General features: G+C 39.4%; 4 protein-coding genes and 1 long non-coding RNA gene across 8 annotated transcripts; 2 read left to right on the top strand and 3 right to left on the bottom strand.

The window, feature by feature from the left end:
- Positions 1-11,726: 11,726 nt before the first annotated feature.
- LOC109032812 (zinc finger-containing ubiquitin peptidase 1) lies at positions 11,727-70,213 on the top strand. 2 transcript variants are annotated; one of them, XM_019045110.2, is made up of 9 exons: positions 11,729-12,029; positions 12,660-12,792; positions 15,180-15,295; positions 18,291-18,459; positions 22,007-22,130; positions 33,576-33,854; positions 48,874-49,001; positions 51,357-51,580; positions 66,843-70,213. In XM_019045110.2, exons 1-9 carry the CDS (start codon positions 11,907-11,909, stop codon positions 66,882-66,884), a joined length of 1,338 nt encoding a protein of 445 aa, XP_018900655.1. In that variant the 5' UTR covers positions 11,729-11,906; the 3' UTR covers positions 66,885-70,213. The 2 variants fall into 2 exon arrangements, with proteins under 2 accessions (XP_072153290.1, XP_018900655.1); XM_072297189.1 differs by lacking the exon at positions 33,576-33,854 and having other exon boundaries at positions 11,727-12,029.
- On the bottom strand, positions 33,861-41,945 carry LOC109032810 (tigger transposable element-derived protein 4). The gene is made up of 2 exons (XM_019045109.2): positions 38,707-41,945; positions 33,861-37,443 (listed from the first exon to the last, which is right to left on the bottom strand). The coding sequence occupies exons 1-2, from the start codon at positions 40,090-40,092 to the stop codon at positions 36,883-36,885; spliced, it is 1,947 nt and encodes a 648-aa protein (XP_018900654.2). The 5' UTR covers positions 40,093-41,945; the 3' UTR covers positions 33,861-36,882.
- Positions 70,214-71,485: 1,272 nt separating the features above from the next.
- Positions 71,486-78,032, bottom strand: LOC109032813 (uncharacterized). Its single transcript, XR_011899300.1, has 2 exons — positions 75,345-78,032; positions 71,486-71,588 (listed from the first exon to the last, which is right to left on the bottom strand). It is a non-coding gene; the product is annotated as an uncharacterized lncRNA (long non-coding RNA).
- Positions 78,033-82,759: 4,727 nt separating this feature from the next.
- On the bottom strand, positions 82,760-171,198 carry Hsc70-3 (heat shock protein 70 cognate 3). Of its 2 annotated transcripts, none has more exons than XM_019045108.2 (10): positions 170,914-171,198; positions 158,427-158,564; positions 144,330-144,561; positions 141,144-141,278; positions 136,119-136,355; positions 111,915-112,181; positions 99,152-99,547; positions 98,029-98,166; positions 89,629-89,853; positions 82,760-85,568 (listed from the first exon to the last, which is right to left on the bottom strand). In XM_019045108.2, the coding sequence occupies exons 2-10, from the start codon at positions 158,552-158,554 to the stop codon at positions 85,356-85,358; spliced, it is 1,971 nt and encodes a 656-aa protein (XP_018900653.1). In that variant the 5' UTR covers positions 158,555-158,564; positions 170,914-171,198; the 3' UTR covers positions 82,760-85,355. The 2 variants fall into 2 exon arrangements, with proteins under 2 accessions (XP_018900653.1, XP_072153276.1); XM_072297175.1 differs by having other exon boundaries at positions 82,760-85,592; positions 170,914-171,146.
- Positions 171,199-182,759: 11,561 nt separating this feature from the next.
- MED18 (mediator complex subunit 18) lies at positions 182,760-229,459 on the top strand. Of its 2 annotated transcripts, none has more exons than XM_072297192.1 (5): positions 182,760-182,849; positions 198,162-198,366; positions 209,475-209,573; positions 219,068-219,237; positions 226,631-229,459. In XM_072297192.1, exons 1-5 carry the CDS (start codon positions 182,775-182,777, stop codon positions 226,820-226,822), a joined length of 741 nt encoding a protein of 246 aa, XP_072153293.1. In that variant the 5' UTR covers positions 182,760-182,774; the 3' UTR covers positions 226,823-229,459. The 2 variants fall into 2 exon arrangements, with proteins under 2 accessions (XP_072153293.1, XP_018900705.1); XM_019045160.2 differs by lacking the exon at positions 182,760-182,849 and adding an exon at positions 182,868-183,081.
- Positions 229,460-252,992: the final 23,533 nt, after the last annotated feature.

Below are 252,992 nucleotides of genomic sequence, written 5' to 3'. Positions count from 1 at the left end.
TATCGATACTTAATCTGATTTGGCCATGAAGAGGGCCTCTTTTTCTTTTTTAAAAAATTCTCTCCCCGCTATTTCATCTTCATGATGCACTGTGACAAACGACGGAGTAATCAAGTTTCTCAAGATGATTGTACTTCAATAAAAATGGTAAAAGCTCAGTTCGATAACTGTAGTTAAGGGCTCAAAATAGTTGACTAAGGACGCGAACAGGGCTTTTTAGAGAGAGGCGTAAATCTGGCGGAATTTAACGGCCGACAGACAAATGCACACTCAGAAATCACGGCATAATTCAGAAATAGTATCGATGGTATCGATACCTCATAAGTACACACTCAGCGTCAGTGTCATACTTCAGCTCGATGATCGATACCGGTATCGATGCTTAGAGTCGATACCAGTATCGATACCGAGTATCGATACTTCCCTGAGTATCGACATCCCTACGGTGGGGTAGGGAGGCGGCGGACGATAGGATGGGTTAGAGTAGGTATTGGGAAGAGAGTACTCGAAGCTCGAACTGCCCTGAGTCATGGACCAAAGAGAAAATAAATTGGTCCATGCCTGAGTTCCCGTCGCGCGACGCAGCCATCTTGCCTGCACATCGTAGGGGGTCTTTGCCTGCAAAAAGTAAACATCGCACGCAGAGGATCGATAATGGAAATCGTTCAAAAGAGAGATAATATTCTCCGCGCGCAGAAAAATCGATATATCGAAAAAGTGGCGCGCGGAATTATTTTCTGGTGCAGCGCCGGAAAAACCAGTCGGCGAGCAGGAATCGATATATCGAAAATTCTGCGCGCGGAACAGATTTCGGAGCGCCGCGCCGGCGGCGAGCAGGAATCGATATATCGAAAATTCCGCGCGCGGAACAGATTTGGAGCGCCGCGCCGGAAAAAATAGTTTTGACACAAACGGCGCAAATATATCGAAAACCGGCGCGGAATCCGGAAATTCAGAGATTTTCATCGAAAACGGGTTTTTTCTTTCCGCGCGCCAGAAAAAATTCCGCGCGCGCAAGAAAAGGGTTTTGACACTAACGGCGTTCCATACTATTGGCTAGAGGATTGGCGGCGAAATCGGGACAAGTTTGAATTCAATAGAGTCCCTTTATACTGAGAGTCAAGACAATTCGGCTCATGGATGTCACAAACGGGAATAAAGATTACAGAAATTGAACGTTTTTCGTAGAGTCCCTTTATACCCAGAGTTAAGACAACTCGATTATCAGCTGACTGGCAGCCGGCCTTGGCTGGCCATGGAGGCCGAAACGAGTGCACCCAAACGAACGATATTGAGGGATAAGGCCGCTTTCACACTATTCGGTTTGTCGTCCGGCAGCCCGAATCGGTGAGCAGGTAGAAAATCGTGACCCGGGCCGCGGAGCATTGCGGCCAATGGAGCCTTTCACACTTTCCCGGTCCGGTTTTTCATACGCCGGCGTGCCGTGTGTCAGTGGCTCACTCCTTGACCCGAATCGGTTGCCTGATGGGTTGAAAGAGCATTGCGGCCAATGGAACCTTTCACACTCAACCCGGCGGCCCGTCCGGATTCCGCCGAAATTATCGAGCAATGCACACAGTCAATATCACGTCTGCAAGAGCCCAGAGGATGAGGCTTCAAGGAATGGGGCATTTTAATATTTTGGCGTGAGCTGCGGTTACACCATGCATCTATGCTAATTGAAGCTCCATTCCAAACTCATTCCAAGACATTCCAAATTCTGCAATTTCGCAAAGGCTTCTCGACTTCACCTGGTAGCCAGGTATTTTAGTTTGGCACTGACCTTTATTGCACGTGCAGCTGCAAATCTCTTCGCGGCTCTCATTCCAAGTAAAAAATAGAACCTTCAATTTTTATTTTCGGTGCTTAAAAAGTCTGGTGGCAATCGAAATAATAAATAAATAATAAAAAAAGCAAGAAATTAATAATTTCGAAAGATTAAACTAATCTAAAAAGAAAGAAATTAATAAATAATTAATAAAGAAAAAATAAGTAATTATCTAAACAACTTTTTTCCGTCCTTCTGGAGTTCGCGGTATAATGTGACAAAAGCACCATTAAATTCCTTTGAACATTTGGATCGCATTTAGCAAAAAGGAACCGCCTCGATTACAGTGTTTTCGAAACCGTAAAATTATTTTTTTCTTTTGAAAATAATGAATGTTTGTACGGTATTACAACTTACACAATTATTTCCCTTTGAAATTAACAATTATTTGGTGGGATGTAAAAACTACTTGCATTTTGGGAGCTTTTTTAGATAAGTATAAAGAAGCAACATTTTAACAACACTGTATTTGCGCTGGTTCCTTTTTGCTAAATGCGATTCATTTAAAATATGTATCCACACCTCATAAGGGCGACGTCTCTTCAATCTGCGGTACAAACACTATTTCGCGATAGCTGCAAGTGGACCCATGGCCAAAACGGCATGGACTGCATGCGGCGAAAATCATATTTTCCGTGGAATGTATGAAAATCGGTTAGCGCGCCGAATAAGTGTGAAAAGGTAGCTGGACATTCGGATCTCCTCCACCCGGTTTTCTACCTGCTCACCGATTCGGGCTGCCGGACGAAAAACCGCATAGTGTGAAACCGGCCTAAGGATCAGGAATCCTGCGATGTCTGTCACACAAAAACAACAACATCAACAAATTGATCAATTAAAAAGAAAATGAGATTGGTTTGTGAATAATTTCTTAATCTATTTTCATTTTGGACCGAAGGAAATAACAATTTACTCTTGATAAACCACAATTAGGTAATATTTTCCTAATATTTTCATTATTCTTGTTCACATTCGAGGTACCGCCATCTTGGTGCACTCGTTTCGGCCTCCATGAGCGAGAACCAATCAGAATTGGATTTTTTTTTAGGCCACTTTCAGCCGAGCCAAAAGTGAGTTGTCTTAACTCTGGGTATAAAGGGACTCTAGTTTTTCGTAATCTTTGATCGGCCCATTCTCGAATTCCTTTCTTCGTTCCTTCCCTCATTCCGTTTGTTCCTTGCCGAACCCGTAATTCCCCGGTCCATTCCAGATTATAATCTTTGCAATCGGTGAAACTGTAATCTTTATTCCCGTTTGTGACACTGTGAAGGCCTAAAATACGGGAACCAATCAGAAATGGATTCAAATTGTCTTGACTCTCAGTATAAAGGGACTCTAGAATTCAAATGTAGGGCGGGAACTAATAAATAAAATTGCGGAAACAAAGTATTTTAGGTTGATTTTTGCCCAAATTCAGGTACACACTTATATTTTTTTAACTTTAGGTTAGTTTCAGTCGGTCGTCGACCGATTAATTTCATTTGGGAGTAACGTTGATCTAGAACTGTAACGGCCTGTTTGAACCTGCAGAACCACCATGAGCAGAAGAAAAAGTAACTTTATCTGAGATTACTGCCTGTTACCGAGCAAAAGTAGGTGTATTATTTTAGGACGCAGACCGAACTTTCTTAGTATATTCGTTTTAGGAATTTAAAATACGTTTCAAAGAAGAAATGTGCAAAAATCAAGAGGACAAGTTCAAATCAAATTTCCGTTTGCCGCCATGGATTCCCGCGCTCATTTACACACTCACACAAGCGCGCAGCGCCGAACCTTATGGAATGATTTCCGTAACCCTTGCGCGGGGGAGCGCTGCAGTCGCGGGCGGGTGACTATGGAACGCCGTTAGTGTCAAAACCCTTTTCTTGCGCGCGCGGAATTTTTTCTGGCGCGCGGAAAGAAAAAACCCGTTTTCGATGAAAATCTCTGAATTTCCGGATTCCGCGCCGGTTTCCGATATATTTGCGCCGTTTGTGTCAAAACTATTTTTTTCCGGCGCGGCGCTCCAAATCTGTTCCGCGCGCGGAATTTTCGATGTATCGATTCTATGGAACGCCGTTAGTGTCAAAACCCTTTTCTTGCGCGCGCGGAATTTTTTCTGGCGCGCGGAATTTTTTTTCGGCGCGCGGAAAGAAAAAATCAGTTTTCGATGAAAATCTCTGAATTTCCGGATTCCGCGCCGGTTTTCGATATATTTGCGCCGTTTGTGTCAAAACTATTTTTTCCGGCGCGGCGCTCCAAATCTGTTCCGCGCGCGGAAGTTTCGATATATCGATTCCTGCTCGCCGTTTGTGTCAAAACTATTTTTTCCGGCGCGGCGCTCCAAATCTGTTCCGCGCGCAGAATTCTCGATATATCGATTCCTGCTCGCCGACTGTTTTTTCCGGCGCTGCACCAGAAAATAATTCCGCGCGCCACTTTTTCGATATATCGATTTTTCTGCGCGCGGAGAATATTATCTCTCTTTTGAACGATTTCCATTATCGATCCTCTGCGTGCCCCTGCCGTATGTGGGTCGCGGTCGTGTAAACAAACGCAGATTGATAACACAAATGATCCAAACAACTCGAAATCTCTTAATTTTAATTAATTTAAATCCATTTTCGACTTCAACCAAGCATTTGGCAATAATATTCATCGTATTTTACAACCTGGAGCCACGGCCTATCGGCTCATTTTAAGGTGCATTCTGAAAATCAGTTTTACAAGTCCAATGTCCAAACCCAGACTTTCTTCTTTTACTTTTTTTTAACCATTCTCTTTTCACTTTCGCCTCAAATCAAATGTTTTGCAGTTTTTTTATCTTAAGTAAGTGGTCCTGAATTCATTCAAGAGTTAGAAGTTCACGATTTATTTAGTATTATAGCCTTTTGACCTCTTAAGCTTTATCGATATGATCTCATGTAGTTCGAGGTTTCTTTGGCCCAAACCAAGTGATTACTTACACATCTGATGTGAGTCTTATGGCTCTTCAAATTCGCAGTGTAGAATTAAATCAGAGACTACAGTTACTTAATCCAGTTCTGCTCTCTTGTTCAATGTTTGTCATAAGTGTTTGTTCGTGTCTGTTCTTTATAAGTGACCACTGTAGTGCGTATACACAGTTATGCTATCGGTACAGGTATTATTTCTTGTTTTCTACAGTCAGGACTTTCTCTTAAGCGCAATAATTTACCAAAGAAATTCACCTAGTTGCGTAAATAATTTGGTGTATAGATATTCTGTTAATGTCTCCTTGCGGTGATGCAAAGTTTCTGAGATCTGTCATAAGTGGATTTTGCATTTAGACGGTCACTCTTGCCTGATAAAATTACTGCTCTAGCAGCTTCAAATTTATACTTTGATCTCTGATTCATCACTAAATGACACTCGTGCGGTGTCATTTATCTTTAATCAGTTCAAAGCTATTTCGACAATGAATCATCAAAGGTCCGATCGAAGAAGGAATTTTCTGGTGAGTGCTGCGGCTGAACCGACATCACAACTCTACTATCGAAAGCATCAACCAAGACATGATCATTCGTCTGGAAGTGGAAATATTTTGCAACTCATCAGCAGGCCGATTATTGAAGGCTTAGAGCAACCCGACAAGACAACAAATTCCGATATATTACATGGAGAAGATAGGGCTATGTCTTTTCATATCGGGCTGACATAGTTTCAATAATCAGGTAGCTGGTAGTTTAACAGGTAAGATTTGTAAAGTCACTTAGGTATCACAAGTTACATTCGTATCTCTTGTGGAACAGTGTTTGTAGGTATGCTTACCTTTGTGGAGATTAATTGATAACAAAACGAGCATATCGATGTCATAGCCTAACTAGAAAACCATGTACGTAGATTTACAAAGTTTCAGACTTTCTGTTTCTCTTCGATTATAAAATCATGCAACGAAATGTTAGAAATGTCATCCCCAGATAACCTTAACCATGTTCCTGACTTATTCTTATGGGAGGATGTAATTCTATGTCTTTTCAAAATCCTTCCATCCGTCTGTACCTGAGAAATTCAGTAAATCAGCCGACTTTCGGACTTTTAACCAGAATCGTCGGCATCTTTACAATTGAAATGATTCTTAGGTGTTTTTGAACAAAGGCATTTTATTAAAATTTTTGTTGGACAGGTTTGATTCACCCTGAATTCTTAAATAGAGAGAAAAAAAATATTTTCTTCACTCTAGAAAGACATGAAACTGACCAAGCTGTAGGTAAGTAAGCAGTTTTTGATTACTTCATTCCATGAAATGTGATGAGCCTTGTTGCTGCAGGAAACACAACATACTAGCAGGAATCCTCAAATAAATTTTCTATCTTGTACAATATCTGTTGATACTTAAGTATTTGATGATACCTACGCAGTACAAAATTTCTGAAAAGACACTGGGAATACCAGCAGAGTTATCTCAAAATTTTCTCTCAGGAACAAAACTAAAAATTGTGGAAGTTTCCTAAGAATGCTCTGAAGACAAATTTACGTATTATTAATAGATGAAGTGTAGCCTGCTACATATCATGTCGTATTCCTCTTCAAATATACATGCAGGTGAGTAGATTTTGAAATTTTGAGCGCACAATTTGCTTAAGAAAGAAGCGAGCACTACCATGATTTCCACTTACCATTACCACTTCCTCATAAATTTTTATAAGTTGATGCTTTTGAAAGTTGAGTTGTGATGTCGGTTCAGCCGCAGCACTCACCAGAAAATTCCTTCTTCGATCGGACCTTTGATGATTCATTGTCGAAATAGCTTTGAACTGATTAAAGATAAATGACACCGCACGAGTGTCATTTAGTGATGAATCAGAGATCAAAGTATAAATTTGAAGCTGCTAGAGCAGTAATTTTATCAGGCAAGAGTGACCGTCTAAATGCAAAATCCACTTATGACAGATCTCAGAAACTTTGCATCACCGCAAGGAGACATTAACAGAATATCTATACACCAAATTATTTACGCAACTAGGTGAATTTCTTTGGTAAATTATTGCGCTTAAGAGAAAGTCCTGACTGTAGAAAACAAGAAATAATACCTGTACCGATAGCATAACTGTGTATACGCACTACAGTGGTCACTTATAAAGAACAGACACGAACAAACACTTATGACAAACATTGAACAAGAGAGCAGAACTGGATTAAGTAACTGTAGTCTCTGATTTAATTCTACACTGCGAATTTGAAGAGCCATAAGACTCACATCAGATGTGTAAGTAATCACTTGGTTTGGGCCAAAGAAACCTCGAACTACATGAGATCATATCGATAAAGCTTAAGAGGTCAAAAGGCTATAATACTAAATAAATCGTGAACTTCTAACTCTTGAATGAATTCAGGACCACTTACTTAAGATAAAAAAACTGCAAAACATTTGATTTGAGGCGAAAGTGAAAAGAGAATGGTTAAAAAAAAGTAAAAGAAGAAAGTCTGGGTTTGGACATTGGACTTGTAAAACTGATTTTCAGAATGCACCTTAAAATGAGCCGATAGGCCGTGGCTCCAGGTTGTAAAATACGATGAATATTATTGCCAAATGCTTGGTTGAAGTCGAAAATGGATTTAAATTAATTAAAATTAAGAGATTTCGAGTTGTTTGGATCATTTGTGTTATCAATCTGCGTTTGTTTACACGACCGCGACCCACATACGGCAGGGGCACGCAGAGGATCGATAATGGAAATCGTTCAAAAGAGAGATAATATTCTCCGCGCGCAGAAAAATCGATATATCGAAAAAGTGGCGCGCGGAATTATTTTCTGGTGCAGCGCCGGAAAAAACAGTCGGCGAGCAGGAATCGATATATCGAGAATTCTGCGCGCGGAACAGATTTGGAGCGCCGCGCCGGAAAAAATAGTTTTGACACAAACGGCGAGCAGGAATCGATATATCGAAACTTCCGCGCGCGGAACAGATTTGGAGCGCCGCGCCGGAAAAAATAGTTTTGACACAAACGGCGCAAATATATCGAAAACCGGCGCGGAATCCGGAAATTCAGAGATTTTCATCGAAAACTGATTTTTTCTTTCCGCGCGCCGAAAAAAAATTCCGCGCGCCAGAAAAAATTCCGCGCGCGCAAGAAAAGGGTTTTGACACTAACGGCGTTCCATACGATTCCTGCTCGCCGCCGGCGCGGCGCTCCGAAATCTGTTCCGCGCGCAGAATTTTCGATATATCGATTCCTGCTCGCCGACTGTTTTTTCCGGCGCTGCACCAGAAAATAATTCCGCGCGCCACTTTTTCGATATATCGATTTTTCTGCGCGCGGAGAATATTATCTCTCTTTTGAACGATTTCCATTATCGATCCTCTGCGTGCCCCTGCCGTATGTGGGTCGTGTAAACAAACGCAGATTGATAACACAAATGATCCAAACAACTCGAAATCTCTTAATTTTAATTAATTTAAATCCATTTTCGACTTCAACCAAGCATTTGGCAATAATATTCATCGTATTTTACAACCTGGAGCCACGGCCTATCGGCTCATTTTAAGGTGCATTCTGAAAATCAGTTTTACAAGTCCAATGTCCAAACCCAGACTTTCTTCTTTCCCTTTTTTTTAACCATTCTCTTTTCACTTTCGCCTCAAATCAAATGTTTTGCAGTTTTTTTATCTTAAGTAAGTGGTCCTGAATTCATTCAAGAGTTAGAAGTTCACGATTTATTTAGTATTATAGCCTTTTGACCTCTTAAGCTTTATCGATATGATCTCATGTAGTTCGAGGTTTCTTTGGCCCAAACCAAGTGATTACTTACACATCTGATGTGAGTCTTATGGCTCTTCAAATTCGCAGTGTAGAATTAAATCAGAGACTACAGTTACTTAATCCAGTTCTGCTCTCTTGTTCAATGTTTGTCATAAGTGTTTGTTCGTGTCTGTTCTTTATAAGTGACCACTGTAGTGCATATACACAGTTATGCTATCGGTACAGGTATTATTTCTTGTTTTCTACAGTCAGGACTTTCTCTTAAGCGCAATAATTTACCAAAGAAATTCACCTAGTTGCGTAAATAATTTGGTGTATAGATATTCTGTTAATGTCTCCTTGCGGTGATGCAAAGTTTCTGAGATCTGTCATAAGTGGATTTTGCATTTAGACGGTCACTCTTGCCTGATAAAATTACTGCTCTAGCAGCTTCAAATTTATACTTTGATCTCTGATTCATCACTAAATGACACTCGTGCGGTGTCATTTATCTTTAATCAGTTCAAAGCTATTTCGACAATGAATCATCAAAGGTCCGATCGAAGAAGGAATTTTCTGGTGAGTGCTGCGGCTGAACCGACATCACAACTCTACTATCGAAAGCATCAACCAAGACATGATCATTCGTCTGGAAGTGGAAATATTTTGCAACTCATCAGCAGGCCGATTATTGAAGGCTTAGAGCAACCCGACAAGACAACAAATTCCGATATATTACATGGAGAAGATAGGGCTATGTCTTTTCATATCGGGCTGACATAGTTTCAATAATCAGGTAGATGGTAGTTTAACAGGTAAGATTTGTAAAGTCACTTAGGTATCACAAGTTACATTCGTATCTCTTGTGGAACAGTGTTTGTAGGTATGCTTACCTTTGTGGAGATTAATTGATAACAAAACGAGCATATCGATGTCATAGCCTAACTAGAAAACCATGTACGTAGATTTACAAAGTTTCAGACTTTCTGTTTCTCTTCGATTATAAAATCATGCAACGAAATGTTACAAATGTCATCCCCAGATAACCTTAACCATGTTCCTGACTTATTCTTATGGGAGGATGTAATTCTATGTCTTTTCAAAATCCTTCCATCCGTCTGTACCTGAGAAATTCAGTAAATCAGCCGACTTTCGGACTTTTAACCAGAATCGTCGGCATCTTTACAATTGAAATGATTCTTAGGTGTTTTTGAACAAAGGCATTTTATTAAAATTTTTGTTGGACAGGTTTGATTCACCCTGAATTCTTAAATAGAGAGAAAAAAAATATTTTCTTCACTCTAGAAAGACATGAAACTGACCAAGCTGTAGGTGAGTAAGTAGTTTTTGATTACTTCATTCCATGAAATGTGATGAGCCTTGTTGCTGCAGGAAACACAACATACTAGCAGGAATCCTCAAATAAATTTTCTATCTTGTACAATATCTGTTGATACTTAAGTATTTGATGATACCTACGAAGTACAAAATTTCTGAAAAGACACTGGGAATACCAGCAGAGTCATCTCAAAATTTTCTCTCAGGAACAAAACTAAAAATTGTGGAAGTTTCCTAAGAATGCTCTGAAGACAAATTTACGTATTATTAATAGATGAAGTGTAGCCTGCTACATATCATGTCGTATTCCTCTTCAAATATACATGCAGGTGAGTAGATTTTGAAATTTTGAGCGCACAATTTGCTTAAGAAAGAAGCGAGCACTACCATGATTTCCACTTACGATTACCACTTCCTCATAAATTTTTATAAGTTGATGCTTTTGAAAGTTGAGTTGTGATGTCGGTTCAGCCGCAGCACTCACCAGAAAATTCCTTCTTCGATCGGACCTTTGATGATTCATTGTCGAAATAGCTTTGAACTGATTAAAGATAAATGACACCGCACGAGTGTCATTTAGTGATGAATCAGAGATCAAAGTATAAATTTGAAGCTGCTAGAGCAGTAATTTTATCAGGCAAGAGTGACCGTCTAAATGCAAAATCCACTTATGACAGATCTCAGAAACTTTGCATCACCGCAAGGAGACATTAACAGAATATCTATACACCAAATTATTTACGCAACTAGGTGAATTTCTTTGGTAAATTATTGCGCTTAAGAGAAAGTCCTGACTGTAGAAAACAAGAAATAATACCTGTACCGATAGCATAACTGTGTATATGCACTACAGTGGTCACTTATAAAGAACAGACACGAACAAACACTTATGACAAACATTGAACAAGAGAGCAGAACTGGATTAAGTAACTGTAGTCTCTGATTTAATTCTACACTGCGAATTTGAAGAGCCATAAGACTCACATCAGATGTGTAAGTAATCACTTGGTTTGGGCCAAAGAAACCTCGAACTACATGAGATCATATCGATAAAGCTTAAGAGGTCAAAAGGCTATAATACTAAATAAATCGTGAACTTCTAACTCTTGAATGAATTCAGGACCACTTACTTAAGATAAAAAAACTGCAAAACATTTGATTTGAGGCGAAAGTGAAAAGAGAATGGTTAAAAAAAAGGGAAAGAAGAAAGTCTGGGTTTGGACATTGGACTTGTAAAACTGATTTTCAGAATGCACCTTAAAATGAGCCGATAGGCCGTGGCTCCAGGTTGTAAAATACGATGAATATTATTGCCAAATGCTTGGTTGAAGTCGAAAATGGATTTAAATTAATTAAAATTAAGAGATTTCGAGTTGTTTGGATCATTTGTGTTATCAATCTGCGTTTGTTTACACGACCCACATACGGCAGGGGCACGCAGAGGATCGATAATGGAAATCGTTCAAAAGAGAGATAATATTCTCCGCGCGCAGAAAAATCGATATATCGAAAAAGTGGCGCGCGGAATTATTTTCTGGTGCAGCGCCGGAAAAAACAGTCGGCGAGCAGGAATCGATATATCGAAAATTCTGCGCGCGGAACAGATTTCGGAGCGCCGCGCCGGCGGCGAGCAGGAATCGATACATCGAAAATTCCGCGCGCGGAACAGATTTGGAGCGCCGCGCCGGAAAAAATAGTTTTGACACAAACGGCGCAAATATATCGAAAACCGGCGCGGAATCCGGAAATTCAGAGATTTTCATCGAAAACGGGTTTTTTCTTTCCGCGCGCCAGAAAAAATTCCGCGCGCGCAAGAAAAGGGTTTTGACACTAACGGCGTTCCATAGGTAAAACCTGACGCGGACCCGCGGTAAAACCTAGGCACAACATGCCCCGCGGAGCCGCCTCTTGGTTAGCTCTTAATTTGAAGAGAAGTGTGTCCTTCTCCTCAGTCTCTCCTCTCCAATAAAGTGCCCACTTTGCAGATACTCAAATAACCACTCTAAGGAACTTGAAGGGCATGTCAACAGACAGCATTTTGATGTCACCAGCCTTGAAATGTCTATTGAAAGAGGATCAAGCGATTTTAACTGCCCACTATGCTCTCAAAGTTACTCTAGTGCCTCTGACCTAGAGCTCCATGTAAATGTTGAACATGAAGATATTCTTAGTCCTGCGAAGGTGAGTAATCACTCCACTTTCCTAATACTTATTAGCACAGTTACTTTGGTCACAGAATTGTGTTACGATGGTTGAAACTCACAGGTAGATTGGCGGAACCTAGATAGACCTCTCCAAATGCCAACTCTCTGCACTGTGGAATAACAGAGGCAGAACTGTTCACTGAGACGTTGGCGAACACGATGTGTCTCAGATTTGGATAAGCGAAGGATCAGTTCAGATTCCAACTTTCCGCATGGTGTGTCAGTGAGAGGGCATATGAGTATATCCTCCTCATTGGCGACACAAGTATCTAATTGAGAAGATACGAGAGAGTAATGCATCCTTTCGCTCGTGATACTTTACACGTTGAAGATGGATTCGACTTGGGAGAACCAAAGCTGGGATTTCTCTAGGTTGAAAGGAAGAAGCTACCCTCCCGTACACCGCATCACGCTGCCCACCGACCGCTCGCAGCGGCAGCCTCCCGCCCCGCCCTGCCATTCGCTGCGTCGCATAAGCATCAAGGGAATTTTTCGACTTGCGAATTTCTGGCCACGCAATAAGCTTTATCAGAGAAATAATTTGTCCTGTCTAAGTTTCAATCCATTGTTAATAGTGATTTTCTTTTCTTTAAAATTTTTTTTTCAGCCCAATCGAATCGATTTGTCAACTGGACCACGCTCAGAAAGGAACCTTCAATGCCCTGTCTGTCCTCAAGATGTGTCATTTAGTGATGCTGAAACATTGCAAATACACATTGATACACATTTTAGTAGCAAAGGTAATTGACTTTGTAGTTTTAGCTCCATGTCATCGTCAAATTTTTAAAGCTCTCCTGGAGCCCGATTGTTGAAATGTATTTCGGCACGACAAGAATCGAAAATCGATATATTACACGGCTCAGATAGGGCTATGTCTTGTCTTATCTTGCTGACATAGCCAGTTAAAGTTCCAACAATCAGGCTGCTGGAGTGTCAGGTTTCGCCCGTAGGAGACCAACGAATGTAAAGTAGGCAGAGACAACTTATTTTACAGACCGTGCACTAGTTATTTAAGCAATGCTATCAGGTGCGGCCAACGTTGATGTCAGGGTCCAGCTATTTGCTGCCCATAAATGATTCATGACGGAAGTATTTCGAGTGCGTAGGCAATGGCCAACTATCTTCAAATTTTATACAAATAGGGCAGGCCTTGACAAAAAGAAGATTGCAGACTTTTGGATGGAACGATTCAAGATGGCCTGAGCTAAAAAGTTGCCTTTCAGCATTAAATAATGCTCAATGTTCTCATAATTTCCTGCCATCTTTGTTGCCGATTTTTCAATATTTTTATTCAATATTATAGTTTTCTACGTTTCGGTTAAGGCCCATTAAATGCTTGCAAATATATCAACAGTGGAAATACAAGACCACGTATATCACTTGCAGCGCTTAAAAATCTTCTCCTTCATGTTATTTTTGTGAAGGAAAAGAAATGAATTTCATTCTTTGAAATTTTCACCGAGTTTTCTTCGCCTCAGAAAAAAAAATTCACGGAAGTTTTCAAGAAATGACGTTGGATGGTTTTCCGCTGAAAAAATCAAGTATGGCAAGAAGTCTATAACATCGGAAACCAAGATACGTGGTCGGGTAGTTTCACCGTCGACTTTCAAAATCACTTCAAAGAATACCTACAGGCCAGGATAAGAATCCCCCCCTTCCCATCTTGCAGGGGGATACTTGAGGGGCCATGGTCTTGGACCAGCAAAAGTCAATGCACCCTAATAATGGCAATTTTTTTTTTTTTTTTTGCTAATTCTTATCACTTTCATTTTGCGAGAAATTCTTGTTATTACCAAGAAGACCATCCTCACACTCTAATCCACTATTTCATGGCTTATGGCGCGGGGTGCTAGGGAGCATTACAGGGTTCCAGAATTCCTCCAAAACGTTTGAAGCGGTGCGCTAGGATTGCACAATTTCATAGAGAATTCGTCGGTCATCAGATAGAGGTCTAATGGGAAAGCGTGCATCCTAATCAAGAAGGTAAAGAAATCTGGAATTTCCTATGAACACTGTGAAACCATTCAATTCATTTAAATGACGCAACAACTCGTGCAGCAGCTGCTAGTGTTGCCCAGAACTGACCACCAGTACAAAACTTGTACTTCGAACTTGTGCTTTGTTGCCGTCTTGGATTAAAATTTTCAGTTGGGTTCACTGACGAGTGTGATCTACTGATGAGGTATAAATAGACACAAAATCATAGATCTCTTGACAGGACCTCAACTTAATATTCCAATGCAAACTGCCTGAGCTGAACACTCTCCCCCATCGGTTTTGTACTGATCCACATTAGAGCTCCAAATTTTTGATTCTGATTGAAAATTGTTGAACTTTTTGGCTTTGTCCCCCCCCCCTCCCCCAATTGTGTGGGTACTGCACTATTTTAACACCTTGGCACACAGTTTGGGCCACGTTTTTGGGTTTTTTTCTCCTTTTTTTATTGATTTTTAAAGGAGATGGTCGACAAAATCACAATTTAAGGGCACAGCTAATAAACTGCTGTTTCACAAGATTAAATCAAGTTTGGGAACTATTGACGTATCCTTACCAGAAGTAAATTTTACGCTCTTTTCCATAAGAGTTTTTTCCTCAGATAATCTTGGCTGGAGATATGAAGCAAAGTTTCTCCTAAAATCAGCAAAAATGCGCTTTTTTCTAATCGTGGGTTTTCTCAATTTGGAAAAATTCAAAATGGCGGCGTCCTGAGCACCAGACAATGTTTCTGAAGTTAATGTGGGCATTTTCGGACTACTTTAGCACCTAGGAATCGAAAAAAATTGGTTTGATTCGAAGGAGAGAACCTATGTTGAGCGGTGTTATCCGTCTAAAAGTGATTTATTAGGATTTTCAGCATTATGAATCAATAAGTGTAGGGTTAAAATAGCTAACAATTACCAGCCATAAAAAATTCATGGGCCGTGTGATATTGCAGAGAAAATCGAAAGTGCCATCTTACTAGATAGTAGTGCATGCTGGTAGCTTTTATCATGGCAATTTTTTTGACAGGGCCCTTTCACAATACGTTTGAAATGGCCATGTTTCATCAGGAGCTTCTTTCGGCTAACTTTCCCTCCCATGAAAAGCAATAACGTCTTTTTTTCTTCTTTTCTTCCCCTACTTCCAGATGTTTCTCCATGGTCACCTAACATCAACATGGATCGTTTACTAGCTCAAGAACTGGAGAAAGCAGATAAAGAAACACAACGGTTGCAGGAAGAGCAAGAGTTTGAGCTGTTAAAGGTATGATCTCAAATCCCTGCTTTGGAGCACTCTTGCGCTGTTCTCAGAAGCAGGGAAGGGAGCAATAGCATTAAATCAATCAAAATATAGATAGTCAACGAACGGTAATAGCTATTTGACTCCAATCAGGAAAGTATGGCTGATAATGGTCTTTTCAACAGTTACATTTTACAAGTGCTTACAACCAAGACCACAATTACGCATCATTCTGCCCGAAACTCATGGAGACGACGAACGAAAATCTCAAATTAGCATATTCAATCCATCCACATTCGTGGGTTCCACGAACACCAGTTCTTTGTGAATGATTGCATTAATTTGGCACTCCGCATAACTTTCTACTGTTTTAAAGTTTTAAAAGTTCAAGTTTGAAAGTACGAGGTCTGTTAGATTAGAAACCGGATTTTGGTCATAACTAGCCCACAATGCGTCCGAATTAGGTTTTTTTGAGCTTTTCTGATAGCTGGAAATATACTTAAGAACGCTACGTTCACAGATTTTGTTTATTTTGATCAGTGTTTATTCTGTGTCATCTTGAATACGAGTAAGTCAGGTGCGTTTTGCGATTTTCATCATGCGATCACTGATAGAACAAAGATTCAACATTAAATTTTGTTTTAAACTCGGTATACCTTGTACCAAAACTTTTGGTATACGCTAAGTAAAGTTTACCAAGATCATTGTATGGGGTGTTCCCACTGTTTTGAATGAGTTAAACGATTCAAAACTGGTCAGGAGTTTGTCAAAGATGAGGAGCATGGGAATCGACCCTCAACGGCAACTGACATTTGTCACGTGGAAGAAATGCGGGCAAAAGTGCTCGAAAACGGTCGTTTCGAGCTTGTTGAACAGAGTAATATTTCTGAAGGCTCTGTACATACAATTTTGATAGAATATGTAGACACGCATCGAGTTTCAGGTACACTTGCCCCTTGATTGTTGTCCGTTGAATGAAAATCCAACCAAATGTCAATTTCCCTTTAGCTGCTTGAACGTTCCTAACAGTGATCCTACATTTTTGGATAGGATAATTTTCGGTGACAATATTTTAGTGTACGGCTACGATATGGAGACAAAACTCCAATCGTCCTTGTGGGTTGAAAAATGTAGTGCAACACCGAAAAAAGAGAGACAAGTTCGGTGAAACATAAAAATCGCAAAACACCCTTGAGGTTGCCTTACTTCAAGCCGCATACCAACGAAGCTCATTAGGATTTTTCAAACTTATGAACGTAGCGTTCTTAAGTATATTTCCAGCTATCAGAAAAGCTCAAGAAAACGTAATTTGGACGCATTGTGGGCTAGTTATGACCAAAATCCGGTTTCTAATCTAACAGACCTCGTAAAAAGTCTCCCTGAAAAGTTGTAAGTCCTTATCAAAAGTCATATGCAAGCACAGCTTTATACCTATAATTTGAGAAAACTTGGTTCGTGGGTTCAACGAACACCTAATATTGATTTAAAGCGTTCGTGGATTCCATGAACACCTATTATTGATTGATGAACACCCAGCTCAAGAGTGTTTGTAGATTCCAGACAGACCCATTATGAATGCAGGGTAAAACAGGCTTTTGATCACTCAGTGAGCCTATTTTAGGTGAAGTTTTTCTCTATGCATCTTTTGGAAAAATGGACGGATGACGATCAGTTTTTCAATCCTTTTGTCAAATGCAAAACGATTCCACTCGTGGAAACCTGTAAAAGACGGGGTATATTCCACAGTAAATGAGAGCATTTGAAGGTCGCATTTTCTGCAAAGATTAAGTAGCAAGTATGTTATGCAGGCGGAAATTCATTATTTCTGTAGCTGAATCTTCATGATCTACACCATTCTTACTTGTCGGAAACTTGATTGTATGAATGAAAAGTAACTGATTTAAACTAACTAAATCTAACCCAACCAAAAACTTAGGGTAAGTGAATCCATCCAAAGCTAAACCTAACCTAAAGTTTATTTTTGGTCTACGGTCAGCTCTTGTAATTGATTTTGATGGGATCAGACGAATCAATTTCAAAATCTGATATCATGGGAAGGCGAAGGCTATCTGACGAAGGCGACGAATTATCATAAGATTGACGTATTGTAACTGCAGAGCTGAGTGACTTGTGCGAAAGTGTACATCCCTTTGGTAACTCGATCACAAAGAAATGTTAGATTTTTGACCAGATTTAGGACCGGAAATGAAGGATGGAAGTTGGAAATAAAAAGTCCATCAGCAATCAAAGTATAATGCTGAATTTCAGTTTTGACGTAATTGTAATTGAAGACACCGCACCAAGAACACCCTATAACTGGAAACCGCGTTTTGAGAAAAACGCATTTAAAGTTTTGTTTTTGATGTACTGCCCAGACTTTTCTATGCAGGTACCCTGTTTTGGTGTTTTTGGGTGACCTAACCCTTCTATTGAAGGATGCCGGGTAGATTTTGCGATACATTTTGGGTTTACACTCTAATATATTTAATTTAAAAAAGCGGTTTATAGGCCATTATTACGCCCAACAGTCATTTTGGTGGCAATATGAAGTATAAATCATTTTAATCACGCATGATTAACGCAAAATGAGAGAATATCGATAGTGAGTAAAGAAAGGGGTAACTAGCACCTTATACCTAGGCCTTTAAGTTTATAGGCCCGTTTATAGGTCGTTCTTGCACCCATCGATCCAGAGGCCTGACTTAACTCGGAAAAAAAGGTTTTTCGACCTCGAGCCGTTACCTATCTATATTCTATCGCTACCACAGCATAGTCTAGGGTACGTAGAATCCGAAAAGCAGATGGGTGTAATAACGACCTATATGCCTATAGGCTGTTCTTGGTGCAATGTCCTCAATTATAGAGCTCGGTACATTTATAGTAAGTAGCTCAAAATAGTAATAATCGGTTATTTGAAGTGAATACTTATCAGCAGTCTCATGTAACCCCAAAGCAATATGTTGGTGAAAAAATCAACCCTGTTGTAACTCTCATTTCAGGGATTGTGTTTGGTTTTAAGGTTCAATACGGGATGGATGATGAATGTAACTTCAAAGAGCAGTCGATTAAAAACATGAAGAAGGAAGTTGAAGCGGGAACACTGTCTTTGGCTGATTTTGCAAATCGTCAGCATGGACTGAGGCTTGCTGAGAGCAATGGACTTGACGATGGATCATCTTGCACACAAAGTGAGTACTGTGTCATTTCATTTTGCTATCTCTGTCGAAACACTGTTATGTGACCTTAGGGTGATTAAAAGTGAAGAGTTTGTCTCAGATTTTGGCTCCTAATAGAAATTCTGGAGCTGCATACTAATTAAATTATATGTATTAATAAAAGTTGTAAAAAAGGGCTAGTATTCTTCAGGGGATACAAGGTCAAAAAGTTCACTTTCTGTCAGTGTCCAAAGTTTTGAGCTCCATTGAGTGCCAGCTAGCAGTAGAAATCCGATGAATATCCTACCAATACCCTACGATTTCGATTATCCTCCGAATATCCTGGTTTTTTCAGATTATCCTCAGAATATCTTATGAATATCCGAAAAAACGGCATTTTAGATTATTCCCTGAATGATCATTGGACAATCTCCTCCCAAGTACAGAGAGGCTCTTTTAAAAATTTTGAAAATTGTTACATCGTTGTATGTATGTAATTCTAATTCTGATCCGACCCCGAGAACCTTTCTCTTTCTGTAGGGATCCCTGCCCCCCCCCCCCTCTTCAATATCAATCAAGCCCTCTTTGTTTACATTACTTTATCAGTTTATCACTTGGTCAGGTTGAGTCTGACCGGTTTGATGCTAGTGGCGATCATGCAAAAGTTCTGTGTATTGGATCGGTTTAATCGTGATAATTTGGCGAGTTTTGTGATTCTTATGTTAATCAAATCTAGTGTTAACGTCTGAGCAAAGGAGGGTACGTATTATGATGTGAAGTATGCGATTTTCGAATATTTGAAGTTAGCTTTGATTCGGCGTGAAGTATCATGGGTTTTCTAAGTCGTGAAATTTTTGAATGGAGCCACTTTTTGACATAGTTCGCTCACTCAGTTGTGAGGGAACTTTGTCTCTTACACCATTGCTCTTCAAATTGTTAGATTCTTGTGCAGTTTTCTGTTTGTGTGAATTAGCTGAGGTGTTAAGGTTAACTTCAAACTGATAGTGTGTCCACTTTGATTATGATCTTTAACATCCCACTATTTTGCCTAAGTAGTTTAGAAATTCTATCATTGTTTAAGTTTTTGACGGACAAAAGACAAACCTTCATCTTTAGAGCTTCCTGGTAAGGTATTGGTCATTATAGCGTAAGATGCTCCCTTCGTTTGCTGTATCACCATCTTGAATTTAAGTTAAACATACCTAATGCCCAGCGCTTAGCTGACACATGCTATTATTAAAGTATGCAGAATATCGATGGTTAAAGTGAAGACAATGTATCTCAATTTGCAAAATTAGACTTCCAGTCATACTTTATTTCTTCCTTGAAAAAGTAGACAACGTGGTTTCTCGAAACTTTTTTGATTTTTCTTCTCTGTCAGTAAATTATTTTATACAATTTCAAGCAATGAAGTTGACTCGTTCCTTTCTGAAAGATTTTCCAGGAGTAAAGATGTTGAAACACTGCAATGGAACACGTTGTGTTGCACTTTAGCCATCAATATTGATTAAAATGTGTAAATCGTACACATTCATGGGATTCATAAACGCTGAGTAACTTAAAATCAGCTCGCCAATGTTAATCGTTATCCTCAGTTGCGACACAGAGGGCACGAATCATCGAAAGACGATGAAACAGGTGTGACGACATGTTCATTTTCTGAAGTATAAGGGAAGAAAAGAACTGTGGGTCTGAGCAATTGGCAGACCTGACGATCATGTACCTTCTAAGCAAGCTGCTGTTTGCTTGCTGCATTTCCATGAACAAAATTTCATCCGAGTCTTATTCTAGAGGAAAAATCAGTCCGGCCAGCTAATGAATTACACTTTGGAGCAACTGGAGCCGGACTTGACATTTTTCCATCAGCCAGCCTACATGTCTTCAGCCCCGGCAGTAGCAAGGAATAATCCAATTTAAAAGCGTAAAATTGTCGAGAGAGAAGATGACAATGAAACTAGAGGCGACATTGTTATTGATCTGATAAATGCGTTGTATCTCATGCCAGTATTGATGTCATGCAGACTCTGGCATTATTGGTTTGCTCCCTTCATTTTTTCCTTCTGTACTGTTTGTCTTTTACACGTAGTTTTTTCATTAACTGAACTTAAACATCTCCATTTTCCACATCTAATCACATTTTAAGTTGTTATTAAGTGTTTTTTTCAACAAACTTGATGCATTTTTTCCTTCATTATGTTTTTTAAAACGGCGATTTGGACTGCGTTACACAGAAATGAACCAAGCCACATCAGCTATTGCCAAATTTAGCTGGGCAATTATTTTTATTTATGAAAATGGTTGTGTGGATTTTTGTGCAAATTTCAGTGAATATTCTTTGTAATACAAAGCAAATTTCTTAAAATTTTTAAAGGAATCTGCACAAACGTTCTCTCGTAAAAAATTAAATTGCCCAGTTAAATTTGGCAATAACTGATGTGGCTCGGTTCCTTTCTGTCAAATGCGGTCCATTTATCACTGATAAACAACTTTTACATGGAACTGTAGGTACGGTTTCTACAATTTGCTTGCTTAGAGCTGAGGTCCATAATTAAAAAGGTTAGTTGCGCTGGTTGCAGAATTGTGTTTTGATTTTTGATTCTTGAAGTTCAGCTGAAAAGAATATGATCCGGTATCGCGCTTTGAAAACTTTGGTTTGTGACATCATCCACCGCGGTAGTGACACCCATGGTTTGTTCCACCATGCTTTCATCCGAGTTTTGGATGGCGTCATGAACTGAATTTTTCAAAGTGAAATATCTTGGTAAATATTAAATGAAGAAAGTGTCTGTCTAGACAGATCTCATATAATTTGTAGCTGATCCACTAGAATCAAACATCAAAACACGATTTACGAAACCCATTAAAATGAATCACCAATAGGCCAATGTGCATAGAATCCTTCCCTGCAACCATTCTGAGAACTCAAAAAAGTTCACCGGAGGGGGGGGGGGCGACTCATCGGGGCTGATATAACGGTCGGATATGAAGAGTGTTCCGAAAATTGAAAGTTCTGAGGAACTTTAATACGTGAACTAAAGATCTAGATCTCTCGGCGTGACCTCAACTTAATTCCAATGCAAGCTGCCTGAGCTGAACACTCTCCCTCTCAGCCTTGTACTGATACTCATTAGAGTTCAAAATGTTTGGCTCTGACTGAAATTTTTAAACTTATTGGCCTTGTTTTCCCCGCAAAATACTGTTGACCCAGCACTATTTTACCACCTTGTTAAAATTGTTACATACCTACAGGTCGGGCCACGCTTCTTAGTGTTTTTTTTCTCGTCTAGCGTTAATGGACCGAGTTTATCAGAAAGGTATCAACCCACATTTTTGAAAATATGAGCCTTCTGCAGGAATATAACTTCAAACCTCTCTTTCTCAGTTTCTACTGAATGTGGGCTAGTTCCTTTGTGATGAACTAGGTCCAAAGATACGCCAGGTATGCAAAAAACAATAAACTCTGCTGTATTGAATCTGGTGCTTGTTGACTGAAAATACTTTTTTCGCCAGAGGCTAGTGCATTGCTACTTGTCTTTTGAGTTCATCTTTGGCCTTTAATGTTCGTATTATTAAATTACAGATCTAGCTCTTGTGGTTGCAGCTGCTAGCCGTAACTGTTCCAATGTTGCTGGTGCATTTATGTGTTCCTATGTTGATCATTATGCTTCGACCTACGGTGATAGGGGTTGGGGCTGCGGTTATCGGTGAGCATTTTCAGAGATTTTCTTTTTTGAACTGGTGTATTGATCCTATTTTGAAAGTTGCATCCTTTAAAGTGGTTGTGATCTGGCTGCTCTTACTGGGCCACCAGCGAAAAACTTGTGCTTGAAGTCATGGGTCCAGATGCTTCGCAATATATCGCTGACCAAAAAGACCAAGATGACCATGTATCTCCAAAATGCCTGATTTTCAGGAAAGTCTAAAAATCGTTTTCCCTTTCCATTTAAAGTAACCAGGGCCAAAAACCGGCGATGACATGCGTTTATAGTATTTGTGAAGAGAATAATATTCTCTTACATCTTTTTTCAACTTACTTTTAATTTTTTCTGCCTCTCTTCCCTTTCCTTCCTCTTTCTCTTCTCATTTTCTCCTTTTTTCTCGGTTTACATGGTAAAATGATATATAATATACAGGGTGATCCAAAAGTCCCCCCCCTTTTTAACTCTATACTTAATTGAGGTAAAGGTTAGAAACTCGGGGGACGTTCTGAAGTCACAGGGAGCTACTTCTGAGTCCCCTTAACATTTTCAGGGAGGTCTCGGGGGGGGGGGGGGGGAGGGGGGGTCCAGCGGATCCCAACTTTTTTTCTAAAGGGAAGACCCTCCTTGTGATATCTCGTCCAAAAGAATATACAAAAAGAAAACTTTTTGCCCAAACCCGAAGTTAATATCTCAATTTAATTCAAAGATTGTCAAAGTTTTTTGTACCCAAGGTTTTGCACTAGTTTTGTACCCAAATGTACTGCAAAGAAATAGTTTTGTACTCATCATGTAAAGTACATAAACTTAAAACGTAGGAGGAGGGGCTGGAGAAATTAAGCCCCCCCCCCCTCCCCCCACTTCTCAAATTCCACTGTTTCTTATCGACAAAGTTCTGTACTAGTTTTGTACCGAAATGTACCGTTTTAAAAAAAATTTGCACCCTCACGATAAGAGGGCTACTTTGGGGGGGGGGGGGGGGAATACTTTCAAAAAAACGGACCTAGGTACTCGAAAATCCTCAGAATGTATGGGTGGATTTCAGGTAATGGGAGAAAATGGTTCTGAAAAAAAAGTTGAAAATTGATTTGGCTATACCAAGCTAAAGACTACTTTTCTGTTATCTTAGAGCTCCATACTATAGCATTTAATTTGGTGCATCGCAATATCTTTACGATTATTTTTCTTGTCCAAGCCTGACATGTCAGTTTGGTTTGAACATGTCAGGTTTGGTGACATCATCAAACCTGAAATTTTGCTGCTATTAGTTTTTCCTGCCAATTTACAGCAACAAAATCAAACGAATCATTGAGGTTAGGTCGAGAGGCCACCTGTAGATATAAGAAAAAAATATTTATATAATATTTGCTAACATATTCCACCAAAAGTTTTGATGGTAAACAGCGTCACCAAACTGACATTGAATAAGTGAGACACTCCAAAAACCATGGAAAAAACTGAAATCATGCTGAAATTGGAAGAGATATGTGGACTTATCAAGTAAACGTCTGTTCGTTCTCCTTTTTTGCACTCAGTCATACCTTAATTCGCATACTAAGCGGTATCTCTTGAGTGGCCACAAACCAAAACGCATAGCGTCACCGAACTGACATAATATTGAGTTTTACGCTTCTAGTCTCAAATTAAATTGAATAATATAGTTTTCTGGTGTCTCAATGTATATTATATCAAACAATATACATTCAAGACTTTAAAAAAAATGTACAAAGGTGGCAAAAAGTCCTGGTTTATTTATATAACGATTTGATACATTGACTACCTCCGAGGCACACATCACCAAACTGACATTTTCACTGTTTAGCACGTTGAAAAAAAAGTTTAGAGTTTTTCAAATCTCCTGAGGAATTTTTGCGTGGTTGGTGTGACCTGCTTCTATGCAAAAAACTAAATATTGAGAGAAAATATTATAGTTGAAAGTTTTGAGCAACCAGTTACACGTCTTTTCCATATTTTGTCCCATTAGCTGAAATCCACCCGTATACTACGCGTTTGGTACCGAAATGTACCGTCGAAGAAACCGCACTTTTTTTACCCGAAGGCTCCCTGGAGGGGGGTCCCCCGCCCCGTGACAGTATTGATCACGCCGTTTCTGTGTCATGGGTGCTCAAATCAGACTGTTTCTTTACTTCTTTTACTAGTCCTAGGTTAGTACCGAAATGTACCGTTCACGAAAAGTTGTTTACCCTCATGATAAGGGGGCTACCAGGGGGGGGGGGGGTGTCAAAAGTTGGGGAAGGGCTGGAGAAACATTTTTGAAAAACGGATCTAGGTACTCGAAAACCCTCAGAATGTATACCAAGAGTTTTGTACCGAAATGTACCGTCGAAAAAAACCGCACTTTTTTTTATATTAATGTAATATGGAGAATGTAAAATCCGGGAATGGGGGAGGCAGGACAGAAGAGACCTTTCGTCGGGAATGTTTGGATAAGAATAAGTTATTTACCTGCATTGATCTGTTAACTTTACTAATGTTGATTTTTCTTTATTCCTTCCTTCAAATTGTTCGTCCTTTTCAAAGTCAATCAGTGTCAGCATGCTCTGTAAAATAGGAATCAAATGTTAGAATCGCTATTTGTGCTCACTGGGTCATCTGATCATAATGGCTAGCAGAAAGGACGGCGCTGTGATTCGAGGGGTAAAGGTAGCACACAATTGCGGCATTTAATTTAGTGCTGTCACAGGCAAAACAGCAGCTGGTCGCAACACTGAACGTGATGAATTATTATTCTTAGGAGTCCTGCAAATGTTCCTGTACAAAAAATACCTTGATAGATATTGGTAATACTAACTAAATCCCTACTTTATTTTTTATTTTTATCTTGGTATTTGTGAGATGAACGCCAATAAAACGCATTATGAAGGGGGGAGGGGGGTGTCTCAAAGACATGGAAAATATTCTCCAAGCTCCATAAAATAGCAATCACCCGTTGAAATTGCAGATAAGGCCGCCTGACCGTAAGCAGCGACGACGTATTCGTGAAGGAAGGGTAGTGCGCAACTGCGAAATTCAAGAGACAAAGTGTCGTCACAGTCACAGTGGCGCTTTTCGGCAGCTGATTTTTCCGGATTATCATTCCCAAGGGTCTTACGAATGTCCCCATACAACAGAAAGCTTGACACTAGTTGCACTTTTTTTTAAATTTTTACTTAAACTCTCTTTTTTAGTATCTTTGAGATAGGTGCCCTTGAACGGTCATTACGACTGTGAAAAATAATATAAAAAATACTTATATTAGTGAAAAATGTTCTTCAAACTCTGCAGATTAACAATCAATCGTTGATTTTTACATTCGTGGAAGTTGTGATGGACTAGATGAGGTAAAAAGAATTTTATGTAACTTGGTTGGCATTAGGAATTCGCGTAATACCCATGTTTGGGATGATGTGACGGGTAAATAGAAATGATTTGGCCCAAACTAGTGCCATATCCTTTAAATATAACCCTTAAAGATCTCTTTTCAGCCGCCAAACATGGGATTGGCCGAAATGGCCTATGTCCGACCTTTACCATTGACTCATTCCATAGTGCGCCGTAGGATGGTGTGCGGATCTCCCGGTGCTACCTGATTATTTTCGGTCTCGGTTTTTCTGAGGGAAACTCTAAAAAACTTTATTTTCTTTTTCTCTTCCTAAGAAGGGTATACGACTGTTACTTTTACTTTGCCCAGTTTTTTATCATGTATTTTCTAGAAGTCCTTTTCTTTGGTTTATTGTTCAGTCTAGCGTTCATTAAGCTAAACTAGCTCTTATTGGGTTCCCCTGTCCCCTCGCTATTTTCTCTCCACAGCCACTCCTACTGGTACCCAATAGTGTTTTAATTTTCTCCCTCTCTCTATCTCCTGCTGGTTCCCAGCAGCGTTTATTCGCTTTTTTCTCTTCGCCACTCCTACTGGTATCCAGTAGTGCTCTCACCTCTTTCCCTCTCGCCTTTCCTGCTAGTTCCCAGCAGCGTTTCTCTCTTTCTCTCCTATTGGTTTCGAGTAGCGTGTTTTGTCTCCCTCTCTCATACTGCCTTCCAGTAGCGCCCTGTCTCTCTCTCTCTCCTACTGGCTCCCAATAGTGTTCTGTCTCTATCTCTCCGACTGGTTCCCAGTAGCGATTTTTCCCACTGAATTCCAGTGGCGTAGTGTAGTAATCAGGGCATTAGTTTTTCTCGATTTCAATAGTCGCGCTCAGTTTTGTCGCTGGTTTTAAGGCTCTTCTAGCCATCAGTCCACGACGCATCTTGGCCCTCTGCCTCACCCGTAAAACTATTGTTCAAAAATTCAAATTGTTCTTTTCTATGAGTTTTTTTCTAGTCGTTTTCGCTTCAAAATTTAGGGAACCCAGATTCGCTCTGTAGCCGGCCCCGTGCAGCCTGGTAGTCTCACATTTACAACTCATACATTCCACTCTTTTAATTCTCTTAATAACTTTCTTATTTATTTTTTTTTTTATTAGAGTATCTTGTCCTGCCAGACAGCGAGAAAATTGGTATCTGGAAGTATTTTGACACGAAAAAAACGCATTTAATGTCAGATTTTTGAGAAACCTGAATTTTTCCTGACGGCGACCGATTGAAGTTCAGAATGGCCGAAAATTGTTTTTGTTTTTAAAAATATATCTTCAAAGTTAATGTCATGCTGAAAAACTCCTAGATTCCAAGTTTCAGACAAATCCATAATAGAAAACCGAGGTACCAATTTCGGCCGTTTTGAACTATAATCTTTTTCGAAAACTTCAGTTTTGACGCCATCTGACGCCAAATGGATTTTTTTCGTGTCAATATACGTCCATACACTGATTTCCTCGCAAATCCATCGACGAACAACCGGTTTCAAATTTCTGTTATCTTGAACTTTAACCAGTAGCTATTTTGAAACAGTTTGAGGTATTGACTTCGGGTTGGCGCGAAAAGTTTTCTCTCTTTATGCTCTCTCGAGCCACAAGCGGTTGCTGGCGGCAAGAAACTTACTGTTCTTTTTAACGGTTCATCGGAAAAACTTGAACTAGGTCTTGTTTTGAAGCCTAGAGGTTCTTCTGTTTTGAAAAAAAAAATTTGAAAATTTTTGGAAAATTTTGAATTTTCAAATTTGAATTTTTCCACAAGGGCATTTTTTAAAATTTTGATTTTCTTTGTAGGTGATCCTTACATAATCTGAAAGCATTTCCCAAAGTTTCATTGTGGGCCGCCAAGCGGCTCCTGAGTTATAGCAATAAACGTACCGTAATCCTACTTAAAATGCATATGATGATACTATGATGTATGTATTATGTATATATATATATATATATATATATATATATATATATATATATATATATATAATGCATAAGCCATGCATAGTAGGGACACATTCCCTTGACATGGCTGTTAATAGTGAATAGGCTCCAAATAGTGGGAATAGGATGTTGTCATGGATGCTCATTGTTTAGTATCACCTTTTGTAAAGTAGATATTTAAAACATCCGAGGGAGGGGGGGGGGGAGTGGGATGCCTGCTCGCTCTCCACATGGAACATTTTTTCCCTGCCTCAACAGCAAATTTTTGCAAGGTTTTTTTTGTTTCCTCTTCTTCTCTCTTTTTCCCTCAGTGAAATTCAGAAAAATGAAGGAAAAAGAAGAAATTATATCTAGCTATGAGTACTACTTAGAAGATTAGCAGAAGTAATATTACTAATGCTAATTTTGTCTTTATTATACATACTTCTTTTAATCTTGGTTGATCTAACTGCTTAATTCTTCTTTTTCCTTCATGTTTCTGAATTTCACTGGGGGAAAAGAGAGAAGAAGAGGAAACAAAAAAAACCTTGCAAAAATTTGCTGTTGAGGCAGGGCAAAAATGTTCCATGTGGAGAGCGAGCAGGCATCTCGCTCCCCCCCCCCCCCCCCCCCTGGATGTTAAATATCTATTTTACAAAAGGTGATACTAAACAATGAGCATCCATGAAAACATCCTATTCCCACTATTTAGAGCCCATTAACACTATCAACAGCCATGTCAAGGGAATCTGTCCCTACTATGCATGGCTTATGCATGGCTTATATACATATATATAGTAGGTGGTTGAATTCAAATAAGGGTCAAATTCCAGGTTCAATTTCCTCCCAAAATTATTTTTGTGAATTTTTGGGCAAACCAAACTTTATTTTGACTCTCATTAGGTGTAGACTTAGGAAATATAGCTCGTCAAGCTTAATAGTTATGCTTAAGCCCGAATTTTCACCATCACGTGTATCACTTCCCAAAATTTGCTCTAATTTTGCCTGATTTCCCAAATTTTCATCTCAGAGGTGACATATAATACTTTTAATTGAAAATTGAACGCAATTGTCATAAAAGCATCGTCGAGCACTAAATTAAAGCATAATTGAAAACATGTAACCCTTTCATATCTTACAGAACCAAAAAAATTCATCCGTCATGAAAGATATCTGGAGCTTATTCTGCTTATCTTTTAGACAGTTCTGTCTGTTTATCAAAATGCCTACTGTTTTCCTTTAACACGAGAAGAAGCTTTTATTTCTTGGAATATTGCAATACAAAATTGATCAAAAACATCGAATTTTAAAATTTCAAGTGGGCGTGTACCTGCTGAAGTGGAGGTAAAGCCAGGAAAAGTTTGAGGAATTGCATTAACATATCAATTACACCGGTCAACTTTTTTTTTCTTTTTTTTTTATTTTCCGAAGATTTGACAATGGTTTCGGAGTAGATTTTTGGCGATGATTCCAAAGATCACCTCCATTTACCTGTATCAGTGCGACTTATCCCGAGAAAGTTCGGAATTTTTCCGGAGAAATCGGAATTTCCCTTAAAAATCTAGCTTTTCCAGCAGAGTCTATCTTCCGGGAGAATCTGTGCACGATGGAAAAAACCTAGGAATTTTTCGATTTCGTAGCCTAAGATACATAAGAAACCATGTATTGCACCTCTAGTAAAATTTCCTTTCTTTTCCTGATGCCAAGGTTTTCCAGTCCAGTTTCATTAAAATCAATTAATTAGTTACTGAAATAGCATTTTAGGCAACGTCCGCCATCTTGGTTTTCGAATTCTGAAAATTCGACTGAAATTTCGAGTTTCCCATTCAAAATTACCCCCGGGTACCAAGTTTCGCGTAAATCGATTGATTGGACGCTGAGATAGCATTTTAGGCAACGTCCGCCATCTTGGATTTTCGAATTTTGAAAATTCGACTAAAAATTCGAGTTTCCCATTCAACAATACCTCCGGATACCAAGTTTCGCGTAAATCGATTGATTAGACGCTGAGATAGCATTTTAGGTCATGTCCGCCATCTTGGATTTTCGAATTTCGAAAATTCTACTAAAAATTCAAGTTTCCCATTGAAAAGTACCATCGTGTATCAAGGTTCACTTAAATCGGTCGAAAAGAGCGCCTACAAGGCCTAAACAAACAAGCCTCAATTGATTAGGCGCTGCGATAGCATTTTAGGCAATGTCCGCCATCTTGGATTTTCGAATTTTCAAAATTCGACTAAAAATTCGAGTTCCCCAATGAATAATACCCCTGGCCACTGAGTTTCACTTTAATCGGTAGGAAAGAGAGCCTACAGGGCTTAAATAAGCAAGTCTCAGTTGTATCAGTTTTCCACTCTGTCCCACTAAACTGGGAAATGGGACAGGATGGAAACATATGGGACAGGATGGAACGGGACAGGATGGAATAAGCAGTTTTTTAAGCTTATCTCTAACAGTAAAGACAATTTTGGTGTTTTTTTTACGGAATATTTAGTAGCACATCCTAGAGGATCGGAATAAGAGAAAATTTTCCCTAACACACACTTCAAAAGTATTTTACAAGCTGATATTAGTGTGTGTGTGTATGCTTGACGCCTTGTTAGTTATCATGTATAGCATTCTGTTTGGCATCATTAATGGCGTTAATCTTGCACAAAAATTTGCGAATTTCAGAATTTTTGCCATCTACGACGTGTGAACTAATCAATCAAAACAAAAAAAGTCGTTTTTGGATAAACCTCAATATTACGGCAATCATTTAGAGCTTATTACATCGTTGCCATGTCTCTCCTGACTGTTGCTGACTTTTGCTCGGGACAATGATTCTAGCTCGTGAAAAAGTTATTGATGGAGCAAAAAATAAAATGACATATTTTATTTCTCAAATTCAAAAGCATTACCTATTATCTCCGATGAAGTTCTTAAATAATCACTCTAGTTATGCTGCAACATCGATTTAAAGTCAAGAACCAGGCATGGAGGACACGCAAATTTGGGACAAATGTAGGCAATTTGCACGTTCAAAGTTCTCCTAAATTTTTATTTCAGCCCAAATAAAGTGGGAAATAGCATGTAATAGTCAACAATAGTGTGGAAAATGAGAAAAAAATTTTATCTGCCCATGTTTCTCAGATTATGACGATTAAAACAGCTGGGGACACCAGATTAGACGCTTATTTGAACTCACCCAGGTACATATGATGCATTTTAAGTAGGATTACGGTGCGTTTATTACTATTACTCCAAAACCGCTTGGCGGCCCACAATGAAACTTTGGGAAATGCTTGAAGATTATGTAAGGATCACCTACAAAGAAAATAAAATTTTTTAAAAATGCTCTTTTTGAAAAATTCAAATTTGAAAATTCAAAATTTTCCAAAAATTTTCAAATTTTTTTTCAATTTTCTTTTTTAAAAAAAGCAGAACCTCTAGGCTTCAAAACAAGACCTAGTTCAAGTTTTTCCGATGAACCGTTAAAAAGTAACAGCCATTCAAAGTTTTATCGTTCATAAAAAAAACTCAATTTTTTCCAAACTTTGAAATTCCGTATAAAATTAACGGAGCGACCAAATGACCTAAAATTTGGGGAATATTTCTGTTTCAATAGGAACTTGCAGTACACCAAGTTTGAACATGATCCGAGGGGTCAAGGTTCAAAATCTTGTTGAGTTGACATGGAATGACCCTGTTCTTAATTCTCTAAGCTTTTCAATCAGAATGCGATACAGATGTATGTAGGATATGAAACATCCACACAGAACTTACTTAACCTCAAACGAGAAATCGTGATGTCAACAACGGCGGCGTGGCGGTAGTTGTCTCTGGGCGGTAGTAAGCAGGTTTGCTTCGTCGCCGCTATCTTCCCGTTCTATGATGCGTAGATTAGAATATTCACGGCGGTCGGTTCAAACACGTTTTCAAGGACCCCTAAAAAGGAAGCGTTATATCTCCGCGGAGACAATTTTTCGTGAAATTTTAACGAGCGCATCGTTCTTCTCGTACCGAAAACTGTTAGATTCGACTATTTGTAGGCAAATCCCTCCCAAGCTTAACTGACTCATTGTGCTTGTGTGTGAGCTCTTCCTCTCTGTATTGAGACTTTCGGCTTTATGCTGATTTTTAACGCCTGTTGGCAAACAAATTTCAACAAAATATGAATGTTGTCTACTAGGGAGGTGATTCCAACATTTTTGACAGTTAGTAAGTCCAAGTCCGAGCGAAATTTGTCCCAGTTTATTAAATTAGAGCACATAGCTGGAGGGCTTTCTGCTAGAACTGTGTTGGTAAATGTGGACCTTAAAATTGTCGCATGTATACTTACTGATGGTGGCAAAATGCCATTTGAAGTTATATCCATGAGGTTTTAATTTTTAAAACCAAAAAAGTTAATGAGATCTGGCTGATGTTTTGGGTCATGAGGGATATTTCTCGGTTTACTGGGGGCGGCATAATTGCCACTCGCCAGATTAACTGCCTCAAAGAGAGATGCGCCTTTTGGATATGTGATGCTGGAGGCACATCAGGGATTTTTGGCTTTCCAATCACCTCTCACTAAATATGTGGGACCTGCTTCACCCAGAAAACTAGTATTATCTGTGGTAGAACGGATGTTGCTAGTGGCAGTATACAGAGAAGCTACATTAAAGTCGTCAATATCCGTGTGAAAATTGATAACGTCCTTTTGGAATGCCGGCGACTCAATTGAATAGTTTAATCAGGTTACGCTTAACGTTCACTTTAATTAGAAGAGAGGTCCCACCTTGGTGTTTGTTTACTGGGTGTAGTGTATTATACGTTCTGTACCCTACAAAATACCTTGTAAAATCGTTTCTGGTGAAGCAGGTTGCTGACAGGAGGGCTATATATCCAATTATCCACTTTGAAACCTCTTACAGGATTGCCAGCGACCGGGAAAACCGGGAAAAGTCAGGGGAAAAAAATCAACCGGGAAAAGTTAGGGAAAGTCAGAGAATTTTGGTGTTGGTCAGGGATTTTTCTGATTTTTCGTGGAATTAGGCGCGGGCGGTCTCGGGCTCGCGTTGCGGGATCAACTGACTACTGCGTTCGATTGCGGAGGATGGTGGCGCTCTCGCTCGGCTTCGCGAGGAACTACCGGCATTCCGACATTCCGACCATCGCGTCGCGTCGTACCTGCGCGCGCGTGTGAGGGTGTGTGTGTGCGCATGTGTTTACGTTTGTTCACATAACCTCTCCAATGCAGTTTTTCAGGATCTCTAATAACAATTTATTTTTTTGTAAGAAAGTCACTTAGTCATTTTACTTAAAATTTTTGTTAACAATATTATTAAATTATAAAGCACATTCAGTAAAATTGTCTTCATGCCACTAGCATTTCTTTGCCTTGAAAGGGATGGAATGCCAAAGGAAATTCTGAATCACTGATTCTGAAAAGTGTCCTTCCTGCACCTTAATCCTTCATTGCTGCTCGTGATAATTGGAAAACATCTCCTGAAACCTCAAGGTCCAATCTTAATCGCCAAAAATATTTTTTGAAATACACCCTAACCAAGCAGTTTTCTGTACCTAGCCCTTGCGTTGCAAATGTGCATGTTAACTAACTGCTAAAAATTTAAGTAGTCGAAAATAGCTCTCATTTCCACTTTAACAGACTGCGTCAGATCCATACTTAAAAGTCAGGGAAAAATATTGGAAAGTCAGGGAATGGTCAGGGAATGGAAAAAAATAATTTGGCTGGCAACCCTGCTCTTAGCATGACATTGAATTCCTCGGTCTTCACCCAAGTCAGGTCATGCTTCATGCTGGTGCTTGAAAATTCGTGCGATTTGCGTGAAAGAATTTCTGGGGTCTCTGCCAGGGTGTTCACGATTAAATGGACGACTTTACGTAACCCATTAGAGAGTATAATCTGGAAAATATCAGAAAAGCCGATGTTATCATGAAAATCGGTTATGGATCAGGAAATCATGAGTGCTTCAAGCATGTTTCAAACATTTGACTCATTTTGTTAAGTATGTTTACTTTTTAAATCAAACGAGTATAAATTTCTACGCGAGGAAAATCAGGAAATCTTGTCTGAATTATCAGAAAAATCCAAAATTAAATTTTAGTAGACACCGCTACTAGAATCAATAATGCATGACCAATATTAAAATTATAACTGCTTACCTACCCTTGACGAAAACCATTATTTGTTGATATGTTGCAGAAATACTCAAATGATTTTATCGTCTCTTCTTCAACACACTGGTTACAACGATAGAATCAATCAATTGTGGCATGTTGCCAGAAACCTTGCTTGTAAAGAGCATTCTGTACCGCGATCTGGAATGCCTTCCGTATCTCATTTGCAGAAACATGTAGAATGGGCTTGGAGAGAAGGTTTTGATTTGCAAGGTGCAGAACAATTAGGAGCCCGTGTATTCAACACACGGAAGTGGATTGGAGCCACTGAAGTCACTACCATTCTGTCATCGCTCAAAATAAGGTTGTAGACCTTTTTTCAGTACCAAAAATTTCAATTTTTTCTAGACATTCGAGTAGCTTGATACTGTGAGAATGTAAACATTGTTATTTCACATCACGCGTAGTATAAGTATATTTTTCAAATGAAACTACACAACTTTCTACTGCGGACTTAATCTCTTAATGATGTCAACGTAGTAGAGCTTAGGCAATACCTGAACATAGTTTTTTTTTTTTTTGGCATTTTTGAATTCTCGCTAGAGATTTTAGAAGTGAGAAAATAAGTGACGCGCTAACTTCTGTCAATAGCCCTGTGGGTGGGTTGTTCAGATTTTTTATTTTTCCACTAGGCAATACAAAACTACAGTAAAATTAAGGTATGCATTTAATCAGCTTTGTCAATTGTCTTCTTTATTGCACCCATGTCAGATCGAATCAACGATAAGATCGGAGCACCTCTGCTCATTGGTCCATAGGGCGGGTCGTAAAAAGGCTTTTTGTTTTGTTTTGACCGTAATAGCAAAAAATCTGTGTCAAACATGGTAAAACTCATATGTGGTAAGTTTCAGCCCTCTACGCCACCCCTAACATAAAGTCCCGGGCACTTAAAAGGATGAAACTCAAAATATACATTTTTTGTAAAATTTAAACTGCTATCCTGATGGAACTTAGCAAGTTAGGGCCCTTAGCCTTAGGGCGAAAATTTCAACCGTTTTGACGTGCAACGAAGGGAATAAGTTCAAAACGACGATTGTCGGCGCTTAAAACATCCCTTTTTGCTACCCCGTGGCGGAAATTTTGAATACGTACGAATTTCGAAAATTTGACACTCTAGCCTATGAGAAATCGACGAGTTGCGACCCTAAGGGCAATCATTTTGTCGGTTTTAACGTACCTTAAAGCTTTTTGCCTCCAATCACAAGTTGAAACCGCGCGAACGTCACACGCGTCGGAGCCCGCGTCGATGCTCCCGGCCGCGCAACCGCCGCGCTGTTGCCATCGTAGCTCTATTATTAGTACCGCGCCGCGCGCCGTCCGTGGCTCTATCTTACACACGTTCAACGCTCACTCGGGCCTGCGATCTTTCTCTTCTCCTATCACCCTCGAGCTCTTACAGTAATGTTAGTCTGTGTTTCATTATTCAATGAGTTTCCCTTCCCTTTTTCCATTTAAGATGAATTTTGCAACTTATGTTTAAAATGTGTAACATTCGAGCACCCTCTTCTTCAACGAATGTATTTTTCTTCTCGAAATAAACATTCATTGCAAAAAAATTTCTCGGACCAATTTTAGTGTATTCTCATAGGCTGAAAATATTGAGGGAAAAAGAGCGGGCACAAATGAAGGAAATATGGAAAACCCTTTTTGACGGTGAAAGAATGAACACCGCATGACGTCAAAACGTCAGGATTGTCCGTGACAAGCATGTACCTACGCGTACAACTCGGGTACATGTTGGCTATGGGCTGAACCCAGTTGTGTCAAATCACCATAAATCGCTTGTAAATAAGCCTCAAAATCAGCGTAAATTACATAATTGTGTCAGATTTCTTTGTTTTAATTCTCGAATCATAGATGTTTCTCGAACGAAAAAGAGCCTGAGATCGCCTCGTTGGCCGCCGCCAAGCTCTAGTATCCTGTGTTCGGTGAAATCCTCTGATGAATATTTATTTGTGAAGCACTTCTTGCTTATAAACACCTGACGTTTACATTTTTTCAATTGATTTCGGACCAGTTTCACAAAGTTACTAATCCAAGAATAATGGTAACTAAGAGGTGTTGGTGGGGAGAGATGGTGGTAAATCGGTGTCATCTGCCCTTTCCGGGTCTGCAACTTGAATGGAGTAAACTGTGTATTTTTCTTGTTGGTGACTGTTCTTTCACGGACCCCAAAAACTTAAACTTATACATTGTTTCTTGCGTCGAATTTGACATTGTCATCTGCGCTTGTGGGGTATGGCATGCCCAAGAAATCGTACTTATTTTCAAATTTGTGTATTTTGATGGGTGATGTTCATCCTCCGCAGCACCGCGCGGGAGGAATTCTCCAAAAACTGTATACAGGGAACAATCATTGTCCTAGCCAGTCTTGACATTCACAACTGTTGGTACGGAACAGTACCTTAACGTAAGTATTTCTGCTCTGCACAATGAACAATTTTGGTTTATTCTTAGCTCCATACCCTGCATCTTGTTCAATACCCAACCAGAGCTGTTCATTTGGAAATCGAAGAATTCTTTGTTCATCTTTTCTCTGAAAGTACAGTAAAAATTCTCAAGATTGAGTACACCGGTGTGTTTATAGTTATAAATTTCTTCAATTCCATTCCTTCATCTTTCGAATCCTCCGGTTTTTCATACAGTAAAACCTCGATTTATTGGATTTCACGGGACCGGAGACCAAATCCGTTAAATCGCGGAATCCGTTAATTCAAATTAGCGGATTTTGGCGAAAATCGACAAAAATCCGTAGAATCGAGTTTTTTCCGGAAAAATTCTAAAAATCTCTATTTTCCCTTTTGGAAGTTTTCCTTTGGAAAAAACGTGAATTGTTTCGGATTGTAACTGTAGTGGCGAGGGTGTTTAATTGTCTTACTTTTTGCCGTGTCTGACAAATCATTTGAATTCTCCGGTAAAAAAGGACCTCTACCGTTTTTTTTCTACCTGTACAAAAAAATGAGGCTCAGGTTGAAAGACGGAATAAATAGGTTTCACCGACAGAAGATGAACTAAGTCGAATTTTGGAAGAGAGCAAAGAAGCTGCCCAATTCTTACCCAATGTTTTTTACGCTGCTCCCTCCCTTACTTCTTCCCCGTACAAATGCAAGTTTCCTTTTTGATGGTGAAACCTATTTATTTTGTACTGCTACACTAGTGTATTTGACTATAGTCAGGAAAAACTTACGATTAGGGCACAGTTTTTGTTAAAAATGAAAATACTAGAATTTGGTCCAATTCTTTGGCTTTAATAGTAATAGGTACGTAAAAGCAAAACGAAACAAGAGAAAAATGCCGTGACACAGTGAAAAAGAATAAGAATGCATAGTAATTTATTTTAGAGCAAAGAATGAATCTATTGAAGATTGCTTCAAGGTACACTCCTCCACTTTGGCACGAATGCAGTGATTCTCAACCTGGAACAGACATCTCATTGTCTCATCACTCGCACCAGTTTGAGAGAGAAACGTCTTCATGGTCTCGACGGCGTTGAATACCTCCGATTTTCGGATGGGAGGAATGTCGACGTCCGCTCCATCTGCGGCACAATCGTCATCCACGCTACCATCTACGTCTTCTCGCGCTATATCGTCAAGATTTTGCAACCCCGTCAAGATGATTTCGTCATCGGCGGTGCAATAATCTTCGAAATCGCCCACTGATTCTCCAAGAAAGTCGCTAACTTTCTGCCACTCCTCTGGTTCATTACAAGTTTCCGTTTCATTAGCGGTTTCTTCCTCACAATCAGTTGTTTCCATAGCTTCATCATTGGTCTCATTTGATTCCGGGCTCTTCCTCTTGTTTTTCCTCTTGTCTTCTGGACACCCCTTTCCAATGCCAGCTTTTTTGAAGCAGTTCATAATGGTCCCTGTTGACACTTCCGACCAGCTTGCCTGTGAAAGAAAAGAAAAAGAAAAAAGTTGGAGGTTGTTGAGTAATGGGTATTAGAGCGAATGAAGTTAATGTTTTTCGTGGGGGAGGGGGTGGATACCCCTGGAATATTCAGCCCATAGTAAAATTTATTAGGTTTTCCGTAAAATGAAATTTAGCGCAAAAAAGGTTGGAAATTTACAAAACTGGGAACGCTAAGCTTTTTTCTTATAATATCCAAATGTAACGTAGGTTTAAAAATTATAATAATTCAAATTCTATTTTTTTCTCTTTTTTTAAAGAATATTATTTTGACGTCATTTTTCCCTTATAAATATCCTTAGAAAAATTATTAGGTGAACATTTCCCGTAAATTTTATAACCTTTTAATGATTATGTGATTAATTTGTTCCTGTTTTTTCAAAATAAAATTCCTATTAAGCCCCTTGCCATTGAAGGAGAGGAAAAAAAAGAGAAGAGAGGAGGTATCGGTTTATCTCCTATAAGTTACGTAGTTTTTTTACGTACATAAATACGCACAAGGGTCATTGACATGTATATGCCTCTATATTCGCGCGCGGCGGCACGGCATGAAAGGGAGAAGGACAAGCGGTTATCAAGAATACTCAATTCGGGTTCCACTGCTCACCCCTCCCCTCGAACCGCCCCGACGCGACGCGTGCCAGACTGAGGCCTTGGGGAGGGTCAGGTTTCCGAGAATCGGCGCAGCTCAGCAGTCCCGAGTTCAGTGCTCCCATCGCGAACAGTCGAAATAAACCCCCTTCCCCCGTTTTTCTCCCTCTGGTGCCGTGGCACTGTCGCTCTATTTTTCTATACTATTAGTTTCAATTTTAAAGGTGTAATTTATTTTGAAAATGTACTTAAAAGAAACTTTTTGCATACCTCATTTGCCTATTTTAAAAATTGTTTACCGTATTTACCCATGGATAATACACACCATAAGTTTGGGAAGGTCAAAAAAAGGGGGGGACCCATGAATAGTTAAATGCATTTTTTTTCTCCCTAGTAAGAAGTTGTCTCGTGTTTTATTTCCTTAAGTGTCAACATTTTTCTTAAGGTCAAGGTGTAAAAAAAAAAGAGAAAAACAAATTCGAAAATCTTTTTTTCGACCTACTTATCATTGGCCTCAGAATTTTGCACCCTTGATCATGGCAACCCGATTTTTCAATCGCGAATTTTTTGTTTCTGTCTCTTATCGATGGGTGAATACGGTAGTTAGCAGAAAAGAAAGAGAAAAAAATAGAATACAATGAAAGTTCACTCACCATTAAGAAATGAATCGCTTTGAGGAGGCTAATTTTCATAACTTCTTTTGTGACTTCCTGGTCAATAAGAAATGCCAAGTGCTGTATTAGACGTCTTCTGTAGTACGATTTGAGAACTTTGATGATGCCTTGATCTAACGGTTGAAGTATGGAGGTGGCGTTTGCTGGCAAAAAAACGAGTTCGATGTTCGACAGCGACACATCAGGTGGATGTGCAGGACAGTGGTCTATGAATAATACAATTTTCCGATTTTGAGCACCCATTGTGGCATCAAAAACCCTCAACCATCGAATGAATTCGTTTCCTGTCATCCAGGCTTTTGTCTGAGAGGTGTATTCTACAGGAAGAGTTTTAATATTTTTGAAGCACCGTGGCTTTTGCGATTTTCCGATGACCAGGGGCTTAAGTTTGTGGGAGCCATCTGAATTAAAACATAAAAGCACCGTAACACGTTGTTTGCTCAGTTTTCCTCCATGGCAATTATCTCCCTTCACCACCAAACTTTTATTGGGCAGAAGATTGTAAAACAAACCGAGTTCATCAGCGTTGTACGTATCTTTGGCTGTGTACCTCTGTAAGTGAGTAGGCAGAACCTCCGACTTCCATTTAGCTGCAACACCGCCGTCAACTGCTTCTCTTTCGCCGCAAATCTGTCCAAAGATAATGTTGTGCCGTTTCCGGAAATTAGCTAACCATCCGTTCGATGCCGTAAAATTTGCATATTCTGGCAACTCCGAAAGTCCTGGGATTTTGTCCCGTAACTGAAGTGCTATCAGTTGCAGAAGAGTACCATTCACTGGAATATTGGCCGATCTTTGCTGGTTAAACCATGTTAACAGTTTATCCTCCAGAGTTTGCAAAGGAGATGCTTTGATATGCTTCGTTTTGTTAAAGCCCAATGAAGCAGCGGCCTCGATGTCTTGCCGGTCCTTCAAAATAGTATTCAGTGATGTCGCCGACATCTTTAAGTCATCTTTTGCGATGTCCTTTTGCAGTTTTCTGGTCTTCGCTTTCATCTCATCATATTTATAAATGATCTCTAGCTTTTCCTCCACGCTGTAGGACCGCCGCGTTTTCCTATCACTCATTGTCACTCGACAATCCGATGTTTTTATCACCAACACTCTATAAAAAGCACCAAAACTTCCGATAACAACACGATAACGCACGGCGAGATAAGACAATGCAATCAATGCATCCGACTGTTGTTGTTGTTTGTGTTTTGTTTTGATTGGGATGAACAGGTGATTTATGCAAATCAGCTGTCTAATTAGTACAGTCATTGACCGTTGACCTTGAGTGGCACGCGCGCACGTGTCGCGAGGATGCGGGTGCGCGGAGGGTGCGCATCTTTTGAAAACGATACGCGAGCGAGGGCGAGACATGACGTGAGATCCTACGAATTGGCGGGGAGAAAAAAAAAAAGTGACCAAAAATTACGATCCGTTAAATCAAATCGGGTCGAAATCTCAATCCGTTAATCAGCAAACGTTTTAACATTGATCATATGGGTCCCTCTGAAGGGACCGGAGGATCGATCCGTTAAATCGCGATCCGATAAATCTAGGTCTTACTGTACTTAGCAAATACCATGTGTTAACTTTTAGTGATTCCTCAGCGAGTTCCTCTTTAATATTGTTGAGGACCAGATCTTTAGCAGTGCCCGAATACTCATCTATGTCGAGTATTTCTGGGTGAAGGTTGTTTATGAAATAAGTTTTTAATCTGCTTTGCACAGCAGTTTCGACTTGCACGATGGGAGTTCTCGTGTCAAGCAACTTTCTTATATGCTGTGCGGATTCATCATGCATCTTACCTTTAACATGCGAGGTTTCACAAGTGATACATTAAACTCGACTATCATTGAAGACGGTTGGAATGTTCGACATTATAAGCTCGAGGTTAATACTGTGTGCACGTTTAGAGAAACTCACCAGTAGCGATATACTGTGTATTATTTCCTCTTTTTTTTTTCTTTTTTTTTTTTTTTTTTTGGATGAGAGGAAAAATTCGCTACAGTGCCCCTCTCATGAGGGTCGCCGAAACGCCCCTCATGAAAGGGACCCACCGAATACCGAGACGGCAACGGCCGTCAGCTGGTGAAGAGCCGCCGAAGCGACCCTTAACCGACCCGACCGCTGTGAGATGGAAAAACCCGGTTATGTGGGGTTGGAGCATGCCGTCGTGTTCCGTACCCACTAAACGACCCCTCCAGGCCACACCCCGTGCAAGTGTGGCCCTTTGGGCGCTCTATCCTCCCGTCGGATGTCCCTAAGGCACTCTTCGAATGGCAGTCCCCGGCCGCGGTGAAGCCGGCGCCCCTCAGGCCCACCCTCTTGTGGGAGGGTCCCCCCATCCTCTGGGACCGATCTACCGAAGCCATCATTGAACACGGAGTCAAGGGCGTAGGAGGAGAGCCGAGGCACACCTTGCGGCAACCCCACGGCAGGGCTCTGGAGCCGAGGACTGGACGGCAGGGAGGGCAGACTAGCTACGTCTCGCTCAGCCCTCCAGGCACCCGATCTTATGCGGCCCCAGAAGGGGGCAGCCTACACATGACTCAGCGCGGGTGCGTCGAGCCCGATATCCTCAATTGGATAGCCTGCGGTAGTATTATTTATTCCGTTCAGATAAACTCTGGTCAATACCTACTATTTATAAGCAAGAGGTTTTCTAATTTCGTCAAAACTGAGACTAAAAATCTTTACGTTCGTCAGCGGTAGCAGAGAGAAACTTAAAGCGAATTCGAGTGGAGGCTGAGAGAGAACCGAATCTAGAATCCTTCGTTATTATGGTGTCAGCAGAATATTCAAAATCTTCAAAGAACCGCAGAGAGGGTCAGTTTTGGCGTTGTCGAAAGTATAAAAATTCTTAAGATATAACTAGCTGCTTCAGCTCACTACGCTCGCTTGCGCCGAGGGCTTCGCCCCCCGGACCCCTAGTCACTCGCTCCGAGATTGACTGTTGGCTCGCTGCGAGCCAAATTTTGCTACTACAAGTAATTCAAGGACTTCATCGAATACGATGTTTTTTGTACGCCAATTTCAACCTTTACTTTTTCATGAGACGTAGCCCTCGAGAGTGCAACGTAATAGTCCAGTCAAATTAGAAAAATTAGAGGAAAAAATTCCCGTACAAGCGATTTTTGGCTAAAGTTGCTTGTTAGGGTCTAGAGAGGCACAGGCTAAAAGTCCCCATCGATACCCCTTGTGCCTAGCCCCCCAGCTCCCCCAAAGCCCCCCAAAAAGGCTAAAAAATCGGTTTTTCGGCTATATCTCGAGGACGGTTGGAGATAGCGAGTTGCGTACCATTTGGAGAATGTTCCTCATCAAATTCTGCAAAAAAAAGTTTCTTAAGCTTTTTCTTCCCCAGGCACTCCTTGACCCTCAAAATGGCCGCCGCGTATGGGCGTCATAGCGCGCTTCCTCACTGTACGGTACACATAGGTACGCCTCTAGACCGCGCGGCCGCGCCGCCGAATGTCTCGACCTTCTCACCCCGTCACCCTCTATATATAGCTGAAATTTACATGATATGCAATTATTATGTACTCTTACCTTGTTTGCTATGCAAAATTCTGTTTTCAGTCAGTAAACTTTGATGCTTCAGCAATAGCCTGAGGGCTATTAACAGCCAGAAAGGAAGGACACGTATTTTGATGACACTGTGATCCTAATTATTGCCCGACATATTTGCGTGGTAATTTTTTTTTTTTAATCATTCGCTGGTCGATTCACGGTTTTTAAAAAGAACGTAAATCAAGGTCGTAGGAGGGGGGGGGGGAGAGGACAAAAAAAGGTAGGAAAGGGCGCGCGGTCTGTTAAGGAATGAAAGAACACTTTATTTATGAGTTACAATTTTAGTAGCGGTCAAATAATAAAATGAAGTAATAAATTTGAGTAAAAATTTGAGTGAATTTTTTTTCATTAAATAGAAACGAAGTTTGTCTAATGAATCATTTTGTTTCTTTGCACACATAGACTTAAGAGAATTTTGCTACCGGACTCAGACATGGAATTGAATGTTGAGCCTTTATCCTTAAATGACCCGCAAAATCTTGAATGTCTTCATTTTTTCCTTAAAGTACAGAGTGCCATCTTGCCCTTCCCAAAAATTGCCGAGTTAGTATCACACCCGGAAAATGCATGTAAAAATAGCATCTAATCTTTTAGTTTCGGACGGGCGTTTAGGCTTTTAAAAGAGTAAATTTTTGCTTCAAAGTTTTGTCAACCAGGTTTTAGAAAAAATATTTCCTTATTTTCTAGAGACAACGTACTTAAAATTATTAAAAAATCGACGTCTCCTCCAACAATCACACAATTTTTGGTTGACTCCAAAGATAAGATCAAGGCCGTTTAAACAATCAGTATGGGTGTGCATCTCCATCTGAAATTTCATTTTGAAGACCGATGTTCCTGAATTTTTTTTGTGGAATTTCTATCAGTCTTGTTTTGTTTTCGTCATTAGATGAAAACTTTTCCTGGATTAAAGTTACTTTTGTTTCTTCATTAAAAGCAATTTCCATGACCATTGATTTACCGTACCTTTAGGATCTCTCAGCATTTTTTGTTGACGGTGTGTCACTCGAATAACCGTCTAAAATAATGAGGCAATTTCTACCAAAATTCTGATGGACATCGGTTACGTAATTTTCTGTAATCTCCAAACTTTTCTGCTTCCTGGGGCCAGACTGCGCGGTGTAATAGAAATCTACCATCAAGGATATATTTGCTGTTACTTGGGGCCTTTTTTTCTAGTTTCGGCTCAAAAATGGCGCGTAAAGAGGCTTTTTTCGTTTTAATTGTTCTATTGGTATCAAACTAGGACTGAGCGTACGGAGATAATTCATACTTAGAACAATTCTCAAGGCCTTCTTGCAACGTCATAAAAATGGAGATGCGTTGAAATAATCGCAATGGATCACATGTAATGTCATTTTCGTGGAGTAAGTGTTACCTGTGTCTGTGTATGAATTCCGGACTATCATTTAAGGTGATAATTTGATTTCGCCAAATTTTCTCTAGAAATTGTTTCTAAGATTCTAAGTCCGGCAAGTTCTGAGGTAGATTTATTTTTTAAAATTCTTGATCTATTCGAAATCCGTGAATCGACCTCACACAAATACGTCGGGCAATAATTAGGATCACAGTGTCATCAAAATACGTGTCCTTCCTTTCTGGCTATTAATCGCCTTCAGGCTATTGCTGAAGCATCAAAGTTTACTGACTGAAAACAGAATTTTGCATAGCAAACAAGGTAAGAGTACATAATTATTGCATATCATGTAAATTTCAGCTATATATAGAGGGTGACGGGGTGAGAAGGTCGAGACACTCGGCGGCGCGGCCGCGCGGTCTAGAGGCGGACCTATGTTTACCGTACAGTGAGGAAGCGCGCTATGACGCCCATACGCGGCGGCCATTTTGAGGGTCAAGGAGTGCTTGGGGAAGAAAAAGCATAAGAAACTTTTTTTTGCAGAATTTGATGAGGAACATTCTCCAAATGATACGCAACTCGCTATCTCCAACCGTCCGCGAGATATAGCCGAAAAACCGATTTTTTAGCCTTTTTGGGGGGCTTTGGGGGGGCTGGGGGGCTAAGCACAAGGGGTATCGATGGGGACTTTTAGTCTGTGCCTCTCTAGACCCTAACAAGCAACTTTAGCCAAAAATCGTTTGTATGGGAATTTTTCCCGCTAATCCGAGATTTTTTATCTAATTTGACTGGACTATAAACTTGCCCATGAAAGAATGCAGGCTGTGGCAGGTAAATGCCAACACGATCTAATGTTTGACCCTGGGCTTTACTGATGGCATAAGGCTTTACTGGTGGAATAAGTTAAATTGAGTTGAGAGACATTTTGAAACGTCGGTCGTGCAAATCAAAAAACCAAGGGGTGCTGGCACATCTACGGCGTAAGAGCTTTCATTTAAAACAAATCCAAGGAAAATCGGTCCAGTAGTTTCCGAGATCGAATTAGCTCAAACTGTCGAAACTGAAGGAGAACAAAAAAAAGCTTTAGGATATCAAATATATATATTACTTTAACAAAGAAATCATCCGAGTTGTTGAAGTTGGAAAAACCTCTACCCTCTAATAATAATGACAATAGTTTATCTGAACGGAATAAATAGTTTGCAGTATATCCAAGCGTAAAGATATGATCACAGGAGACAAAATCATCAGCCAATTTTTAGAACTTTCGAAATGAGTAATGAGTATCATGTCTCAGACACACCTCTGTTCACCCATCTGGTCTTGTCGGAAGGGATTTATTGAGCTATTCTGAACAATGCTTTAATCATACAATGATTCAACTATTAAACATATAAAACTGAAATAACTTTATTGATAATTTTTCATGCCATTTTCGCTGCTCCTCAGTAAGTGTTAGCGTACAATAGCGTTTTTTTGTCCGAGGGAGTTGCATCCCACGCCAAAGCAAAATGACTGTAACCTGGGGGAAGTATTTACAGAATTTTCGTCATCAACATTTCCTCCGAAACTTTGCCCTTCATGGCATTCAACCTAGTATACAAATTTTCCAAGTGGCATATATCGGTCATTATGTCATTACCTTTTACAAATTTGTAATTAAAGACTACGTCATGCATATCAAGATCATTAGGTATCGTTATTTCGTTTTCGTTGTTGAACCAGCTCATTTTCGCACACTTTTCGATCGCAATTTCAGAACACGAATGTTTAAATTTTCGGCTGTCTGGGCTCCTATAACCTGTCGAGGTTGTTTAGTAAATACCGAGTGAAAAGTGGATCACGGATCAAGATTATGAAATTTATTGTTGAATTACATTCTGCTTATTGGAGACGGCTTGGCATGCTTTACTCGACTAACTAACTGCGCACTGCAAGTCCAACCGATGCGGTTCCAAAATGCTGTGCTTGCATTGCAGCACATTGTTGTGCGATTGGCGTGAATGAATTACATTATTAGTTCCGTCATAGATCAAAGTAAATATAGTTGTTGTAATAGTAGCAACTTGCGCTGACCTGTACATTACCTAAAATAAAATGTCTGCCCTCCATTGTCCGAATGTGCAATTAGGTTTTTGAGTTTTGAAGATTGTGTGTTCATGAGTTTGCATGAAGTACCATTTGAGATGGAAATAAGTCTCAACAAGCAACTTGTTGAGTCATTATATTTACGAGTGGACCCCATTCATCACAGCAGGCGCAGCCACGTGTGTGACTACGAGTGCAAGTGTACGTTAGAAGCTATTCTGAAAACTCTCAAATATGAATTGCGCGGTAAACCCGCGTTTTATCGGTGTTTTATGAGTGGTTTTTGTAAGTGGGCTCTAACACATTTGTGCACCAAAAATCTCATTTCGTTGTATATACAAACCGAATTGCTGCTACTCGTTTGATGAGTACCTTTCGTGGAAAGAATTAAAAAAATACTCATTTTCAACCCTTACCTACGTGAACTGTTGGGGACCTTAAACTCAGTCGCGGAGGTGCGCATGTGTTCAGGGCACTTTATGACTCTGTATTCACTTCATGAAGCTTCCAGATAACTTTCATATGAGAAACCAAGAAAAACCTGGCCTTTGTCAAATGGTTGGGTCTGGACGCGAGTCACAACAGTTGGATCGACAGTAAGGATTTCGTATAAATAATATGCATTCTCTTCTCAGTATAGCAAGGAAGAAATCATGATCGATAAAATAATTCTCATTACTTTCATCATCATCGTAACCGTCGTTGGAGTGAATTCCACAGTGGCGGTGGAAAACTCATCTGAAGCAAACATCACAATGTGCCTGGTCTATCCAGAAATCAAATGCGCAACCTCTACCTTGACGGACGTTCTTCTATTCATCTTGAGTTTACTGGCGCTCATTTGTTCCGCTCCGTACCTGTACTCCAAGTACCTATCATCCGACTGCAAGTTCCGTTTCACCAGGATGTCCCGTAAGAATAAAAATCGGAAAGTCGATGACATAAGTGTCGATTTAAAGTTCGGAGAAGGAGAAGGGATCGACGTTTGTGTTTGACAACCCTAACGTTTTTTAAACGCGTACGTTTCTTAAACGCGTACGTTTCGTAAACGCGTTCGTTTTCTGAACGCAGACGTTTTCTAAACGCGTAAGTTTCTCGAACGCGTGCGTTTTCTAAACGCGAACGTCTTTTAAACTGTAACAGTTTTCCACCAAAAAAAAAATTTTTTTTTTTGATTCATCAAACTGAACATTGCAATATCCAATCCCAGTTGCTCATCCGAAAACATAAGGTTCCGATCCTCATCTCCAAGCGCACACTACTAAAAATGGAAATTCCCGAATCAGACCCTACTCTCCAGTCTCCGATACCAGGCCCATACTGGAGGAGACGGTCTACCGATGCCGCCAAAATTTTACAAGTCGGAAATCTCGAAAACAAAAAGTCGTATCAAAATTCGGTCCGTACAGTTTTCCGATCTTCGATAGTGTAAAAGAATCGCATCGGTCCGGGGCGGATCGAAGGAGGGTAATTTTCCGAAAATGTTTTAATTTCCCGAATCAGACCCTACTCTCCAGTCTCCGATACCAGACCCATACTGGAGGAGACGGCCTTTCGAAGCCGAAATTCCTTACAAGTCCGAAAATCCGATTTTTTGCACAATCCAACAACATTGTATCGAAAAATTAACTTATTTCTTGCACCATCAGGCAACACTGTAAAATTTGATATCGCAACATTTCACCTGTATATATATCATTTATTTATGTGCACCGTCCGGCAATGATGTTGCATAACCGCCATCTTGAAAGGGCAACATACATCATTGCATAACCCGCAGATTGAAGGGGCAACATACAATACTTCTTTTTATAGCGTTGCTATATTAATCAATAATCACCATACAACACTGTAATTTAATTCGTATTTTTCTGCACAATTTGGCTAAAAACTTTTGCGCCCAAGTCGGCATTTTCACCCTACTTGCTTTCTAGAAGTAAATTTGATGCTCTTTTCATTGAGTTTAACAGTTTTTTTCTCAGATAATCGTGGCTGGAGATATGAACCAACGTTTCTACAAAAATCAGCAAAAATGCGCTTTTTTTAAGCTAATTTTTGACGAAAGCGTTAATTTACGCCCTGAGCACCAGCCAATTTTCCTGAAGTTATTATGGGCATCTTCGGACTTCTATATCTCATAGGAATCGAAGAAAATTGGTTTGGTGCAAAGGACAAACCATAACCCGAAATTTGTTGTGCGGTGTAATAAATAAAGCAAGGGACCAAGCACTGATCCTTGTGGTACTCCCGCAAGGGTGGGTTTCTCTTCTGACAGTGCTTCACCCAACTTCACTCGGGAAGTTCTGTCCGAAGGATATGAGCGTATTAATTTAACATGGCATGCACGGAGTATTTTGGATAGCCCTTTTTTTTATTAAAATTTTGTGAGAGACCTCATCAAATGCTTGTACAACATCCAGGCCACAATGCTGATACACAATATTCACCTTTTTCCAGTGCATTTTTAATAAATTTACTTACAATCTGTAATTGTTCAATGGTCGATTGTTTGGCTCTGAAGCCAAATTGAATGTTTCGTAATAATTTTTTGGCGTTTATGATTTTTGAGATACGATGAAGGTAAATTCTTTCCCACAGTTTAGCAATAGAGGATGATAAAGAGATGAGGCGATATGATGAGGGATTTTTTCTAGGTTTCCCATTTTTGTGGAAAACTATGAGTATAGCTTCCTTGAATTTACAGGAGACATATTAAATATTTATGATTGCATCAAAAATTTGTACTAATTTGTGTATAGCTTTATCAGGAAGTTTTTTAAGGATGAGACCAGTAAGTTGATCCTCTCCTGGTGCTTCTTTGGTCCTACATTTACTGATTAATTTGGTTACCTCTCCAAATGAGAATTGGAAGATTTCATGATCTAGTTCTATAAGATCGCTCTTTGCCAAGAACTGGAAAACGCTTCAGTACAATAGCCCTTTATTAAATGAGTTAAATTGAAGTTGCAAGAGATGCCCGATTACCTGCATGGCCAGACGATCGAATGCGATTTGCATCGATGATTGTCGCCTGAGACACCAATGTCTGACATTGATGCCAAATTCACTCATGCTACAGCAACAAGATTTTTTTCAAATTTGGGTCCCTTTTTTTAATATTTATTCACCCTGTTTTCGCACAGGTGCCAGTTGGTTGATTTTCATAGACCAACAAGTCCAAATGGGTGCCATCCGGAATTGTTTAATTGGGTTTTGCAATATTTCCAGTCCAAAGATGATTTTAAGCCTCCTCTGTATCTTCAGCACCAAGGTAAGGATGCAAATATTGTCGATTGTTGGGCATCATATTATGATGGAACATGATTTGGTTTATTAATTGCTCTCGAGGTCATTTTCATACCCAAGAGAAAATTTTTATCACTGCTCTTTCTATCCACATCCTTCTCTTGAGATGCATTATTTATCCTAACAATGCCCCTCACGGCAGGGATGCAGAAAATGCTCGATCACACGAGTGGGATCTTGCGTGGATACGTAGAAAGGCCCCGATATTTTGGAAAGGCGAAACAAATTTTAACAGTCAAAATGTTTTTCATACGAAATCGAGATCTGCGTAAGTATTTGTAACACTGGCGCGCCGCTTATGGTCCCATAGCCTGATTTAAGTGGCAATAAATCAAAAAAATAAAAAGAGGGAAAGTCCGATTAGAAGATGTAAATCGATAGTACATACTCCAGAGGAGACTCCTATGAAATATCACTTTGGTTGAAGCATTCACAAAAAGGTGACAAGCCTAAGAAGTGCGACGCACAGGGCACTTCCAAGTAAGATCTTAATTACTGAGCAACACTGTTATGTTAAGTAAGGGGTTTGTTTCTGTTGTTTCGTTTTACCTGCTGTACCTGAAAGTGTCTGAGCACTGATTTACAAAATGGAGGGTATGTTGAAAATGTTACTTGCTGAAACTATTCTTTTTCATTGTATCTTTTGCTGTAGACTAACCCTTCGACTTAATCAGTTTTTTAATAAAATCGTAGAAGTACGACCCAAAGAATATACTGATGATGACAAAGCCTGAGACTAAATCTCTCATATCTCCGCGTCCCGGTGGAGTTTTCACTCCAGGTCCTTTGCGCATGTCTTTGTACCTAACGGGCTATTGATTTCTGTCACTATCTCGACATCAATTTTGGGCTGGTCGCTATCCTCTCTTACAACTGGTTACGAATCCATTTCTGATTGGTTTCCGTATTTTAGGCCTCTGCAGTGTCACAAACGTAATAAAGATTACATTTTCACCAATTGCAAAGATTATAAACTGGAATGGACCAGGGAATGAGGGGCTCAGCAAGGAATAAATGTATTGAAAGAGGGGGCAGAGACAGGAATTCGAGAATGAGTTGATCCAAGATTACGAAAAACGTTCAGATTGTGTTATCTTAATTCCCGTTTGTGACATCCGAAAGCCCCGTTGTCTTAACGCGTTTTATGAGGGGACTCTAGTCATCAGAATTTTTTTCTTTTGTTTTGCCGTTAATTATACTTGACCGAGAGGTATAATTTCTGGAGCTCATTTCTGTTCTATCATAAGCAATGTCACAATGGGCCTGTTGCATAATTTGTTTTATTGCTTGAATCGAAAGAACTAAGGATCCTGATGTCACAGGAATTTTCCGGGAGTTTTTTGACCACCGGAAACCACCAAATAATCAACTTAATCACGCCCTAAAATTCGGATTTTCTATACGGTCACTTTTACGCGGTAACCAATCCGGTACGCTCGCTACGTCACAGTTCATAACACACCTGGTCTTTTCATCACTGACAATGTATTTCTCCATAAGGAATTGGTAGCTAGCCATAACTCTTTACAAATGCAAATATGATTGACGGATGATTTTTTGACCAAAATGAAATTGAGAAATGAAATTCTTGGACGTTTAAATGGTTAAAACCTTCATTAGATAAATAAGAACTGACAGGATTAACCCTATTTCTAAGGAAAACTGTAGTGAATGGGCGATTGTTCACATCTGTCAAAGTGATAACAGAAATTGAGGTTAGCTCAATATTCTATTCGCAATAGCCATTTTTATGAGTTTTTACTTTTTTGTCACTATTTTACGGTAAGTTATTTTTGTAGATCAATTTTTTAGTACCGTAGGATCATGTTAAAAGCCATACCTATGTACATAAGAACATATTAATTCAGAACACATTGTGGCAGTCTAACACTCAAACATGGATGTTCTCCCAACGCGTGTAAATCATTTTTAACTCTTCAAGAAACATCTTAAAATCATTCAGAACATTCCCACAGTATATACACTCATTGTTACTTCAAAATCCAGTATATTTGTATTATAACACTACGCAAAAAAACGTATTGATAAGTCTGGTAACCGAAGAAGGATCCTACGTCTACCTCCCTTGCCAGGAAAGTGACCGTTTTAAATGGGTGGGTTCCAAAAACAGCTATTTTTTTTTTTTTTTAGTTTGAGGGGTCATTTCAAGCTTTTTTAGTAGCGCCATCGTTCTTTTGGTGAAACTTGCCATTGGAATTAGTTATCAGTTCTCAAATCTCCGCACCTTGCAACAGGTCCATTTTTTGTAATGTGCCAGTTTCTTTTTGTGCAAGTAAAAGTTTTCCATGTTAATTTACAGGTCACAGTCGGACTATCATTGGAGTTGAACAACTGAAAGACGAATTTGTTAATTTGTTAGTCTTAGACCCCAGTCACCCAAAGTCGCAAATGGAAAAGCTAAAATCTACCAGTCCTGCGATTTCTTCCCTCAGACTACTAAGAAAAACTCTGTATGACATGAAAGCCAAGCAGTATCAAATAGTCGTTGTGTGCGGTTTGGTCAATAGTGAAGCAGAATATCAGGTATACCACTTTATTTCACCCATTAGGTATTAAAATTAATGGGCTGTAATTGAACAGGAACATTCCATGAATTTTTTGCAAACCAAAGCCAGAACAAAGTAATAGTTAATTAAGTAATATTAGTAGTTAGTTCCTTGAGAAATATGGCTCAATAATCTCCATGAGCACATTGGCAAAACCTGCAATGAGCTTGTTTAGTAATTTTTAATTAATGAATTTTTGAAAAGTAAACGGTGCACTTAGTTCCCAAGAATTCACTCGGATTTTTTCGAACAATAGTAAGGCACTAAAAACGAGTTGCAAATCTTGTGATTTGAACTTCTATTTAAACGCGCATCGCTGAGAAAAGGAAGAGACCCCGTAGAGATCGGTAAGGTCGCGGGTTCGCGCTCGATGACGTGATCCCTTTTACGCGACCGATGCTATGCATAGCCCGTATGAACACACGCTCGCACGGAGCATGGATCGCGAAAGTGTGATCTAGTCGTCGAGTGCAAACCACAACCAGACCAATCAATCTTCCCTTGAAAGGACTTGGGGATCGCAAAACAAGAAAACACTAGATAATAGAAAATTCCTTGCTGTACGGGCCTTGAAGGCCCTCCGGATCGAGCCTATGAGGCTAATATGGGAACAGGAACCAGAGAAGATGGAAGAAGCATAAACTTGCGGAAAAATTTTGTCCAGTAGCAACTCCGCAAACTCCAAGATGAAAAACTGCGAGGGTTGTTCAGAAAGTAAGACTCCCTATTTTATTTTTCAAGAACGAATAAAGCCACAAAAATTGCAATTGTATAGTCAGATAGCTGCTCAGATTTTAAATAGTGTATTGGTTTTTGATTTTGGTTAGTGCTCACTTTGAAATTTTATTTTCCCGCGGTCTCCTCGAAAAATTTTCCGCCACCCCTTGAACGTCTGAAAATGAGCTTGTTAACCTGTTTCTAATTCTTGCATTTTCAGAAACTACATTGTCTCCTGATCACGCAGTTATTTTTTCAGATTTTTCTGAGCCGTTTTCCCCTCCGAAAACGACTTTTGAAGTCCGATATTTTAAAATGCCGCGTTTGCCCGCGCTTTAGCGGCAATCCAATATGGCGCCGGAATTACCCCCTGGCTCCTTGCCACACATTCGACAGAACTAAGTTCATATGTATCCATACTTACGTTTGTACAATATAAAGGCTAGGGAAGAACGAAGTACTTTTCAGGAGCCGAAAGGTGGCTCTTCCGCTCGATTTTATCGCATTTTTGGGGCCTGGCGATCGGCCGCATGAACTCGAAATCGTCTGCCGGGCTATTACGAAGTTTATATGTACCCAAACTATACGTGCGTACAATATAAAGGTTAGGAAACAACGTCAAAGCACTTTTCAGGAGCCGAAAAGTGGCTCTTTCCGTTTTTCGGGGGACGCAGCGGCCAGACGCACCACTTTTGAGGTCTGATATTGCCCAATCCGTTACTAGGGAGGTCAGAACTACGTCTCTGCAAAGTTTTAAGTGTGTTGGAGTAGTCGCGCCCAAAATGCAGTTGGCTCTCAGACTATTAGCAAAAAATAACAATTTACACCTACGCAAAAAAAAAAAGCAGCAATGACGTGAAAGTAGTGTAGTACACATCCAACATTTCAGTTTTTCGGCACGCTTTTCCTAACATCTTCATGTTGGATTTATCATCTTGTTTTTCTTCATTTAAAAAAAAAAAAAAAAAAAAAAAAAATAAGTCACACTGTCATCAAGAGATTAATTAATAAAATAACACGTCGTAGTTATCTTTTGTAATTTTCCTCCCTTTGGTAATTTTGGCTTTTACTTTTTACAAGTTCAACTGTGATCAGCTTGTATTAAAGATCTAAGATGAAATTTGTTGGTTAGACTTTACACCACAACATAGACCCTTCAATTCTGCTGATACCACAAGGACATCCAACAAGCACGAATAGTTGTATGAATCCGGCGTTATGAAGAAGCGTTGTTTACCTACTTTAGATATAAAGTGACTAAAGTTTAGTAGCCACGTTTGGACAGTGGGTATGAATGAGAGATAAACAAGCAAAACCAAAGAATGAAAACAGCGCATTACTTTACATCCTTTGGCTCATAAAAGAGATAAAGAAGAAGAAGTTGGAAGTTGGCGCCCCTACTTTTTTATTTCAGAAATCAATTTTACGCAAAATAACAAGCCACCCTGTCCAAACCGAATGTAAATCGGACAATTTTTCAGTGATTGACAGAGTTTGAAACATTTTTTTCATGCTCTTTTCAAAAATTTCCCACGCCCAATAGAATTACTGTATCAAAGCAAACTCTCCGCCAAAAAAATTCTTAAACATTGCACTTTCAATAATAATAATAATAATAATAAAAAAAAAAAAAAAAAAAAAAAAAAAAAAAAAATCTGCTGCACTCGAAATCTGGGGCACGCGGAGCCCTTCTTTGCGACATAAAAATTCGTTATACCGAACGTTTCCGAGGGGCGCTCATCGGGAGGGAGTAGTAAGTTTTAGACAAGAATTATTAATCTTTTTTCTGAAGCATAAGAAACCGTGTCCATGAAGAAGCAGTTAAGTAGAAAAACAACGCACCGCGGAAAAATAGCGTCCTCAGAAGTATCAAGGTCCGGCTCAAGTCATTGACCACCCCCCCCCCCCCTCCAAAAAAAGCTAATCCATTTGTTTTTCTACTCAACTGCTTCTTCATGGACACGGTTTCTTATGCTTCAGAAAAAAGATTAATAATTCTTGTTTAAAACTTACTACTCCCTCCCGATGAGCGCCCCTCGGAAACGTTCGGTATAACGAATTTTTATGTCGCAAAGAAGGGCTCCGCGTGCCCCAGATTTCGAGTGCAGCAGATCTTTTTTTTTTTTTTTTTTTATTGAAAGTGCAATGTTTAAGAATTTTTTTGGCGGAGAGTTTGCTTTGATACAGCAATTCCATTGGGCGTGGGAAATTTTTGAAAAGAGCATGAAAAAAATGTTTCAAACTCTGTCAATCACTGAAAAATTGTCCGATTTACATTCGGTTTGGACAGGGTGGCTTGTTTTTTTTGCGTAGAATTGATTTCTGAAATAAAAAAGTAGGGGTGCCATTTGAAAATTTCGACTTACGGGTGGGGCACCCCCCGCCCCGCGCCCCTCCCGCGGTTTGGGAAAATGTCGAATACGCCAAAAGGTGTCCCCCTCGATATAAACGAACACGTCTTTTACCGTTTTTCGAAATTCCGACGCGTTCGGTAGATATTCAAGGTGGCTCGTTTTTCGTGAGACACCCTGTATAGACGCCTTGACAATCTCCACACGGTATCTCATACACCACTCCTGACAGCTTTTCAGTTGGGATTTTTGACTTCAAACAAGACTGGAAATTTTGTAAATTTGATTTATTAGAAGTGACTAAAGTGTAGCCATGCGGCTTTAACACGGATCTAATCTTTTCTGAGCAGGAGGAAACGTACGGACATACAACAAATTCGGTGTTTTCGAACAATTTTGTAGGGGGAAAGCCATTATAACAAAATTTCACTACATTCTCAAATATAGAGTTGACAAGGTGCTTGGGATAACAATTTTCAAGTAACAATTTTTTAGCTTCCCTTATTTTTTCCTTGCGGAGCATGGGATGAGTATGTAGGCATACGCGTCTTGCCAAATTCTGAATTACATTGATTTTTTGAGAGAGAGGTTGTGCAGACAAAAAATTCAGATATCTGCCCGAGAAAGTAGGTTTTATAAACCACGATATGTCGCACAGTGGGTCACGAACTGAAAGTTGGTGGACAAGACGGCAATGTTGTCGCACAGTGGGTCACGAACTGAAAATTGGTGGACAAGACGGCAATGTTGTCGCACAGTGGGTCACGAACTGAAAATTGGTGGATAAGACCGCAATGTTGTCGCACAATGGGTCACGAACTGATGAACTGATAATTGGTGGACACGATGGCTATACTGTCGCACAGTGGGTTGATAATTGGTGGACAAGACGGCAATGTTGTCCCACAGTGGGTTATGGAGATTCATCCATCGTCATTCGAGCTTGCCACAGCGTTTGTTGACATTTTTTCATATCAGACATTACATGTGGATTGTTTGTTGCAATCTGGCGACATGAAGTCCTTATTCGAATAATCAATGCCTCCAACAGTGTAAACGTAAATCCAACCTCCAAAGATTGATAACTCCCCGCCCCCGCCCCTCCGGAAAATACACTCTTCCCGCGGTGGACGCGCGGGTCACTTAAAAGACAGAACAACTGAGGCCGGACACTCAAACTAAAAAACGCGCGCGTCCTGGGAGGGCTTCGCCCCCACTACAACCGGCGCGGAGCGAAGCGGAGCGACGGTTTTATTTATATATATATATATATATATATATATATTCTAACGAAACATAAGGAAGTAAGCATACACATCGATACACGTGACCTTCTTATTAATTATAGGCTTTTTTGAAGTGGGATTAACTTGATAAACTTAAAAAAAATATCCTCCTTGCCCTTTCAAAAATGTCATGGGATACTGCGAAGCATCATAGTGCCTACGAGTTTCAGGCACTCGCTTAAGGGAGTTGTCTCTTGTGTGTAAAACTATATCTCTCATGTCAAACTTGTCTGAACGTATTAACCCTGCACTTTCGTTACCAACTGTGAGCATTATATTGCCGGGCATGCTTACTGACGGGTTTATGATCAGCACTGATAAAGATTTTGTAATTCTCATCCGGCAGTCTATCTAAGGCGGTTTTAAATGTTTGAATGAGATTATTGTATTTATGTAGTACTTGCTGCAACTGATTTTCAACGGCTCTGTCTAATCAAGCTCATTATTACCAATGAAGTATATTTGAAGAAAATTATGTATACTAGTGCCTGTTGGAAGAAGGGAGCTGTGGAGATGATAAATTTGCCCTTGAACAAGAAATGTTGGAGAAAAATTAAATGAACATATTTCACAATCAGAGCCAAAAGAGGTCATCTGAAAGCATCCATTATATGCTCTCAATTTTTTCCCCTAAAAATAAAGTTTTCAGTGGTTCAGGAGGCTCCTTTAAGGATGATAAATAAACTTTACCTTTTTTACAGCACAAACCGTCGCGCTCGTCCCGCCATTTAAATGCGTCACATGTTGTGCAAGGGTTGTCCATTCTTGCAAGAGAGAGTAACGGGCGAATGTTATACTTTTCTTCTGCATCGTACTCAAACGCCAATCCCGTAAAAAATCGCCAACTAAAACGAAAATTTAACTGTTTTATCACCAGACACATTTTGCTTGTAACATCTAATTTTCCTACTATTCAAAGTGTCACGACTCAAATTGGATTTTCTACGCTTGGGCATGTTAAGTTTTCTCAAAGCAACACAAAATAATTAACTCAACGTTTTAAAACAAATAAATAATCATCACCATTCACTCAACACGTTTTATAAAAAATAAAAAGCAGAAAGCACCATAGGTTAAACAATTCTATCAGAAAAAATAGCATGTATAAATCTAAGAGTAATTGCCAAGGAACAGCTGAAGTGAAAATAGGACAGGGCATCTCACCTGTTGCGTCCAGCATTCAAATCTCTGCCATGACGTTTTCTCATCCGTTGTTATTCAAATCTCCCGCCGTATCGATTGAAATACGCACCGGCGCAGGAGGCGAGAATGAACGGATGACGCGTCACCGTAGCAGCAAAATAGATCTAGGCAATGGAGAAACAGCATATACCTCGCGCTGCTCTTACGCCTTTCTGTTTTTTACCGCTCCACGGAAAACGGACTGCGAAGAGGAAAGCACTCCTAGCCGATGTCCTGACGACGCGAAAAAGGATCGCGGGGCAGAAAACCATCCAGCGGTTCGGGAACCTATTCGTTTCGGAAAAAAAGTTTCGGATTTATTTTATATCAGACTAGCGACCCTTACGTGCTTCGCACGTAGCAGTTTATGCAGACTGAATGACAGGAGAAAAAATACGGTGATTTTCGGATTTAGCTGCCAAAATTACACAATAGTCATTTATCGCATGCTCTTTCAAGTTTCCTCTCTGTTCCTAACATCAATATTTTATCGGACAAGTGCTCCTTTCCGCCTTTATAACGACATGTAAAACTCATCCGATTGTTATGCGTCGGAGAAGAGAGGAAAATTTTATTTCTCACTTAAAAAGTGGAGTTATTTCCACTCAATTCTTGACGCTGCAGCCTTAAATGGTACCTCTTAAATGGTAACAATATAAAAATTCTTATATGTTGATAAATTTCGCGACATTAAACTCCTTCTAATTGTTAATTAACCCTGATACAAAAGGTAAAAGATCGTCATCTTTACTTTTATTAAACTTATATAATTTTTCTAGTCTGTATTGATCATCGTTCTCTTCCAAAACCTTCGGAAAAATCAATATCCCTGAAAGAGGGGATTTTTTGAGCTGAAAAATCTATTTTTCAAAAATTTGGTAGATTTTAGATGAAAAATAAGATCATTTTCGGATTCAAAGGCAAAAATTGAATGAGTATCACCCACTAGTTACCTGAGAAAAATGTTTTCCTTATTTTCTTTCCGGCGCAAAACAATCGGATGAGTTATACATGGTGTTATATGGGCGAATAGGAGCACTGGTCTGGAAAAACCTCGATATTAGGATTAGAAAAGAAACTTTAATAGGCATGCAATAGTAAAGTCCCTATGAGATTTTGGCTGCTGAATCCGAACACGGATGTAGCTTTCTTCCATCATGCACAGATTTTCCGGAACACTGATACTTCTCTGGAAAAGCTAGATTTGTAGGGAAAATTCCTATTTTTGCGGGGAACATTGACCTAACACCTAACCCAAAAAAACGGACGTGATGTTCGATATTAGCGTTCATAAATCTATCCGAGGTGGGTTGAACAATTTCAGGCAAATGTAAAATAATTAAAAGTCGACCATTGTTCCCAGTAAGTAATTATCTCGTTAATAACTCGATCACTTGCGCTATTTTTGCGCTTAATTGAAGAATATTTGGAATGGATAAATTGTCATTCGCGAATTTTTCTTGTATGCTTCCCATTTTATCAATGATTGATGCTTTTGATCAGCATACTGAAAAGACAACATTGCAAAACAAAGATTTCTCGGATCAAGGAGTGGAATAGGATAGTGAAATATTTGCGATGGACCGTCAGATGGAGGTTTGAAACTAAAAATGTGTTACTGAGTCCAAGAGTGCAAAATTCTAGGACACGGTGTGCCTCGCGGTAGGCCCTACAACGACAAATTACAAATTCTCAACCTCAGCGCGCACCCTTGGTGAACGCGCAATACGTGAAATATTCCCTCTGTAATGTAGGCGCTATGCGTTTTACGGTATTTTAACTGTGTTTGCCTCGATTATTTAAACTCGCGGAATTAGCGTTTTTCAACTCATGATTTGATTTTTTTTTTTTTTTTATGATTTTGAAGTTCATGTTCACCCTGTATAGATAATTTTTCTTCAATATTAAAAAAAAATAAAACATGAAAATCAAATTATTTTTCTCTCTTAACGTCTTTTTATGGGCCGAAATAGAAGCATCGAAAATAAATAGTTTTTAAGAAATACTATAAGCACGCATACTTTTGGTGAATATTATTGCAATCGCGGTCAATTTTAGTGAACGTAGCTGGGAACATTTTAATTTATTTTGTGGAGTAATGGCAATCGCACATTGTAATAGCGACTGCTGAAACTTAAGATTGCAGGACTCAGGGTTTAATTTCAATTTTTTTTGGCAATGCGACGCTAGAACATACAAACGATGAAAAAACTTAAAATTTAAGAATATCGGCCGTGTTTCGCGATTGAGCAATACAAATCTTCCTCCTGTTCTCTTCTTATGAATGAAACTATTGAACTGCCGCAGCTACCCTCAAATCACTACGCTTCCCACACCAGAGTTTAAAGATGAAAAGTAAAAAAGAAAAACATGCGCGGCTGCCGAATTCAAGTTTCCCGACGGGCTGAGCTCAAAACAATCCCACCGGTGAGCGAGATCTTGCGACACCGCGCGCTCGAGCCGTGCGCAGTCATATGAGTAAAGCATAACCATGGCAACAGCGATCCGGCCTCCCGTCTCCAAAATCCGCGTGACCTAATGAGAAACTGGGTCGGCACCGATACCCTCGGGGAGCTCCCGCGGCTCCCCCGTTGCGGACCCCCGGGGGGCGTTTGCACCTCCCAACGCGGGACGAAGGGCAAAACCTCCGGTACAAACGCGGCTCCGATCGGCCCGGCAGGAAGGGAGCCAGGCCGATTTTTCCGAAAACCGTCGGAGGGCACCAGCGCGCCCCCGGATGGAGGGATCGCTAAATCCAACCTGACCGAACGTCGCTGACCCGCAGACGGAACCGGGAGCCCGGGGACGAACGGAAGGTAAAAAGTGGGGCACTCCGTGCGGGGGTCGTTAAAAACAGCCTTCGGGGCGCAGCGCCCCTCCGAGGAGGCCGGCTTCGGCGATTCTTTGGACTTAAGCTCCGGCCACCCGAGTGCACCCGCGTGCCGAATCTCGAGCCGGAAGGACAAACGTGGCGCGAGTGGTGGCGGTTTTCCCGAAAGAACTCTTAGGGGCTGTAGCAACCTCCCGGAGGGTCGGACCGGAAAACCCGGCGGGAGGACCGGAGACCCGGCCGCAGGGGTCCCGCCGATCGATCCTTAGGAGGGGTGTGGGACACAAGGAGGCCGCGGGACGGGGCCGAGAAGTTCAAGGTCACGGCGGACCGCGCATAATTCTATTTATTAGATTATGAAAAACTAGGGGGCCATGCCCCCTGACCGCTACGCGGCCCAACCCCCGGGAGGGCGCCTCGCGCCCTCAAGCCCGCTTCGCGGGCCCTATACGCATATGTGTAGGCAAAAATGTTCTTCCATTTTAATACACTATGTTGTTTGAGCTGCATCGATTTCAAAATTTTTGACGTAACACTCAGATTTGTAGATGATGAGGAATAGCTGGATGTACATAATTTCACAGTCCACTTACTGGGGAAATTTCCATTTATTATGTTATTTTTAAATACTTAATTTAAAAAAAAAAAAAATCGGATTTTGACCGTTAAAAGTTAATAATATTTGGTCCGTTCCGACGCGACGCAGCGCCTGCCTTCTCACTTTGTATCTGCTGTTTATCTACTGTAAATATTAATAGAAATTCAGCAATCAAGTAAATTGACCAATGCCACAAATCGAAGCTGGAAGAATGCAGGAAAAATTGAGTTAAACCTTATACCTTGGACCTTGAACCTTGAACCTTGAACCCTGAGCGAAGCACCGTTCCTCAACTCTTCGAATGAGGAGCCCTTCACGAGCTTTTCCATTGTTTTATTGTTTATTCGAGTCACTCAGGTAGAATCCCACACCTTGACGTTTCTAGCGGAAACGACATATCTCTCACGCTATTAACATTGAACTTAAGTGACGTGAGCTTTAAAAGCTCTACTACATTAAAAGTTAGGGGTTTCATAATTTTTTGCACATCTACATCTACTACAGATGACATACATGTAAAGATCATCCTTATCGGTCCGGCAGTTCGTCAGAAATAGTGCTTCTAAGATTTTGGTTGTAGCTGTATAATATAGAAGATACTTTGAAATAAACTCTTTAAGCATTTTCAGATGAAGCAATAAAAAATTTACATGCAAATTCTCCATTCCGTAAAGGGCATTAAAGTTGAGCTATAAAGTCGCGATTTGAACGAAAATTCTCCAAAAATTGCGCATTTTAAAGAAATGTCCATGTTTTTAAGGTCGTGTTAATTTGAACATGCATTGTTGCCAATTTCTCCATTTTTAAATCCATCAATTCTTACAGTTTTGTAGATATCTCAAAAGGACTCTATTTTGATCTGAATAAAAAGTTGATGGTTTGTTTGATTCTGCATCCATCGATATATTACACTTTGCATGGAGATTTTTTATTCGTGAGATATGGACTGAGTTAAGCAGAAAGGAACCAACCCACATTTTGGAAAAAATTGAGTTATGAGTAGTTTTAAACTCAACCACTCCTCTACTATCTATCGCCAAAAATTCAAAGTTTTTGCTGGAGCAAATTTTGCAGAAATTGAACTTGAAGTTTATCTTTTACATTGAGTCTTATGCAGGAGCCAAACTCTAAACCTCTTTTTCTCGGTTGGATCTCGATGTGGCTTGGTTCCTTTCTGTTTAACTCCGTCCATATGGTCATTTTTGTAACGGCTTTTTCGAGCGACGACGCTTGTTAAGTCCAGGCAGATATGAATTTCAGCCTTCAAAAACATCAGGTGGCATTACTTGTAAGGTGCCCTGTGTAATTTTTGACGCTGAATCCTAATTTCAACCATTTTTCACAAAATTTGTGCCAACAAGTTGCCAAATTTGGCAAATATTGCTTAAAATCGGCCTTTTTGCGGATTTTTGTCTGCAACTTGCCAAGGGTTGATGTGATGGCAAAATCGGTTTTTTCAAAGTTAAAGCTTGTCAAATTTTCCAAAAAATGCGTTCAATGCTTTTTGCTCATCGGGAAATTTAATGCCCTGACAAGCAGTAGACTGAAAGAAGCACCGAAATTGGCGCTTTTTGCGGTTTTTTGGCGAACACTTCCTATTCACCGACCGAATCATTTGGTGACAAATGTGGCGAAGTTGACCAAAACAATGATCCAAATGTACAAAATTGAGTAAAAATGAAACGAAACCAAACACATTCCAATGTTGCCAAGACTAAATATAATACTTGACTTTTTACGATTTTTTAGCGCAATTGCCCATTTCTTTGTTTCATTTTTATTTTTAATTTGTACAAATACACTCATTATGCAACAAAAAGGCAGTTTTAGAATAATTGTAATTTTCAATTTAGAGTTATTATACATTTAGTCTTCTCACATGTACAATAATCCAGTCCTGTTGTAGGATTGGACGTGTCAAAGAAAAATACCAAAAGAATGAGTGTAGCCAAAAAGTGATAACTTTCCGAGGGACCAAAAAATGTAGGATGACGGCTCAAAAATGGTTAAAAAACCTATGCTAGACCTAAATGTTGAAAGTGAATTGTACCGAGGGACCGATTGTAGAAATGATAGAAAAGAAAGAAAAGATGGAATAGGATCTGAGGTTTTCAAGTGAGAGACAAGTGAAGAGCTGTAGCGACCCCCCAATTTGCCTTGGCTCGGAAAATTAGACTGAGAAGGAAAAGATTGGAAGGGAGACTATTTTTTAGTGATCAGAAGGATCCTATCCTAGGTGATTTTTATTTTTACCTGACTCAGAGTGAGCCGGCTACTATCCTTGAATGGGAGACCTGAAGGGCCACCAGGCACGTAATGCGCCGGCTTCTGCTTTGCGCAGGAAAGTCAGAAGGACTGAAAATATTGAATACCACTCTGTGCTATTGCACTTATTTTTATTCCAGATTCATAAATGAATCGACTTCTCCGGCTCAAGGATTTTATACAAACGTGAATCTAGAGATGTCTTGAATTTTCCTGGATAATTTTGAGAAAATGCCAAAAGTAGATGATTTAGATTGATTCCGTGATGACCTCGAGAGATTTGCCGCTCCGATCGCTATAGGTGATTCAGCTTGCTCTCCAAATTGGCTCCTTGACCTTACTCGAGGAATTTGATTCTTGACTTGGGTTCGAGATTCCTTGTTAGCTGCTATATGAGCTTGGTTGAGTCTTCATTTCCTTGGTCTTGATTAACTTGCTTCGCTGCTTGCCTGGATCTGGGTACTGGGTGTTGATCAGACGGCGCATCACTTGGAAGTGAATTCATAGAGCGCAGCGTCCCAGTATTTATACCGGCCGCGTGAGAGAGTGTTGCCTCGAGCTTGGCTGTGATTGGTCAACGTGAGCGCTGTGCGAGATATTTGCGGGAGCACCGCTATGCGAGTATGAACTTGGCGGGCGCTGTGGAGACTAAGTTTTGAATTGCGCGGCTCGTGATTGGTGCGCTGCCCCGCGTTCATTCTGAGGCTGGGGCCAATGGAATTCAGCGGAGCTTATTGCTCCCGGGTTCATCACTGTGATTGGATGCCTAAAGATTATTATTTTGTAGGTGAAAACGAACACCTGTGTGCAACTTTCTGAGGAAAGTTGGTGAGTGGTATTAATCTCTTCGTCATGATATCTAAAATCAGAATTTGGATGGTGATAACCTTGAGAATCGTGCAGGAAGCGCCCAAAGCCCAAAAATAAAATGGCGGCCGGTCGGTGACCCTTATTTTTGAAAATTCCGTATTATGACACGTGAGGTATCGATTCCTATGTTCATTGGGTCGTAAAATCCGATTATTATGTTTAAAATAGCCTCCGGTCAAAAGAAATGTCGTAAATCCAACATGGCGGCTGAAAATACCCACCCGGCACGAAAATCGCTGAGTTCTCATTTGACCGTCTAGTGAGGCGGCCAGCGATTGTATTAAGTGGTCCCAGGTTTCAAAAACAGTTACAACTCACTGCACGGCCCATAAAAACCTCCCAAAATCCAAAATGGCCGCCGATCGAAACCTGTTTATTGTTATCGGCGTATTTCGTCGAGCGGGGTATCGTTTCTGATGTATTTTGGGTCGCACATTACAAATATGAAGTCAAAAATTACTCTTGATCAATATTGAAGCTCGTAAATTCAACATGGCGGCCAAAATGGCAGACATGGATAAAATAAAAGCAAGTACATACAGCAGTAGTCCTGATTTAATACATTTGCGGGGCCTCCTATACCAAATTTAAAGTTAAGATCCATCTGATAACATGTATACGCCTTTGCCATCCATTTTGACTCTATAAATGGCTGCTACAATAGCCGATCTTAAATGATAAAATAACTACGTAAAGTGTGGATGTCGAGATAAGTAGTCAAACAATACATCCTCGGTACGGTTATCAAATTTTAGGGTGTACTTACCTTTTGCGAAGTGTTTTATCCAAGTATCCAGGAGAGTTTGTCTTCAAAGTCGGGAAATCGGCCGCGAATAAAAATAAAAGTACAAGTAACTCGCATAAAGTCTTAGACTGGACCCGACAAGCGAGTAAGACTTAACACTGTCAGAAGATTTTATGTGTGTTTGGGCAAAGAAATAATACGCAAAATAAGTAGATGAATCATGTTTTTCAATGTATTTCCTTCAATGATTACAAAAATTTGTTTTCAATTTAAAAGTTGTGTTACATAGATTTTTCCTCAAATTACCTAAAATCATTAAATACCTTCACATCATACCATGCCGTACCATCTTACCTTACAATATTACCAGTTGTTCTGAAAACAGATTTTTCTGTATTATCAAGATTGTTAATTGCATCGATGCGTCGGCCTGACGTCGATGTGAAATTTAACATCAGCGAGGAGTTCACCGCTTTGCTGAAATCATTATTTGGTCTCGACAGCAGAATGCTTCACTGCGCAAATAAATCCGAATTCCTGTCAATTTTGGAATCTCTACCAGGAACTTCAATACGACAAGCAGATGGAGGAAAACTCATCAGTCACTAATGAATTGCTAGACTTAATTGGGAAAGAAGCATTCATAATAGACGGTACGGTTCTTTTACACTGCTGCTTCAAGCCAGCAGGGCTCAAGACTCAAGATCTCCCGAAGGATTTTTCTAATTGGTTGACACAAAAATTCAGTTTTTACGATGAAACTCATATTATTTTTGATACTTACCTAGCTAATTCTTTGAAAAATGACACAAGAGTACGCCGTCAACAAGGTAATGAACCAATTCAATACAAAATATCAGCAGACATAAAAATTGCATCAATTTCAATCCAGTAACTTCTGGCCCTTGAAAAAGCAAAGGGTGATTTGACCAACTTTCTTTCGATTCAAATTTTGAAGTCAGCAGAGAATAAGAGGTTGAAATCTATTGTAAGTTGGAGAAATAACGTGCAATTTTTGGATGGCACCGATGTGCAGTGCTATCAAACAAAGCAAGAAGAAGCTGACACAAAAATGATTCTTCACGGTGTTTTTTTCGCTACAAAAGGAGTAATTACCGCACATAAACATTCAGCTGATACAGATGTGGTAATTTTAACTTTGTGATGCATCCCCATGCTCACTGCTGAAATTGGAATGTTTGTAGGGAAGGGTATGAAGAAGTTCATTGACCTACTTCCAATTTACAACGCCCTTGGACCTCTTAAAGCATCTACTCTTCCAGGCTTGCATGCGCTGTCAGGCGCTGATATGACAAGATTCTTTGCAAAGAAGAGGTAACCAAATTGGTGGAAAACCTTTCAGTCCGCAGATAATGAATTATTGGAAGCATTAGTACAGCTAAGGAAAACATTGATCCTACCTGAAGACATTATAACACAGCTAGAGAAATGTGTGTGTCAGCTGTGCCTTCCAAAGAGCACATTAACAGATATAGGCGATGTAAGATGGTAGCTGTTCTCCAAGAAACAATGCCAAAATGAAAATCTGCCTCCCACAAAAGCAGCCTTAAATCCAGCTCTTCTGAGAGCACACATACAAGCTTTAGTTTGGAATCAGGATCTGGTTCAATTCGAAACCCCTGAAACCCCTTCTTCTATCAATTTTGGATGGCAAAAGGTTGGCAAAGGACAGGGCTGCCACTTTATTTGGGGACTCCAAAACTGAAAACATGGCAACCCTGCTAATGTATTTGCTCCCAATCTTTGCATGGAGAGTTTGTCTTGATGTAGAGGTGGACTCTTTGAGTAGGGTGGGATATCCCCTCCATTTTGGCCTCACTTTGAGAGCTTTTTTTGAGCTTGGGAGTTGATTTCAGAGAAAACCAGTGGCACCATCGTGTTTCTCGTGAACTTTTATATAAGAATCAACAGTCATCCAAATTCTGATATTAGATATCATGACGAAGAGATTGATACCACTCACCAACTTTTCTCAGAAAGTTGCCCACAGGACTGGATTTTTGTACATGTGAGATCAGACTACATGGAGTACATGTGAGAGAACATGAGAGTACATGTACTTTGTACGTGTGAGATCAGATACAATCATACTTAATCGAGGGAAGCAAAATATGTGATGTAGTGAATTTTGTGGAGTTGTGTCAAAAAATCTTTTTGGAGACTTCATTCAAGAACTATTCCATATGCTTGATGAATATGTAAATGAACTCAAGACAAAAAGCTTGATATCGAAGAATGTTTTTTAGTTCTTCAGTTTTTCTCTTCTACATTGGTTCAACACTGCCTCAAGCGATTGAGGTCTCTAGCCCTTTTACTGTTTTCCTTTACTTTTTTTATCTATTTAGTGACATTTTCTTTCCTTTTCATTTTTCAGAGAAGCAAGGTTCTTCGCTCAATTCAAGTTCCTCAAAAATGATAAGCTCTACATTGCTGTGAAACTTTCTATGCCTTCGCTAAAACATACATAGTTGTTAGAAATCTCAATTTTACTCCAGTTTTTATTACTGGGAACCACCTGTTATCCTATCACTAAATACCTTAAATATTTTCATTTACTCTTGTTTATCGAAGTAAGTAGCAGCTAATAATCAACACTATATTCCGTCAGTGCATCCACTCTTCTTGCTCATGTTGGTCGCTTTATTCGTGAAAAAATCTAGCATAATTGGACTAAAGATGATAAAATAAATGGAGTTAAATGTGATTTTGCTGTGAGGGGTATACCTGCGTCACTTTTTGCATTGAGTATTTAAGCATTAAAACAATTGAGATCTTCTCAAAGTGCAAGGAGATAATAGAAAAGCTGCAAAGAAGAAAAATTTCATTGTAAGTTCTGAAAAACTTTTACTCTGAAAAGCTTACTCCAGCATGCTTAATGTAACATTCATAATCGAACATTTTCAATGTGTATCCGGCCCCGCCTAGATTTTACTAAATGTATCATATTTTTAACCCTTAGATGACTGACCGTTTTTACCTACACGAAAGACCAACCCGGGCCTGCGAGGCCTGTATTGAGAATATATGGTAATTTGATGGCTACAATGCTTTTTTCTCTATTTTTGGATGAATTTTATGATTTTCATACTTTGACTTCTATAACCAAGGTCCCAAATTTTTTTTTTTTCACCCATTGGCTGCCCCCCAGCCCCCCTAAACATCCCTCTCCTCTCCCCAGTCCCTTCAGATCTAGGAGTCTTTCATTGTAAACACATTTTTATATCTTTTTTCAGGATTTGAGGTAGTTAAATTGAAGGAGCATTATTATCCCTATAAGTATACTTGAGGAGGGGGCAACCTTGCCCACCCTCCCCCCTCCCCCTCTTTCCGGTAGCCAAAAGAAGTAGTACTTTCCGATGTGTTTCTTTCAAAGTTTTGCACTTAGAAGGTTCATTTTTTCATTTCGTGAAAAGAAAAGAAAAGTCTAAAATGTATTATTGTACTATTACTACTAATAAGTCGCTCTCATGGCGCTTCTGTGCGCTCTGCGACACCCAACCGCCACTGACAGCGATCTTGCCAGAGCACCTCCGGCAGAGCGCATCTCCTCATTTCAAGCCTTATTCCCTCAATCCATGATTTGACAGGGCGTTCTCTACGTTGGCGTTCATAGGCGTTATGTATTGTTTTGTTATTTATGGAATACTTCTACATTATTTCAAACTTTTCGACAAGTGAGAGCAAATTTATTTACAGTGAATTAGGAGATAAACGCGGGACAAAATTTCTTGTGAAGTTTCTAATAGTTTTCCTAAGGTTTTGCTGTAATAGTTGTAGCTGAGAAGTCATCATGGAGGAAATATACTGCCTAAGAACTGTAAAAGCACCATGCGTTATTTTCTTACAACTAAAAGATAACGCCTTTACATATTCACCATACCACAAGAAACACCTAAATTTAACTCGTAAAAACTCTTAGATTGTTAAAAAGTAAAAGTAGATAATAATTAATGATTCCAGTAGTAAGACGACGGACAATATACATAAGAAGGAAAGGTTTTAGGAAACACAAAAAAAATTCTTGAAGGTCAAGAAAATCAGACTTATTATTTACTTATTATTATTTTAATTTTAGGTGATTCTTGTAATACGGTGAATATGTTAAGGCGTTCTTTTAGTCGTAAGAAAATAACGCATGGTTCTTTTACAGTTCTTAGACAGTATATTACCTCCATGACCACTCCTCAGCTACAACTATTACAGCAAAGGTGCTCTAGCACGATCACTGTCAGTGGCGGTTGGGTGTCGCAGAGCGCACAGAAGCGTCATGAGAGCGACTTCTTAGTAGTAATAGTACAATAATACATTTTAGACTTTTTTCTTCTTTTCACGAAATGAAAAAATAAACCTTTTAAGGGCAAAACTTTGAAAGAAACTCATTGGAAAGTACTACTTTTTTGGCTACCGGAAGGAGGGGAGGAGGGAGGGGTGGGCAAGGTTGCCCCCTCCCTCTCAAATTCAAGTACACTTATAGGGGTAATAATGTTTATTCAATGTAACTTCCTCAAAATCTCAAAAAATATATAAAAGTGTGTTTATAATGAGAGGCTCCTAGATCTGAGGGTACTGGGGAGAGAGGGGGGAGATCTAGAGGGGGACGGGGGGCAGTTTATGGGTGGAAGGACAATTTTGGGCCTTGGTAATAATAGTATAGACAAAGTATGAAAATCATAAAATTCTTCAAAAAACATAGAAAAAAGCATCTCAGCTATCAAATAATCATACATTCTTAGGGCTGGGCCTCGCAGGCCTGGGTTAGTCTTTCTAGGGGTAGACATGAAAAAAAAATTGCTATGCCTTAAAAAAAATTTTAATTTTTTTTTTTTTCAAGACTAATGTTTTTAAGGATATTTGTAGAGCTATTTGTGAAGGACAGACTCCCAGGTCAATTACAGCCACCGTGGCGCGAAAAATAAAAAGCCGCCGGGCCTGAGAGACCCGGTTAGTCATCTAAGGGTTAAAGTACTAGTCTTGGTTGATTTTTTACCGAATACAGGGTGTCCCAAAGTTAACATACTTAACTTTCAGGATCGATTTTCCGGTTCAAAATATGATCTTTTCCCCTTTACACATACGCCCATAAGTGAGCTATGCGCTTCCTTTGCAATCCCTAGTAGTATTTGCATGCATTTTCTTACAATTTTCTGGAAATTTTTTTGGAATTTAATTGCGATTTTATTGAGAGGAGATTTCGATTTCATTCCAATTGAATCTTCTGGAAATCACCTTTTGCTTTGAATTTAACATTGATTAAATACTTTTTAAATTTAAATTATATTGAGATTGTATCTGGATTTTATCAAAATTAAATAAAAATATTTTTGCTATTTAGTCCTCTCAAAGTAGGAGTTGAAGGAAAAACGTTCAAATTGCACAGAAGCAGCTTCAAAAAAGCATTGTTTCCCAATTGCCGCATAGCAAAATGAAATCCTCAGCTCATTTTTGTTTATTAACGATTTGCACTACTGGCATGAAGGTGCATTAACTGTGCAAGAGGCAGCAATCTTGGGTGTACAGGCTGCCAGAAAATCTCTGACAAACGATAGTAGTCACCGAAGGCTGTGCTCTTGATGTGCACAATGTAACTCAACAAATTTGCACACATGTATAGTTAAAGAACAGAGAGAGTGTGTGTGCTGATGTGCTGAGCATACTTATAATTCAACAAAAGAAAGTCTACAATTGAACAGTATGAACCGACTTTAATGGGAAGGAATCAATAAAGCACATATTGTTAAAACTGGAGACTAAGTTGTTCACATTTTTTTTTCTTCCATGACGCTGGCGAAATGTAAAAATTGAACATGAAATCCCTGTTTTTGTCAATTACTTAATCTTTTTTGTGCGGCTTACCAATTTCTGGCAGGCTATGAAGTCAAGTTATACCAAGAATAAGTTCAACAGCTCTCTTATAGACCTTATTTTTTTTTTTTTTTTTTTTTTTTTTTTTTTTTTTTTTTTTTTTTTTTTTTTTTTTTTTTTTTAAATTAGGTAGAATAAGAATAAGAAGAAAGTAAAAACATGATTTATTTAGATGCATCCTTTCCGCTAAACTTGGTCATATAATGGTATTTTTGGGTATGTTTCACATATGTAATGAATGTTTAAAGCATTTCAAAGATGAATTAATGATTCGTGTATTCTCTGAAAATATACATAAAAAATATAAATGTAAAATAAGGGAGTATAATGCATCAAAAATAAAAAGGCCAGGTGCAAATACAGCTAGCTGGAACAAAACTTACGAGAGTCGGCGTACAGCATCTCATTATTTGCCATCTGTTTGAGCAACCGTATCAAGCACTTCTACAACGATGCTGTTCACAGTCTGTCCAATATCTTCTGCCACATCCGCTTGCTTCTTTAGTGCCCTTGGACCTCTTTCTTTCCTGGGAGCAAAGATGTGAATAGGTCCAACCATAATATTTTTAAAATGAAAAAATGTTCTTGTGAAAAATTCAGAGATCCAAAATCCCAAAAATTTCAATTTATTTATCTACCAACTAAAAAAATAGGAATAATATTACGTTGATTTAAAATTTTAACGGACAAGATGGTTCAAAGTATGAATATTTGAGTGAATTCCATGTGAATGCAGAGCCTTAAGTATGACATACTGAATATTCCTTACATAATTTAATACATTCCGCAAAGTTACTAGTTGAGCTAAATAATTTCAACTCCATTTTTTTAAAATGTAACTTGGCTTCTTTTCGCTCATCACCATCCATACTTGACTGCTGCACACCGGCAAAATCATGTATGTGAATGAATCCTGTTTTGGCATACTTTAGTTGATTGACATTGAATGAAGCATTTTCCCTTTCTTCTAAAAAAGAAATAGTGAGAGGATACAAGATTATTCAAGTTAAGTAGAAGTCTGGGTAAGGACAGCATTTCTCTTAATTTATTTTTCCTTGATTTAACAAATACTCTCATAATACTCGAATAGCCATACAACCCATAAATGATCAAGACAAAATTGAATAAAAAAAATACATTTGCATAAAATACTGACCTTTTTTGAGTTCCCCATTCTGGAAAAGGAAGGGCCCCAAAGTATCTTTCAGGAGGCTTTTGTTAACTTGTTCCTTGCCTGGAAATGCTTTATTTACTATTCCTGCAACAGACGGATGAGAAAAAATGATGATGCCAGCATCCAATTATAAAATGGGGGTGGTTAAATATTTTCCATACGAAGGTTAGGTCTGAAACTATGTTATGATAATATGAAATGATGAAACTATGATTAAGCTCACATGCTGAAAATGAAAGTTAGCAAACCAAGAATTCTTTATCTATTTGTCTATTGTTAATTTCTGTTGGTGTGAGAGATTTTGATGCGTAGGAAACTGGTTTGCGAGTTTGTAATAATACGCTACCTATTCCTTTTTGGGTTCTGTCTGTGTGAATAACTATGTTTTTACTTGGATCAAAGGTTTCTAATACTGGGTTGTTAACTTAGTATTTGCCTTAACATGTTAATACAATCAGGCCTGCCACATCCCATCTCGGGGCTTGGTACCAGTTTTAAGGCCTGGGCCCCCAGCACAGAGGGGGTCCGAGGGGCCTCCCCGGGAAATTTTTGAAATTTAAAATCTATTTAGATGCATTTTGAAGCTCCCATGACGGAGATTTTCCATCAATTTCTGCAGAATGATTACACCTTTTTTTTTATTTTTAGCCCAAAATACCTTCAAATTGTTGCATTCAAAATATCTGGAATATTCTTGAAGGGGGCGGGGGTAGATGATACTATTTTCAATTCTAGGGGAGGGGGGGGCAAGGTCCCCCTGGACTCCCCTTTCGTACGTCTATAGCAAGGGAGTTGAGCCATTGATGTCTAGGGTGCCCAGCATCCGACAACGGTAGAAAATGAAATGAAGTTACTAAAAATGTCATCCTGTACTTAAAATCTTGAAAAGAGATAGAAATCTTTAAAGAAGTAAGAAGAATTCTAAAGTGGCCAAGCGTGTTTTTGAAAATGTATTCACCTTTTGAGAAATTTTTAGGTTCAATTTTTCACATTTCCTTACGAGGCAGGGTTTATATGTGAATTCTTAGCAGTTTATCACCAGCGGCATGGACCCCTCCAGGGCCCGGGCCGCGGTACCAGGGACTCAGTATCCCCCCTCCCCCTTGTGGCAGGCCTGAATACAATCCCCATGTACTTTTTCATTCTAATTAAATTGAAAAGTTGGCTACTGGCACGACCCTGAGATAAAAGTGCAATGGTCAGTTTGGATCGCACCTGGAAGACCTCGCCTGTAGAAAGCTCGGAAGAGTCGCAGCACTGTGAAGACAGTGTTGACTGTCTTCTTCGATCATGAAGGTGTCGTCCATCTTAAAAACGCTCTCCAATGCTCTACTATCAATGAAGAGAGCTACCGAGAAACTTTACGCAGCTTAAGGGGCCTTGGGGAGCGTATTCATGATGGACGACACCTTCATGATGGAAAAAGACAGTCAACATTGTCTTCACACTGCTGCGACTCATCCGAGCTCTCTACGGGCGAAGTCTCCCAGGCGCGATCCAAACTGACGATTGCACTTTTGCCGCAGGGTCGTGCCCGTAGACCCAAGGCGCGTCCCCTGTGATGATCTTCTTCACAAACTCTTCCCACCCCACTCTCCTTAACTTCCTCTTTTTTAGGAAAAACGAAATGTGACGAATACAGCAGAATAGCACGCACTAATCAGCAAATTACCAACGACTGGTTCAACATGTGATAATCTGGCTGTGCACCTACACTCAGGAGAGTTCCTGCAAAGATAATCCCAAGCCCCAACCTCTCATCAACCGTTGATGGTGAGATAATCAACAAGGTCGGATACTTTCCGGACAGACCTCATAATCAGACCAAATGCAATTGTGACCTGTAAACCTAAAATCGCTTGTAGTTGTCGTTGACAATTATAATTTTTTTTACTCTTGTTACATTATTTAATGACGTTGGCAGGTTTGCTGTGCCAGGGACCTTTACTTCTATATTGTTATGGGTGATTTCACGATAAGAGGAATAGTCGTGTCGCCGTGGGTTATGAACGACATAGGGCAAAATGATTGAAAACCAAATGAATGAATCAATAGGAATGATGTCCCTGAACCTATCCATGCTAAAAAATATGATAAATTATTATTATATTTAATAATATGAGACTTTAAAGGCCGAAAATGTCCGGTCGGTTACGCGTCGCCAACCCCGATTTTAAAGCAAAAGAGCAATTTGCGGTAACAAATCAGTACTGATCATGAACTCTTTGGCAATATTTGCTAAAAAGAGACTCTAATGTTCAAGAAAATTGCCAGTTTGAACTGAAATGTTTATTATTGAGCGAGAAAAGTCATTAGAAAGAGGTGTCGCCACATTTGGCGACTAATTTTTGCAGTTGTATTAAATGCAGTGTTTATCTCGCCAGATGGAGTCAGGAGTTTCAAAATTGCCATCAAATTGTTCGCTGAAGTCTTCCCGACAAAACCATTACTGATAAGTCAGTTTATTTTACAATGAAAACCTTAATTATTATGAAAACCAGTGATTTTTAGGTGTGTAGCACTAATTCCTCACTACGCAAAAACCTCAATTTAATATTATTAAACTAAAAGGAAGTCTCCAAAGTTTAGAAAACTTTTAAGGCAGCATTAATTCCACCTCATAACTCAAGAATTGCCAAGTTTCATCTTTTATATCATCTTTTATCTCACATTTTCAAGTGTCGGTTACGCTGTGTCTGTTACGTAACCGACACAATTTGGCAGGGCCGCCATGTTTGCGTGGACCTCCAGCAGTCCCGCGGGAAGCGCTGATACCTGATTCAATGGCTTGTTTATCAATCACTTTAACTTTGCACTGAATCAAAATAAAGCGTGCCAAAGCTGGAAAAAGGAAGTTTAATACCTTTAAAATGAGGTAATGAAATCCTGTTAAAATTGGTGCACTTTTATTTTTAATGTATTTCACATTTTAACTATTTCTGTTATCGTGAAATCACCCTTATACACCCTCAGTCTTACTTTACAAATTTTAAGTTTTATTTCAAACCGGTTATTTTCTCGGACCTGTAAGAATGATCAATCTTTACTCTCGAAATACGAGTTCAAAGTTCTGTATTTTGAGCTCCCATTTAAACGCGCGTCGCTCGAGTTATCCAAGATGGCGTCCATTCTATCCGTCCGGCGATGGCCATACTTTTGACCTCGCGAGGCTCGGCGGAGTATCTCTGCCGCGTGTGGTAGTCCAAGAAGTGAACAAACAAACACCAGGCTGAATGTATCCGACTCCTTCTTGAACCTCCACACGTGACAAAGGCACCTCGCCGGGCCGCGCAAGGTCGAAAGTGTGGCCATCGCTGGACGGATAGAATGGACGCCATCTTGGAACACCCGAGCGACACGCATTTAAATGGGAGCTCAAAATACCAAACTTTGAGCTCATATTTCGTGGGTTCAAATTACTCAAAATAATCGGGGAAATTTCCTTTGGACTATAAGCACTCTCCAGTTTTCAAAAATACAGGAATTACAAATAACCAAACAAGCTCATTACAATAAAAATCAAGATTCTTAAAATATACGTAAGTGATCCAACACACACAGTCTTCTGAATTTCAATAAGAGATCAAGAGTATTTTACTGGACTAACCCTTTGATGCGATCAGAATTCCTTACCTCCATCTCCCCCATTAGACTGACTATTGTAGAGGTAAATTAATAAAGCGCTTTTAGTTTAAATGTTACATTTTGTTGGTGCCTCAAAAAATGACCACAGAATTTTCTGCTGGTACATATCATGACTAGGTTCCTGGTATTTTGGTTCGATGCCAAAAAATGTTGTGTGAGGTGCATATAGTTTTAGGGAAAATATGAAGTTCTCACCAGCTCTTTAGATAATTTCTCGTTCTTCTTGAGAGAGGCATCAAATTCCATGAATTGATCTAAGTCTGTAAATGGAAAACACTGCAAAACATCATCATCATCAGAATCGTCATCATCACTTGATTCTGAATCTGGTATAGATGGCCTGGTCTTAAGTACGACTCGAAGTTTTAGACTTCTTGTGCTGAAATGTATGTCTTTTTTTTTCTTTAACTTTTTATCTGTGAGCAATTTAACCAGAATCAGCCCAACTGCCTTACATCTTGCCTAATTTGCTCTCATGTTTTATTTTCACCACAGAAAATTGGGAAACAAATTGCTTTAAAGCTTCCTGCAATAGACCACCAGACAATGTACGAATTTAAACATTCTGATACATTTTTCCAAACCAGAATTTCACGTAGAACACGTTTCTTGCATCAAAAATTATTAAGATTAACTCCTAATTCAGATATTAACGTTTTTATTTTACATTGGTTACGGGCAATTTGAATTGCCCCATCACACGAAACTTAATACTCTATGTGAGTCCAGTCGCGTACTACAACGATTTCGGCAGGCTTCCCAATCCAGCACTGTTTCACACCCTGTGTTGTTCAAATTATAAACAACTTGCTACAGCTGAGCCAAAGCGTCAAGATTGAGGTTGCTAGATTTTCATATCGCAGAGAGTGTCATGGTAATTTTTAGTGTGCGATTTGACTCACGTAGATCATTGGCTTTTCATGAGCAGGGAGTTTGAATTTATGCGTCAAGAAACATTAAATATATTGGTTAGTAGTTCTGTTCGGTAATTTTCGTTGCACAAATCGTGTTTTACGTAAGATTTTGGTTAAGAAACATGTATCATAATGCTTAAATTCGTACCCTGTCTAGTGGTCCATTGTCCACTGACCTATAAAGGTGATACTCACAAAACAAATCAGAATATTCCTCAGCTTTCTAATAGAAAGATAAAACACGAGAAGCCATCTGCGAAGTCTCATACGGTTACCCTGTTTCTATGCAAATCCCTCGATTTAATTGCACAATTTCAAGAAGAAAGATTTTAAGTGACTGTTTTGTTCTTTTCTCTCAGAGGAACATCAATAATTCTATCAATAATAGACCATTCTACTCATTAAGTACTGCTAATATAATATTCTGATGTTCCGAAGTGCAACCTGCTCTATCAAAGAATTTGAATTTTTCCAAATATTTAGATTTTTATTTTTTTTTTTATTTTGCATAGTTTGTTGATTTTCACAAAATGTAAAACATTTCATGGTTTATTTTTTTAAAAGACTGTTAGGTAGGTACCAAATGAGTTCCAAAATTTCTACGCTATGTGCTCCTTCTTCACTTTAACTTCAATTTTAAAAGGTGCTAAATTAGTGTTTTAAGAAACGTCAGAAAATATCCTGCAGCGCATTATAACTAACATAAAATAATTTTCGATCTCAGGAATTTCCTAGTTAAATCTTTTTTAAAGTCGAAAAATTACTCAAAATTTATTAGGGTTTTCTTTGACTTTTTGTAATGTTTACACCAATAGCATGTTTCATGTATACCGTAGTCTTGAACTTAAAAGCTGTTAATTTAGAAAACGTATATATTAAACCACCTTGCAAAACACACAATGTATAAACCTATCTCATCATTCAATATCAAGACTTCTCTACAGTGACTTGTTTAAAAAAATAATTAGGTGCGGTAAATGAATTGATGAAATTTTCTTATTTGTTCCAATGTTCTCTGAAATATAAATTCACCTGTCAATCCCCTAAACGCATGCCTTGATGTTCCTTATTGTCAATTATATTCAAGTGTATTCGTGGCAAATTTCATACATCTGGCTGCTACAGGGCAACAAAAGTCCGAGATACCTCGGAGAAACAGAGACTGTCTGCTCATTCTCAAGATGGCGGCCAATAACCGGGCTAAAGCTGATTGCATTTAACACCGCAATCACACGCTGAATGTGGAAGCTGAATGTGGCTTGAATGTGGAAGTCATCGGCCCGGTGCCTGAATTTTGCGCGTGAAGCGCAAAATTCAGCAACGATTCTCAGCAACCATCGGACCAATTTTGAATTTGTCTGAACTATTCGAGTAGATTTGATACACATCTGGATGAAAATAACTCAAATTTGCTAAATTTCAGCCGTTGGGCGATGACTGTTGACTTCCACATTCAGGTGCTAAATTCAGCGTCTGATTGCGGCATGAATCTTAGGATTTCTGGGTTCCTCACATATTTACAAGTGCTCATTCCAAGTTTCATGAATAAAGTCGCAAAACAGCAACGAAAATCCGACAAACCTCGGAGGAGCAGGGCAGATCGTTTTTTTCTCCAAAATGGCGGCCAATTTTGGCGGTAAAATGGCTGACCAAACTAGAGTCTTGATGAATTTCTATTTTCAACACACTTATGGATATTCCTATCTAAATTCACGCGTCTAGCTGCAAAACAGCCGCGCATATCTGAGAAACCGCGGAGAGGCAGGACTGGACTGTTAGTTTCCATAATGCCGGCCATTAGCCTGGGTAAAAATGGCCGGCTCAACTTGGGCCTCGATAGATTGATGTTCTCAACATATTTATGTATACTCATCAAAGACACTAGGAAAACTGTTCCGCTTTTTGATTGGTCAACGAGTTTTTAGGCTTCATGATGCTCTTAGGGCCGTAAATAAACAAACAAAATGGCGGCTCACCGTAACATCGATGAGAAGCTAAATTTGACAAAAATTTCAATTATGCGGCAGTAACAATTTAAACTAGCATATCTACGAATAACACACGAAAACATTGTTAAATCGCCTTTCACCTTTATCACAGGAGGATGTAAGATGTGCATAACCTCAATCTTGCTTGCTGATAACAGCCATCTTGTTTGTTTATTTCATAGAGTACATGCGAAAATCTGATATACCGCGGAGAAACGGCGCTAAACCTCTAATTTTGAAAGTGTCAATTTTTTCTCATTTTAGACACACTCAAGTATATTCCTGCCAAATTTCATGTTAATAGGTAGGTTAGAACGCCTGAAGAATGAGATTATAATGAAAATCAGCTTATGGCGGCCATCTTGGAAAATGGCGCCCAAAATACGCGGAAACATAGGCCTTGTCTCCACGAGATTTTTCACGGGATTTGTCCCTGGGAAAAATCCCATTCACGATGTTAGGAAAAATATTGAGTTTACTCAACATTTTTCCTAGTACCAAGTATGGTCCTTGTACCCCTAGGACCCACTGAGAGAGAGAGAAGAAGGGAAAACGAATTGTGCGATATTTTATTCATTACTTTATTGTTAATGTTGGTTTAGTTAAAATAATGTGTTTGATTGTCAATTGAGTGCAATTCGTATTTTAATCCCGGTTAAATACTCGACTTAACTAATTTATCTTCCCGCGCAAACTAGTCGCAGGACTGTATGAGCCCCGTCCCATGGAGACGGTAACTGGGAAAAATCCAAGAAGTTTCATTCCTGCGATTCGAACTTGGGACAAATCCCGTGGAGACAAAGCCATAGGAGATCCAGCGTGTGTCCCGATGGATTTTCGTTCCAAGTACCTTAAACCACACTTTCATCAAGTTTCATGCTGGTAGCCTAATTTGAACTAGTAGGGTGATTTTTGACCCTAAGCCACCCGCCACTATTGCCCAATATTATCGACCGAAAAAGTTATCGCAATTTTAAAATTCAGGAACGCTTGTAACGTCATTTTCCGAAGACGCACATCTTTGAAAACACGAAATGAAGAGGACGATAAAAAATACCCCTCTCCCTCAAATGTTTCAGCTACTTGCCACAAAATCACAAGGAGTTCCATCAATGTGCAAGAAAAAAAAATGGCATTTGGAAGCGCATAGCTCACTTATAAATCGTTTTTGGAAAGCACATGCTTTAGTAGCACATATGTGTATCGGGAAAAAAGTTATATTTTGAGCTGAAGAATTGATTCTGAAAGTTAAATATGTTAACTGTAACATACACCTTGTATTTTTTCGAACGGAGCTCATACAAGGACGCTGCAGCGCCTCAAACACATAATCCTGGAATTGAAAAATCATTGTTTTCGCTGGGTTTCTTGACTGTTGTCATTCCTCCAGGAGGTTGCTAGAATGCAGTATTTCGCTTAGCATTACTGGCCCTCAAAATCATAGAGAAAATACAGAAGGTGGTGGCAAGGCAGCCATCTTGAAGATTTGCTGTGATGTAGAAAAGAACATCGGGGACTGGCGCGCTGTTAAAAAAAAAGTACATTTCATGCTTTTAATGATGGAATCTGTTTCAAGGCCTGCATCACCACTCAAACTAACATTGAAAGTCCTATAATTGAACATTAGTTACCATAACTCTCCAATTTCTGCTTTTTTGACGCACAGAACGTAATTTAACATGCTTATATTTTCAAAACGGGACGAGTCGAGATAAAAGTTGTTATTATATGAAATATATATTTTTAACTTAAAATTTATTTTCAGTTACAGTCGAACATTGATAGAAAAATATATTGAAATATAATAAGTCATAGTTACAAGTTTTTAGAGCCAAATTAAAAGGGAACCTCACAACCTTTCCCGCTCCTTTTTAAATTTCAAAGAGGTCTCGGTTTTCCTGCTATCCTATTGACCAATCAGAAGGGCGGCTTCATTTTTAGCTGTGACGTAGAAAAGTACATTTCTCAGCTTGCCACCACCTTCTGTATTTTCTCTATGCTTAAAATGGCCTCCGATGAATTTTCAGGGGCCTTGATCCACTGTCGTCATTTTTCGACAATTTTTTTTTTCATTTAAAATGTAAAAAAAATGTAAAATGTAATTTCACCTACAAACCCCATAAACCATCTTTGTTTTGAAAATAGTGTAAAAAATGAAAAGAGTGTTTTGCATGAGACTTTTTCCTACAACGCCAAGTTATCGAGAAAAATCATCTTAAAGTACTAAAAAGGGTATAATTGGATTACTTGCCACGCTTAAGGTTCTCATCATATTGACGTATGTAGCGGCTCTTACACATCTGTACATACAACATATTAAAAAAAAGTTGATTTGTAGTACTTGGATTCGCTTGTTGTGAAAATTGATCGGGAAAGTCTCGTTCGGCGGCTGTTCCTTAATTTAAGGCATCTATGCGATTTGCATGTTTTTCGACCTTAGTCACCCTCCTTAATTTTCTTTTTGGTTTAACTCAATTTTTAAGCTAAAAAAAAAAAAAAAAAAAAAGTGTTCCTCCCTTGAGTATTGAACCCAAGATCTCATAAATATGGGTGAGATGCGGTGTCTACTACACCACCGCAAGTGCATATCATTACTGCCTCAATTTAAGGTTTGTCAACAAAGTTATAACGAACTATAAAAATGTTAAAAATTGATTTTTTTTATGAAGAATATTAGCATATTTACACTAGAGTCCCTTTATGCCCAGAGTTAAGACAACTCAATTATCAGCTGACTGGCAGCCGGCCTTGGCTGGCCATGGAGGCCGAAACGAGTGCACCCAAACGAACGATATTGAGGGTTAAGGATCAGGAATCCTGCGATATCTGTCACACAAAAACAACAACATCAACAAATTGATCAATTACAAAGAAAATGAGATTGGTTTGTGAATAATTTCTTAATCTATTTTCATTTTGGACCGATGGAAATAACAATTTACTCTTGATAAACCATAATTAGGTAATATTTTCATTATTCTTGTTCACATTCGAGGTACCGTCATCTTGGTGCACTCGTTTCGGCCTCCATGAGCGAGAACCAATCAGAATTGGATTTTTTTTTAGGCCACTTTCAGCCCAACCAAAAGTGAGTTGTCTTAACTCTGGGTATAAAGGGACTCTAATTTACACTCAGCGACCCAAGAACCCCTAAAAACTCATGTAGCTAGTTAGAAACATACATATCTGATTTAGTGCCACTTAAGTCGGGCTATGAGACCATAGTGCAGTGTCCCGCACCGATTGCCACGTCCAGTGTTAAGTTACAAGCGTCCAGCCCAGGCACAAACTAGGGGCTTCAAAGAGGCTCATCGATGGAACTGTTGACTGTTGCCTATCAACGATCTTCGAGTCCGATGTGTTCGAGACACATCATACGGGGTGTTCAGAAGTTAACATACTTAACTTTCAGGATCGATTTTTTGGCTCGAAATATGACTATTTTTTCCGATACACATATGCCAGAAAACGCTTCATAAAAGAGCTACGCGCTTCCAAAGTTGCCATTTTTATCTTTAAAATTGATGTAACTCCTCGTTATTTTGTCGTAAGTAGTTGAAACTTGGTGTAGGGGGGTATATTTTGACGCAACGTTCATTTTTCATGTTTTCAAGGACTTACCACGGTTCATTTTAAAAAAATTCAATTCTTTGGAAGACCATACGCGATTTTTTTTGGATAATAACGTCATAGTCAAGGCAATATGGAAGTTCTTGGAGAAACCCGGAAAACTGTTTGATGAGTGATTTTATGTATTTTTGGACGCTGAATCCGAATTTCGCATTTTACGTGGTGTAGTCCGTTTTTCCAAATATCATCTATCAAACAACTTATCGCAATTTTAAAATTAGGGAATGCTCGTTACGTCATTACTCAAAGACGTACGTCCTTGAAAACATGAAAAATGAACGTTGCGTTAAAAAATACCCCTCTACACCAAGTTTCAACTGCTTACGACAAAATAACGAGGAGTTACATGAATTTGAAAGATAAAAATGGCAACTTTGGAAGCGCGTAGCTCACTTATGAAGCGTTTTCTGGCATATGTGTATAGGAAAAAATAGTCATATTTTGAGCCGAAAAATCGATCCTGAAAGTTAAGTACGTTACCTTCCGGACACCCTATAGATCAGATCTTGAAATTTTCAAGGAATTTCGCCAGTTCACGTAGACTGCGCGTCCAGCTATGTTTTGTACAGGGTACTACAGGCAAAGCATGACAAGTTTCTCAAAACCTCAGGATGGGCTGGCGGTGAGGGGGAGAGAGCGTGTGTCCCAGACACTCGAACTACTCGAAGAGACTGCAGAGAGGCAATGGTGAATTCATTTGCACGCTCGGTTTTTCGCGAATAACATGTTAGAGTCTACTATCAGACACTAGTCCTAAGAGCAAAAGATGTAGGGCATGTGATTTTACAACGAATTGCAAAGTTTCACTATTGCAAACGAATAATCAACCCAAAAGAAATCCTAAAAATCCGACAAAAATTCACAGGAGCCACTATTGCGCATGCGCAGATGTGCGCAATTACACACGAACTCATCTATTCGAGGTCAGTGCTAACACTCTTCGGTGGGTGCTCCATGCAAATTTTTAAAAGTTGTCACACCTTCTGTAACACAGGATGCATGGTTTACGTCTTTAAGGTTAAAATTTATCAGAATTTGTTTGATAAGTGAGCATAGGTAAAGGATGGAAAAGAGAAAATTATAAATAATTTCGTATATTACACATAGAAAAACAAATTTGCTCGAAATTCATACAAAAACATTCATACACCTTCACACTCATTTACAAATATTTTACAAGTATTAGGGCTCTTTTCTACTACCAAGATGCGTGATTATTCAAGGGAACCTCACAAATGGAGAAGAGATCATTTGTTGTGACACATTGGCATTGACGGACTGCAAAACATTTCTCCTTATTAAATATGAACTATTCAAAAGTCAAGACATTTCATTTTTTCAGAATGCTCAAGTAAGAATACATCTTGAAGGTTGGCAAAAAAGATACTTGGGAGGCTAGGAGTATGTGTGGAATTGCATCATTAGTGAGTACATCTTACTAGATTCTGTACCCGCGATTTACTTTATTGCTTCATTTATAGGGCTTACTGCGAAGCAAATGGATGAGGTATACCAAACAAAAAGTTTGTTCAGTTACATACTTTATCACGTTTCATCACATTTTAGGACTTTATTTTTTAAAGCAATCTACATCATGCTCAAGGATCATAAAAAAATATTCCAAATGTGTAAGTGACAAGTGAAAAAAAAAAAATTGGGGAGCGAGAAAATGAAAAAAATTGTGGCGGATCCGACCAGATTACATTTAGCTATTCAGACCTATCTCCACTTAAGGTTCTATGATAATAGTCTGTGTGCTGTTTTCGTGTTCTGTTATGCTCAAAAGAACTGATGGCTTTACTTCAAATTATTTTCAATTAGTGAAAAAGTAGATAGGAGAAAATTTGAAAGATTATTATACAGCCTACTGTTTATATAAGGAGGCGTAAAAACCCTTTTGAAACCAAAAGATGGATAGGTCGGTTTGACTAGAAGTCATCCAGTTGTACAAATAGAATGTTTACACATCAGCCTTCAGACATAATCGATTCAAACTCATGGGATGAAATTCACTGGCGGATCTCACAAATGGACAACACTAGATTTTTCCCGTTAGATGTATTTGAAGTAATAAATATTCATGGCAGCAGACTACCTCTCTTGGAATCAATCTAATTTAAATATACTTTCGGGGAAAAGATGGTAGTATCAGCTTGAGAGAATTGCCCCTGATCAGACTGGACAGCTGAATTTGAGGCCTTCAGTTATGCACAAATTTAACCAATCTCAGACCAGCAACCCATCTATCTTATAGCTGAAGGATTGGTGTGTTGGTAAGATATAAGGTTAGGCAGGTTTGGACCAATACTAAAGAGAGAATATAGCAGAATCACGAGTTGGAAATGTCAACGCAGGGGAGTCTGTTTACATAGGATTTCCATCCTACCTTCCTAGGTAAAAGCGTCACTCCTCCATTCTATTCTTGTTTGGCCATTTCCTGACAAAATGCTACATTACAAAGGAAACAACTGATACTCATTCTTTAGTTTTTCAAAATGACTGACAGGGGGGACTCGAAATAAAAACCTTGAGCACAGTGGCAATCAGATTTTTTTATGATTGATCATTATGAGTCAAGGAGAAATGCAAAATTTGGAAATGGTATTGTGGTATTTGTGCTTTGGACGGCAGTATTGCAGATTAACTCCTTCCACATAAATGCATCCAATTCAATAGCAATTAAGGGTATGACTATGGAAGATTCATGTGCCCAAACTTTCCAGGGCTACACAGTGCACTTACGACGCAAAAACTAAAAAATAGAGAGAGGAAAGAGAGAACTTTTATCAATGAGCGTATGGTAAGTAATTACCTCGTACTTCAAATTTAAAGACTAGTTTGCAGTGAGGGACATGTAAGGGTTCTTAATGGTGCAATCAAGAATGATAATGACTGGACTACAGGAAAATAGATGGCCTTTTGTGACTTTACTCAAGTTCAAAAAAGCCGTGAGAGTGACTTCCAAGCATGATTGGGGAGGTGATGAGGCATTAGAGGGGAATACTTTAGTTAAAATGATTGCACTACACTTTTAGTGGTATAAAGTAGGTTTGATGCGTGAGGTCAGTTGCACCTATACAAATTTGCATTCTGATGATTGCATTTTAGACTATTGAATAGACTATGGATGATTGAATTTCTGATTTAGACTAGCAAATTTAGACTTAAAAAAACGATGACAGAAGACTAAATGTAAGTCTAGACTTCGGAAATATTGTCCCTAAAATAGCTAGAGGACAACCTCTGCGTTTATAAAAGAGCAATACTTCTATTAAACTAGGATGCAGACACTTGGCATAGTGACAAGTTGTTGAAACAAGATTCTGTGATTAACGCAATTGCCCTATTTGGCATGATTTTGACAATCGATAAAATCCCAATTATCATATAATAATTGTGTGGATTTGACTTTTAAGGCCAAGTTAGGAACCTGAATGTCAGGTCCCTTGAAAATTTTAACATTTTTTAAAAAATAAATTATCTCACATTCACAGCTCAGAATAACTCCTAGAAGCTGCAGAATAACCTCCTGCAAAAACGAAGAGTGGAGGTAAATTGGATGACCTGACGTTCTCTACTTGGCAGCCATAAGTAATGCGACGCTTGAGAGGAGAAAGTTCGGACAGAAGAGAAAAATTTTGGCTGAATTTGAATGCTGTGTGTGGTGAATTAGTCTACAATTCTTCTTTGAGATCATCAGAGTCACCACCAGCTGGTGGCGGTGGTCCTTGGCCGGCGTACAATTTGGCAATGATAGGCTGAACAATTTGCTCCAGGTCCTTTTTCTGTTTCTGGTATTCTGCTCCATCTGTATCTTGGTTTTCCTCCAACCATTTGATCTTCTCGTCGATTGCTTCTTCCATTTTTGTTTTTTCTTCATCGCTCAACTGAAACAAAATCATTCCATCAACCTGTGAGAAAACAATGCATGTTCAAAGTGATGAAAAACATTAGCCCTCTAACAAACCTAAAAGAAAAATATGATAAAGAAAGATAGCTTCATCCGTACTTTATTGGATAAAAAAGATGAATAAAGGAGCTCTTCACGAAGCAGAGTCTAAATAATTTTTTCTTGGGAATTGATCATTTTCAAACTGTAGTTACTTATTGCAATTTTTTGGCCAAAGGCGAAATTTGGTGATTTGCTCTCAAAACGTATGAGGATAAGATCAACTAAAAACAAAGATACAATAGCTTTATCTTTTCTAGATGCATTTGGTTTTGGGCATGGAAACAAAGAGGACCGGTTATAAAAACGAACTGTAAGTTACAACTTCTTAGGACGTTGAAAATGAAATAAACAAAGGTCTTCTAATAACTCACTTCATCTTCACTCTTTCTCATACAGGGTGTCCGAATAGTCCCTTCCCCCCATCTAACTTTTGACCTAATTAAGGTAGATTTGAAACTTGTAGGATGTTCCTTGATTTAAGGGAGCTGCTTTTTGACCCCTCTATTTTTTTGGTGGCCCCCTTAGGGGGGAGGGGGTAACGTACCCCAACTTTTTTTCAAATGCGAAGACTCCCTTTGTGGTATCTCGTTTGAAAGAACATTTAAAAAAAAGCAAAATTTTCGCGCAAACTTGAAGTCAATATCTCAAACCACTTCAAAATGGCGGCCAGTTAAAGTTGGCTGTATTACACACCATCTGCTCTGACAGATTCGCCAGTGCAATCAATTAAATTGAATTATTCCCTTTGCCTAGATTTGGGTACCACGACGAGATTTCTAGGGGTCCACTTAGAACAGCATCTCAATTGGAAAACCCACATTGATCATGCGATCAGTAAAATACAAAGTCATAAATGGGCCTTAAGGAATCTTGTCAAGATAACATCAAGAGAGGTGGCACTACTGCTTTATCATGGGCGTATCGTATCTCATCTGAGATATGGGATCATTCTCTGGAGCAGAAGCTCTCACTCAGAGAGTTTGTTTATCGAGCAAAAGAAAATACTCAGAATCTCGTTTAATGTCCCCTCCAACTACCCCTGTAAAGAAGTCTTCAAACAAAATAAACTATTTACATGAAACTTTAAAGTGAATCAGTAAATATGAAAAGGGCACATGTCCAGAAAACCAAATTGTTCAGGCCACACAAAAAACTGTTTATTTTGTGGTAGATATTTTTTGGAAAGTCGTTATGTTTAAAAAAACCGGCGCTTCGCTTCGCCCCGCGCCGGTATTTTTAAACACAACGACTTTCCAAAAAATATCTACCACAAAATAAACAGTTTTTTGTGTCTCCTGAACAATTTGGTTTTCTGGACATGTGCCCTTTTTGTATTTAGAGATTCAAGTATGCTATATTCAACAAAATAATTGATCTTAATGAGTTGTTCCCCTCACATAGCCACGACACCGGGCATAATTTCATAACTCCAGAAAAGTTCACCTACTCTATTTCAAAAACAAATATGAGACCAGCATCAATTCAAATACTTAATGCCCTTCCCTCTGAGATGAGAAAAACACTTAAGAGGGGTGAAATAAACGTCTTCTTTCTCAAACTTAGGGCTTTTGTCTTGGAGAATGCACTCTACTTTGTTGAAGACCTCTCAAATCTTTAGCCTTCATCCATCCCTTCTTAGTCATTTTCTTATTTTGCTCTTAGTCATTTTCTTATTTTGCTCTTAGTCATTTTCTTATTTTGTTCTTACATTGCATAATTTGAATCATTTATACGATCTGTATCTGATTCATTTGTACGACTTTTACAATCCCTTAAAGGGAGTTTATGTACCAACTTTAAAATAAATAAATAAATAAAAATGGCCAAAAATTGGCATCTCGGTTATTCGCCTTTGGATTTGCCTGCAACTTGAAACCTACGGGTATTTTGGCATGAAATTAACAAATGTGAAATTAGATTTCTAAAAAAAAAAAAAATGATTCGACCATTTTGATCTTCAATTGGCCGCCATTTTGACAATTTTAGTGTCTTTGAAAATCCAACTCCAAATTCGTTTTTCTTGTGTTGAATTATGTACCCCCACGTATCGAATTTCAGGCAAATCCACCGACAAAAAACCTAGGTGTCCATTTTCGGCCATCTCAAACCTTAACCGGTCGCCATATTGAAACAGTTTGAGATAATGACTTCAGGTTTACGCGAAAATTTTTCTTTTTTTATGCTCTTTTGAACGAGGTATCACAAAGGGGGTCTTCCCATTTGAAAAAAAAAGTGGGGTCCATTACCCACCCACCTCCAAGGAGGGCCCCCGAAAATTTTAGGGGGGTCAAAAAGCAGCTCCCTTCAACCTAGGAACATCCTCCAAGTTTCAAATCTCTACCTCAATTAGGTCAAAAGTTAGAGGGGGGGAGGGGACTTTTCGGACACCCTGAGGAAACCCTCTGACAAAAACGCTTGTAATGTTTTAAGAGGGTCCATTGCGCAGGTCACAGAATCGTGCTTTGATGCTTGATTCAGGTAGATTAGCTAAAAATAATATGATCTGTCTAAATAGCAACTTCCTACGTTTAATATTAACGGAGATATCGCGCTTAGAAAAGTTGGGTTCTTGACGTCATCCATCACTGTGGTGACACCCTTGGTTTCTTCCTTGTGTGTTCCATAAGTTATGCAGAGGGCGCGATGCAAAACTTCAACAGCATTAAACATACACAAACTGTGGCGAACTGACTAACAGCCTGACCCTTTGCATTGAGTGCGTTATCTCCTCATACAAAGGTACTTAAAAAGCGAATTCTTCTGTTTCTTGAGATTGTTTATGTTTATTATTGTTGAAGTTTTGCGAAGTTGCTGTTTGGATGGATCTTATTATTTTTACTTAATCTACAAGAATCAAGCGCACAATTCTGTGACCAGCGCAACTGACCCGATATTTAAGTTCCAGTGAAACTTCTAAAAATGGAATATTTTCATTATAAGGATACAGCTTTGATAGCAAATAAAATCTTACGTGAACAAACAATATCCTCCATTTAATTTTAAGGGCACAACTGTTACACTTACTGATCAGGCTTCAAAAGTCCAAGGATAAGGACAAGAGCATTTCAACATGAGCATAAAAGGCGAATAAGTGGCACATCTCATTCCTTAGTTAAGCGGAATAATCTCTCTACTTGCATGTTGCCCTACCCTATAGGTTTAAGGCACAAATTCTTTTAACTGCATACAGTAGACACCACTTATAATTGAACGCATTGGGATCGATCGAATGTTACATTATTAGCGGGTTCCTGGTTCAAGCTTTTTCCGCATAAAGATTGAAATCTAGGCAGCAACCGCACGGCTCACGCCTCTCCGTGATAATTGGGTCTGTTAGATGCTGCCTGATGCCACATGGTGACAACTAATACCTGATTTCTTGGGATTGGGAGCAGGAGAAATGAATACATTCTTACCGAATGCAAAACAGTAAAACTTATCCATGCAACAAGCTGTCATTTCTTAAAACTGACGTGAAATAATGTTTATCAATTTTGGGTGAAGCATGAATGATCAATTATCAATATTTCCCTATTTGAAGCTATAGTAAGAGATTGATTATTAAGGTGTTCGTAGTGAACACCCTATTTATCGATCCTTTCCCATAGGTTTAAGTGGCATATCGATCGATTTGTCGCAGAGCGCGCCACACCACTACCAATAACTGGATAATGATTCCAATATATCGAGTTTTTAGAATAACCATTTGACAATAGATTGCGTTGTTCCAAAACTCAGCACAGAAATTTTTGGGGACAACCTAGTTCATTTTGGATATTTTTCTATTGGGGAAGAAAAATTTTGGCTGTTGTAAGCGGCTATTAGCAGGAACTCTTTACATTGTTCTAATGGGCGAAACAACGAGGCCGCACGAAAATAACGATATAAGCGGTTTTCTGTCACAAACGTGTGTCGTTTTATCAAGCTTCTACTGTAAACGCTTTGAAGGATAGATAGAAAGTTATAAAAACTTGAAAAGAGAACAATTGACTTACTTTTGAGCCAAGTTTTTCTTTGTCTGCTAGTTGGTTCTTCAATGAGTAGGCGTACGATTCCAATTCATTCCGAGCTTCAACTCTTTCCTTCAGCTTCTTGTCATCATCAGCAAACTTCTCTGCCTCCTTGATCATTCGCTCAATATCATCAGGAGTAAGCCTATTTTGATCGTTGGTAATGACAATCTTCTCCCTGTTACCAGTTCCTTTGTCTTCAGCTGATACCTAAAAATAATGATAAGAGGTCATTGTAGACAGGGAACTCATTAAATAAACTTGGGAATGATTTTGATTTGATTTTCCACGCCTGCAATACCAAAACCCTTCATGAAGCGGCAGGGTTTTTTTGTAAGGTTGCCGGCAAGTAGGGGACAGTTCTTTTCGTAGTCCGCGCATTTACCGTGGCATGAGTGTATTTTCCGAAGGGTAGCGTCACATTGGGGAATGAAATCTTTTACCCTTCCCCTCTTGCCACAGAACAGAACAGAAAGAAACAGTGCCACAAGAAACAGTTACCCTTGGCAAACTTAACCCTGGATTCCAGTTATGATTTACAATAAATTCAGACCTATCCATTCCCTCATGTTTTTTATATTCTCACCTGAGCGTATTTGATATTAGGGAAAAATTAATTGGGCGTTGAGAAATGTTTTCACGCAAACCCACCCCCCCCCCCCCCTCCCGCCTGTAAAACATATGAATGATCGCTAATACAAAACGCAGGAGCCGATTTTCCTGAAATTCTATAGGAAACCAGACTAAGTAGGCCCCTAACTGCCATTTAAATTTTAGCTCAAAATATAATTTTCACTCGAGATTAAGCGCAACTCCTCCCCCCCCCCCACCTGTAAAAACGGTAAATAGCCACTATTATGGAACGCGTGGGCCGATTTCCCTGAAATTCAATAGAAAACCAGTTTTAGTAGATCTCTAACTACCATCAAAATTTCAGTATGCATTACATACTTACGTACGTACATACATACATACATACATACATACATACATACATACATACATACATACATACATACATACATACATACAAACATACAGTTAGTTAGTTATTATAATTTTAAGACATTCAGCGACTCAGGCTATTAACGTCTTTACAGATAATTTTGAAAATAGGAGTATAAAGGAAAATTTAGATTTTTAAATTAAGTGCATACATACATACACATACATACATATATATGTATATATATATACAGGGTGATCCAAAAGTCCCTTCCACCCCCTCTAACTTTTTACCTAATTGGGATAAAGATTTGAAACTTGGAGGATATTCCTAGGTCAAAGGGAGCTACTTTTTGGCCGCCCTAAAATTATCAGGGGGGCCCCCCTTGGGGGGGGGGGGGCACCGGCCCCTAACTTTTAATTTTCAAATGGGAAGACCCCCTTTGAGATACCTCGTTCGAAAGAGCATAAAAAAAGAAAACTTTTCGCGCAAACCCGAAGTTAATACCTCAAACCGTTTCAAAATGGCGGCCGGTTAAAGTTCAGAATGGCCGAAAATTCACATCGGTTATTTGTCGATGGATTTGCGCGAAAATCGGTATATGACGGTATTTTGACACGAGAAAAACGAATTTGACGTTAGATTTTCAAAAAAACCAAAATTTCCAAAATGGCCGCCGGTTAAAGTTTAAAATGGCCGAAAATTTTCACCTCGGTTTTTTCCTGATGGATTTGCCTAAAACTTGGAATTTGAGAGTATTTTGGCATAAGATAAACAAATTTGAACTTAGATTTAGAAAAAAATCAATTTTTGGTCATTTTGAACTTGATCCGGCGGCCATTTTGGAAATTTTGGTGTTTTTGAAAATCTAACGTCAAATTCGTTTTTCTCGTGTCAAAATACCCCTACATACCGATTTTTGCGCAATCCATCGACAAATAACCGATGTGAATTTTCGGCCATTTTGAACTTTAACCGGCCGCCATTTTGAAACGGTTTGAGATATTGACTTCGGGTTTGCGCGAAAAGTTTGCTTTTTTTATGCTCTTTCGAACGAGCTATCACAAAGGGGGTCTTCCCATTTGAAAATTAAAAGTTGGAGGCCGTTCCCCCCCCCCCCCCCAAGGGGGGCCCCCCCTGAAAATTTTAGGGGGGCCAAAAAGTAGCTCCCTTTGATCTCGGAATATCCTCCAAGTTTCAAATCTTTATCTCAATTAGGTAAAAAGTTAGAGGGGGTGGAAGGGACTTTTGGATCACCCTGTATGACAGAAAATAAATGACATATATGAGGACATAAATGTAACAATAGTGGTTGCTGACATCCGCCATTTATAGGGCAAAGGTTTTTTTTTAATTCTGGATAACCTCAAACCGTTTCAAAATGGCAGCCGGTTAAAGTTCAAAATGGCCGAAAATTCACATCGGTTATTTGTCGATGGATTTGCGCGAAAATCAAGAGTGGCGGTAGCCACCCCCGGTCGAGGAAAATGACGTCCTACTAAAGTCCCGATAACAAACGGGTGGCCGACACTCTTAGTCACAGGCAACTCCCTTAATCTGAAAATTGATTCGGTTGGAACTCGACTGCAGCCCAAACGACGGCACGGATTCCTATGATCTTGGTGTCTACGGATGCATCTCAATTAGGACTACAAAGTGGAAGAGTTTCATTAAGATCCATTGAGTTTTCAAAAAGTTATAAGCACTTGATGACCCAAAACAAGGAAAATTTTACTTTTTACTTTGCCGGGATTTGAATTTCAAGAATCCAGGGTCCTGAGAAAGTCACTCAAACTCCGCGATAACGGTACACCTTAGACCCATAAAAGTGGGTACCTAAAGAATCGTCATGTTACTGTGTCCATGGGTTTTTACAGTTTTGTAACATTCCTAGTGATCTTAAAGAGAAATTACGGAAAATACGACTAAACTGTCCGTCATGACCATCTTTAACAACAGATTTCTCGCTTACCCGGCCGCAGATTGAAATGGAGCCTATATAAAGGGCACTCCGTGAAGATGTGAGGATTTCATTTTGCCACATAAAAAAGCGCTTTATCTCACGGATAATCCAGCATCCGCTTACATCCTTCAAAATTTTAGCTATAATTTTTGAATTTAGAAAAAAACCAGTAATATAATGGTTCAACGCCATTGGTTCATTCTGTTCAGGTTCGTCCGAGTTTCGGGAACGAAATTCCTGTCGTCGTTATCAACCTCCATCTACTGTATTTATTTGTGAAAAATGAACAGATTTAATTTAAAAGTTCAATTCATTTTAGATCCTAACTAGTATTACACACTTATATTATTACGCCCACTTTTATCCCGATACACTACTTCATTGGTTTCTTAAAAATCTCAAGTGATTTCTGGTCGGTCGTTACCAACCTCTTTAACTAGTTGTGAATAGATTTACCTAATTTGGATAAGAGTTTAATTCTTTGTAGATGCTAACTACTATATGTACATACTCTTATTATTACGTCTCACGTGTTCTACTGGAGCCCGATATACCTTAATTTCTCTTAAAATGTTCAAGTGATATCTTTATTTTATTGAAAGATATGTGACAAAATTTTAAGTGAGGTTATGTCGTCATGTTTATGTCAGTACCTGACCGAAGCGATAGACGTAATTCCGGTAAATTACGTCAAAGAAATTACACCGAAATTGTGCCAAACTCTCCAAAGGAAGCAGCATTTACATCACAGAATGTATTCTCACTACTAAAGTCTAAAAATTACTGGAATATGAGCCTCGGTCTTCACATGCGACTGTCACTGAACTTCGACCAAAATTTATTCGCTCTATATCTTGCCATCAACCTATGTGCTCTGGAGTGATTATGCTTCTCTGAAGTGTATGTTATTTACATTAAGAACATGTTTCCTTCATGATTTATCTTGGAATCCTCCTATCTCTTCTACCGTTCTTGTTACGCCCGGCTTGCGTACCTGAGTATGTGAGGCACAATTCCATCCCTTTTTGGAACAGTTCAATCATAGGTCAACTTAATGTCACATAATCAAAGGTCTTTGACTGTGAGCATTTGCTCAAATTGGTTTCTTTTGAGTCTCTTTGATTTTGCGTCAGGAGTTGTTAGAAACTTCATTTTGCCCAACAATGTATAACAAGGTCTTTAATGAAAGGTATGTACCCGTTTTATTCTCATAATTTCATAAGTTGATGATAAAAATACAATGAAGGCTTCATTTTCTTGCATAAATTGCTGTGTGAAATGGGTGCGTCCATTCCTCCTCTATTTAAAAGAGTAACAGAATGTATTGCTCATCTGTTTAGAGGACTTCAGTATTAAGATACGTAGGTACGTGTTCCTGCCTAGTTCCTTTGGAATAAGTGTGATCGTGTTAATCATGGCTAAATACAATTAGACCCCATGGTATCAATGTAATCATAAATGCCTCTCCACTCATACCAACTAGGTGCGGCATATCCTCCGATCAAGAGATGGAGATTGCCATCTCAGTAGGTACGAGGGTGAGCCTACGAACCCAGGTATGGTGACCGTAAGTACCGCTTTGGCCTCTCACATTCAGATGAGCCTTTTTCTCTAATGAACTCATGCCAATACTTAGATCTCCAGACTTATTTACTGCATTCAGAACACATAAGATAATAAATCAAATAGGTCAAGTCAGTTGTCAATCTTTATACCAAGTGCAGGTACCAACATAATTTTTTGTTATTGGGTGGACAAAAGACACTAGCTGCAACGCAGCGATTCATAGATTTAATTGTTCCCAACCGATCCGTGATTTGGCGTCAATCCTTTGGATGAAAAGATCACGATAGTTCCATTATTATTAATTAAAAACATCATTTAATTTGACAACAGTTCTGTGTGCGTTTCCCACTGTCTGAAGTTCAGTAAAAATAAGGACTCAATTTTGTGGTGGCCACATTCTCTATGATGCAGTTACTTCTCAACCAATGAACACCAGATTCGTTTCATACTTAGAGTTTCGCGTTGTAGGATCAATTTTTGATTGGCTCTTGCATTTCGGTTAAGGCGAAAGACTGAGTATGAACCATGGAACGAAAGGTACAACAAGAAACAAACGGAATGAGAGAGGGAATGTAAGAAGGAAATGGTAGGAAAGCAACAAGAGCAAAATAAACAAAACCTCGAAAATAAGAAGGCAAATTTTTATCCAGACGAATTTCTACTTCAATCTTAAAATACATTCTCCTCAAAACCCTTGTTCTTTTAGTGCATTTTCATGTTATTCTTAGTGTGCCATCCTATAAAGCCCTATCTGAAAGTAAATAAATTCGCGGGCAATTTTTAAACTTTAATTTGCTGCAATTGGTCCGAGTTCTCAGGATCTGAGAAGTTGCAAGAATCAGAATCAGCATTAGTGCGCTCTCTCGCGGCTAACGCCGAAACCCTAGTTTTCACTTTCACTTTTCTTCACCAGTAGCGCTCTACTTTCGTTCCGAATGCTTCGGTTTTGCTAGCTCTTCGTATAGCCAGACCTTTAGGTACTTATTCACCCAAAAACGATCTGATATAAACTACAAAAACCCTCAAAAACATTTTTCAGGCAAAAAATCCGGTCGAGGAAATTGACGTGTCACTTCCTTTTAATCAAGTACAAGATAGGCAAAAACCTTTGATGAATTCCCAAGGTCCACTAAGACTAATAATCATCAAAAAGTTCCAAAAACTTACTCGAAAGGAAAAAAATAAAATAAAAAATAAATCCCTTGCCAAAAATAAATAAAAAACCGATTTTGAGATAAATCCCTCGAATGAACTTGAAATCACAAAATCGGTCGAGGATGTCAATTGAAACTTTCCTCCCTTCAACCATGAGCTCCGCAACAAGCGTGACTCGCTTGTACCTTTTCATACACGAGCCGCACGAATTCATCTCTTCTTCTCTCCTCTCCTTCCATCCATGGACAGAGGTCCAAAATTTTTCGGATTTACTGACGCGACCGGCTGCGGCTCGGTGCGTAAACATGGGTGGATTACTAAGATTACACATTAGTCAGAGAGAAACACGTACAACCTGTCGACTTAAGTGGGGCTCATTCCATGAAGGGACTCAACTCCTCCACTATAACAATTCCACTAATAATTTTGCGATTCAGAAATCCCCTCACTTGTCCGGACCTAACGTGTCTGTTGAAATGTCGTCCAATGGTACAGATGTATTCTATACTTAACTGATAGAGTATAAGAACAATTATTACTTACAACCTACCTACCGTCCAAAGCAAATGGTAAGCTCCCTTAAAAAAAATCCATGTTTCAGATGAATCATGTTTCGAAAAAGTCTAACATGTGGTTATGGAAAAATGGGTCGACTGGTGAAACTGCAACCAACTTGAAGCCGACATCAGGGATAATAAGAAGGCACCGATTCACTGAGAGCATCGAGCCGCAGCCGGTCGCGTCAGTAAATCCGAAAAATTTTGGACCTCTGTCCATGGATGGAAGGAGAGGAGAGAGGAAGAGATGAATTCGTGCGGCTCGTGTATGAAAAGGTACAAGCGAGTCACGCTTGTTGCGAAGCTCATGGTTAAAGGGAGGAAAGTTTCAATTGACATCCTCGACCGATTTTGTGATTTCAAGTTCATTCGAGGGATTTATCTCAAAATCGGTTTTTTATTTATTTTTGGCAAGGGATTTATTTTTCATTTTATTTTTTTCCTTTCAAGTAAGTTTTTGGAACTTTTTGATGATTATTAGTCTTAGTGGACCTTGGGAATTCATCAAAGGTTTTTGCCTATCTTATACTTGATTAAAAGGAAGTGACACGTCAATTTCCTCGACCGGATTTTTTGCCCGAAAAATGTATTTGAGGGTTTTTGTAGTTTTCGGTATATACGGGTATTTTGACACGAGAAAAACGAATTTGACGTTAGATTTTCAAAAAAACCAAAATTTCCAAAATGGCCGCCGGTTAAAGTTTAAAATGGCCGAAAATTTTCACCTCGGTTTTTTCCTGATGGATTTGCCTAAAACTTGGAATTTGAGAGTATTTTGGCATAAGATAAACAAATTTGAACTTAGATTTAGAAAAAAATCAATTTTTGGTCATTTTGAACTTGATCCGGCGGCCATTTTGGAAATTTTGGTGTTTTTGAAAATCTAACGTCAAATTCGTTTTTCTCGTGTCAAAATACCCCTACATACCGATTTTTGCGCAATCCATCGACAAATAACCGATGTGAATTTTCGGCCATTTTGAACTTTAACCGGCCGCCATTTTGAAACGGTTTGAGATATTGACTTCGGGTTTGCGCGAAAAGTTTGCTTTTTTTATGCTCTTTCGAACGAGCTATCACAAAGGGGGTCTTCCCATTTGAAAATTAAAAGTTGGAGGCCGTTTCCCCCCCCCCCCCCCCAAGGGGGGCCCCCCCTGAAAATTTTAGGGGGGCCAAAAAGTAGCTCCCTTTGACCTAGGAATATCCTCCAAGTTTCAAATCTTTATCTCAATTAGGTAAAAAGTTAGAGGGGGTGGAAGGGACTTTTGGATCACCCTGTATGACATAAATTAATGACATATATGAGGACATAAATGTAACAATAGTGGTTGCTGACATCCGCCATTTATAGGGCAAACGTTCTTTTTTAATTCTGGATAAAAAAGTGTTTTTAGTAAAAATAGCGGATGTCACAGTTTTTTCAAATCGCTGTTATTCCTTCAATTTTTCACTTACATAGATCGTAAAATGTGTGTTTTTTACAGGAAGAGTTGTTCTTCATGAAAAGCTTTATGAGAATCTTCTCCTTTCTACGGGCGGTAAAGAGCAAAGCTTCGAAAACTTCAAACGCGATTTCCTCACAATAAGAAAACTCGACATCCCCTATTATTACATATAAGTCCTCATATATTTGTGATCTATGACTCGAGATCGGTGCTCTTCACACAGTCCCAGGTCTAGGTCATACCACGAGTGAGAACGCAAGTGTCGGAAACTACACTAAAAGTTAGCTAAAATTGTTGCGATGATTTATTTGGAATTTTACAGGCTATTCACTGTTGTAGGCATGACTAATAACACAAGTGATAGTAAGTGTATCCAATTAGATCATGAAAATAGATTAGTTCATTAGAATTAATAAATAAAGGGCCAATTAAAAATTTTATCCTTCATAAGTATGCTTGTTTCAATGGAATTAAAATTGCTGGGCATGTTTTTCTTCAAAGGACCGGTAGTTCACTTTTTACATCTTTTTTCAGATGAATCCATGAGAAGAATATTCATCTTATTAAAAAGACTAACATTTAATGATGAACAACCTAAGTTTAAGTGAAACTTCAAAATTATGTCTTGATCTTAATTTCTGACGTTCTACTTTTTTCTGCTGCTCATCACACCAGGATTATGACTGTCAAAGGATAGAATTGGGAGGAGGGATTACTTAGAAGATTCAGATGAAAAAAGTAATGAAAGCTTACCTGTAGGATACCATTAGCATCGATTTCAAAAGTAACTTCAATGTGAGGAACTCCTCGCGGTGCAGGCGGTACACCGGTGAGATCGAATTTGCCTAGCAGGTGGTTGTCCTTGGTCATTGGACGCTCACCTTCATAAACCTGGAGTACACAAGATGAAGTCTGTGTTAAGAAAATTGCCGCATTTTCATATAAAAGATCATGGTACAGTTTTTCAAGTTGTTCTGGATCAGTGGCAAAAACCCATCACAGGGTGTGAAAAAGTTCTTGGACTATCCTAGGTTCTCGGACAAAATGATCGAAATTAACTGAATTTTTACATAGATAATTTGCACAGTTGGAACATAAATTCACTGCAAATGACAAAAATATGAGGACCTTTTTTTTATACTTTAGATAGAAATTATTAAATGCACTAAACTGACACTCGCCATTGAAAGTCATTCCTCTGTTCACTGTTCAGAGTGTAACTTAGGGCATCGAGTTTCGAAATTGACTGAGGCTCAGTTTGATTGTACAAACATAGCAGACTCTTTTTCAGTCAAATTAAAGGATTCTTCAACTTTACCATCTTTATTATAGAATTTCCTGACTTTTAAGTGTATTTTCCGAAGGAAATACACTAGTGCGTTTTTTAGATTTCCCTTAACAAGTGAAATTCTCTGACAATTCCTGGTTTTCCTGATCTGTGGACAGACACTGCAACAAAATTGGCAAAAATACAGTGCATTGAACTGCATAAAACTTGCACTTGTACAAACCCAGAAAATACCGATTTCTCATTAAAGTTTCCTATCATAGGAGTGTCTACAAACGATATACACATTTTTCGACTTTCAAAGATTTAATTTGATTAAGATAACAGGAACTTCTAAATTATTCAATCATTTATCTTCTGAAAAGTATTAAAAAGAGAGAAATTTCGACTGATGCTTTCAAGAATAACTGCTATGCATGCATACAGATTCAAGCATTAGGGTTAAGTTAGTCTGAACTTTTTCATCAACATTAAAATATGAAAATTTGAAAAAAAAGAGAGAAAAATTGAGATTTACTATTCTGTAAGAATCCATGCGCATTTTCCTACTTCCTGTCTTGACAAAAAGGCTCTTTCCTAAAAAATTACCTGAATTGTTACTGTGTGCTGGTTGTCAGAGGCGGTTGAGAAGATCTGAGATTTCTTGGTTGGAATTACGGTGTTTCGGGGAATTAGTTTCGTCATGACACCACCAACAGTTTCGATTCCAAGTGTGAGAGGGTTAACATCCAAAAGAACAATGGCATCTGTGTCTTGTTCACCAGACAGTACGCCAGCTTGAACTGCAGCTCCGTAGGCAACAGCTTCATCGGGGTTAATGCCCCTGCTTGGTTCCTTGAAGTTGAAATATTCTTTGACTAACTGCTGGACTTTTGGGATACGTGTACTTCCACCAACAAGAACTATCTCATCGACATCTTTTTTGTTCATATCTGCATCTTCCAAGACTTTCTGTACTGGTTTCAGCGTTGACTGAAATAAGTCCTACAAAAGAAAAACCAAGATACCTATATGAAAGCCTTATATGTGCTAACAGCGGATGTTGCTTTACTAAATATTGAGAAAATAGCAATCAAAGATTTTAAAGCTGTGCGTTTTAACGTCCATATAGAACGAATCCTCAGCTTCAATAACTAAAAAAAAGCAAGTGTCAACGAGATACAGTGCTTTTAAAAAAAGACCACATCCACTGTCTTTACAGGGAACTTTCTTCTTCAGCATAAAATGAACTATGAACTATCTAGCTAATGTAACTGAGTGAGAGAGCTATTGATAATGATCAAATTATGATTACTGTTGAGTTTTTTGATGATTTTTCAAAAAAAATAAATATTTGGGAAGTTCCAGACGAGTAAAGGACAAATTACAATATTAGACTAGTAAAATAGGGGAGAGTTAAAAAGGGTTTCATCTCCCATAGTCCTACATACAGTGGGCCTTGTTACATTTTATCACGATTAAAATACGCTCTATACACGATCCTTCCAGGGATAAGTGAGCATCAGACAATTATTTAGCTCAATCTTTATTATTTCAACCAATTCTGACATTGCCTGCTTTTTGATAAAACACGGTTTTTTATTCATACTTTAATGCAAAATTAGCCAGAAATCTGTGACTTAGTATCAACATTCTTCAGGATTCTAGATTCTAAAGAAGCAATATCCCTAAAAATGGCGGATGTTTGATATCTTCTGCTTTTACAGATGAACTAATAAATTAATGCTAAGATGAAACATGAGAACATGTGTTATTACTGATCTATGCCTTTGCTCGAAAACTTACATCAATTTCGTTTTATTAACGGGATAAGACACCTTTGTCAGGATTGCTCAGGGTAAAATTTGAGGTGACAAGTCAGGTTCATCACGTGAATTTGCAGCAGTTCACACTCAGTTCCCCAATTTTGCCAACAAAGGCTGCAAATGCTTAGGTTCCAAATGATTACTGGGGGCAATGTTACTGCTGTCAAACCCGTGTATGATGAACTCGCAGTTAACGTGGTAAATTGAATTCTTGCCTATGAGCTCGTGGACAAGGTATGAATTAAAACACTATGCATCATCTTTTCCCACTAAATTTCAAGCGGTAAACGAATCATACGGCAGGAAGCCGGGAAATCAACTCCTAAACAACATACATGTATGCTTGACATTAACATTGGTTGAATGCCAAGCATACTAATAAAGCCATTGGCATGATCTAACTTCTGTCTGATCTGTGACAAAAATACTTCTTAATATCTTAAGCAGGCGTTGATTACTGAACTTCCCATGGAGCAAGTCGTTTTCAAGGTAAGATTTTGGGCGAACACATGTGATGTTTTTTCAAGTTCAGACCTTGTCTGAAGCCCCCAATCCCGTAAGTGTCCTACAGAAAAAAAACCCGGTTTCCACAAGGTCGCAGAATGAATGTCTAAAAATCTGCCTACTTCTATTTCAGGACGTTTTGTCAGAATAACATGTCAATAACTGCAATCATTAGAGATTAACATGTACAGGGTGTCCCAGACCACCTGTACCAGGCCTCTGTCTCGGCTGGTTCAGGTCGCACGAAAACGGACCGCAGGATTAGGTAGAGAACCGACACCAAGGGATCCGAATTTCACGGTCCCGAATCCTAGCCCCCCTAGGAGGGGGGAGGGGTCACGATCCTAAAAGTTGAGATTCCCAATAGAATTGCGATTTGATAACATTAAAAATTCAAAATTACAGAAAATTACACATATGTATAATTATAATTGACCCCTAAATATCCAAAATCGGTCCACTTAAGGCCCAAAAATGATCCCTTAAAGAGGAGGTCGGTTACCCTCCACAAATTGCTCATTGGACGTAAAAGTGACGTACATTCTCTAGAAAAATGGTATGCTAGTAAACTGACATCAAGGAACCCGACTTTCATGGTTTCCGAGCTCCCTTGACCTCCTTTCAGAAGTTTGGGGGCGGAGGGGCATCTTCTTCCAGAGAATCTACGTCAGTTTAGCGGCCAATGAGCAATTTGTGGACAGGACACCGGCCCCCTCTTCAAAGGAATACTTTTGGGCGTCGAGTGAGACAGTTTGAACTCCCAGGCGTCAATTAAAGTTTACATTTGTCGCACTTGTCAAATTGGATGCCATCAATTTGCGATACGGAAGGGAACACCGAATTTTCCCATTTACTTCCATAAGGCGGCTTCGGGACTTAAAAATCGAATTCCGTGGGGTCAATTACCTGTAGCACCATCTTTTTCTGGAGAATCTGAGTCAATTTAGCGACCAAAGGGAAATTATGGAGGGGCCACTGTCCCCTTCAGGAAGGAATTATTTTTGGGCCTAAAATGGACCGATTTTGGATTTTTAGGGGCCAGTTGCAAGTGAACTTTTCTGTACTTTCCAATTTTAATACAATCGAATCCCGTCTTTTAGGATCGTGACCCCCGCCCCCCCACCTTTACCTTCTCAAGGGAGCCAGGGAGGTTTCAGGACCATGAATTTTGGATTCCTTGGGGTCAATTCCCCTGTTAACTCCGCGATCCCCGAATTTGAAAGACCTAAGTTGCGGTACGGGTGGTCTGAGACACTCTGTATTTAAGCCAGGGTTGCCACAGAATTTAAAAAATAAAATTCCCTTACATTTCTCTGATTTCCCTGACATTTGGAGGTATGCGGAATGGTGAAAAAGACACAATTAGAAATAGTTTTCTTGAAAAAATGAAAGTTTTATGTTGAATAATTTATATGCGTTCACCTAGTCTTTCGTCATTGATAGTAACTGAAGGAGGTTACATCTTTGAATGGCTCATTATTAAAGAAGTTTTGATCAATTTTTTTAGTTGTATTTCCTCAAAGTTCATATTAACATCATGCTCTACTTGCCGTAGACTAAGAGAAGAAATTCTGCAACGCTTAACAAATTTGAGAAGTATTTGCTGGGTGTGCTACCACTTCCATTTGAGATTAATAGTGCGTAAAACTGAGTGTTACATATGAAATGGATGAGAAGAAGGGAAGTTTGAGCTAATAATTTTTCACTTTTAAAAATAATAAGAACCAAAACAAATCCCGCAAAATCGCCCCTTCCAACCCTGAAAACGCAAAAATAGTTGTTCGAAATTACGGACGCAATCTTGAAAAAAAAAAATAGTAACTCAACCACTTTTCCCTGACATGTTCGGCATTCTTCCTTGACATTTCCCGGTTTTCCCTGACTGGAAATCTGGTTTTAAGATATGAAAAAGCGTTAAGGGTGCTCAGAAGACCCTGGGGGAAGGGGGGGAGGGGTTGCAACAATTTTGTGACTGTAACAAAGTTGGTCTCCTGATTATGCCTCATTGAAGAAAGGAAATCAAAAGTTCAAAAAAAAGAGAAAATCTGCTTATTTTTGCTGTATGAATAATACAAACATAGCGCGAGCAGAGATACATGAAAACAGACCTCTTAAAATCTCAAAGTTATTGATCCAATCATCGTACCAAGCTCAATATTTCAGGAGATGCTCTTTGTTACTTATTCTTCAAGACCCTATTTGAAAACAATCTGCGGATATCATCCTTCCCCTTTTGTCCCCCCCTCCCCTTAATTTAGGGGGAAGGCACCCTTGAATTTTCTTTAAAATTAAGTTTGGTCAACGCAAATCGAGTAGAACATACCAAGAGCTTCAAATTTAGAAAAAATTGAGCTCTGTAGCTAAAAGATATTGAATTTTGAAGGTAAAAAAGTGTCGCAACTTGGAGATTTTGGGGACAATTTTGATCACTCAAATTTTCGGCCCCCGTCGCATAAGGAAGCTAAAACTTTGCATTTGTCAGTTCCTCAGTTAGCATAACAAGGATACCAAATTTAATCAGAAATGGAGGAGGTGGAGAACAGTTTTGCCTTTTTTTTCATCGATTTGATGTGGAATGACCCGCTTTCAAGATGTGATATGCCTTTCCTATATTAGGTCAAAATATTTTTGCTCTAACGTGCTATTCATCTCTCATACATAAGAATTTTATAATCATTTTCTCATACTCTCTATGTTTTCTAGGCTGATTTTTACCAATTAAGAAGCATGTAATTAAAACAGAGCATTGTAGATGCAAATTTACCGGTAAAGCGCATTGACGATACAAAATGTCATTGGGGCCAATTCCTGACAAGAAATTTCATGAATGCAAGTACTTAAATATATTTTCAGGCACAAGAGAATTCAACGTGCTACTGGATATACGAGGGGCGTTCAATAAGTAAGTATCCCCCCCTCTCTAAAATCCATTATAATGAACCAATTTTAAAAAACTTGGGCTCAAAATCTTCCTAAGGATATTTTCAGTTCAACAAAACAAACCGCAACAAAATCGGACCATGTCCGGCCGAACGCGAGCCGTTTGAACGCGCCGAGGTGCTCGACGCTCCCGCCGAATCCGCGAGGATTTGAAGTCCGCTACAGGAGAAGAGCTTCTCTGCCAAAGCCTCAGTCGTTCATCACTGACGAAAAATCAAAGAAATTTTTTTGAATAAGAGGCTTACCTCACTTCTCCACATAACCAGCTCGATCCAAGCAAGTCTGATACTGAGACTAAGAGGACAGCTTTTGGATGCCTCGCGCGTGGAAGTCTTTCAGCTGACCGGGGATGAAAGAGTGGACGGCTTGTTTGACCTCTTCCCCTGATTCAACATTAACCTCCACCTCCAAGTTCAGATTTCAGATACGATAATAAATGGCAAACCAGACCACCATTTATTCCCGTTCCTGAAATCTGAACTTGGAGGTGTTAATGTTGAATCAGGGGAAGAGGTCAAACAAGCCGTCCACTCTTTCATCCCCGGTCAGCTGAAAGACTTCCACGCGCGAGGCATCCAAAAGCTGTTCTCTTAGTCTCAGTATCAGACTTGCTTGGATCAAGCTGGTTATGTGGGGAAGTGAGATAAGCCTCTTATTCTACAAAAATTTCTTTGATTTTTCGTCAGTGATGAACGACTGAGGCTTTGGCAGAGAAGCTCTTCTCCTGTAGCGGACTTCAAATCCTCGCGGATTCGGCGGGAGCGTCGAGCACCTCGGCGCGTTCAAACGGCTCGCGTTCGGCCGGACATGGTCCGATTTTGTTGCGGTTTGTTTTGTTGAACTCAAAATATCCTAAGGAAGATTTTGAGCCCAAGTTTTTTAAAATTGGTTCATTATAATGGATTTTAGAGAGGGGGGGATACTTACTTATTGAACGCCCCTCGTATAGGAAATTTTAGGCGCTGCACTTTGTCGCTTGGTCAAAATATCAATGAGTCAGATCTTTTTTTCACCTATCAACATTATTGGCCCTGGCAGACAAGAAATAAGGTGTGGAGATGCAAATTTCAGGGGCTGTTAATGCAGCTCGTATTGATAGTCCGAGAATTCGTAAAGAAACTTGAGAAATAGACTCATGATATTTTTTTGCTGAGACTTTATTTTTATATTTTATTTATATTTTATTTTTATATTTTATATTTTTTTTTATTTTATTTTTTTTATTTAATTTTTATTTTATTTTATATTTTTTTACTTTTATTTTTTTACTTTTTTTTTTTATTTTTTTATGAGAATTTACTGTTATTCTGTGTTTCAAGGCGTACCGACAAGGAGACCCTACACTCATGCCTCCTTAAAATCGATCAGCGTTTGGCCAAATGAGCCTGTTGAAAACTTTTGCTAGAGCAAAAATGAGAAATGTTCCTTGTAGATAATGTCTTAAAAATAACGATGAGCGCACCAGCAAACTCTGAAATGCACTCATAACTTCACAAGCTGGGTAAGAAATTTGCGTTATTTTAAGCTTCCTACTTCAAAAAGGATACTACAGCACAGGTTAACATTTCGTTAGAGGAGTCATTCTATTCAATCCCTGCTGAACATGGCCGACGCTTCCGCGCGCAAAATGAGGAGAGCAGGTCAATCAACGCAGATATCTATCAACACGAGAAAAATGTAAATGTAAAAACGCCGATTGTTATGAGGTGGTTAGAATCATTGTCCTGTCACATGTGTTTTGGCGGATTGGCGTCGGCTATGTTGAATACTGCGTAGTATCCTTGTGAGCAGGGGTTGGATGGGTTGGATGACTCCTCTGACGGAATGTTCACCTGAGCCAGGGTATCGTTTTTGAGGCGGGAAGCTCGAAAAGACGCAAATTTCTTATGCAAATTGTAAAGTAAGGAGTGCCTTTCAGACTTAGCCGATGCGCTCATCGTGATTTTTGAGACATTTTCTATGAGTAACGACTCTTCTTTTGGCTCTAGCAAAAGTTTGCAACTGGCCCATTGTAGTTCAATAAAATCCATTGGACAAGTCTCTCAACGTTTTTGCCAAAGCCCCCCCGGAAAAGGGTGTTTACCCTAGTTCTGTCACCTACAGGAAGACAAAGAAAACCACTCTTATAAAAAATGACATATTCATGATAATAGTAAAAAAAAAATATATATATAACACATGAATCACTAAATACGAAAAGGGCACATGTCCAGAAAACCAAATTGTTCAGGAGACACAAAAAACTGTTTATTTTGTGGTAGATATTTTTTGGAAAGTCGTAATGTTTAAAACAAACCCGCGCGGGGCGAAGCGGAGCGCCCGTTTTTTTAAACCTAACGACTTTCCAAAAATTATCTACCACGAAATAAACAGTTTTTTGTGTCTCCTGAACAATTTGGTTTTCTGGACATGTGCCCTTTTTGTATTTAATGATTCACATATAAAATCAATTAACAGATTCAGATGAGAGAGGTAAAGAAAGCATTGGAGGAACCATGGGAAAAAAAAGAAGCCAAGCCGGGATTCCAACCCGGAACCTGTGGAGGGCAAGTTGTCAGCCCTGTCCACCATACCACGGCAGACTACAATAGAGGAGAGGCAAACAAACCTATGATATGCGCACGGCGCGTCGCACAGTCATTCATGTTGTTAGGTACCCCGAAAAAGGTGACAGAACTGGGGTCAATTTTACCCTTTTCCACAGGGCATTGGCAAAAACGTTGAGAGACGGGCCTAGTGGATTTTCATTAACTACATTTTGGCCAAACGCCGCACGGTGGAGCGCAGCATGGGAATGCCCAGTCATCGCCTTGCTCCCCAACTTGTTTCGACTATTCCACTCATTCCAATGCGAATTTCGTGATGAAACAAGTTTTGCAAACTTGGGCATCTTATGGTATTTCGATTGTAGAATTCATTTTTGACCTTACTTTGCTTAATTTATTAACGGAAATACATAATTTTGGGAGTTCTTTCTAACTTTCAGTAGAAAGTGAAAAGATAAGTTACTCAAAGATAAATTTTACTCGATTCTGTGGGCATTTCGTGTTGAAACTTCACAGGCTTGAAGTATTTTGATCAAAGAATTTATTACTGACCTTACTTTTCTTGATATGTTAAAACAAACGGACGATTTTTGGGGGTTTTCAAACTTTCGACGGAAACATAAAAAGATAAGTTGCTAAAAGATAAATTTTACTTGTTCTTGTCGGAATTTTGTGTTGAAACTTTGTGAAGTTATGATATTTTGAACGTAGAATTCATTTTTGACATTAGAATTGTTTGTATGTCAACGTAATTACACTACTTTGGTTATTTTTAAACTTCTGGTAGAAATGTGAAAAGAAAATTTACTCAAATGGAATTAACTCGTTCTGGTAAAAAAATACATGTTAAATCGTTGATGCACGATCATACGTTCATCTTAAAGCCAATTTTTGAGCTTGCTTTTGTTATTTTCTTTACATGCATACGTGATTTTGAAGGATTTTATTAAAAAATCGATCGGAATGCACAATGAAAATATACGCAGAGATTTTATCTGTTCCCATTGACATTTCATGTTTCAACTATTGATTTCCTGTGATATTTTCATTGAGGAATAAAAATTTGATTGTGAATATTTCAATTGCTCGATCAAAGGACAAAAGTAAGCAATTTTTATCGACACTATGTGGTCTCTCAGTGTAATGAATGCTCATATTTCTATCCATTATGAAAAAAAATATGGTTTTACCGTTACCTTCTGAGACAAATGAAAAATTCCAGTTTAATATGATTCCAAGAAACAATTGAGGACAACACACCAAGAACAGCCTATAACTGGAAACCGCGTTTTGAGAAAAACGCATTTGAAGTTTTGTTTTTGATGTACTGCGTAGACTTTTCTATGTAGGTACCCTGTTTTGGTGTTTTTGGGTGACCTAACCCTTCTATTGAAGGATGCCGAGTAGATTTTGCGATCCATTTTGGGTTTACACTCTAATATATTTAATTTAAAAAAGCGGTTTATAGGCCATTATTACGCCCAACAATCATTTTGGTGGCAATATGAAGTATAAATCATTTTAATCACCCATGATTAACGCAAAATGAAAGAATATCGATAGTGAGTAAAGAAAGGGGTAACCAGCACCTTATGGGCCCTTAAGTTTATAGGCCCATATTGCGCCCAACAGTCATTTTGGTGGCAATATGCGAAGTATACATTTTTGGAGGAATGGATAGTTTAAGAGGAGAATAAATTATTTCAATAGCTCGTTTTTCTGAAATAAAAACAAATCTTTATAAATGAGATCAAAAAATAAAGTAATTCTACTATCGCCGCGCCGATGCCCGCGAACCGAGAATGATAAGGCCGCGCATATAGGTCGTTCTTGCACCCATCGATGCAGAGGCCTGACTTAACTCGGAAAAAAAAGGTTTTTCGACCTCGAGCCGTTACCTATCTATATTCTATCGCTACCACAGCATAGTCCAGGGTACGTAGAAGTTGAGAAGCAGATGGGCGTAATAACGACCTATACGCCTATAGGTTGTTCTTGGTGCGGTGTCCTCAATTTCGAACCTATAATTTAAAATATTCATAGAGAGATATGAATATAAAAGGTTTTATTTTTTTTGGGGGTGGGGGGGGCTTAAGACTTTATACACAATTTTAAGTTTATACATAGCCATTGCAGGGCATAAAAGCTATAACCGCTTTAAGTTACGACATCATCGCTATCACCATCGCGATCAACCCTGTCAACAAGATTAAATTGCACGGTAAATCCGTCCATCTCATATCACAAATCACGATACCTCAGAATCAGTTGGGACACTTCCATCGCTTTGTATAGGATTTTATCTATACCACGCCTGAAGCGCCAAGCGCTTCGGGAGGATGGGCTGCAAAGTGGTCAGGGGGTGAAACTTCTATTATGATAATTTCATTCAAAGGTATTGATAGAACATTCAACATTTTGATTTTTTCCTTAAAATGCCAAATAAACATATTAGATACAGGGTTATTCAACAGTTACGCACCACTGACCATAACTTTAGTTCTAATTATGATATCGATTTGCGGTTTGCGGCGTCCTTCCTCATATCGAGGGGGAAACTTTTTGAGGTACTTTTCAGTTCTTCACCCCCCCAGGGGGAGGGGGGCCGGGGGGCAACTCAAAAATTTCAAATGGCAACCCCCATCATGTGATACATCGTTGGAAAGAGCATGAAAAAAGAAAATTTTTGGCGCAAACCGGAAGTCGATCTGACCCCCCTGTCAAAAGTTAGGGGGGTCCAAAGGTTATTTAGGGGGTCCGTAGTTTTCAAAACTCTTAACCCCCTGCCCCCCCCCCTCATTTTTGGTTGCAGAGCGGGTAAAAACCGGGAAATTCACTACAAATAATGCCCGAAACTAATGTCCAACTTGAGGAGGACCCTTGAAACGTTGCGATCAGTCGGAGCATTGAAATACAAGGACTGCCACCCCCTTAAAGTACGGAAACATCCAAAACACCCCCGCTGCCCCCCTCATTTTTCGTTGCGGAGCGGGTAAAAACCGGGAAAATCGCTAGAAATGATGCCCCGGTTCTTACCAGCTCTGCAACGAAAAAAGAGGGGGGCAGCGGGGGTTTTATGGGTGTTTCCGTCCTTAAAGTGGGCGGCAGTTCCTGTGTTGCAGTTCTCCGACTGAGCGCAACGTTTCAAGGGTTCTCGTCACGTTCTACAGTGGTTTCGGGCATCATTTCTGGCGATTTTCCCGGTTTTTACCCGCTCCGCAACGAAAAATGAGGGGGGCAGCGGGGGTGTTTTGGATGTTTCCGTACTTTAAGGGGGTGGCAGTCCTTGTATTTCAATGCTCCGACTGATCGCAACGTTTCAAGGGTCCTCCTCAAGTTGGACATTAGTTTCGGGCATTATTTGTAGTGAATTTCCCGGTTTTTACCCGCTCTGCAACCAAAAATGAGGGGGGGGGCAGGGGCTAAGAGTTTTGAAAACTCACGTTAAAGTCGCAGGCTGCGTTTGCGTTAACATTGGCAAGAAGGTCCACTCGGATTTGATACTAAGTTTGAAGCTCTTCTGTGACTTTTCGCATTTTAATGCAATGTTTCATTGTAACAGGCCCATCCCCCCCTACGGGGGGGCTGTGGTGGCCCGGGGGCAATATAAAGACTTCGGTATCAGACTTGGAGTATTCGAGGACTCTTTGAAAAGAGAAACGGTATGTCCAAGAGCCGCCGAAGCTACTCTAAAAAATGAAGGTACGGACCCCCTAAATAACCTTTGGACCCCCCTAACTTTTGACAGGGGGGTCAGATCGACTTCCGGTTTGCGCCAAAAATTTTCTTTTTTCATGCTCTTTCTAACGATGTATCACATGATGGGGGTTGCCATTTGAAATTTTTGAGTTGCCCCCCGCCCCCCCTCCCCCTGGGGGGGGGTGAAGAACTGAAAAGTACCTCAAAAAGTTTCCCCCTCAATATGAGGAAGGACGCCACAAACCGCAAATCGATATCATAATTAGAACTAAAGTTATGGCCAGTGGTGCGTAACTTTTGAATAACCCTGTATTAAGAAAAACAGCTCTGTTTCCCCGCCGCCATCGCAAGTTCGCAAACCTCTCAAATGATTAATTTTGGCCAAAAAATGGGCAAAATTACTGTCAAAATTGAATTTTACGATGAAATTACTGTAAGAGCATCAAGTTTCAAAATGAAAATCCGGCTGAGTGTATTAAGACGCCAAGATAATTCAGCAACATGTAGAGAAACAGCAAATTCCGTCCTCACTTTTCCGGACAAAAATCGATGTAACTCTCAAAGCGGCAACTGGCGGCAGCTAAATATAACGGATTCCTCATCCTGAGGGATCACCAGTACACGCCTTACGCATGATTGGACGGCGAAATGCGGCGAAATTTATAAAAGTCTATTCAAACTTTTATTTTCTTATTTTCGGAAGGGTCATCTTTGATCAGACATAACAACGTGAAGAATTGAGTTTTAACTTTCAAATAGTGGAATGTGTTCTTCTTACACTCTAAAATAAGATCCAAGCATTCATATCAATTATTGCCACTCGAAAAGGCAGGTATGGAAACCGTCCTTAGAAAACAGAGCAAAATCGGCCGTTACAGAAAATGTCAACTTCAGGAAACCAGGAGGCAAAAGCATTTGACAAAATCATAAAACCAGCACTAGATTCATATAATATGGATCCTTAGGAATACATTCCATCACATCTTTATGCAAAATATGAGAACACCCCATCTCTGAGGTTTTACCCATTTCGTCCCACTGTGCGCCGATCGATTTTGAGGTGGCATGAGGTTCTTTTGTGACGCCATTGGAAAATTTAAAAAATTTCCCAAAATTTCAGCCAACCAGCGCTTTGTGCACTATTTTTGGAAAGAAATGGAACATAACTTCTCTGCACGCATTTCTAATCATTTTTCAAAACTCTCAAAGCTGTGTGTTAGCCCAGGGCAACCATATAAAGGGTGTCCAGGAGTTGATGTACCGATTCAGGACCGATTTTTAGGCTCAAAATAGGACCTTTCCTTAGTATACACTTACGCTCAAAAAGGCTTCATAGGTGAGCCATACGCTTCCTCCCAAAGAAGCCTTTTTTATCTTCCAAAGTGATGTAACTCCTCATTACTTTGTCATAAGAAGCTGAAACTACATGGAGGTAGTATTTTGCAGCATTCTCTTCATTTTTCGTGTTTTCAAGGACGTACGTCTCCGGAAAGTGACGTTACGAGCTTTCCCGAATTTGAAAAATGCGATAACTTTTTTGGTAGATAATATTTGAAAAAACAGCTTTCACGGTGTGAAAGAGCACAAAAATTTTCCGGAAACGCATCAAAAGAGCTATGAAAGTTTCAAATTTTCGAGCTCTTTGCTGGATGGGCAATTTTTACTGCAAGGACTATAAACAAGCATATAGTATAGCAAAAGAAACGCATAGCTCACTTATCAAGCATTTGTGGGAATGTGTGTATAGGATAAAAAAAAGTCATCTTTTGAGCCGAAAAATCGATCCTGAGAGTCAAGTACACTAACTTCTGGACACCCTGTATGTCAAGAAGACACATCTCTAAAAGAATATCTCACCAAGTTTAATTCCTCAAATTTAGCACGGGTCAGAGTTTCAGAGAAGTCTTCACCATCAAAAAAGCTTTCAATTTCTATTCTGACTTGGTGCGCAGATGACAAGGCTCGTTTAGCTTTCTCAACTTCACGACGCAACTTCTGAACAGCCCGGTTATCTTTGCGAACATCCTTGCCTTTCTTCTTCTTGTGCAGTTTGATGAAGTGATCCATTACACGTTGGTCAAAGTCCTCACCTCCAAGATGAGTATCACCGTTGGTTGAAACTACCTGAAACCGGGTAAATAAACAAATTTAAAATCCATGGTAGTGCGCTTCGGCAGGAAGAAATGAACTGTTAAGCTGCTACACATTTTTATTGACATTATTATGCATATAGTTAATTAAGTTTTACAAGGCATGCAGTTGAAGTCTTGAAGAGAATTAGTTTCAACTTGCGAGAGATTAGCTTATATCATGTTTGTTCATTTGAACTCCTTGCTAGCAGATTCACTAAAATATACTCAGTCTAGGCAAATAGGGAACAGAGTCTGCAAAAATTGCGGGTAGCTATGTGTTCAGTGATTCCTGTATAATTTTTGACACTAAATCGAATTCAACTTGGCGCCAAAAAATTCGAACCAGCAAGTTACCTGGCAAAAATGACCTAAAATTGGCTTTTTTGGCAGATTAAGGCCGGTGACTTGCAAAGAGCAGATCAGAAAACAAAAAGAGCTATTTTCAAAATTAAAGCCTGCTATAGGACCTAGCGCACTCCTCCTGATGGGGATGTGTACCGTGATCGATTTTTAATTTTTTTAATAGTTTTACATTCTTCTCTAGATGTTGATTAAAAGTAATCATTGCACCAACTTTCAACAAGGCACCGTTTTAGCACAATCCCCGATTGTAGTTTCGGTAATTTCCGGGACTGGGCGGCTAAAATCTATACGCAGTGCCTGTGTGTCTTGCAAGGTCAATAGAGAGGGAGAGAGAGAGAAACTGACGTGGACGGTGAAAAGAGAAGGCATGTGGAATCTGAGATGAGACTGTCACTCGGCTGATAATCGGTTTTCCTGTTCATGTAATTTATACTCACCCATCCGACCCGAATCATACTCAAGTACTGCACTACCTTCATTTAGGCAAGGAATAATCGAAACATTTTCCGAGGATAGTGCGAAAACGGTGCCTCGTGGAAAGTTGGCGCAATGATGACTTTGGATCAGCATCCTCAGACGAATTTAAAACAATAAAAAAATTAAAAATCGATCGTAGTACACACCCTCAAAAGGAGTGTGCGGGGTCCTTTCCTATAAAATTGCTTCTAAGCATATTTTTGCTAGATGCAAAATTAAATGCACTTGAGGGTGCCAAACTTTGGAAAATGAGCGAAAATTGGCATTTTTAGCGATTTGTGACCATTACTTTTTTTTCTTCCATCTGACGAAAGATTTATTGACAAATGATGTGAAATTGGTGGAAATTTAAAATGAAATACATTCACTGAGTTCAAAAATAAGGAGTTGACCACATTGCAATGTTGCCGAAATTGTGTAGAATTGTTTTTTGGCAGTTTTGGACCACTATTCCATTGTTATTTGTTTACTTTTTTATTCCTTAGTTTGAAATTTGGGACGAATGAGTCAGAATCAACGAAAGTAAAGTTGAAAAATTGACTGTTACAATCTGTGTCTAACATGTCAGAAGGGCACATTCTCTGAAGCGCTCTATCATGATAGTGCGGCACAGCAGTTGCGCCAGGAAATCGAGCTTCTGGCTAACTGTAAAGATCGTAAAAGGTAGATTATTAAGTTAGTATGAAATTCTATTCTAACTAATAAAAGGGAAATACATTGGTCACTGACTCGCTCGCTCGCTCGCTCGCTCCCTCACTCACTCACTCACTCATCCATCACGCTCGCCTCCCCGCTCCCACTGGTCGGAATCGGTGCTAACTTAGTCGTTTGCCGGGTACTGTAGGGTGCGTCAAAAAAAATGAAAGTCTGAAATGTTCCGCTCCCCAGGCGGCAATCGATGACGTTTGGTAAAAAAACATGTTTGCCAAAATTTGGGCCAATATCAACCATTTTAAATGGTGCCAAAGGTCAATTTTGTAATGACATTATGATATTTTGGTTTAGACCTCGATTTCGCACAAAAAACTCGATTTTACGCTGAAATCGTGCGTTTACGAGAAAAATGCCAAAGAACTCGACTTGTAGAGGATGAAATTTTACACTAGGCAGACGTCTTGTAACCGATAAAAATCAAATTGAACTAGAAAAACTCAACTCGGTATTTATTTTTTTGGTTCTCAGAATTTCCGAGGTCTTAGAAAGTAGAGGTGTAAAAGACTCATTTTTCACGAAAATAAGTCGAAAGAGGGTGTAAATGAACTGTAGGTAAGTGTTGAGGATGCAAATGTCATCATAACTTCCTCAGTTTCAAAAAAAGTTCCAACAATTTTGCACAATCCTCCAAAAAGTGCACGGCTCGAGAAGCAGGATCGTGCTATAATAGTAAGGGGAAAGAGCGGTTTGACCGGGAAAAATTGCGTAACAAACTTTCCCAATGTAATCGTCATCAGTAGGTCCCCCTGAACAACTTCCTAAAAGTTAAAAATGGCCCGACCCCGGAATACCCCTCAAAAAAGTTAAAATTGAAAATGGCGGCCGTAATAAGAGGGTCCGGGAAATCGGTATTTTAAAATGCTCATTCTGTCTCATCATGTGAGGTATCATTTCCTATGTAATTTTGGTCGCAGATTTCATAAATGAATTCCACAAGGCCCCCTGGCCAAAGGGGGCGCTCTAAATCAAAGGTGGCGGCCAAATGTGAAAGGCAGGAGGTTGCATTTTTTTTTAAATATTCACCGAAGGAACAAGGAAAGTGAATTGTCTTTATTTTCATGTATTTATGGCCAAGAAACTTAAATTTGATGTTATAAATGTATTTAATAAAGAAAAATAAAGGAAACATACGACTACCGAGAGAAACGTAAGCTTAGAAGGGGCCTTGCGGAATTCATTTATGAAATCTGCGACCAAAATTACATAGGAAATGATACCTCACATGATGAGACAGAATGAGCATTTTAAAATACCGATTTCCCGGACCCTCTTATTACGGCCGCCATTTTCAATTTTAACTTTTTTGAGGGGTATTCCGGGGTCGGGCCATTTTTAACTTTTAGGAAGTTGTTCAGGGGGACCTACTGATGACGATTACATTGGGAAAGTTTGTTACGCAATTTTTCCCGGTCAAACCGCTCTTTCCCCTTACTATTATAGCACGATCCTGCTTCTCGAGCCGTGCACTTTTTGGAGGATTGTGCAAAATTGTTGGAACTTTTTTTGAAACTGAGGAAGTTCTGATGACATTTGCATCCTCAACACTTACCTACAGTTCATTTACACCCTCTTTCGACTTATTTTCGTGAAAAATGAGTCTTTTACACCTCTACTTTCTAAGACCTCGGAAATTCTGAGAACCAAAAAAATAAATACCGAGTTGAGTTTTTCTAGTTCAATTTGATTTTTATCGGTTACAAGACGTCTTCCTAGTGTAAAATTTCATCCTCTACAAGTCGAGTTCTTTGGCATTTTTCTCGTAAACGCACGATTTCAGCGTAAAATCGAGTTTTTTGTGCGAAATCGAGGTCTAAACCAAAATATCATAATGTCATTACAAAATTGACCTTTGGCACCATTTAAAATGGTTGATATTGGCCCAAATTTTGGCAAACATGTTTTTTTACCAAACGTCATCGATTGCCGCCTGGGGAGCGGAACATTTCAGACTTTCATTTTTTTTGACGCACCCTAGGGTACTGATCCCGAGGGGTGCAATAAGCTCGCTTTTCTCGATCCGCCCGTCCGTTCGCGAGTAACCGCGGTCGGAAGTCGCGGATATTCCCGTAAGCCCGTGTGTGATGGAAAGAGAGACGTAGCAATGCGGGTATATTTCCTGTCTCGGCCGTTGCCGGATGGCCGTCGGACACCGCGAGCTACGCGCGTGATTGGCGCTTGATTCTCGCTGTTCTATGCCATGAACGGCAACAGTGCGGGCCTTTCTATGTTTCATACGATTATCAGCTGATGAAAGTTTTTGCCTAAATGAAATGGTGTGGAGGGATAAGTACATGGCTAAAGAGAGCAAAGTTAGAGTTCATAAAACGATTGTAAGACCTGTGCTGACTTACGCTGCGGCGACCCGGGCAGACACGAAGCACACTAAACAACAGTTTTTGGGCCGTAGAAATGAAAGTCCTGAGGAAAATAGCAGGCTTTACACTCCGAGACAGGCATATCAACGAGTCAATTCGTGAAGAGTGCCAAATTCAAGATATTGCCAAATGGACCACGATGCGCCGGAAAATGTGGTCGGAACATGTTGAGAGGATGGACGGGGAAAGGCTTGCCCAGATTTGTATGGTAGGACGACCTCATAGCCAAAGGCAACCTGGACGACCGCCCAAGAGATGGGCACAGAGCTGCCTTTCATCCCGGGAGTATTAAGTGATCTCTCTCATCGCCATCATATTTTACTAATTTAAAGGCTAGACAAACGGGGTCACGGCCCGAGTCAGAAGTTAGAAGAAGAAGAAAAGAAAATTTTTGAGCTTCATTATCTTTCCATGGCTATTTTCTAACCGTTCGACCGGATCGCACATCGCAGATTGCATTCATTCTGTGTCACCTACGCTCACTGCTCACATATTTATTCACACCCCCCCCCCCCCCCACGACGACTTTTACTTTGGTTTTTTTTTAAATCGAGCAGCTGATGAAAATAACAACTTTTTGAATGTTTTGGGTCAGTTATTACCTCCAATTTCTGAACTCTAGTTCTTGTATTTATCGTGGTTTCCTAGGGTAGTCATGGATATTCTAACTATTAATTCTCGTGGAACTCAATCAAATACTGTAAAATCATTCATCAACCTGAAGATGGTGGTTGTTTATTCAGCTCTATATCTTACATAATACATGGCACCAACAGTCTTTGTGTTAAGTTCGCAGTGAAATAAGTAGTTCAATACATTGCAATTAATTGGGAAAGATTCAAGTTCTTAACTGAAGGAATAGATTGACATTAATGCAACGGTAACTTATACATTAAGCAACAAATGTATCATTTTGAGGACTTGCTTCCACACTACTCAAGAGGTCCGGCAGATGTTACTTTCTTTTTTTACGCAGTGTCCCACAACCCAAGGACTAAGTTTTCAGTATCTATACTATAAGCTCCGAGACCTCCTAATTTTGCGAAACTGGTAACGCTTAGTTCCAGCGTTCTACCGGGCCGATTTTCATGATTTTTGCGGCTATCGACGGGCAATTGTCTCTAGATAAGCCAACTCTTTTCAGATTTTCAAAATACGGCCCAGGTTTTTTTATATTACGTGGTAAAGTTGCGAATTCTCCCATTTAAACAATGTTAATTTATACTTTTTGTCATAGTTCGTTTGAGCGTTCTACCGGGCCGATTTCCATGATTTTTGCGTAAATCGACAAGTAAGAGGCCCTAGATGAGCCCGCTGTAATCAGATTTTGGAAAAAGGACCCAGGTTTTTTTTAAAATCACGTTATAAAAGTGAGTGAGTTTACAGAATGCTCCGGTACTGCTACCGCTATGCGCGGGAGGATGCGCAGTGGTCGAGGAGGTTGCGCAGTAGCTGTGTAGCCTGCGCATCAGCTCTACACTTATCTACACAAGATTCGCGCCGGAGACCTCATGACGGGCGGTGGCCAAGTCGTCTAAGTCGTCGGATGCATCCACTGTTAACTCGGTGTGGGTTCAATCTCCGATTTATGAGATTTTAATTATTACCTGACTAAAATTGTTCATTGTTTTACTGCAATATTTCATCAAGCAGTCATTCCAAAACGCGTCCTTTTAATTTTTAAGTAATTTTAAGTAAAGTTTAAAATTAAAGTATACCTCATATCGTAATTTTTTAGGGGAAAAATAAAACTAACACTGATAGGAGGGTGACAATAGGGCCGCGAAGCGGCCCATTGATGGCGCGGAGCGCCTTTAGTATCTTCTATACTATAAGCTCCAAGACCTCCTAATTTTGCGAAACTGGTAACGCTTAGTTCCAGCGTTCTACCGGGCCGATTTTCATGATTTTTGCGTACATTGACAGGTAATAGGCCCTAGATGAGCCCGCTGTAATCAGATTTTGGAAAAAGGACCCAGGTTTTTTTAAAATCACGTTATAAAAAAGAGTGAGTTTATAGAATGCTTCGGTACTGCTACCGCTATGCGCGGGAGGATGCGCAGTGGTCGAGGAGGTTGCGCAGTGGCTGTGTAGCCTGCGCATAAGCTCTACACTTATCTACACAAGATTCGCACCAAAACCCTCTTGTAGAGCAGTGACCGAGTCGTCTAAGGTGTCGAATGCGTCCACTTTGAACTCGGTGTAGGTTCCATCCCCGACTCATGAAATCTTAATTATTACCTGACTATCATTGTTCATTGTTTTACTGCAATATTTCATCAAGCAGTCATTCCAAAACGCGTCCTTTTAATTTTTAAGTAATTTTAAGTAAAGTTTAAAATTAAAGTATACCTCATATCGTAATTGTTTAGGGGAAAAATAAAACTAACACTGATAGGAGGGTAAAAATAGGGCCACGAAGCGGCCCATTGATGGCGCGGAGCGCCTTCAGGGGGTTGGGCCGCGTAGCGGCCAGGGGGCGTAGCCCCCTAGTATTCTTATAAGCTTCTGGATTCCATCGTTTGTGTTTAAATTATTCTTTCCACACAAATAGGCACGTACAAACGGGTCCTTACACACATTCAATTTCTCAGTCATCAAAAAAACCATTAAAATTTAAAAGCAAAGAAAATCTAAAACAGAGTGTTGATAACAATAATCCAATTTGAGATTTTTCAGAAACAATAACTGCTTTATGCACTGATCCTTTTCAATTCATTCTCATTTGCTCTTCTGTGAATCCGATGGTCCTTCCCTTTCAACGTTGGCCGGCAGAGAAGACTGAGGCAATTGTTCAACTTGATGGAGTTGATAGGTTAGAGAAATGTCACTTTCAGTTTCATTAACCGGCTGAAGATCATCAAAATCCATTGGCGGATTCAAGAAGCGGGGCAGGCATACAGGGCATGCGCCCCCCCCCCCCCCCCCCAGTTTTGCACAAAAAAAGGAGGAAGAAAGATAGAAGGAACGGAGGAAAGAGGAAGGAGAGACGCATATATTTACTAATGGTTCATGACGAAGTTGGCTCAAACTGCATTTTAGACTCTTTGTTGTTTCGAAAATTTTCAGGGGAAAGCCCCCCCCCCTCCCCCTTTCGAAGTGTCTACATCCGCTTTTGTCAAAATGTTCTTCCTCTGCTGTTAACCGCTGTTCTGCTTTACATGAAAGACATTAGTTGCCATCCATGATAGCAGGAGGTAAAATTTTCTGTGGGGTGTTTGTCATGATAACTCAGAATTTCTGATTTTCATGGGACACTTTCTGATGTCTCAATGAATAAGTTGTAAGTAAAGTAAGTAACGATGTGCCAAATACATGCAAGAATAGAATTTTAGGTAGCTTTGTCCATGAACAAAGATTTTGGAGCCGCAAACTTCAAACCGCCAAATCACTCCCACTTGATTTGACACAACAAAGTATTAAGATCATCCAGAGTCTTTGAAAACTTCACTGTGTCACAATAAATACATTTATTTTATATGAATTAGTGTTCCTTGTCACCTGGACAGGAACCTATTAGATGTAAATTATCTACTTGCCTCAATGTAAATTTAGCACTCTAGTAGAGAGCATTACCATCGCGACATGTTTACACCTCATTCTAGTGACAAAGATTGTGACAATGATTTATTTCGAAATAAATTCAATTGATTCTGATTCATTTGTCTCAGATTACAAACTAAGGAATAAAAATAAACAAATAATAAAAGAATAACAGGCCATAGTCCACCAAGAAAGTCAATTTTGCCAAATTCGGCAAATTAGCAGTCTGAATTTTTGATACGCTATGTTGAAATTCGGATTCAGCGTCAAAAATTACATTATAGCGCTCGATAGAGGCGCGGACGGCAATAAAGAAAAAAAAAACCTTAAAACCGACAGACAAGCAACAATACAGAGCTAAAAGTATGATTAGATGTATCACGTAATATTGAAGGCGTCAGATGTACACGTAAAATACTGGCCTCGTCAGAGTGTATAAATACAAAAATCAACTTAATATCGCATTTTTTGGGCCAAAATGTTCAGTTAAGCGGGCAAAGCTCTTTAACGGCTCAACAAAACCCTTTAACACCATATATGAATCGACGCGTAATGGATTCCCATTGTGCCATTTCGCAATTAGAACTTTCAAAAGTTTCCCTGTAAAAAGTTATTTGCTTTGCAAATAACTTAAAATATCCGTACGCGTGACGTCACAGAATGACGCTCAGCCAATAGCAGCACGGAGAGCGGTAGAGCGTACGGATCTCGCACACGGAACACCCGAGAGTGAATGATTATTATTCATTATTAATTCCTCATGAGTAGATAATAAGGTAAGTTATATTAATTATTTTAATTTTATATTGTAGAGGATGCAGTAGATGCAGGTCTTTCTTCAAATTTCCCGCATTGTTTAGAACTGGCGCAACTAGAAAATTGGCAAATGTGCATTGTGCCAGTCGTCATCAAGTTGTTGATGTTGATGTTGTTATCAATATCAACTGAACCAATAAAGCGTCCATGTTCAGATCAGAAGCTTGGAAGCACCTGTTATGACCTGTTACTGAAACTAGCTAAGCCCAAGTTTTAAGCTAATGGTTATTTAGAATAACTTTGCTTTCTCTCAAGAAGCTCTCAGTGTGCACGACTCATTGTGAGGTAAGACTTTTCAGCCCTTCACCACTAGACTTTGGCCAGAATCCAGACACGATGAGCCGAATACGTACTGTTAGGCTGTTACTTGGATCTTAAAAAACTAGAAATTTCATGGGATTCTTTAGGTTTAAGAGTCGTAGAAAATGATGTTTGCTCTACATTGATGGCACTGTGGTTGTGGTGGTTCTAGCCTTCTGGTGGCCAGGTGGTTCTGGCGCTTTTCCTACGTAACACTTCTTTAAATGCATTCGTTGGCTATACGGATAAGCCAATTTTAAAACCTTTGAGCATGCCTAGAGTAAGCATGCTCAGCTGAATGTATTTCTGCCAAACAGAACTATTTGCATTAAGACATGAGCCCTGTTATGCTATGCATATATTCTTATGAGTTTTGGGGCCTATGTGTTAATGCACATAGTTCTGTTTGGTAGAAATACGTCCAGTTGTAGGTAAGTAAACTGTGGGAACTAAAGTAAGTCCTTGAGATTTAGAGAGCGCTTGAAATTTCAGCGCAAATCTGGTTACATTTTTCACTAAAAGCGATAACCTCTGATGTTCATTTACACGTATCTGTGCCTGAAGGAACTATGTTGCGTGCAAACTATGGGCATGTGGGCACACAGTTCCTTTTTGTATAAATACATGCAGTCGGTAACTGTTCTATTTTTATTATGTAGTCATTGTAAGTAAAAACTTTCATTGAATCATTGTGACCATAGGGTTCCAATATGGCTGATCAAGACGTAACTCAGTCGCCTCATCTCTGTACTTTTTGATGATGTAGTTTGACTCTGTGAACTTGACCTCAATAATTTCACTGAATTCTCAGGGCGCTATAATTAATTCAAGTATCATTGCCATGTGATATTGTCTATGGGGTACCTTCGAAGTTCCTGGTTTGCAAAGATACCTACAGCTTCAGCGGTAAATGTTGATCGGAAGATTATAGCCAACTGTATTCAGCCCAATGTATTGAAATTGGAATTAAGGAGATCAGAAATACATTCTATGTGCATCTCTTTCAATCTAATTTGGTTCATCATAACAACTAGATACACCCAGTCATGGTTGCATCATGTATTCTGTTTTAGTGATTATATTTTTTATATTTCAGATACAGATTGAACGTTAACGCATTTCCGTATGCCTCGCTTGATTTTTGCAGCCCAAGAGGAAGTGTGACTTGGTGTAAACTCATCTATTCATAGGAAAATTCTTTACTTCTACTCGAAAGTTGCGTTGAGTGAGGTAATGAGTATTTAAATCATTCTTTACTACTGATGGTGAAACTACAATAAATTGGAGCTCCACTGATGTTTCTCAAAATTTACTATCTTCCTTTATCTATTAGATGTATTTATGCTAAATGGAACTGTGTGCAAGTGGAAAGATAGGGTGTGCTCACGGAAGCTGAATAAGAAACAATTGGACGTATTTCTATTAAACGGAACTATGTGCATTATAAAGTGAGCACTGTTGTGCATGTATTCTTATGGGTATCAGGGCTCATGCCTTCATGCACATAGTTCCGTTTGATAGAAATACGTCCAATTTAAAAGTGGACATAGTTCCTTTTGAGAAAATGGAAAAGCGGGATTTGACATTAAATCAAAAGGAACTGAGCGCTAACTTGTGAGCCGTTGACATGTGACAAGAGCGTTGTGGACAGGGCTCATGAGTGAAAGTGCCCCAAGAACAAGCGACGAGCTTGTCCAGCTCAGTTGTCACCGCTGACGTCACTGGCACTTAAAATCCCCATTCATTCTTATGGCCCTCAACTAACGAGCACACCCCATCTTTCCACTTGCACATAGTTCCATTTAGCATAAATACTTCCTATTAGTTGAATATAGACTGATTTAGTGGCTAGACGTCATTCTTGCGAATGGTTCAAACCAAAACAATGGATGATAACCTCATACCTAAATTCTGTGTGATATTAGTGTGTTAAGTAGTTAATTAAAATTGTGTCATCAACAAGTCATAAATCCATTTGATCACAAGAAAATCAGACGCACTCTCACCCCAGTGCGACTACGACAAGGTTATGCGTCTGTTTACAATTGAACCATCGAAACTGCGATGACTTAGTCATTAAAGCAGTCTATTATTAGGGATTTTTTTATAAAATTTTCAGAGGTCATTTTTAAAAATGCAAAGAGAGCTCATAAAGAATTCTGTTCAATGACAGTGATAATTGGACGCATTTCTGTCAAACGGAACTATGTGCATTATGACATGAGCCCTGCTACGCATATATTCTCATGAGTCCCAGGGCTCATGCCTTGATGCACATAGTTCCGTTTGATAGAAATACGTCCAATTGGTCCTTCAATAAAGTTGGTAAAATGTAACAGAAATGGTGCTGCATCGCAAATAGAGATTCTTAGCTTAGATGTTTCACCACTGATACACTTCCGTCTATTTTTCTTCCCTGTGTGAAGGACATTCTATGAAAAGTTGAAGCTATGATGTTGATTTGGTTTCCTTTTAAAACATGTAGTGAATTTGAATCACTGCAAGCAAGGTACACGCTTTTGCTGTTTCTACATGGATACGCTGCTTATCGACAATGAAACTCTCAAATCATCAATTTTTTCTGGTGTTTTAAAATCCCAGCTCCCATTTATTGTTTTGAAAAAGAACAAATCATCATCATTCCTCGGAAGTTATTACAGGATCTTCAACACACGGAAGAGGAAAATTATGAAAGTCTTTAAGATTTGACGTGAAGTAGTTTTTCTCTTAAAAATTGAGTAAGTATGACAGGAAGTCTGTATCGTCGCAAACCTAGATATCAATGTTGGTTGAGAGTTGCACCAGCATTACATGCTTGATCATTTTATTAGGCACTGCCTTTACATCTTTGACTATCTAATGACAGTAACTATGACTAACATTTTGGATAGTAATTCTACTATCTTATCTAAAACCTGTTTGAGATTTTTCCAGATTATATACCATGATTTAGTTTCCTTCTTTTGAAAATAAAACGCTGTCTAAAATTAATGTTTAGAATTGTGTTTTTTTATTCCTCCAGGTTGATAATTTTTTCTTTTTCTAATTTCAGGCCTAGACCATGGAGTATGAAGGAAGCTGGCCAAAGGATGCTCCATTATAAGATTTTTAGGAAAACCTACTAGGACGATGACAACCTGCAGTCCAAAATTTCTAATCAAAATAACAGGTTCTTTTTGTAGAACATTGTCTTACATCCTCAGTAGCAGAAGTACTTTGGCTGAATTATTCTCTACCAGGAAAGGAAAAAACAAAATATCTGGTTGAGGAATGATTTTTACTCTACTGTTTTTTGCTCTTCAGGGAAAATTAGGCAAATTCTCTGGGAATGGCCATTGCAGGAACATTCCTCTCTTTTTCCTCTGAGATCATACTATTTTTCTAAACTGGGTGTCTGCTGAACTTGACTTGAAAGGAGAAACCAGACTAAATATAGCTAAGTTGATTTTCGTCTTGAAATCCGGAGGAAAATCTTGTTTCCCCTCAAGAAAAGTTAGAGATTAATGATTGGAAATCCTCGGTTTTCATCAGGGAATATTTCCAAGGAAATTAGAAAGGAATAAGTTATTATCAGGGAATGGAAAAAATCGTCAATTCTAGACACTAAATTTTAAATAAAACTGCTAAAATGTCACTTTAAAACTTTTTAGGCGTAAAAAAATCTACCAAAAATTTGAAGATAAACTGATAGTTGGATGGAATTAAGCTAAACCGTCACATTACATGCAGTGTTTCAAAATCTCAGCTCCTGTTCTAAATTTTTGGAAAAAAACCAACTGACATTTATGCTTGAAATTTTGTGGAACTTAATTTCATGAAAGAAAGAAAATTTACAACAAATTCGAGTCGGTGTTGGTTGATTTCCCTGTACAAAATTAAAATATGAGATGGGATTCTGAAACTCCACTTGTGAATGTGACTATTATGCTTGACTCTCTCTAGTTAGTCTTTTTTGAAAAACTAAAATGTGAGTGGACATTCACAACATAACACTTCGATTTACAATTTTATTTTCACTTTAGTCATTGATATATATTCCACGGTTACATCATACTTATAGTCTTTGCTCTTCCTTTCATGACACTAAGTAAGTAACCAGTTGTTCTGCTTTCTGATGTGGTAAAAAAATTGAACCCTCCCGAAGCTTTCTATCTTATGATTGTTTCCCTTGCCAGTGTTATTTCCTTTTATTAACATTTCTGACAAATGGAAATTATGTGGAATTTAATCTTTTATAAAAAATGTTTCTGTGTAAGTAGCCCTTTCTGTTTTTTCTTCACTCTGTTTACTTTTTATATCTCAGTGTTACTCATGCACAGTTATTTTAGTCAAATCTTACATAGATTTCTAAATGCATCCATAAATCAAATATATAAAATGATTATTAAATTGTCTATAAAATAGAAAATTCTGTGTTTTCACTTTATTGATTCATTGCAAGAATTAAAATGTTATCATCAACTCATTCTTTAATACTTTTGCATAATTGTCTTGCATTTAAAAGAACAGGAAACTTACCTCCACGAAATTGTCTTATAAGTATCTGGCAAGCTTTCTTTGATGTCACACAAAAAGGCGTTTCAGACCTCTTTAAGGCAAAATTGTAAATTAGCAATAATAATTCTGCTGAAAATCTTTATTTTCTTCACGAACTCATCTACAGCGGATCAATGATAAAATGATCAGGTGAATATTGTGGAAAAGGGATTCTCAATTACTCCAGCCTCTGTGTTCCCTTCAAAAGAAGACGAACATTGATTTATGTTGGTAGTTGGATGAAGATTTTATAAAAATCAACTTTAAACCAGGCTCTCAAAAGGCTAAAGTCAAAAAAATTATACTTCTCCAATCGAATTAAAAAAATGCCTCAAATTAGATTGCAACTACGATTCTTGCAGATGAATTTCATACCGATCAACATATCTCATTTTCTTTGAAGAGAATCAAGACTTTGACAAAAAGTTGTTTCCAAATAGCTACCTATACGAGTCGATAAATCTTAAAGGCTGATTAAAAACATCAATTTTCGAAGCTCCTTTGCATTCCATTAGCTGACCGTAGTGCCTTTTCCCTAAAAAGTCACCGTGTAAAAGCTCCCTCTATTTCCCTGATTCCTTGTGAGATAAATGGATTATGTATTTGAGAGAGATCATAGATGTAGGAGTAAAGTGTTGCTTTTAAATTTTGGGGGAAGCGTAATTAATTCGAAAGAATTCTTTTAAACTTGTGGCTCAAATAAACTTTAAATTTAAGACTACAGTTGAGCACTTGCATTTAATTACTTCATTGTTAGTACGCCTTCAGATGAGTCTTACTCAAAATGACTGCTTCACTGCAGACAAGCTCCTTTGTCTGTAGTATTCACCTTTTTTAATTATTTTTTAAAAATTAATACAACTAATAAATATTTGAAGCACTTTTTCTCGCAGTCAACATGACGTATGCTGGTTGTTATAACTGTTACAAAAGACTTTAGGAAGGTCCTGAAAAGTGGTCACAAAAGTACACAGGTTTATAAGTGATTGTGTAATTTAGACTGAATCTGTCATAAAATTTTTTGTGTGAGATTTTAATTTCACTAAATTAATATTCCTCAATAAGAAATGTCTGTCACTCGTGATTTTAAAGTGGGACCAGTTAGAAATATTCCAGCGCTCGATAGAGGCGCGGACGGCAATAAAGAAAAAAAACCTTAAAACCGACAGACAAGCAACAATACAGAGTTAAGAGTATGATTAGATGTATCACGTAATATTGAAGGCGTCAGATGTACGCGTAATAAGCACAAAATCAAACAGAAAAAAAGAGAGGGGAAAACGCCTTCAATTTGACTGCACGCAATCCTGCGTCGCGCGAAAGCAGCAATAATTGACGTGTCCAACTGAAGCCACTTACAGGAGTTTAGGGATCGCTTTGTGATGGTAAATTTAAGAAATCTACACTGTGAGATCGTGGATGGCGTTATTATTTTCTGAAAAAATTGGTTATACTTTTCTGGTAGATTTAAGTAAAATATCTGATGAAAAATGAAGTGATATCCCACAAAAAAAACCCTTGGGAGGGTGCCATTCAGACGGCAATAAACTAGAGAACTTGACCGTCCCGATTTTACAGACAAACATATATGATATGAGAAATCGGGACGGCAATTAATTCTAGGGTTTGTCTCATGTTGGTAGGCCAGCCATTTTTCTAAAAAATAAATAAATAAAAAAAGGAAAAAATAAAAAACAGGAAAAAATAAAAAAATTGCCGTCATGCCGCAGACATGTTTGACAAATCACTTTAGCATTGAGTACCATTTCTGTAATGGGTACTAATCACTTATAGTTGATAAAATTGCAGAAGTTCCTCCTTTTCTGCGGCATGACGGCAATTTTTTTATTTTTTCCTGTTTTCTATTTTTTCCTTTTTTTATTTATTTATTTTTTAGAAAAATGGCTGGCCTACCAACATGAGACAAACCCTAGAATTAATTGCCGTCCCGATTTCTCATATCATATATGTTTGTCTGTAAAATCGGGACGGTCAAGTTCTCTAGTTTATTGCCGTCTGAATGGCACCCTCCCAAGGGTTTTTTTTGTGGGATAGGAATGACTGCAAACATAAGTACCCAGGATTTTTGCAGACTTTGGTCTTTTTTGTGGACCATTTGCCTGGACTAACCAGACTTAAAGTAGGCCTTGAGCTAATATCAGAATGAATTATGATTAAATGATTTTCACCATGTTTTGAAATGTTCTGGCCAAGTTGATGGGTAGGTGCTATGCATTAGATCAAAAATGAGTTTCGATAAAAACCTTCTTTAAACATCGCATTCCAGCCTCCAAACTGGTCTCAGTCTTTTTTTTAGGTTGGTCGTTTAGGGTCATGTTGATCGCAGTGACCGGAGTTTTGAAAAATGCATTATCATAGCCATGCCGCGCAATACAAGTGCAATCTGCAGGTTCCCCACAAAAACTAATAGTCCAGTAAACGAAGCATTTTGATGGCCAAAAATTAACTTACGGCTGGATTTAAGCCCAATCTATTCTTCATATAAAGAGCTGTTTTTAGCCAAAAGTCCCCATAAATCCTCTTGGGGGATCTCGCACAGTGGTCCGATGAAGTTGAAAATTAGACATATTTTCACAAATTCACTGCGGAGCGAGAAATAAAGCTCAATTGGAGAGCTCAATTTTTTAAAACTGTAAGTAATTGAGTCTACTTTTCGAACAAACAAAAGTTTTGAAAGTCAAAGTAATTTAAATGTGAGTAAAATTCAAAGAAATTGAAGATTGAGAATTATGGACCGGAATTTGTTGTACTTACGTCCTTATGAAGACCCGTATCGAAAAATACCCTTCAGTAAAAGTTGTAGATCGTTCTTTTAGCGTTGATTTGGTATACACATCATAAGTTTATCTTTAAAATTGAGGGAGCAAAAGCACAAAAATGGAGCGGGTCGATGCGCGACCGCCTATGTTTTGAATCGTAAACTGGCAATTTCAGGTGGCACACGATGGCAGTGATGATTAATTCACCTCTGCTCGTCTACTTAGGACTAAAATTAATCATTTCCATTATAAAGGCTCTTTTCTAAAGCGCCATAGTTGCCAGTTTTCGCTTTATTATTTAACTGTTTACTAATTTGTTCTGGTAGGGATTCAAGTAGTACTTACGGCTTTTTGGATGACTTTCTAAACCTCCACCTCTTGTGAGGCAACAGTGCAACTACTTTTCAATCCCTTTTGGAATTCACTAATTGCCCTGATCGCCCCCCCCCCCCAATTTTCCAGAAAGTGACAGAGAAAGAGAGAAAACTGGCCACCTTTTGTTTCTATTCAAAATTATTATTTTTTCTTAAAGAGAGAGGCTCACATTAGACTTGACTTGATTCCCCCCCCCCCTTCGTAAGACCCTGTGAGCCAAACTTAGACCTTATCCCCCCCCCCCCTTTGGAGTAGCTTACCCAAGGTTTTTATTGTGGGGTGATGTTCCAGACTTGTGCTCTTCAGCGTGTGTACAAATTAACTTTTTTCTTTTTTTAATTCATGCATTCATGCGTTTTCTGTAAAGAGATACATGACTCACCAAGCGTGGGCCTGCCCGCAGACTATCTTTCGGCCCACCTTAATACCCCACAAGCCTCGATGAGGGAATTCCATTTCAAAATTTCAGGAGGTGACTGGGCCCTTCAGAGCCGTGGACGCCCCCTCAGTGCAACCCTTCATTTACGCCACTGCTGTAGAATCATTCAAACTTTGTAAACTTAATAAAAACGCCTTGGTCCTCATTTCTGGAGTTGAAACTTGCATCTCGTTGTTCATTGAAGCATGCTAATTAAATTTTGGATGAAAATAATCTGTTGTCCTCCATATGCCCTAGAAAAGCTGGATACATAATTGCGACCGCCATTTCCAGATATTACAGATTTCTGCAAGTGACTTTGCAAAGGTGCAGAAAATCTGCCTCCGGTTTTTAGGGAAACATTTTCATAAAAAATCAAGAGCAATTATTGGTTTTCTAGATATTCGGTTTCTTGGTCCATGAGTAAGCATATAATTCAGCTAAATCGCTTGATATGGCTTAAGCCTCTTCATTTTTACTTTCCACTAATTTTCAACCCGGCTTGGTAAGCATGAGAAAATGAGAGTTTTGTTATTTCTAAAAAGCCTATTTACAAGACATTAAGAGACTGTAGTAAATATATTGCTGGGCAGGTTGGTACTAATATCAAGGTTGCAAACACGATTTTTATCGACTTTGCAGTGATTTTCGTCAAATATTTTTAGTAATTAGGTACCTAGGCAAAAATTGGGCCTTCAATTTTCGAAGAATTTTCAAAGTTGAAAAAGGAGCTTATAAATTATCTCGTAATGGTCGCATTTGGTACCATCTAAGAGGCAACGGAAAGGTTAATAAACACATGATTGTATCATCAAATTTTCAGAAATTTTCTCTCGCCGTTTGCTATTGCCTCTGAAGTGGTACAAAACGATTATCGCCGTTTTAATCTACTGAAATAAGGTCTCTAGAAATTGGAGGCCCAATTTGTCAGTCTCCCTTCACCCAAAAAAAAGAGAAAAAAAATATGCGAAATTTGCTTTAAGAAAATCGATAGGAACTATATCCTTTGACCCTGCTAGGCTCTCCTCGGAACTACGAAAATATCCACTGATGAAATAATTCTTGCACCCTCCTTTCCTACCATGAACAGAGTCTAAAATTTTAAGTCCCAATTTGCATGTGCTTGCCAATTCACTACGAAAAATTGGTAAAAAAAGGAAAGTAGTGTTATTGCCTGTGCTACTAGTCTGTCCGATGGACAAAAACACTGCGCATGGCTTACTTTTTAAGGCCCATCCCATCCCACACTTTTCTTGAGGCCGATTCGCAGCATCAACAACGCAAGAAAAATGCATTTTCGCATTTACAGGTGTTACCAAAGCCCAGCCTCCCTCTCTAACTTTTGAACGGTTCGAGATAGAAAACTGAAACTTTGGGAATGTTCCTATCTCTAAGAACACCATCTTATGGGGGGGGGGGGGGGTTAAAATTTTGGTCCCCCCTCGAAGGGGGGCGGGGGCCCCCAACTTTTTTTTTTCAAATGGCAACTCCTATCTTGTGATACCTCATTCGAAAGAGCATACAAAACTAAGAAGTTTGGCGCAAACCGCAGATCAATATCTTAATTTTTGACTGAGTTATGTTAGGTCAAAGGTCAAAAAATCATAACTCCGGTTCAAATTATCGTGAAGAAAAAAATAAAACGGGAAAATTTACCAAATTGTGTCCGCTCTTAAGTAAAAATTGCAAAAATCACTTCGAACTAATTGTAAGGGGGGTTTCCGACCCCCAAATACGTCAATTCATAGGTCATTCAATTTTCCCGCGAAATAAGCCGATTTCCCCTAAATTTTCCTCCACATTATCTCAGTAAGGTCAAAATCGGTTCAAGATTACGTTGGCAAGTCCCCAAATTTCGGGGAAAAGTTCAAAAAACGAAATCTAAGGTGATTAAAAAGAACCCCGCACAGAGCATGGGGTCAGCGGCTCTCGATGAAAGTTGATGGAACTCTAATAGAGTGATATAAAGTTCATTATTAAGAGAGAGTCAAAAAATTAGCTGTTCTGTGCGGCGGAGGTAAATTCTCCGTGTCGCCTTACCTTGCTTGGACACTTCGGCCAGGAAACCCCCTCTCCCCAACAGGTAACTGCGATATCGCATTGTTTACACTCACTCCTTTCGGGCTGTGCGATATGGAGTTCCCTGCTTCTCGCACCTCTCCCGTGCCGGCGCCGCGCCGCCGGCCGGTTTAATCTGAAATGTAGTTGCTGAAACAGAATTGACAGATGCGGGAAGAGGGAGGGAGTACGGCATTCGGACCGGCCGAGCGCATAAGCACCTACCTTCACGTGAGGGACGTGAGGTCTGTTGGAAAACGCCGAACAACGAGAGGAGAGGGGACTCGGAATTCTTTTGCCATGCTGCGGCATGATAGAAAATAGTCCAGATTCAATTGCGAATATCTCGGTTTCTACTCGCAAAAATGAGCTAATTTTTTGGCTTTCCTTTAATTATGAACTTAATGTCAATCTATTAAAGTTTCATCGATTTTCATCGAGAGCCGCTGACCCCATGCTCTGTGCGGGATTCTTAGACCGTTTAAATATCGTTTTTTTGAACTATTCCCGAAATTTGGGGACTTGCCAACGTAATGTTAAACTGATTTGGACCCTACTGAGATAATGTGGAGGCAAATCTAGGGGAAATCGGCTTATTTCGCGGGAAAATTGAATGACCTTTGAATTGACGTATTTGGGGGTCCGGAACCCCCCCTTAAAATTAGTTCGAAGTGATTTCTGCAATTTTTACGTAAAAGCGAACACAATTTGGTAAATTTTCCCGTTTTATTTTTTTCTTATCAATAATTTGAACTGGAGTTATGATTTTTGGAAAAAAGGTCAAATTTGACCTTTGACCTATCATAACATGGTCAAAAATTAAGATATTGATCTGCGGTTTGCGCCAAAATTCTTAGTTATGTATGCTCTTCGAATGAGATATCACAAGATAGGGGTTGGCATTTGAAAAAAAAAAGTTGGGGGGCCCCCCGCCTCCCCTTCGAGGAGGGATCAAAATTTTGACCCCCCAAAAGATGGTGTCCTTAGAGACAGGGACATTCCCAAAGTTTCAGTTTTCTATCTCAAACCGTTCAAAAGTTACAGAGGGGGGGCTGGACTTTGGAACACCCTGTATATCCTGTCCGTGTCATTCATGTAATAAATCGGTTAGTGATACGACCAACACAAAAAAGCTCCTCGTCACCATTAGCTTCTCACTTTTCCAATATAGGATATACTAGTATAAGATACACCGAACCAATACTACAAAAATGAACTATTAATACTTCTGGTAAAATGTATTATTCATGGTAGCTACTTTCTATGCTTCTTAGGCCGAACTAGGAAACCATTCAAGTATCACGTAAGTTTCTCAAGAGGGGAGGGGCAATAGGGAGGCCTAATTTGGCAAAGTCGCCCCCCCCCCATTTTCCAGAAAGTGACAGAGAAAGAGTGAAAACTGGCCACCTTTTGTTTCTATTCAAAATTATTATTTTTTCTTAAAGAGGGTGGCTCACATTAGACTTGACTTGATTCCCCCCCCCCCTTCGTAAGACCCTGTGAGCCAAATTTAGACGTTACCCCCCCCCCCCCCCTTTGGAGTAGCTTACGCAAGGTTTTTATTGTGGGGTAATGGTCCAGACTTGTGCTCTTCAGCGTGTGTACAAATTAACTTTTTTTTTTTAATTCATGCATTCATGCGTTTTTTGTGAAGAGTTATATGACTCACCAAGCGCGGGCTCGCCCGTAGACTTTACCTCTGGGCCCACCTCAATACCCGGCAAGGCTCGATAACGGGATTCCATTTCAAAATTTCAGTATGACCCTGTGAGCCAAACTTAGACCTTGCCCCTCTAGGGTGGCCCAATTATACACAGCAATATTTATTTAGCGAATTTTTTGGTCTCTTTTTTATATGGGATTTTACATCAAAAAACTCTTTTTCCAGAAAAATCAATTTTTCGAAAAATGTGTAATTTCCAGGAAAAATCTGAGGTCATATTTGGCTTCAGCAGGAAAAATTGAGTGGGAAAACATGTGTTGGACACTTCAAAAAAAAATTTTTTACCCCTCGTTATAGCGGCGGAACAACTGAAACATCTAGGAAACGCTAAAAAAGGGTAAAATGACGGTGATAAATCCGAAATAATTAGGTACGTCTGCATCCGAAAACGAAGCGCAACATATGGTAGGTGTCTCTAACATACGTTTTTACGCTGAGGCATAAAATTCTATCCATTTTCCTCTATTCCATCAGGATTTTCCGGCAAATCGATTTTCTTGTATACAAAGACGGTTTTCTAGGGAAAACTCAATTTTCGGGAAATAAACCTCAACATGTGACGGATGTTTCCCATGTGTTTTTCAACGCTGAGCTCGAAAACGATGTCACAGTTGCTCCGTTACCCCGGAATTTTCCGGAAAATCGATTTCCTCGTAGAAACAGGGTTTTCCGGGGAAAACTCAATTTTTAGGAAATGGACGCTCGACTTGTAATAGATGTTTTTGATGTGTTTTTTAACCGTGAATTCAAAAATCATAACCGTTTCCCTCTATTCCACTGGGAGTTTCTGAAAAACTAAATTTTTCCTGTAAAGAAGGTAATTTTCCAGGGAAAACTCGGTACCCTGGAAAACTTGTGAAATTCGAGGAAAAACAAGGTAATTTCTCAACTCAGCTACAAAAAAACATTAGAACACAAATTGTGTATTCCTGAATAAAACCTATAGTATTGTATGTATATTAGTGGAAAGTGGAGAACAAGTGAGCAAAATTGAGTAACTTTGACTATTTATCAAATATTTTTACAAGAAATATAGGAAGAGTACAAGAACACCTTCATGTATTACTTAGAAATGCTTGTTGCATCGATTTTTTCCTTACTTTTTTAAAAATCCTGCAATATTCGCTCACAGTCTGCAATATGCTTTGTTTTTGCTCTTCATTTTTTGTCAAAATTCTTTCAAACTCCTAGTGGAATAAAGGGAAACGGTTATGATTTTCGAATTCACGGTTAAAAAACACATCAAAAACATCTATTACAAGTCGATCGTCCATTTCCTAAAAATTGAGTTTTCCCCGGAAAACCCTGTTTCTACGAGGAAATCGATTTTCCGGAAAATCCCGGGGTAACGGAGCAACTGTGACATCGTTTTCGGACTCAGCGTTGAAAAACACATGGAAAACATCCGTCACATGTTGAGGTTTATGTCCTGAAAATTGAGTTTTCCCTGGAAAACCGTCTTTGTATACAAGAAAATCGATTTTCTGGAAAATCCTGATGGAATAGAGGAAAATGGATAGAATTTTATGCCTCAGCGTAAAAACGTATGTAAGAGACACCTACCATATGTTGCGCTTCGTTTTCGGATGCAGACGTACCTAATTATTTCGGATTTATCACCGTCATTTTACCCTTTTTTAGCGTTTCCTAGATGTTTCAGTTGTTCCGCCGCTATAACGAGGGATAAAAAAATTTTTTTTGAAGTGTCCAACACATGTTTTCCCACTCAATTTTTCCTGCTGAAGCCAAATATGACCTCAGATTTTTCCTGGAAATTACACATTTTTCGAAAAATTGATTTTTCTGGAAAAAGAGTTTTTTGATGTAAAATCCCATATAAAAAAGAGACCAAAAAAATTCGCTAAATAAATGTTGCTGTGTATAATTTGGCCACCCTAGAGGGGCAAGGTCTAAGTTTGGCTCACAGGGTCATACTGAAATTTTGAAATGGAATCCCGTTATCGAGCCTTGCTGGGTATTGAGGTGAGCCCAGAGGTAAAGTCTACGGGCGAGCCCGCGCTTGGTGAGTTACGCAACTCTTTACAAAAACGCATGAATGCATGAATTAAAAAAAGAAAAAAGTTAATTTGTACACACGCTGAAGAGCACAAGTCTGGAACATTACCCCACAATAAAAACCTTGCGTAAGCTACTCCAAAGGGGGGGGGGGGGGGGTAAGGTCTAAGTTTGGCTCACAGGGTCTTACGAAGGGGGGGGGGGGGAATCAAGTCAAGTCTAATGTGAGCCTCTCTCTTTAAGAAAAAATAATAATTTTGAATAGAAACAAAAGGTGGCCAGTTTTCTCTCTTTCTCTGTCACTTTCTGGAAAATTGGGGGGGGGGGGCGATCAGGGCAATTAGTGAATTCCAAAAGGGATTGAAAAGTAGTTGCACTGTTGCTTCACAAGAGGTGGAGGTTTAGAAAGTCGTCCAAAAAGCTGTAAGTACTACTTGAATCCCTACCAGAACAAATTAGTAAACAGTTAAATATTAAAGCGAAAACTGGCAACCATGGCGCTTTAGAAAAGAGCCTTTATAATGGAAATGATTAATTTTAGTCTTAAGTAGACGAGCAGAGGTGAATTAATCATCACTGCCATCGTGTGCCACCTGAAATTGCCAGTTTACGATTCAAAACATAGGCGGTCGCGCATCGACCCGCTCCGTTTTAGCACTTTTGTTCCCTTAATTTTGAAGATAAACTTATGATGTGTTATACCAAATCAACGCTAGAAGAACGATCTACAACTTTTACTGTAGGGTATTTTTCGATACGGGTCTTCATAAGGACATAAGTACAGCAAATTCCGGTTCATAATTCTCAATCTTCAATTTCTTTCAATTTTACTCACATTTAAATTACTTTGACATTCAAAACTTTTGTTTGTTCGAAAAGTAGACTCAATTACCTACAGTTTAAAAAAAAATTGAGCTCTCCAAGTTTATTTCTCGCTCTGCAGTGAATTTGTGAAAAAATGTCTAATTTTCAACTTCATTGGACCACTGTGCGGAATCCCCCAAGAGGATTTATGGGGACTTTTGGCTAAAAACACCTTTTCATAAGAAGAATAGATTGGGCTTAAATCCAGCCGTATGTTAATTTTTGGCCGGAAACGGTTCCTACATGCCTTTGTATACTGAACTATAACGGGGGAGTACTAGTTACAAATGTAACAAGAGGGAGGCGCTTTGGAATGATCAGCGAAAACCGTTTTTAGAACCGGATGGTAACCCGTATTTTGGCTAGTTTCTCTGTTGATTTCTCTCTCTCTGAGGCTACAGAGACTACTTTTTCACTTCACAGTTTATTTTAGACATTTAGACAAGTTTTGTGTTACATTTCTTGAGAGAAAATGCTTCATAATGCTTTGATTCTTGCCCTGTCCAGCGGTCTGTTCTTGAATTGCTTCATTAAGTAGGCTTTTACGGGTTACTGGCAGGCTGGCACTTACCTCGAATACTCCATTATCAATGGTAAGTAAAGACACATCAAAGGTGCCACCACCAAGATCAAAAACTAGAACATTTTTCTCTCCCTCTTTCTTGTCAAGACCATAAGCAATGGCTGCAGCTGTTGGTTCATTGATGATTCTCATAACAACTAAACCCGCAATGGCTCCAGCATCTTTTGTTGCTTGACGTTGGGCATCATTGAAGTAGGCAGGTACTGTGACGACAGCATGTGTAACCTGAGAAGTAACAGATTTGTATCAGCATCATTGCATTTCTATCGCTAGTAACATGCGCTGACAGCAGTTAATAGATTAAAAAAAAGGTTGATACTGACTGTCTTCCAGGTAAGTATGGGGTATGGTATCATGAGTGAAGAGGTTAGGATACTTTTCTTCTTTTCTTTCCTGATCTTTTGATCAGAGGGTCCTTGGTTTGATCATCGACCAAGATTGACCTGAGTTTCATGGTTTCAAGGAAAGGACAACTGGGCTGGGGCTGCAGGGAGTCTACACACCTGGGGGGAAAATCCTTGACTGCTCTAGGTTAACCCTGATCAAAATGGTCAGAATCCCTAACTTTTCAAATCAACAATAGGCTTGTGAATTAAAATGACTGCATGTGAGAGAAACACGTGATCCTATTTTCTACAGATATAATCATAGTTGGGTCATTCCATTGTAAAGGGTGTGACAACAATTTAACTTTGAACAAGAATTTGAACTCTTTCTTGGGGTTTAATTAAAAAATTATCTGCATTAGCAGAAAGAACTTTTTTTATATATCATTTTAGTTTATCAGAAATTGTTTTTACTTTGTTCCATTCCTCAGAAAAAAATTAAAAGGCTGCGTAACGGGTGTCACCGATTTTGGAAGTGAGTTTTTCCTCCGTGAGTGTAAAGTGGAAACTCAGCAAATTTTATGAATGTTAAAATCTGGTTAAATTATATGGTGAAGCCAAGGGTTTTTGCTTCAACTTCCGATGATCCGTTTTCAATTATCTTTTTTTCTTTCCTTGAAAAATGGGAAAGCGTAACGGGTGTGACGTAACGGGTGTGACAGAGTGTCTCTCTGAGGTCCATCATTTCTGAGAGAGTTTAAAAGTTAAAAAACTTACTTTTCTTCTCATACTCTTATTGTAGGCAATCCTAAGCAGTAAATCAATCAACAATTTGACGCATTTTTCTGTAGAACACGCCAAAACTACATTTTTCTACAAGGTGGCCCGGACCTACCGTTCGCGTTACGGGTGTGACGTAACGGGTGTGACGTAACGGGTGTGACAGACTGTCTCTCTGAGGTCCATCATTTCTGAGAGAGTTTAAAAGTTAAAAAACTTACTTTTCTTCTCATACTCTTATTGTAAGCAATCCTAAGCAGTAAATCAATCAGCAATTTGACCCATTTTAATGTAGAACATGCCAAAACTACATTTTTCTATAGGGTGGCCCAGACCTACCGTCCCAGGGCTTTTCTTCGGGTAACCCAGGATTCCCCTTTCGTCCCCGCGGTCTTGGATCTCGCATGACCCAAATTAACCACAAAAAAAACCCTTGTACGGTAGGTCTGGGCCTACAGTAAAGTGAAAATATTTCAATCAAATAGGAGAGAGTTCAACGAGTTCTATTTGAAGTCCTTTAGAGATAAGGTGTATTCACTTTAAATACTGAAATATGGCAAAAATGTTAGCTATCTCTCTCTTATTAGATGTATACATAACCTCTAATTGTGCATATGAGTGTATTTCTTGTGATAACCATAGAAAAAATGGTGAGAAGTGAGGCAACATCTGCATAATTGAAGCCTCTTCTCATTGGTCACACCCGTTACGCATTTCTGCCTATCAATTTTTGAAATGAAAATTTGGAAAAAATACTCCAAAGCTGTACTTGACTTGAAGACGTACAGAAAAAATTGGCATCTCAAAATGACATGAATTAAAATAGTTACATTAAAAAACCCATGTTTTGCGTAACGGGTGTGACAGTCAGTACACTAAGTTTTAAAAGTTACATATAATATACAGAGATTACTTTTAAAAATTGAAACTTTGCAGGAACACATTGAATCAGTTTCTTGACAACTGCAAACATGACCTGAAACTTGATTTTGGCGGGAACACCAGAAAACATTGCTACCAAACTGTCACTCTTTTAACAGTTGGATGAAGCTAAGCAACGGGGTTACAAAACACGTGAAAATTGCGAGAAAAAAACAAAACTGAGGTAAACCCCATTCATTTCCAAAAACTAGGAGTATTAAGGAGTCCAAAAATAAATATCGTTGGGTTATTTCGAGGGGGGGAAAAAAATACCCCCCGGACTACCTAGGCGTGGAATGACCCAGTTGCAACTCCTTATTGAGAGTCATTTCTCTGTGCACTATACAGAACGTAATTCAGAATTTAAGGCGGAACTAGACTAAGGTTCACTTTGATTGTAGAGACAATGCTAATGTTAGCCTACCAAAAAATGGAGCTTCATGGTAAAGTAACATACAATTTATTCCATATTTTGATTCCTCATTAGAGAATGGCATAAAATTTTTTAGCAAGCATGTCAAGAAATATGAAGAAGTGCAAAACCCACTGAAAGCATATATAGAAAGTGTCCAGTCTTTGTCAAGACATTCCTGGAGAATTCTCAGTTTTCCAGATCTACAAACACCCTGGGCTGTATGTAAATTAAAGAACTGGGGGAATAAGCAAGAATTTGCTCCTGGAAGCTACGTAAAAAGTGGTAAAAAAGAAGAGAAATTGACAGCTCGGATTGTTGCTTGGATTAAGAATTGTTACTGCAACTGCTTCTTTACACTATCTTCAGATACTACATTCTACCACAATGCTGTTCTTGCAAATCTTTGCAACTATTTTCTGACCACTGAAATCTATAACTACAAAATTCGTTAACAGGAAGAAAGGAGTATGTGAGAAAGGAAAATCGTTTTGAGCAATTTGTTTATGCATAGTATAAAAGGTGTCCCAGAATTAAGTACGAATGTTTAAGGAGTCGATTCTTTAGGTTAAAAAAAGTTGTTTTTGAGGTATAACTTTTTTTCCAAAAACGCTTTTCCTGGGGGTCACCCCCACCCCCTTCGCGCTCCATTTAGTCCTTACTACCTATCTCGAAAACGATAAGTCATAGCGAAAAAACGCGAGACACATTGTCTCAATATTTTTCAACGCTCAATTTATAGGTGTCATCAAAAAACAATTTTTGTCACTGGAAACATTAACTGTGGCTACTTTTAGGTTCGATACCTCCCTAAACCCCCCCCCCCTTAAAATGCGTTTTCTCTTTATTGGAGGTCAAAAATGAAAAAAGCGCTAAAAATTACCCCCACTTACCAATTTTCATTAATATTGATTGATAAACATTGTCACAGTGTTAGAAAGACGATTTTTTTTCTCCAACTTCAGGGGGCCGCGGCCCCCGGGGAAAGCGTTTTAGGAAAAAAAGTTGCACCACAAAAACGTCTTTTTTTCACCCGAAATATCGACTCCTTCAATATTTGTACTTAATCCTGGGACACCCTGTATTATGTTGCCGCTTGAATAACTATATTATAAAACAAATCTGGGTGATATTACCAGAATCTGATTAGAGCGGGCTTATCTAAGGAGTAAGACCTGTCAATAGCTGCAAAAGCTATGGAAATCGGCTCGATGGAGCACTAGAGAGAACTTTTAAAAAAATGTAAAATTATAAAGGCTGTCCAAAAAGTACCAAGACTGGTTCCATTAATCAAAAACCAAGATAGCTAGAGGCTTGATCTTGGTTTCATTTAAAAGATCAACTCAATATCTATCGATTGAGACCAAAATCAAAACTTTCGGTCAAATATTTCAAAAGTTACAACAATGTTTGTAAAAAAAATATCTGCACCCCCTACCGTTTTTTACGACTATTTTCTCTTGCTGGGAACACTCTCTAAATTAATGATCAATGCACGGTTCTTTTGCAACTAATCATGGCAAAATCTAATTGATTTGGCAACACTATCAAGTCGTCGTCGTCCGACTACGGGTATAAGGGTTCAAAGTCCACTAGGAAAGAATGAACCGTCGATCATCCACCCCCAAAAAACCCGGGAAATTTTCGGCAGTTGTTGACAGTTTACAGTGCATGCGTAGTCTGCGCTGCAGATAGTGAATGATTTTGTTTCTGTGTTCGAAATTTTTGATACCATCATGGAAAGAGATAAAGCAGTGATATCAAAAATTTCGAACACAGAAACAAAATCACTTACTATCTGCAGCGTGGACCACGCACGCACTGTAAACTGTCAACAACTGCCGAAAATTTCCAGGGTTTTATGGGGGTGACTGACCGACGGTTCATTCTTTCCCCGTGGACTTTGAACCCTTATACCCGTAGTTGGACGACGACGACTTGACAGTGTTGCCAAATCAATTAGGTTTTGCCATGATTAGTTGCAAAAGAACCGTGCACTGATCATTAATTTAGAAAGTGTTCCCGGCAAGAGAAAATGGTCGTAAAAAACGGTAGGGGGTCCAGATATTTTTTTTACAAATAGTGTTGTAACTTTTGAAATATTTGACCAAAAGTTTTGATTTTGGTCTGAATCGATAGATATAGAATTGATCTGCTAAATAAAACCAAGATCAAGCCTCTAGCTATCTTGGTTTTTGAATTATGGAACCAGTCTTGGTACTTTTTGGACAGCCTATGTACATTGTTGATACGGGAGAATTTGCAACTGTACCACGTAACACAATAAGACCTGGGCCATAGTTCCAAAATCTAAAGGGAGAAGGTTCATCTAGAGACAATCACCTGTTATTAATTATGAGGTTATATGTTAGCCACCTGTTAGTAATTATAAATTATGAAGATTGGACCGGCAGAACGCTAGAGCGAACTGTTACCAGAAATAAAAATTTAGGAGGCCCATGATCCTGTAGCAATGTAGCATAGATAAAAGAAGATGAATTTGCAAGCAACTTAACTGATTATCACATCTTTTTTTTAGGGGGAACCAAATAAGAGACATAATGCAAGACTTACAGGTTTGCCAAGGTAAGCTTCAGCAGTTTCTTTCATCTTGCTTAAAACCATAGCAGAAATTTCCTCAGGAGCGAAGATCTTTACTCCTTGAGATGTGGATACTTCGATGTGAGGCTTGCTGTTCTTTTCCTTCACCTAGGAAGAAAGGAAATTACAGTGTTTGGTGATACGCCTTAAATAAACGTAAATGAATCTACAAAGGGATGAATGAGCATTGCAGTACAGAAATTCTTACCTCATTGAGAAGATTTTTTTCATTGACAAAACGATTTTACACATTCATTTTGTTGGCACAATACTGCTCTTCATCCTTTTTGTTCTCAAATAAAGGAGGAGTATCATTTTGGGACTTTTCCGGCCCCACCTGGATTTTGCTGAATATTTCATATTTTCAAAGTCCTAGTCCTAGGTAGACTTTATGCCAAATATTTTACCGAACGGAGCCCATGCAAAGGTGCAACAACGCCTCAAACCTAGAACCTAGGCATCGAAAAATAGTCATTTTCGTCGACTTTTTCGACTGTTATCACGCTTTCAGCAGATAATTCCTACGTATTTTTTTGCGTACTTTCCGTTTCTGGCCTTTTTATAGGCCTCCGATAAATTTTAAGGGGCCTTATGGCCTATAGTTGCCATTTTTGGCCCATTTTTAGGGGTTTTTTTCAATTTTACACACGCAGAAATCAATTCAAACTAAGAACCGTGTACGTTTTTGAAAAGAACGCAAAATATTGAATAAAAAATGTTCAGTGAAACTTTTTCCTACATTGCCAAATTTTCGAGAAAAGTCGTCCCAAAGAGCCAAAAATGGCAAAAATTCGATAAATTGCCACGCTTAAGGTTCAAGAAAGTGGAGTACAACTTTTATATTGACGTACGTAACAGCTCTTACCTATATATACAACATATCAAAAAATTATAGTTGTACCTGGATTCCCACGATGTGAAAATTGACCGGGATGTCGATTTTAACGGCTTTTCTTTACTTGAAGGTAGCTCTTTTGAATGTTTCTCGACCTTAGTCACCCTCTATGGGTGTGTACTCTAAGTATTTTTCTACGTACTTTTCATATCTGGCCATAAAAATGGCTTCCTGTGAATTTAAAGAGGCGTAACGGTCCACTGTTGCCAAATTTGACCATTTTTTAGGGGTTTTTTCAAGTTTACATGTGTGAAACTTAATTTAATCTAAAAACCGTGTACATTTTCGAAAAGAGCGTAAAAAATAACATAAAATGTGATTTGTAACTTTAATTGGAAAATTGGAATTAATCATCACGTCCAAGGTTCTAGAAAGTGAATTATGACTTTCAAGCGGGTCGTGGGACACTTTCCCCGCGCAGTTTCTGTTGTTTGATAAATTTGGCCTGTAGCGAGCATCTTGAGAACCAAGGATTATCTCGAGGTTACAGGAATAAAGAGGTGAACTGGAGTGAAGGATAAGGTAAAAGCACCTTGAGGGTCCGTTTTGTCACGTTCATCTGAGCCATTACATGTTCCGTGAGATGCACTGCAACTTTCCATTTCCGATACGTTATTTGTAGTGAAATAAAACTAAATATTCACTTCCTGGAACCTTGGATGTGACGATTAATCCAATTTTTGGCATTTTTGGCGCTTCAGGACGATTTTTCTCAAAAACTTGGCAACGTAGGGTAAAGTTACAAATCACATTTTGTGTATTTTTTTACGCTCTTTTCGAAAATGTACACGGTTTTTAGATTAAATTAAGTTTCACACATGTAAACTTGAAAAAACCCCTAAAAAATGGTCAAAATTGGCAACAGTGGACCGTTACGCCTCTTAAAATTCACAGGAAGCCATTTTTATGGCCAGATATGAAAAGTACGTAGAAAAATACTTAGAGTACACACCCATAGAGGGTGACTAAGGTCGAGAAACATTCAAAAGAGCTACCTTCAAGTAAAGAAAAGCCGTTAAAATCGACATCCCGGTCAATTTTCACATCGTGGGAATCCAGGTACAACTATAATTTTTTGATATGTTGTATATATAGGTAAGAGCTGTTACGTACGTCAATATAAAAGTTGTACTCCACTTTCTTGAACCTTAAGCGTGGCAATTTATCGAATTTTTGCCATTTTTGGCTCTTTGGGACGACTTTTCTCGAAAATTTGGCAATGTAGGAAAAAGTTTCACTGAACATTTTTTATTCAATATTTTGCGTTCTTTTCAAAAACGTACACGGTTCTTAGTTTGAATTGATTTCTGCGTGTGTAAAATTGAAAAAACCCCTAAAAATGGGCCAAAAATGGCAACAATAGGCCATAAGGCCCCTTAAAATTTATCGGAGGCCTATAAAAAGGCCAGAAACGGAAAGTACGCAAAAAAATACGTAGGAATTATCTGCTGAAAGCGTGATAACAGTCGAAAAAGTCGACGAAAATGACTATTTTTCGATGCCTAGGTTCTGGGTTTGAGGCGTTGTTGCACCTTTGCATGGGCTCCGTTCGGTAAAATATTTGGCATAAAGTCTACCTAGGACTAGGACTTTGAAAATATGAAATATTCAGCAAAATCCAGGTGGGGCCGGAAAAGGCCCAAAACGATACTCCTCCTTTTAGCAGTTATTTTTTCAGTTTAATTAATTCTCCCTGTTGCTGAGTCATTTTACACTTTTTACCTTTTCAGAATCAATGTGGCGCTTCCCTTTCTCAATGTCAAATTAAATTAAACCTTTACTTTGACACATCTGAAGAACTGAAATAAAATAATTAAAGAAAGATAAAAATTCCCCCCACAATATTTCTTGAGATGGTGATAAGAGATTAAAAATGAGCTGTAATTAGAACTCAAGATCTGGCCTTCAACTTCTTTCATACTTTTCTCTACCATCGATCTGCCAACATGTGTACCTTCTCAGATAAAATTTAGAGATTTCTCATGAACTTAGCAAAACAAATCCATACAGAGTTTTCATTGTATATCCAAGCCTTCACTTAACTGCAGCCAGTATGACAAAGCATTGGAATTTCTTGAATGAAATACATTACAATGAAACTTTCTGCCATTCATGTACAGGAGGATCTCAAAACCTGTCTACCAGAATGACTGACCTGTGTGGATTGGTTTTGAAACAAAGGATCGAGAGATGAGTCCTCAATGATTATTTCTTAACACCATTTAGCATCCATTACATGACTTTAAAGACATATGAAAACTTGCCTTGAATGGGAAGAATTTGATATCTTGTTGGACGGTTGGGTCATTCCAATCTCTACCAATAAGTCGTTTTGCATCGAAAACAGTGTTTTCTGGATTTGTGGTCAACTGATTTTTGGCTGCATCACCAATAAGCCGCTCACCCTCTGCAGTAAAAGCAACGTACGAAGGGGTAATTCGGTTACCTTGGTCGTTGGCAATGATTTCTACTCGACCATTCTTGTACACTCCGACACTATAAAGAGAGCAGAAGGAGATTTTAGAAAAATTAAGGATTTTAAACCTGCAAAGTTCTCGCTGAGTTAGACTGAGAAATGTATTAAAATGGGTGCAGAACATAGATTGATCCAGATCGCAAACATCCTACCTTGTTCATGCAAAAAAATGTGGGTCGCTCCAAGTAAGTTCATCCAGTCATGAAACCAGCTTCTTGGATTTGCCTGAAATTTTATTTGATCACTAGGAGGCTATGCCCCCTGGCCGCTGCGCGGCCCAACCCCCGGAGACCGCTTCGCGTTCTCTTAGGCCCATGTCGACAAGAGAACGGCCGAAGAAAATGAAAAGATTTTCATACCCGACTCTCATTTATCCAATCTCCCTCTGGCCGGGAGCAATTGGACCAATAAGAACCGAATGAAAAAATCGGCATTTATTTCAAACTTCACGCCAAAACTTACACGAAACGGAACGGAGCGTTTCGTCCCTTTCGGATAGTCTGTAACAAAGGAGCATACCTCCGATTCACTTACCCTACTAACAGACCAAGATTCAACATTTCCCGCTTACTTCAATTTTACCCCCCTTTCTAAGCTTTCTGTTCTCCTCGAATATGAAAAAACCTGGGTCCTATTTTCAAATTCTAATCACAGCGGGCTCATCTAGGGACTATCACCTGTCGATGACCGCAAAAATTATGGAAATTGGTCCTGTAGAACGCTCAAACAAACTATGACAAAAAATAAAAAAATTACATTGTTTGAATGGGAGAATTCGCAACTTTACCATGCAATATAAAAAAAACTGGGTCATATTTTCAAAATCTAAATAAAGTGGGCTTATTTAGAGAAAATTGCCTGTCGATAGCCGCAAAAATCATGAAAATCGGCCCAGTAGAACGCTGGAACTAAGCGTTACCAGATACGCAAATTTAGGAGGTCTCGGAGCTTATATACAGGGTGTACCAAAAGTCCGTCCCACCCCTGCTAACTTTTGAACGAATTGAGCTAGGGTAATGAAATTTTGGGAATGTTCCTATGTCAAAGGGGACCATCTTTTGAGGGGGTCAAAATTTTGGTCCCCCCTCAGGGGAGGCGCGGGGGGCCCCCAACTTTTTAATTTCAAATGACAACCCCTATCTTGTGATACATCATTCAAAAGAACATAAAAAACTAAGAATTTTGGCGCAAACTGCAGATCAATATCTTAATTTTTGACCGAGTTATGGTAGGTCAAAGGTCAAATTTGACCTATTTTCAAAAAATCATAACTCCGGTTCAAATTATCGTAAAGAAAAAAATAAAACGGGAAAATGTACCAAATTGTGTCCACTTTTAAGTAAAAATTGCAGAAATCACTTCGCTGTAATTTTAAGGGGGGGGGGGGGGTTTGGACCCCCAAATACGTCAATTCAAAGGTCATTCAATTTTCTCGCGAAAAAAGGCAATTTCCCCTAGATTTGCCTCCACATCATCTCAGTATGGTCAAAATTAGTTCAACATTACGTTGGCAAGTCCCCAAATTTCGGGAAAAGTTAAAAAAAACGAAATTTAAGGTGATTAAATTTGACCGTTTAAATTTCCTTTTTTTTAACTTTTCCCGAAATTTGGGGACTTGCCAACGTAATGTTGAACTAATTTTGACCATACTGAGATAATGTGGAGGCAAATCTAGGGGAAATTGCCTTTTTTCGCGAGAAAATTGAATGACCTTTGAATTGACGTATTTGGGGGTCCAAACCCCCCCTTAAAATTACAGCGAAGTGATTTCTGCAATTTTTACTTAAAAGTGGACAGAATTTGATACATTTTCCCGTTTTATTTTTTTCTTTACGATAATTTGAACCGGAGTTATGATTTTTTGAAAATAGGTCAAATTTGACCTTTGACCTACCATAACTCGGTCAAAAATTAAGATATTGATCTGCGGTTTGCGCCAAAATTCTTAGTTTTTTATGTTCTTTTGAATGATGTATCACAAGATAGGGGTTGCCATTTGAAATTAAAAAGTTGGAGGCCCCCCGCGCCTCCCCTGAGGGGGGACCAAAATTTTGACCCCCTCAAAAGATGGTCCCCTTTGAGATAGGAACATTCCCAAAATTTCATAACCCTAGCTCAATTCGTTCAAAAGTTAGCAGGGGTGGGACGGACTTTTGGTACACCCTGTATATGATTGACTGCTGTAGAATTGGACATATTTCTGCCAAACGGAACTATGTGCACTAAGATATGAGCCCCTAGACCCATAAGAATTTATGTATAGCAGGGCTCACGTCATTATGAACATAGTTCCGTTTGGCAGAAATACGTTCAATTCTACGATTAATTCCCGCATTTTCATTAATGCGCGTTTGAACGAAACCATGCAAATAAAGCTTCGTTTTTATGGGCGCACTCATCCCGCAGTATTTGAAATCGTCTAAACACTTTGAGACAACTCGAGGGCTTGGCGAGGGCGACCGCGACCTTCTCGGCTCGTAAACCGTCGCGCGAGAGATTTATGGGTCTTTTAGGACGCTGCCGTCTGTCCCAAAATAAATCGAAAACGCTCATTTGTCTTTAAAGAGAATCCGTGTTATTTCGGCGCAATCTGACAACCACATTATTTGTCCCAGTTTCGCAAATTTGGAAAAAAGGCTATTACTCTCGTGAGGGTGAAAATTTCAAAAATCGGGCTTCGAGGTGCACGTGTGCGTATAAGGCTGCATCAGTGGGTAGAAATGTCTATGTTGAGACTTCAATGGTATGCTCTGTACACCTTGACATAGACAGGGTGAATTTTTTAGATTTTTCGCGATAACTCGACCAATTGTGAACATTTTAAGGACAAAAAGCTTCAGCATAACCATTTCGGCTTGCCCCTTCATCATGAAGAATTTCAAGTTCATACGATCAATATTAGTCGCGAAATAAGCAAAAATAGATTTGCAGGTTTTTCGCAATAACTCGGCTAACAATGAAACATTCAAAAAAAGGAGAACGCACCGTGCTACAGCACATAAGATGTCACAACTCCGTAAAATTTCCATACTCTCACCCTAACGGTAACTTCAGGACAGCGCGGAACAGATCTCGACAATTTTAGGGCTTACAATTTTATGATACAGTAAGATTTGTATCAACAAGTTGTGACTCTACGCCACTTGGTAGCATCCCAAGTTGAAAACTGTCTTCTACTAAATAGCCTTTCTTTGCCATTTTTTAACCTAAAATTCACCTATTTCAAAGAAGAAGAAAAACATATCTGGTAGTCTAAGAGCCAGCTGCACTTTTGGCGCCACTACTGCGTCACGCTTGAATCTTTGCAGAGACATAGTTCTGACCTCCCTAGAAACGGATTGGGCAATATCAGACCTCAAAAAAGGTGCGTCTGGCCGCTGCGCCCCTCGAAAAAAGGAAAAAGCGTGCGATGAAATCTCACGGAAGAGCCATTTTATGGGACCTGAAAAGTTCTTTGACGTTGATTTCTAACCTTTTTACTGTACGCGCGTATAGTTTGGGTACATGTTAACTTAGTTTTAGCCCGGCAGATGAATTCGAGTTCATGCGGTCGATCGGCAGACCCCGAAATTGGCTCCGTAAGCAATAAAAATTCAAGATTACGGTGTGACCTCTCCACGGTGCATGGACTCCACACACTTACACTCCTGAAAAACAGGTGTATTGGATCCACAGGTTGTGGAGCCCACGTACCAAATTAGAGAGACAGAAAAGAAGTGGTGCGTGGGGCCTACGCCCACGCCCTTTGTAGCGCGCGGGGTAGACGAGGACGCCTTTCCTTAGGTTGCTGCAAACCATTCAACTTCGAAACCTTCCGAAAACTGCAAAATGAATATTATGCATCGCAAAGGAAGAAAAAAGGAGAATGGTAACACTAAAATCTCATTAATGTAGGATGGAAAGTTTATCAATGGCCGCATTTCATAGTTATCTAATCGCGCATTCCGGAAATTTTACGCTTTATATAGTCGATACTAGGGTGATCCTTCATTTTGCGTTTTCAGTTTAAAGTGTGGAACCCTCAAATGGTTCTGTTTAAAGAGAAAATAACGCAAAAAATACAAATATGGAAAACAAATTTTAAAACTCACCCCTAGGAGCCTAAAGTTGTGAGAGTTGCGCACAGAGACGCGTTTCCCCGTCATTTAGCGAATTTTTTGGTAACGTTGCATGGTGTCAACAAATCTAAAATCTGATCATGGAGTCAACAATAGGTCGCTAAACCTTTTTTATTTTATTGAATATTCTGAAAGTACTATGTGAGGAGATAACGTGGTGATTTTTCCGCATTTTCATGGAGCCAAAATCGCGGAGAAAACCGCTTTTGAAAAATCTAAAAACTGCAAGACATTTCAAATGCACCCGAATGGCGGGAAACTGACGCGGTTGATGTACTGCGGTAGTCATATCGCAATCTTCTTTCATTTTCCTCCGATGTTTGTTAAAATAAAACGTACTTCAATGTGGAGTTGCTACTTGTTTATTACAGCTAACATATGAATGAGATTCTAGTCTTGAATTCAAACGATATAATTTCGACTTTCGTATTGTTCTCATATACGAAGAGTAGATAGACATTTGACGGACGTCGTGGAACCCGTGCCCGCCTCTGATTGGTGCCAGATGACATAATTCGGTGCGGCACGAAAGAGGGGCGTTTTAAAGTTGGGTTTAAGTTGAGCGATTTGAACTGCGCATTTCTCGGTAATTGAGTGACTAGTTCGCGTTTTTAATGTTCGCATCGTGTTACACGCGTCATTTTCCTTCAGAAAACTATATTCGCAAGTCAAAATTCGTTCATGGTTTAGTGACCCATTGTTGACGTCGTGCTCAGGCAATAAAACGCAAAAGTGGGCCCTGATCATGGTGTCAACGATCACGGTATCAACAAACAAAAAAATATCTTCCTTACGTGTAAAATTAAAATATTAAGTGTGCAAGAGAGGTTGGGGTCATGTAAAGTTAGATTATGTTAGTTTAGTTCAGGACATATACGGTCAGATTAGGTAGGTAAGGTTTTTAAAGTTAGGTAGGGTAAGGTCGATAGGTCGGTAGGTTTGCCTGATTCTGCTTGTCCTGAAACGTATCGTACTATGAACTATGATATTCATGTTCTTCAAATTGAACGCAGTTATGCAATTTGAATAAGTCAGAAACTTGCTTTAAATTTCCATCCTTGCTGTGTATCAAAACACGTTTTATCCACCGGTTTATAATATTTTGTATTGATTTTTCTTTTTTATTACCTATGTATTTTTCTCTTAATCTTTAATTCATTTATTTACTGCAATTCCAATTGAGTAGTATTAAATATTTTTTTCATTTCATTTATTCCTTATAATTATGTTTGCTTACAATTCTCCAAGTGGCGAAAGGGAGGACAGGGATAATAATTAGGTGAAAGTCATCAATCTCAACCCAAAAGAAAACCGATTTTTGGCAAGAAATTAATTTTCTCTTCATTACTCCACAGCTTGCACTTAGAGAATTGGGCACAAAATTTCAAACCTCCACTAATTATTATACCTCAAGTCAATTTCAGTACTTAAGCGCTTGGATTTCACTTTCCAGAATATGTAATGGAGAGCCCTGAGTAAAGCCTCTAGGCTTAGGGGCTATAAAGGTTGTTAAGATATTTTGAATAATTGGAACACTTCTGGTGACGAGACATTCATTCCAGTGGCAATGAAAGAACGCAATTTCCGAGTTACTGATTGGTTCCATAAACGCCAACCATTAGACGGTTAACCCCTTGCCAGCAAATTCATTAAATCCCTATGAAAAATATGAAGGTGGAAAAACTACAGAGACTTAATTTTCTGTTCAAAATGACCACAGAGGCCTTGAACATAGCAACTTCGGGGTGATCTTTCCTTCCCTCTTAATTCTACAATCAATGACTGTGGTAAAGGAAGTTTCTAAATTTTTTAGTTAATTAATTGAACTTCTTCTCAAAGTAATCTGGCCTTTTTTTTATGAAAAACGTGGGACATCGTGACTTCGTAACTCTCTAATTAATAAAAATGTACTAATAAGAGTCGCACAGCACAAATTAGGTATTGAGGCTAACGTGACAGCTTTGTCGCCCAGAGCAGTCTTGCAGTCGAACCCCAAGGGAAAATTTGTAAAATTAAGAGAAGGTATATTGAAAAAGCATAGTATTGCTAAACTTGCGAAAGTCTTCAATCCTTTGAGAAAACTTTCTATCACATTTGCCCTATTTTTTAATCGGGAACTTACCGATAAACCCACTTATAAATATATATATTTCTCATCAGGATTGCAAGCTGAATCCGAATCCGTTGAAATAGAAGAACATTTTACAAACGTTAAAGAAGTTGGTCCGCAAATCATCTTCTGCCAGTAGGAGGAGGGTGTCATTAACACATGTCTGGCCGCTATCACGTCGAATCAGTAACTTACCGATATAATAACAACTTATAATTATATACATTTCTTATCAGGATTGCGAGCTACATCCGAATCCGTTAAATAAATGAAGATTATTTGAACTTTAAAAAAATTGGTCAGCTTTTCAGCAGCTAGTACGTAGAGGGTGTAATTAACACGGGTTTGGCCTAAGGGGGGGGGGGGGGATCCTAAGTGAGCACAATGGGAGCAATCGCGCGTCGCGGCCGGTTGAGGGCCAGCAGACCAGTGCGGCGGGAAAATCAGGCGTTGCTATTCGAAGAAGAGCCCCGGGACCATTTGATAGCCAAAGTCTGAGCCAAAGCAAGAAACATCGGGGACAGAGCCTGGCCCTGGGGCAGGCTCTTATATTTTTAGATTGACCAAACAAAATGTTGTACGGTCCTAAATGATTCTATGTGATAAAATGCAATAGTGTATTTTCTTCGGAAAATACACTAAAAACCACAGTAGCCAAAAGGATTTTGAAGAAAAAAAATTTTTTACCCAGCGCACACAGCCTGAAGATCGTGATTTTTCCGGTTTTTTGGGCATTTTAGCCGTCAATTATTGATATTATAATGAGTGAATAGGAATTTGACGCTAGATGTCCAAAAATTGGTACAAACCGAGCACATACCCACATTAGGGGAACATTTTTGTTTTTCTCCTCGGTCACACTCACTTCGCTTGGTGCTGCTCAAACCCTCCGCTCGGCAGCGCTGAAAATCGAAATTTCACCGTTTTTTAACGTATAATGAATTTTTCAGCCGCCTCTAGTGGTAGTAAAGATCCGAAAATTTGTGGGAAGGAAGTCCATTACTCCTCGGTTCTTTATTTTTTGTCAAGCGATGCCCGCAATGACGGGAAAACCGTCAAAAATAGCTTAATTTTTACCGTTTTTTTAACTCGAAAATTTAATAGACACCCTGGACCAATTTAATAATGACACTGGAGGTTTACAAATCTGTGCGAGCAAGTATAGAAATGGAAAGAGGATAATTGGAGGTATTATTTAAGTTTTGCCTACACTCTCTAGGCGTCTTTGAAAAGTGTCTCTTCCATGCTAATGGTATATCTTTACTTGTTTCTCGCAAATCTTTAAGCCTCCAGTGTCATTACAGGGCGTATAAACAATTTCACAAACGAAAAAAAGGCCGAATTGAGAGATGCATTGCAGAACGAAAAATGTAGGACATAGGAACGAAGTAGACTTTATTATTCCATGAAGATGGCATGACAACAACAAATTATTCAATCAACACTCTCATTACAGGGTGTCTAATAAATTTTCGAGAGCAAAAAATTGGACAATATGAATGGATTTTTCAGGAGTTTTGTGTATCTAGAGACACCATGCTTCTAACGATAAAAAACCAATGGGTCTCTTGAAATTCACCTTTCATACTGGTGGTAGTAGTATGAACTTGCTTTCTGCAAATTTTCGAACATACAGTGTCATTACAGGGTGTCTCAAAAATTTTGCAACCAATAACCCGGCCGGATTAAGGTATTTTGCACGTTTTCGATGTGACTGCGGGCATCACACAATTTGGCAATTTTTTCGTCATTGCGGGCATTTCTTAACAAAAAAATATAAGACCTGGGAGTTTTTGAAATTTGCCCTTCCATATTGATGGTAATGGACTTCCTTCCCACAAATTTTCGAATTTTTACTACCATTAGAGGCGGCTGAAAAATTCATTATACGTCAAAAAACGGTGAAATTTCGATTTTCAGAGCTGCCGAGCGGAAGGTTTGAGCATTACCAAGCGAAGTGAGAGTGACCAAGGAGAAAAACAAAAATGTTCCCCTACTGTGGGTATGTGCTCAGTTCGTACCAATTTTTGGACATCTAGCGTCAAATCCCTATTCACTCATTATCATATCAGAAATAGACGGTTAAAATGCCAAAAAAATCGGAAAAATCACGATTTTCAGGCTGTGTGCGCGCGGGGTAAAATTTGTTTTTCTTCAAAATACTTTTGACTGCCGTGGTTTTTTATCACATAGAACCATATAGGGCCCTGCAACATTTTGTTTGGTTGATTGAAAATGATAAGCCCCACCCTACACACTCTTACACTTTTCAGCATTCACATCAAAGTGCATCGCTGGTGCTTCCGTGCTGATAAAGAACACAACATGATCATTTGAATGATGCCTCATTTCCTCCAAAAGTTTTGAAATACTTCCTTGAAATTTTCAGACACTTTAGATCAAATTGCTCATTAAGTTCTCTGAAAAATATTGTTGAATTTTCCCCATAATCCGTGGTTCATCAAAGGAAATTTGGCAATGTCTAATGATTCATTACTCTTCAGCACGGCAGAATGGACTCTTACATAAAGTACGAATTTTAGCATTCCGATAGGGATGCATTTTCTCTTCAAAATTGCACGTATGCAACAAGTTTAGCGACGAAGATTACTGATAGTGAGTCCTGGCCAAGGCATTTAAGTTCTTTGATGCGTAAATGCAAATATCCCGCTCATAGAAAAAACTATGATCTACTCTAGTTAGTTTACCGTTACGTTACCGATACAGTTATTGCAGTAAGAAATAATGGCAACCTCTACAGCTACGCTTCAGCTTAGCTATTATACTTTACACTTTGAATAAAATTGGGTAGGGCAGGAACATTGCTCATTGCGAAACCTCTGGGGAATTTGATTCAAATAGATTCTTGTTTTTCCTATGGGCGTCTTATTCAAACTTGCTAGTGATCAGTCCTAAATAAAAACGTTAATACCTTGATTCAAAAAGAACCTCAGTAATTTTCAAAGCGCAAATCGTGTTGTGCCTGTAACTTTGAAGGGGAAATCTATATCACAGTGCTTGAGATAAGTCTAATTTCAAGACTCATTTTTTTCATTTTTTTTTTTTTTTTTTTTTCAAATTGCATATTTATGTTACCTATTTGGATTCTACTAAAACGAATGATGTACCAATTCATTTTTTGAGAGCTCCTGAAGTTTTTTCAATACTTTTATAAAGTTGCTTACTTACTTATCAAAATTAATTAACATAAATTTTCTCAATCCGTCGATACTGAAAACTTCACTTTTTATGAGTTTATTGATCTTGGAACCAGTGTAACCTCAAATCTATGGCAGGCAAAAAGTTAATTTTTTTTAAAAAGAAATTATCAGAATTTGATACTTTACAGCTGGTGGCATTAGTTTGTTTGTACTTGTATTAGGTGATTTTACAAGAATGATGCAAGTCTGAAAGAACCTGAGAGAATATTGAGGTATAAAAAAACCAGAAGATTAAAATAGAATTATTCCTCATCTTTTAAAAGTAGTGGTACAAGTTGTACAGCTTATTCGTTTTTCAGAGGTGTTCATATTTCATTAAATAAAATAGCTCTATAAATCTAAGAGGACCAAATTTTTAGTCGTTCCAAAAAACGTCATTCTTACAAGCCAATTTCCTGCTTTATTGGGCCGAAATTTTTCAAATGAGGTAAAAATTAACAGAACGCCTACTCTAAAGTACCCTGACAAAAATTAGAACAAAAATGGACATTGCATGTACAGGGGGGATTTAAACTAGCCTCTCTCTTCGCTTCGTTACTTGTCTAGTGGTTCATTCCTGGATCAGCTATGACGAATAGATGTTCAAAATCAGAAAGCGATGAACCCACAGCTTACACACGAAATATGACAGGACAAAATTTGTGGGGTAGAGGACGAAAGTAAAAGGAGAAAAACGTATTATCACAATGCAAAAGTGAAAGAGAGGAGTGAGCGGCTGTCGCGGTCCAGCGTGTGCGGACTAGCAGTAGAGGAAAGAATCTGGGGGTGAAGTCCAGTGCGTTTGCGGGCACAAGCGCAGCCGACCCAGATCAGTTCGATCGGAAGCCCCGTGAGCGTCTTTCGAGGAGGGCAATCGAGATCGGATTTTAATTCCCTCCTGTCTTATGAGGGGATAGCAGTGCTACCAAGAATTTTATCCCATCCCGTCAACTAACAAGTTGGCCCGCGCTAATGCATCTCGTTCCTCGAACGAAAACAATAATCGCCCAATTCGACTTCGAGTTCGGGATTCGGGAGGCGAAATTCTTTTACTTGCTCAGGCCTTTTGATCGAATGTTTCGATCGTAAAGCGACGCTTGGTCGTTCGCGAACTCGGAGGGCGATCAAATTGATTTTAGTTCCCTCTAGACCCCTGCCTTGAAGTAGAATGTCTACTGAGTCACTTAAACCAAACAAACAAAATTCTTTCGAGCTCATAGAAAATACAGTTGATTTACAGGCATTATAGGGCTAAAAAAGCCGAATTACCGAAAATAAGTATCGTTGTATCGTTCGAAATAGATTTCCTCAATAATTTTAATGTCTAAGAATCTTTAACATGGTTATTTTTCAGCAAAGGGATGCATATACTTCTAGCCTCCCAAATTTTCACGCAAAAAATTTTACCCCTACCACAAAATAATAGAGGACGTGCTTCCACAATTTCTATGACCCCTTCCACAGGAGGTGATGATCTATTGTTTTTTTCTGTCAGTCATTTGTGAAAAACTTAACGCAATTTTTCCGCATTTTTGACCCCCCCCCCCCCCCCCCCGTTGTAACACTTTTATGACGTAGGTCTCAATCCTTTAACATGTAGAGACAAATTTGCGTTACTACTCCCATAGCTGTAGACAAGAATTTAATTAGCAAGAATAAAAGACTTTTTCGGAAATGGGCCTGTTGCAAGTGCAGTGATTTGCAAATAGATGCCTGATTCCCATGGTAAATTTCACGAAAAGAACGATGGCGCTACTAAAAAAACTTGAAATGACCTCTCAAACTCAAAAAAGCTGTTTTTGGAACCGACTCATTCGAAACGGTCACTTTTACGCGGTAACGGATCCGCCATACTTGTGACGTCAAATGGTGCGACAGACCTGGTCTTTTCATCACTTACAATGTATTTTCCCTTAAGGAATTGGCAGCCGCTTTTCAAATGCAAATATCGAGACCACGGACTTTTCAAGGCGTCACGAACCCTGCAAAAGAAACTTACCTTCAAATAGTGACAAAAAAGTGAAAACTCATGAAAATGGCTAAATATTGAGCTAATGTCCATGTCTGTTATCACTAAGCAGATGTAAACAATCGCCCATTGACTACAGTCTTCCCTAAAAATAGGGTTTCCCCGCCGGTTCTTATTTATCTAATGAGGGTTTTAACCATTTAAACCTACGAGGAATCTATTTCTGAATTCCGTTTTGTTAAAAAAATCATAGATTGACTCGATATTTGCATTTGAAAAGCGGCTGCCAATTCCTTAAGGGAAATTACATTGTAAGTGATGAAAAGACCAGGTCGGTCGCACCATTTGACGTCACACGTATGGTGGATTCGTTACCGCGTAAAGGTGACTGTTTTGAAAATCCAAATTTTGAGGCGTTTTTAAGTTGATTTTTTGGGGGTTTCCGGTGATCAAAAAACTACGGGAAAATTCCTGTGACATCAGGAGCCTTAGTTCCTTCGATTACAGCAATAAAAAAAAAAAATGGTGCAACATGCACAACCAAAAAGTTGTGAAAAACCCGACATCCTGTGAGGAAAAAATTTTACACAGCCCTCCACAATTTTTGGGCCAAAAATTATTCCAGAAAGCCTTCCACAATTGTCAGTAAGAAATTCGGGAGACCCTTTTTCAATGTTTCCTGAAAAACTCTTAGGCAGCCTTCATAGCACACCCTGGAGGACCTGCTTCTCCTGTTTTCCACACTGTGTGGAAAATTGTGGAAACCATTCTGAAATATTCTTGTGCAAATTAAGGAAACCTTTCTTAGACTTTCAGTACAAATTGCAGAAACCCTTCTACAATATTTTGGTACAAAAATGTGAAAATCCTGCCACAGTAATTCGTAAAAAATTGTGGAAACTGATCCCCTATATTTTGGTGAATATTATGGAAACCCTTCAACAATGTTTCGGTAATAGAAAATATGAGATTCGAAGGGAGGAGAGATAGAGAGAGAAAAAAAAGCTTCCACAAAGTCTGGGAGGCTTCCACATTTTCACGCTAAAATTATTCGCATGATCTAAAATAATGTACACCCCTGTTAAAACCACTCGAACACTGATACCATCTATTTTAGCCACACGGTAATTTATGGGGATGTAAAATTACCCCTCAGAGATCAAAATTGAACCAATTTTCCAAAAATGGTCCAACTTTTTGGGCAGCCAATTTGGCAATAGAACCGAAGTCAAAATGGAAGCTCATAATGACCAAAAGCTCAGGAAAAATTTTCAAGATGGGCTTAGGGATGATTGCCGTAAAACGGGAGAAAGGGGCTAAAGATGTCGAAATCCCATCAAATTTGTCCCCTTTTCTTGTTAAATTAATGTTGCCACTGGCTCACACATGTTCAGCATATCATCGATTCTCAACTTTTTTAACACCCACAATTAAATTTTTATGTCAGGGAGTCAATTCTATAGATCGAATTTGTATATCAATTTTTTCGATTTCATAAGTAAAATTGATGGTAGTTTGGGATTAAATTTAAATTATTATCGATTCACGAAAGAATATATGCACCCTAAATGACTAGAGCATGTTGACTCTCCCTCATTTACACTCAAGGCGTTAATGTTGAAGGTCAACAAGTGAATAAATCGACGTGAAGCATCGACCTTATGCAAGTTATTACCGTGAACAATCGCATTTTTGGTATGAAAATTTCACACTTCCAATTCGCGAATGAATGAAGTACTAGCCATGTCTAAAGTGTTGAGCTTCATAGAAAGCTGAAAATAATAAAATCAAGACATATTTGATGCAAGAGCATTTATTTATTCATGAAGTGGAAGTATGAAATTTGGCTCTTTTAGTCCCAAAATACCTGTAAATCGACTTAATTTTCCATGAGCTCTGGAGTTTTTTTTTTTTTTTTCTTTCTTTCTTTTTTTTCTTAAGTGACTCAGTAGACCCTACATCAAGACTCTGAAGAGTTTTTGCGAATAACTCGTCCAACAATTTAGACCTGTTTTGCCGCACCATGTCAAGCCTGTTCATTTTTTAAGTAAATAAATGAAAGTAATTTCGTCTTCAGCAATTGAAAGAGAGGAACTTTGGCTCTTGAACACAGTGTCATTGCATAATGTAGCAAGATTTAAAGTTATTGTTAATAATAGATGTGATACCTAAGTGTATCTTATTCTAAAAAAGAGGACAGATTCTTAGTTGAATCAAAACGCCATAGGATCAATATTCACTATCAGGTACAGAAGACTTAAAATTCGGTGAGTGGAATAAAGAATTTCCATCCTTCGCTGCAAATTTTTCACCTTCGGAATTCACCTCTCTTCCAAAGAAAATCTGCCTCCCCCAAGAGAATTCACTTTCCCTCCCTGTAGATAGGTTTCTGTACAAACAGCGTTCCACAATTAGCATCTCTAGTGGATGATAAAACACATTTTAAAGAATCTGTAATCAAAAGTAAGAGGTATTTCAGGCGCCATACCATGAATACGTTGTTCCAAGATCAATTCCAACGACAGTGCCAAAATCCTCTTTGTCCTTTTTCTCTTCCTTTGCAAAAGCCACACAGGCTAAGAGGCAGAAAGCCCCTGACAGGAAAAGTAACCTCATTTTCCAATCCCTAAAAATTAAACAAAGAAGCACAAAAAATTAGATTTTTTCAGAGGAATTCAAGGGGCAGCAGTAAAAGAGGGGCCCTGTAAATAGGTATTTCTGAAAGCAAGATTAACCAAATCCATAGGTGCGTAATTAAAAAATCTAATCAGAGTAGAAAACTTGCGTAACAGCAAGACAAAACATGACCTCTTTGAGAAAGATTCAAAATTGGATGTCTGATTCTCTCCCTTAGTTTTGCACAACACCAAAGAAGTACCTACGTGGAAGTTTGCTCCAATTCCATTCGGAAGGATGGCTATACACATCTTATTATTTCCTAAAAGACTGAGACATACCACTGATATCTGTCGGGAAAAGAAGCTTTGGGAGAGAAATAGAAATTCGTGGGTCTCTGAGAAAAAGCAGAAGAGTGACGTCCATAGATCAGCAGAGTCCGATCCCCAGATTAGCACTACGCCTAGAGACCTAGACAGATGACCAGTTCTTCCTGACGAGAACCATTGATATGTCAAGCAATGCATATGATGCAATTGAATATTTGGATATTGACGAAGAAACTCCCAAACCACGTGTCTCGTTTGGGGTGTTTAACAATCTCCGCTTCAGATTTATTTTTTAAAGGAGAACAAATCAGTATCACACCATGAAGTTTTCTACAAATTTGTTTCAAAGAGACAGGATGAATCATGGAAGTTTTCAAGATTGGATGTTGAGTAGTTTTCCGTCTAAAATATGAACTATGACGGGAAGTGTGAAACGTCACACAACGAGATACGTGGTTTGGTAGTTTCACCATCTATATGTTAGTTTTAGATACACATGTTAAAATTCATGATTTTAAAAAGAGTCTGAAAATTGTATGAGGGTAGGGAGTATTTACACTATGGCAGATTGCCTGCTTAATTACTTAGAATATTTATACTGGGTGTTCCAGAGCACACGCCCACTATCTTTTTCTCGGAAATAGCCGAAAATTGAGATTCGGGACGAAAACTTGTCGAGGTAAATTAACCCCAATGAATTCAATGAAAATATTTTCAGCCCCCCAAAACCCCATGGGGGTTAAGGGGGTAGCCCCCCGTTTCTCGCGTATTTAAAATTGGGGAGGAATGTTTTGACTTAGGTCTTAAATTTAACGGCCAAAAGTAAGAATTTTTACTTTCTCACTCCCCTAGGGCAGGGGAAGGAATCCTGCAAGGGGGGGGGGGGGCAAAAGTTGAAATTTTATCGTTTCTAGACGTTTTAAGGTCCCGGAGTCAAAATAACCTAACTTGAAAAAATGTGTGTCTGTCCATCAGGCGTCCCCCAAGACACTGTAGGCGTAAAAATTGTCTGATTTTCAAAATCTAAAAGTCTCCTGGTACAAGAAATTAATACCTTTTTATTAATATGCCACATGACCCCTGATGGTCCAAAATTATGGAGGCCATGACTCCCCGAACATTTTAGGGCCTTGGTGGGCCGTAATTCAAAAATTTCAAATCGCAAGAGTATGTTTACTTTAGACTTCAGATTTGGAGTCAACGCGAAAATTTACGTAGAATTGATAAGGCGCACGGCCTATTTGCCCCAAATTTTTTTGCCCCTTTTTTCCTCCAAAAGTACACGGCTTCTTACGGGAAAATGGGGTTATAAAGTAATTTGGAGCAAATAAGACGTACGCCATATCAATTCTACGAAGACTGTCCCAAAACAATTGACAGTAAGGCTGCCATTCGGGAACTTCAACAGATATCTACATGCGGTTTGTGGGAGGTGGTAGCTCATACTCTTAGCTCTTGATCGAGCCTAAGTTAAGCTAGTTTGGTTAAAAACTCAACGAGTTACATCAATTTTCCCGAGACGTGTAAAAAATACCCCTACCGGATTCTTCGGTAATTTTTCATTCCGTTAACTTTGCCTCCGCAAGCTGTGCAATAGAGATGTTGCATATGTGAGGGATTTGCGATTCGACTATTGTTTCTTATGTAAAAGTTCGCGAGACACATGATAATGCCACTGGTTTTCTCTGAAGTCAACAGCAAAGCTCAAAAAAAGCTCTCAGAGTGAGGCCAAAATGGAGGGGATATCCCGCCCTACCTTGAGAGTCCACCTCTACATCAAAACAAACTCTCCATGCAAAGATAGGGAGCAAAGACATTAGCAGGGTTGCCGTGTTTTCAGTTTTGGAGTCCCCAAATGAAGTGGCAGCCCTGTCAATGTATTTGCTCCCTACCTTTGCATGGAGAGTTTGTTTTGATGTAGAGGTGGACTCTCAGGGTAGGGTGGGATATCCCCTCCATTTTGGCCTCACTTTGAGAGCTTTTTTTGAGCTTGGGAGTTGACTTCAGAGAAAACGAGTGGCACCATCGTGTTTCTTGCGAACTTTTACATAAGAAACAACAGTCAAATCGCAAATCCCTCAAACATGCAACATCTCCATTGGTTCAGACGTTATGAATCAAGTTTCCTCTTGTCTGGATGCAAGTTTGAACTTGTCAGCAAGTGTTTCCATCACAGTCGAGAAGTTTCTTTCTGTTTGCTAGATCAGTTCAGTGAAATCGTCCGGCTTGATAACGTGTGTTTTTGTGTTTCGTCATGAGTTCACCCGCCAAGTTGAAGCAAGAGCAACGATACCTACGCAATTCGATATTGCGTTCGTCGAGAATTATCTGCTTCTGAAAAACTTCTGAGCCACTGTCATTTCAGTCACAGTTTCAGTAGCAGATAATTCACGACGAACGCAATATTGAATTGCGTATCGCTGCTCTTGCTTCAACTCCGCGGGTGAACTCATGACGAAACACAAAAACACACGTTATCAAGCCGGACGATTTCACTGAATTGACTTTGCAAACAGAAAGAAACTTCTCGACTGTGATGGAAACACTTGCTGACAAGTTCAAACTTACATCCAGACAAGTGGAAACTTGATTCAGAACGTCTGAACCAATTGCACAGCTTGCAGAGGCAAAGTAAACGGAATGAAAAATTAACGAAGAATCTGGTAGGGGTATTTTTTACACGTCTCGGAAAAATTGATGTAACTCATTGAGTTTTTAACCAAACTAGCTCAACTTAGGCTGGTTTAAGAGCTAAGAGTATGAGCTACCACCTCCCGCAAACCGCATATCGATATCTATTGAAGTTCTTGAATGGTAGCCTTACTGTCAGTTGTTTTAGGACAGCCTGTGTACGTAAATTTTCGATTAGACTCCAACTCTGAAGTCAAAACATATCCTTGCGATTTGAAATGTTTAACTTACGGCCCTCCAAAGCCCAAATATGTTCAGGGGGTCGCGGCCCCCTTGATTTTGGATCAAGAGGGGTCATACGGCACACCTATAAAAAGGTATTGACTTGTTCTATTGGGAGACTTTTAGATTATGAGAATCGGATAATTTTTACTCCTAGCCTACAGTGTCTAATTGAAATTCGCCCCAAAATGCCGCGCAACTCCAAAAATAGGGGTTTAGGGAAAAAAGGCAGTAAAACAAAAAGTTCTTACTTACGACCATAAAATTTAAATCCAAAGTCAAAACATACCCTCACTATTTGAAATATTCGAGAAACAGGAGGCACCCCTTAACCCCCCCCCCCATGGGGTTTTGGGGGGGCTTAAAATATTTTCATTGAATTCATTGGGGTAGATGTACACCAACAAGTTTTCGTCCCGAAGCTCAATTTTAGGCAGTTCCAAGAAAAAGATAAAGGATGGGTGCTCTGGAACAGGAACATCCGGTTAGGGGTGTTCAAGCGAATTCTTGCCGGAACACTATCGATACTGGCGATCCTCTTATTGAAACTGGCGGCAGTACCGACAGTGGTGATGATATCGTGAACAGCCGGCCTTCTCGGATTTTTGAGAGCTCGCACTCAATGTATTGTTGCTCCGTGCGTCGGTTTATCAGATTGCCTAGCGCGGCGGCGCGTAAAATAGATGTACAAATGGCAACAGCTTATTTTTGTCAGCTTTGAAAACTCTGATCACTATCGGCAAGAGCGCTCTTCTCGTAACTTTTTCTTAACGGAACTGTTTCGGTAGCCTACCGACAACCGATAGAACAGCCCTACAGCACAGCGACGTCGATTATGAAGGCAATTTTGGTATCCCTCATCGTGAGCACTATGTCTGGTATGTTATTAGGAATGGTTCTATGGGTGCGAATCTTCCTGTTCCAGTAGAGGCGGCATATATAATTTTCTTTCACCTAAGGAGGCTCGAACTCATAGTAAGGTTTCATATCCGTTTCGTTGAGGTGCTCTTCAGCCAGTTCTTGATAAATTAGCAAAAGTTATAATTGCGCCAACTTTCTACGATGCACCACCGTTTTCGCAAAAACAAAAATTATTCGGTGATAAAAAGCCAGAGAGATTCCTCATTTCAGTGCTCGATTGACAAGCGGCTGTGTGTCAACAAGGAAATCATGGGGACTCCCGCACCGAGCGGCAGTCTTATCTGAATCATTAAATACAAAAAGGGCACATGTCCAGAAAACCAAATTGTTCAGGAAACACAAAAAACTGTTCATTTCGTGGTAGATATTTTTTGGAAAGTCGTGCATACATACATTTAAGTCGCTTTACAGCACTCCCTCGTGCTCTACGACTCCTAACCTCCACTGCTCTCTTTCAAACCACAAATCATGGGGGATTGAGCACCTTAACATTTCCGCTCCAATCCCTTCCCTCCAACCTTTGGAAAGTCGTTATGTTTAAAAAAACCGGCGCTCCGCTTCGCCCCGCGCGGGTTTTTTTTAAACATTACGACTTTTCAAAAAATATCTACCACGAAATAAACAGTTTTTTGTGTCTAATGAACAATTTGGTTTTCTGGACAAGTGCCCTTTTTGTATTCAGTGATTCATCTCGGATTCCGCACGCCGCACTATAGTCCCAATTCACTTTCCAGTGATCAAAAATCATAGCGGCTCTTCGTTTGAGTATAAATACAAACAAGCTAAGTATGATTTTGATGCGCTGAATCCGAATTTGACCTTCAATTTTCTTTAAAAAATCATTTGCAAAAGTTATCGTCGTTTTTTCACATAAAGCACTAACTGTCATACGATTGGCTTGGTATACTTGCTTAGATTGGATGAAAACCATGCGTACATAGCACATGCATATACAGTTCATGCAAAACTATGGATGTTTTAATTTTTTGACAACCCCCCCCCCCCCTTTTTTTTTGCAGAATAGGTAACTAAAATGAAAAAATGAAATAGATCCAAAATACATTTGTATTTTAAACATGTCGAAATAAAGATTCAGAGAAGACTTTCCTTCATGTTGAATTGCCGGGAAAGGCAAATCGGGTATATAATAATGTTGAAGAGCAGGGGGTGCAATATTGTCACGTTAAGAAAAATTCAATCAACAATGGATAAATATTTGGGGAGTAAGAAATTTTATCGCAGCAACATTAATAAGTACTTTCTAGGATTGAAAAGAGCATTTTTATAGATAAAACTGAGGAGCGGAAACTTTTCAGAGAATCTCAAAAAGTAGGGGGAACCAAAATTTTTCGAAACGGTCAGCCTAATAAAGATCCATAGAAGCTACTTAAGTGCGTCTCTGCAGATGTCAAAGTGCTCAGCAGGTGTTAAGGCTGCAACTGTAGGTGTATTTTAAAGCAAAAAATTGAGTATTTCTGGGGCAAACACATAGCCACGTAAAAAATTCAAATTTGGTCGAAAAAGCAGGTGGAAGCAAACATTTTTGGTTCAATTGCCTTCCTAAGGATCTGCAGAAACGACTTAAAAGTAACTCTGAAGGTGCCAAATGTCTCAGAATATTTTTCGAGGGGTTTCCCAGGGTTGTAATACAGTATTTTGAAGAAAACACGCAGGTACGAAAAAGATTCAAAATCCATCCAAAAAGCGAGAGGAACCAACAATTTTTGGTTTAAAATCCTTCTAAAGGATTCATAGAGACTACTTAAGCACGTTTTGGGTGGTGTCGCATGCCTCAAAAAAGTTTAAGACGACTGCAGATTGATTAATGGCTAAACCTGCCAAATACCTACCGTTATTTTAGCCACCAACTTAGAGACGTAATAAATTCGATTTCTCGAGGAAAAGGAAACCAAAGCACGAAATATTTCTACTACAGCTTCCCAAGGATATATAGAGGGTACCTGAAGGTGTCTCCTTAGGTGACCTTTGGTGACTTTTTTTTAAAATGAAAGTACGAGGGAAAAATCGGCATTTTTTAATGAAAAATAGGTATCCAACTTCTACTTTGTGTAGAATATATCAGAATGCCTTAGAGAAAAATTGTAATTAGTGTGTTACAATCCTCTTAGAGTCTTCTAAAAAATGGTATAAGCAAGAATTCTGAGAGATCATTTCATGATTCAGGAGAGGCTCCGAACGCTTTGTTAGAAATAGCCACTTCACGGGTCAGAAAATACATATCCGACTATTTGCACAGTTTGTGACACTTTCAAAGTGACTAGAATTTTTTTTTGAGGCATACTACGTGTAGTTTATGACCCGTAGATACTATATTTATCAATTTTGACTCGAAAAAAAAAATGTCGTCCAATTTCATAAATATTGATTTTTGAGCGCCCCCGAGCGGATTGGGACCATAGTGCGCCGTTTTGCTCTACCATCCAAATCAGATTCTTGAGGAGCATAAGAACAGGACAAGTCGGTCATTTTGAGTTCACGAATGACGTTTCCAATGCTCATGCTGGGCATTGGATGTTCTCCCAGTAAAGTGTGAAGTCTCCGAATACGTACTTCACTTCAAATTAATTTTTTTAAATTAAAAGGGTTCGAAAAAATGAATGATCATTTAGGTATTCCTTTGTAACCACCACAGTCCTTTTCTCTTTTCTTTGATTACTGTCCCAGTTTGATTTTTGTTGCCATCTTAAAGTTTTGTGACGTCAGGCGGATACCACTTTTGCCAGCAAATCTGTTGTAGCGCACATTTTAAATCTTCGCCTACTCTCATCAAGATGAGGACGAGAGGCATTGTTTGATACATAAGTGAGATGACGATGAGATATAAATTATCCGTCACATTCCTTCCCGTCGTACGTTCAAAGTTCGGGTAGGCGAGGCGTTATCAGACAGCCTCCCTATTTTAGCAGGTGTACGCCAGGGTTCGGTACTGGGTCCTTTGCTGTATCTTCTCTTTACCTCAGACATACCCCCTGCAGTACGGGATTCCATGTTAGCTAAATACGCGGACGATACAGCGTATGCGGCGTCCAATTTATCCCAAGAAGGAGCTCTAGACATACTTCAAGAAAATTTAACTTCGGTATATGACTGGTGTCAAGAGAAAGACATAGTTATGAATCCTTCTAAATTCGTTTTAATGATCTTTTCAAACCGAATAATAAACAATAACTTATTTTTACAATATGGAGATGTCCTCATCCCCATATCAAATTTTGCTAAATATCTGGGCCTTAATCTTGATTGTAAATTGAAGTGGAAACACCACATTAAGCTAAAACGTCAGGAATGCAACTGGAAATTTAGTCGCCTTCAGGAGCCGGAAGTCGGAAGCCGGAGTCGCCGGTGGGAGGTCTTTCTCCATTATCCCTTGGCAATAAATTGCTTATTTATAAGCAGTTTATTAGACCTGTCTGGGCATATGGATGCCAGATATGGGGAACGGCTGCTCCCACGAACATTAAGATGATCCAGACACTTCAAAATAAAATACTTCGTAGAATCTGTGGGGCACACAGATATGAACGAAACAGGGATATCCACAGAGATCTCGGCACTGAGTCTGTGGGAGACTTTATCACTAAAATTTCCTCTCGCTATGAGGCTCGTCTACATAGACACTAATGAGGAAGCAATGGACCACTAGACAAGGTACGAATTTAAGCAATCTGCTACATGTTTCTTAACCAGAATTTCACGTAGAACACGATTCACACTACGAAAATTACCGAAATCAACTTCTAACGAAGATATTAACGTTTTTATTTCGCACTGATTACGAGGAATTTGAACTGCCTGCTCACAAGAAACTCAAAGCTCTACGTGAGTCAAATCGCGCACTACAACGGTTTCAGCAAGCTTCTCAATCGAGCAATGTTCATTTTCCACCATGTGTTGTTCAAATTATTGGTAATTTGCTATAGCTGAGCCAAAGTGTCAAGATTGAAGTTGAAGATTTTTACATCGCAGAGACTGTCATGATAAACATTTAGCGCGCGATGTGAATCACGTAGAGCGTTGAGTTCTCATGAGCGGGTGGTTTGAATTCACGCATCAAGAATCATTAAATATCTTCGCCGGGAGTTGATATTGGTAATTTTCGTTGTGCGTATCGTGTTCTACGTGAAATTTTGGTTGAGAAACATGTATCAGAATGCTGAAATTCGTACCTTGTCTAGTGGTCCATTACGTTGCTAGATAACAGTAAAGAAATTAGAAGAATGAAAAGACGCAAACCATGGGTGCTGGCCACTCCTCGATTTGATCTGTATTTTTAATTATACTATGCTCCTCTTTTCATACATCATCTTTACATTAATTTTCATTTTCATTTGTATCACTGATTTTCATACTCATTTATATGTGTGTTAGTTTTAGTTAGGGGCGGGAAGGGTTATTTAGTGGTAGTTTCACTACTTATACTCACCTGTTTCCTTTTCTTTCAAGAATTAAGAAACTACTCTGTTGTCTCTTGTATACTGATTTATTACATTGTAAAGATATTGCATATAATTCCTTTGGAAGTTTACAAAATGAAAATCTTTAAAAAAAAAAAAACATTCCTTCCCAGAAATGTGCCGGTTCCAGCTGAATTTAGTTTTTTATTTCTGAATGATGAAAGAATCTCAAAGGATCGAAATACATATGACTAATTCCTAGCTCTGTAGCTTGCAAGATAACACCTTTACCTGAGTTATGAATTTTTCCAGTATCGTTGAAATATAAGTAGAGTACCTAGTAGCGGCACCCAGTGTCACAGTATGTCATATTTGATGTACGTAATTCTCATCCAAATAAGAGAAGAATAAATATTTCCCTTCATTACCACCAAGTAGACGAAAGTTCCACTGTGAACTTAGTTGGCCAATAAAAATGCAAACAATGAAGCAATTATTTTTATTTCCTGACTCCAAATGGTAAGAATTATGGTAAGAATTCTAAGGCATAGTAAAAACTGTATTTATAATTCCTCAATTAATACAAGGTTGACTGTTTGCATGGAAATGATAGTACATTGGTTGGCTTAACTGTTATTCTAAACTTCAGATTAAGTTGATGAAGGTAGCAGGTTATCGTCAGCAAGAGCTGTTGATATGAGTATGTAGTTTAGAATGGTCGATTTTTAATTCTTCCAGAGGAGCATCATTAGTATTTAATACAAAACTCTCAAGGGTCTCTGGGTATTATGCTACCTCTTATCAAGAATGTTTATGCTAATTTTGTTGCTATATGGTGATGGGAGAGATAATTTCAAGATTATTTTGGTAAAAGTCGGACAAACATGAGGATGCCAAGTTTATAAGAAAATCTCACAAACCAAAGTGAAAATTGTTTCATGCCACTGCAATTTTCAGCTTCGCGCTAGGTTCTCGCAAGAAGGTCAGCACAACGCGCTGATCACACTTTTCTGGAATTTCTTGTTAATTTTAGAATGTGTGCCAAAGTCACAGTAAGTATTCCACAAGAATTGCAAATCTGAAAAATCTAGAAAAATAACAAGTACCTCTCAGCCTCCGCGCAATTTGCACCCCTGCTAACAAATGTTGGAGAATAGAGAGCACTTCACCCTCAAAACATTACTCGCACTGATTTTAAACTAATATGTAATTATATGTGTACGATGGTGGATCTGAGCTGTACTTACTTACCGAACTTTGTTGACCGAAGGTGTTACTTGGGGGAAATTCATTAACTGCTGCCAAGGATTCACAAACTCTGACCTTGATAAATATTTCCGACGTATACTTGAGATACAGTCAGATGTTTAGAATTCTGGACATTCAGTTCTTGTTCACATACAAAAGAAATTGACTTACAAATACAACCGTTTTATATTTACATAACTGCTCAACAGAACATACCGACAGTTGTGATTAGGTTCTCGACAGCACTCTGATAGCGGTGATAGCTAAAGGATCCCTACCCTGCGGCAAAAATGGAGTTGATTGAAATTTTGATTCACATGGTGCTAATGCTGTCAAGACAAAATTACACTCCACGCATAGTCAAAGAGTATTTTGATAAGTAAGATTATCCATTGAGGAGGTTGCACAAATCACAAATCAAACCGAAGGACATGGACAAACCAAGGAGCCAGCTCAGAAACTCGGCGATTCAGTTTCTCTCACTGCAAGAGGTGGAACCATCCAAAGTACCACTAATGTTAAGTTGAAGGGGTGAATTACTTATTTAAAGAGTGATAAGTCATTTTGGGACTTTTTCGAAGTGATTTAAAGGAAAAAATTGGAAAATGTTCGACTATAAAATGAACGTAAACAATCCGCCATTGTATCAAAGCTGACGCACAAATGAAACAAGCGCTAAACACAAGGGGGAAAAAGTACATGCGTAAATAGATTTTGTTTTAAAAGGAAAATGGTGAAAAAGTTAGGAAATTCATATTGGAAATTGAAGCTTTAAGATATAAAGAACTTCAGATAATTAATACAGTTTCCTTAGAAACGGAGTTAAAGAAGGCAAAGTTAAGGAAACTCCGAAGGAACAGGGTATTTTGTAGGAAAGGGTTGGTAGGTCTAGAATTGAATTGACGTATCGACATATTGAACAGCGACTATCCATAGTCTTGAAAAACCCGTGTAAAATACACACTAATACTATAAGCTGTTATGAGGGATCTTATGGAAATGCACACACACATACAAAAAATTGCTCGATAGCCATAAAAATCCCCATTTAAACACGGCAAAACCCCACTAGCGATCGATTTTTTTCGAGATTTTTACATTGATGAAACGGCAAGGGTGATAGGAAAGTTCTCTCCATTTGATCACTGGGAGAACAAAAGTCAGAACGTCAACCGGACGAGAGCGGGAGGGAGATAGCCCCTGAGTCGGCAGGTACAGATAAGAGGACGGACACGCGCTACGTTATTTCCTTATTTACATCGGGCCTGTCCTCAAATGCTTTGTTCTTTAGTATTCATATTCGCCGAATAATTGAACCCTTTCTTTGATTTTTTGCGAAAACGGTGCATTGTAGAAAGTTGGCGCAATCATAACTTTTGATCAGCATCTTGAGGAGAATCAAATGACATAAGTCATTCAGCAATCGGTCATGATGCAGCTTCCCATAAGACTGCCGTGATTTTTCTTCTCTGCGCGAAGAAAATCCTACCAAAACTTCAAGAAATGATGTCAACTTGTTTTCCTTAAAAAATAACATAGAGATGAGATTTTCAGACACCGCAACAGAGGATATGTGATTGCCAACTTACACCGCCAACTAGTGCCTTCGCCATAATCTAAGAAGCTTGACAAAGGATGCACCTCATTCTGTGTATCAATTCAAAAGGAGTGTCAATCACCTACGTGACCTCGAGTGACAACAGGGCAAAAAGAAATTAATTCAGTCAAGTTTCACATGGACTTCATAGTTCACATTACGATGAAACGTAGACAGAATTAAATGGAGGTTATGATGGTCCTACAATTCTTGACTAAGTATGGCTTTCAGTGCTGGAATGAACTGATGGGAGGGCTCTCGACTTTCAGGACACCTTCCCAACTTGGGAAACCGCTTAAGAGAGAGTTTATTCACAGATACAAGGTGGTTTGACATGCTCTCTAGAGTACGATGTATCCCATTAATTTAATCAAAAACCTCTGCAGATTTTGAATTCCTAGTCAAAAGAAGGAGAATAGCCCCAGGGCATGAAACTAATGAATCATACTACACCAAAAATTATCAATAATTCGAGAAATGAAAACAGAATCCTCTTTCAAACAAACCTCGCATTCCGCACAGTTATCAATTTCTGAGTCAAATGCGAGATTTCTATCCAATCAGGATTTTGCTTTCACTTCTCTGAATTGTGCTAATAATTTGGTTTAGAATAATTCCGTAGACTCATGCACAGGGACAATCATCCTTCTTTCGGCCAGAAATTCAAAATCTACCGAGAATAGTAACATAATCAATGCTATGTATTGCATGCAAGATTGACCAAGTCAGAAACCTTGATGGATCACCTAAAAGAGAACGTACATGTCAGTTCCTTGTCATCACTGTGAAAATAAATATAATTCAGCTCATAATTAGCATTCCAAGAGTGTCACGAGAAAATAGCAGTGAGAGATATGAATTCAACGTCGAGACTCGATAGATTAGTAACCTACTTAGTGAAAAATTTCGGTTTCGAATAGGAAAACAATAACTTACCTGATAATATTTCCAGATGATATACAACTAGTCACAGTAGGTAATGTACTATTTCTTGAAAGCGCACGGATAAAAACTCCCGTAGAGTATGAGACACACTTCAGAATGATTACTGAAACTTCACTGCATGAGCTCTTGAATTACTACACACTCATGATAATCCACCTGGGACTGACACTGAAAGGAGAACGAAATTAATCTGCACGATGTACGTATACCGGTTAGAATCATCGGCGTGACAAATAATACACCGTGAATGCGTGAAGCGTGGTGAATTTCCATTGGTCCATCAGGTAAACTCCGCTTTTTACGATTGGTCTATATCAGTAGACTTGGCTCGCTATGATTGGCCCACGTTCATATACTAGAACTTTCTTGAAAGTTCTGAAAGTTTACGCGGAAAATTAAAAATTTGAGTTTGCAGTCGTTAATTTGTGAATCAGACGACCAGAGAAGTAGAGAGAATAGCCTCCTGCTACTTCCTGCCGCAATCAGACGCTGAATTTAGCACCTGAACCTGAATGTGGAAGTCAACAGTCATCGCCCAACGGCTGAAATTTAGCAAATTCGAGTTATTTTCATCCAGATGTGTATCAAATCTACTCGAATAGTTCAGACAAATTCAAAAGTGGTCCGATGTAGAGTCCCTTTATACCCAGAGTAACGACAACTCGATTATCAGCTGACTGGCAGCCGACCTTGGCTGGCCATGGAGGCCGAAACTAGAGTACCTAGTGCACTCAAACGAACGATATTGGGGGATAAGGATCAGGAATCCTGCGATGTCTGTCACACTGAAACAACAACATCAACAAATTGATCAATTAAAAAGAAAATGAGATTGGTTTGTGAATAATTTCTTAATCTATTTTCATTTTGGACCGATGGCAATAACAATTTACTCTTGATAAACCACAATTAGGTAATATTTTCATTATTCTTGTTCACATACGAGGTACCGCCATCTTGGTGCACTAGTTTCGGCCTCCATGAGCGAGAACCAATCAGAAGTGGATTTTTTTTTAGGCCACTTTCAGCCCAATCCTGGCCCACCCAACCAAAAGTGAGTTGTCGTAACTCTGCGGGTATAAAGGGACTCTAAAGCCAAGTAGCTCGTCGGTTTGATCTGCTTTTTTTCCTCGAAGAGGATTTAATTGTGCCTCTCCTTCAAGTCTCAGCTTTAGCAGTGTTACTTTTTCATCATAAACAATTACTTTGGTAATAATCAAAAGTTTACATTTCAGTTCTTTATCTACAAGTGTCTGCATCAGGAATCGTTCTCCGAGAGCAGCATCTCATGACTGCAGCATACAGATGGAAATTAAGCTTGTTTCCTGGTTTTATTTAAACAACTTGTGCTCTAAATTTATCGTTGAAGTGACAAACGGTGTGTATTACTGTACCCGAAAGCCTAGCGTAGAAACCTTGAGCACCTGTCTCAGTGTGAGCGGTCCTTTGTTGCGGTCAAAGCTGCTCATTGATGACAGTTTCTCCAAGGAAAAGTCTTCGATGGATCAAGAAAAATTATCTAATGACTTATACTGATGACGCATTCGATGTCATTCTTTAATAATTCTTCCATGGTTTATCTATATAGGTATTAGTCAAGATTTAATATGTATTTCCTTGATGTGAATAAATCTTTCCTAGTGAGTGTTAACCGGACTCCGAATGATTTTCTTTACCATTCCTCTAAGGATATCATAGGGAACAAAATGAATCATGTGATTTCAGCCCGATTGTTGAAATATATTTTGTATGTTGGGACGACACAGATGACATCGGTTTAAAGGCGGAGCGTGATGGGTTGGCTATGTCTTATTGCTGCTTTGTCGTGCCTATATCAAGTTGAACTCACGACAAGCTAACGGCACTTCTTAAGTTTCCGACAGAATGTTGTCCATTCCACCTGACAAAGGCACAACAAAGCAGGGATAAGACATAGCCGACTAATCTCGCTCGGTTTTTTAACCTATGTCATCTATGCCGTCCCGACAAACAAAAAATTTCAACAATCAGGCTGCTCAGGTGTGTCTTTTGTTGTTCTTGGTCTAACTCAAAGCTCATAATCATTTAAAATCAATCATCATCACAGGTTTCCTAAATCTTTGAAATGTGCATTGAAATTTCATTTAAATTATTTCCAAGTCTGTCAAGAAGATTTTAATGGTCTTTCACGTTTGGATAAACCTTCAAAAATGTCATTATGAGCGCTTTTATGAATGCTGTGAGCACTAAATGTCACTCAAAATTTCCTCGAACGAAGCGCCGCCCATTATTGTCACTGTTTTTCTTTGATACCTTAATTTATATCTGTTCTTTTTCCCTGAGAGGGGTGAAAAACATCCAAAGCAAGTTTTTAAACTTTTTTTTTTTCTAAACAGAGCAATAATCAATGCCATTTCTCCCTGTATCGGGTTGAACCTTTGACCTTGCTTGTTCCTTCTCTGCTGCCCTAGGTCAACATCTTTTGAAAATTTGAATGTTTCTATAACCATCTCTTTGGGCTGGAATAAAGGTGAAGCTTCAGACTTTTGAGGTACGGATCCACTTCTCAGACTTTCCAACTTAAATTTTCCTGTTTCAGCATTAACTCCGTCTTCTGTGAAAGTTAAGATCCAGTAGGCATCCTCAAATAATAATCCAGAAATAGGGGGAAAAATCCAGCAACTCCATCGAGCCCAGGGGGTGGTTAGGCTTTCTTTACATTTTTTGGACTAGGACAGTACCTTCCATTTGCCAGATATTGCTAGAGTCCCTTTGGCAGTGAATTTGAAAGGCGCCTCCCCAGGCAAATGAAACCTCAAGTGCTCACCCCTTCCGAATGCATGGTATTCTATTCATAGGATGATTTGAATTCAAATTATCTTTGCAGAGCAGATGGTTGAAACTTCTTACAGTGTTTAAAAATCTCAGCTCCTATATTCTTTTAATAAAAGAGTGCAAATCGACATCATTCCTTGAAGTTCCTGCAGGATTTTCTTCGTAAAGAGAAGAAAAATCACGGCAGTTTTTAAAACCGTCCGTCAAGTGGTTTCCCATTTAGAAAATAAAGTATGACAGGAAGTCTGTAGTGTCACATACCGAGATAAGTGGTAATTAAAATATTCCAAATCATACCATGAACTGATCCTACAGAAATTGTGCACTTCTGATGACACCGCAACACCAAGGATAAAACTGAGAAATGGTCCCAAACTTAGGGCGAGGACTAAATTTTGAGATTGTCATGAAGAAAGGGTGTTAACTACTATTTCAGGGAGACGATTTTTCTTGATCCATCGAAGACTTTTCCTTGGAGAAACTGTCATCAATGAGCAGCTTTGACCGCAACAAAGGACCGCTCACACTGAGACAGGTGCTCAAAGTTTCTACGCTAGGCTTTCGGGTACAGTAATACACACCATTTGTCACTTTAACGATAAATTTAGAGCACAAGTTGTTTAAGTAAAACCAGGAAACAAGCTTAATTTCCATCTGTATGCTGCAGTCATGAGATGCTGCTCTCGGAAAACGATTCCTGATGCAGACACTAGTAGATACAGAACTGAAATGTAAACTTTTGATTATTACCAAAGTAATTGTTTATGATGAAAAAGTAACACTGCTAAAGCTGAGACTTGAAGGAGAGGCACAATTAAATTCTCTTCGAGGAAAAAAAGCAGATCAAACCGACGAGCTACTTGGCTTCAGCTTCAACCATTAGGAGCGAAAGGAACAATGAAGAAACGCCATAAACTTTAGAAACTGAAGTGAAAAGGTATTAAGACGACACTGATTGAAAGACAAAAAACCATTTTAGGTCACAAAAGATGATTTTAAATTGAAAATTTGTCAAATTTCAGATCGAGAACTGCTGGTGGCTATTTGCAATGTTTTCTCTTTGTGCTCTTTGCAATGAAAATGAACACCCATGGTTGAGGTTAAGTTAGGTACAGCTTTTTTTTGAGACTTGATTCAAATTGAAAGTAAAAAAACAGAAACATGGTAGGTGTAATATATCAATAGCTTTGTAGTCGCTTTGAGAAGCACTTCAGAGAGGTTTCCACGAGAAATTTTCTTTCAAACTTAAGAAAATTGAGGAAAATTGCGAGCCAATCAAAAGCCGGGGAAGGCTGGTGGCACCAATGTGTTGCACCGGTGAAACCGATGCGAACGATGCACTCTGATGCTCCGCGGTCAGAGTTGTGCGCAAGTTTTTTTACAAACGGCCCTTCGTATGAAACCCCGAAAGTAAAAGCTTCCACCTGTCGATAGACGCTATTAGTGCAACGTCACAGAAAAGCGATATATATCGATTTTTTCGCACTGGTAGCATTGAAAGAGGTTATGCCAATGTTATTGTTTGGATCCAATTCGATATAATGGAGAATCCCTATGATGACGTCGCCACTAATAGCGTCTATAGGAGGCCAGTGGAGGGTCTCTTGTCTCTGATAGGGAGAGTAGCGACAGATCTGAAACTCCGAAAGTCCATCAGGCCTTCACCGATGCCTCCCCGAATAAAGTTAGGGCCCAAAAGGGCAGCCAACCTATGAATTTCGAATGTCCAGAGCGATTTACAAATACAATTGTTACGAACCGTCGTTTAGAAAGCATGTATTTGGTTTACTTTTTGCATAAATTTACTTATTTTTGCGAAAGAACGCTCATTTATGTACATTCTTAGCCATCTTCGTTAGAATTGAAATCTGTAGGCTGGTAGTGAAATTTTGTGTGTTAGAAGTTGCTCAGAAGGGTGGCTGCACTTTTGGGCCCTAAGCCCTCCATGAACCGATCTGTCGCTACTCTCCCTATACAGTTACTCTAGAATGGCCGGCCGCGAGATAGCAAACCTACGTAACGCGCATGGGCCGGTTTTTGAAGGCAGGAGGGTAGAGTCCCTTTATACCCAGAGTTAAGACAACTCACTTTTGGTTCGGCTGAAAGTGGCCTAAAAAAAAATCCAATTCTGATTGGTTCTCGCTCATGGAGGCCGAAACGAGTGCACCAAGATGGCGGTACCTCGAATGTGAACAAGAATAATGAAAATATCACCTAATTGTGGTTTATCAAGAGTAAATTGTCATTTCCATCGGTCCAAAATGAAAAGAGAATAAGAAATTATTCACAAACCAATCTCATTTTCTTTTTAATTGATCAATTTGTTGATGTTGTTGTTTTTGTATGACAGACATCGCAGGATTCCTGATCCTTATCCCTCAATATCGTTCGTTTGGGTGCACTCGTTTCGGCCTCCATGGCCAGCTACGGCCGGCTGCCAGTCAGCTGATAATCGAGTTGTCTTAACTCTGGGTATAAAGGGACTCTACAGGAGGGGGGTGGGAGCCCAAGATTGGTCAACGAGTTTTTAGGCTTCATGATGCTCTTAGGGCAGTAAATAAACAAACAAGATGGCGGCTCACCGTAACATTACGAGTGAACAGATTGGCCCAGATATTCCGGACCACATTTCACCAAAAACTGCTGTTTGTCAAACCGCCGTCAACACCTACCAAGCGGCGAGTAGGCCTTCGGCCATGCTCGGCAATCTTCGTAGCCAATCAGGTTGCCGCTCGCCGCCCGTAATCTCGAAGAAGGTTCGGCTCCTACACCACCCTACACTTTTCGAATTTAGGCATTCGGCCTGATTCTCTTTTCCTCTTTTCCGTAATTAATAACAATAAAAAATTCATTTAATCATTACTTAGCGGCACCTTGTCCAATTTGTGCCTAGCGCCTCTACAACTTTGCAAATTTGGACGTTACCTTTTGAACATTTCATCCCTTCCCTTTGAAATTACTTTGAATAAGTACACTTCACATATCACACGGGACTTTTATCTGCATATTTACTTGGCTTTATTCGCATAGGATCTTTTAAGAAGTAAATTCTTTCGATAACTTATTGGGGATGGTCAAGTCACCAATTAGAGCCCGTCATTCCATGCCATTATTATTACAGGACTAGGTTTCTTACCTATAATTTGATGGGCACCGTGAGAATGATAGATAACCGTATTTGATCCGTGCCTTAAAAAATGAACTGCTGGTGGCAGAACCATCTTGGTGTTGTTCATTAGGAATTTTAGACTTTATTCTGTTTTTTCAGCAGATGAACCTTATATGGTAACTTGTAAAGTTTTGCCTCATTTTCCTTGAGTTCTACTTAGTTTGATGCTAAAAAACAAGAAAATTCATGGAGAAACGTGCCTTAAAGGTGATAGTTCCCCCTCATACTTACTATCAGAGTTCCAACGGAAAAAATCTTGTTGTCATGGGTAAATACGGTTTCCATTGCTTCTTCAGCTGTTAATAGACAACTATGCGGGTTTGCTGGAGAATTTGGTGACTGCTAGGATTGTTAATTAGTATCTCCGAAGCCTGGTTGTTATAGCTAAACTTAAAGCATTGGCTTCAACGCATCGCAAAACCAGAACCTTGGAGAGACCAGTGAACATCCATGAGAAAGTGAGTAAGGAGCAAGGTACCTAGCATTGTACATCCGTCTGGTTTTCACAACTACCGTTCCTAGGGATTTAGGATTCAGATTCGCACATCAACCAGTAAGCTTTTCTCCCAATCATCTTGATATAGAGGCAGCTATGCAAGGCGCAGCCAGGTAGTCCAATGCTCAAGCCACTTAATCAACACAAATATTATCCTAACTTACAACAAAATGACTTGTTTCTTCTCTAACAATGGAACCGGAAAATGTTACTTTGAATGCGCGAGAAACTTCTTTGGTCGAGATGAAGAAACGTAAATGAAGAAATGAGTCCGGAACATCTCGACCAGGTACAGGCCGCTGTGTTTACATTAGGAGTCTGGAGTATCTCGCCGCAATTTCACTTGAAATCACCATGAACAGATCAACGGGGTAACTGATATTTGATTTTACGAAAGGGATAAATGTTAGACGCGGACGAAAGTTCTTTTGTCGAGGTGAAGAAACGCTAACGCTGAGAAATTGAGTCTGGAACATCTCCTAGCTAGAGGAAGTCCGCTCTGGGTACGCTTTGTTTATGTCCGGACTATATGCGTTGTTAAAGTCCACAACTGCCCAACGAAAATTACCCGCTGAGCGTTGAGCTCAACGAAAGCGTTGGTAAATTCTGGTGGATTTACCCGTTTTCCAAGATGGCTGCTCAGCAAACTGCCCAACAACTCAGCGAGGTTTTTGGCTGCTGTGGACCGCTGCCGAGTTTGCTGGATTGTTGTTATGTTATTGTTTACATCCATAACCGCCATTTTTTCGCACTTCTTCGCCACCTGTTCGTCACCAGACTGACTTGCAATTGCTTATAATCGTTTATTGCGTCAATTTCGTAATAATGTGGGTGTTGATAAGATTTTTAAATGTTAAAAATATTAAATTTCAATAAAACTTAACCTCCAAATCCGCAGAATCCGACGGGAATTTAACAACGACACCTCGATTTTCTCCCGTCTGTTGAGCTGACGTCGTCGTTGAGATGACGTCAATCTTGCTGAGATTCGGCCATTTTTGTTGGGCAGCAAAAGTAATTTTTACATTAGGAGCGAGTTTGACACCGATGACAGACTTTGGTTTTTGATGAAAATTTGGTCTGGAATATCTGGGCCAAACGCAAAAACCGTAACATTACCAAAGACATAAAGACAGAGCGCTCGTATCTAAAAGCACGGGGAAAAAGTGAAGCTAGGTTCGGCGCTGCGCGCTTGTGTGAGTGTGTAAATGAGCGCGGGAATCCATGGCGGCAAACGGAAATTTGATTTGAACTTGTCCTCTTGATTTTCGCACATTTCTTCTTTGAAACGTATTTTAAATTCCTAAAACGAATATACTAAGAAAGTTCGGTCTGCGTCCTAATATAATACACCTACTTTTGCTCGGTAACAGGCAGTAATCTCACATAAAGTTAGTTTTTCTTCTGCTCATTGTGGTTCTGCAGGTTCAAACAGGCCGTTACAGTTCTAGATCAACGTTACTCCCAAATGAAATTAATCGGTCGACGACGGACTGAAACTAACCTAAAGTTAAAAAAATATGAGTGTGTACCTGAATTTGGGCAAAAATCAACCTAAAATACTTTGTTTCCGCAATTTTATTTATTAGTTCCCGCCCTACATTTGAATTCAAACTTATCCCGATTTCGCCGCCAATCCTCTAGCCAATAGTAGAGGTGATTGAAAAGAAGCTCTAGAAGCTTCATTTTTTGCTTTTAGTGCCATAGAATAATAAGGCTACGCCTATAGAAAGGACACTCTCGCAGATTTCGTGACGAAGAAGAAGAACAGGGACCTGGAGCTCTTGAGCTGGAGCTGGCGGGTATTGTTTACATTCAGAAATGAAAATGGCGGCAATAGCCAACTGTAACACTCTAACTGTAGCTGATCACATGTGATTTTATCAGTCATCTGGCCAGCATGAGCATGACGAGGCTGTGGAAATCGTTTTCGTTACATTAATTTTGATACTCAAACTCTTTTCCTCTGTGGCAGTGACTTTTACACTTACATAACATTAGACTCTTCTTTGGCACCACTGATTACATTTGGCAACCCTGCAATTAGCTAGGCCCTACTATTACATTTGACAACCTTGCAAAGAGCTGGCGGGTTCAGAAAAGTATAGGGCAACGGGACCTAACCAAACCTGGACACAACAGGCGAGAGTCACAACGGCCGCTTACGCGAGTGTCCCTTCTATAGGCGTTAGCTTTATTATTCTATATGTTAGTGCTCCGTCTTTATGTCTTTGAACATTACATAACATCGATGAGAAGCTAAATTTGACAAAAATTTCAATTATGCGGCAGTAACAATTTAAACGAGCATATCTACGAATAGCACACGAAAAACACATGAAAACATTGTTAAATTGCCTTTCACCGTTATCACAGGAGGATGTAAGATGTGCATAACCTCAATCTTGCTTGCTGATAACGGCCCAAAGACATAAAGACGGAGCGCTCGTATCTAAAAGCACGGGGAAAAAGTGAAGCTAGGTTCGGCGCTGCGCGCTTGTGTGAGTGTGTAAATGAGCGCGGGAATCCATGGCGGCAAACGGAAATTTGATTTGAACTTGTCCTCTTGATTTTTGCATATTTCTTCTTCGAAACGTATTTTAAATTCCTAAAACGAATATACTAAGAAAGTTCGGTCTGCGTCCTAACATAATACACCTACTTTTGCTCGGTAACAGGCAGTAATCTCAGATAAAGTTAGTTTTTCTTCTGCTCATGGTGGTTCTGCAGGTTCAAACAGGCCGTTACAGTTCTAGATTAACGTTACTCCCAAATGAAATTAATCGGTCGACGACGGACGGAAACTAACCTAGAGTTAAAAAAATATGAGTTTGTACCTGAATTTGGGCAAAAATCAACCTAAAATACTTTGTTTCCGCAATTATTTTATTCAGTTCCCGCCCTATATTTGAATTCAAACTTGTCCCGATTTCGCCGCAAATCCTCTAGTTAATAGTAGAGGTGGTTGAAAAGAGGCTTCATTTTTTGCTTCTAGCCCTCCGTCTTTATGTCTTTGTAACGGCCCTCTTGTTTGTTTATTAACGGCCTTAAGGTTAATCTTCAGCTGTAGTTCCGAAAAAATCCACCACGTCGCGCTGCTAAAATCCGACTCCGAAATCAGTGATTATTTAAATATCACAATAGGTATCTTAAATTCTAAGACTCATAAGTTCTAGCAGCATACGTCTGGAATCCTTAGAAACAAACGCGAGCTTTGAAAGTCTAATAATAAAAGCTGTAAATTGATCCCAGTTTCTCTTACGGGATATCTGTAAGTGCGAGAGAGACAGCTCACGGTGGGAGAGAGATATCTGCCAACTGCTGAGAGCGATCAAGCGCGATTGGTTGCATCAAGGTCATCATGCTTAACCCTACTTTTTTCTGGGATCAAATTGCAGAGCTTCAGAAATGACTTTTCACGTTGTTTTTAGGGTCAATAGGAAGAAGAATGTTATAGCTAGAACTTATTTATCTTCGATTTAAACAGAAATTCCTTCAACTTTTATAAAAGCTCAAGGACTCACGTGGTGCTGTACGGACTCTAAAACACAGCGGTGGCGCCCCCTGCGCGGAAAAATTTCTTACTTCACGCAGCTGTAGATACACCTTAAAGAGCATCGTCATGGACCAAGAGAGTAAATGAGGACTCCCAACTCCCTATGCTAACCTGTGTTAAAAACCGTTAACGCGCGCTCGCAGCGAACCTGGCAGAGGGTGCGGTGAACTAACGCCACAGCGGTCCACGATCGTACCTCTATAGTATGTTATTCCATGCAATGTTCTTTGTTTATCTATGATTTATTTATTTGTGTAGATACTTTAATACATTTTACTTTCGCAAACTAATGAAATTGTATAGATACATACCTTCTGCAGATGTCAATGCGAAAGACTTTGATTTGAAGTATCTTATCAAAACACGAGCAAAGATGATTCAGTCAACTTCTGACGCAGAATCAAAGAGACTTGCTAATAATCAAATTAAAGGTAATGCTTGAAGTCTAGTATCTTTGATTTTGTGACACTCGGTTGATTTTTATCAGTACAACACTATTTCTCACTAAAAAGATTTCACTTAACAGAGAGGCGCCTTCGGCTAAAAGTACAATCCTGATTCCTGCTGCACACTACATACACACTTCCTTTGGCTTTCTCAACAGCAGTTGCTGCTGAGTAAAACGGTTAGAAATAACACTTCACATTAATACCAGTTTATGTACACGAAGACTGACGAATATTGAAATGAAAATGGGAAACTTTTCACACTAAACTCTTCAAAACTGCAGGGCGACCACGAGGATACGAGGATCTAGAAACTTCTATGAGCACTACCAGGGACCAGTTCTATAGGACCCTGGACTCCCGTAAGAGTCAATGTAAAAATTCGTGAGCAGGTACTAGTGCTGCTATCGCGCGTAGGATCCTCGCAACTCACTGCTGTTATCAGTTGTTGGACTTCATTAAAATCCGTAGGATCGCGTATAACTGCGAAAAATCGAATTTTTCGTTCTACTTTAACATGCGGCGGGCCCTTCCTAGTCGAAAGGGGTCGAAAAACGCCAAAAATATACTTATTTTTCAAGAATTCAGCCGCCTTATGTGTTATTTTTCAATCTCCGGCTTAACCTCACTTTTGGAGCGGGCGATGGATGAGTCGAGGTTCGGGGGGAAGGATCCTCTGAGTTGACTAGGATCCTACGCGAGAATGCGCTGCAATCACCCGCTCACAACAGAACGGCGTCCTATAGAACTCGTCCCTGGCACTACTGAGTGATAAGCCTAAATAGGTGGTGCTGGTGCATGGAAATATAAACAGGAAGACCCAATCATCGGTTTAGTTCACTACACCCTCTGCCAGGGAGTAGAGTCCCTTTATACCCAGAGTTACGACAACTCACTTTTGGTTGGGCCAGGATTGGGCTGAAAGTGGCCTAAAAAAAAATCCAATTCTGATTGGTTCTCGCTCATGGAGGCCGAAACTAGTGCACCAAGATGGCGGTACCTCGAATGTGAACAAGAATAATGAAAATATTACCTAATTGTGGTTTATCAAGAGTAAATTGTTATTTCCATCGGTCTAAAATGAAAATAGATTAAGAAATTATTCACAAACCAATCTAATTTTCGTTTTAATTGATCAATTTGTTGATGTTGTTGTTTTTGTGTGACAGACATCGCAGGATTCCTGATCCTTATCCCTCAATATCGTTCGTTTGAGTGCACTAGTTTCGGCCTCCATGGCCAGCCAAGGTCGGCTGCCAGTCAGCTGATAATCGAGTTGTCGTTACTCTGGGTATAAAGGGACTCTACCAGGGAGCGCTGATGTCAGCGCTAACCGGAGTTGGGGGTCCTTATTATTTATTCTCTTGGTGCATGGCATCGTGTCAGCCTATTCGCTCGCGACCAATGAAAAACCGGAACAGAAATGGCCATACTCTGTCTATAAAGGTACTCTACTGCCTACACCTTCTGTATTGGTAATTTTCGCCATGGTAATCGTTATAGGGTATACAAACGCATGCTCGTTGCTCCGTAACCATAAACCATAATACTTGTATTGCCTGCCTACAGAATAATCTCTTTCTCTTCACAATTTTTCAATGTTTCCCGTGTGTAATTTTACTCTCTTAATTACTTCATCAATTTTAAGGCCAAGCTGAAGGAGTTGGGCTCAGCAATGGTGAGATCTTTGTTTTATTTTCTCATCAATTCTGATTTTCCTCTGAAAAACTTTAAGTGGTTAAGTACATTCCATTTGCTCTCCGCTCGTGTATCAATGACATATTTCAGAGGAGCACCTTTTAAATTTTCATTCTCACTTGTCTTTGGTGTTGCGGTTTCATGACACTATGCGTAGAACCTTGATGATTCGAGGGTCCATGGTATGGTACACTTTTACAAATATGGTCGTGAATGCCTAATTCTAGGAGAAATTAAACATCTTCTAACTCTATTAGGTGATTCGTCAAGCTCAAGTGATGTGGTCGAACTGGCATGCGATATATTGCATCGATTAGGTCAAAAATCTCAGCAGATTTAGAATTTTTAGCAATAAGAAGGACAATAGCCCCTGCGTCTAAGCTTAATCACTCTGAACCCAAATATCTGCAAAATTCTGATTCAGAGAAATGAAAGCCGAATTGAAAACAACTCTTAAAACTGGTAAAATTGGCAGCAATGGACCGTGAAGCCTGTTAAAATTTATAGGAAGACATTTTTATGGCCAGAAATAAAAATTACGTAGAGAAATACATATCGACGGTGCAAGTCAGCAATCACATAACTCGTTGGCGGTGTCTGAAAATCTCCGCAACTGTGTTATTTTTTTAAAGGAGAACAAATGGACATGATTCCTTGAAGTTTTTGCAGAATTTTCCTCGCTCATAGAAGAAAAGTCACGGAAGTTTTAAAGAATTACCGTTGAGTAGTTTTCCGCTTAAAAAATAAAGTATGACAGGAAGTCTGCGACGTCGCAAACCGAGTTATGTGATTGCCGACTTTCACCGTCGATATAGTACTCATCCATGGAGGGTGACTTACATCAAAAAACATTCACTAGAGCTACCTTAAAGTAAAAAGGTCGCTGAACACGACAACCCGGCCAATTTTCACGTTGTGTGAATCCAGGTAAGGTGAGGTTGGGTAACTGGGCAGGAGTTCGGAGAAAAATGTCAAAATTTCAACTTCATGATTTTTTTCCCATCATTATATTGACAGTGGAGGCTACTTTTAAATTTTTTTTAGTAAGTACAACACCTTGTCTAAATGTAGGAAGAGTCAAAAGTCGAATTTCATCTTTCAATTTTTTCCCACAAATTTTCAAAAATTTCCCGTTTTTTTCACCCAGTTACCCAACGTCGTGGGGTAACTGGACTACCCCCCCCTTAATTTTTGAGGGGGGCATTATTTTTAATTCTCATTGGCCAGAAAGTGATGTCCTGCTCATGAAGGTTTAAGAAAATTTCATTTGAATGTATATAAACATGTTTAAGTGGTTAAGAATGATGTCGTAACAGTTAGCGGCAAAAAAACCCTCAAATCTGAGAATTGAATAACGGTAAAAAAAAATTGTTTCCTTGTAGATAAATGCTTAGAACTTCCTGTATTACTACTTATAAAGTAGTATTGTATACCAGGACACTGTTTGGCCACTTTTAGTGAGATTAAGAATGATACATTTTTAAAAAATGAAAAAAAATTAAGCCGCAAGGCTGATCTGGGATAGAGTCAGGCGCCAAAAAGTTCCCTTAATTTTTAAGGGGGGCATTATTTGTAATTCTCATTGGCCAGAAAAGAATGTCCTTCTCATGAGGGTTTCAGAGAATTTCATTTGAATTTATATAACCATGTTTAAGTCGTTAAAAGTGTTGTCATAACAGTTAGCGGCAAAAATGTAATTAAGTAATGCTTAAGTTATGCTATAATTGACTTAAGTTAGAAGTTTAATGTGCTGGGAACCCTGATTATTGGTCTTTGGCACTTAAAAGTCCACAATAGTCAATTAGTTTTGACATTTTCAGAAGTAAACAAACACCGAAGCACAGCAACCTTGCAATGGGTAACTGGGCAGGTGCCACCACTGCCACCTGCCCAGTTACCTTGGGGTGGGTGCCCAGTTACCCCACAAAGGGAAAATTTTCAAGGTAACTGGGCATCAACCCTTTGCAGCCAGTATTTTCATCCAATTATGTTGTAATTACTCACGCAGTACACAAATACATCATACATGAAGAAGAATTGTCAAAGTTGAATAAAATACTTGCTGGGAGTGAGATATGAGGCTCTTTTCGGGACCACCTCCGGCGTTGTTTTGAAAAAAAAGCTGTCCAATTTTCGGCACTTCACCATTCACCATCAAATTTTTTTTTGAAGTTATGTTTACATGTTCTAGATGGTTTACGTCATAATGAAGGTATGCCAACAGTGAAAACAATTTTTGCACTAATCTGGTAGAAATACAGAGGGCACTGCCCAGTTACCCCACCGCCCAGTTACCCAACCTCACCTTACAGCTATACTTTTTTGATATGATGTATATGTTACGGTCAATGTGAGGGAATGGGGGAGTGTATGTCATTGGCCGGCCAATGTTGACCGTGGCCGGGCATTTCGGCCGAAGATGTCATTGGCCAGCCAACGACGTCAATGGTCAGCGATTTTGGGAAATGTTTTCTTAACAATAAAACCGTCACATATTGACCAGCTGCTGATGTCATTGGCCGGCCAATGTACTGTTTGGCCGAGGGGTGACGGCCAATGTTGGATCTGTTATCATTTATCAATTGAACTTGAGAGAGTTGAGCAACCAAGCGGCAACCGCATCACCGTGTATCCAGCAATGCCGGCTGATGATATGTCTTTAAAATTAAAACTCAACGTTGCTTCTTGAAATAATTATTACAGCTGTGGGATAAAAAAAAACAAAAACGAAAAAAAAATGCGCCAATTTTCAAAGTCAAAAGAAATGTAAAATAAATTAAAAAAAACCTTCTAAAAAATAAATCAAACAGCTGTAGTAATTACACATTCACTCATTTGTTTCCTCTCATGTGGTATGTTTTCAGTTTTACGGTGTTTTATAATGTGAACGAACAATGGCCGTCAGTCATTGGCCACTGTCATCATCGGCCGGCCATTGTTCACCTCGCGGTGAAAATGTTAACAGTGACCGGGCTTTTTGGCCGATGACATGATTGGCCGGCCAATCATGTCAATGGCCCTCGATTTCGGCCGATGCTATCATTGGCCGCTCAGTGACAGCATCGGCCGGCCCCCCAACATTGACCGTAACATATATGTGGTTAAGAGCTGTTACATACGTCAATGAAATAGTTGTCCTCCATTTTCTTGAACCTGAGGCGTGGCAATTTATTACATTTTGAGCATTTTTGGCTCTTGGGAACGATTTTTCTCAAAAATTTTGCAATGTTGAAAAAAGTTTCACTGAACATTACTAATTCATTTTTTGCGTTCTTTTCAAAAACGTATAGGTACGGTTCTTAGTTTAAATTGGGTTCTGTGTGTGTGAAATTGATAAAACCCTAAAAATGGCAATAATGGACCGTAAGGCCCCTTAAAATTTAATGGAAGCCTTTTAAAGACCAGAGACGGAAAGAACGCAAAAAGTACATAGGAAACATCTGCTGGAAGAGTGATAACAGTCGAAAAAGTCAACGAAAATAGCTAAAAACAAAAAAAAATTTGGTACAAAATCTCGGCCCAATCCAAAAAATGTCACTAATTACCATTAAAGAAAGAAAAAAAAGAAAAAAAAAAAAAAAAAAAAAAAAAAAAAAAAAAAAAAAAAAAAAAAAAAAAAAAATAAAAAATAAAAAAAATATGATGGCAGTACCTTTTGGATTCATCATTTAAAAGACAATGATTTCAAAACGGCCCAATTTTCTCTTTCATGCCCACGCAATGTATTATACACCCTCAAGTTTTTCACACTACAAAATTAAATACCTATAAGGTATGATGACCTGAACACGTTTTGATCCATCCCTTTAAAGGAGTATGATATCAAATCGGCCCAACTTCTCTGAAGTATGCCCATTGTTGATCAATAACTTTTTCGAGACCTTCCGACTCATCACTGAGGAGACATTGATCATTACTTGACCCTTAGTATATGTCCTCATAAGGACATATAGGGGGTGTTTCATAAGGACTTCTTTGACATCTGGGTAAAGACCCAGATGTCAAAGAAGTCCTTATGAAAACTGTAATGAATTTTTTTTCTTTAAAGAGATTAAAAACGAAAAACCGTCATAAAATTGAAAAAAAATTCGAAGAAAATAAAAGGAATGGGCCGGTCGGCCGTATGTACATACTGGTGGTAGATAACTAGGGGGCTACGCCCCCTGGCCGCTACGTGGCCCAACCCCCCGAAGGCGCTCCGCGCCATCAATGGGCCGCTTCGCGGCCCTATTTTTACCCTCCTATCAGTTTTAGTTTTATTTTCCCCCTAAAAAATTACGATATGAGATATACTTTAATTTTGAACTTCACTTAAAATTACTTTAAAATTAAAAGGACGCGTTTTGGAATGACTGCTTGAAGAAATATTGCAGTAAAACAATGAACAATGATAGTCAGGTAATAATTAAAAATGCTTGAGTCGGGGATCGAACCCACACCGAGTTAAAAGTGGACGCCTCCGACGTCTTAAACGACTCGGCCACCACTCGACGTTAGGTCGCTTTCGCAAATCTTGTGTAGATAAGTGTAGAGCTGATGCACAGCCTACACAGCTACTGCGCAACCTCCTCGACCACTGCGCATCCTCCCGCGCATAGCGGTAGCAGTACCGGAGCATGCTGTAAACTCACTCACTTTTATAACGTGATTTTAAAAAAAACCTGGGTCCTTTTTCCAAAATCTGATTACAGCGGGCTCATCTAGGGCCTTTTACCTGTCGATTAACGAAAAAATCATGGAAATCGGCCCGGTAGAACGCTCAAACGAACTATGACAAAAAGTATAAATTTACATTGTTTAAATGGGAGAATTCGCAACTTTACCACGTAATATAAAAAAACCTGGGCCTTATTTTGAAAATCTGAAATAAGTTGGCTTATCTAGAGACAATTGCCCGTCGATAGCCGCAAAAATCATGAAAATCGGCCCTGTAGAACGCTGGAACTAAGCGTTACCAGTTTCGCAAAATTAGGAGGTCTTGGAGCTTATAGTATAGAGATAGGGTGATCATTCTCTCTTGCATATACATGAACAAGTATCATCGTCAAAAGGAGGATCAGTCCTTCTTGAAATCATCATACAATCATTTACTGAAAGATATTCACACATGAGTGAACAACTTAACAACTTTCAAGCAATGCCATATTCCCTGTTAGTTTCTGACAGAACGCCTCACAACTTACTGAGCCTGGCGTATTATCGCGAATATTATGTGCCTCTTACTTAAAATGCCTCTCCCTTAACAACTTCATGGACGTTGGCAAGACCGGGTCGGTCACCCATGCCAAAATGTTGGGACGTACCTATGTATCTATTTTTTTCTCCTTTTTTTTATTGTACATGGCGGCCGGCCCGTTCCTTTTTTTTTCTTTTTTCTTCGAATGTTTTTCAATTTTATGACGGTTTTTTGTTTTTTATCTTTTTAAAGAAAAAAAATTCATTACAGTTTTCATAAGGACTTCTTTGACATCTAGGTAAACGTAGACATATTCTAAGGGTCAAGTAATGATCGCAATGAGTCGGAAGGTCTCGAAAAAGTTATTGATCAACGATGGGCATATTACAGAGAAGTTGGGCCGATTTGATATCTTACTACTTTAAAGCGATGGATCAAAACGTGTTCAGGTCATCATACCTTATAGGTATTTAATTTTGTAGTGTGAAAAACTTTGGGGTGTATAGTACATTGCGTGGGCATGAAAGAGAAAATTGGGCCGTTTTGATATCATTGCCTTTTAAATGATGAATCCAAACGGTACTGCCATCATATTTTTTGGGTGCCTGTTTTTTTTTTTTTTTTTTTTTTTTAATGGTAATTAGTGACATTTTTTGGATTGGGCCGAAATTTGGTACAAAAAGTTTTTTGTTTTTTTTTTTACAAGGATATCACGTATTTTTGGTATGGCTTCTACGAAGTATAAGTAAAGAGAGTTCCCATTCTAAAGAGGTTGTTCCATCTGCCATATGAGTTGGGCCCAGATTGGAAATTGTTCATTTTTTCAGATATCAAAAGGTATGGTCTAAGGTGTCCGAAAATGGCCAACTTTTTGATCTCCCCCCCCCCCCCCCCGGAGAGGGAGGAGGGGGGTCCAATGAAAATCACTTTTTTGGGCATAACTCAAGAACGGTTAAAGATAATGCACCAAACTTTTTTTAAATGAAAAAACACGGTAAAAGCTTTCGTTTGATGTATTAATAGTTAGTATTTAATCAATTTTTGAATAAGTTATGACGAATCAAAAATTTTGAAAAAGTAAAAAAATCGGTTTCTTGAATTTTAAAGGTACGGCGATCGTTCTCAGAAGCACAAAAAACTTCCTGAATAAAAGCCTTTGATCTTCTGGTTAAAATGAGACCAAGTTCAACGCAGGGAAATTATTCGTTCCGGAATTTTGATTTTTAAAGTTGCCGCGGCAGGGTCCGCGACCCTCAGGGACCGCTTCCCCGAGTTCAAAATCGCGCCCGTCCCGCAACTTTAATTGCAAAATCGAAAATTTTGCATACAACATGTAGTGGAAGGTTTTAGGTGCTCAAATGTAGCCGAATTAATTTAATCATGCTCCCCCCCTCCCGGAGGGGGAGGGGGGGTCCATTGAAAATCGATATTTTGGACATAACTCAAGAACGGTCGAAGATAATGCACCAAACTTTTTTTTTAAATGAAAGAACATGAAAAGAGCTTCCGATTTGTGCATTGAAAGCAGCAATCAAAAAATGGCAATGAGTTATAAAAATCAATGAGAGTAATTTCGAAGAACTGAAAGTCATCAAACTCACCAAGCCATGATATTATGTCACTGCTCATCGTCGGTACTCCTTTCTTCATTCTCATTTTCTTCCTCGTCCTCGTTCTCCGAGAATTGTAAGTCACACTTTCGCAAAGGAAAACAGTCTTTCAGATATGCTGAGGGGGCGGGTTTATTTTCAAATCGTCCGTAAAAGAAGTACCAAAGGAGTGTAACAATGTGCGCACAAGGGTTTACAGTGCGTGCACCATTTTTGCAGGTGCAGTAACTGCTCCCTTTAATAGATTCGGACGAAATAATACGCCTAACACTCGCGAGGAACCGAAATTCGTAACAGTTGAGATTTTAGGAAATACGCAGGGACGGCGGGAGGCTCGCAATTGTAAGCGAAGAAAGTGGCCCCCGCGAGGGAGATGCGGGCTCTGTCAAGCCAACACCGGTCATGAATCACTCAGAAGCACAAAACAGCGGCTTTCAATACACGAACCGGAAGCTCTTTTCATTTTCTTTCATTTAAAAAAAGTTTGGTGCATTATCTTCAACCGTTCTTGAGTTATGTCCAAAAAAATCGATTTTCAATGCCCCCCCCCCCGGCCCCCCCTCCCCCTCCAGGGGGGGCATAATTAAATTAATTCGGCTACATTTGAGCACCTAAAACCTTCCACTACATGTTGTATGCAAAATTTTCGATTTTGCAATTAAAGTTGCGTGACGGGCGCGATTTTGAACTCGGGGAAGCGGTCCCTGTGGGTCGCGGACTCTGCCACGGCAACTTTAAAAAATCATAATTCCGGAACGAATAATTTCCCTGCGTTGAACTTGGTCTCATTTTAACCAGAAGATCAAAGGCTTTTATTCAGGAATTTTTTGTGCTTCTGAGAACGATCGCCGTACCTTTAAAATTCAAGAAATCGATTTTTTTACTTTTTCAAAATTTTTGATTCGTCATAACTTATTCAAAAATTGATTAAATACTAACTATTAATACATCAAACGAAAGCTTTTACCATGTTTTTTTCATTTAAAAAATAGTTTGGTGCATTATCTTTAACCGTTCTTGAGTTATGCCCAAAAAAGTGATTTTCATTGGACCCCCCTCCTCCCTCTCCGCGGGGGGGGGGGGGGGGGGCAGATCAAAAAGTTGGCCATTTTCGGACACCTCAGACCATACCCTTTGATACCTGAAAAAATGAACAATTTCCATTGTGGGCCCAACTCATATGGCAGGTGGAACAACCTCTTTAAAAGTTGTCCCCGAGCGAGAGAGCGAGAGGCAGAGAGTTAACGACGCCCCCCCCCCCTCCGCCCCTCAAAAGTGGCCCACCGTTTTTGAAGGAAGTTTCGTTCAAACCGCATGTCAATAACCTGTAATCGGTCCGGAGACATCAATATGAAGGATCCATATTTTTGGCACACCCTGTACGTCACGGAAAAAAAACCGCAGGTCAATATTAAAATCGTGACCAAGTTGGGTCACTTGACGTAATGCCTATTTCTCATTGGCTACGATAGGAACTACAGAAGCTATAGATAGAGGTTATGTTATTGTTTTGTTCGAAACTTTTGGATCGGATTCGAGCAGAGTATCATTGCAATTTCTCCTGGCTCCTTTCTCTTTTTCTTTGTCAAATTATTTCTGAAATTAATAACAATTTAAATTCTTGAATGGTTTTCTCATTGCACGCACGAAACGTTTTCAATTTTATGCCCCGAGGAATAATCCTTCCAAATGTGACAATTCTTAATTTTGCATGAACATGAATCATGAATCCCTCTCTAGGTACCTTTTTGGTTGTGAGCTTTCTTTTATGATTCTCTCATCACTGAGGGCACAGTGTGCCTGAAACGAAAAGATGCTCCTTACTTTGTTTACTATGTGCATTCCTATCCAGACAACATATAAAATCATCTTGGTACTTACAATTAATCTTTCCGTTCATAAGGAAATGGTACACAATAAAATTTAGTTGTGATGACACAAATTTTCTCAGCTGCGAGCTAGAATTTTTTGATGCCTGGATTTTGGGTTTGAGGCGTTGCTGCACCTTTGCATGGGCTCCGTTCGGTAAAATATTTGGCACAGAGTCTACCTAGGAGTAGTACTTTGAAAATATGAAACATTCAGTAAAATCCAGGTGGGGCCGGAAAAGGCCCGAAACGATACTCCTCCTTTAAGACCTTTATTCACATACCTACCTAGAAAGCTGAAATATTAGGTGTTGTTAAAAACCCACTAAGGTATATTGTAGAAACAAAATTTCAAGCAAGTTGCATCCTCTTACCCTTGAAGGGGCTGAAACCTTAAAAAATGGACCTCCCTCTGATGCTATGTTTCTTAGGCCGTAATCGTCAAAGAGGTGTGTTATGTTCAGAGGTTATGTTCTGAAGGAAAAACTTCGTATACGTCCCTGCAGATAGTTGAGTAGCTATTAGATTTGCTTTATTTTTAAATTTTGAATTTTCATGAATGTTTTCTACATTATTCCTATTTCTTTCTTATTCTTTGACTTAAGACTTGGACATATAGCAAGGAAATCAAAGATTGTTTTAAGAAGATAAGCATACTTGATTGTCTTGAATTCATTTTGAACATTTTTAAAATAAGAAGGATATTGGATGATTAGGGCTCGAGAATAACTGTAGACACGGATATGTATTATCACATTTTTCGAGCTCAGCTCCCTTGAAGAGCCCTGATCTGCAATCCCCTCAGAAAAAAAGTCATTTTTTGGATCATCTAACGCAAATGATCTTGTAAAACATCTTAAGAAATAATAATACTCTCTCAATCTGCAGTGACAGTTTATCAAAAGAATGGGAAGGTTATTATTTTTTTATTTAAATTTACCTACTCTTATTTCATTTACTTTATTTTGATTTTGATTTACATTCATTTTTCATTTATATTTATTATTGACTTGTACTTTTATTTTATATTTATAATTGTTTTTATTTATTTTCATATACATTTATTATTTACATTTACTTTTATTCGTAATTTACATTTACTTTTATTTATTATGTACATTTGCTTTTATTTTATTATTTACATTTCCTTTTTTTTATTTTTATCATTTTCTTGGCCAGTTTTTGATCAGTAGGTGTATCCTTAATCAAAACATCTGAATAAGTCAGCACTTTCCAACAGCTTTTCATTGTTACATTACCTAGGAAGTGTGCCCAAGCTGTGAGTACGAAAGAGGGAATCTCAATCTAAAATTTTGACAAAAATTAAAAGTAGTCTCACAAGGGGAGGCTACCGATTGTCCACCTCAGATCGGGTTCAAATTTGGCAGAGAGGTAGAATAGGTTAATATAAGAACCCGTATTTTTTTTTAGGTGCCAATGCCCAGCCGTTTTTGAGTTATGAATTTTTGAAGTTGCCGTTTTTTCGTGTCAGCGACGCGCTCAATTTGAGCCTACTGTGCGCGCACCTTTTAATGCGATCCGAATATCGGCATAATCATGTGAGACAGTTGGCCAAGCGGTAGCGCGCTCGCCTGTGGTGCTGCAGGTTCGGAGTTCGATTCTTGTTACGTACTCTTCATTTTTAAAATTGATTATTTTGTTTTTTAATCGCTTCATCACAAGAAATTGTAAGTCACCTTGTAGACGTTATGATTCTAATTATTTTTTATGTATATTTTATATTTTATTTTTTTTTAATGAGTGTTTGACAATAAAGGAAAAAAACATAATTAGCATCACAACGTCTACAAGGTGACTTACAATTTCTTGTGATGAAGCGATTAAAAAACAAAATAATCAATTTTAAAAATGAAGAGTACGTAACAAGAATCGAACTCCGAACCTGCAGCACCACAGGCGAGCGCGCTACCGCTTGGCCAACTGTCTCACATGATCATGCCGACATTCGGATCGCATTAAAAGGTGCGCGCACAGTAGGCTCAAATTGAGCGCGTCGCTGACACGAAAAAACGGCAACTTCAAAAATTCATAACTCAAAAACGGCTGGGCATTGGCACCTAAAAAAAAATACGGGTTCTTATATTAACCTATTCTACCTCTCTGCCAAATTTGAACCCGATCTGAGGTGGACAATCGGTAGCCTCCCCTTGTCAGTCTTGATTTGGCCTGCTGGCCACATATTTTGCTCTCTTCAACAACAACTTAAACAACACTTAACAAATACACAAACACTTAACAACAAGTATTAAACAAATTTTCATAAGAATATGTCAGTTTACTGACCATCTTGGCATTAGTTGAAATTTACTCCTTTTGAAAAGAAGATGTTATTAGTTCAGTTTTTTCTATAATTTTATAAGTTAATTTCTGGAACACATCGCATAAGTAGTATGCATAATTTGTATGAAAATACTAGGGGGCTCGCCCCCTGGCCGCTACGCGGCCCAACCCCCTGAAGGCGCTCCGCGCCATCAATGGGCCACTTCGCAGCCCTATTTTTACCCTTTTATCAGTGTTAGTTTTATTTTTCCCCTAAAATATTACGATATGAGGTATGCTTTACTTTCAGAATAAAATAATTTTTGGTTTTGATGAATAAAGAAAAAAAAATTTTTTTTTTGAAGTCAAAAGAACGCGTTTTGGAATGACTGCTTGATGAAATATCGCAGTAAAACAACGAACAATGATAATCAGGTAATAATTAAGATAGTCAGGAATCGGGGATCGAGCCCACATCGGGATCTATGTGGACGCATCCGGCGACGTCTTAGACGACTCGGCCACCGCTCATATGAGGACAATTGGCGTGAATCTTGTGTAGATAAGTATAGAGCTGATGCGGAGGCAACCCAGCTACTGCGCAACCTCCTCGACCACTGCGCATCCTCCCGCGCACAGCGGTAGCAGTCCCGGAGCATTCCGTAAATTCTCTCAATTTTATAACGTGTTTATAAAAAAAACCTGGGTCCTATTTCCAAAATCTGATTAGAGCGAGCTCATTTAGGGCCTACTACCTGTCGATTTACGCAAGAATCATAGAAATCGGCCCGGTAGAACGCTCAAACGAACTATGACAAAAAGTATAAATTTACATTGTTTAAATGGGAGAATTCGCAACTTTACCACTTAATATATAAAAACCTGGGCCATATTTTGAAAATCTGAAAAGAGTTGGCTTATCTAGAGACAATTGCCCGTCGACAGCCGCAAAAATCATTAAAATCGGCACGGTAGAACGTTTGAACTAAGCGTTATCAGTTACGCAAAATTAGGAGGTCTTGGAGCTTATATATATGAAGTCAATTCTAGAGAATAGCCATATTTTAAAACGCTAGTTTTGATAATTTATTATTCCTCTTAAACCCTGTTTATAAGAGTCTCCTCTCTGAATCGGCGCTATTAGATGGAAGAATTATTATAGATTCAATTGTAAAGCGGACGAAATAACAGTATTAATGACTATAGCCTTATTTGATGGAGCCTCAGCCAACGCACCTCCAGAGTAGGATGCTGCAAATACATCCTATCAAATCTTAACGAGGCTGACAATGAATCTTCACAACTTTCGCAAGAAAAATATAACTTTCGCCACTTTATCATCAGATGTCGTTCCAAGGATATTCTTCATTCCTCTTACAGACATTGAAAGATATTCAACCCCATTATGTCGTTGAAAATCCTACGACGATGAACAGCATCGATGGATGTAGAGTACCCTTATAGGCAAGGTATGGCCATTTCTTTGCCGGTTACTCATTGGCCGCGAGAAAATAGGCGAATACGATGTTCTTACGGCCGTAAATTGCCGTAAATAAACAAACAAGATGGCTGTTATCAGCAAGCAAGTTTGAGGTTATGCACATCTTACATCCTCCTATGATAAAGGCGAAAGGCGATTCAATAGTGTTTTCATGTGTTATTCGAAGATATGCTAGTTTAAATTGTTACTGCTGTATAATTGAAATGTTTTTCAAATTTTAGCTTCTTATCAATATTACGGTGAGTCGCCATCTTGTTTGTTTATTTACGGCTGTAAGAGCATCATGAAGCCTAAAAACTCGTCGACCAATCAAAAAGGGGCACAGTTATTCTGCAGTAAAAAGATACGAATGGCCATACTCTGTCTACAAAGGTACTCTAGAAGAATGCATGTCATTGAAAATCCTACGACATGTTGTTAGGAATTCTAGGATGATGAATGACACATATCGTTGGTCATCCTAGGATAACATTCCTCTGTCTTGCTGCTGCGCAGTTCTAGGTGATAAAACACTCTTCAGTTTTGTCCACATTTCTTTACTGGACTTTTTTTTCATGTTAATCAATGGACGAACGGTACATGTCATTATGCTCACTATCATCTGTAGAGCCCCAAAATCCAATGTAGCAAAAGCTCTCTTCTCTGCACGGTGCTTTTCTAAGTTAGTTTTTGTAGCAGTTGTACATACGTTGTCCCAAAAGTACTGCACTTTTTTTTTTTTTTTTTGGACGAACAGTAGCAGATATCAAAATGCGGTTTGTGTAGTCTTAAAGACCGAGCAATTACCAATAAAACAAGACAAATTCGAGCTCTCTAAGTTAAAAAATGACCAAGTTACAGTGTTTTGAAAATGACTTGTAGAAGAGACCCCTACAGGATTTTCAGCTTCTTTTCTGGAAAAAAAACAAAGAATTATGGCTTCAAGTGGTTTTATTAAATCAATTTTGCAGAATCTTACCAAGATCACTAGCATTTACTCTTCTTCACTGGATCACTGGACACTAGTTTCCTTCTCAAAATATGTTCTATCACTTGCCACACAGCGCCGCAACCGTTCTTCCCACTTCTTCAAACATGTTTTTTCCAATTCCTCTTGCCTGATGTTCTTTAAGAAAGTTTCAACAGCTCTTTTTATCTCGTTGATGGAGTTAAACTTCCTGCTTTTAAGCCCTTTTTCAACATAGGGAGTAACCAAAAATTGCAGCGTGAAAGGTCCGGGCTGATACTATGTTGCCAACTTCATTCGATCGCAACGATTTGTCTGTAGACTTTTTGATTAATCAAATCTTTGTTTTTTCCAGAAAATAAGCTAAAAATCCTGGAGGGGTCACCTCTACAAGTCATTTTCAAAACACTGTAACTTGGTCATTTTTTGACTTAGAGAGCTCGGATTTGTCTTGTTTTATTGGTAATTGCTCGGTCTTTAAGATTACACAAACCGCATTTTGATATCTACCACCGTTCGTCCAAAAAAAAAAAAAAAAACCTGCAGTACTTTTGAGACAACCTATGTAGTCAGTGGTTTGGAGGGATCTTGAATTCCTTCGACGACATTTCTCATGCCAATCCATTTTTGCAAGATGACCTCTGGGAACTTCCAGTCGCACCACTCTCTTTGGCTCTCTGGTCTGTCAATTTCCAGTTCGATTTTTGTATCCATAATGAATGGAACAAATTCGGAAATCAAGCATTTGTACTTATCAACATTGACACAACATTAGCAACAACAAGTTTCACGAGCGTGTATACCCGACTGAACCGAAACGAAGAAATAAGAGCATGCAAGCGCGACTGGGCCTATAACTTGATGAAATAATAATAAGTACCAAGAATTACTTACATTATTGAACAGTTTATTAATTCTTGAGACTAGAATTGCATTCGGAGGCAATGACGATAACGTTATGTTTCTTTTTCCTCCTTTATCGGGTTGTATCAGCATAGTACTCACTTTTACTTTTTCACCCGATGCAAAAAGATTTCACGTTTTTTTTTTTTACTTTTTTTTTACATCGGGCGAAAAAGGGAAAGTGAGAACTATATTATAAAGACGATAACGCCAAACAGCATTCAAAACCGTACTAGAACAAAATGTAGGAAACCCTGGAGGAAAGGCGGTACCTGAATGGCTGCGCATTAGAGCAGAAAATCCAACTACTTCGACATTTTTTGTAGGCAGTTTTTTCATAAGCAAGTTCATGTTTCATGTAAGGCGGTAAACCGGACATATTTTATTTTTCATACTGGCCATCAAATCAACGAAATGTATAGTGTACGTCTCTGTAATTGTGGACTGCTCTTATGAAGGAAAAATTATAATAAAAAAAAAATACTGAATTTATCGTTTCTCATTTGACTGCACAGCTGTCTGCGCGCTCCCACCCTCCACTATGGCGACTGATGCAAGTAGCCTTAACCTACATCATCGTGTTCTCTGCGTTATTCTCTCTCTTCTCTCACAGTCGCTCTGCGTATACTTCTCATGCGTATGAATATTTGTTTCGAATATATCTCCATATGACGAGCGGTTATTTTACGTCTTTGCAGTTACAGTGAGACTTATCTATTTTAGTATTTCTTTTGATTGTTTCTGTTATTTATGTTGTTTCTTTCCATCTCTTCCAGGATTGGGGTCAGCCTGTGAATACTGCAATGGATAGTTTAACTGCTGCGTTGAAAAGCAACATCATACCAAACCAAGAATATCTGTTGCAAGGCAGTGTCCTAGACGCAGCTGTGGAGGTCCTCCTCCATCGACTCAGAGGTCTTTGCGACAATGTTGACTCCGGGCCTGAAACATTTCATGATCATGAAATGTGTTTTAGCATTCGTAAGCTGAAATTTCACCTTAACAATTTGTACTCGTCTCAACATAGTTGCTCATATTTAATTGAATCACACTCAGTTTTTTTTAATCAAAGAGGAAGACTCAAAAATTAAAAAGCATGGAATTGTCTTACCCTAGTAGCCAATACATATATGATTATGTTATTCTGGATAATTGATATCAAGAGAGATCAGGGGAGCCCCATGACCATGAAATTCGGGTCTCCGAGTGTCAATGACATGTTCTGTGGTGGAGGCCGTGAGCTAAACCGTGAAGTTCGTTCCTCTCCGTCTGATACGATACTTGCCAAATATTTTCGCTCTCTGACAATACAGGGTGGTTCAGACCACCCGTACCAGGCCTTTTTCTCGGTTGTTTTAGGTCGTACGAAGTCGGGGACCGCGGGGTTGCATAGGGAATTGACCCCAAGGAATCCGAATTTCGTGGTCCCGTGGTTCCCCTTGGGGGGTAAAGGGGGGTCACGATGCTAAAAGTCACGGTTCTCGACCGAATTGCGGATTGATCGCATCAGAATTGAAAAGCACGGAAAATTTCACGTGAAATTGACCCCTAAAAATCCATATTCGGCCCATCCAAGGCCCAAAAATGACCCCCTGAAGAGGGGGCCAGTACCCCCCTCCATAATGTCTCTTGGTCTCAAAATTGACGTAGATTCTCCAGAAAAAGATGGTTACCCAGATAATCAACCCCAAGAAATCCAAAGGAGGGGTATCGATAAGGGCCGATTTTGGCCCCACTTCAAAAAATCATCTGAACCCATATTTTAAGTACCCTAGGGTAGGTGCATTCTGGCGCAAAATATTTTTGCGATTGTGCATCGTTTTCCTGCCAAAACAGCCGACTCAATTTTTCGGCTGAAAAATGGTTTTAATTTTACGACGAGCCCAAAAAAGCTTTGTTTCATGAATACGAGAGGTTCACACACGTAATTTTTTGCGTACTTTTCAATGGAACAGGCGAAAATTGTCTAAACCCACTTTTAATAACCCTTTGTTGCACGGAAATTTTTTTTTCATTTTTTTTAAAAAAAAATGTTATGGTTAAATTTTAATGATAAAGATAAGCACAAAAAACGCTGCAAAAATTTTTTTCATCCCTTCTCTAAAATACTGTAGGGGTAGGAAAAGTGGTAGAACTGTCATACCACCGCACACTCACCTTCCAGGTTTCTCATTGTGCGGTGGTATAATTGTGATACCACTTTGCTGACCACATTGGATTTTAATATATAGAGTACATTTGTATGTATGTATGATTTCAACTTTCTAATTTTAGTGATATCGATTATCACATATATCATTTTTGGGTCAGGTATAGGAGGGGGGGGGGGGGGTTCCAGCGAGTGGAGAACGGCAGTCAAGATGAAAATAAATAAATAAAAAAAAAGTCAAAATTTAAATTTCAAACACTAGCAAAATTTTTTTTAAATGAATATGAAAAAGGTCAAAATCCAAAAACTTTGTGACTACACAGAATTAGGGTGGAAGGAATGGGGGAAAAGAAGAAAAAGAAAGGGGGTGTATATTTGAAGTTCTAGGGGAAAATTTTTTGTGGGAGGGGGGGGGGAGAAAAAAACTAAAGAATATTTGTGGTCAATAAAGAGTGGCATGTGCGGTATCATTTTCTGGGTCATTTTGGTAGTAGATTTAATGTATGAAGTCAAAACAGCCCCCCCCCCCTCCACAGTCAAAGATACTGCCCCGAATTCAAGATGTCTGACTTTGGAAGGCAGGAGGGTGCATTTTAAAAATTTTTACGTGATTAGACAAGTGAGATATCAATTCTTATGAAAATTTGGTCCAAAATTTCATATAAGAAGTCATAATAGCCCCCCGGTCAACGAAAAAGCCCCAAATCAAAGATGGCGACCAAATTTGAAAGGCAGGAGGGTGCATTTTTTAAAAAGTTTACGTTATTGGGCAAGTGAGGTATCAATTCTGATGTAAATTTAGTCGTCGATTTCATATGTGAAGTCATAAAAGCCCTCCAGTCAACGACAGAGCCCCAAATCCAAGATGGCGGCCAAATTTGAAAGACAGCAAGGTGTATTTTTTAAATTTTTACTTGATCAGACACCTGAAATATCAATTCTGATGTATCTTTTTTCGTAAATTTTATATGTAAAGTCATAAAGGCCTCCTGGTCAAAGGGGGTACCCTAAATCCAAGATGGCGGCCAAATTTAAAAGGCAGGAGGGTGCATTTTTTGCAATTATAAGTGATTAGGCAAGTTAGGTATCAATTCCAATGTCACTTTGGTCACCCACATCATATATAAAGTCATAACACCCACATCATATATAAAGTCATAACACCCCCACCAACCAACCCCCCCCCCCCCGGTCAAGGAGGGTGTCCCAAAATCCAAGATGGCGGTCAAATTTGAAAGGCAGGAGGGTGTATTTTTTAAATTCTTACGTGATGAGGCATCTGATATCAATATCAGATATCAATTGTGATAAAATTATTGTTGTGAATTTCATATATGAAGTCATAAAGGCCTCCTTTTCAAAGAAAGTACCCTAAATCCAAGATGGTTGCCAATTTTGAAAGGTGGGAGGGAGCATTTTTTGGATTTTATGTGATTAGACAAGTTAGATTTCAATTCTTATATCACTTTAGTCGCACATTTCAAGCATGCAGTCATAAAAAAAAACCCCGGTCAAAGAGGGTGCCCCAAATCCAAGATGGCGACTGAATTTGAGAGGTAAGTAGTAGCTTCACCCTTCACCCAAAAAATAAGCTTAGGACAAGGAAATGTCGGTTCTCGAGTGACATTGGGATCAAAACTTGAAACGGGGAGAAAGATTTCCTCGAGATGGCACAGAAAATTGAGTTATCTACAAAATGCTGTGTGTGCGGTGGTATAACTGTCATACCACTTTATTTCAGCTCAAAAAATCGACCAAAATGAAAAATCAAGTAAAAACTGCAATGCACCTAGTAAATTACGGCTAGTTAGATTAGAGAATCACATTTATCTAAAAAATAACACCTATTTTTCACACATGACTCGAAGAAAAACAATGCGGATCCAACATAACCTAAAATACCGGGTTTTCATGACATACAATACGCTGTAGCCATATCATTTTGTAAAAATGAATGGTCATACCATTTAGCAACGATAACTAGAGGTATATTGGACCCAATGATTCAGTAGTTGAGCCCGCTCATCACATTGGCAGCGCTGTAAAAATTAAAAACCGAAGTGGTATGACAAGTGTACCACCGTGCAACGAAGGGTTTAGGGGTCATTCTAGATATTTTCAACGATTTTTGGGGTTTTTTGGCAATTTTTCACCTATAACTAGAAAACGGATGATTATACAACAAAAACGATTGCAGATTCAAAAAGAGCGTAAAAAATCCGTCAGAAATCATTGGTTAGACATTTTCTCAGCTTAAACTGTCAACACGAAAAACAGCTCTAAACTTGAGAAAACCGAAAAAACTGCATTTTCCACGATTATTAGTCTTCATTTACACCCAGCACAATTTTGCCACATCACCAAAATTTAACAGATTAAAGTTACATACCAGTACATGAAACACGCCAAAAATTACGGTGTGGAAAAATTGCGCTCATAGTTAAAAATGGACTTTTGTTGAATGGAACCATCCTTGAATAAAACATGAAAATTCGCTAACTCTCCGGGAAGATTCGCCAATCATTCATGGGATACCTGTATCCGGGTAATTTGTTGCGTACTTTCGATTGGAACGAGTGAAAATGGTGAAAAATCATGTTAAGTGGGCCATTCAGAGAATTTTTCAAGATTTTAGGGGGGTTTTGGGGTTTTTCTGTGGGGGGGGGGGGGTTAGGGGTTGTTGGGGGGCTTGGGGAGCATTTTTTGTTTGTAATACACCAAAATAATAACAAATTCAGAAAGAACGCGAAAAATTCGATAGGATTCGATACTTGACACTCTCTCTCAGCTTGGACTGTCCACACGAAAAACGGTCTCAAACTCGAGAAACTGGAAAAAACGGCCTTTTCTCCAGCTCCCCAGTCATAATTTACATCCTGGTCACTTAACAGGTTAGATCGTTAAGCAGTATACAAGGTGTAACAACTAAGTGACGACAAACTTCCAGGGGTTGTTCCATGGCTCAAAACAAGCAGAAAAGTTCCGTACCAAAATCCTCTACGATGCGTGGTTCTCGAGTTTCGGGGAGTTCAATTTTTGAAAAAAATACCGCACGTGTTCAGATATGACGTCACAGTGGCTGTCCTAATTGTCGGAACCGAAAAAAATTGTGGTTTCGTAAAGTGCTCATCAATAGCTTAACAAAAGGTATTTTCGTTTTTTTTTTTCGTAAAACCCCTCTTAATGGAGTTATTGACCGTAAAAAAAATACCGTATCACCGCACGTCGCAAATAAAGTTGGTTAGGACGTACGGTAAAACGGTATTTTTTTTAACGGTCAATAACTCCACTAGGTTTTATTGAAGAAATACCAGAGGGTGGTTCGGGTGTGTATGCAGAAGGCAGATATAAGGCCCTTATTTAATTTTTTAACTGTAATGCGATGTATTTTAATACTAAGTACACAGTTTGTATATGATTGTTCAGAATAAAGTGACTTGTTTAATAATGAAAGGAATAAATGAATGAATAATTATAGTAAAAAAAAATTTAAAAATATATCTCCATTAGAGGGGGTTTTACGAAAAAAAAAAAAAAAACGAGAAAACCTTTTGTTGAGCTATTGATGTAAATTATGACTGGGGAGCTGGAGAAAAGGCCGTTTTTTCCAGTTTCTCGAGTTTGAGACCGTTTTTCGTGTGGACAGTCCAAGCTGAGAGAGAGTGTCAAGTATCGAATCCTATCGAATTTTTCGCGTTCTTTCTGAATTTGTTATTATTTTGGTGTATTACAAACAAAAAATGCTCCCCAAGCCCCCCAACAACCCCTAACCCCCCCCCCCCCCACAGAAAAACCCCAAAACCCCCCTAAAATCTTGAAAAATTCTCTGAATGGCCCACTTAACATGATTTTTCACCATTTTCACTCGTTCCAATCGAAAGTACGCAACAAATTACCCGGATACAGGTATCCCATGAATGATTGGCGAATCTTCCCGGAGAGTTAGCGAATTTTCATGTTTTATTCAAGGATGGTTCCATTCAACAAAAGTCCATTTTTAACTATGAGCGCAATTTTTCCACACCGTAATTTTTGGCGTGTTTCATGTACTGGTATGTAACTTTAATCTGTTAAATTTTGGTGATGTGGCAAAATTGTGCTGGGTGTAAATGAAGACTAATAATCGTGGAAAATGCAGTTTTTTCGGTTTTCTCAAGTTTAGAGCTGTTTTTCGTGTTGACAGTTTAAGCTGAGAAAATGTCTAACCAATGATTTCTGACGGATTTTTTACGCTCTTTTTGAATCTGCAATCGTTTTTGTTGTATAATCATCCGTTTTCTAGTTATAGGTGAAAAATTGCCAAAAAACCCCCAAAATCGTTGAAAATGTCTAGAATGACCCCTTAAAAGTGGGTTTAGACAATTTTCGCCTGTTCCATTGAAAAGTACGCAAAAAATTACGTGTGTGAACCTCTCGTATTTATGAAACAAAGCTTTTTTGGGCTCGTCGTAAAATTAAAACCATTTTTCAGCCGAAAAATTGAGTCGGCTGTTTTGGCAGGAAAACGATGCACAATCGCAAAAATATTTTGCGCCAGAATGCACCTACCCTAGGGTACTTAAAATATGGGTTCAGATGATTTTTTGAAGTGGGGCCAAAATCGGCCCTTATCGATACCCCTCCTTTCATGGTCCCGAAGCTCCTCTAGCTCCCCTTGGGGGGTAAACGGGGGGCCCAATTTTAAAAATTGGGGCTCCTTTCCGAATCGCAAATTGATTGCATCCAAATTGAGGAGCAGAACACTTTTACATCTTAAGTGACCCCCAAGAGTTTTAATTGACCCCCCTGAACGGCAGAAAGTAACCCCTGAGGAGGGGGGCTTCGCTCCCTCCAAAAATTACTCAAGATTCCTCTTTGGTAGCAAAATTGACGTCGATTCTCCAGAACAAGAAGGTTTCTGCCCAAAAGGGCGGGTAGCGGAGGTTAGGGACCATGAAATTCAGAGTTCTCAGGATCGATTACCTGGAAAATCGTCTTTTTCTGAAGAATGGACGTCAATGCAGCGACCAAAGAGGAATCTTGAGAAATTTTTGGAGGGGGCGAAGCTCCCCTCCTCAGGGGTTACTTTCTGCCGTTCAGGGGGGTCAATTAAAACTCTTGGGGGTCACTTAAGATGTAAAAGTGTTCTGCTCCTCAATTTGGATGCAATCAATTTGCGATTCGGAAAGGAGCCCCAATTTTTAAAATTGGGCCCCCCGTTTACCTCCCAAGGGGAGCTAGAGGAGCTTCGGGACCATGAAATTTGGATTTCTCGGAGTTGATTATCTGGGTAACCATCTATTTTTGGAGAATCTACGTCAATTTTGAGACCAAAGAGACATTATGGAGGGGGGTACTGGCCCCCTCTTCAGGGGGTCATTTTTGGGCCTTGGATGGGCCGATTATGGTTTTTAAGGGGTCAATTTCACGTGAAATTTTCCGTGCTTTTCAATTCTGATGCGATCAATCCACAATTCGGTCGGGAACTGTGACTTTTAGCATCGTGACCCCCCCTTTACCTCCCAAGGGGGGGGTGGGGGGGTTTCGGGACCACAAAATTCGGATTCCTTGGGGTCAATTCCGGGTAACCCCGCGGACCCCGACTTCGTACGACCTAAAATAACCGAGAAAAAGGCCTGGTACGGGTGGTCTGAAACATCCTGTATATAGATGCGCCGCCGCGCCGTGACGCTGCAAATCTCCAAAAAACTTACATTGATTGGAAGAACCCTGCACCGACCATGGGGGTCAGTGACTCTCTCTAGAAGTCGATGAAACTTGAATAGATTGATATAAAGTTCATAATTAAGGGAAAGCTAAAAAATAAGCTCATTTTTGCAAGTAGAAGCCGAGATATTCACAATTGAATCCGGACTTTTTTCTATCACGCCGCAGCATGGTGGAAGAATTCCGAGTCCCTTCTCCTCTTGTCGTTCGGCGTTCTCGATCAAACCTCACGCGTTGATAGATGCTTATGCGCTCGGCCGATGCGAATGCCGTACTCCCTCCCTCTCACCGCATCTGTCAATTCTGTTTAAGCAACTACATTTCAGATTCAACCGGCCGGCGGCGAACGCACGGGGATTCAAAAAGGGTATACGTGAGAGGTACGAGAAGGAGAGAGCTCCATATCTCACAGCCCAAACGGAGCTTCCTAATGAAGGGAGTGAGTGTAAACAATGCGACATCGTAGTTACCTGGTGAGGAGAGGGGGTTTCCTGGCTGAAGTGCTCAAGCAAGGTAAGGCGACGCGGAGCCCCCATTTACCTCCGCCACACGGAAAATAGTCCGGGTTCAATCGCGAATATCTCGGCTTCTACTCGCGAAAGTGAGCTAATTTTTTGGCTTTCTCTTAATTTTGAACTTTATATCAATCTATTAAAGTTTCATCAACTTTTAGAGAGAGTCACTGACCCCCGTGCTCTGTGGGGGGTTCTTGGGCGAAAACAGGCTGATCCGCCGGTTTTAGGCTGTACAATGACCTTTACTGAAGGAGGTACCTAGGAACCTATTGTAAATGAGAAAATCACTTATTCGACCCATGGGTAGGGGAGAGGGGGTTGAGGGTCACGGTGGAGCCGATTCATTGGCGCCGGTGCACTGCGCAAGGCATTATGTGCTAGGGTGATCCACTCTGGGCAACTTCGGAAAATGGACAGAGACGCTCCCTAAAGTTCCTCTCGATCCAAAAACGATACATGCTACACAGTTTTACTCTCTGATAACTTTAAGACCTGCCATCGTGAGACCGATTTTTGGAAAAATTGCTGAAAAAAGCAAAAAATAGAAAAAAATACGAATATTATGAAACTTCACAATGTTAGCAAAAAATCAGCATTGTACCTTACTCGTGTTCGACCAGGCCTCGAAAATACGAATTTTAAGTTTCAGACACATTTGATTTCCCTGAGAGAGACTGAAAAATATCCGAAAACAGTGGAAACTGCAATTAATGTAAAATAGTCAAAACATATTCCGGCTCGAGAATTTCTGATGGCTGCCGATAAGTAGCAGTGTATTCAATAAAAAGATCAAATGATAACTTCCTGAGCCACAAGGTGAGCACTATTGCATAGAGTCAATTGAACTTCCCGTAAATTAAAGAATAAAATGCATAGAACTTCTTTCTGTGAAAGGAGTTAATTCCCTTCAATTACAGGGGAGTAATTGCCGAGCAGATATTCGTTTCAATCTCTCTGAAAAGATGGCTTTGAAAGGGCCATAGTTTCACAAATATATCACCAGAAAAAGAAATCATTGACCATCGAAAAGTGGACAGACCTGGAACACACTGGCAGCCATGTTCACTCCTATCCCAGAAAACATGGGATTTTCTACAAAGCTCAGCAGTTTTAACAGCAAAACCATTGTTGCAATGTGCTTATCAGTGGGACAGTTAATTTACTTTTCAAACCCTTGAAATATCGTTATTCTATTTGAGGAGGTACGGCAATGCGTAATAAGGGGCAGGGAGCTCGAATATGCGGGTGCGGAGTGCGTACCTCTCTTATCACTTAGGCGCGTGAAGCCTTGCGCGGTGCCTATGAATCGGCTCCGCTGTGATCCCCGGCCCCCCCCCTCCTCATGGTTCGAAAATGTGACTTTCTCATTCACAATAGGCTTCCGAGTACTTCCTTCAGTGAAGGTCAAGTTATTTTTATTTGGGCGCATTCTTTACCCGGAAAACAAAGTACCGCGGCAGAGCCCATTTTCGCCCCATTTAAATCAGTGTAATTTTACTTTTAGTTTCAGCCTCACGACGGCACGTTTTAATAATTGTCGGAGAGCGAAAATATTTGGCAGTTATCATATTTGGATGTAAAGGAACAAATTTAGGTTTCGCGGCCCATTTTCTGAAGTTACCCAGCTTGGGCCACCCTAAACCCCCCCCTACCCCTCCTCTGAAATTTCCGATGAGCCGAAAAGTAGCTCCTATTAACTTATAAGCACCCCCAAAATTTCGTTTTGAAACCAGCATGCGTTCAGAAGTTAAAGAGGGCGCTCAAGGACTCATCGCACACCCTGTATGAATCCCTAAGATGCTTGTGTGAAAGATAATCAGACATCTGAACGAGATCAAGTCCCTTCCCCTCGCAAAAAACTTTTCTTTTGGTGCTGTCTGAGGATCACGATGATCCAACCCAGGAGGATCTTTTTTAATTTATCCTTGTTAGTGAGCTAATTTAACAGTAAATCATGAACTCCAATGCGGATCATCACAGCAATCATGTTCCGAGGTCTTCCAAGAAGCCCTCCCTGAATGCAACGTAATGTTTTGGAAGCCTGCTTTGCCATGACTGTTTGCATGTTTTCTTTTACAACTATTCTTAAAACCAAGGTAAAAATTCTCTCTTCCTGTAAAGTTGTGGAAACTCTCTGAAAATGCATCCAAATAGGAATAAAAATCTTCAACTTGTTATTTCTGAAAAAAAGACAACAGTAAAACCTAGTGCCCAACACAGAAACTACTCGCAAGTATTAGATATGTAAGTTTTAGATACTGTATTTAGGTAAGTATCTAATACCAACTGATTGTGGTGGACGCACAGGTCGTGTTGGAGTTTTCTAGCCAACGTGCGTAAAAAGCTCAGCTTAAAGCTGAAATCTCATTACAGAGGGAAAAAGCTCACACACAAGCACAATTTTCCCTCAAAGAGATATGCTGTTTGGAGCAACACTAGTTACGTCCATTCAGAAAGGCAACTGCAGACGCGTTTCGGCCTCGTTGGGCCAATCCTCAGTGCAGTGCAGCCTCCTGAATTTCCTGCTACCAAGCTCGAGAGGTCGTGAAAACCACGGATAATCCAATTGGATAACCATTTGGATAGTCGCTCACCAGATGGCGCAAGTTTACTCGCCGCCGCGTCCGCTTGCCCAAGTCTCAGGCTGGTTTTCACGACCTCTCGAGCTTGGTAGCAGGAAATTCAGGAGGCTGCACTGCACTGAGGATTGGCCCAACAAGGCCGAAACGCGTCTGCAGTTGCCTCCCTGAATGGACGTAACTAGTGTTGCTCCAAACAGCATATCTTTTAGAGGGAAAACTGTGCTTGTGTGTGAGCTTTTTCCCTCTGTAATGAGATTTCAGCTTTAAACTGAACTTTTTACGCACGTTGGCTAAAAAACTCCAACATCCCAAGTATTTAACACTGCTTAAAATAGATATTAATATGTATTAATAATGGTGTTCACTTGGTAAATATCTGATACTAGTAGTTTGGCTACTAAGGTAGCAGTCCAGTATACCGGAAATCTTCATCCTTAAATGTAATTGTTCAGCCTCTGTTTACAAGCCAAGCGGATTGCCTCCTCCCATTTTGATGTCTCTTTACCTGTGAAGGCAGGTTGTGGAGTATTTCATTTTTTCAAGAATGGCCTCTTGGTTGTCTCGCAATTTTTTATTCTTGTTTTTACTTTTCTAAGACAAAAAATGCCTTCAGTGAGTCAATTTTGAATGTACACATTAATGCCAGCAAATACATGGAAAACATAAAGCCAGATAATCCGAAGAAATTGCCTTTTTATAGTGTTTTCAAAATTGTAACTTTCATAAATGGAAATTGTCAAACAGTTTGCTCGCAAGTTTTGAAAATTAAGATCTTCTTCACATGATAGGGAACAAAAAGCTTCATTAGTTCTCAATTTGAATACATTAAGAAAACTTCACTCGCAATGTCAGAATTCTGAGAAGGCAGATACATTTTGGGCTCTGGCTCTTCATCAGTCCAATGTCAGTGAAATGCATTGATGAGACAGGTCCAGAGCGCATCTGCCATTTCAAAACTTCTATGCTGCAATTTTCCCTTCAAACTTTTATTGTTCACTTTAAAACTGCTCCTAGAAAGCTTTTTTTTTCTTGTTTTATTTTTCCTTCAATTATTTGATAATATTAGGTGCTCATGATAAAACAAAACTTAAATACTCCCTCCAAGTAAATTTAATTGTTTCTATCTTCTTGAAATAGGTGGAACGAGTCCACAGCCTTTGCTTTTAAGAGTCCGAAGAGCACTAGATTACCAAGATATGCCATGGCAACTGCGCTACATTGGACAGTCAGAATTGGGTAATTTAATTTTCATGCAATTTCTCAACTGCTCAATATTTAACACCTTCCCTACCAAAGTGTTCTTGCATGATTGTTCCTAATGAGCCAAAAAAAGCTAAAGAAAACAACCAAATACAAAAACGTCAAACCATAGTTTCTGTCAATGGCCATGACGCTAGTCTCAAGTTACAAGGTCGTTCAATAGTGCTGTGTCCACACTATTGTTCCGGGAAAACAAGGCCTGAAAGTTCCAAAAATTTTCAATGAGAGTAAAAATTTTTTAGCTCTAACGAGTACTAACACAAGACTGAGAGGAGAGAGATTGTTCAGCTCAGGCAGGTGCATTGGAGTGCGTTTCTTAGTGTTTTTTTCTTGCCAGTCACAAGATTACTTGTGCGAATAGTTCTGCATTAAGTTCTGTGCAAGACATACAGATAGCATCTTTATCGCACTGCAGAGCAACGAATACGCGTAATACAAAATGCCAGTCTTTGTGATTACCTCTGCAAGCAACCAAAAAATGGTCGTTCTGACTAGCCTGGCTATTAATTCGTAAAATAATAAAAATCAAAATGAGTAAAGTATGACAGGAGACCGTAGAAGCAAAATGAATATTACAGTTCTGATAGATATTTTTTGATTTTCATAGAATATAGAATCCAATCCCAAAGAACCTTAAAGTCTTGTCCTAACTGTGTCTCTGTGTCTGTGTCCTGTGTGTGTCTGTTGTCTGTGTCTCTTCTCTCTTTTTATGTTGTTATGGCCAAAGACCAAATGTGGTGCTCTAGGAAGTGGTGGCCTTAAGAAGGGCGGTTGGAAGAGGCAAGCCAGCCTGCTGCATGATATCCGCATGCTGAATGAAGTGTGTGATTCGTGAGACTGGAGAAATGGACGTACCATTTCTTCGCCTCAACTTGTACGTTCAGCTTTCTGCAGACTTCAAAGTGCACTTGGGCTCACACTTTTCCGTGTCTGGTAGTGTGTTCTTGCTTCGCTAGTTCGGGGTACCCTGAAACCACGTAATCAATCGTTTCATCGTAGCGTCCACACAACCTGCACTTCGTTATGCCAGGGATGTTACAGATTTTGACACTACGGTACCGCGTTGCCAGGGCTTGATCTTGAACTGCTACCATCAGGCTCTTAGTCTCCCCTTTCAGGTGACCGTTCGTCAGCCACACTACTGACTTGGCTGCATCTATTTCTTCCTTTGCAATCATTCTGGGATATTGTCCGTGCATAGGCTTCTGCTTCCATTTCTCTTCTAAGTTGTGGCTGATCTTCTTCGTAGATTCCTTAGTCCTCTTTTCTGGTCCAATAGTCGCTCTGTGGACAGCATTCTCCTCTGCAGAGTAATCGTGGGCCTGTTTTCCGATGGACCCTTTGGCCGGGGCTTTTTGATCTTTTTCCAACACCATCCTTATATGAGGATCTTCTGCTACTTTCTCTTCTAAATACCCTCTGTTTCATATTTATCATGTAGGACTTGAACGCAGCTTCTACTCACCTTAAGCCTCTACCTCCTTTTTTCCTTGTCACGTAGAGTCTGTGAATTTCCGCTGATGGATGGGTGATGCAGCTAGTGAGTGGTCAGCGTTTTCTGTGTTTTCGTTTAAATACCATCGTTGAATTCTGCTTTGGCAATGTATGGCATTTTGCTAAGCTAAACTCCATACATGTATCCTTACTGAACCTTTTCACCTCTCTCAACTGCACTTTCTAGGTCTTCTTCCCCACCGGCGGTGGGGTAGGCATCTCAGAGTGTTCGAGCTTCAAATCGGGACCGGCTGTCTATGTACTCCTGACGATCGCTAACAAGCGTGAAACCGGTAGTGGCGCTGACAACAGGCCCGATTTCTTTACCCACACCCAACTCTCCTCAAATGAGGTTCTCGCTAGTATGGAAAAATCCATACAAAAAATATTCGTGACCGATAACTCATAAAAAATTGCATTTTATGAAAATAAAACAAAAATAAATTAAAATAAATATAGATAAATAAATAAATATATCATGCATTTTATAAATATATCGTACTTTTTTTATGAGCTACATTTTTCGACTCAGGGCTTCAGGATCGATGCTCTTTGAGCGAAAACTCCCGAAAATTACGAGGTCGCACCGTCTGCAATTGGTAGATATTTCATCGAAATCTACTTAAAAACAAACGAACCTCGAATGGAAAATTGCCAAAGCCCTTTCTTGAGTGCGCGTCAACCCCCTAGGAGCGCCGCCGCGGGCCGCGATGCTCACCGCGCCTCCCCGACTCGGAACGCGCATCGCTGCCGCGCACTTGCCTGCTACTAGATGTCTGAACATCAGTAATTCACTTTGAAGTAAAGTTGACGGTTCATTTTTAGTGCTCTAAAGGTGAAAATGATGATAAAATAAACAGTAACCGTGTTAACTGAACTATGGTGGAAATTTCGTATTTGCGGAATTTTGCTCATTAATATGATTAAGAATTACAAATATGAGACAAATTATTATCAGTGTATAACTTACCAGAACAGGGAAGGTGTTTCCGCGTTGAACTACATCAGATTTCTTAATTCATACATTTTAACTGATCAATCCATTCCATTTATTTGAATTTATAATATAACACTAAGCACCTCATGGTATGATTCAACACTTGAACTTTTGGAATCGAAAGTAAATAAAACAGTTGAATTTCGAAAAGTAGTTTTCGTTGAATAGTAGTTACACTAAGTACCCATTTCCGTCAAAGGTTCACACGATTATAATCTCTACAATGATTTTAAAAAAAAGCAACCGAGAAACGGACTAGTGGACGAATGAGATTTTTAAACACGAAGTTTATCACATATGCAAAAACAAGATCTCAAACTGTAAATGTCTCAAAATTTAAAGTCGCCTTTGGTATATGATTTTGGCATTATCTTCTGCTGTCAAAACGTTTCGAAGCTCAGGTAAGTTATACACTGATAATTTGTCTCATATTCATAATACTTGACCATATTAATGAGCAAAATTCCGCAAATACGAAATTTCCAACACAGTTCAGTTTATACGGTTAATTACTGGTTATTATATCATCTTTTTTACCTTTAGAACGCGATGCGTATTGCGGGTCGGGGAGGCGCGGTGAGCATCGCGGCCCGCGGCGACGCTCCTAGGTGGTTGACGCGCACTCAAGAAAGGGCTTTTATGCCTTTTCCGTTCGAGGTACGCCAAAATGGACGGAATTTGCGCGCAACGCACACGTTCTTCTTCATTTCAATAGGAATTAATACTTTTTAATCGTCCAAATTCAATTTTTCAAATTTCAACTCTTTAAGCCACGGTGCAAGGGTCTAGGGCTGGTTTCAGGATCCCAGATTTTTTGAGCTTATTTTTAGCCTTTTTGGTCTCTAAAAATCATGATGCAATCATAGCGCCGCAAAAAGGCAGTTTTAGCGCTCCGCTCTACTATGTAGGGATCCGAAATGCTTTAATCAATAGTTCTGCACTGTATCTGATCCTGGTACCTTCCAGTTTGCTGTTTTACCAGTGACGCTTGTTACCTCTGCCTCTGTTATTTCATTCCACTACAGCTCGAAGTCTGATCGGAGCTCTGCATTCCACTCTGCATCTTTATTATGCTCCGCCTCATTTATTATTATTATTCTCATTTATCCTTTATTCACTTAATTTTTACATTAAGGTACAAATCAGGTACACCTTGTTGCGGGTTTTTCTCATTATTATACTATGTCTTTTTTCATGCCGTGGCGGTTAAATTTTAGGTTGTACGCTTTGGTTCACCGGAGGTAATCCATACTTCTAGGGGAAACTTCAATCAATGACTTTCCTTACGATGTGTGCCATTTGAGAAGGACTGTTTTCTGGAGCGTTGTAATGTTGCGCTTCCCTGGGATTTCTTCAATATACTTTTCTGCACTTTTTGGGATAGTTGCAGTTCCTCCAATGATGGCAAGAATAATTCTTGTCTTCATCTCCCACATTCTTTTTACCTCTATTTCTAGATTCGTTTAGAATTTTTAGAGAATATTTCGTAATTTTCTCGGCTTCTTTTTCACTTGGTTGTAGTCCGAAAGAACAGCTATGTTAATCAACAGACAGATGTTTAGTCATTTGTCCTTGATGATCAGATCTGCCTTTTTTCTTTGTATGTAGTGGTCTGTGTGTACTTGCATGTTCCTTATAATTGTGACATCCTCAGACTCTGCACTGGATTCTGGCTTGTATTCAAACCATTTTTCGACTAGTTTGATGTTATACAGGGTGTACCAAAAGTCCGTCCCACCCCTGCTAACTTTTGAACGAATTGAGCTAGGGTAATGAAACTTTGGGAATGTTCCTATCTCAAATGCTCCTATCTTTTGGGGGGGGGGGGGTCAAAATTTTGGTTCCCCCTCAGGGGGGGGGCGCGGGGGGCCCCCAACTTTTTTTTTCAAATGGCAACCCCTATCTTGTGATACCTCATTCGAAAGAGCATAAAAAACTAAGAATTTTGGCGCAAACCGCAGATCAATATCTTAATTTTTGACCGAGTTATGATAGGTCAAAGGTCAAATTTGACCTATTTTCAAAAAATCATAACTCCGGTTCAAATTATCGTAGAGAAAAAAATAAAACGGGAAAATTTACCAAATTGTGTCCGCTTTTAGTAAAAATTGCAGAAATCACTTCGCTGTAATTTTAAGGGGGGCTCGGACCCCCAAATACGTCAATTCAAAGGTCATTCAATTTTCCCGCGAAAAAAGGCAATGTCTCCTAGATTTGCCTCCACATTATCTCAGTAAGGTCAAAATTAGTTCAACATTACGTTGGCAAGTCCCCAAATTTCGGGAAAAGTTAAAAAAAAACGAAATTTAAACGGTCAAATTTAATCACCTTAAATTTCGTTTTTTTTTTTAACTTTTCCCGAAATTCGGGGACTTTCCAACGTAATGTTGAACTAATTTTGACCTTACTGAGATAATGTGGACGCAAATCTAGGGGAAATTGCCTTTTTTCGCGGGAAAATTGAATGACCTTTGAATTGACGTATTTGGGGGTCCGAGCCCCCCCTTAAAATTACAGCGAAGTGATTTCTGCAATTTTTACTTAAAAGCGGACACAATTTGGTAAATTTTCCCGTTTTATTTTTTTCTTTACGATAATTTGAACCGGAGTTATGATTTTTTGAAAATAGGTCAAATTTGACCTTTGACCTATCATAACTCGGTCAAAAATTAAGATATTGATCTGCGGTTTGCGCCAAAATTCTTAGTTTTTTATGCTCTTTCAAATGAGGTATCACAAGATAGGGGTTGCCATTTGAAAAAAAAAGTTGGGGGCCCCCCGCGCCCCCCCTGAGGGGAACCAAAATTTTGACCCCCCCCCCCAAAAGATGGTCCCCTTTGAGATAGGAACAGTTCCAAAGTTTCATTACCCTAGCTCAATTCGTTCAAAAGTTAGCAGGGGTGGGACGGACTTTTGGTACACCCTGTAGTGTCTGCATACATTCCAGTGCAGATGTAGTAGGGTCAAATGAGATAAAAAAAAAAAATCCCAGATTAGGGGGAAAATTCCTACACAAGCGATTTTTGGCGAAGTTGCTGGGCCTGGAGAGGCACAGGCTAAACGTCCCCATTGATACCATTTGTGCTTAGCCCCCCAGCCCCCCCCTCCAAAGCCCCCCAAAAAGGCTAAAAAATCGGTTTTTCGGCTTCATCTCAGGAACAGTTGGAGATGGCAAGTTGCGTTTATTTGGGAAAATGTTCCTCATCACATTCTGCAAAAAAAAGTCTCCTTTGCTTTTTCTTCTCCAGGCACTCCTTGACCCTCAAAATAGCCGCCCCGCAGGGGCGTCATAGCGCGCTTCCTCACTGTAAGGAACGCATAGGTGCGGCTCTAGACCGCGCTGCCAAGCCGTCGAGTATCGCAACCTTCTCACCCCGTCACCTTCTATACATGCCTGGAATTTACATGATATGCAATAATTATGTACTCTTACCTTGTTTGCTATGCAAAATTTTGTTTTCAGTCAGTAAACTTTTATGCTTGAGCAATAGCCTGTGGGCGAGGTACAACTAGAAGGAAAGGAAACATATTTCGATGACACTCTAATCCTAATTATCGCCCTACATATTTGCATGGTATTTTTTTTAAAATCATTTGTAGATCGATTCACGGTTTTTAAAATGAGCAAAGCGCGTGAGGAAGCGTGCTATGACGCCCCTACGGGGCAGCTATTTTGAGGGTCAAGGAGTGCCTGGAGAAGAAAAAGCAGAAGAAACTTTTTTTTGCAGAATTTGATGAGGAACATTTTCCCAAATAATAATCGCAACTTGCCATCTCCAACTGTTCTCGAGATGAAACGGAAAAACCGATTTTTTGCCTTTATGGGGGGCTTTGGGAGGAGGGGACTGGAGGGCTAAGCACTAAGGGTATCAGTGGGGACTTTCAGCCAGTGCCTCTCCAGGCCCTAGCAAACAACTTTCGCCAAAAATCGCTTATTTTGGATTTTTTTCCTTTAATTTTTCTAATTTGACTGGACTAATAGCTTGCCACAGCATCATGTTACTCAATGTATTCTTTCTTTGCTAGGATCGGACATGCGGAGACTAAATGTTGGATTATTTCCGACTCCATTTTGCAGAATCTGCATTTTGGATCATCTGATGTTCTAAGTATCTTCTCTTTAAAGTAATTTGTGGCGATCCTGGTCCTGGCATGATATAATCAGCTCTTCAGTTTCTCCCTTTAGATCCCCGTTTTTGAGCCATTTCCAAGTTAATTCCTTCCCGATGTGTTGCTTTTCTCTTTCCTTAAGGAACTGGCTGTGCGTTTTCTTTTCGTTCCAGTTACTCTTTCTTCTTTCCTCGAGTTTGGTTTTGGTGTTTTTCTTAGCCTGTTTCACTCTTTTGGTATCACTGTTGTTTTCGTCGGTGTTCTCAATTTGCTTAAGAGTAGGAAGGTCCGCCAGGATGTTCTCAATCATATTTTTCTCATGATGATAAGTAAGTCCTAGAAGTTTCTCTTGGTGCTTGATTTTTATATAGTCAGCCATCCCTACGTTCGTGGCAGTCCTAAGCGCTGCAATCTCTGTAAAGCCTCTTCCTCCTTCCTCTCTTGGGACGTTCAGCCGGTCAGCATCTGCCCTTGGGTGTAGCAATCCATGCCATGCCAGTAGCTTCCGAGTCAAGTCGACGAAGCTCCTCACTTGTCCACTTAATGATATATAGACTGTAGCTAATGACAAGAAAGTTGTTTATAGCTTGTACAATTTGTTCAGACAAGTGATGGGTCTGTAGTTTTTTGGGATACTGTCTCTTGTCTTCGGTAGTAAACCAATGATGCTTGCCACCTAAAACCTCTGTTATTTAATTCCACTCCATTTCAAAGTTAGATTGGAGCTCTTTAATCCACTTTGTATCTTTATCGTGCTCAGCCTCATTCTCATATACTCCGTTTCGGCGGCTACCTAGACCACCAAATCAGCTGACTTAAGACTGACAAACTGACTGAGAGCAAGTCAGCTGATGATGGTGGCCTGGGTAGCCACTAAAACGCGTTGAAACATTAGAAATCATAGTGAAAGCGTGAGTTTTTAATTAAATATTCAAAATTGTAAGTAACAGCTTTTACTGTTTTCAAAATCGATCGCAAGTGAAAAAAAAAAAAAGTCTCCTGTCACTGCCTGCTCACCTCCGGTTATGCGAAAAGTCCATTATTTCAAACTCGGGTCATACCTGCAAAGCATCACATTAGGAGGTATTTCAAAGCTTATGTTAAGTAGACCTTACCTTACTTTTCGACCTACCTGCCACTTGTCTGGACATGTCCGAGATTGATCTAGCCGCTTCGAGACGCCTTCCACGTCAATGACCAGTCATTGACAACGCACTTCACTTCTGACTTAGTTACGAACCGCACTGCACTGGAAATTTTCCCCCCATCCTCCCTCCCCCATTGGCTTTCAGCCTTTCTCTGCCCCGAAAAACTTCCTCGGCGGAAAGCGGTTTGCCACTGATTCAGAAGTGCTGTGCGCTGTGAATGACTGGTTTCGGTGTCAAGGCAGGAGCTTCTACGCTTAAGGCATCAAAAAGCTATCAAAACAATCCCAGAAATGTCCAGACAGAGGTGGAGAAAAGTGAGGTAAGTCTACTTATTTATTTACCCATTTTCAATAACAATACGGGAACAATCCCTAAAACCAAACGAAAAAGAAACAGCTGCTATAAGAAAATAACATGAACGACCACAGAAATCAAGAAACTTGACAGTAAAAAAAGTATTAGGAATAGAAAAGACATAACAAAGAAGAAAAAAGTTACTCTTCAGGGCAGAGCTCCAAGGCCCACCCCTCGCTTAAAACGTTAAGGGTGAAAGCTCAAGACATTCTTGCAACTCAAGAGGCAGCTCGTTCTACTCTCTAACTAGCTTACAGCCAGCCGAATAAAAATGAAACCGAGACCGGCACCGGAGACCGAGAGGCAGACCGAGTCTGCCTCTCCAGAAATGCTCATCTCTCGATGGGTATGCGCGAGTGCAACGACAAAAAAGAATAGACTATTATGGAGAGGACAGCAGGCCATTTATGATCTTAAAAAAGTATGTCACCTTTTGTAAAGGTGGATGGAGGCAACGGAGTGAATCGAGAAGGAAGACGAGGTATCATGATAGTCATGATCATGGAAGGCCATTCGGGACCCACTTTTAAACGCCAAAAACCTTAGAAGATAGTGATGTGTCGACTCAAGTTTGTACATGTTGCTAAGAGTATATGGGGAGTAAACCACTGAACAAAAATGTAAAATAGGAAGAACATGAGTTTGAAGCAAGTAAGAAACACTGGACACATGAAACCCAGTCGACACCCTTTTGATAAATCCTTACTTTCTGAAGGTATTCCTACAACAGAGAATTTGCAGGTTTCTGAAATATGATTAATTTCGTGTTTAAGTGGAAAGCATTGAGTGAACTGAACAAGAGATTGGTACCCTTGGTTCATGAATTGAGCAATTATTGGAGAAGAAATGACAAAATGATCTAATCTGCTAAAATATGTGTGTTTAAATGGTAAATGCCGCCAGATAACATCACCATGCGGTGCATTTTCTAACTTTTAAATCTATTCTTAAAATATTTCCCATATAAAAAAAAAACAATTATAACAAATACTGTGAAATCAGCTCTTTTAGCGCTTTCAGATGAAGCAATAAAAAATTTGCATGCAAATTCTCCATTGAGTCAATATAACTGTAAAAGAAAAAGAAAAACCAACACCTAAATCATCTATTGACTCAACTCTATCCCATTACGAACCACAGGGAGAATAATCCAAGAAGAGAGGGGGAGGGAGCGCAATGTCTAGAGAATGACATAATTTTCCCTTCAAGGTCCACTTGATAGAAGCTTTTAAATTCCCTTTTGACGTAATGCATTGCGGCGATAACCGGACTTAATCAACTCTCCGCTCATCCAGAGGTGGGTACGCATGATAGGATGCTGTCTCACTAAAATAGCCTCAATCTTTTAATTTTGCTTACTATGGCAGGTGATAAATCAAGGCCTACAATAGTCAGGAGCAGTATAGACGTTGGCTGCAATGCAACTGTTGTAGAGTTTTTGACTGAACTTGGTTGTCGGATGGACTTTGAATATATTCTCCGCGGTTATATGTTCCGTAAAGGCAGGATGAAAATCACAGTCTCCAAAATATTCAAGGTTTGCATTTTTTGAATCATATATTTTACTAAAAGGAGTTAAAAGGTCTCAGAAGTTTGGTCTGCAAGTTTTCCCAGAAATAATAGTAATGCGATTATTCTCAACTCCATCTCAAATCTATGAATTACCTAATCCTAGCCGCGTACCAAGCAAAGATATTGAATAGAGTAGACCGTGCGCTGTGAAATGGAGCGGAGGCAACTTCTCTTTCATTCGCATGGCGCACGGACCGATGACTGCGGGACACCGAAACGGCACCGGTGAGGTGAGTGAGCCCCAGCCGTCCTCAGCTCGCGGTAAACGAACAGTGCGCTTGTACGAGGTTGGTACGGTTCGGCTCCGAAATCTTTAATCATTAATTGATTAGTGCGAATAATTTCGGCTGATGTGATTATAATCAAATGTTTCTGTGTGAAGATGTGTTTTAGTTTTCATGATTAAACACCACACAACTCTCAATTTATGGTATGCTTATACATGAGCAAATTCTTGATGAACCGGGCAAGAGACAAGAATGATAATGTCTCGATGATAATTTTTAGACTTTGACTACATTTAGCCTTAAGGAATTACTATTTTTGGTTCATTTGTTTTATTACCTATCTACACAGGAAACTAATACACGACACAACAACGGATCATGAACTAATGGCACATTTTGTTCTTTCTAAAATGAGCCAGAAAGAGCAGTTCTTCATTGAATATTGTAGTCAACTTAGTGTCTTCAATTTCAAAATAGTGTTGTTTCAGTTTGTGATATTTATTTGAGATAAATGTAATATTAAGTAAATGCCCTCAGCATTTTGCTGAAAACAACATTTTGCTTTTGCATAAGTACTGTGTTTTTTTTAATTTTATAGAGGAAAGTAAGGACATGATAAAAACTCATTTCATAGAATCCACTGCACTGCAATGTGTAGAAAAATTGAGGCACTGGGTGCAAGAATGGCACTTCTTGGTTGTGGTGGTTCAAAATCTCTACTAATATTTCATCAGTGAAGGAAATTCATGGATTTCGTTGAAATTTCTACTGAGTTATTTTTCATGATTCTGGAATTTTCTGTGAAAAAAATCCTTGAAATTCACCATTAGAAACTACTCTACTAAACAAATGTGAGCAACATTAGATTCTGGAACATCGTTAAAAAGAGGTGCTTGCCCTTCTCGAGCGCAGCGACTTAATCACAGAGCCGCCTAAAAATGCAAAGGAATTAAGAGCAATTACTTACCCATACTTCTTGAAAATAAACAATATTCACGATCGCCAGTCATAAACAAGTGACTGAAGTATTGATTTTGAAATTTTTGAGCAGATTAAGTAAGTAACATTAAGTTGCGATTCGCAAATTAGTTTGATAATAATGCTTAAACATTATCTTTTTCAGTGGAATAATCTTAAATCTTGGTACTTTGAAACTGCCTAAATCGTTGCCCCTCTTTTTCAGCTTTTCATCAAATCTTTCTCTTAGATCAAGATGGACAATAGCTTTAAGTAACTCTCTCGTAACTTTTATTTGCCTTTTTATGTACAATACATAACACTATTCCTCGTTTGTACCCTTGATTTACCTATATGATTGACCTCATTTTAAATCCTTTTTGTACCTTTTACAAAATTACTTCTCATCCACGCCGTCATCTTTACAAGCTGCACGCATTATAAGAACATCCTTCTATTTTCAATTATGAAGCGTTTTTTCCGGTCAGTAATGACTGTAGAGAAACGAAAATTGTTCAGAGTAATAGTAAATTTCATGCTATTAACATGTGGTCCTTACAAATTTTGCCGGAAAATGAAGTGGAAACGAGTAATTCGCGAAAATCCGAGCGCGCAACTAATTTTTCCAAGTACGCGCAACGCCGGCTCATGCTGCGTGGGGCTCAGTCGCGAGCTCCCACCCCGCCCGCCCATTACGGAGTCCCGCCGAAGTTGCCTCGCTCAGCTGACACGGCGGAGATAGGGAGTGCACGGTCTGCTCTATTCAATGTCTTTGGTACCAAGCCACCAATAAATCCACCTGAGTGACTACTATTGTGTGATTTTCTGTAAGTGAATGTCACATATATGCATTCCGGTAAGATACCGTGAGGAAACGTTAACCTCTCAACGCGTGTTATAAATTCTATGTCTCTTCTTTCGCCGATTATAGGTGCCTCGCTAATTTCGCCTGTGAGCTCACGGAAGGATCGTCAAGCAGAGAGCTCGGGGGATTACCTGATGATTCGCCGCCATCCCACCATGTTTTTGTCATCGTACGTGGGAGTCTTAATTGTTTATTTCCATTTGAGGGGCTTGGAGGAAAAAGCGCATAAGTGTGCCTAGCGGAAACGAAGCTTATTCTGTGTAACGGCAAGGACCGAGAGCGCTCTCGAGAGAGGGGCGAAGAGCGACTATCCACTTCCGCTCGCCAGCGGGTCCCTGAAAATGCCTTTTAAAAACTCCCAGAGAGTAAATATGCAGCAGTCCAGGTACAATTGAGGACCCCGCACTCACGATCAGGGCCGGATTTACCTACTTGCCGCCCATGGGCCGCCTGTATTTTGCCGCCTCCTTCTCATTCGTATTGAAACATCAATAAAAATCATCAAGTGAACGTGCCAGCGGGGGAGGGGTGCCTAAGACGCGTTTACTCGTGTTGAACACATGTTTTGGGAATGGCCTGTCAACACTACTAGCAAAAGTTAGGTGTCGTAAACCTATCTCTTGTGGACATGGCCTTTCATTCATAAGAAATGAACAAACAAATTATGATAGAACAAACATGAATGTGGTTTAATGATTTTGACTTCCGCCGCCGCGCAGACCGCACCGTGTTTGGCGCAATGAGTGAAGTATTCACGCAGTCTTGTAGGCGCCATGCGTTTCACGCTGACCGCACTGTGTTTGGCGCAATGCGTGAAGTATTCATGCATTCTTGTAGGCGCTATCTGTTTCACGCTGACCGCAATGACCGCACTGTGTTTGTAGCAATGCGTCAATTATTCGTGCAGTCTTGTAGGCGCTAATATGTGTTACATGCCGATTGCCGCGCCGAGGGCTTCTCCTTTTCATCTCAAGTCCTCGTCATCATTGCTCTCTGCGCCGCGTCGTTCCAGGCCAAATTGCGTGTTTGGTTTCTCTCTTAACTCGACTGATTAAAGGTGCTGTCTCTATTGCTGAAAGACGACGAAATTAGAAATTACTATACTCTCAGGAAATGAGAGATTTTGTCGCTTTTTCTCGTTTGTAATTTTTTTCTAAATCCGATTTTTTTTATACCTACATTTAAAAAAATTGCAAAATTTGCCGCCCTCTAGATTTGCCGCCATGGGCCGCGGCCCATGTGGCCACCCCCTTAATCCGGCCCTGCTCACAATGGCCTTTACGCGTATAAGTCGTTACTGCCCCCATCGCACAGTGGGAAAAACAGCCGATCTAGCGCCGAAAAAGTCGGAAAATCAGCATCAATGAAAATGGCCATAATTGGTATGTATGTGTTCCTTAGGATCTACTGATCAAGAATCAGCCAAGTTCTACTTCATGAGATCGATCTTATCTGCGATAATAATAAGAAATGCACCGGTTACCGCGGAGCTGGTTGAGGACCGCCTCAGAGTGGTTACATTCAGTAGCCTCGTGTGTTCGTCTAAGTGTGTCATAAGTGACTTTTAATTTTTTTTCAAGAAAGGCTTGCTCACCTAAACATAAGAACAATTTTTTCTTTTTTACATACTTCTATGACTTACAGCAATTTTTGAAAGTAACCTCTGAAATAGTCAGAAATTCAAACTTCTAAAAACTGCATCTTACAATATCCAAGGATATCCAAGGAGATATTCATATCCAGTTACTCGTTATACTATCAAGATCACAAAAATCCTTGGTTGAAACCAGCCTTTCAGAGATATTTGATCAAAACTGAGTCAAAACATGCGCTCTGTAACTGTCGTTTTGCCTAGCAGCTCAGCGTTGAATCGCTGAGTAGCGTAGGGAGAGTGCGTGCGCAGAGCGTTGCGCACTCCCCCAACGCACTCTTATATTACAGCTATTCCCGCCTGCGGACAAGCTGTCACCGATAGCCTAGCGGACAGCGTGCTCTGCAATTATTTTCTTAGTCCGGGTTCGATCCCCGCCGAAGCAGATGTTTTATACTTTATCCTTGCAAATTTTCACTTTTTAGTTGTTTCTCTCGTACTGTATTCAACAAAATGCGCATGTGCAATACTTCATATTTTTAAGATTTTGAGGAGCTGGAAAGTTAGGGAAAATCATTGAGCACGCAAACCATTCCAAAAAAAAAGAAAATAAAAGGGAAATAAGACTAGTACACTTCATAGTGTAGAAAGTAACCAGCAATAACATAAAAAGCAAGAAATATTTTATTTTAATTCCACTGACCGATCAGGAACCACAAACCAAAGCACAGTCTCCAGGAATGTGAATTACAGCTGATTTGCCGACTAAATTTAGCTCGATACCTCTGAAATTTACGAAAAATCGGCGCATTATGCTTTCTTTGATGCTTAGGTAGATATATAGGACCAACTAAGTGTGAAAAACCAATGGGAAAGTGAACACTCCGAGCGTCAAGACTTTTTCGGCGCTAGATTGGCTGTTTTTCCCACTGTGCATCGGCTCATCGGATTCTCTCTACCATGGACTATACCGTGGTATAGGTGGAACATAGGTGCGTCCTGGCTGGAGGGCAAAAACCCTTTTTTCCCGAGTTAAGTCAGGTCTCTGGAGCGTTGGGTGGAATAACAAATTGTACGTGTGAAGGCCTTTCATGTGCCAATCAACTCGGTATCGTTGTTTTCGGTGCGCGAGTATCGCTGATAGTGACTGCTTGTTGATTTTGCATTTATGTAGAGGCATTATAATCCTTTTTACCTACTAACTTCAAAGAAAATGATCGTTGGGCGCAGTAACAGCCTAAAAACTGATTTTTTAAATTAAGTATATTTCTGTGAAAGCCGAAAATGTATCTCAATATCAACCTGGCATCCCTCAACAGAAGAGTTAGTTAATGCCTGTAATTGCTGCTAACTGCCTTTAAAAGTTGCGCCCAATACGCTGAAAAGGGGAGTCTAAAAAATTTTCGCTGCGACTAAAACCGCATTGCGGCAGCTCTGAAAATCATCCGATTTCGCTCTAATTTGGAGGTATTGGGGGGGACTTGTAATCATGCGGAGCTCCTGTCATCTGTCCTTACGGACAGATAGTTCCGCGTGCGCTATGAAAAGGCAGTTTCCAGCATAATATGTGTAAGGGCAGGGGCTCCGTAGGGTTCTTGTCTTTCTCCTCTTCTATACTTTCTTTTCACCACAGACATCCGACAGTCTGGGAGGGAGGAAAGTTGGGCATTTATGCAGACGGCGCTCTTGTGTTAGCATCGTCTTGTAGCTGCAGAGAGGCACGGGACAATGCACAGTCACATTTTAACAAAATAACTAAAAAAGACAAAACGAAACTTAACGTATCGTCTAAATCGGTTGAAATTGTTTTCACTAATAGGCCGTTTGCCCACATTCCCTTACTTGTAGGGGAAGTTCAGATCCCTAACAACATTCTCGCCAAATATCTTGGCCTCCACCTGGATTCCAGGCTCAGACGGGGTGCTCACATTAATAAAAAGGTCGCTCAACTGTGTCCTAAATTCTCAAATATGCAGTGGCTCATGGTGCGCCAATCTTGACTTTCCCTACAACTAAAGTTGCTTCTCTACAAGTCAATGTTGAGGCCGGTTTGGAGTTATGGTTGCCAATTGTGGGGTTGTGCAGCCAAGTCAAATCTAGATAAAATTGAAGTAATGCAGATGAAAATTTTGCGCAGCATAGTTGAAGCATAATGATAAGAGAGAAACGCAGATATTCGCGCTGACCTCGACATTGACTCAGCTGAGAATTACATCATCAAGATGTACTCAACGTACGATATGAGACTGCATTGTCATCTCAACCAAGAAGCGCTTGCGCTCTTGGAATGGGACCGATGCGGTCGCAGGCTGAAAAGACGTAAGCCCTATGAGCTTGGAATTCAGGGTCTCACAAAAGTATTCCCTTAAAACCAGTGTGCCTCCCTGTATCTTCGGACGGATCAGGGGCTTCTTGGTCTTTGACTGGTGACGGTTGACGGCAGTCTCAAATAAAACAGAAGGCGCTGAAAGTGAGAACAAAAAGACATTCTTATTAGTAATAAATTTGTATCTTAACCTTCCTCCTCAATTCCTAGAGGTAATAGCAAACAAAATAAAATGTTTGTAATTAATAGTTAAGTATTTTTCAGTTAAATCAAGCTTTAAAAGACATTCTGATATATTTGTAAGTGTTTATTGTAAAATTTTACATCTTCTTGTGCAAATAAAATAAATAAATAAATAAAAAAAAACACACCTGGAGATCCAGCTACCAACTTATGCTGGCAGATCCGGCTACTTGAGCATCCGGCATACCTACGTATGCGGCATCTCGACGTATGCCGGGGGTCAACCTTTGCTATCAGTCCCTGCTCTGGACTACTTTATGCAGGCCCGGCTGTGCCGCCGCCGCGCGGATCGCAGGGGCACAGAAACCGTAAATCATAGACTCATCATGTAAGCGTCATCATGTATCGTTGAAAAGCTTAAAACACACTCTTTAACGTGATACATATTTAAAGTGACTTTTATAATGCGATTTTAAAAGTTATATATGGATCACAAGCTATTTTCCGATTCACTAGACCCGGTTTGTGTAAAAAAAACACCCTATATATTGTTAAAATCACAAATTTTGTAATATTCTTACATTTACCTTCAAATGATCTTTCTAACAAGAAAAAGAGAAGTGAAATTGGTTCAGTGGATCTCGATCTACAGCGGCTCAAAGTACGCGCCCGGACGCCATTTTGAATAGCCGCCGTCTTGGATCTGCCACCATTTTGGAAATGCCTCTTCGACTCAAAACTCTTAAAATATCATATAGTTTGACCTCCCAAAGTGGCAAAACTGAATCACGATTTGCAGCGCACTTGCATTAAGCCTCTGTACTATACCGGTTTTGCTGTGCAATCCGAGACCTCCTCCCCCCCCCCCCCGCCACGATCGGCCCATGTCTGCGATACCGTGTGACGTCAAGAGACGGTGCGAGATGCGACCATCATTCTTTATTCCCCTCGTAAATGAAGTTCACAATGCCTTTTTGCAGAAAACAAATGATTAAACATCTCTTTTTCTTTATCTCCTGTGGTTGTCTAGTCTCTGGAAGTAAAATTTGAAGATTTTCGCTTGACAGAACTTCTGTAACTCCATTCATGTTTGCCAAGTAGCCTGACGAACATGGCTATTCTAGTCGTTCATAGAAGAAGAAGGAGATTCATTTGTGAACTTGAATAGACGAGCATTATTGTTGCAGCACTTATTTTTCTCTTTTTCAGATGGGCCAAGGCAAACCTCCTGAGAGCGTGGAGCCAATGTCTCAGTCATATCTAGTTGAGTTAAGTGTATTAGCTCCGAATGGTCAAGATGCAATTGGGGAAGATATGAAAAATTTTGCAGAGCAGTTGAGGCCTTTAGTACAGTTAGATAAGATAGACTATAAAAGGTTACCAGTCACTGGACCTCCGTAAAATAGAGTAATATTTGTCATCATGAAGGTCATTGGTGGAGTGAGGTTACTGAGGTCAGTTGAACAGTGAGCCTCCTCAGAAAATGTGCAGAACAGAATTGAAGCAAAATTTTCATATTGATGGTGAAAGCCCCAAACCATGTGTATCTTGGTTCACAGACCTTCAAATCTCATACGATGCTTTATTTTTTTTAGAGAGAGCCGGATCATAGTATTTGCACACAATTTTGTTTGATTATTCTCCGTCCCTTCAATAGCATTCTTTGAAAATTTAGTGCAAATATGTAGAGTTGTACTCTTTTGCTTAACTAAAACATGAGCAGAAAGAACCCTGCACAATCCTAATGATAATTCTATCTGATATTAAAACGAGATTCGCCATTTTTCGCTGCCACACGGTGTGTGCCTGAGAAGCAATAATTGTCGACACGTACAAGTTAGATTCATAATGTGTAGGAGCATTACTCCCATCCAAAATGTAGACGCTGTGTTTCCATTCAAACATTTTTCAATTTTTTTCAAGCAACTGCCGTATTATAAAGAAGATGAAGAAATATTAACCCTTTACTTTCCTCAGTCGATTTTGGCGGTACCATGAAGAACTGAATATTAAATAATGAAGCCTTGTAGTACCTAGTTGGATTTTTTGTAATAGAGCAGTATGTGAGAAAAAAAATATAAAATTTGGAATGGAGTTACAGCGTTTTTCCTTTAGACGACAGACTACTACTTAGTATAATGACATCAACCTTGTGAAGATTTATTGATAATTTACAACTAAAACTACCATAATGCACGTGGCACTTCGACTCAATGTATGAGGGAGAGTTGTTGTCATGTTATCTCTCTCTAACACATTGCGTCAACAGGCAACGTTCGTTAAAGTAGTTTCAGATGTAAATTTTCAATGATTGTTCCCAAATTTGATGTCATTCTACCCAGTATTAATGCTGCTACACGCTATGGATCAGTTTCTTTCATTATTTTGTACATCACGATAATTACTGCCTCCAAGACACAAACCGTGAGGTATCGCAACATGGTGGTGGACCTCGTCCCTAGATCACATGGAATCACCTTACGCCCCCCCCCCTCCCCCTCGGTCAAGTCGAATGAGACTTAGATATGTCGCTCAGCTAGTCATTCTAATTAAAAGCTTGCATTGTTCGAAAAGATCCCATGTGCGGTTTTCGAGATTTTCGCCGTGTATGTGTATAAACAGACATTTCGCACTCCCACTGGAAGCCGAACCATTGTGCGGTGCTACTTGTGTCCTTCCCTCCCAGTCCCCTCTGGCCCGTTTCCGCTTTCTCGCCACCGGTGCCTTGGCTCCTCTGCCGCTTACAAGGCTGTGTCCAACTCTGCCGTGCCAAGGAAAAATGCCGTATGAGCATTCGAGAGATGCCAAATTTCCTCTGATAAACTGTTTATTTTTAGGAAAGTTATGGATATTTTTCCTTGAAATTTTCAGAAACTTCAGATGAAAAAATTGTCTACAAAATTAGAAGGTAAATATTCATAAGTCCACTGGGAAATTCATGTTTTATCAAAGGAAATTTGCCACCGCCTGGAGGCTCATACGGCGTTTTTCCTCAGGACGGCAGAACTGTCCACCATCATTGAGCGGCGTGAGGAAATGGCATGGGGCGTGTGGCGGGGTCCGCTGATGGTGGGCGCTGCCTCATAAGCATCTAGCCCACCTGAAAACTGGGGGATCTGGGGCTCTCAAACTAGTAAGAATTCTTCAATTTCTTAGCCATTTCTGCTCAAAATTCTTTGAAAATTTCAAGATCTGATTTTTGATGTGTCCCAAACACATCGGTTACCTTCGAAGATCGTCGAACCAACGATCTTTGAAAGGCAGCAGTCAACAGTTCCATCGATGAGCCTCTTAGAAGCCCGTAGTTTGTGTGCGGGCTGGACTCTGTAAGCGTCAGATTTGGAGCTGCAGAGAAGTTTAGGTACGGGAAGCGTGGTAGCGAAGAGGGACCGGATTGTGCTGGGAGGGAAGGGCACGAGTAGCACCGTACAATATTCCAGCCGGCGGGAGCGCGCGAAAATTCCGTTCACGCACATGAAACGGCGAATATCTCGAAAACCGTACACAGGCGCTCTTTCGGCCCACCAGAACTTTTGATTAGAATGACTAGCGGAACAACGGACGCAAGTTTCATCAGATATAACCGTGGGAGGGGGGGTGTCCTCATAAGGATCATGCGGGGTTCCTTTCAAACGCAACTGAAATTTGTGGTTGGTTAGCTCCACCATCGATAGTTCCCTAGACCTGTAAGATTCTAATTTTAGAAAGAACATTATTTCTCCAAAACCTATAACAAATTATGAGCTCTCGAACCTCTCATTGCTGTCCTAAAGATGTGAATTGTTACTCAATAAGAATGTTTCCGTTTTCTCTCATTCAAGGTCCTTTCTATTTAGAAAATAACTCTGCCACGAATAATTCTAGGCTTTAAATTTTTGAAGAAATATTGTAACATATTGTAAGAAACTGCATGGAAAATGTGTTGTTTCTCTTGTAAAATTTAGAGTTCCCTTGTAGCATAAGGGGTAAAACTTTTCGAACAAATATTGTAAAAAGCTTGAAAAAAAAAGTAGTAAAATATAACAATGCAAGAAACAATACTATTTAGTACTTTTTAAAAGAAACTTCCTGTTCCCTTTCTCTATTTGGTTTACCTCTTTATTTCAGACTTTTCAAGTAAAATTATGGAACATGATTAGGTAACAAACAATTAATATTTATTTCAAACTCAAGCTTCTCGGCCTGATGGTCATCATCAGAGTTATCACATACACATGTAGAATAAAATCCGCATTTCATCTTTAAAAAGATGAGTTTTAGTTTTTCATTATAATAAATTGTGGAGGTTTTTTTTCGGTGAAGAATCCTGGATTGGGGCCCTCCAATTTCTCTGCGGACAGAAGATGAGTTCCGAACTCTCACGAGGGTTTCTTTTTTGGCAGATTTTTTCACTCCTCCTTTTTCATCACAGAGGGAATAATTTTTTATTTTCACTTTTTCCAGGAATAGCTGATTTCAAAATTATTTTATTATAATGCAATTTATTATAATGAAAAACTAAAACTCACCTATTCAAAGATGTAGTGGAGGCAAATGTAAATTTTTCCAGTGCACATGCACAAACTGATGGCGTATCATTTTATATTTGAATGGATGCTGCTAAAGCAAATGAAACAAACCAGCACTTGCAGTTGCAGCAAGATGCACTATAGAAACATTCATGCGGAATAAAATTAGTAAAACGGCAACAAGGCAAGCTTACAGTTTTGACGAGACAAATTATCGAAACACTTAGTAAAATTACTCATAAATAAAAAAAGTTCTGCAAGGTGTTCTGCCCAAACGACATCATTTTATGGTCAAATCCGTAATTCTGAAGTTCGAAACTTGGCAACGTCGAAATTGGAGTGAAAAAATTATCCAGTCATGAAAATTTCAGAGAATTTGCTACTTATATGGAAGAATAAAGCACCAAAAATGCAGATCAATTAATTAAGACATGGGCCATGCCATCGTGTTACCTCCAAACCCAAAATTTTCAAGTTGAAAATTTGGCAACGTTGTAACGAGAGGAAAAAATATTTTCCGGCCATGAAAATTTCAGAAAATTTTAACCTCATATCGGAAGAGAACATTCTATAAATTCAGACGAATTCAAGAAGCAGGGGGCCAGTGTCACAATTTCTTTTTCAAAACTATAATTTTCAAGTTTGAAACTTTGCAACGTTGTTACGGGAGCAAAAAATTTTCTCGATCTTGAAAATTTCAGGAGAGTCGTACTTCATATCGGTGAATAACATACTCAAAATTCAGATCAATCCCAGAGGAAATGGGGCATGGGGGAAATCTAGTTGCCCTACATGAGCCTATTTTCTGAAGAAAGCCTAATAAAACCATAAAATCGCGATTATTTCTCCAGGAGCTCTAACAACCGATTTCGAAATTGCGGTTTTTAGTATCTGGTGTTGCTCCTCTTGACATTCTAGCTCAAGTTTTTGAGTCGTGACCAACTTCGAGTTGAACCTGGTTAAAGTGAGTCTGTACACCCAAAATAAAAAAAATGGCATTTTCGTTTTATAATTTATTCTTGAACAGCTTACTTTGCTGATTAAAATGGTATATAACATGCTATACTTTCCTTTTGAGTAAATATGTGAGTGATTTTATTTTCTTCCAAATACTTACTGGAACAATGCTACTTTTTTTTCTATTTTTACTGTTTCCGCAAGTTTGGTTTTTTTAACTAAATGACCCTTTATCTCAGAAACTAAAAGAGATATCTTCATAACCTTTTTTTTGATCTGTTCACAAGAGTAGGTAAGGAGCATAAGTGGAACGAGGATATTCTGTGTAACTCAACTCAACTTTTTTCAAAATATTCCTAAAGCTAAAAAAGCAGGGGTTTTTTTTAACAAACTTTGAACTTTCAAGAAAGTTCACTTCCTATGTCGGTAAAGTCTTAATCCTAGTACCAGTGCTGCACCACCTCATAAAGATGACTGCTGCTCATACAAATGACCCTTTTTCTCAGGAACTGTTAAAGCTATTAGTCTGAAAGGGGTGGGTGCAAAATCGACAAAAATTCCCCCCTCATGGATGTTGACCAATTTTCAGTATATCATTCCTCACTATGGGATACGCCTTTTCCCAAAATTCAGAGTTGCTAAAAGAAATTTCGTCGAATGAAATTTCGTGAAATTTCACAAGAAATTTCATGAAATTTCTTTCCACCGACAAAATATCAAAAATGCTTGTTTTTTCTAACAGAATTTGTTTTTATTTTTAAAGAGAATAATATTCGTCAATTAGACCAAGTGGAGCGCTGCCTCTTCTTAGTTCTTCTCTTCTCGTCTTCTCTTATACTTACAAAATGCTTACTCTTTCATTTTGAAACATTTTCTCTCAGATTCAAGAAAAAGTAAAATACCTACCTACTTACTGATCTCAAAATCTATCACTTCAAAGCTCAAAAATACAGGTACTCTACTTATTTATCAAATATTTCCTATTTCAAAAAAGAAGTACGTTAGCGAAGGAAATTGTTAATTTCGGAAAAATCATTTAAATTGTTTCAAGGATAGTTCAAGATCCCTCCCTCCCTTTTGTGCCAAAAAAGAAGGATATACTATTAGGGGGTACTAGGACTCTTTATAATCAAGAAATTTGTTTTGTTCCAAGTATGAAAGCTAACGTCTTACTTTATCCGTAAAATTTATTTTGGTGTTCAACCGGTACGGCTGTGTGTTCAACCAAAATTTGAGAAAAAAAATTCAAAATTATGTTTTTGCTGTTTTACTCAACTTCCTGGGTATTTCTAAAGTTCCCTTTGACAGTTTACCACGTGCGTTTAAAGAGACTTAATGAGATTCCTAAGTTTCTAGGGTTTAATCCTGAATTCTGAGTGTTAAATGAAATTTCCTCGTGAAATTTCTTTTTATAATCTTTCATGAAATTTCTTAACTCTGCCAAAATTTCAAGGCCTGAAATGATTTTCTTTCCACGAGCAGCGTTGCCAAGTTGGAAACCGTCGAGTTCCATATCTTTTGAACGAAAAGAGACATTGAGGTACGGTTTGCCCAAAAATTCTCCACAAATTGCGTTCTTTTGAAATATGTACTCAATTTGTTCGGTTAGGTAATTTCAGATTGCAATGATGCCATTTTTCACACTTTCGTAAGGGTAAATTTTTTTTCAACCCTAGTATATCGTCAAATGCCGGATTCTCGATTCGAAAAAAAACAGTTCATTGTATTATTCGTACTTTTCCATTTCTTTTGATATGTTATAGCTCCCAGGGAATCGATTGGTAAGGGAGATATGAGCAATTTAAGTTTACGCTCCGCGCGCGCCGACTGGAATCCGGGCGCCGCTCGCCGCTCTGAGTCGTCTGTACACTCCCTTCCTTGAGCTTCACGAGGTCATTCCTACATATTTTTTTGCGTACTTTCCATTTCTGGCCTTTGAAAGGGGCTCCGATAAATTTTTAGGGGTCTTGCGGTCCATTGATACCATTTTTGCTCGTATTCAGGGATTTTTCCCTATTTTACTCACAATTCTACTGAAAAACTTATTTTAAACGGAAAACGGTGTGCGTTGAGGGAAAGAACGTAAATTAAAAATAAAATTTCATGTATAAATTTCTCCTTCGTTGCCAAATTTTCGAGGAAAATCGTGCCATAGAGCCAAATATTTGAAAAATTGGATAAATCCCCACGCCACGGTTTATGGAAGTGGGGCATAGCTTTCATATTGACGTACTTACGTAACAGATCTTACCTATCTATACAACATATTAAAAGAGCATAGTTGTATTTGGATTCCCACGATCTGCAAATCGTCTCTGAAATGGATTTCTCGCATCCTAATAAACAAATGTTCCGAGTTCCAGCTTAATTGATCAATTTTTGGAGCTTCGAGACCACGTTTTGTGAGGCTAACAATACGTCAAGGGTCACAAACGTATTTCATCTATTTGCTTCTGGGTACGGTCGCCGCGACGTTGAGGAGATAGCGCGCAGGCAGGCAGGAAGGTGATGGATACTGATAAGGATCCCTCACTACAGACGATCGCACTGATTCTGCTAATCAATGCAATAGCATCGGGTTGCAGGGATTGTAGGGATTATCTACGCGTTGCACCTGTCACACGTGATTTTTTGTAATTATTATTGATTTAATTTTTAACGGTCTCGGTGTGAGATTGAATTTTTCGATTTTTTCGCGTGTTTCGCAGTCTTTTTCATTAATAATGATCAAAGATGATCCACCCGCGCGTTCTCAATCGAAATTATTATTTATTAATCAATCGGAATTATTTACTCTTGTTTAGATACTATTTAAAGTCTCGAAAATTCAGCTTCAAAAGCCAAAACCTATGACCACCGGTCCATTTCCGGGAAAAGGGAACATAACGGAAAATTTTTAAAAAATTCTTCCCACAACACTGAAAGAAGTGTAAGTTTTACCAATGGTCGTTATTCATTCTAGGGTGTATGAACGTTGATATGAGTGCCCCAGTTCCGACGTATGTCATAATCACTGCCCAGAATGTAAGAATGAAAACTTAAAATGCGTTTTTCTCAGAACGCGTTTTTTCCGTATGTGCCCTTTTTCCGGAAAGCTCTTCAATTCTGCATGAAAGTCATTATTCATTTCCTAAAACCTTCTACGTTCTATGACATATGGTCTCGTAAGAAAAAGTTACAAAGAACGTTACAATGATGTACTTTATTACGTTATTTCCAAAAATCTGAGTGTACGCTGTACACGGTTACAGGTTGAATAAAGTCTAACGCATGTAAAATTGAAAAAAAAAACCCTAAAAATTGGCCGAAATGGCAACAATGGATCGTAAGGTCCTTTAAAGTTCATCACAAGCAATTTATACTGCCAAAAATGAAAATTACAGCAAAAATACAAACGATACACCTTTACGGAAGACGACTAAAGGTCGAAAAACATTCAAAATATCTACCTTACTCATAAGAAAAGGTCGCAAAAGGTGACATCCCGGACAATTTTCAGATCGTGGGAATCCAAATACAACTATGCTCTTTTGATATGTTGTATAGATAGGTAAGATCTGTTACGTAAGTACGTCAATATGAAAGCTATGCCCCACTTCCATAAACCGTGGCGTGGGGATTTATCCAATTTTTCAAATATTTGGCTCTATGGCACGATTTTCCTCGAAAATTTGGCAACGAAGGAGAAATTTATACGGGTCATTCCACGTCAAGTGTACCAGGCTCGGAACCCGACCCCCTCCGATTTGGCTGAAAATTGGTATACGGGGTCTTTACATAATTATAAGAAACTAATTTGAAGGGTTTTCCCATCTGACGCCCCGTTCGCGAGATATCGACCCCAAAGATGGGGTGAATTTTAGCGATATTCAAAAACGCCCGTTTTAGCGATTCTCATTTTCTCGACTTCCCTCTCTTTGACTCTCCATAGCGAGACTCTGTATCAATCCATCATACTTTGAAAGAGTGTTTCTAGACCATTTTTTCATGTAGATTCTGAATATGCCATCGAAATTTAGCTAAAAATTATTCTAATGGCCGTAATTTAGGGTTTTTTAAAATTTACGATTTTTTCGCCATTCAATGTTCAAACTGAAAACTCGAAAAAACTGTCTCTCAGATTTTCGATTTTTTATTTTTTACTTCAAGCTTAGGATGTATACTTTCGGTTCATATACTTTTTTCAATGGAACTCGGACGGTTAAGGGCCTAAAAAAATTCAAATAGGCCAAAAAAGGTCAAAAATGGTAAAAAAAAGACGAATTTTTACATGTTAATCCAAATCTTTCGATAGTAAACTCTTCAATTATCGATATTTTTTCCCTTTCTACCCTCTAATATGTATAAAATCAGACTAGCAACGCTTCCCATACATTCACCGATCGATTAACGGCCTGAGGGAAACCGGAAACCGACCAAATATCCTCGAAATTTACGCAAAAAGGCGATTTTTCACATCGTAACCGATGCATACCATGGATTGTAACTGCAATTTCTAATTTTCTCTACCTATTTCAACCTTAAGGTATATACTTTCGAGTAATAAACACTTACTAACGTGCATCGATGGGGCACGGATCTAAACGGAAATTAAAACCGGCCGGAAATGCTAAAAAATGACGGCGAAAAACCATCTATTACACGCGAACCGATGCATCTCCTGAATAGTCACTGAAGTTTTAATTTTTTCTCTTTACTTCAACCTTATGGTGTAATCTTTTGAGTACTTAACACTAATAAAAGTGCATCGATGTGTTACGGAGCTAAACGGAAATGGAAACCGGCCGGAAATGCTCAAAAAAGGCGGGGTTTCCCACGGTAATCCGAGCATCTCATGAATAGTCACTGCAATTTTAATTTTTTTCTCTTCTTCGAACTCAAGGTGTACTTTTGAAAAGCTTACATTACACATTATCCATTTATTGGTAAAATATCTAAAAAAAAACCGAATTAGAAATAAACCGAAAATTCAAAAAAAAAAGCGATAAATGACGTTGAATAAGTGGAGTTGATTTGAATCGATGATATGATTTAAAGGAGCCGATGCTTGCATCATAAAAATCGCCGATTATAAACTTGACGGTGGAAAAATATGATGCACTTCATCGATCCTTTGGAGGACCTTTCTAAAGGTAAAGGCAGCCTGACACTCCTTTAGATTGATATAATCCACTCCGTAGATTGATATTTCAGTTCCTCTAATCTTTTCTCTCCTGAGCTATAACAAAGAGAAGGTGACTCAGAGTAACTGCCCCAGGGGTCGGCCTCTTCGTTCTCTTTTGATTGAGCTCAGTGGTCAAGTACGGCCTCCAGTGATGCGGTCAGGTCAAGTCAAGACCTTAGGTTCCTCTTTCTTTTCTGAAACTCTGGTTTTTATGGTTTTACTAGCCGTTCTGGACTTGCTTTGCGCGTCCGTCACGGCCAGCCAAGGGGCTGCGCCCCCTTGACCCCCGAGCACTCGCTACGCGAGTGACATTCGGCTCGCTCCGCGAGCTATTTTTCTCAGTGATTGGACATTTGATCACTAAGATGTATACATTTTGGAGACTCTGGAGGCAAAGATGATTTCGTCACAGAACCTTGTTGCCGGAGCGTGCCATCGTTTGCACATGAATAGATGTGTGGAGATGAAGCGATGATGGGGATCGATCATTTCTTCACAAACGCATTTGATTGGGACGTCATCCCATCGGGTGGCGGAAAAAGACAATCCATGCATCTCCTTCCGCGATTTGACTTGCTGAAGTAGCAAAAGTTCATCTTTACCTCTTAAGAAGATTATCGGTGGCGTAGGGGTCTAAAAACTGCTCAACGATAATATAGTTCGAGTTCCTTTTTTCTTATACTTTCATCGCATATAAATTTCTCTGATGTTTTTGTTTTATTCTCTCTGATTGCATATTAGTAATCATATCCTCATTTCATTTCCTTTCCCTTCCCTTTTTCCCTCTCTGTAGCATCTGTGTCCATTTACAATTATTATTTTAAAATAGCTTTCCCCTGGTATACAATTGATGCTTCAAACGGAATCAATTGTTTTAATGACATTTCCGGCTAAATCATGGGTTTTCCCAGGAAGGCAGCCTCTCGTCCCCCCCGGACTCTACTGTTGCCAGATAAGTTGTTTTTTTTTAAACACTTTTCCCAATTCAAATCCATGTAAAATATTCACATTTATCGCACAATCTGGCAACCTCTCGAGTGAAAAAGTAAAAAAAGGTAGAATCGCTGAAAGTCTGAATACTTCGAAGTTTATATTAATGATGGTTTTGTTCCTTGCTCTATTTCATTTGTATCGTCGCTTTTTCTTTGGTTTAAATCCGCTCTTCAAATTTGGGATTCTGAGTTTTCCAGCAAATAAATTATACGGGTGTACGGAAAGGCAGCGTGATGTCTCACCCTTTTTCAAATTTTAGCTTTTACTTTTTTGCAATATTTATTGTCAATATTAATGAACGATATTTTCTTCCTGCCCGTAAATCAGGTCCAAGTCAAACCTCCATTTCTTATTCGAACTATCTTCCTCATTTTATTGTAACTATTGCTGGAATTCTCAGTCAAGTCGAAGTCTAAGGCACACTTGGTCCCTCATTGGACATCGTCCGCCGACGGATTCCCCTCAACCTCCTCCACGTGAGAAAAAAAAAAAAGTTAGGGCTAGCCGTTCTTCATCGCCTCTATTCAGAAGCCGTAGGGGTGTAATTCTTAGCTAGTTATCTTGGCTTCTAACTTTTTTGAAACGAGTGTCAGGCTGCCTTTACCTTTAGAAAGGTCCTCCAAAGGATCGATGAAGTGCATCATATTTTTCCACCGTCAAGTTTATAATCGGCGATTTTTATGATGCAAGCATCGGCTCCTTTAAATCATATCATCGATTCAAATCAACTCCACTTATTCAACGTCATTTATCGCCTTTTTTTTTTTTTTTTTTTTTTTTTTTTGAATTTTCGGTTTATTTCTAATTCGGTTTTTTTTTTAGATATTTTACCAATAAATGGATAATGTGTAATGTAAGCTTTTCAAAAGTACACCTTGAGTTCGAAGAAGAGAAAAAAATTAAAATTGCAGTGACTATTCATGAGATGCTCGGATTACCGTGGGAAACCCCGCCTTTTTTGAGCATTTCCGGCCGGTTTCCATTTCCGTTTAGCTCCGTAACACATCGATGCACTTTTATTAGTGTTAAGTACTCGAAAGATTACACCATAAGGTTGAAGTAAAGAGAAAAAATTAAAACTTCAGTGACTATTCAGGAGATGCATCGGTTCGCGTGTAATAAATCGTTTTTTCGCCGTCATTTTTGAGCATTTCCGGCCGGTTTTAATTTCCGTTTAGATCCGTGCCCCATCGATGCACGTTAGTAAGTGTTTATTACTCGAAAGTATATACCTTAAGGTTGAAATAGGTAGAGAAAATTAGAAATTGCAGTTACAATCCATGGTATGCATCGGTTACGATGTGAAAAATCGCCTTTTTGCGTAAATTTCGAGGATATTTGGTCGGTTTCCGGTTTCCCTCAGGCCGTTAATCGATCGGTGAATGTATGGGAAGCGTTGCTAGTCTGATTTTATACATATTAGAGGGTAGAAAGGGAAAAAATATCGATAATTGAAGAGTTTACTATCGAAAGATTTGGATTAACATGTAAAAATTCGTCTTTTTTTACCATTTTTGACCTTTTTTGGCCTATTTGAATTTTTTTAGGCCCTTAACCGTCCGAGTTCCATTGAAAAAAGTATATGAACCGAAAGTATACATCCTAAGCTTGAAGTAAAAAATAAAAAATCGAAAATCTGAGAGACAGTTTTTTCGAGTTTTCAGTTTGAACATTGAATGGCGAAAAAATCGTAAATTTTAAAAAACCCTAAATTACGGCCATTAGAATAATTTTTAGCTAAATTTCGATGGCATATTCAGAATCTACATGAAAAAATGGTCTAGAAACACTCTTTCAAAGTATGATGGATTGATACAGAGTCTCGCTATGGAGAGTCAAAGAGAGGGAAGTCGAGAAAATGAGAATCGCTAAAACGGGCGTTTTTGAATATCGCTAAAATTCACCCCATCTTTGGGGGTCGATATCTCGCGAACGGGGCGTCAGATGGGAAAACCCTTCAAATTAGTTTCTTATAATTATGTAAAGACCCCGTATACCAATTTTCAGCCAAATCGGAGGGGGTCGGGTTCCGAGCCTGGTACACTTGACGTGGAATGACCCATACATGAAATTTTATTTTTAATTTACGTTCTTTCCCTCAACGCACACCGTTTTTCCGTTTAAAATAAGTTTTTTCAGTAGAATTGTGAGTAAAATAGGGAAAAATCCCTGAATACGAGCAAAAATGGTATCAATGGACCGCAAGACCCCTAAAAATTTATCGGAGCCCCTTTCAAAGGCCAGAAATGGAAAGTACGCAAAAAAATATGTAGGAATGACCTCGTGAAGCTCAAGGAAGGGAGTGTACAGACGACTCAGAGCGGCGAGCGGCGCCCGGATTCCAGTCGGCGCGCGCGGAGCGTAAACTTAAATTGCTCATATCTCCCTTACCAATCGTTTCCCTGGGAGCTATAATATATCAAAAGAAATGGAAAAGTACGAATAATACAATGAACTGTTTTTTTTTCGAATCGAGAATCCGGCATTTGACGATATACTAGGGTTGAAACAAAATTTACCCCTAAGAAAGTGTGAAAAATGGCATCATTGCAATCTGAAATTACCTAACCGATCAAATTGAGTATAAATTTCAAAAGAACGCAATTTGTGGAGAATTTTAGGGCAAACCGTACCTCAATATCTCTTTTCGTTCAAAAGATATGGAACTCGACGGTTTCCAACTTGGCAACGCTGCTGCGCGGAAAGAAATTCATTTCAGGCCTTGAAATTTAGGGAAAAGGCGTATCCCATAGTGAGGAATGACATACTGAAAATTGGTCAACATCCATGAGGGGGGAATTTTTGTCGATTTTGCACCCACCCCTTTCAGACTGATAACTTTAACAGTTCCTGAGAAAAAGGGTCATTTGTATGAGCATATTTTACATGGGTTTAAATGGGGTGTACAGACTCACCTTAAAGCCCTTTCAGGAACACCGTGCGAAACTCTCATTGGCTGGCTGCGAGATCTATAGTTCTCTGCCATAAGAAGGGGTATGCGAGTGCCCCGTTTTGCTTCTAGATCCCTGGTTGTGTGTCTTAATCGATTTCCTCTTTGTTACTCGTATCACTGAAACGAGATTAAAACTCGCGAAAAGACCGTAATTGTATGTTATCATGTTCTCTTCGTTCAACAAGTTTTTAAAAATGCACTACTGTGTGCATACATCTATGGATAATTTGAATTCATAGGTTGGCTGCCCTTTCAAAATTTTACGTACAAATAGAGACCTTACACCGCAATCACACGCTGAATGTGGGAGCTGAATGTGGCTTGAATGTGGAAGTCATCGGCCCGATGCCTGAATTTTGCGCGTCACGCGCAAAATTCAGCAACGATTCTCAGCAATCATCGGACCAATTTTGAATTTGTCTGAACTATTCGAGTAGATTTGATACACATCTGAATGAAAATAACTCGAATTTGCTAAATTTCAGCCGTTGGGCGATGACTGTTGACTTCCACATTCAGGTGCTAAATTCAGCGTCTGATCGCGGCATTTCCTAGAATACTGATTGTGAGGGCTCGGATTGTAGACCAGTCGCAATCGAAACGGAGCGCAAAAAGGACTAGTTCCGTCGTGCAGAGCATGATGGGAGAATATGAAGCTCTTGCAGTCAAAAGAATAGTGCCTAAGTTTTCCGTTTTCCCACCATTTGAGACCTTCTTTTCAAGCTCGATTATTCCACCGAGGAAAATTATTATTCAGATGAAAGTTTTAGAACACATACTTTATCACGTTGGTTGTTCATTTCACTCATAAAAACTTTTCAGTTCTACTCTCACACAAAGAATTTGCGCGTAGAGAAATGGGATTTCCCTATAAGAATACATGGCGATTTGAATTTCCGCTACGTGTGACTAGTCCACGGCCGTATTGTAGGAGGTCCATTCCTCCAGACCCCCCCCCCCCTCCTTCCCAATATTATAATTCAAGGTCGACAAAGTTTTGTACTAGTTTTGAACCCAAATGTACCGCATAGAAAAAGTTTTGTACCCATCATGTAAAGTACGTACAATTAAAACGCAGGAGGGAGGGCTGTAGAGTACCTATATTGAGAGAGAATGGCCACTGGTGTTACCACCTCTGATTGGCTGAATGGCTGAATGGAGCCCTTAGGACCCAAAAATGACAGACGCCATACATTAATTTTATGCAAAATGACTCAAAATGTAGTTTTCTTTGCTCATCGTAACGAGAAATTTACTCAAATGCACCATTGCGACTTCTTTACATATTTTTAAGGCTAATCGTGTGCAATTTTTGGGAAAAATTATCTTAGATGTAGTAAGGTTGGCAGCAAGTGCCAGTTATGGTGATAACCGTCAAAAGTTGGCAATGACCCCTCTCCCATCCACAAAAACAAAAACAAAGCACCGCCACTTTTGGGTCCCAAGCCTCTCCATAGGGCCCAGTGGCCATTCTCTCTCAATATAGGTACTCTAGAGGGCTGGAGAAATTAAGCCCCCCCCCCCCCCACCTCTAAAATTCTACTCTTTTTTATCGCCAAAGTTTTGTACTAGTTTTGTGCCGAAATGTACCGTTCGAAAAAAGTTTTGTACCCTTACGATAGGGAAGCTACGGGGGGGGGGGGGGGGTCAAAAGTTGGGGGGGGGGGGGCTGGAGAAATATTTTTAAAAAAACGGACTTACGTACTCGAAAACCCTCAGGATATACACTACGAGTTATGTACTGAAATGCACCGTCAAAAAAACCGCACTTTTTTTACTGTATGGTCTCCCCCAGGGGGAGGTACCCCCGCCATGGCCCCCTGCCCGTGGCAGTATTGAACCCCGGGCCGTTTCTGTGCCCCGGGTAATAAAATCAGAATGTTTCTTTACTCCTTGTATTAGTACTAGTTTAGTACCGAAATGTACCGTTCGAAAAAAGTTTTGTACCCTTACGATAGGGGAGCTACCGGGGGGGGGGAGCTGGAGAAATATTTTCGAAAAAACGGACTTATGTACGGGAGACCGGGGCTATATTGACCAGATTTTTTGAAAACTTGTGTCCCAAGAAACAGAAGAATAGAATGCCATTTTTTTAATGCACTAATTCTTGAGCATACAGTGTAAAATCAAAATCAACTGAGAACATTGTACACAATACTTTAATTTTGAGACTTTCATGCGTTTTTAAAAGAAAATCCATTTTGGTCAACACAGCCCCTGCTTGGGGCTATATTGGCCACCCCCGGGGCTAAGTGAGCCACCTGTTAGGAAGCTATGTTAACCTTGTTCAGTTGATTGTAATTGCACTTAAAAAAGCTTAGTATTATGCCCTTTCATTTATCTTTCGTAATGTTTATAAAACTCAATACCTTTGGAGCTGAAAATTTAAAATTAAAAAAAAAAAAAAATTTTAAAGAACAGTATCAAATTTAATAAGTGAGTTGGCGTAAAAAGCAGATTGAAAATAATAAGAAGATCTACTTCTCCACTAAATAGGACCGTTTTAAACTCAAAGAAAATGGTTTTGAAACCTTACGCAAATAAAACATAAAATGTATGTTTTCTTAATAGGTCAACATAAGGTGAGGTTGGGTAACTGGGCGGTGGGGTAACTGGGCAGTACCCTCTGTATTTCTACCAGATTAGTGCAAAAATTGTTTTCACTGTTGGCATACCTTCATTATGACGTAAACCATCTAGAACATGTAAACATAACTTCAAAAAAAAATTTTATGGTGAATGGTGAAGTGCCGAAAATTGGACAGCTTTTTTTTCAAAACAACGCCGGAGGTGGTCCCGAAAAGAGCCTCATATCTCACTCCCAGCAAGTATTTTATTCAACTTTGACAATTCTTCTTCATGTATGATGTATTTGTGTAATGCGTGAGTAATTACAACGTAATTGGATGAAAATACTGGCTGCAAAGGGTTGATGCCCAGTTACCTTGAAAATTTTCCCTTCGTGGGGTAACTGGACACCCACTCCAAGGTAACTGGGCAGGTGGCAGTGGTGGCACCTGCCCAGTTACCCATTGCAAGGTTGCTGTGCTTCGGTGTTTGTTTACTTCTGAAAATGTCAAAACTAATTGACTATTGTGGACTTTTAAGTGCCAAAGACCAATAATCAGGGTTCCCAGCACACTAAACTTCTAACTTAAGTCAATTATAGCATAACTTAAGCATTACTTAATTACATTTTTGCCGCTAACTGTTATGACATCACTTTTAACGACTTAAACATGGTTATATAAATTCAAATGAAATTCTCTGAAACCCTCATGAGAAGGACATTCTTTTCTGGCCAATGAGAATTACAAATAATGCCCCCCTTAAAAATTAAGGGAACTTTTTGGCGCCTGACTCTATCCCAGATCAGCCTTGCGGCTTAATTTTTTTTCATTTTTTAAAAATGTATCATGCTTAATCTCACTAAAAGTGGCCAAACAGTGTCCTGGTATACAATACTACTTTATAAGTAGTAATACAGAAAGTTCTAAGCATTTATCTACGAGGAAACAATTTTTTTTTACCGTTATTCAATTCTCAGATTTGAGGGTTTTTTTGCCGCTAACTGTTACGACATCATTCTTAACCACTTAAACATGTTTATATACATTCAAATGACATTTTCTTAAACCTTCATGAGCAGGACATCACTTTCTGGCCAATGAGAATTAAAAATAATGCTCCCCTCAAAAATTAAGGGGGGGTAGTCCAGTTACCCCACGACGTTGGGTAACTGGGTGAAAAAAACGGGAAATTTTTGAAAATTTGTGGGAAAAAATTGAAAGATGAAATTCGACTTTTGACTCTTCCTACATTTAGACAAGGTGTTGTACTTACTAAAAAAAATTTAAAAGTAGCCTCCACTGTCAATATAATGATGGGAAAAAAATCATGAAGTTGAAATTTTGACATTTTTCTCCGAACTCCTGCCCAGTTACCCAACCTCACCTTAGCCCCAGAAAAATGGTCCACATAGCCCCGATTGAGGTTACCTACCTCGAATCAAAGTCATCCAACTAAGAAACAAGGAGTCAAAAACCATAAATCCATACATTAAAATCAAAGGAAAGGGGTCTACTTCAAATAGAAACGAAGATTATTAAGATACATAATAAATACTCGCCACAGCAAACAAAATTCAAAATTAAAAAAATCGCATTTTCGGGCTATTTTCGAAGGTAAACAAGAATGTTACAGCACAGAGTATAACAGAGGGGGACGCCATCGATGTTGATATTTTAAATTGTTAGTCTACTTCGCTGCCAACCTTTTTTCTCATCAAAACATCAAATTTACGTTTTCCCCTACAAAATTCTCACGATGGTTATCACAGCCCCGGTCTCCCCTACTCGAAAACCCTCAGGATACCCTGGTAAAAATGGCAAGTGCTCAGATCAGTAGCACTTGCCTTTGGAACAGACCTAAACACTGATGTCAGTGCTGCCGGGCGCTGATCTGCTACGTCAGTGTTAGGTCTGTTCCAAGGCAAGTGCCTCTGATGCAAGTGGCACTGACCTAAGTGTCTCCGACGTAAGCGAAGTGGAAACTCCCAGAAATACTCTAGAGGCTTATTTTGTTAATTGCCGATACGCCAAGTACGTTAATTCACTATTTGACGATCAGGGAGGGCTGCTGTGAGTTTTCAATCACAAATAAGTATCACAATCTTCGGTGGACAACGCTCGTTCCCATGCGGTCTCCAATCTAAGTTCTAACTACGCCCGACGTAGCTTAACTTCGGTGATCGACCTAGCGACTGAACCACTAAGTACACTACCTGCGCGTGTTAGTATTGGGGGCGTAATTATGCCATTTCAGGGTCCCCATTGGAGTAATTTTGCCAGCAAATGACAATTTTGTCTTTGAATTTGAATCCGATACTTAATTTTTTTATTATTATTTTTTAACCAATCAACATGTAAATGAAGTTTTATAAGTTATGTTTCTTTGCAAAAAAAAAAAAAAAAAAAAAAAAAAAAATGGAACGCATTAAAATTCAAAATTATAGCTAAGGATGTAAAAAAAATAATTAAAGTTGAAATGATACAAAAAATATAAATTAGCAGGTACAAAAATTGAAATTAAAGGAGTAAATGGCAAAAAATGACACAGTTTTTTTCAAGACAGCCGTAGGTGCACGAGAGCCAATGAAAACAGTGCTTTCCAGTAAAGTGCCGCCCTCTTCTGCCAATTTCTAACCTGAAAATGGGTTTGTTGTGCGTCCAAAACGCAACCACGAAAGCATGCAGATGGCAGAAGAAAGCGCTGACGGCTGTCTTGCCTAACAATAACCTAGCATGAAAATGAAAAATACCCTTTTTATATCATGGAAATCAAATCAGTCGATTTTTAATCATCCATTCGATTTCTAGGAGTCGTCCGGACGATTAGTGGCAATTTGATAAGGAACGGAGGCTTCTCTCAATAAAATGTTCTTGTCAGAAGCTTTGAGCCCGTTTTCTCAAAATTTCATGTTTGCATTCACGGCTCTCTTCGCTATCACGGCAGTGTCGTGGTTCAGGAATTAGGCGCAATTATAAGCACTCTGTGGGTAGATAAACAAATACAAATCGCACTCACTACTGAAATAAGTAAATAAATAAAATTGAATTCAATTGGCAACCTTGCGATTTCTCTCCTCCAACGGTGGAATGATCATTATTGGTCAACAGAGAGGGATAAGTTTCTGCGCGCAGTGCGCACAGAAAAATCGATGTATCGAAAATTCGGTGCGCGGAATAATTTTCTGTTGGAGCTCCGGAAAAAAGTTTTTGACACGATTCGTGCATAGCGATCGATATATCGAAAATTCTGCGCGCGGAACAGAGTTTGAGCGCCGCACCGACAATAAGGTGAAGAATCTGGAAAATCACGGTTTTACCAACAAAAAACAGCCTTTTCAGGGTGTCTACCAGTCCGTGAAGTCCGGAAAAAGTACGCATTTTTTAAGGTCGGTCCGTAAGTACCTAAAAAGTACGTAAATCTTGCGGAAGGTCCGTAATTTTTCGCTTTTTGCGCTGCGCGTTCAGTTCGATCGCCTGATAGTTATGCAACCCTCTGTGCGTTGGCTGTCAGGCGTATTATTACAATGTCAGCCCGTAAGAACGCGGTTGTTGTAAAGGAGCGGAACAAGGCATTTCCCTCGACTCGACGGAAACAGCCGAAAAGGCCACGGGAATAGCCGAAGTGAAGCGCGCGGCAGTGCCAAAATCGAATAATTGCGATCAGGACATTTGACGACAGAGTTGCTAAAAGAAATTTCGTCGAATGAAATTTCGTGAAATTTCACAAGAAATTTCATGAAATTTCTTTCCACCGACAAAATATCAAAAATGCTTGTTTTTTCTAACAGAATTTGTTTTTATTTTTAAAGAGAATAATATTCGTCAATTAGACCAAGTGGAGCGCTGCCTCTTCTTAGTTCTTCTCTTCTCGTCTTCTCTTATACTTACAAAATGCTTACTCTTTCATTTTGAAACATTTTCTCTCAGATTCAAGAAAAAGTAAAATACCTACCTACTTACTGATCTCAAAATCTATCACTTCAAAGCTCAAAAATACAGGTACTCTACTTATTTATCAAATATTTCCTATTTCAAAAAAGAAGTACGTTAGCGAAGGAAATTGTTAATTTCGGAAAAATCATTTAAATTGTTTCAAGGATAGTTCAAGATCCCTCCCTCCCTTTTGTGCCAAAAAAGAAGGATATACTATTAGGGGGTACTAGGACTCTTTATAATCAAGAAATTTGTTTTGTTCCAAGTATGAAAGCTAACGTCTTACTTTATCCGTAAAATTTATTTTGGTGTTCAACCGGTACGGCTGTGTGTTCAACCAAAATTTGAGAAAAAAAATTCAAAATTACGTTTTTGCTGTTTTACTCAACTTCCTGGGTATTTCTAAAGTTCCCTTTGACAGTTTACCACGTGCGTTTAAAGAGACTTAATGAGATTCCTAAGTTTCTAGGGTTTAATCCTGAATTCTGAGTGTTAAATGAAATTTCCTCGTGAAATTTCTTTTTATAATCTTTCATGAAATTTCTTACTCTGTTTGAGGATAATAATGGCCGCTATGCGATTTTAAGAGCGGAACTTTTTTTCTCGCCTGATTTCCCATCCACAGAGGGTCCTTAACGAGAATCAAAATTTGCGACATCGGCACTTTATGGGAACACCCCCCCCCCCCCCAAATCGAAAAAAACGGCCAAAAATCGGCGATTTTCTCTCGTTTTTCGGCTAATATCGCTGAAACCGCTGAATTTTCGAGTAAATGGTTAAGAACTCGCCTTAAAGTAGATAAAATTACGGACATTTTCCACCCGGTCCGAAATTTTTCTGATAAATAATATGCCCACTTCAAGGTTGCCAAAAAAAATCCCCAAATGTTCAAAATTTCAATTTTTTAAGGTTTTTTTGCTTGTAACTTTTTTTCCAGCAATTTGAGAAGGTAAGTGTATCAGCCGAAATGAAAGTAGATTCAAAATGCTACAATTTCGTGTATCAGACTTTGCCCTAGGGCGTAACAAGACGGCTTCGCGGCGTTGCCAAAGTTACGGTCTCCAAGGGCATTTTCCGCGGCGGTGCATTTTACGCAACCGGCGCTCCACTCAATTTTACCTGAAAAATTGTGAAAAACTTTCTGGAATATGTTTCTTAAGAATTTCTTAGCGCTGAAACCGAATCTGAAGTTTTCTGCCTTCGATTTTTGCCGCTGAAGCCGCCATCTTATAAAAAACCTTGCGAAATCTCATGTTTTGACTAAAAACCGTTAATAACTCGCTCCTTGTGCGTCGGGCGGCAAAAAGAGTTATTTGCAGAATGAAAGTGCATAAAATCATGGTTTAGTATCATGTATCAAAGTTATGATAACATGCGTATACCATCCGCCCGAGCGCGCTGTAAATAGCGGGAAATTTGAAAAAATCGAAATTTTTTGCGGTTCTCTCAAATATCTTTTTTCCTAGCGGTTTTTCGGCAAAATTGGTGCACAAAAATTAAAGTAGACAAAAAATGCTACCAGAATCACTCTTAGTTTTTGGACTAGTGATTGTTTCAGCGGAAGTTAGGAGTGCTTGAAGTCGGAGACTCGCACGGCCAAAATCGGCTGCAAAGCTGCATCATAGTTCTACATCATGAGGAACGTTTTATGGTCTCCATAACGTTTCATTTTGCTTTAAGGCATTAAATCTCCTCTATAATTAATAAAATTAGAGATCTTACCCCTTTTGGCATCCCTTCCCCCAACCCCTATTCCTCCCCCTCCCCAGTCAGATAACGGCGCGAAACCATTTTCACTGCATTTTTATCTCGAAAAACGCTATTTTGCAATTTCAGTAGTTGATGACTGAAACTGGAAAATAGCATTTTACTGGAAAACAAATACATAGAAAACATATTCCAGAAAGTTTTTTGCAAAATTTTTCAGGTAAAATTGAGTGGAGCGGTTGCGTGAAATGAACCGCCGCGGAAAATGCCCCTGGAGACCGTAACTTTGGCAATGCCGTGGAGTCGTCTTGTTACGCCCTATGGCAAAGTCTGATACACGAAATTGTAGCATTTTGAATCTACTTTCATTTCGGCTGATACACTTACCTTCTCAAATTGCTGGAAAAAAAGTTACAAGCAAAAAAACCTTTAAAAAATGAAACTTTGAACATTTTGGGATTTTTTTTGGCAACCTTGTAGTGGGCATATTAATCATCAGAAAAATTTCGGACCGGGTGGAAAATGTCCGTAATTTTATCTACTTTAAGGCAAGTTCTTACACAGTTACTCGAAAATTCAGCGGTTTCAGCGATATTAGCCGAAACACGAGAGAAAATCGCCGATATTTGGCCGTTTTTTTCGATTTTGGGGAGGTTCCCATACAGTGCTGTTGTCGCAAATTTAGATTATCGTTAAGGACCCTCTATGGATGAGAAATCAGGTGAGGAAAAAAGTTCCGCTCTTAAAACTGCATAAAATCCCCATATGACTGGACTAATACGTCGCGAAAAGGTACTTAAAAAGTACTTAATTTTTCCCCAAGGCGAGGTACTTAAATTTCTCCTTAAGTACCTAAAAAGTACTTAAAAAGTACTTATGTTAGTTTTGTGGACCTCAGTAGACACCCTGCTTTTTTATTCCGCGCAGGAAAAAATGTTTTGACTCGAACGGCGTTTCATAGGAGAATCGGAAAAATCAGAGTTTTTCAAAGAAAAACGGCCTTTTCCTAGCCTTTTCTATTCCGCACTCGAACGGCGTTCCTCGAGTTAGCTATAGACAGACATCACAGGATTTCTTGGGCCTTGTCTCCACGGGACGCACAGGACGTTTTCATGGGATTTGTCCCACGTTCGAATCGCAGGAATGAAACTTCTGGGATTTTTCCCAGTTACCGTCTCCACGGGACGGGACTCATACAGTCCTGCGACTAGTTTGCGCGGGAAGATAAATTAGTTAAAGTCGAGTATTTAACCGGGATTAAAATAATAATTGCACTCAATTGACAATTATAGACACATTATTTTAACTAAACAAACATTAACAATGGAGTAATGAATAAAATATCGCGCAATTAGTTTTCACTTCTTCTTCTTCTCTCGAGCCTCTAACACACTGATGCCTTTCTCACACGGTCAATATGAGCTATCAATATGGCGAGGTCATAATGCGCGCGTAGCTTGTACGACTAATCACAGCTCTTCGAGGCATCAATATAGAGCGCCGCTCTATATTGATGAGATATTGATAGCTCATATTGATCGTGTGAGAACCCCTGAACACTCCGAATGTACATTCTGGCCTACTACGCATGCGCGGGCATCGCGAATGTACAGGCATCATTCTCTTGGAAAAGAATGTACAGTTTGACGAGAAGAAGAAGATACCCGCGACGATCTTTTACTCATTCCTGTAACTTATATTTGTTCAAGAGAACAAAATTAGAGTACACTTTAAATAAAATGAGGAACATTCTCGATGCCCGCGCATGCGCAATAGGCCAGAATGTACATTAGGAGTGTACGTGTGTTAGCGGCTTCAGTGGGTCCTAACTCGTAGGGGCAACGAACTACCTAGAGCAAAGACTTAGGCCTTGTCTCCACGGGACGTTTCCATGGGATTTGTCCCACGTCCGAATCGCAGAAATGAAACTTCTGGGATTTTTCCCAGTTACCGTCTCCACGGGACGGGGCTCATACAGTCCGGCAGAATTACGGTTTCGGCAAGGAACAAACGGAATGAGAGAAGGAACGAAGAATCTCAGTGGTATAAGCTATGGAACGCCGTTAGTGTCAAAACCCTTTTCTTGCGCGCGCGGAATTTTTTCTGGCGCGCGGAAAGAAAAAACCCGTTTTCGATGAAAATCTCTGAATTTCCGGATTCCGCGCCGGTTTTCGATATATTTGCGCCGTTTGTGTCAAAACTATTTTTGTCGGCGCGCCGCTTCAAATCTGTTCCGCGCGCGGAATTTTCGATATATCGATTCCTGCTCGCCGTTTGTTTCAAAACTATTTTTTCCGGCGCGGCGCTCCAAATCTGTTCCGCGCGCAGCATTTTCGATACATCGATTCCTGCTCGCCGATCGTGTCAAAACAGTTTTTTCCGGCGCTGCACCAGAAAATAATTCCGCGCGCCACTTTTTCGATATATCGAAAATTCTGCGCGCGGAACCGATTTGGAGCGCCGCGCCGGAAAAAATAGTTTTGACACAAACGGCGAGCAGGAATCGATGTATCGAAAATTCCGCGTGCGGAACAGATTTGAAGCGGCGCGCCGACAAAAATAGTTTTGACACAAACGGCGCAAATATATCGAAAACCGGCGCAGAATCCGGAAATTCAGAGATTTTCATCGAAAACGGGGTTTTTCTTTCCGCGCGCCGGAAAAATATTCCGCGCGCCAGAAAAATATTCCTCGCGCCAGAAAATATTCCGCGCGCGCAAGAAAAGGGTTTTGACACTAACGGCGTTCCATAGATCTGATCTATGGAACGCCGTTAGTGTCAAAACCCTCTTCTTGCGCGCGGAATTTTTTTCGGCGCGCGGAAAGAAAAAACCCGTTTTCGATGAAAATCTCTGAATTTCCGGATTCCGCGCCGGTTTTCGATATATTTGCGCCGTTTGTAACAAAACTATTTTTGTCGGCGCGCCGCTTCAAATCTGCTCCGCGCGCGGAATTTTCGATATATCGATTCCTGCTCGCCGTTTGTGTCAAAACTATTTTTTCCGGCGCGGCGCTCCAAATCTGTTCCGCGCGCAGAATTTTCGATACATCGATTCCTGCTCGCCGATCGTGTCAAAACTGTTTTTTTACGGCGCTGCACCAGAAAATAATTCGAAAAAGTGGCGCGCGGAATTATTTTCTGGTGCAGCGCCGGAAAAAAACAGTTTTGACACGATCGGCGAGCAGGAATCGATATATCGAGAATTCTCCGCGCGGAACAGATTTGGAGCGCCGCGCCGGAAAAAATAGTTTTGACACAAACGGCGAGCAGGAATCGATATATCGAAAATTCCGCGCGTGGAACAGATTTGAAGCGGCGCGCCGACAAAAATAGTTTTGTTACAAACGGCGCAAATATATCGAAAACCGGCGCGGAATCCGGAAATTCAGAGATTTTCATCAAAAACGGGTTTTTTCTTTCCGCGCGCCGGAAAAATATTCCGCGCGCCAGAAAAAATTCCGCGCGCGCAAGAAAAGAGTTTTGACGCTAACGGCGTTCCTCAACAGTTCCATCGATGAGCCTCTAGGCCCCTAGTTTGTAGTAGAGTACCTATATTGAGAGAGTATGGCCACTGGGTCCCATGGAGAGGCTTAGGACCCAAAAATGGCGGTGCTTTGTTTTGGTTTTTGAGGATGGGAGGGGGGTCATTGCCAACTTTTGACGGTTATCACCAACCGCACTTGCTGCCAACCTTACTACATCTAAGATCATTTTTCTCAAAAATTGCACACGATTAGCCTTAAAAATATGTAAAAAAGTCGCAATAGTGCATTTGGGTAAAGTTCTCGTTACGATAAGCAAAGACAACTACATTTTGAATCATTTTGCATTACATTAACTTCATGGCGTCCGCCATTTTTGGGTCCTAAGGGCTCCATTCAGCCTAAGATGGCTGAGCCAATCAGAGGTGGTAACTCCAGTGGCCATACTCTCTCTTAATATAGGTACTCTAGGCCTAGTGTAGAGTCCCTTTATACTGAGAGTCAAGACAATAATAAATAAGGACTCCCAACTCCCTATTGAAACCTGTGTTAAAAACCGTTACCGCGCGCTTGCAACGAACCTGGCAGAGGAAGCGGTGAACTAACGCCACAATGGTCCACGATCGTACCTCCAGAATATGTTATTCCATGCAATGTTCTTTGTTTATCTACGATTTATTTAATTGTTTAGATACTTTAATACACTTTACTTTCGCAAACTAATGAAATAGTATAGATACATACCTTCTGCAGAGGTCAATGCGAAAGACTTTGATTTGAAGTATCTTATCAAAACACGAGCAAAGATGATTCAGTCAACTTCTGACGCAGAATCAAAGAGACTTGCTAATAATCAAATTAAAGGTAATGCTTGAAGTCAAGTATCTTTGATTTTGTGACACTCAGTTGATTTTTATCAGTACAACACTGTTTCTCACTAAAAAGATTTCACTTAACAGAGAAGCGCCTTCGGCTAAAAGTACAATCCTGATTCCTGCTGCACACTACATACACACTTCCTTTGGCTTTCTCAACAGCAGTTGCTGCTGAGTAAAACGGTTAGAAAAAATACTTCACATTATTACCAGTTTATGTACCCGAAGACTGACGAAGATTGAAATGAAAATGGGAAACTTTTCACACTAAACTCTTCAAAACTGCAGGGCGACGGCGACCGCGAGGATACGAGGATGAGGATCTAGAAACTTCTATGAGCACTACTGAATGGTAAGCCTAAATAGGTGGTGCATGGAAATATAAACAGGAGGACCCAATCGTCGGTTTAGTTCACTACACCTTCGAG

The sequence above is a fragment of the Bemisia tabaci genome, chromosome 2 (assembly GCF_918797505.1).
Source record: "Bemisia tabaci chromosome 2, PGI_BMITA_v3".
In the NCBI taxonomy this organism is placed as follows: Eukaryota; Metazoa; Arthropoda; class Insecta; order Hemiptera; family Aleyrodidae; genus Bemisia; species Bemisia tabaci.
Note: the sequence above shows the minus strand (reverse complement) of the source record. Positions and strands in the feature narration are given on the sequence as shown.

Bases quoted from the DNA above. Each gene is read 5' to 3' on its own strand.
- LOC109032812 (XM_019045110.2), top strand. From the start codon at position 11,907: ATGTCTATTGAAAGAGGATCAAGCGATTTTAACTGCCCACTATGCTCT. The intron at 12,030-12,659 runs GTGAGTAATCAC...TTTTTTTTTCAG, and splicing joins ATATTCTTAGTCCTGCGAAG to CCCAATCGAATCGATTTGTC. The intron at 18,460-22,006 runs GTGAGTACTGTG...ATTAAATTACAG, and splicing joins TGGATCATCTTGCACACAAA to ATCTAGCTCTTGTGGTTGCA.
- LOC109032810 (XM_019045109.2), bottom strand. From the start codon at position 40,092: ATGTCTCGCCCTCGCTCGCGTATCGTTTTCAAAAGATGCGCACCCTCC. The intron at 37,444-38,706 runs GTGAGTGAACTT...TTTCTTTCACAG, and splicing joins AAGCGATTCATTTCTTAATG to GCAAGCTGGTCGGAAGTGTC.
- Hsc70-3 (XM_072297175.1), bottom strand. From the start codon at position 158,554: ATGAGGTTACTTTTCCTGTCAGGGGCTTTCTGCCTCTTAGCCTGTGTG. The intron at 99,548-111,914 runs GTGAGATATTCT...TTTCTTTTGTAG, and splicing joins AATTTGAGGAATTAAACTTG to GACTTATTTCAGTCAACGCT. The intron at 98,167-99,151 runs GTAATTTTTTAG...TGTGTACTCCAG, and splicing joins AGCACACAGTAACAATTCAG to GTTTATGAAGGTGAGCGTCC.
- MED18 (XM_072297192.1), top strand. From the start codon at position 182,775: ATGGCATCGTGTCAGCCTATTCGCTCGCGACCAATGAAAAACCGGAAC. The intron at 182,850-198,161 runs GTACTCTACTGC...CATCTCTTCCAG, and splicing joins GCCATACTCTGTCTATAAAG to GATTGGGGTCAGCCTGTGAA. The intron at 198,367-209,474 runs GTAAGCTGAAAT...TTCTTGAAATAG, and splicing joins TGAAATGTGTTTTAGCATTC to GTGGAACGAGTCCACAGCCT.